Below are 286,210 nucleotides of genomic sequence, written 5' to 3'. Positions count from 1 at the left end.
CTTTTACCGTTGGGGATTCTGTGGTGAAGAATGATATGACTGCTGCGGTGGTGGCCAGGAACCTTCTCACTCCCAGAGATAACAGACTACTTTCCAAACGGTCTGATGAGTTGGCTGTTAAGGATTCTCTGGCTCTTAGTGTTCAATGTGCAGCTTCTGTGTCTAATATGGCCCAACGCCTATTTGCTAGAACCCGCCAAGTTGAATCATTGGCTGCTGAAGTGATAAGTCTCAAACAGGAGATTAGAGGGCTCAAAGATGAGAATAAACAGTTGCACAGGCTCGCGCATGACTATGCTACAAACATGAAGAGGAAACTTGACCAGATGCAGGAATCTGATGGTCAGGTTTTACTTGATCATAAAAGGTTTGTGGGTTTGTTCCAAAGGCATTTATTGCCTTCGTCTTCTGGGGCTGTACCGCATAATGAAGCTCCAAATGATCAACCTCCAATGCCTCCTCCTTCTGGGGTTCTGTCCAGTACTGAGGCTTCAGATAACCACCCTCCGGTGCTTTCTCTTTCTGGGGCTCTACCGACTGCTGAGACTTCCCCTAAGCAACCTTTGTGAAGGCTCCCTTTTGTTTGTTTATTTTGATTCATGTATATGTACATATTTGTGTCTTATCGAAAATATTAATAAATAAGCTTTGCTTCATTTCAACATATTGTGTTAAATACACCAAAGCCTTCTTTAGAAAGTTCTTTGAATTTTTTCTTTTGTTGAAACTTGTATTGTTGAAGCTTTGTGAGTGAAGCATGTAGTTTGAGGTAGTGTTCCCTTAATTTCCCGAGTGAGGAAAACTTCTCGGTTGGAGACTTGAAAAATCCAAGTCACTGAGTGGTTGTGAGACTGCCGAGTATCAAGGTGCAGTAGCATATGGTGGGAGTCCCCCAAATCTGCAGGCGAAGAGAGTTGCCGAATGAGGTGTCTCGCTTGTTACTAATTTGCAAAGTAACGAATCCTTGTTTCGATGTCACACGTTCGTATATGCCTTATCTAAAAATATTTCCAACTTTTGTGTGTTTGATGCTGCATGCTATTGACTAGACAAGATCAAGTGCAATTAGTAGCTTTTCTCTCTTTTTCATCTTTTCTTTGGTGGAATTGCTTTTCGTTTCCACTAATCAGCCTGAGTGGATGCAATATAACACCATTATCTATAGCTCAGATGGAAAAGTCGTCTTCATGAAAGTTGTTCCTTATCTTGTGAACTACAACATATCCAAATTTGAGATTCATCGGAGTAGTAAAACTCCAGAAATTCAGGTATGATGAGTAACTGTTCATCAATTTTCTGTTAACCCGTCAGACTTGTTGTGAGCTTCTAAACTCCATTTTTTCGTGTTCAGCTCAACATACTTTCTTCATCGAAGTTGTTCCTCACCTTGTCAGCTACAACATATCCAAATTTGAGATCCATCGGAGCAGTACAAATCCAGAAATTCAGGTATGATGAGTGACTGTTCATCATTTTTCTGTCAACCTGTCAGACTTGTTGTGAGCTTCGAAACTCCATTTTCTCTTCTTCAGATCAACATACTTTCTTCATCGAAGTTGTTCCTTATCATCTATTTCATGACATATCAAAAATTCAGAATCAAATAACGGTTAAATATTTCCAGATCTTCGAAACATCACAGCAGTCTTTAAATTTGCGGGAATCCGACTGTCGTGTTTGGAGCCTCAACACTTTAATTTCCGTCGCTCAAACAGAAACGATTCCTTCTTGAAAGTTGTTCATCTGCTCAAGAAATATAGGTTGTCCAAAATTCAGCTCCACTGGAGAAGAGCAAAGGTTGCAGAAATTTGATAGATGAAAGGAGGCGGAAGAGGAAGAGAGGGAAAGAGGTTGCTTGGGTTGGATTTCTAGTTAAACTTGGGATTTTGGCTTGTTGTTTGATTTATTATAATATGTTTGGAAACATATACATAATTGCTTGTTTGGTTATGACAGGGATGTTGTGGGTTTAGAACAAAACAAATGTTTGTGTTGACCCGTGTTTTTGTACAGGTTCAAGGGAATCTTGGTTGTGTGAACAAAATTTGTTTATTTGTCACAAGGTTTTGTGTTTGGGAAATAGTTTAATAGGTAAGGTTTATTGACTATAGATTTTTGCTTGGGTATATAGCGTGACTAGTTGAAGCTATTTTTAGGATACAAAACTTGAATTAGCTTCGCACTATCTTGATGAAGAGTGTGCAAAGCTTTTATATGTTTTGGTGTTGAAATTTTGTATTGTAGATGAAGCATTGGGGTTGAAGCTTGATAGGTGAAGCTTTGGTGTTGAAGCTTTATAGGTGAAGCTTTGTGTTTGAAGCTTTATAGGTGAAGCTTTGGAGTTGAAGCTTGATAGGTGAAGCTTTATAGGTGAAGCTTTGGTGTTGAAGCTTTATAGGTGAAGCTTTGGTGTTGAAGCTTTATAGGTGAAGCTTTGGGGTTGAAGTTTTATAGGTGAAGCTTTGGTGTTGAAGCTTTATAGGTGAAGCTTTGGTGTTGAAGCTTTATAGGTGAAGCTTTTGTTGGCACCATAAATTGATTTTGCTTCACACTATCTTGATGAAGATAGTGCGAAGCTTTTGAGATTGATATTTGTCCTCCATTGATGAAGCTTTTGTTGGCACCATAAATTGATTTTGCTTCACACTATCTTGATGAAGATAGTGCGAAGCGTTTGAGATTGATAGTTGTCCTCCATTGATGAAGCTTTTGTTGGCACCATAAATTGATTTTGCTTCACACTATCTTGATGAAGATAGTGCGAAGCTTTTGAGATTGATATTTGTCCTCCATTGATGAAGCTTTTGTTGGCACCATAAATTGATTTTGCTTCACACTATCTTGATGAAGATAGTGCGAAGCTTTTGAGATTGATATGTGTCCTCCATTGATGAAGCTTTTGTTGGCACCATAAATTGATTTTGCTTCACACTATCTTGATGAAGATAGTGCGAAGCTTTTGAGATTGATATGTGTCCTCCATTGATAAAGCTTTTGTTGGCCCCTTAAATTGATTTTGCTTCACACTATCTTGATGAAGATAGTGCGAAGCTTTTGAGATTGATATTTGTCCTCCATTGATAAAACTACTGTGTTCCCCCTTCGGATTTTTTTTTTTTTGAAGGGGGGAACTGAAACATTTGAAATTTGAAACTCCATAGTGTTAGAAGTTTGAAGATTTTCCATGTGGGGCTTTCTCACGGTTTGAATTTTAATTTTGAATATCAATAGCCATGTTTAACTATATATAAGAAGGATAAGTTTCCATTCTTTACCTTACCTTCATTTGCTCATCTTGTAGTGATTTTTGAAGACATAGTGCTCTTTACTTGAGAGGGATTCTGACATTGCTTTGCTGCACCATCTTCAGGTTGGTAGTCTTCTCCACTAGATCAGATGTTTTCATTCTTGTTGAATTGTTTGAGTGTTCATGTATTTTGTTAAGAACATAAGGAACTGGTTGAGCTTTTTTGCATGCCCTATGAGCTTCCTTATGTTTTGATCCTTCATGTAGTGATAGAGTTTGTTTCTGTTTGTTGTAGATGTCGGAGTCTGGAAGTCTTAGTGATGAGGGCTCCCCTAGCTCTAGCTCTAGGTTTGAGCCTGCCATGTCAGGGTCTTCATGGCCTTTGTTAGAGTCTGGTATGAAAGAAACGTTGGATGATCCTCATAATTGTCAAACCTTAGCCAATATTGGTTCTTCCTCCATGCTAGTGGGTGAGGGGGTTGTTTGTGACGCCATACCCATATTTCGTTCTGATCCTCACAATTGTCAAACCTTAGCCAATATTGGTTCTTCCTCCATGCTAGTGGGTGAGGGGGTTCTTTGTGACGCCATACCCATATTTCGCTCTGAGTTCACAGCGGACCATTTAGAAAATAACTTGTTAGATAGCGAAAAGCAGCTTGAGGCCCTAAGGCGATCATGTAGTATCCCCCGTAGTGTAGGAATACGTTTGGTGCGTTGTGAAGAATTGCCTTTTGAGCCGCCCATGGGTCATGTTATGTTCTATACCCAGACATTAGTGACCTTGGGGGTAAATTTACCTTTGCATCCGTGGTTGCAACGGATGCTGTCTTTTATTGGTTATGCACCGGGGCAACTCAACCCTGGTTTCTGGGATACCTTGATCGGGTTTTATATTATATGGATGGAGTGTGGATTAAGTGAACCTTCCTTCCATCAGTGGCGCTACTGTTATAAGATGCGCCCGGTGAAAGCATGTACTGGTTATGCTGAATGTGCATGTCGGAGTGAGAGAGAGCATGTTGTCTTTGATAAGAGAAAGGCGTACTGCACATGGAAGAAACGTTGGTGCTTTCTTTATAATGATTGGGAGCATGCTAAGGGTGTCACGCCTGAGCGACGTGTTCCTACTCACTTCCAGACTGTAGGTTGTAATGTATCCATTTTCTCATTATTTGCTATGTTGTGATTTTCTCTTGCTTCTAAGATTTTTCTTCATGCAGTGACACGAGGCACCATCAAACTCTCCGGACAGGAGCTAGCTGATGTAGAGAAAGTGCTGAGGGTGCCTAAAGAAGATAGACACTTGGGTAAGCTACGACCCTTGTTTCGAAAGTACGGTTTCCAGCCCTTAGTTTCCGAGTGCCATAGACGAGCGAATAAGTTGTATCCTCACTTGATCCTTGTTCTTCCCTTTTTTTTTTATATAGATATATAATGTGGTATTCCTTACTTTGATTTTCCTTGTTCAGTGGAGAAGGTGGGCAAGAAAGTGGAGACTAGCACCAAGAAAAGGAGAGTGCCCATGTTAGTTCCTTCAGAAGACATCCTGTTTCACAAGGAAGCTCGCAAGCACCGAGTGAGACCAATCATTAAAACTAAGTCTAGAGAAGAAGTCCTCAAGGTTGCTGCCTCGAAGAAAGCTGAAGCTGAGGCCATTGGATGTGCTGCTGCCATAGTTGCTGGGGAAGATAGGCGATTGTTGCCTCATCTTCCTACTATCAATCCTATCTTTCCTCCAGTTAGGGAGCACATTGGGCAGAAAGGTGATCCTAGTTCTAGCAGCAAGGGTAAAGATAAAGAAGAGGTTGGCAGTGTCCATTGGAAGGATTTGAAGGTTGCCATGCGGCCAAAGGACTTTGGGTATATCAACAATTGCCTGGCAGGGCGTCGATTCACTTTCGATGAGCTCGGAGAGCCTTTAGCTAAAGATGAATCGGATTGTGACCGGATGTTGAAGCTGTCTTCATATGTGAGTGTTACTTTGTCATTTCCTTGTTTTCTCCTCTTTATTAGCATTATTTTGGTAGCGATGATCGTCTTGTCATGCAGGTCATGACTGAGTATCACGACAGACTGCGAGAGGCTGAGCGGTGCAAGGTGAAACTGAAAGAGAATAAGCAGCTTGTGAATGATGCCAGGAAGACGAGCAAAGCTTTGGCTGAGGCCATTGAAGTCAGGGGTCAACATTTTGAGAGTTTGAAGAGGCGGAATGGTGAGAACTTGAGACTCAAAGTACAGTTGGAGGCGACTAAGAAACAGTTGGAGACAACTATGCTCGAGGTTTCCAAGGTTAAAGGGGAGTTGGATAGTGCCTTGGTTGAGGTTTCTGAGCTGAAGAGTAGTATCCCGACTGAGAAGGAAGCTGCTGTGAAGGAGTTCTTGGGTTCCTCGGCCTTTCTCCATGTCCTTAAACCTCGCTGTACCCGGGAAGTTCACTTTGAAAAAAGGAAATGGATGGCTGTCCTTGATCGTTATGATGATGGAAGCGTTCTTCGAAAATACCGTGAAGAAATAGATGAGCATCATCGAAAAGGTGAAACCTTCAACCTTGCCGTTTATTCTAGCAGTGCAGATGAGTCTGGTGATGAGGCTAGTGCTGATGAGCAGAGTCATTAGGGTGATGATGAGTTTGGAAATGCAGAAAATGGCGGTAGGACTCATAGTGATATGATCAGGGGTTCAACCTCAGATGAGGATGACTATAAGTGCTTTCACTTTCTGCATGTACTCTACCTGCACTAGTTTGTTGTTTGTATGGCATGTGCCATGTTATAAGCCTGAGAGTTTTTTTTGTTTTGTATGTTTATGAGTGTTTGCATTATCAAGCAAGTGTTTGTATTGTCAAGCTTCAAGTGTTTGCATTATCAAGCTTCAAGTGTTTGCCCTATCATTGATGAATGTTTGACTATGTTTGCATAGATCCTTTGTATAGTCTTGTTGACACATACTTAGATTTGATTTTGTATTGGAAACATTTGCGTTGAAGCTTCAACACTTGAGTGTTTCATTGCTCAGAATGTAAAAGAGTTTAGGGCCGAGTTGGCTAAATCACCTCTTTATTGAATTCATACCAAATGATCTTTGTTACATAGGATGCCAAACGGTTGTAGCTTAACACTTGTACAATGTGAGTCTATTTGTAATAGTACTTCAAGTGGTCAGCATTCCATGGATGGCCAAGGGTCTTGCCGTCGGAGTTTCTGAGCTTGTAGGAGCCAGGGCGGCTGATGCCGACGACCTCGAACGGTCCGTCCCAGTTAGGACTGAGTGTTCCTTCACTCGGGACCCTATCACATAGTAATCTTTTCTTCAGTACCCAGTCTCCCACTTTGAAAGAGCGAGGTTTGACCCTTGAGTCGTAGTAGTTGGAAATGCGCTGCTTGTAGGCGACATTCCTCAGGTGAGCCTGATTTCTGTGTTCCTCGACTAGATCCAGGTTGAGGGTGAGTTGTTTGTTGTTCTCACTCTGCATGTAATTCTGGATTCGGTATGTTGCTTGCTCAAGCTCAACCGGGACAACTGCTTCTGTACCAAAAGCAAGTGAGAATGGAGTTTCTCCTGTGGAAGTCTGATATGAAGTGCGGTATGACCAAAGAACTTGGGGTACGAATTCTGGCCAACAACCTTTAGCTTTGTCCAAGCTAGTTTTCAGAATGCGCTTGATTATTTTGTTAACGGCCTCGACTTGTCCATTAGACTGGGGATGGGCTGGAGAGGCAAAACATAAGTTGATGTTGAACGTAGAGCAAAACATCTTGAACTTCTTGTTGTCGAACTGCTGCCCATTGTCCGTGACTATCGCATTGGGAATGCCGAATCTGCAGAGGATGTTCTTCCATACGAAGTCTTCTATTTTTCCCTCAGTAATGGTTGCCAAGGGTTCTACTTCAGCCCACTTTGTGAAGTAGTCAACTGCAACGATTGCATAGCGGACTTTGCCCTTCCCTGCAGGCATTGGGCCGATCAAATCAAGTCCCCATTGGGCGAAGGGCCAAGGGCTGATCATAGGAGTGAGCGGCTCGGGAGGGGAGTGAGGGATAGTTGCGTAGCGTTGACACTTATCACATGAGCGAGATATTCTGATGGCATCTTGGTGGAGTGTTGGCCAATAGTATCCTTGGCGAAAAGTCTTGTGTGCTAGGGATCGAGACCCAGCATGATCTCCGCAGACTCCTTCATGTATTTCCCGAAGGACAATTTCCGCCTCCGTAGGTGTAAGGCATTTTAGGTATGGCAGGGTAAAACCGCGCTTGTAGAGTTGGTCATTAATGATCAGGTAGCGGGCAGACTTGTATCGAATCTGCTTAGCTTGGACTTTGTCATTTGGGAGGGTGCCATGGGCAAGGAATTTATAAATTGGGGTGATCCAACTATCTCCTTGTTGTAAATTGCACACCTCCGCGACCATGGTGCTTGGTGCTGCCAACAATTCGACATGAATTTTTCTCCCAATCTTGTCTTCCACTGCCGAGGCGAGGCGAGCCAAAGCGTCTGCATGACTGTTTGCTGCTCGAGGAACTTGGGTGATCTGGTAGTGGAAGTGCTTGAGCAAAAGTCGTGTTTGCGCAAGATATGCTGCCATGGAGCTATCCTTAGCATCAAAGTTGTTCGTGACTTGGTTGACCACTAATTGGGAGTCACTGAAGATATCAATTTGTTTAACCCCAAGGTGCTTGGCCAAACGTAAGCCTGCTAGAAGGGCTTCGTATTCGGCCTCGTTGTTCGATGCCTTGAATTTGAAACGAAGAGCGTATTCTATCGCCACTTTGCCGGGGTAGTAAGGACTAATCCTGCTCCGCAGCCCTGTTGGTTGGATGAGCCATCAACATACAGACTCCATGCTGGGGTTGTTAATTCTATCTTCTGAGCTTCCGATGGTAATGAAGCTACTGCTTCAGGTGTAGAAGCAATGTCAACAGGATATGTGAAGTCGGCGATGAAATCTGCTACTGCTTGCCCCTTTTCGGCTGGTTTTGGTTGGTAGGAGATGCCAAACTCACCCAATGCTATCGCCCATTTAATCATTCGCCCAGACGTGTCAGGACTCTGGAGTATCTGTCGAAGAGGGTGATTGGTAAGCACGATGATGGCGTGTGCTTGGAAATAAGGGCGAAGTTTTCGAGCAGACATGACTAATGCTAGAGCTAATTTCTCAATGTTTGAGTATCGTGTCTCCGCATCTTGTAGGGCCTTGCTAGCATAGTAGACGGGCCGTTCGACACCACTGTCCTTTCGAATAAGAACAGAACTGACTGCTGAAGCCGAAACTGATAGATAGATAATGAAAGTGTCACCAACTTCTGGTTTGGAGAGCAGAGGGGCTTTACTCATGTACTCTTTGAGGTTCCTGAATGCCTTGGCACATTCCTCCGTCCATGTAATGTATTTCTTATTTCCCTTGAGTGCTTTGAAGAAATGAGCACATATGTCTGTGGCCTTAGAGATGAATCTGGTTAAGGCTGCCACCTTGCCAGTAAGGCTTTGGATGTCTTTTGAAGTTACTGGCTCTTTCATGTCGAGGATTGCTTTGATCTTTTCGGGGTTAGCTTCAATGCCTCGTTGGCTAATCATGAAGCCTAAGAATTTGCCAGAGCCAACGCCGAAGGCACATTTGTTGGGGTTCAACCTCATTCGATACCTCTTTAGAATGGTGAAAGTTTCAGATAGGTTGGTGATGTGTTGGTCAGCATGTTTGCTCTTGACTAACATATCATCAACGTAAACTTCCATTCTCTTCCCAATCTGTTCGGCGAACATTGAATTGACCAGTCTCTGATAAGTTGCTCCTGCATTCTTTAGGCCGAAAGGCATGACTTTGTAGCAATATAGTCCTCCGTCAGTAGTGAAGGCTGTGTGTTCTTGGTCTGAGGGGTTCATGAGGATTTGGTTGTATCCTGAATAAGCGTCCATAAAGGTCAAGAGCTCACACCCTGCCGTAGAGTCTATAAGTCTATCAATGAGATGAAGGGGGAAACTATCCTTCGGGCATCCTTTGTTTAGGTCGGTGTAGTCGACACACATTCTCCACAAGACCTTTTGAAGCAGGAGACTTTCCTTGGTCGGATTTTTCTTAACAAGGACAACATTTGCTACCCATGTTGGGTAATTGACTTCACGGACGAAGCCTATGTCCTTGAGTTTTTCAACTTCTGCTTTCATCGCCTCGTATCGTTCAACATCATAAGATCTTCACTTCTGTTTTACTGGTTTGGTCTTGGGATCAATACTCAAGTGATGACAGATGATATCGGGAGAGATGCCTGGCATATCTTTATATGACCAAGCGAAAACCTCGGCGTTCTCTTGCAAAAAAGAGATCAACGACAACCGAAGGGGTGTTGACAAAGTGGTGCCAATCTTCACCATGCGATTTGGATGGTCTTTGGAGATAGAGACATTCTCTAACTCTTCAGCGGGTTGTGCTTGCTAGGTGAATGAGTCATCTCGAGGGTCGTCGGGTTGACTGTTGCCATCATGAAGATCCGAGTTGGCTTCATCTGGACTGGTCTTTACTACCTGGTTATGTATAGAGAGGGTCTCCTTGGGGACAGGCAAGTGTTGTTGCTTAACTGAAGTGTTGTAACATGATCGAGCACTAAGTTGATCTCCCCTGATGTATCCATTGCCGAAAGGGGTTGGAAACTTCATCAACAACATATGTGTGGATACCATGGCCTTGAGATCATTGATGCATGTGCGCCCAAAGATGACATTGTATGCCGTCGGGCAATTGACCACTAGGAAGTTAGTGGTAATAGTAGCTGTGTAGGGGCCTGTACCAATGGTGAAGGGTAAGTGTATACTCCCTAAAGGTTGCACGATATCGCCAGAGAAGCTTATCAGAGGAGAAATCGAGCGATCGAGCAAGTGTTCAGCTACATTAAGTGCCTTGAAAGCTTCAGCAAACATGATATTGACTGAAGCACCTGTGTCTATCAGGATTCGTTTCACATCAAAATTTGCTATGTGAGCCTCCACGATCAGCGGGTCGTTGTGAGGGTAGATGATACCTCTTTCTTCCTCAGGGTATAAACATATTGGATCCCAGTTAGGCTTTTGATACTTGCCTCCCCTGATGTCTTCCACGTGAAACACTTGATGGACAGGTCTCAAAGTTCGTTCACTGTTTTTCATGGCCCTATTGGAAGATTCAGACATAGGTGTGCCGCCGCTTATAGAATATATCACATTCACCTGGCGTTGGTTACGGTTATCCCTTGAAGGGTGAAGGAGGAACTGATCAATTTTTCCTTCACGTGAAAAAGCTTCAATATGATCACGGAGGATGACGCACTTCTCGCCATCATGGCCATTATACTCGTGGTAGCAGCAAAACATGCCCGTGTTTTTCGTGGACTTGTAATCTGGCTGTCTTGGCTTTGACTTTGGTATCAAATGAGCTATACTGGGGTAGATGGCCGCGCATGTAGCGTTCAAAGGTGTGTATGTCTCATACCTCGGGGTAGGGCCTGTCTTGACACGTGATTGGCCCACTGCATTGACTGCTTGGGGACGGGCGTTATTGTGACGATATCCTGAGTTATCGCGATAGTGCCCTTATTCTTTTTATTAAAATGAGATTGGTGAGGATGGAAATCTTTCCTTTTGCCCTGGGATTGATATGTCTGTTGACTTGGCGAAGCATTAAATGAGGCAGGGGGTGTGCTGCTACCGTTTGGAAGGTTGAGGTCTTCTCATTTGGTTGGATCTGGCCTCCACTCCCTACTTGCTGATAAGGGGTGACTGTAGGGGGTTTCCCTTGATATGTCCTTGCCTCGGCGGAGGCATGGTTGTAAGCTTGTGCTATCACCTCAGAGTAAGTCTTCCAAGTGTTGGCATTGATCATGTACTTGAAGAAACAGTCACGTAAGCCTGCCGTGAAGGCCTTGAGGGCGGTCTTGTCATCTGCCTCAGCGCAACGAGAATACTCATGGCTGAAGCGGCCAGCATACTTTCGTAATGACTCGTCTGGCTTCTGGCGAATAGTGTACAAGTCATCTGCGGAATGCAAGCGATCGGTCTGGAAGATGTGTTGAGAGACAAACAGCTTCCTCAACTCTTCAAATGAGAATATTGTCTCAGGCGGAAGACGGCAATACCAGTTTAAAGCTCCGCCAGAGAGGGTGGAGGGGAAGAGAAGGCACCGTTCTTCGTCGGTATGTCTCTGGTATACCATGGTGGACTCAAAGAAGTTAAGGTGTTCAATCGGGTCTTCCTTTCCAGTATAGAGTTGTAAGCCAAGCTTCTGCTTTGTCTTTGCTTGGAGGGGGGTGTTGAAGATCCTTCTTGTGAGGGGCCCAGGCCTAGGTTGGTTCCAGTCAGGTATCTCGGCTTGACGTTCAGCCTTCAACTTGTTTACTTCCTCCAGGAGCTGTAGGACAAGGGGGTCCTGAGTGGAGTCATGCACCACTGAAGGTTTCTTCCGTAAGTCCCCATCGCCTCTGGTAAGTAGGAAAGTTTGATCAAGATAGCGTGATTTTTCCTTGGACTCATCACACTGACTCCTAGAGTGAGTATGTCGAAACATTTCCGAGTCCCTTGTACCTTCATGTTCTTCTGGGACTTGTTGCCCATTCCCTAGATTAACTGCTGGCCTGGGTCGTGGGAGAGGACCGAGTCTTTCAGAAACTCTTGGGTCATTGATCTTCGAGCTTATGTGGATAGGATTCTCTCGACGTTGCTTTAAGAAGTCTCGATAATCGCGATAGACGACTTTTGATCCTTCCACTTCTTCTGTGAGGAGGTGCTTTCCTCTACTCATTCTGCTTCGGGTTGAAGCAGCTGGGTTGAGAGAAGTCTCATGTTGATTATCACATTGATGTGTAGCTCGATCCTTATCAGGGATGTCCGTGTTGGATATCGGTGACCCTCCGTGTTGGGGGGCATTCAGATGATTGTTGACCTCAGCAGGGGCGACGAGCTTGTGTGCTTGAGCATGCCTAACCTCGTGAAGCATCTCAAAAAGTTTTTCATACTGCTACTGGAGAACCTCGTTCCTCATCACTATCTTGTTGTTCTGAGCTTCTAACTCATCGACTTTAGCTTGAAGAGTAACTCTATTTCTTTCCTGCTTTCGTTGCTTCATACTAGGTCCAATGGGGGTGTCATTCTGTGTGCTATGGCTTCTTTCGCTCCCCATGTCGGAGAGAGATGCTTGGCCAAAAGAGAGTGTACGAGCAGTGGAAACCAGCTTGACAAAGCTGAAGAGAGTGGGAATAAGTGTCGTTTCCCACAGACGGCGCCAAATGTTGATGCACAAAATCAGCGAGGACTTTGGTACAACAGAAAGTGTCAGGTTTGTGACCTTCGCTTGGTTACTTCGATCACTAGTGAAGATAAGTACGTAAATTAATAGGGACAGGGAAGCAAACACAAGATGTACGTGGTTCACCCAGATCGGCTACGTCCACGGAGTAGAGGAGTTCTCATTAATTGTGAAGGGTTTACACAAATACATAGGTTCAAGCTCTCATTTTGTGAGTTCTAGTGAATAGTTTAGTACAAAATGACATTAGAGATTATTGTGGGAGAATGATCCCTATTTATAGAAGAAAGTTTCTAGTTTTGTTCTAACATTGACACGTGTCGTGTTGTGATTGGCTTCTGATGTTGACACGTGTCGCGCTGTGATTGGCTTCTGATGTCGACACGTGTCGCATTATGATTGGCCTCCTATTTGAAGGGAAGCTCTTCTGGGTCCTTGACGGTATAACGTTGACCGGTGCTCAGTAGTTTCGGGATTGGTCAAGTATGGTACAAACAATGCAGATTCACGGTCGGATTTACGTTGTTCTAAGACCATCCGGTTTTGTGCATCAACATTTGGCGCCGTCTGTGGGAATCGACACGAAAAGTTATGTCGGTTCTCTCTTAATTTTTCACCTCCGCCATGAATCTGCAAAATTCACAGAAGCTGCAAAATCACAGAAGCTGCAAAATCACAAAATCTGCAAAAACCCAACACGGGTTGTACTCTCTCTGCTTTTTGCAGCTTCACATCCCCCAACTCCAAAGTCCCAACCTCCCTCTCTCTCTCTCTTCAAACTCAATTTCACACCCTCATCCCGTAAAAACCCAAAAGTCTCTCTCTCTCTCTGAGGAAATAAAGAAAAGCATTTTCTCTCTCTCTAAAGGTCGGTTCCAGTATTGCTTTCTTCTCCCGTTGTCGGTTCGAGGGATAGAGGGATTAAGAGATTGAAGAGAAACAATACTTTATCAAAAAATGAGCAGCGGGGATGGTGATTCGATGGAGGCGAAGCACATATGGAGACACCGACAAAATCAAACCCAGAAAATTTTGGATGAGGGACAGACTTGTAAAATGGAGAGAAAACAGGTCACCACGTGACACACGGCCGGAGCCGCTGACGGATAGCATCTCCGAGCCTCTGACTCACCGAAGCCCTGTCTATGGCCAGGACCAAATCTCAAAAGAAATATGACTTACAGTCTAAAACGAACCATGGCGGAGCTCAGGCACTCTATCCCGATGAGGGCTCGAGCCACTTCTTCTCCGATCAAGCGCGACGAGGATTCCTCCCTTTTCATCTCTAACACTCAGCCCCAAGACGACGACGATAGTCACGGTCGGCCCTCTCTTCAAAGATCTCGACCGTCCTTTCCTCTGTTGGAGAATCCGTATTCAGCAACCACGTCTTGGAATCCCTGTGCCAAGCGGTGCGAGATCCCGATCTGATCAGATCTTTGATGGGTTCGTGGGTTTGGATCCGAATCACTGATTCTAATGTGTAATGCGAATTCAAAAAATTAAAGATAGTGAGAGAGGGGAGGGGATGATAAAATCATCTAGTAGCGGACGATGGTGATGCTAGTGGGTCGGTCGTATGGGAAACAAGGAGTTCGCTTGCAGACGAAACTACCCAGAACTCGTCTTTGCTGATTGGCTAAAGACAGGACGTGCAGGAAGGACTCGTTTGATAGTTTTAAGAAGTACAATGGTGGGTGGAATATCACCAATAAGCATTACTGGGCTTCTGTTAGTTTCACTGCGGTTCCCTTCTTTGTCTTTGCTGCTGTTTGGAAAAGTTCCACACAAGAGTAGGATAGACCGTCGTGAGCCGTCTCACACAGGATTGTCCGCAAGGACAATGTCGCCAGCCTCGCCGTCAAGTATTCCATTCAAAGTGATGGACATAAAAAGATTGAACAACATGATGAGCGAGCACTGCTGCAGCTATTACGCAGGTACTAAATAATAAGCAGGATTTTTCGTTCTGTAACGACGTTGAGGATCTCTTGGTCGCATCTCTCGGAAATGGAGAGCCCGAGTTTTTAGAAATTTGTCGCCTTCTGGTTGCCTCAGAATCGCCGGTGAAAGAGCTTCAGACTTGGGTAATTTCTCTATGTGGGCATCCCCTTGATGCTTGTCCTGTAGACCGTGGCGCAACACCCAAGTCTACCATAGGAGGAGATAAGATCATGTTCCCATGATAATCCCTTGTCTACCAACCAACTCAAAAAGAAAGAGACATCATCATTAAAAAACAGGCAAAAGCAATCATCCACTAGCAGTGGCACGGGCACCACCAACGGGTCTTCCACGAACTCCAACCATGCACTCATCTGTTATATATATTATCTCCACTGCAATTATCTGCTGCAACTATGCAAAGCTTGCATGTGCCCATATCCGAACAACACTCTTGCTTTCCTGCTTCAAAGAGCATCTTCTTTACAGGGTGGTAGCCATGTGAAATCACTTTCTGAAGGCCTAGAGGATATGTCTACTTAAGCAAAGAAACGCAATGGGAAATAGAAACAAAAGCAAAAGCAAAGCAAAAAAAGAAAGCAAAAGCAAGGAGTAAACATCCCACTAGAATGGTGTGATTTACTTTTCTTATTTTTATGATGTATTTTTCCTATCTTTCAGAGACATCTGTATAAACCCCATCAGAGGGTAAAAAACAAAAAAAAAAACACAAAAAAAAAAAAAAAAAAAAGGGCAAGCCCAAAGTAATGGGCTGCAATGTCATGTGGAGGGCAAACGCCCATATGCCCAAAAATGTCAGGCCCTCTATTAGCACCAACCAGGTGATCAAAAGTACGCCCAGTGCTCCAAAATTATTCGGCAACCTGCCGCTATTACCACCAACCAGGTAATCAAAAGTATGCCCAGTGCTCCAAAAATATTCGGCAATCTGCCGCTATTACCACCAACCAGGTGATGAAAAGTACAACCCGTACTCTAAAATCATTTGGAAACTAGCCATTCATGCCACCAACCAGGTGATGAAATGTACAACCCGTACTCTCCTTCATGCCACCAACCAGGTGATCAAAATTACGCCCAGTACTCTAAATTATACATGAGCATTACTCATGTCATTCATACATAAACATTCATGAGCATCAGTCATGACAATCATACATAAACATCCATGACCATCATTCATGTCAACATTCATGAGCATCACTCATGTTAACATTCATGAGCATCACTCATGACAACATCCATGAGCATCACTTATGTCAATCAACATAAACATTCATGAGCATCACTCATGCCAATCAGCTTCAAAAGCTTGATTTACAAAGCTATAGCTTTAAAAGCGTCATTTACAGAGCTATAGCTTCAAAGCTCCACTTGCAAAGCTTCACCTACAAAAGCTTCAGTGCAGGGTATACAAATACCGCCTCCGAACAACTGCCAACAGACTCTATTGACCGAAGACTTGGGGGACTACACTATGTACCATATATTGGGCCTCAACTGGGCCTCATGAAAAATACTTGGGGGACTCTAACCCATCATTCATGTATTGAGGAGCGAGCCATTATTCTATAAAAGGGACTCCCTCACTTTCATTAGAGAGCACCCATTAGTCATGTACTGAGGAGCGAGCCCTTATTTTATAAACGAGACTCCCTCACCTTCATTAGAGAGCAACGCCGCCAGCTGAGCAACCGCCTCGCCGCGAGCATCATTCCTAACCCATCACTTATGTATTGAGGAGCGAGCCCTTATTTTATAAAAGGGACTCCCTCACCACCATTAGAGAGCATCAACTCTAGCCCATCATTCATGTATTGAGGAGCGAGCCCTTATTCTATAAAAGGGACTCCCTCACCTTCAAACGCCGCAAGCCGAGCCAACCAAGGCAACATAAGCCACGAGCCGAGCAGCCTCGCAGCATATGCTACTTCTAGTTAAGCGTCATTTCAGATTGAGCACTGCCACATATCGAGCTTCAGTTCAAGACAGCATCTAGTTACTTCGGCCCACACATGGACTGAATTTCAAGTCTCCAGCCAAAAGACTCTCTTGACTGAAGACTTGGGGGAGTACTGTTTATACCATATTTAGGGCCTCATATTTAGACCTCGTGTAAATACTCAGAGGACTTAAATGTAATTATGTAATAAAGGAAGGGGCAAATATGTAATTAGGGGAGGAGCCCTTATTCTATAAAAGGGCCTCCTCACCCTCACAAACCCTAAGCCTCCTCACATCCCCTAAGCTCTAAGCTCTCTCTCCCTCTTCAACAGAGAAATATAATACAATCAGTGTGGACGTAGCCCAAACCTTGGGGTGAACCACGATAACTCTTGTGTCATTTACATTTTATGCAGATTCACGGTCGGATTTACGTTGTTCCAAGACCATCCAGTTTTGTGCATCAACAAACCTGGTATTGATTATTGTGAAATTTTTAGTCCTATTGTTAAACCCACCACAGTAAGGATTGTTCTAGCACTTGCTGTACATTTCAATTAGTCCCTTAGGCAACTTGATGTCAAGAATGCCTTCCTCCATGGCATTCTCCAAGAGGAAGTGTATATGGCTCAGCTACCTGGCTTTGAAGATCCACATAATCCCTTATTAGTGTGTAAGTTGCACAAATCTCTCTATGGATTGAAGCAGGCCCCAAAGGCATGGAATGATAGGTTTAATACTTTTCTGCCTAAATTGGGATTTCACAACACTTACTCTGATTTTTCCCTATTTGTGAAAACTGTTGGATCTAATATTGTGATATTACTGCTATATGTTGATGATATTATCATCACAGAAAGTGCCACCATTAAGATACAACAAGTGATCACTAATTTAACCTCTAAATTTGATATCAAGGACTTAGGTCCTCTTCACTTCTTTTTGGGGGTTCAGATCTCTTAGACTTCCAATGGCTTGTTTTTGTCACAACAAAAGTATGTCAAGGAGTTACTTGTTAAAACAGAAATGACTGAATCCAAGGCCTATGATACACCTTGCCTCCCCTACAACAGGTTACTCAAGGATGATGGTGAGCCCTATTCTAATCCAACATTATATCGAAGTGTGGTTGGTGCCTTACAGTATCTTACATTCATAAGGCCCGATATTACCTTTTATGTCCATTAAGTGTGTCAGTTCATGCAGAATCTCATGGTTTCTCACTTCATTGCAGTAAAAAGAATTTCGAGGTATTTGAAAGGAACCATGGATGTTGGTATCTCTTACTCACACAGATTTGGCATTACATGCTTTTAGTGATGCAGATTGGGCAGATGATCCTAATGATCGACGCTCTACAATTGGATTGGTTATGTTCTTAGGGAATAACCCTATTTCCTGGTCTTCCAAGAAGCAACAAACCATATCCAGATCCTCAACTGAGGCTGAGTATCAAGTTTTGTCTTCTACAGCAGCAAAGCTTGATTGGATTCAACAAATCCTTTCCTTTATTCAATTTCCCATATCTACACCTCCTGTGTTGTTTTGTGATAACCCTTCAACTATAGCAGTGTCCTTCAATCCAGTACAACATCAACGGACCAAACACATCGAGGTTAATGTTCATTTTGTTCGAGAAAGAGTAGCCACAAACAAGGTTCTGGTGCAATTTGTGTCCTCAAATGAGCAGTTTGTTGATATTTTAACCAAGGGGCTTAGTGCTCCATTGTTTCGTGTTCATTGTACCAATCTCATGCTTGGATCTTCCAAGCATGTGATTGAGGGAGGATGATAGAGATAGATTGTGTGGCTGAGATTAAGCCACTTGTATGAAGATTAAAGAGTCAGTTACTTAGTTAGTTAGGTTGTTAGAAGTGTTGAGAAGTGTATAAATACTATTGAATGTACTTGCTTAATTGCTAAGAAAATAATACACTGAAGTTTTCCACTCTCTCTCTCTCTCTCTCTCTCTCTCTCTCTCTCTCTCTCTCTCTCTCTCTCTCTCTCTCTCTCTCTCTCTCTCTCTCTCTCTCTCTCTCTCTCTCTCTCTCTCTCTCTCTCTCTCTCTCTCTCTCTCTCTCTCTCTCTCTCTCTCTCTCTCTCTCTCTCTCTCTCTCTCTCTCTCTCTCTCTCTCTCTCTTCTCTCTCTCTCTCTCTCTCTCTCTCTCCATTTTCTGAAGATTAACAAAAAGAACATCCGCAAGTTGCGCACATTTTCTTATGATGAGAGTAACCTTATATATTGCTCACTTGAGGTCCTATAAATGAGGCTTGTGAGGATTTCTTCTATAGGACCCTCGGATTAATTTAATAGCAGATCGACATGTGACCTTAAACCATATCACTTGAAATGAAAGAGAGAGATTGTGATCATATTATACCCTTATCTTTTAAACCCCTTTCGTTTCACTAAATAATCTTTTATACATTAAAGTAGTGCAGGCGCAAATGAGATTTATTCTTGACTTGATCATCTTGATGAGTTAATCCACCTTAAGTTCGATCCAGCCAAAATCACAAGAATCAATAGCTAACCTGGGAGAATCGAATTTAAACCTTTTGATTCTATACCAACCCAGATCAAATCAATCAACTCAAGCATATTGTCAATTTATATTGGGTATGATCAGTCAATTGCCTTTTTTTAGTCCTGAAACTATCTTTCATTACAGGTAGCTCTGCGTTTTGATTTTGTTGTACCATGATCAATTAGCTGTTAAGAAATTATTTATTTTAAACAACAGATGGGTGGATCGATATATCTTTATTTGATACAAAATGTTATTAAGGCAGAAAATAGTAAGACAAATGCTCTTGTAAATACAAAATTTTATGCAACGAATAAATTAACATGTGTATTAAATAAACTTTTGCATTAATGAGTGTTTAGGGTTATAATTTATGTGGTTTATTCTTTTACAATTGAAGTGGGTTCATGAATATTTCAAGATGGTCGTGTTAAAATTCCAGATTTTTATTCCTTGTCGTTTGGCCGTGGTGAAGAAATAAGTGTTGACTGTGAAGCTTTTCCAAATTAACGTTTCTGGACGTTTTGGCCATTTTGACGATTAAGATGGAGTTTTTCAGAGGAAGGTTTCTTTTGAGGATTTGAAGAGGACGTGTCAATTTTTTTTTTTAAATATTTTGGGACCAAATCGGATCTGATTTAGTGGGTCAAAAGTGTGATTTTCTCTACCGTCCAAATTTTACTTTGAATAGAAAACATTTCTTTATCATTATAACTCAATTTCCACATTTATTAGAAGACCATGTTTAGGTAGGTTAAGGAATAAAACAATATACATATAGTGTAACCATGTATTTGGGTTATCTACGCACTACTTTGGAGAACTCAACATAGCTTTGGATTTTGTACTTACAATTACAAGGTGTTTTCTATCGTTTCTTCTAATAATATTTTGCTTTTTAATTATAAATATGTGGAACTAATTCCTTTTGCTAGACAAGGCCACTAACCTTAGCATGAATATGTAGTTTTTAGACCTTTTCGCTTTAACAAATGAGACATGTCATTTGTTAAAGTGAAAATATTCAAATGCAAAGGTAAGTACAAATGTTGCCAACACTCTCCTGTAAATATTGGTCTAAACCATATATATATATATATATATATTTTTTTTTTAAACCATATTGGGGCAAGGCTTTTGGTAACCCTATATAATGAGTCCATCCATTATTAGGTACTAAACTTGCAATTTATAAAGTTGAACTTTAGAGCTATCACTTAAAGAAAAAAATAACTACACCGTAAAATAGCCGCTGGGATGGGATATGGTGGCATGCAAAGCCGTTAGTTGTGGGTTCATCCAGCTGCAGCTTTGCCGCGTGCATGAAAGTGGAGCGCATAAGGGGTGCGGCGGTCTTCAATTTGTAGACGCGTTTACGTGTATTATGGGAGGCCTGCCACTAATCATGCTTATTTTTGGGCTAAATCTGTCAGGTTTTATTACAAACTCAAATTTTAGCCCAATTGTTGGAGGAGATTTGAGGGGTTGAAAACCTAAAATTTAGATTTTAACCCAATCATTAGAGTTGGTCTAAGTGGAAGACCGCAAACTCAACTCACTTAGATGTCGAAAGTTTTTTCAATTTTATGTATTTTTATCTATATCTAATTACTTATTGAGTGGCTCTGTTCAAGTTTTTCTTCTCTTAGAGTAGAATGTCATGTTATAAATAATCTCACTCATTAATTTCATCACACATGTAGATAACAAGAGGTCATAAAATGTAAAAGAAGATGAGGAAGCTCATGAATCTTCCATTTCTTTTTTCCCCACATATATAGTTCGGCTGTTGCATTCGGAATCAATGGCTTTTGCAATTTGATTAGAGTAAGGGGTTTGCTAGCTGGACTCGGCTAAAAGCGAGTCCCTGTCGATTTGCTGGAAGAATGTGCATAGGGATTGAATGGACATTGCCTGCCATTGGAGGACCAACTTTTGCAGAACTTGAACCTTCTCTAGTGGTGGTTTGAAAGCGACTCACAAAAAAGTTTGTAATGTGACAAGGCTTCATTCAATCGGAAAGCTAAAATCTTTGGGACAATCCCAAAACAGTTAAATTCAAACAGCCCATGTAAATTGGGGCAAAATTTTACTGGGTTCAATCAAAGTTTCAAATTTTACACTGAAATTCTAACATGGATGGATAGCTGTAAATTTGTTCAGAAAAAGGGTTAATTAGAGTCTGGGATTTTAAAATTTTTTATTCATATTCTGCAGTTGTTATTTGCTTGGAGGTGGGTGTTTAATTCCGTGGTATTGCTGCTATTAGCCTATTGCTATACCTGGTTATCCTGGGTGATGGAGGTGGACTGCGAGGCAAGGACCAAAATATCGAAAATATCGGTGAAATATCGCCGATATTTTCGTTTTTTTGAGTTACCGATATTTTAATGGTTATTTAATGAGTTTTCATCCAAATATCACGATATTATTGATACTATCGCAATATGAAATCCAAAAATTCTTGAAAATTTCTGAAAAATCTCAATTTTGAGCATAGAGGGAATCAAACCCCTCCCATTTGACTCCTTAACGCCTTAACCACCATATCACTTATGTTGTTGTGATAATATGCTAAAATATTTATATATATGGTTTTGTTTTGAATTCTTTTTACAAGAAACAAATTTGCACATATTCCAAATTTTTTGTGGTATTATATTTTAAATTGTGTCAATTAATTACTTAGTCAATGGCATGTGGTTTTTAATTTTTCTATTTTTTATTTGGTCACTTACATGGTAGGGCTGGAAAAAATTCTCGAAAATCTCAAACCAAATCGAAAAAGTCCCAAACCCAAACCGAAAAATCCCAAACCAAAACCATCCTGAAGTTCGGGAATCCCATCCCGAAAAATACCAAAATTTTCGATATGGGATTGGTTTCCAAATCCCATTTGTTTGGTAATCCCATAAAATACCGAAGTATTCAGTTTTCTATTGACTTTTGGGTTTTGGTTCTTGAAAACCATTGCCATGGTTGCTGACTACTCTTCACAATACACTTACTCTACAAATAGAGATGATGAAGATAGTGAAAATTTTGAACCTCATAGGAACTCTATGTGGTACTAAGTCACTCATGTATCTTACCATGCAATGTATAAAGTGTAAAATATTGTACTAATTCATTATATATAAATGATTATGGTGTGTTTAAACTTCTTTCATGAATTACTACATATTTTCTACATTCACAATGTTTGCCAGCTCGCTATATAATCAACTTAAATCAGTTAAATCCATCATGCAATACATTTCCTTCCAATTTTTTGTGATAAACTAATAGATAATTGACTAAATAAACATCCTGCAAAGTTTCAATAAAAATTTCCAAGTTTTTCTTACAATTTCCGTGGTTTCCATATTATTTTTATCGATATCGATAATATCCCGATATTTCCGTGTTTTTTGACTACCGATATTTCCGATATCATCGATATTTAATACCTTGCTGTGAGGTAGTCTTTGACTCCATCATCTTGTAGCAAACTCCTCCACATTGAAACTAGTTGCTCTAAGCATCAATACGCAAATTAAATTTCCCTATTTTTTTAAGAATTTGAAAGAAATAAAAATTAGATGAATTTGGATGGAGTCATATTTGTTTAAAAAGAGTGTGCTGGAAAGGTGAGAGAGATGACAGAGAAGCAAGACTACACTATCTTTCTTATCATTAAATAGAGTTATTAGATGACTTTTGGTTAAAATTCAAAGTTTTATTAAAATTATTTTCATTAGTTTTTCTTAATATTAATTGTTGATGTAAATGGTGTCTAGCAAGTCTATGCAGACTCGCTTTGAAAGCGGGTTCCCTTGGCATTTTTCTTGGAATAATTGGCTTGAAAAGGTAAATATTGGTGCTGTTATCCCGAATATATGTGTTGGCGTGTGAACCAATATTCTAGTATCCTATTGAGTAATTACTCAAAGCTCATGAGGGTGTGATTAACGAGAGTTTGAAGTTCGTTGGTAACCCTAGGTATCAGAGGTTAAATATAAGCATATTATACGTTGTTGCACTGTAATTAGGACCATTGATTAGTTAATCATTGTCAAAATATTTGATACAAATTCACGATCTAGTAACATGATAGTACTTTCTGTTACTTGATAGCATAGCAGGAGAACATGATTTTATAATATATGCATTGAAAAATCCTCATAACTTACGACTTATTGCGTTCGAGATTATTATATGTATTGATTCATCGATTTTGTTTGGCCTCCATTGAGTTATAAGTTAAATGTGGAACATAATAAAGGATAACTAGAATTACATGCCCCTCTGTTAAGCATAGCTGTAAACAATACTAAAGGTTGGGCATTCAGACAAATACTTGCCTTGCAAGAAAACATTATTTGTATATGATACGATTTCTATGAATCTGCCACTCAGCGTTTCCCAATATTAAAGGAATAAGATGCATTATTCAACAAGTCCTTGCTCCTCAATTAAGGAGTGGCAGCACTTTACTCAGATTCATCTTTTTATTCTGGTGCGATGTAGATAGTTGTATGCTAAAAGCATAAAATCCCAACACTTGGGTATTATACAAATACATCATAAAAAAAACATATTATCCATTAACACCATCTGATTGGTAGCTAGGTTCTCAAAACTTCTTTTTTTTTCTTTCACGAACGATAGTGTTAAAATTGACTCGGTTAATCCATAATCATCTTCGTAATTATTGCATGTATTATAGAAATGTAACTTCCTAATTGTAAATCCGTAATCATCTTCGTAATTATTGCATGTATAATAGAAAGAACAATACTTAGCTACTCAAAGATGAGTAGGAGCTCGTACTCAAAACTCTTAGTGTTTTAATTATAGAGCTTTGTGCTTATGATCAGAACCGTTCATACTATGAATCACGATGTAAAGATCATATGTGCAAAAATAAATTAAAACTAAGGTCGTTTAGTTAATCTATTGTAGCAAATACATAAACGGTTCGTAATGTTTTTACCAATACCATTCATTTGTTTTCAAACAGTTTGATGACTAAACGACCTTATTTTTAATTGATTTTTTGTAGAGGTGATCTTTATAGGGTGATTTATAATTTGAACCGTTCTGATTATAAATACGAAGATCTATAAATTGACAACAAACAATTTTGAGAAATTTTGAGTAGGAGTTCCTACTCATTTTTAAGTAACCAAGTATTGTTCTAATAGAAATGTAATTTTTCAATTGTAATTAGTGTAGCATTCCACCAAAATATGAATTTTGTAACCCTATATATTATAATATTTTGCGCTAATCCATCTAAGGAGTTATATTTCTAATAGATAGCATTAGTGGGTTAACTTGTTAATTGTTAGGGGAAGAGAATTGATGGAGATTGAACCACACTAGAGTGTATAGACATAATTACTTTATGCTACTACAATAAAGCAACATTTGTGTTCCTAAAACTCTACTGAATTCTAACACTATTTTTTTTTAATAACAATCGCGTCACAATTCTTAAATTAGTTAAGATAACTATATATTCCCTCATCCTCATAAAACCGTACGCCTATATAATATATATGCCAGAAGTTCTTCAAAGATCCCAACTAAACCTTACGCCTATACATCTCTGTCTAATTCACGTTCTCTAAGTCATGGCTAAGGTTCCTAAAATATCTTCTCTTCTTCTCAGGTTGGAATTATGAGTTTTAATCAGAATTATATCTTTGTTTAATTTCGTATAATATGTCAAGTGCAATATTCCTAATTATTTTATTTTGAGGTTAGTGTCTGAATTGTTATCTAGGGTTTTGTTTATAATTGTAACAGGCGATCGTATAAGGCTGCAGCTGAGAGTGTAAGAGGGCAGAAGGCAGCAGTGACGACGTTGAGGACAACAACAACAACAAGAACAACAGAATCCGGCGGTAGAACTGTCAATAATAGTGCAGCAAAGTATGATGGTGAACATAAGCAAGCTTTTTGGATGAAAGACCCGAAGACGGGGAACTGGATTCCGGAGACTCACTTTGGAGAGGTTGATGCTGCAGAACAGAGGGAGAAGCTCCTCCATAATCCCAATAAAAAAAACAAACTTTAAAGATGTGGCCTGTTATGCTATGCAGCTATATGGCATATACATATGGCTGGACCTTACTTGGAAAAGAAGTTATAAGTTTATATATTTGTTCTCTGTTTCTTCGGCGTGACCGCCAATCTCATCATCATCAGATGACTATACATATAACCCTTTTTCTATTGCTTTCAAATTTTCAATAGAGTGTTCCTATTTTCTAAATATCTATTCCTATTCCTGGGAAAAAAACTGATAAAGTTAAATCGATTTTATCCTTTAGCTTTTTTCGTAGACCATTATTCTTTATGGTTTATCATTTAACAATCAAGACATGACATGTTTACTTGAACTGGAAGGGTTATAAATCGGAATATGACACACAATTGTTCAGGGTGTTAAGAAGTTATTCTTCCAAAGTTGATCAGATACCAATTCAAGATGAGCTAAATGGTACCAACAAAAGGCTAATTATACCTACTGTCCTAGTTGACCTGAAATTCCCAAAATTGAAATTGAATGAGTCAGTGAGCTGGGATGATGATAAATCATGTTTCGCACTTAAATATCGAAATTAAGATACTGCAAATCAAACGATTAAACAATTTCCAATAGTTGATTTTTCGATGTTGACCTTTAATAGGCAACTTAAAGGTTGACGATTTCGACCATAAAATAACATCGTACAACGAAAAAAAAAGAGAAGACGGAGGAGAAAATATCCGAGTGAAAAAGTCGCTATTTAACTCCAGTCTCTTTCCATGGACTTTGCATCCAACAAGTTCCACATGTTCTTTGCTTTCGTTTTCACTTTTTTTTTTTATATTCTTTTTCTCCTGTAAGAGAACAATTTCTCCGACACGTAAAATTTTCAATCCCATGAAAATAAGCCTCTCGAAACAACCACGTGTTGTAACTTATACTCTTTACGAAACCACCTGTTATAACTTATACTATGTGACGATTCATCTTACGTCGATACGCTAGCAAAACATTATAAGTAAAAGTTGAGCAAATTCTCAATCCACATGTTATATAACATGATGCAATGTTCCACTTCGTCCTATGAGAATACGTTCAAAGTATCATAAAAAGAGTAGAACGCCCACTTAATCGTAAACCCCTTGAACCAAATAACATGAAGGAATAGGTTCCAGGGCCTGTAGATGCAACTATTACTTGCACATTGCCACAAAATAATTGTTTTTTTATTTTAACAAACGATATTATCCACACGAAAAGGAAGTAGTGAGCTTGGCCTAACAATTGGCTAGCAATAATGTAGTTCAAATTTACCTTTGACGAGAATCGAACCTAAGAACCAAATTTAACAACGAAAGATTAACACCTACATCATATCACATAAAGATACAAATTTAACAAATTTGATCCGTTCATGGCCTAAAAACCAAAATTCTTCTCACTTGATTACTTAGAATACTATCATTTGAGGGTGGGGGGAGCTAAGAAGAGGCATGTTTCTATCAGGGAAAATATCACAAGTATAGCTGAATAAGCTCATCGCTGACCACTGAAGGAGTTAGCACGCCCAGATCCGTGAAAAGCAGAGTAAGATATTGTGGAGGAGTATAATCACGGGCCGACTTTTCAACTTCAACCTTGGATGGGATGGGTACCCCAAAATCTATGGGACGTAATGCAGGGGCCATGTCTTTCTGGTCCAATGGATAAAGGCGAGCAAACTGGAAAACAACAAATCAAATGTGTGATGATGTTTTGGAAACTAATGAACAAATGTAGATATTTGGATCCATAAATTCCTCCATTAGATTGCAATTTCTACTCCTAAATCAATTATAAATTTCCACTCTGCGATGCAGGTACTTATATAACATGTAGAAATGACACTGCCAATTAGTAAGTGGCGTGAAGTGCCGTATCATGGGATAAAAGGATTATCTAAAATCTTTATAGGCATCGCATTATTTGCTAACTATTTACTTTTGCTAAAATATGATATCACATTTTCATCCACTAGACATAGGATCGAACACATTTTGGCATACCTTGTAGCTTTCAGCAGCCACATAAACCGGTTTGTTCATGCTGTGTGCCACTAAGGCAATTTGAAATGTTCCCATCATATTGATGATACCTCCACTTTCAACCACTCCATCTGCCCCGACAAATACCATGTCAACCTCATCCATGGTATATGCTGCTGCAGAGTCTATTAGAAGCTTCACGGGAACATCAAGCTTGGCCAGCTCATTCGATAATCGTAATCCTGTCCTGTCTGGTCTTCCCTCTGCAGTTTACAGCATAAAGATTGAATCATAAGGCAGACAAGTAAAGCAGAACCACCCATAAGGAAAACATTTCATACTAAGAATCCAAAATCTCTCTATCCCATATAAGAGGTGCCAAGAGGATGGAGATTCTAATTTATGTTGTTAACCCCGTCCTACTCTAGTTTATGTGCACACAAACATAACTCGCTGCATCATAAGGGAAAAAAAACCTGTGCAGAAAACTCGAAAGAGTTTGTTGCTCTGTGCCGCAGTTTTTAATACTTCTAGAACAACTCTAGAGAAACCATGAACCAAGATGGTGCAACCATCAAATATAAAGTCTTGACTAAGCACAGCAATGATTCTGCGGGCCTGCAGTATTAGAAGTGTGACTCAATAACCGGAAGATGACAAATAGTTAAAGTTGTTAAACATAGACAAAAAGATTTGTGTATTACATCAAAGTGTTGTGTATTAGGACACGTACCTTCATCGATATCTCCCCAAACTTCTCTGCCCGTTCAATTAAACGAGACTTGGCTGAGTTGAAGTCCTCGTACTCTAAAGCTGAAGTTCGAGTAACATACCGAATGAACAGGTCACATCCAGCCGTCAAAGAAATAGAGGTCGTGTCCCATGACTGAAGCACATAAAGGGTAAATCAAATTAATCCAAAAATCCAAAGATTTCTACTTTTCTACTAGGAAAATATATCAAGATCATAATTTTTCTTTTGTTTTCAAGAAAAAATGGAGATTATAACTTGACATCTCATATGATGCTGCAACTTGATCTAACAAAATGATACTTCATGCAAGCTAGATTTAGAGAGCAATTTGCTGCTTCTAACGAATGGAATACCAGTTAACAAATGGAATCGCAATCCAGACGACAAGACAAGCACGTTAGAAAATCACCAAATACGAAAATTTTCGTACCAAGTTCAATTGCCCCAAAAACTAACAATGCAATTCAGAGATTTGAATTCTGATTAACACATTTTTATTATGATAGTTTCAGAAAGGCAGAGGCTTTTCTCATAGAACAAACCCTAAATCACTGCATTCCAAACATCTATACAAATCCTGATTAAGATATATCAGAAAGGCATGGCAAATTTTCAACAATCCATTCACAAAACCACAAATTTTGAAAACTGCTTTTTCAGTGAAACAAACAGGGCATAGTGGACTCACTTTCAAAGACTCGGAGGCCTTCTTGAGCTCAATTTCGAGCTCCATCATAGTGGTGGCCTCACTGGACCGAATCACAGACGCCAAGGCCCGAATCGCCGCCACGGCCTCCGCCAAATCGGGCTGCTTTCGCCAGCTATTGAACTCCTCGATGACGCTGAAGGGCTTGCCGGAATTAGACCCCGGCTTAGCTTCAACCTCAGCGGTGATTGGCCCTTGCTCGTCGGGGTTTCTGCCGACTGCGGCCTGGGCCTGGGCCAGCCAGTCGCTTGTGACGACGCCGTGGTGGGCCGCCCGCGTCTGGTAATAGGCCGAAATCTTAGGGTTAGGGCTTTGCAGAGCGTCGGCCATGGATGATGACGGCGGTGGCGGGGAGAGATTAAGGGACTCAGGTTTGGAGGCTAAGGCGGCGGCGTTTCGCTCCTCGTCCTGCTTGTCGAGAATGAAAGAGGCTGATCCCCACCACATTTATGCCTACGTGGAGGGTTGAGTGGGTCGTCACTTTTTCGAATTGATAGAAAATCAATGGCGAATCTGCCGGGACCTGTTGCGGTGAGGTTCCGGTGAGTGTAATTAAGCACTTTAAACAGCTGGGGATTAGATGTAATTACACTAAATAGGCTCATATTACATACATCCATGTCGGCTGAGAGATGTAAAGTAAACGACGGCTCCTTACTTTTATAAGACTTTGTAGGGGTGGGCACAAAAATTGTGGGACTGCTAAACCGAATTGAATCGCGACAAGATAAATCGTAATAACGATCAAAAAATTCAACACCAGGCTACATTGTGAATGTAAATAATTAATTAAATTAAATAGTTGAATGGGGTGTTTATTGTGTCATGTAGTTTATGTTAGCTCAGATTTGTTGAATTTTGGTTTACTTGGGGTGTTTAGGAAGATTTGGGTTCTCTCTTCTTGTTGCAGAGAGTCATTGATTTTAGGATTGGATCATATTGGTTTGCTTGATTTTTGAATGGTTAATGTATTTTACTTAAAAGCTCAGTACCTAAAAAGATAAACAAGGGAAATGAACAAATAGAGTAGGTAGGTAACTCAGAATTCTGCATCACAATAAAGGACTACAAATTTTTAATTTAGTATTTGCAAAGGACATTTTGTTTGCTTGGTGCAAGGGACATTTGCATTTTGATTTAGTATTTACAAAGATTTATTTTGTTTATAACTTTGTATAACCATTTTAGAGAATGTATTTGAATGCAAGAATGCAAAAAACAAGAATAAAAAAACAAGTAAACATTGAATATCATTTTGATTTGGAATTCAAATATTTAGTATTTGGAACTGTAAACCGGCAAGAACCGGTGTAAAAACCAAACCGTACGATTCTAGTAATAAATTTAAGCGGAATCGCACCTAACCGAACCGTTGATATTTCTCAGCTCCTGTTCCGATTTGAGGGTGGAACCGCACTGTGCCCAGCTCTAAGGGTTTGTTTGCAAAAGCATTTGGAATTAGGAGTGGCCATAGTTTGGTTTGGTTCCATCTGGGGTGAAATCAAAACAGAAACTAAATGTTTTTGCAGTTCAATTCGGTGCAATTTTGAAGCTTGAATCAAAATGGAACCAAATCATTTTGTTGTAGTTTGGTTTGATTTGAAACGGTTTTGATTTCAGTTTCAAGCTATTTGCAAACTATGATTGATGTCATTAATACAACCCAATTGTGTGTACGTATTGTATGATTACCCACTAAGTAAGCACAGAAACCATAAATCACATATATCATATCATCGGAGCTCAAAAACTCAAAGCATCATATCATCAACCATAGCAACTTTCTAATTCAAAATGTTCATCATAATTCATCATAAATCAATAAACATGAAATCATTATATCAAAAATCTTATTCATAAACATTTTCATAAATATTTCAATAAATGTAAATTCAATCAATCATAATATTTCATAAAGCGTAAATTCAATAATTCATAAACATATCATAAAAGTGTAAATTCAATCAATTGTAAATAATGCATGAAACGTAAAATAATGAAATCATACTTTTCATGAATGCAAGCCTAGTATTTTAATAAAATCATGCAATTTAACAAGGGGTCCACTCACAAAACACAACAAATCACAATGTCATTCATTATATTCGGCCAATACCACCCAAAATTCCATAAAAGGAACCTGAAAAGTGCTACATAACATACATGAAACCACCGACCAGCATGAATGAACATAGGTTTCAGTGTAGCCTAAGACAAATGTAAATAAGAACAAAAACATGAGCTCAATGCACCTTCATTGTCGGGAATACTAAAACCTAGATTTAGTCTTTCTTATAGAGCATATCAAGATTCAAGTCTCGCAAACAAAGTAGCATGATGGTCTCATTTTCTGGGAGATTTATCATTATATCCTCGTCAACCTGACTTTTACAACAACAAAAAAAGATTGTTCAAGCAAAAAAGAGCATAAAAATTATAATAAATAAGAACAAAAATAAGTAAGTACATGGATGCGATGTTTAACAAGATTCCAAGCCGTTATAAAGTATTGTACTCCATCGTTCAATTGTCCATTCTATCTGCTAATTTCATCACCAATAGCACCCCCATAGACAGGGTGTAACATGTCCTTCCACAGCGGAATTATGACTAAGCTTCTAGCAAGAGCGAAGTGGTTATATAGTAAGTATTGAAATGAACTGTTAATGATAAGGATGGTTTATGTTCAGTTAATTTTAAAAACATTAATCAAATACATAAACTTTAATAAATAAACGAATACTTACAAGACAAGAGTAATACAGAATCACAAAGAACAGCATGGGAAATGCACTGGCCCACGAAAAATGTCTTGGAAAATTCCTACCAGACCCTCTCGATCATCAAGAGCATCACTATCACATTTGTTCTTTCTAAAAATGACCACCACTTGGCTTCCAGTCCAAAACATATTTTGCATTCTTATGTTCCAGTGACCATTTACCCTTTCAAAATCTTTAGCAAATGTAACAAGTCCTATGAAAATAGGCAAGACAGTACTATGTATAGTCGTTATGTTAAATGGCTCCCAAATTTCCTTCCCAACCAAAAACTTACAAAGTGGGCTTGAAATCCTATCCGGGAATAGCAACAAACTGTTTGGGCCATTAACATGAAAAATTATTCTCAGAAAATGCTGAGAAATAAACGACTTCGAATTAGATATTCACTTTTTTTTATTCTTCATATTTGTTAATTTAAAAGCCAAACCATTTAATGTACTGTCGTATAACTTGTAGGATAGTCTACAACAAACAATTCTACCAATTGAATACAATTTTGTGGTTGAATAAACTGTTGTGGTTGTAAAGCACCTAGAACCACCATACATATACCCAGTGTTTAGAATATCGGTATCAGTGGAAATATTGATATGCATATTTGTTGAAATATCATTGGATATATCGATATCTGTATCTATTACCTTTGATGGATATGGTGAAAATTCACTCAAAAACATGAAAATTTAAAGTTATTGTCTAGAGGGAATGTCATATGTAACCACAACACACGTATGAATCATGAATTAATGATTAGATATTATGTAAAAAATAAGTATGTGAAATATTGATGGATATACCTAGAGTTACCATAATTGTTGCTATACTAAAACCTAGATTTAGTATTTCTTATAGAGCATATCAGGATTCAAGTCTCACAAACAGCAACATAGCATAATGGTCTCATTTTCTAGGAAAGTTGTCATTAAATTCTCGTTGACCTGACTCGATCCAAAATCATGCACCAAAAAAAAAAAATTGATCAAGCAAAAAAGATCATAAAAATTAAAATAAATAAGAACAAAAATACTTAGGTACATGGATGCGATGTTCAACAAGATTCCAAGCCATTATAAAGGACTGCACTTCATCGTAGAATTGTCCATTCCATCTGCTAATTTCATCACCAGTAGCACCCTCATAAACAGGGCGTAATATGTCCTTCCACAGCGGGATATGACTAAGCTTCCAGAAAATTCCTCACTACAAAATACCTTCAAGCCACCCTCCTCTTAGTGCTCATAAGAGCGAAGTGGTTATGTGGTAAGTATTGAAATGAACTATGTAATTATAAAAACAGTTTATGTTCAGTTAATTTTAAAAACATCAATCAAATACATAAACTTTAACAAATAGACGAACACTTACAAGACAAGAGTAATGTAGAATCATAATGAACAACATGGAAAATGCACTGGCCCACGAAAAATGTCTTGGAAAAATCATACCAGACCCTCTTGACCATCAATAACATCGCTATCACATTTGTTCTTTCGAAAAATGACCACCACTTGGCTTCCGGTCCAGAACATATATTGCGTTCTTATGTTCCAATGACCATCTACTCTTTCAAAATCCTTAACAAAGGTAACAAGTCTTATGAAAATAGGCAAGACCATACTATGTATTGCCGTTGTGTTAAATGGCTCCCAAATTTCATTCCCAACCAAAAACTTACAAAGTGGGCTTGAGATCCTATCTGTGAATAGCAACAGACCGTTTGGGCCATTAACGTGAAAAATTATCCTCAGCAAATGCTGAGAAATAAACAACTTCGAATCAGATATCCACTTTTTTTTTATTCTTTCATATCTATTAATTTAAAAACCGAAACATTCAAACCATTTAATGTACCGTCATATAACTTGTATGATGGCGTACAACAAACAATTCTACCAATCAAATATAATGTTGTGGTTGAATAAACTGTTGTGGTTATAATTGAGGTATAAAATATCGATGATATTGGAAATATCGATAGTCCAAAAACACGGAAATTTCGATAGAAATATCGGAATATTATTGATATCGATAAAATTTGAATAAAAACCACGGAAATTGTAAGAAAAACTTGGAAATTTTTATTGAAACTTTGCAAGATGTTTATTAAGTCAATTATCTATTAGTTTATCATAAAAAAATTGGAAGGAAATGCATTGCATGATAGATATAACTTATTTAAGTTGATTATATAACGAGTTGGCAAACATTGTGAGTGTAGAAAATATGTAGTAATTAATGAAAGAAGTTTAAACCCACCATAATCATTTATATATAATGAATTAGTACAATATTTTACACTTTATACATTGCATGGTAAGATACATGAGTGACTTAGCAAGGTTTAAAATATCGATGATATCGGAAATATCGGTAGTCCAAAAACATGAAAATTTCAATAGAAATATCGGGATATTATGAATATTTTAGACCATGGTTATAATGCACCTAGAACCACCATATATAGTGTTTAAGATATCGGTATCAGTGGAAATACCGATATGCAAATTTGTGAAAATATCAATGGATGTATTGATATTAATATCTGTATCGATTGTCTTTGATGAAAATGATGAAAATTTAAAGTTATTGTCTAGGAAATGTCATATGAAGCCCCAACACACGTATGAATCATGAATTAATGATTAGATACTATGTAAAAAATAAGTATGTGAAATATCAATCGATATACCTAAAGCTACTAGAATTGTTGCTATACTGCCAGTAAGAATTTGGGGCATTTGGGGCTATCTGTGTGGTTGATCCTATTATGGATCCTACTATGAACCAGCCTTTGAGGATTTTCGTCAAACACCTCTTTGGTGTCCTGAGCATTCTAGTAAAGCCCACATTGGAGAAGAAGTAGTTAGGCGAGATCTTGCCGGAGGTGGCAATGCACTGTATGGAAGGGGAGAATTGACTGGCGATGGCAATTGATTGGATGGAAGTGCAGAACCTAAGATTGAGAAGGCGGTGGATTGACATTCCGAGAGACATGTGTGTGGGAATTTGGGCGGTTTTCTAAAAAAGTTAGAGAAAAGTTAAAGAGTTGGAGAAATGACCAATGGAGAACTTTCCAGAACCTTATTGAGATTTGTTCAGTGTTTAAAACATTAGTATCGATGAAAATATCGATATGCAAACTTATGAAAATATCGATAGATATATCGATATCAATATCGGTATCGATTGCCTTCAATGGAAATGGTGAAAAGTTGCTCAAAAACATGAAAATTTAAAGTTATTGTCTAGGGAATGTCATATGAAGCCACAACACACGTATGAATCATGGATTAATGATTATATACTATGTAAACATACGTATGTGATACGTGAGAAGAAAAAAAAAACTTATTTCTAATGAAAAGTAATAAAATGCTTTTAAAGCATTTCACTAAAATGAATAAATTAAACATAATTTAATTGAAATTTTCGTCATGAAAGCAACACAGATTTTATTAAGGTAAACAAATACCATAAATAAAGGAATTAAACCAAATAAAGTAGCATAGGTGAAAGAGAGAAAAAGAAACGAATAATAAAATAATATTGTAGGCATAATTTACTAAACAATTATGGAGGCCATATAGAGAGAAAGGTGCGACAATAGTAGAGAGAAGAGAGAGATTTGTAATTGTGAGGTGTGTGTTATTCCACCCCATTGTGCCTTTATTTATAGTAGTAGGGAAGGTTAATTCCTTACCATTTAGGATTACAATATTTAATTGGTAATCTACTCCTAATAGGAATATAAGATACATTCTCATATCTACTAGGATTTACACAATCACATTCCTAATCTAATAGGACTGCAACACTCCCCCTTGAGTGTGTAAATACTTAAGTAAATGGCGCATCAAGTCTTCAGCGATGAAGTAAGTGCAGTTGATGAAGTCGTCGGCACAATGAGCGAATGTGAGTCTCAAATCAATGGAAGAATGCATAAAAAGTAAAACTCACAAAACCTCGCTATGGTAAAACCCAAGGTGGGAGAAAAACTCATAAGCTAAGGAGAAAAGTGAGAAGTTGCATTAAGTTAAAACTATACGTCTTTTGGAAGCAAGTAGAAGAGTTCACAAGGGTATGATCAGCCCATGATGGATGCCTCATTAAAACCTAGTTAGGTAGCAAAAACCCAGTGGGAAAAATGCTCATAATTGTAATGAAAAATAGTACATTAAGATAAAGTGAGTATACTTCTGGATACTCCCCCTGAGTTTGACATAACTTCCAAATCAGAACTACAAGCATTGCATATGATAGTTAGGCATACCAATTCCTCGGACAAGTTTCTGGAAGGTTGACTTCGGTAGTGACGCCGTGTAGAGGTCGGCAAGGTTGTCTAGGATCGGCTTGCATGACTTCAATCTCTTGATGCTTTACTGATGTGATGTAGACGCAATATGTCTTTATGTTAACTTGGTTGATGTATCATGGCTTGGTTGAGTTGATACATGCGGCATAATCTTCATGGATCATCGTTGGGACTCAATGATAGATGAAAAACAGCAAATACTTCGAATATGCTCAACAAGAACTCCTAATCATGTCTCAGTTGTTGCGTAGTGAAGTGAGGTGAGTCTTGGAACAATTCAAAGATTTCGCAACTATGGTCATATCGTGGACCTCCAAAATATTGCGATATCCCTAACGGTAAAGACATAACCATTTGGGGATTTTTCCTTGTGTTGGTTTGATAAGTAACCTGCGTTAGCATAACAAATAAGGCAAGCACCATTCCGAGGATTATATGGGTTAGATCCGCTGAAGATGCGTTGGGATTTGATTTGCCCAAATTCGTAATACCTTCAGGGTAGTCTTTAATACTAATTCAGTGGTTGCATGTAGGCGCGGTGCTGCATCTTTACCAATAGATCAACAGCGAAAGAGATGTCCTGTCTAAATACAATGAGCTAAGTACAACAAAGCGCAAAGTTGAACATAGATATGGAATTTCAGATTCTATAACCTCTTCGAGGGTCTCATTTGCATATAACCTATAGACGATCATAGGTATACTTAAGGGTAACACATTCAGGGTGTAGTTCGACTAGTAGACCAATGTACCGTCAGAAAAACGCTTGAACTTCAGGTCAAGGCATAAACGAGTTTTCCTAAGATCCTTCATCTCAAATTCCATCTTCAGGTGCGAGACAGTTTTCTCAAGCTCTTCCGGAGTCTTAGTGAGATTCGTGTCAATGACATAAAATGTAACTCTAGCAATTTGTAATAAGACTTCATAGTTTAACATGCGAGAGCATAATCCCTGACTGATCAAATAATCACTTAGACGGATATACCACATCCGTCAAATTGTAAGTCAACACCTCAAACAAGTTAAAAGGGTGTACCGTGGTTTTGGAACTATTTGAACCAGTCCATGTAATTCTTCATGAACTTACATGTAAATCTCCATATTTATATCCCCATGGAGAAAACACTAACCACATTTCATAATGCTGCTATCAATCACATGATGTTTTGAGAGAAACCTTGCGCCGTAAGGCATGCATCATATCACAATATTTCATTCATCTCATAACGCTTATTTTCCCATTTGTAACGCAACAAGGTTACCTTAGGCAGTGTAGGAACGACAGGTCTAATACACACTTTGGTAAGGAATTTGACCTAGATTATAATTTCGATTGTCCAATCAGTTATACGTTGTCACTTAATCAACGGAACACGATTTGATATCGTTGCTTTTCATCTATGTCTGTAGCTACCATATAAGTGAAAACATCATCGATGGTAATCTCATTTCAATTCCATTTAGCTCATCCAAACTAGTATACTGGACCAAGAACTTCAAGTCTTGGGAGTAATCCGGATTAATCTCATGAGATGGAAATCATTTGAGACAGCGATCAAGTATGGATTCATTGTTGTGTCGTGTCTTCCTCTTCTAGGAAAGTGAATCCTATGAACCAAGTGATATGTTGTGCTCCAGGCTAAGACAAATTGATTAGTTATCCGCCAGTGTACCGGATTATCCAACAAGGGCGTCCAAACCATCCAATAAGGGCAGCATGCCTTCCAGGGATGTTGACTCGATGTTCGTTAAGTACGTTCATCCTTGCAAGTATGTTTGCAGCTAGTATATGATCTTGTCACTTTAGCTAGATCAGAGGAATGCGTCTGAAGCAACATTTTGAAAGCTACAATTCATCGCATTTACTTATCATACATATGTGATACGGGGATCGAGATAAGACATAGTGGGTAACGTCCACACAAATTCGCATCGTTCTATAGAAACGTTGACGTTCTTATCTCCCCTTAACGGCGAGAAGATTGTCTCATTAAAGTGACAACCCGCAAATGAGCGGTAAAGAGATCGCATGCAAGGGCTCTAAAAGAGCTAGTGTGAAAAAGAATCATGATCGACAAAAGATACACATCCTTCTTTGAGAACCCATGTTGGTATGTTGCGGCGGCGCAACTTGGCACATAGAATGCACACCCAAATGCTTAAATACAAAAATCGTCAGGTTTGTACCCAGTAACCAACTGTAACGTCAAAATGGTTGGGTGGCAGTGGGCCTCAAGGCGAATCAACATAGCTACATACAAGATTGCATAGCCCTATGCAGAAATTAAAAACTTGGTACATTTACCAAATTCGAACGATCATTTAAATTGCGCTTTATGATCGCTAGGCAAAGCTATTTGGGGTGAATCATGGGAATTCGATGTTCAATTATAAACCCAAAATACATGCAATACTTTATAAAAAAACTGTCGATATAAACTCTCCGGCATTATCCAGTCTCCCGAACCTTAAGGGATAAGTAGGGTGGTGAGCTTTTAATCGGCAAGGAGGTTTAGTAGTAATGTGTGTGAACAAACATGTGACCAGTTTGTCGATTCATCAACCAAAACCATAAGTATTTATATGGTTCGCATTTTGGTTGGATTAGTCCACATATATTCCCTTAAATCCACTGTGAAAAGAAAGTCATTTTGTATCTTTGCAATGGATGATTTAGAAAATCAATTTCCCAAATGAGCGGGCTTTGGCAAAGTGTGCTTGTAGGCACAAGATCCTTACTTCGGGTAAGGAGATGCATCGTAGCATCATTTTTCGACCTAAGTGTCCCAAAAGGTGGTGTCAAAGTAAGTAAACTGCTCAATCACCAGGCTCCAAGCTAGCACATGTGGTGTTTTCCCAGTTGGGAGACAACACATTGGCCTCAAATCAAAGCTTCAGGCTCATTTTTGGAGGTGGTGCAAAGATATTTCACTCTATTTTCTTCAGTGGTTTCATTTATGATTATTGTTCTCTCAAATATCCTTAAAAACTCAACGACATGGAGAATTTAAGGTCTTTTGAATGGTGATGCAGTACCATTCATACAAAGAGGAACGTGCCAATGCTCTTAATTAGGTTAGATAGACATGAAGTTGTTGTTAGAGATGTGATTTATGTGTAAAGTTATTATGCGTAGTACGCATTCATCCAGACAACTAGCTTTCTGACATTCCCACCTAATCACGTGTTTAATTGAATCGGTCACATGTATTAAGAAATATGATTCAATTAACTCATATTCGATGACAATATCAATAAGATTATCCATAAGTAAAACAAACACCAAACGTGAATCCAAGAACATGGAAAAGTGTTCACAAAGTAAATAGTTTACTAAAGGGATTCGGCCAACAAGGTTATCCATGTCAAAATTCTACTCTTTCAACGGTGTTCGATGAAGCAAAATTAGTCTCACATATTGACTACTAGAATGGTACTCCTTAACAACATTGGTAAGGATACGAACAGGTGCATAACCAATGATTTATTCCATCAAGACGGAAGTAGATTTTGCAGGGTTAAGGTTTGGGAATACTATCCCTTATTCTTGAAGTTTTAGATCTTAGGTGCCAAGGATCATGCTTCGGGCATGATGCACACCTTAGCAAGCCCTGATTCTACCATATGTTGTGGTAGTAATCATATCTAAGAATTTGGTAAACTTCCACTTTCTACATTACTACTTCAGAGGCGAGTTAGAAACATGGAAGGTCAAGAAAAGTAAATTCGATCGGATTTATAAACTTTAGAATTGTACTCATTCATGGACGTAATCATGGTGTGCTTCATGCAATGTCTTTCATGATTAGACAGTTTGTAGGAGCAAGCCAAAGAGCCATGGAATCCTCGTTCATGAGGTATTTCCATTTGTAATGCTTCGGGTATAAGTCTTCGAATGAAGATCAGGGCAGAGGCTTATTCAGCTCTTCCATGCCATTGTTGGCTACAATGGTTTCTTAACTTCTTGATAGTCAAGTGGAGATTCACGTCTTGTACCCCACATAAAGTGGTTTACGTTAAAAACGTCCAAATAAGGGAAATCGAACTTGTGATCGTTTGACAATCCATTGAATTTGGAGGGAACAAGATTGTGATTGGTGCTATGGGAATGGATCATCCATAAGCATCAAAGTTAGAACATTCAAGTTCTAAGACATGATTTTCATGAAAAACATCAGCTTTTCATGGGTGTATTGTTTTATGAAAACTTCGGGTTTCAAGGACACTAAATTTGAAACTACAAGTTCAATTTAGTTTATGAACGTTTAGTTTGTGAACGTTTAGTTCATAAAAAAGATGTTCCTGTAAGAACACAGAAGACAATATACAACTAAGTGTAGTGGATTTAAGTTGCTTCAGGAACTCAAGTGTGAGTGCTTTAGGACTACGAAAATATGTCAACGGTTCAAAGTATAAAAATAAATTATTGAATCATTAATGTCCAAAAGTGATATTCAGGTCAATCATTTTGGATTCATTATCAAATTAATGGATTGCAGGTCACTTTTAATTAATTCAATAAATCAGGCCATACGGGGTCGACTGTAGAAGCAAAAATAATAATAACATTTGGGTTAAAATGATTTAGAATGCTAAAAATTAGCATTGGATCGAAAAATATAGCCTCAAAAATATTTTGGGCTCGGTTTGGCTCCAATATGCAGCCCATGGGTGGCTTAAGGCCACGGGCTGAGAACATGAAGCTCTGTGACAGCAGCTGCTGGCTTTTTGGGCTAAAGGGGGGCACAGATTAGGCCCAACGAAACGCTGACATGTGGGTTGAGGCGCAGGAACCCAGCCATGTGGCTGGCGTTATGTGGGAACCAAGCCCAATTATGTGGGCTGGCATCGGAGTAGGCTTCAAGCCTTGGTGCATGTGGGACAAAAGCCCAGCAAGCATGACATCTTGCTGGCATGGGCCGAGAGTATAAGGTAAGTCCAAAAGGAAAGCTGCAGGCTTCCTTGATGAAGGTGAGCTACATGCTTGAGTCAAACCAACAAGGCCGAAGGCACTCCCACTTCCTCTGCCTCTCCCTTTCTCTTTGTCACTCTCTCTCTCTCCCTCTCTCTCTCTCTCCCTGTTACACTGGTACAGTAGTAGTTGTAGTAGTAGGAACCCTTTTTAAATGTTCATCTGTCCTTTAAATTATACATGAAATTTTGGAAGTAGGGTGTTTGTTGTATTGATTTGGTGGGTTTTCTATTCTGGTTGTGAGTGTGCTCCTGCTCAATTGTTTGACAATTGTCTGAGTTAGTTCGCCTTCGATCTTTAACAAGAACAATTTTAATCCAACTTTCCATGGGTTGAAGGAGGAAGAAATGATTCAAATTATTCCGATATGGGCTCCGACGAGGAGAGGGATATCAATTTGCATCTGGGCTCTGCTGAGAAGGACGAAGCCGAGGAAGGGAGCTTGACTTTCCTCGATTATGGTTAATTTCTAGGCTTCGATGAGAAGGATGAAGACGAGGAAGACGAGGAAGACGATCTGGGCTCCAATAACAACAACAACAACAATAAAGCATTTTCCCACTAAGTGGGGTCGGCTATATGAATCCTAGAACACCATTGCGCTCGGTTTTGTGTCATGTCCTCCGTTATATCCAAGTACTCAAGTCTTTTCTTAGGGTCTCTTCCAAAGTTTTCCTAGGTCTTCCTCTACCCCTTCGGCCCTGAACCTCTGTCCCGTAGTCACATTTTCGAACCGGAGCATCAGTAGGCATTCTTTGCACATGTCCAAACCACCGGAACCGATTTTCTCTCATATTTCCTTCAATTTTGGCTACTCCTACTTTACCTCGGATATCCTCATTCCCAATCTTATCCTTTCTCGTGTGCCCACACATCCCACGAAGCATCCTCATCTCCGCTACACCCATTTTGTGTACGTGTTGATGCTTCACCGCCCAACATTCTGTGCCATACAACATCGCTGGCCTTATTGCCGTCCTATAAAATTTTCCCTTGAGCTTCAGTGGCCTACGACGGCCACACAACACGCCGGATGCACTCTTACACTTCATCCATCCAGCTTGTATTCAATGGTTGAGATCTCCATGTAATTCTCCGTTCTCTTGCAAGATAGATCCTAGGTAGCGAAAACGGTCACTTTTTGTGATCTTCGCTAGATTGCTCCGGTCATTAGTGTGGATAAGTATATAAATGGATAGAGATAGGAAAGCAAACACAAGATGTACGTGGTTCACCCAGATTGGCTACGTCCACGGGATAGAGGAGTCCTCATTAATTGTGAAGGGTTTACACAAGTACATAGGTTCAAGCTCTCCTTTAGTGAGTACAAGTGAATGATTTAGTACAAATGACATTAGGAAATATTGTGGGAGAATGATCTCGTAACCACGAAACTTCTAAGTACCGGAGTGTGGTATCGTCTTGACTTGCCTTATCTGTCTCATAGGTAGATGTGGCATCTTCTCTGGAAGTACTCTTCCTCCATCCAGGGGTGGTATCTTTAACTGGTGGAGATGCACAAGGTAATGTATCAATTTCACTTGAAACTTACTTGTAGTTTCAGGCTTGGTCAAGCGCGATATAAACCATGTAGTAGAAGTCCCCCAAGTCGCCGAGCTAGGGGATCTGCTGAAAGAGGTGACAAACAAGGTAAGCAATCAGAGCTCCGGCTGATTGTTCACATTCTCCCTATCTTGCAGGCAGCATGAAGGATAAAGAGAAGAAAAATGAGAAGATATGATATGGGATACTTTTGCTTTTGAAGAAGTAACTTTCCACATGCTTATTCTTGAATTAGGCTGGAGGGTTTTCTGGTTTCCTCCAGAGTATAAGGCCGACTGAAGAATTTGAGGGTCAAAACAAGTCCATCAAATCTAGAGTACGTTCGACCCTGCTGATATGGGATACTTTTGCTTTTGACAGAGTAGTGGATGTATCGGCACATGTGCTGTTACGCTTGTCTCCACATGCTTCCTTGTATCCTTCTCACTTGCCCTATCTGTTCCTCAGGCATATGCGGTATCTTCCCTGGAAGCATAAGATGTTGAAGATGAGTATTCGAGAGCAATGCCAGGTAAGTAATCAGGTAAAGGGTTCCAGGCAGTCAGTTCCTGGTTGGAACCTTGATTCCAAATGCTGACTGATTGCTCTCTTTCTCCTTGTCTTGCAGGTAAGAACAAGGTCAAAGGAAAAGACAGGGAAAAAGCATGATATGGGATACTCTTGCTTTTAACCCTGATGATATGAGATATTCTTGCTCTAGTATAGCTTGTTTACAGAGGTATTATCGGGGGGAAAGAAAGCTGAATATTTCGAAAGGCTTCGTTGGGAGTGCCCTCTCAGATAAGAGGAAGGGTTGAGCATTTTTGCAGGTCTGCCTGTCCGTTGGGGATGGAGGTCGACATATATAGGAGTCTCCCTAACATCAAGTAATAATGCTATTCCTTTACCCTGTTTGGTCATAGCATGGTAGTGGGAGCTGCCAGCTTCACATGTTTTAACTCTGTCAGAGCACTTTGAAAAAGTGGTCTGTGGTATCTGGAAAGCTGATGTTGCGTGTGAAGATTACAGACAACCTTTATCCAAGGAGATCCAGCTCTTGAAGTTGGGAAAGTGGTGCCTCTTCGGTTTTCAAACAAGCAATTCTGTCGGGGATCTGGCTCTCGAGATTCGGAGAACGATGCCTCTTCGATTTTTGAGAAAGCAATCCTGCTGGGGGTCATGGCTCTCGAGATTCGGATAGCGGTGTCTCTTCGATTTTTGAGAAAGTAATCATGTTGGGAGTCTGGCTCTCGAGATTCGGAAGACGGTGCCTCTTCGATTTTGGAGCAAGCAATCTTGTTGGGAGTGTTTTCTCAAATGTGAGTAAAGGTTGGGCATGTTTGCTAGTCTACCTTGCCACGAAGCACAGAGGTTGACACACAGGGACTTTCCAATTATCCAGCAGTGGTACTGTTCCTTTACCCTCTCTTCGATTTTTGAGAAAGTAATCATGTTGGGAGTCTGGCTCTCGAGATTCGGAGGGCGGTGCCTCTTCGATTTTGGAGCAAGCAATCTTGTTGGAAGTGTTTTCTCGAATGTGAGTAAAGGTTGGGCATGTTTGCTAGTCTACCTTGCCACGAAGCACAGAGATTGACACACATGGACTTTCCAATTATCCAGCAGTGGTACTGTTCCTTTACCCTCTCTTCGATTTTTGAGAAAGTAATCATGTTGGGAGTCTGGCTCTCGAGATTCGGAGGGCGGTGCCTCTTTGATTTTGGAGCAAGCAATCTTGTTGGGAGTGTTTTCTCGAATGTGAGTAAAGGTTGGGCATGTTTGCTAGTCTACCTTGCCACGAAGCACAGAGGTTGACACACCGGGACTTTCCAATTATCCAGCAGTGGTACTGTTCCTTTACCCTTGTGGGTAATAATATGGTAGCTAAACCTTCAAAATTTATGTGTCTAAACTTTGTTAGTGTTGTTTATTTGCTATTTTTTTACCCTTCTTGGTCAGAGCGATGTAGTGGGAGCTGCAAGCTTCACGTGTCTCAACTTTGTCAGAGAACTTTGGCAAAGTTATCTGTGGTACCCATGAGCTACTATTGCGTGTGGGAAGTGGGTGATTGAACAGTACGATTCATGTGCTTTCTACTTCACCAGAAATCTTCGACAGAATGCCCATAATTTCCACAAAGCTGAGTGTGCGTGTGACAGGTGCTGACAAGGCTGGAAAAGTAGGTGCCTCTTCGATTTCTGAGATCGGCCCTCGTGGTCTTTGAGCAGCCCAGCTTTTGAGAAAGCAAGCCTCTTCGATTTCTGAGATCGGCCCTCGTGGTCTCTGAGCAGCCCAGCTTTTGAGAAAGCAAGCCTCTTCGATTTCTGAGATCGGCCTTCGTGGTCTTTGAGCAGCCCAGCTTTTGAGAAAGCAAACGCCTCTTCGATTTCTGAGCAGGCGCCTCTTCGATTTCTGAAGCTTCGTCGAGTGCAGATTTTTATAGGAGCTGACATTAAGTTCCAAAACCCACTTGAATCTCCACCAGTAGAAGCTCTATTCTTGCACTTCTAAGATCTTGATTTGTCCGACCTCTTCTCTCTTCAACACCTTTGAAAATGTCTGGCCCCTCCGACCGTCGTTTTGACTTGAACCTTGTTGAACAGGCAGCCCCGTCTTCTCCAGACAACATATGGCACCCATCATTCGTCTCCCCTACTGGTCCTCTTACCGTTGAGGATTCCGTGATGAAGAATGATATGACCGCTGCGGTAGTGGCCAGGAACCTTCTCACTCCCAAAGATAACAGACTACTTTCCAAACGGTCTAATGAGTTGGCTGTTAAGGATTCTCTGGCTCTCAGTGTTCAGTGTGCAGGTTCTGTGTCTAATATGGCCCAACGCCTATTTGCTCGAACCCACCAAGTTGAATCATTGACGGCTGAAGTGATGAGTCTCAAACAGGAGATTAGAGGGCTCAAGCATAAGAATAAACAGTTGCACCGGCTCGCACATGACTATGCTACAAACATGAAGATGAAGCTTGACCAGATGAAGGAATCTGATGGTCAGGTTTTACTTGATCATCAGAGATTTGTGGGTTTGTTCCAAAGGCATTTATTGCCTTCGTCTTCTGGGGCTGTACCACGTAATGAAGCTCCAAATGATCAACCTCTGATGCCTCCTCCTTCTAGGGTTCTGTCCAGTACTGAGGCTCCGAATGATCCCCCTCCGGTGCCTTCTCTTTCTAGGGCTCTACCGACTGCTGAAACTTCTCCTAAGCAACCTTTGTGAAGGCTCCCTCTTGTTTGTTTATTTTGACTCATGTATATGTACATATTTGTAACTTATCGGGGATATCAATAAATAAGCTTTCCTTCATTTCAACATATTGTGTTAAATACACCAAAGCCTTCTTCGCTAAGTTCTTTGAATTTTCTTTTGTTGAAGCTTGTATGTTGAAGCTTTGTGAGTGGAGCATGTAGGTTGAGGTAGTGTTCCCTTAATTTCCTTAGTGAGGAAAACTTCTCGGTTGGAGACTTGGAAAATCCAAGTCACTAAGTGGGATCGGCTATATGAATCTTAGAATGCCATTGTGTTCTGTCATGTGTCATGTCCTCCGTTAGATCCAAGTACTTTAAGTCTTTTCTTAGGGTCTCTTCCAAAGTTTTCCTAGGTCTTCCTCTACCCCTTTGGCCCTGAACCTCTGTCCCATAGGCGCATCTTCTAAACAGAGCGTCAGTATGCCTTCTTTGCACATGTCCAAACCACCGTAACCGATTTTCTCTCATCTTTCCTTCAATTTCGGCTACTCCTACTTTACCCCGGATATCCTCATTCCTAATCTTATCCTTTCTCGTGTTCCCACACATCCAACGAAGCATCCTCATCTCCGCTACACCCATTTTGTGTACGTGTTGATGCTTCACCGCCCAACATTCTGTGCCATACAGCATCGCCGGCCTTATTGCCGTCCTATAAAATTTTCCCTTAAGCTTCAGTGGCATACGGCGGTCACACAACACGCCGGATGCACTCTTCCACTTCATCCATCCAGCTTGTATTCTATGGTTGAGATCTCCATCTAATTCTCCGTTCTTTTGCAAGATAGATCCTAGGTAACGAAAACGGTCGCTCTTTGGTATTTCTTGATCTCCGATCCTCACCCCTAACTCGTTTTGGCCTCCATTTGCACTGAACTTGCACTCCATATATTCTGTCTTTGATCGGCTTAGGCGAAGACCATTAGATTCCAACACTTCTCTCCAAAGGTTAAGCTTTGCATTTACCCCTTCCTGAGTTTCATCTATCAACACTATATCGTCTGCGAAAAGCATACACCAAGGAATATCATCTTGAATATGTCCTGTTAACTCATCCATTACCAACGCAAAAAGGTAAGGACTTAAGGATGAGCCTTGATGTAATCCTACAGTTATGGGAAAGCTTTCGGTTTGTCCTTCATGAGTTCTTACGGCAGTCTTTGCTCCTTCATACATATCCTGTATAGCTTGGATATATGCTACTCGTACTCCTTTCTTCTCTAAAATTCTCCAAAGAATGTCTCTTGGGACCCTATCATATGCTTTTTCCAAATCTATAAAGACCATGTGTAAATCCTTTTTCCCATCTCTATATCTTTCCATCAATCTTCGTAAGAGATAGATTGCCTCCATGGTTGAGCGCCCTGGCATGAACCCGAATTGGTTGTCCGAAACCCGTGTCTCTTGCCTCAATCTATGCTCAATGACTCTCTCCCAGAGCTTCATTGTATGACTCATTAGCTTAATACCCCTATAGTTCATGCAATTTTGTACATCGCCCTTATTCTTGTAGATAGGCACCAAAGTGCTCGTTCGCCACTCATTTAGCATCTTCTTCGTTTTCAAAATCCTATTGAAAAGGTCAGTGAGCCATGTTATACCTGTCTCTCCCAAAACTTTCCACACTTCGATTGGTATATCGTCTGGGCCTACTGCTTTTCTATGCTTCATCTTCTTCAAAGCTACAACCACTTATTCCTTCCGGATTCTACGATAAAAAGAGTAGTTTCTACACTCTTCTGAGTTACTCAACTCCCCTAAAGAAGCACTCATTTCATGTCCTTCATTGAAAAGATTATGAAAATAACATTTCCATCTGTCTTTAACCGCGTTCTCTGTAGCAAGAACTTTTCCATCCTCATCCTTGATGCACCTCACTTGGTTTAGGTCCCTTGTCTTCTTTTCCCTTGTTCTAGCTAGTTTATAGATATCAAACCCTCCTTCTTTGGTATCTAGTCGCTTATACATATCGTCATAAGCCACTAACTTAGCTTCTCTCACAGCTTTCTTCGCCTCTTGCTTCGCTTTTCTATACCTTTCACCATTTTCATCGGTCATATCCTTATATAAGGCTTTACAACATTCCTTCTTAGTCTTCACCTTTGTTTGTACCTCCTCATTCCACCACCAAGATTCCTTTTGGTGTGGGGCAAAGCCCTTGGACTCTCCTAATACCTCTTTTGCTACTTTTCGGATACAACTAGCCATGGAATCCCACATTTGGTTAGCTTCCCCCTCTCTATCCCACACACACTGGGTGATTACTTTCTCTTTGAAAATGGCTTGTTTTTCTTCTTTTAGATTCCACCATCTAGTCCTTTGGCACTTCCAAGTCTTGTTCTTTTTTTTCACTCTTTTGATATGTACATCCATCACCAACAAGCGATGTTGATTAGCCACGCTCTCTCCTGGTATAACTTTGCAATCCTTACAAGTTATACGATCCCCTTTCCTCATTAGAAGAAAATCTATTTGTGTTTTTGACGACCCACTCTTGTAGGTGATCACATGTTCTTCTCTCTTCTTAAAGAAGGTGTTGGCTAAGAAGAGATCATATGCCATTGCAAAATCCAAGATAGCTTCCCCATCCTCGTTTCTCTCCCCAAAACCATGGCCACCATGAAAACCTCCATAGTTGCCTGTCTCCCTGCCCACGTGTCCATTTAAATCTCCTCCTATAAATAACTTCTCCGTCTGAGCAATTCCTTGCACCAAGTCTCCAAGGTCTTCCCAAAATTTCTCCTTCGAACTCGTATCCAACCCTACTTGAGGTGCGTACGCACTAATCACATTAATAAGTTCTTGTCCTATTACAATCTTGATTGCCATGATTCTATCTCCTACCTTCTTGACATCTACAACATCTTGTGTCAAGGTCTTGTCCACGATGATGCCAACACCGTTTCTCGTTCTATTTGTGCCCGAATACCATAATTTAAACCCTGAGTTTTCTAGATCCTTTGCCTTACGACCAACCCACTTAGTTTCTTGTAGGCACATAATATTTATCATTCTCCTCACCATAACTTCCACTACTTCCATAGATTTTCCCGTCAAGGTTCCTATATTCCACGTTCCTAAACGCATTTTGCTCTCTTGAACTCTACCCTTCTGTCCTAGCTTCTTCACCCTCCCCCGTCTAATAGGATCAAAGTACTTCTTTTGTGTGTCCCGTGTAAAGTTGATAGGAGCATATGCTCCCAAACAACTTTGAGTGGAGTCGTTCGAAAAGAAGTTTCTATAGCCCCCTTGCTCATTTAACACTGCATCCGGGTGCCGATGGAGATACAGCGACCCTTACTCACTTATCACTGTGCTCGGGCCACACAGCCCGCCACTTACGGGTGACGCACTAGCTTTAGCGCGATTTCGTTCTGGATTCATTTTCATAAGGATTCGACGTAATCATGGAGTGCCGGCTGTCGACTACCTGACGCCCTCCCCCTCTTCCTTTATCCGGGCTTGGGACCAGCAATGTAAGATAAACTTACACAGGCGGAGTTATCTGGGCTCCAATCATTAAAAATATTTATTTTTGGGATTTTTGTTTTTGGTTGATATGTGTGTGGATTTTACAAGGATTCTAAAAGTTGGATTTTTCCATAAATTTTTGTAATTCTTTTGGAATTCTGCTTAAATTCATATGTATATTGCTGAAACTGTATTCAAGAAATGCTGTATACCAAACGCAGTATAAATAATACGATTTTAGTCCGATATTGTATCAAACGTCCGACTAATTAGTCAGTACTATCCGATGACTATTTATCCTATCCGACTGAAATAGTCAATACAGTCTGAGCTGACAAAGATGATCTTAAAGTCCATCTAGTAATAAGTACTAACATAACTATGGAATGAAAAAATACAAAAAAAATCAATCTCAAATTGTTTGCTGATCTTAAAAACAAAATCCATGCAACTAAACCTAATTAATACACAGCTCGGCTGAGCCAAATATTTCAATTTACTGGACACAAAAGCAAAAAGTCGCAAAATTTTATTAAGATTTATTTTGCTACGTTTTCTCGGCTACCAAACAATGGAACTCAGATGTGCTCCTCACCCATATTACCAATGAACGCCTATTTTTCAACTAAATGGAAAATTTTTCCACAAAACCAAAAGCTAGGAACTTCGAACAATGAAATTAAAGTTCAATTAAACCAATCTACAATCGGATGAGATGGAAAATCAGCTAATTAATGCGATTCGATCCCTTTTTGGACCGATTTCCCAAATACTTCACGGAAAAAACAGATTAATTCTTGTATCAAAGGATGTTGCAAATAGTCTCATTATTGTAAAGGTATCATCTCGGTATGCAATTAAAATTGTCATTATATATTGTCATATTATATAAATCATCTTCATATGTAGTCAATGCTATCGATGACAAACATTTCAAATAATCTTTTAGATGTCGTATATAAAGCATCAATATGTTGTCAAGGTTGAATATTTTCTTATTGATACAATATACAGAAGTGATTTTCACACATTTTTTAGCCTCTTACACTCTCTTGCTTTAACATGGTTGCTGATATTCAATCCGATAACCATAAATAAAAAGAGATGAGTGAGAAAATAAAAATGGTTGTTATGTTATTTGAGAACAATGTTATAACATTATTCTAAAAGACGGTAGGCGCTAGTCAGGCAGTGGGTTGTGGCTTAGCGCTTAGGCGGCTAGGCGACCTAAGCAAAGTAGGCAGATTTGAAGAAATTTCATTTAAATTAATTAAATTACTACATTATATATACAAATACTATATGGTACAAAATAAATAACAACATATACTTTTATATAATAAATCTTTACAAATAAATAAACACATATTTATAGATATTATATGAGGTGGGAGTTTTAGGTTAATAGTCTGGTGGAAAACAGGTGGGGACTTAAAAGGATAAGAAAGGGATGATAAAAACAAGGGGTGTGTTATCCACACACCCATTTTTACTTCTTACACACCCTTGTTAATTTCTGTTCGTTGATCTTTTTTATTTCATCCGATCCGACGGTCGAAAACTAAAAAAATGTGAAATAAGTAAAAAATGTTGTGTGAATATTACATCTTAAAAACAAAAGTTAACAGAGGAAGATGGTGGGCCTTTTAAGTGAGGGAACAAAAATTAAATAATGAAAAAAAAAAGTCAGCAAAAGAAGGAAGTACAAAACGACGACGCCAAGCATTACAGTAAAGAGCCAACTCATCATCTTCCCCACAATTTTGTGCCCGTCCGTCGACTCTACATCTAAAAATTTCCAAATTCTGGCTCTCCTTCACTTGACCCCTTTGTTACATGCACATACGGACATGCCTACCCGGTTGTTTATCCCCTTTGCATGGCGCCCTGCGCAAAAGTGAGCAACAACTACTCTAATTAGTAACTATTTTGATAACTGTTGTTCGGAGAGCAATAATGGTGCCAATGAGAAAATGGTGACAAAAATTAAAAAAATATACGTATTTTAATACATTAGTCATCATTTTTGTTACCATTTTTTTATTGACAACATCATTGTTACCCTAGCAATAGCTACCAAAATAGTCACTAATTAGGGTAGTTGTTTCTCATTTTTATTATGGTGACAAGAAACCTCTTCCTCCATACTAGCGAAAAAGACTCGATATAAGCAATTTGCATGGATGCATGCATTATGGTGGCATAAACAAATACTACTAGTTCAAAATTGAACCTAGATCCATGGCGGCTTAGTTTTGCTTGGCTTGCAGTAGGCATATTTTATAAATGCGGTATCGTCTCAGGTGGAGAAGACCCACCGTTTAACTCTTTTCTTTTCCATAAAAGTATATCATTAAAAGTCTATGAAATTAAGGATATCATAGTAAAATTCTATCACTTTAAAAACTCAAGAAAAGTCCATATAAATCTTAATACACCACACTCCCCTAAGCTCCCACCAATCAAGTTGAAAAATTCAAACTTGGATTCTCTCGTTCAAGATGAAATTTAGAATCTATTTCCAATTGGAACATAAAAATGAGAAGTACAATTAAGTCTCTTCCAAGATTGAGAAAAGATACACTACTAAATTAAAGCGTTAGTTGACGAACGCTTCGATAGTAGTTGAGTTCGTGTTTATTTTAGAAAGTCTTTTGGATATAAACATACATCTATACTCCTCTAATTCCAATTTGACACGGTTTCATACACAAATTATTTCTCAACAATTATATTCAAGAAGAAAGGATAAATTAAAAGGTATGATAATGATAGATTTAGATTATGCATCTGTAATTAGGAACAACTAATCATAATAAATAATATCTGAATGTTCTGTCCTTTATGGCTTTGAGTAGTGTGTAAGCTGTGGAGCTGCTACTTAAAAAATAGAAAATTGTGTGATCAGGATCCGGATTTACTTTGATAGATCTTAGGGATCTTCACGTCTTAGCCGTTTATCATATATCGTGTGATCAATTTTTATCATATATTATTTGTGTTTAATTTTAAATTAAAAAGTTAAATAATTTTTGAATCCACGATATACAATGAATGACTAAGATGTGCAAATCCTAGCATGATGGGATCCAATTCCGTGTGACCAAACTCCAGATAACCAAATTTACATGCGGCAGAAAGAATCTTAATACTCGGCCAAATATGCTAATAAAATACATAGATAATTATATTTACCTTTAGTTTTGTATTTTTTAATTCTGTTTTCTCTTTATTTACCCTAATATTATACTTTCTATTTTATATACACAAAAAATATCTTCAATGATCGCTAGCTCTTCAACGTTTCTGCTCAAACTTTCCTATCGATCTAATAACCAGTGGCGGCCTTGAGGGTAACCGGAGTAAGAGGCCCGACTAGAGCCCCATTTTGGAGGGGTCTTATTTATATTTTTATTTTTTGAACAATCGATATTATCTACATTAAATGGGAGACAGTGGAATAGCCTTACAATGAGCTAGCAATGATGTGGTTCAAATTCGTCTTTGTCAAGAATCGAACCTAAGACATCTCACTTACTAGTGAAGAGGAATACCACTAAACCCGTAGTACTAAGTGACATTTTTTTTTATAAATTAATATTACAAATTTCGTATATGTTCAAGTAAGAAGTTTACATACTTTGGGTCTTTGCTTTATAATTTGCAAGTACTTGCCTCTGCAAAAGAAGTTTTTCAAAATTAAAGATTGATCAAATCTTTATTCAAATATGTCACATGAAATATTGAATGAGTTAGCTATTTTATCAATTAAAAAAGAATTAGTTGGAAAATCAGGTTATGTAAACTTAATTAGTACATTTGCGTTTAAAAATTTGAGACGTGTAATATTTAAGTAATATTTTTATATTCTTCTTTTTTATATTAAATTTAATAATATTTGATGTAGAAATCAACTTTTTAATGTCTTTTTTTTAACAAACGATATTGTATTACAAGGAAAGAGAAACACTACTAGAGCGTAATACTAATGAATTACAAAAAGTTGAGAGTCAAGGAATTTTAGGGCCTTACTTCAAAGGCTTGCCAAAGACCTCTAAATTCTCAATGTTGGATCTGCCAATAACAAAGATTCTTCCTGCAACTTTCTTTATGTGCCCGTATATTTATTTGAACGTTCATCAACAAGTGAGCGTCAAGATTTTAAATTACGCATTATAAGATAAATAAATAATTTTTAAACGGTGAATAGAAAAAAATATTCATGCCAATAATTCCTATAAAATATAAGATTACAGCTTCCAAATACAGCTTTCTTCCCCAAATCAAAAGTTAAAAAAATGGATAAACATCACGCAAAACAAGCATCAAAACAATTAAATTGGAAAAAAACATATAGAAATTTAATAGAATTTTGTATTTCTTGCCCTTAAAATTAGCATGTTTGTTGAGTATAAATGTTAATGGGCTGCTGACGCGTTATTGTCAGTAAATATCCATTTGGATACTGTGGATTGGAGACATAGCAGATAATTGCTCGTCCTTTGGACAGCGACATTAAAATTACCAAACTGCACACGGGCGTCCGTCAAACGTAACATGCGCACAAAATCTATGTTTCCCGAGGAACACACGTGAGGGCACTCTCGGTATTTCACTTTTCTTGGCCTGTTGTTCCCTTGTCGCCAAAGTGACGTCGTTGCTCGCTAACACAGAGAAAAATAGACGAACATTATATTTGCAACCACGTTAATCGGAGCCGTCTTTGTCTCTGCCACAAGAAAAAATCATAAAATAAAAAAGAAGCGAAGAAAAGTACAGAAATTTTTTAAAAAATAAAATAAATCTGTCGATCAGATGTTGATGTTGAAGTTCTTTGATATAAATATTACAAAAATTTGTCTTCTGATTGTTGCTGTTCTTCAATGCGGATGCAAATACGACGAACGAACTGGATTTAGAGAATTAATTTTCGAAAATCGACGGAGATGGTTGCTGTTGCATTGATACTCTGAGATGTTTCTGGCTGCAAAGATGGCAGATTTGTGAATTGGGATCGAGAATTGAAGCGTAGGGCATTGAATTGGGGACGAATCGATTTCTGGGTAGGTGGGTTTTCGCAGTTTTATGTACCCTCTCTGTAGTTTTTCTTGGAGCTTCCGGTTCGTCGGGGATTCTTGAGGGCACGTGGCGGCAATATACGGGTGCCCCTTTTTGGCTTTTCACTGGAGGGAAGATCTGAAAACGGTTTCTGTTTCCATTTTACTTGAATCGCAAGGTAAACTTTTAATCTTTTTATCCGAATTTTATAGAAAAATAAAGACTCTGTTTTTAGAATTTGTTGGTGTTGTTTTTGGAACGTTTGGGTTTGTGTTTGCGTGTGGGAGCTTATTGGATACGGATGGGTCTGAGTTGGTACATGCAGAGAAGCTTTCTGGGTTTCCTGAATTTTCATGGCAGTTGTTGGGAGGTTGCTGTGGGGTTTTTTTTATTGAGTTTCTGGGTTTTCTGAATCCAGTGTTCATCTTTGTTTTCATTCGATTTCGGAACTTGGGTTAGTTTTGTTTGGTGAATTGAGCTGCGGTTTTGAGGATTTTTTTTTCCCTTTCGTGCCAGGTTGTTGAATCGAAATAGAGAAAGAGGAGTTGCTGATGGGGTGCCTTTAGTGTTTTGTTTTGTTAGTCTTTGTTCTTATGGGGTGAATTTGGCGCGGTTGCAATCAAGAGTATGATTGTGACGAGTTTAGTGTTTCGATTTTAGTATTGGGGGTGAATTGGTCAGGTTTCCCATCTAGAGTTTGGCTTGTTAAGAGTGGTGATTGGCAAATGAGCAGGGTAGCAGAATCGTTTGTCGATGGCTGCGCCCAACAAGATGTTCTCCCATTTCATTTCCATGGTGAAATCATGGATCCCTTGGCGATCAGAACCCGCTAATGTTTCGAGGGATTTTTGGATGCCTGATCGTAGCTGTAGGGTATGCTACGAGTGTGATGCACAGTTTACTGTATTTAACCGTAAACATCATTGTCGACTTTGTGGTCGAGTTTTCTGTGCTAAGTGTACAGAGAACTCAATTCCTGCCCCCTCTGGTGATCCAGGAACAGATCGGGAAGAGTGGGAGAAGATTCGTGTATGCAATTTTTGTTACAAGCAACGGGAACAAGGCGTAGCTATTCCTGATAGCGGAATCCTGATTGCCAACTTGGATCTTAGTTCTTCACCATCAGAAACAAGTTTTGCTAGCTTTAAGTCATGTGGCACTGGTAGCAGTAGTAGCTTCACTAACTCAATGCCACACTCAGCTGGACCATATCAACGACTTCAACTTGGTTCTGGCCTCAGCCCCAGTCAGTCATCTCTAATGGAAACTAACACAGAAAAGCAGAGCAAATTCGGACCATGGAGGAACACTGATTTTGGTGCCAATATGTCTCCAAACCAATATGAAGTTGCAACTGCCAGGTTTATATTTCTTCTTTGGCAGGTTTATATTTCTTATTATTTGTGCCCTTAAGATTTATGTTCAAGTTCACTATGATTCCCATTCTGTGCATGGTTTATAAGAAGAGAACAATGAATTATATGTAGTTTTTTTAGCAGCTGCTGAACCGCTTGTTTGTTCTTTGGTATCAGGAGTGATGACGAGGATGTTGAGTCTGGTATTTTTCAGTCAGATTCAAAGAATTGTTCTCAAGTCAGTGACTACTTTAGTCACATTGATTTTGATGAGATGAGCAACGATGATGGATCCCATAAGGTGCATCTTGATGGTGAAAATATTGATGCGAAAAATTTAAGTAGCTCCTCGTTACTTCCCAGTTATGACTCGCAGGTTTTGGAGGGAATCCCACAGCTCGAAAAAAAAGAAGATGAACATGATATTGGGGATGAATGTGAGGCATCTTCGTCTATGTATTCTGCAGGGGATGGTGATATACAACCTGTGGATTTTGAGAACAATGGACTTTTATGGCTCCCCCCCGAACCAGAAGATGAAGAAGATGAAAGGGAAACTGTTCTCCTTGATGATGACGATGATGGTGATGCTACAGGAGAGTGGGGCCATTTACGTGCATCAAGCAGTTTTGGAAGTGGGGAATATCGCAATAGGGATCGGTCAGGTGAGGAGCACAAGAAGGCCATGAAGAATGTAGTTGATGGACACTTTAGGGCTTTGGTAGCTCAACTATTGCAGGTTGAGAACCTTCCAATCGGCCAGGAAGGAGAAACAGAAGGTTGGTTGGAGATCATTACATCTCTGTCCTGGGAGGCTGCTACACTATTAAAGCCAGATATGAGCAAAGGTGGAGGGATGGACCCAGGTGGTTATGTAAAAGTAAAATGTATAGCTTCTGGATCTCACTATGATAGGTAACTGATGCATTATGATTCATTGAATTTTTCATGCATAATTAGTATGTACTTCTACTGCACATTTGTGATTTCATGGCTTGATTTTTGTGCATGAATGATTAAGAAAACACAATTGAAATGTATCGAAGACCATATATTAGTACAAATCACTATTGCATAGTTACCCATTTGCAATAACAAAAGAAGAAATTTTTTATAACCATTAGAAGGAGAACTCAAAATCTAAAAGGTAGCAGTGTTACTTCCATATGATTGCAGGATTACTTTTTCTGTTAAGCGAATTTGTCTGATGAATTATTGCAATGCATATCTGATATGAGTTACTCTGCTAGTGATGTACTTCTATATAGTACCTTCCGCTTCTTATTTATAGACATGTAATATTTCTGTTTTTAGGTTATGCCTACTTCGAATGAGTTTGACTTATTTTTAATCATTTCGGAAGAAAAAGAAAAACCTGCACCGAAGTCACATGTTTGTATTTATTGTAGTTGATTTGTCGGGGCTTATGGCCCCAGTGGTATGAATGTTGCCTTCCATCTGAATAAGAAATTAAAATCTATTGTTGCTGTAAAAGCAATTGTTTGTTTTCTAAGGTTTTGAGTGTTTTTCTTCTAGTATGGTGGTCAAAGGAGTTGTGTGTAAGAAAAATGTGGCTCATCGACGAATGACATCCAAATTAGAGAAACCTCGGTTTATGATACTTGGTGGTGCTCTTGAGTACCAGCGTGTTTCTAACTCCTTGTCAAGTTTTGATACTCTATTGCAGCAGGTTCTGATTGCCTACTCTTCTCTTCTCTTAGTTTTTCACTTGGTAGTTTCTAGAACATTGGAAACTGTTTTTATTTCCTTAATAATAAATTAATCATTCTTATGCATTTATATCCTTATCTAGGAGATGGACCACTTAAAGATGGCAGTAGCAAAGATCGATGCACACCACCCTGATGTCCTTCTGGTAGAGAAATCAGTTTCTCGATATGCCCAAGAATATCTTCTTGCAAAAGACATATCACTTGTTCTGAATATCAAGAGGCCACTTTTAGAGCGCATAGCTCGCTGCACAGGTGCTCAAATAGTCCCTTCAATTGATCATCTCTCATCACAGAAGTTGGGCTACTGCGACTTATTTCATGTGGAGAGGTTCATGGAAGATCTTGGTTCTGCTGGTCAGGGTGGGAAAAAACTGGTGAAGACATTGATGTATTTTGAAGGCTGCCCAAAGCCATTGGGTTGTACTGTAAGTCCTTGGATTATCCCTGCTACACCTGTTTATGAAGATTGCGTAAATTTGACACTGTTGACAGTTTTTTTATCCTTGCGATTCTGAAGTGCTATGAAGTTTTCATTTAGCTATTTTGTCCATGTCATTCCAGATTCTACTTAGAGGTGCTAATGGGGATGAGCTGAAAAAAGTGAAGCATGTGGTTCAGTATGGGATTTTTGCCGCATATCATTTGGCTTTGGAGACATCCTTCCTTGCCGATGAAGGAGCCTCTCTGCCAGAACTCCCATTGAACACTCCAATTACTGTGGCACTTCCAGATAAACCATCAAGCATTGAAAGGTCCATTTCCACGGTGCCTGGTTTTAGTGTTGCTGGCAATGGACAGTCTCGCAATGAACCACGAAGATCCAACAGCGTCCCAGTTTCAGATTTGGACTCAGCTATCAGAAGTATACAACCTCCTTTACTAAGTAGTCGTACCTCTCTACCCACTCCTCCCACTTCAGGTTTCACCATTTCTACATCTGTGTACCCCACTCCATCTGGGAATGCTTCAGATACCACATCTGTGTACTCTACTCCGTCTGGGAATGCTCCAGATACTTATCACAAGAGTCTTTCTTCTTATCATATGTTTGATAATCAAAATGAAATGAGTTCTAAAGAATTTTCACAGGTGGAAAATTCTGCAACCAAAATTTGCTCTGATATCATGTCTAGTCATCTCGCTGGCAACAATTTGAGGTCTTTAGAGACTATGGGACAGGGTATCTTCTCAGTTGCCCAAAATGATGAAAGTGTAAGTACTGGAAATCAACTAGGTGGTTCAGACAATTCATTTCTGCATGAAGATGGTAAAACTCAAGCTGATGAACCAGGACCTATGAATGAAGAGTTTCCTCCGACACCTTCTGACCATCAGAGCATTTTGGTTTCCTTATCATCCCGGTGCGTGTGGAAGGGGACTGTCTGTGAGAGGTCGCATCTGTTTCGAATCAAATACTATGGAAGTTTCGATAAACCATTAGGACGGTTTTTACGAGACCATTTATTTGATCAGGTGAGCTCTTTTTGACTTTTGCGTTCTCTCTCATTCAACTTATGATACAACTTGAAACTGAAAATGCTGAATCATGTGTCAGAGTTATCAATGCAATTCTTGCGAGATGCCTTCAGAAGCACATGTTCACTGTTATACTCATCGTCAGGGTACTCTCACTATATCTGTTAAGAGGCTGCCAGAAATTCTCTTACCAGGTGAAAAGGAAGGAAGGATCTGGATGTGGCACAGATGCTTGAAGTGTCCGAGGACAAATGGATTTCCTCCGGCTACTCGGAGAATAGTGATGTCTGATGCCGCATGGGGTTTGTCATTTGGGAAATTTTTGGAGCTCAGTTTTTCAAACCATGCGGCTGCAAGCAGAGTGGCGAGCTGCGGCCATTCCTTACATAGAGATTGTCTTCGTTTCTATGGGTATCTTCTCTGTCCCAGAATTTGCATAAGTGTTAGTACAATATAATTGATATGATATTCTTAGCCTCTTGTTGGTTGGGTTGAACCCAACTCTGATGGTTATGCTTAACTCTCTTTTAATTTCAAGTACATGCTGACAAATAACTTCATCGATGCCCTTCAAGTTGTCGAACATAACTAATATGTGGGTGGAATATATAATTGCATAGAAGTCCCAATCTTTCTCTCTCTCAATATGTGTATTCATGCAGATTTGGGAAGATGGTCGCTTGCTTTCGGTATGCATCAATTGATGTTTATTCTGTCTACCTTCCACCCGCCAAAGTGGATTTCAATTATGAGAAGCAGGAATGGATACAAAAAGAAACAGATGAGGTACAATGGTTCCATGTTTGGATATTTTAGGATTGCATGCTTTATGTCGTTGATTTGTTTATCTGGTTATAATAGGTTATTGATCGGGCAGAGCTTCTTTTTTCTGAAGTATTTAATGTTCTTCGTCAAATTGCGGAGAAAAGATCTGGTTCAGGATCGCATAGTAGTGGCATGGTAACACCTGAATCGAGACACCAAATTGTCGAACTGGAAGGAATGTTACAAAGGGAGAAGGTGGAATTTGAGGTGAGCCCTTCAATTATTCATGGGCCACTTTCCAGCTTTAGTTGCAAACTTACATGTTCTAGAATCTGAACTTTACACATGGCTGGAAGATACATGTAGAGTTTTCTTTTTGTCGCTGCACATTCATGTGCATGGACCAGAAACAATACTTAGTCAATCAAATTCCTTTTTATAAACCCTTGTGATTCATCCTCAAGCTCCTTTAATGTAGCACGAGTGGCGGAAATATCTTTGATTGTCACAAATTCTTCTTGTCAATTAATTGATAATCTTGTTGGTTTATATATTCATTTACATCAATATGGCCTTGTCTGTGAAGATAATTCTGACCAATCTTCGTATGTGAAGTAAATTCTCTGTTTTGATATTTGGCTTAATATGTTTTCCTTGATGCTTTATTTTTCAGGAATTGCTCCAGAAAACTTTGAACAGAGAAGCTAAAAAGGGCCAGCCTGTTATTGACATTTTGGAGATCAATCGGCTGCGAAGGCAGCTGCTTTTCCAATCTTACATGTGGGACCATCGCTTAGTTTATGCTGCCAGTTTAGAGAATAACAGACACAGCGATGGTTTGAATAGCTCAATTCCAGATGAGGGGAAACCTGCAACTAATAGTGAAGATATTGCTGATAATGTGGCAATAAATCCAGGAAAAAGTTATAATAGTTGTGATTCCTTTCTTGTGGATACAATGCTTAACAAAGGATTTGACCACGGGGAAGACATTGCCAACACTGTCCACTCTGAAATGGTGAATAAAGAGAGAGACAGTGGCCGAAATTCAAAATATGAAAACGAAGATCAGTGTAATCTCTCTGATGGAGTTAGCACCTGTGATCAATCTGATCCTTTGAAACCAAGGGCAGGTATTCGTAAATCCCTCTCTGATGGTCAGTTTCCTGTCATAATGGATTTGTCAGATACCCTTGACACTGCATGGACTGGTGAAAATCAATGTGGATTTGGAACAGCGAAGGACAGTACCCGCACAGTTCCTGTTTTAGGTCTAGCAGATTCAAGTGCCTCTCCCGTGAAGGACGGATTGAACTTAGACCATGCAGAAGACCAGAATGGGCCCAAGCTTGCGCATTCTGCTTCTGGATTATCTACTAAGGGGTCTGAAAATATGGAAGACTCTGTAAGCTGGTTGAAAATGCCCTTTTTAAACTTCTACTTCAATAAGAATTTTTTATCTGCTTCTCAGAAGCTTGATACACTTGGTGAGTATAATCCGGTCTATGTTTCATCCTTTCGGGAGTTGGAACTTAAAGGTGGGGCTAGGCTGCTTCTGCCTGTGGGGGTAAATGATACTGTTGTCCCCGTATATGATGATGAGCCCACGAGTCTTATATCTTATGCCCTTGCCTCACCAGATTATCAATTGCAAATAAGTGACGATGGGGAAAGAACAAGAGACAATGGCGATGTTAGTTTGTCTGACTCTCTCGCTATGCAGTCACACCATCCTGATGATGACACAACATCTGAATCCCATCGAAGCTTTGGGTCTACTGAGGAGAGCCTTTTGCCCACATATGGATCTCGTAGCTCCCTGGGTTTGGATCCGCTTTCATACACAAAAGCTTTGCATGCAAGAATTTCTTTCGGAGATGATAGCCCACTTGGTCAGGTTAAATACTCAGTGACGTGTTACTATGCAAAACGTTTTGAAGCCTTAAGAAGGATTTGCTGCCCATCTGAGCTTGACTATGTAAGATCTCTTAGTCGTTGTAAAAAGTGGGGAGCCCAAGGTGGAAAGAGCAATGTCTTTTTTGCTAAAAGCTTGGATGACCGGTTTATCATCAAACAAGTCACCAAGACGGAGTTGGAATCTTTCATAAAGTTTGCTCCCAGTTATTTCAAATACCTATCTGAATCAATTGGCACAAAAAGTCCAACATGCCTGGCAAAGATTTTGGGGATCTATCAGGTACTTACTTTTAGATGAACCTCAAAAGCTGTCAACTATTTTAACCAGATTAACCTGACAGCTTGCCGTAAGAACTATTTTTTATTACCGCTGAATGATACCTACTCTTTCTGTGGTTGTATTTGTATTGAAGGTTACATCAAAACATCTTAAAGGAGGGAAAGAGTCGAAGATAGATGTCTTAGTTATGGAGAATCTTTTGTTTGGAAGAAATATTACGCGGCTCTATGATCTCAAAGGATCTTCACGGTCTCGTTATAATCCTGATTCTAGTGGGAGCAACAAAGTACTGCTGGATCAGAACTTGATTGAAGCAATGCCCACATCTCCGATCTTTGTGGGAAACAAGCCAAAGCGTGTGTTGGAGAGAGCTGTCTGGAATGATACTGCTTTTCTTGCTGTAAGTTCTGAAACTCTCTTCTTTGTGAGTATGCTCGCGTGCCAAATTCTGATCGGCTGAACTTTTATTTCCATGTATACTAAAATTAGGTAATCCCTTGTCCAATCTAACATGTTATTATGTATTCTTATGCAGTCAATTGACGTAATGGATTATTCACTACTGGTTGGGGTGGACGAAGAGAATCATGAGTTAGTACTTGGAATTATTGATTTCATGAGGCAGTATACATGGGATAAGCACCTTGAAACTTGGGTTAAAGCTTCGGGCATCCTCGGTGGGCCAAAGAACGCTTCTCCAACTGTAGTTTCCCCAAAGCAGTACAAAAAAAGGTTCCGGAAAGCAATGACAACCTATTTTCTGATGGTTCCAGATCAGTGGTCTCCTCCGTCAATTGTTGCAAGTACATCCCAGTCTGATTTGGGCGAAGACACAGGTGGTAATTCGGTTGAATGACGCTGGGAGTCAATCCACATGTACATGTAAGCATGCCATTCAGGAATTGACCCTGCCACATGAATTGTTACCTCATTTCATTTACTTCCCTTTTTTGATATCTCTATCCCAATTCTTTTGTATAGAAGTATATCGTTTTGCATTTTCTCGTTTTACATGAGAAATTCATGATTATTTTGCTAGAAGATGCAGAAGAAGGCTGTTGAAGCCATGGAAATTTTGGTCGGGTATAGTATTGGATGACCTCCCCATTAAATCCTTGTGTAGGAAGGAATATAATTCTTGATGTATTTAGCATTAAAATATCTGTGTTCAGTGAAAGTCCTTTAGATTTTTGTACCTGTATATTAGATTCATGTTCATCTCTCTCTCTCTCTCTCTCTCTCTCTCACCAAACTTTTGATCAAATGCAAGTTGATCAAACTTTTAAAGGTCGTACCCAGTGCACAAGGCTCCCGTTTTACACAGGGTCTGGGAGAGGTGAATGTCGGCTAGCCTTACCCCCATTTATGGAGAGGCTGCTCCCAAGTCTCGAACCCGAGCATGGGCGAAGGCACTTGCCATCGCACCAAGTTGATCAAACTTTTGATCAAAGAAAATTGGGCGAAGGCACTGCCATCGCACCAAGTTGATCAAACTTTTGATCAAAGAAAATTGGTAAGTGGAAATATAATAGGGGAGCTGTCTTATTAATAATCAGGGAGTGGTGGAAGAAAAGGCATATGATATTTGTCCTCATTCTCTAATGTTTATGTTAAATTTTGTTGATAACAAATTGTCGCCCATGATTGAGACTCTTTACTTTTCAACTTTGGTCAGAAAATTATGTAATGTTCACTTATACGAAATGTGAGTTACACATTATATTCCGTAACACAGTATTTAAAAAATCAATTAGTAAGAGTAGCTTATCTCATTCTCATTCATTCTTTCAGCCTTTTTCGATTCATGATTTTTTCCATTTCAACGAAATAAATGTGTCATTAAAACACAAGAAAACGGAGTGCAAAAAAGAGGATTGGAAATTGGACCTTGTATACGTCCTGGGTTAAATTTAAAAAAAAAAAAAAAAAAAGAAGAAAAAAAGAAAAAAAAAAGAATGTGCTTCAAAGACACTGCATTTATGTATGTTATTCAATTTTATGATTGATTGAAGGATATGCGTTTCTTTATATGTTACATACTGTAATTGGGAACCGTTGATATGGTTGGCAAGAGTTGCTTGGAAACACTTGGCATGATCTGGTTAGCGGAGAGTGTTGAAGCCATTGCAGTTTTTTATGTCCTCTTGCAGAAAAACACTGCCTTTGTCGCCACGGCTCAATTCTGTGCCTGTTATGAAATTAATCCACCTCTGTTGAAGATGATCAAAGATCTCTGTGTCTCTGCTGTAATTTGTGCCAAAAAAAATAAAAAAATAAATAAAGAGATCAGAATCAGATGAATCGAAACTAGCCGGCTAGCGATTGTGACACACTGCTCTTTTTTTTTTTTTTTTGTCCGCGCTTTAAATTGAATACTTCACAAACGTTTTTTTGTAGTCGCAAGTAGAAGTTGGTGCGCAGGAAGCTAAACGAGTAGTGTTAAAATTGCTAGCCGATCAATTTCATATGTCATGATCAAACTTTACTTGTGTTAGAATGTTGATTGGTGATTAAGAATATTACCTGGGTTGCCAAGGTGTTCTTGGATTATGTTGGTGATACCTAGGACCCTCATCAAACCCTTCACAAATTATCTCCCCTCTGTCATCCTTGTAGCATATTATTCCATTGGACCGATCCTCAAAAACCTGCAACAACCAAAAAAAGAACATCAGATATAAACGAGAAATCTTTGTTGACATAAAATGAAAACGTTAACGTAGTTTTATTGAAGAACTAATATCGCATAATCCTCTATTTAATAGATAATAATAATCCCATTTCACTCTATATTTTCATAGAATTCAAAAAAAATAAAAAAAATACTGACCTCTTCTCTCAAGGAGGATCTGATCTGGAGGGTTGAGCTTTTGATCTTCACTGTTAGTTGACTGCTTTTCAGCCTCAGTACTCTGCTGAAAGGCTTTAAAACTGGCCCAGATTTTTGGATGGAGAGAGAATTAGCAGGAGAAAAGCAACATGCTGTTGCTGCAGCCATTGACTTGAAATATATGTTGCAGAAACAAGAAGAAGATGGAGAGGAAGAAGAAAAGAAGATAATGTGGTTACTAGAAATGGAACGATGCTCGAGTTTATTTTATGTTTTGCAGGCTGATTAAGTAAGAGAGATAAAATAAATAATTGAATTATTGAGATGGCTTTTATCCTTGGTCGAAAATTGAGATAGGGTAATGGTCTTGTCATAGTTTGCATTATATTTGTAAATATAGGTGGTGTGGGGCCCCTTTTTCTTATCTTCTACCCTTTGCTGCCGGTGAAACCCTAGTTAGATTGTTTGTTGATGATGCTACTGCCCCTCTTTATTTTCTGTTTGAGTAATTTTGTAATGCATTGGCGTTTGAACAGTCAGAATCCATGAAAAAGTTATACTTTAAAAGAATGCCTTTAGAATTTCTCAAATTATATTATTGGATGGGGAAAGAAGTTGTGTAAAATAATAGGGAGTGATGTTGCATGATCATTCAATTGTGATGTGTACTGTGACTATAATAAGTTATCTTAATTTTTCAACTTTTAATCGGTGCAACTGCTTCTAAATGTCACTTGCTCAAGGATTGGTTCTGCATCGGCAAGATTTTATTTATTTATTCTTAAAAAAGTTTAGGCATCAATCAAAATCAAGGGTTAATAAAATAGGAATTGGATCCCCTCCTGATCAAATGGTGGGGATCCTCATGACCACACAACATGGGCTGTTGGATTTTGATCCAACGGCTACAAACAGAGGTCCCTCTAAAAATTATAATAATTGTAGTCGTTGGATCACCATTTACTCAGGAGGGGATCCAATTCCAATAAAATATAAATCTCTTCTTTTATTATTGTTGTTTATACTGTTGGTTTGAGGCAATGATTTCCAACTAGACTTAGCACCTTCCCATTTGCATTACTACACATAACAGTAGTGGCCTAAAAAGTGTTGAAGAATCCAGACTTCGAATATATTTCCGTGTTGACATAATTAGAATATGTTCCTTACAATTTGGCCTTATTTTTATGTCATGTAGCATATATTTCTCTTTATTTGTAAGTAAAAGATTTTAAGTTTGACTCCTGTAAATGACAAGTTCATAACCCAATTATTATGACTGGCCCATTATGTGGCTTACTCAAATTCTTCACCTATTAAGAGCATCAGTGGCGGAGCCACTTTAAAACTAGGGTAGACTCGGGCCTATAAATTTGTTGTATTGGTTAGTCCAATTAACTCCAATCCAACAAATACAAAGCCTTTTAACTTTTTACATCAAATATTCAAAACTATAGTTACATAATAATATTTGTTGATCATATTCTCCGTTTCTTGCATATATACCATTTTTTATCTTTGCTTGTAGACTATTATTTTGGTTTCCCGTTAGTATATCATCTATGAAATCAAGAAGACAAAAAGACTTCCTGTGTCCAAATTAGCACAAAAAGACCCTCCAAATTATCTCATGCCTAATGGTTTTTACAAAAATGCTCCCTTGGTCACCATGAGAAAAGAAATACATGGTCACTCACTCACCTTTGAATTTGATATCAAAAATGAAGAATAAATGGATATGTTTTTAATGTTTTATTTTCAACTATTGATATAGTTGACCATGTATAATGAAGAATATATGCATAGTCACTCACCTTTGAATTTGATACCAATGTGACCAAAAGAAAGAGACAATTTAGATATATATTATTTCCATTTTAGTCTAAAGTGTGCCCCCCTTAACATAAATTTATGGCTCTGTCATTGAAGAGCATCTCCAACAATTTTGTTAGATGCTTGCTAGTCTAGTGGGTAAACAATGTCAAAAAATTATCTTATCTACTCACTTTAACTTTTCTTCTCGTACAACACTCTCTATTTTGGGTAATGGTAGGGAGACTAAAAGTATAGACTAAATTTTGTAAACTAAATGATATGGAAGTTGATGATTTGATTATTACTAAGTGTTGATCAACATGTTTATTTATTATTTGTGACACATCATTTAGTCTGCAAATTTAGCCTACAAAGTTAATCTTCCTAGCATTATCTTTTTTAATATTTAGCTTTTGAGCATTGCTCTGTAAACTTAAAGAGGAACTGTTCATTTTGCTATTATATAGACTCTTTCATAGATTTTGTTGGAGATAAGATTTTTTTAGAGTGATTCCTTAAAAGGAAGTTTTAATGGTTTTAAAGCTTCTCATGGAGATGTCCTTTGAGTTTTTTACAATATATAACATCAAATGTCAACATTACATGGCCCTAATTTTGTGTGTGGTTTAAGAACTAGGATACAGAGAGTCAAATGTTAGGCAACTTTAAGTTAGAAGTATTTCTTTTATAAGGTGAGATTTATCACCTCTCAAATTTTAAAGAACCAAACAACTACTCTTTAGGCGCTGCAGTTTGCTTTCGTGCAATTTTTGTTCAATCTTTATTCATTTTTTTATTTTTTATTTTTTATTTTTTTCCTCCACTTTCTAGTTATCTTCTGAGTTCTGCCCTCATTACCATTCAATTATTGAAAGATTTTAGCCCCATGGAAGTCAGCCTTAATCCATGTATTTTAAATTATCCCATTCAAAATCAATGCAAATAGTTCTCGTTTCGTATACGTGATTGGATTAAGAAGAATAAATAATTTAGACGATTGGATTAGAAAGAATAAATAATTTATGACCAACTTAGGGTTGGTTTGAGGTTGCTTAAATTTTTTTTTTAAAGCTGCTTATGAAAAACGTTGAGGCCTTAATTGTGGTTAGTAAATAAAAAAAAAGTATTTTGTTTTTCTTTCAAAATCATGGGTCCAAAGCAGCAAAAAGTAGAAGCATCTCTACACATGCCTCTCAAAAAAACGTTATTTTTTTAATTGGAGGCAAGTGAACAATATCAATTAATGAAACTTTTATTTTTGTCCAAAAAAAAACATTCATTTTGACAATCATACCCCCATCTTTTCTTGTGCTAAAAGGCCTCTTAACACTACAATTTACCCAAACACTTATCTGCTTTTTTTCACATATATTTATTTTTACAATACAACGGAAACAGTTAAAAAAAAAACACAATAATCCCAAACTAGCCCCTTGAGGTAGGACAATGATTACTTGAGATGGTAGTATTGGAATAAATAAGTTTTCAACATGTTTGATCATCTTCTAATCCCCTCAAAAAAATAATAATAATAATAATAATAAAATTCTCATATATCTTCAATATGCCTTAAATTTAGGGAGATTATATTCACACACCCCAAATTACTTCTCTCACACCTTTTTAATTTTTTAATATTTTTCTATCAAGTGTTAGTGGTGTGTAGAAAATATTAAAAAATTAAAAAGGTGTGGGAGAAGTAATTTGAGGTGTGTGAATATAATTTCTCTAAATTTATAGGACTATCCCTAACAGTTTAATCTTTTATAATAAACATGCCCTAGATTATAGGCGGCTTTCTTGTCATCAATCTTTTATATACCTTGTTTGATATATGTAAAGACAAAAACTCTAAGAGCAACTCCACCGTTGCAAAGGCCCCCTAAGGCAAGTCACTATTGAATAGTCTCCAATGAACAGTAACTACATTTTGCATCTCCACCCCTACACTGAATAGCCATGACAATAGGTAATAAAATATTTGTATTTTTTATTTTGTAAAATAATACAAAATAATTACTTGTGGGATTTCTTTTACTTTGACCGGTTCCCTCACCTAGCTCTCTGTCTCATTTCCCTTATACTTTCTCTCTCTCTCTCTCTCTCTCTACCGATGCAACCCTTCCCCCTCATTTCTGAAACTTATCTCTCTTTAATCTCTCGACCCTTTCATTTTCTTTCTACAGCTCTGAGAACTCTCATCATTCCTCTTCTTCGAAACCGAAGCAAATCAAACTAACAAACTCTGAAATCGCAATCCCTTGGATGAGAGGAACTCGAATGTATCCTTGCATGCATCATCAAAGCACCATTTGGGTGATCCACCATTGAAGCCGAGAGCTTCAAGCTTCCATTGCTCAAACCCATGTGAGGTTATTGCCCTACTTCAATTGCTTGAGTTATTCTATGGTTTTGATGTGTTTTGAGTTGAAACCTTTGGGTTTAGTCTCTGCCATTTGTCTGTGGGTGTATCATCAACCACGGCGATGAACTCCGGCGAGAGCCGTTGAGTTCAAAGCCTGCTGGGTTTTACATTTTTTTTAAAATTTTTTTATTAATTTTTTACTTTTTTTTTATTAATATTTTATATTTTTATTAATTTTATATTGTGGCTGACGTCGCCCTGACGTCACTTGGCCCTCGGGCTCTCAGGCCACCAATTCTCGCCGGACCTCTCGTTTAGGCCCCTTCCTGCGCAATCGCCCCCATAGGCTAGACATGATTACTGGGGCTATTGCCCCTTGTTCTAGAGCCGGTCCATCGGGCTACTCCACACGGTGGAGTTGCTCTAACTATATAACAATTCAGGACATATATTACCTTTTTTGTTAGGTGAATATATTTTTCATGTGAATAATGGACCACTAACAATAAATTCCCAAAAAAATTCATCCTCTCTAGACTTTGCTGTCATTATTTATCCCAAACTATTCTATGACGTGGGTCCTCTTAATGCAAAAGTCCATGATAATTGACGTTGTCTTTCCCATCAGGTATCTCAACTAAGGGTGGGCACGGGCGGGGCCAGGCCCAATTTTGAAGGAACCGGACCTTACTCGTTTTAAACAGTAACGGGGCGGGACGGGCCGGGTAGAGGGATTTTGAGTTTAGGAACCGGACCTAACCCGGCCCGTTTCAAACGGGCCGATTCGGGACGGGTCCATGGGTCCAACTCTTTTTTTTTTTTTTGTAATTTATATACTGCACAGCAATAGAGACATGTTGTAGAAAATTACAAGATCTGTTTCACAAGCTTCTACACACATGAGCTATTTTTTAAAATTGAGGATGCGCTGCACATCAATTCTTATATATTCTTATACACACACACACACACATATTAATAAACCGGATGTGGGAACTCGGCAAGTATCATTATCAGTCACCAATAAGGCACTGAACTCAAAACTATATAAATCCTTATGTAATGGACTGTACAAATTCACTGAATTTCTAAATCCTCAGCAACTTCATCTCTTCAACTAGTGAAAGAGTACAACCATACTGTTGTTTGGCATCATATAGAGACTAAGAAAAGAGGAAAACAAAATGAAAACAAAACACTTTCCTTTAATAATAACAATATTTGGTATTACAATAGCACCTTGACAAGAGGGTACACAGACCCTTGATCCTATCATTGTAAAATAAAAGGCTAGAAGAAGTATGATTCGACATAGCCTAGTCTCCCACTAAAACAAATGACATTTTTGCATTCAACGGACAACACTAGATTTCATTAACCAAACATAAATATAATCGTAAAAGAAAGGCAAAATTAAACGTACCAGTAAATGAATGAAGTTCTATAGCCAATTTTGCACCATGTCTCAATGCCAGTTCAAGCATCTGTGGTACTTGAGCTAAACAAAATGTGGCAAATTAACCACAATAGCAGAACCTCATCGGTCGTAATAATACATCGAATCTGCTCTAGATTAACCACAATAGCCTTTTCTCTTCCAAGGATGGTTGAAGATACATCTTGTATAAAGCTTTGAATGTAAATTCATCTCTGAAGAACATCATACAAATTCAATCTACAAACTCATATTTGACTTACAAACATCAAGATTGCAGCTTCAATTACCAATTTTAGTTCAAAAATAAATATCTTCAAAAAATTGTAACAAATTTAAATACCAACAACTTAAAATCTACAATTTATAAGCAGATCCATAAAATTCAAAACCAATCGAAAAGTTTCAACAAGTAATCAAATCACAGCAGTCCATATAATGAATCGAAAAACTTATGCAATCACAGCCCCAAAAAACCTAAATTCCCAAATAAGAAACCCACATAATTCCTAAATCAATTGAAAAGCTTATGCAAAAACCCTAAATTCCTAAATCAGAAACCCTAATTCATAAATTACCCAGGGGTTTGTAGGATGGTGGTGGTGCTCTCAATGGCGAGGATGGTGTGGTGGTGGCCAAAACTCGCGATGGTGTGGTTGTAGTGTTCTTCCCCGATTAATGTCGACACAGTCTCAATGAGTCAAGTTCAGTAGAGGTGGGAGGGAGAACGAGAAAGTGGGGGAATGGACGGAGATGACGCCTTATCGAGGCCTGAAACGAGAGATGAGAGGAGATTCAGGGAGTGAGTGCGACTGTGCGAGGTCTGAGAGAGTCGGAGAGACAGGTCTGAGAGAGTCAGAGAGATGGACCCTGATATATGTTTTAATGCAGAGATTTGATCAACGGACTAGGTTAAATCTCATATTTTTCAATGGTGGAAACGGTCTGGGTCGGGGACTCGTTTCCTCAGCAATTAGGACTCGCCCCACCCCGCAAATAACGTGGAACCGCCCCGTCCCATCCCGTTTCAGATTTTAAAAAATTGGACCCGCCCCGAACCGCTTGAACCCACTCCTACCCGCGGGTCCATGCCCCGTTTGCCCACCCCTAATCTCAACAAAGGACTCTAATAATAGTTTAGACGGTCACTTGCTTAAACGACAACGCCTTTGATGTTGTTACATAATCTCCTAAACCTTTTGATTAACTTCAGTGGAAAGGGATCTGGATCCCTTCCATCAAATTCATTCCATCAATTAATTCGGACCCTTAAAATTTGATTCAACAGCTAAAGTTATTATAACTTTTAAAAAAAAACCCCATGTTTGTAGCCGTTTGATCAAATTTCAAGGGTCCGGATTAATTGATGAGGTGGATTTGGTGGAAGGGATCTGAAGATGATTCATTTCCAACTTCAGTTAACCCTTTACTTAAAAAAGCAGACACTGTTGGAAAAAGCATGAAAAAAAACGAAGCTGCAAACACAAATAGCTATGGTGGTTTCTTTTGTATAAGGATCCTCTCCTGATCCTCTGTTCATTGTATATCGTCCAACCAGTTTTCGTCGGGTATTGTTTGTGTTTAATTTTAAATAAAAATATTTAAATTGATTTCTGACCGCACGATGTACGATAAACGAACACGATGTGAGGATCCCCGAAATCCTCACAAAGATGATTGTTTCTTTTTAGTTGTCACATTGTTGTGGAATAAAGAATTTTATTAATTATTGCATAGCTTTTGTCCTTAGTGTTTTGAAGAGATTTTTCAAGGTAACCAAAACGCAGAGTGGTACACTACGTGTTATTAAAAAACTAACAACTCAACAAATAAAACTTTACTTATATAATGATACGTGGTATACCACTTATGTTCCGGGTATGAAATTTTTTTTGGTGTTTTGGACTTGTTCTTTTACAAAGAAAAGATTGTTGAGTGACAACAATATGAATGGCAGACATCCTCTAGTTTAGATCTGTAAATAGAAGCTTATAGCACATGAAGTATTTTAACTAGACAATACTTGTCACTTTGTCTATTACGCGGATGAGAGCTCCTCACTATAATTTTTATCACGTGTTTTTGGTTTTAACCTTTTATACTTGCAAGTTGTATGTATTTCTTAGACCTACTTCAACTCTTGGAGTTAGGGGTGGTCACTTGGAACCGAAAACCGAAACCGAAACACGAATCGAATCAAACCGCACCAAACGGTTTGGTTTTGCGGTTTTGAAACGGTTTCGGTTTCAAAACCGAACCGCGGCACACAAAACGGTTTGGTTTCGGTTTTGGGTTTTCAAAACCGCACCGAAACCAAAACCGCACCATATAATAAATAAATGTTATATAACTTATATTTTAAACTTTTCAACTAGGTTATAACTTATAGGTTTGTATTATGGCAAACTTAACCTTTCAATTGGATTGTAAAGTATTGTGATTGGTGATCAAGTTCAATTTTAATAGATGTGATGCATAAGGATTTAAAGTTTAAATCCTTTGATGCATTGGATGTTGTCTCAATTTTAGTAGTTGTCATTTGTTGCAGTTTTGGTACAAGTTAGCTGCACTTTTGGTGCAGATTTTTGGTTCTGTTTTGTGCAGTTTTTTGGTGCAGTTTTGGGGTTGTTTTGGTGCTGTTTTGGTGCTGTTTTTTAGTGCAGTTTTGCTGCATTATTTTTTGGTGCAGTTTTGTGCAGTTTTGGTGCAGTTTTGTGCAGTTTTTGCTGCTGTTTTTTATGCAGTTTTGCTGCAATTTTACTGCATATTCATTAATTAATATACGAGGAAAATAAGACCGTCTTATGCATAAATAGGTGTATATTTTAAATTGTACATTTTTTTCTCAAAAACCAAACCGAAACCGTTTGAAACCGCACCGCACCGAACCGAACGGTTTGGTTTCATTTCGGTTTTGGCTTCAAAACCGCACCGCACCCCACCGCAAAATGTTTCGGTTTCGGTTGTGGTTTCATTCGAAACCGTACCAAACCGCACCGCGCCCACCCCTACTTGGAGTAAAACTCAAATTTTAGGTTCTAAACTTACCCTAACTTGCTCCAACCCTCGGGGCAAATATGAGTTTTAACCCAAAACTCATTTATGGGGCAAATTTAGCCCAGGACTCCTCCCGAGTTAGTGGGGTTGGCTCATCATATATGTGTATTTTTCTTCTTTTTATATTATAAATTCATTGAATCCAACGGCTAAGATTTAATATGATCAAATCTAACGGTAAAAATAAAAGATCTATCGGTCCACATTTTAATCCAACGGCTAATGTAATTAAAAAAAATTCTTCTATGTGTTTCATATTCTTTCATAGTGTTTCACGAGTTTCATGGTATCGGTTATTATTTTCAATATTTGTCGAAATCTAATATGTTTAGGTTAAAATGTTCATAAAATTAAATTAGAATAGTCTACATAATTTTTTTTTTCTTTTAAAAAAGTTACTTTAAGAAGAAAAAAAATTAGCCTAAATTTATTCTTTAATAATATGGGACTAAAATTTTAACTCATAATGGATGGAGCAGAAAAACTATTTTTGAGTTCAAACCTAAATTTTTTAGGCTAAAAATTTTAGGTTTTAACCCAAGAGTTGGAGATGGTCTTAGAAAGCCAAACTATAATTTTGGCTCAAGCAATTTTAGCGAACTTTCACTTTAATCTCTATAATTTTGCTTGTTATGATATAAACACTAGTTGAATTGTAAAAAATTCAAATATTTGTTCTTAGACTCCAGGGTTCAAGAAAATTGTAGTTAACCATCATTGGATCTTGATTTGACGATAGGTTGTCATTTAACTTTTTTATTGTTCTTTCTTCTCCACCGTTAAATTAAGATTGAACGATAAGTGACAACGATTTTCTTGAACCCTGAAATCTAGGAAAACGCAAATTGTAAAAATAACTTGTGTTTGCACGTATGTCACCCCCTATAGGCACTCAAATTAAACACTTTTTTTAAGTGACAATCAATAAATTGTAACGGTTAAATTGTGACAATTGATCATACTACAAGATCAAAGTAAGACTTTAATCAAACTATACGAAAGGCTAAAATAACAAAAAACACTATAACAAATGGGCTCATGCTATGGTCCAAAATTCTTAGCCGTTAGCCATTATTTCTTAGCCAAAGATCCAACGACTAAAAATTTTGGATCATAGCATGACCCAATGACACATCCTAACGCATAATGTCCACTTAGACTCCGAATCGAGTTGTGCTGGCCGACACCCGAAGGGTGACGAAGCCATAAAGTGTAGTGATATGGAAAATGTGAATAAATTTTATACCTAAAAGTGCCTAAATATAAGAGTACGCTGGTGAGCAGGAATGAACCCATTTCACACGTGATGTCAAAGCATAAGTAAAGTACAGTAAAGTGGAATGAGAATTATACCATCGAAGGTAGCCACCTATACTAATATTTGCCAAGAATCCACGTCAACATGAAAGCTCAGCACTAAAACCTGGAAGGGCGAAAAACAAGGGTGAGTGGGCTTAAAAACAAAGCTTTGTAAAAACCTTTTCGAAAACATAATAACCCCTCACCGTAAAACAAGTATAGTTTCCAAAATATACATACTACGTATAGTAAGAAAATACTTACCGTAGCCTACAACATCTCAAGAATTCAATACGGTATAATATTTCGTAAGTAAGCACATGACGTCCGCAATCACATAATCTTGCATAAGCCAACATATCATATCGAGTGCTCATCGACACATGCTGACACACGAGTTCATGCAGAGTTATTCTGACATGAACATGACTAGATGTAACAATCACGTGAAGACTGGCGTTGTGCGCAGCATATACGAGTTCTAATTGCCGATAACAATCTAGGACATGACTGGCACCTACAATGGATCCAAAGTGAATGTACAATGCGATATGCACATACATGTGAAAGACTGGTCCTGACCCGAACAAGTACTAACACCGGTGCAGCAACCGATGAGCAGTTTAACAAAAACATAATCATGCCACAATGATTCGATAATTCTAGTCGACATAACATTATTCATAGTTGTAAGTTTAGCTAAGGCATCCCGTATGATTTATAATGATTTCCAAATTCTCGTTGTTACATCATTTTCTATAAATGTTAATTTAATTACGGCAGTCATATAGAAAATTCATTATTAGATGTATATATGGAAACTAAATAAATATATGTATATATCAAAGAAAAGACCCATTCACAGATCATGTCGTCGAGTCTAACCCGCCTCGTAGCATCAAGAGTCCTTGCGATGCGTTTTGCCTAGAAACGAAACCATTTAGGTAAATATAACGTACTAATGTAATTATGCGTTTTCGTACAAAGCACGGCTAATAAAGGAACTATCTTAAAACAGTCGAATTTCAAAAAACGGACGGCGAATTCATATTCGGCACGTTGAGAAACCTAAGGAAGGACCTCGGGTTCCTCTACGCGCCGATTTTGGTAGTCGAAAAGTTCACCGAAAAAGTCACCACGGCGGCGAAGCACAATACCTCCGGTGGATGCGCGTGTGCCCCATGTGTTGGCCATGACGCGCTCCCACGCGCCAGCCCAGGGAACTGAAATTGGGTCCGGGTTGAAATTGGGGCTGGGTTTTTGAGTTGGGCCTAGCCTAAATGGGTTAGATTGGGTTAATAGGCCAAAGGTTATTGGATCGGGCCCAGCAACTGGGTTGGGCCAGTTTTGGGTTGCAGATCATTGGCCTAACAACTGAGTTGGGCCGGTTTTCAATCATGGGTCGCCGGATTCCACGAAGGAGAAAGCCGGAGCTGGCTTGTTATCCAGAGCTCCAATCGAGCTCCATTCACAACTAGACTTCACCATTTAAGTGTCAAAATTAAAATAGGAGGATGGAGATTCGATTAATACCCTTTTAGTTCACAACTGTGGCCAGAAAATAGCTGGAAAAGCTTCGAGTCAGCCTGAAAATTTGGGAAGTTTTCCCTAGTTGCTTTTGCACTCAACCATCACAATAGACTTTCAAAACTACTTTAATCCTACACTAAAATGTGCTCCAAGAAAGTTTAGGTTGGTTTGAAGGCTCGCCTTCGTCAGGGAAAATTATTGAACAATAGCGGCGCCACTGCTTAGAGAGAGAGAGAGAAAGAGATATGTCAAGTTCCTAGGGCTTGGGTTTCACGACGTTGGGTCATACTATGGTGTGGTCATGCTCGTCGGAGCAACAATGGTGTGATGGTGGTGGTGGCGTGTGGTTCCCAGAGAAGGAAAGTGAGTCAGAGAGGAAGTGATAGAGAGAGCTGACAGAGAGAGAGAAGTGAGGTGAGGTGGCAGTTATCGGGTGGAAAGGTGAAATGAGAAAGGTTTGAAAAATGAGAGAGAGAGAGAGAGTCTGTGTGTGTGTGTCCCTAGAGATAGGGAGACACCGGAGAGGTGAAGGAATGGGGTGTGGGCCCCACATGTCTCACAAAACAAGCCACAAAATATCTCCCAATTGAAATTATCGAATCGCCCTTCACGTTCGTAAATTCGTAAAATCTCTATCGTAGCTCTAAATTCGATTCTGCTTATGCCTACACGTTCGTATTGTCGAGTACTACAAGGATATGCTAAAAGAATATTTCGTACAGCTCACTATATGCTAGTCCACGATTGTCAACACCCTCGCCTCTAGGGGCATTTTCGTTAATTCTCTCATTTAAAATTAATAAAATTGTCAAATTAGGAACGGTTGTCACACCCAATCTATTCTAGAATAGCATTAGCCAAAAGAATAGCATGTGTTCTTGGTTGTTCGACTTCATGTTCATGTAAGTTGTAACTTCCCAAAAGTTCTTCCAATGTACCCAACCCAAGACACAGACACACACACACAGCAATCTAGTAACCTGGAATGAGACATGCACCATAATCCAGAGATTCCATCCAAATTACAAAGCCTGTAAATTGCAAAAGCTGTTAAAAGGAAACAAAACCCAGAGAAGGGGATCCACCCCAAAAGAAGCTTCCCAAAAAATAAAAAATAAAAAAAAACAAGTAATCTCTCTCTCTCTCTTCACGCTTGGGACTCATGAGTGGCCTTGGTCCACGACTCCCAAAGCAGTCCCTCCCTTTTTTATGAGGCACTCTTTCGTCCACTCCCTAGTTCCTAGTCTCCTCTTCTGCTCAAGTACGACTAAATGTCACTGTAGTTATAGAGTAACTCTAAATTTTGAAGGCTGAGCTTTTAAGCTTTTGCTTGCTGCCAACTCCCATGTGACTCAATTCTGGTACAGTACTTTGAAATGGCATCAAAGAAAAACTTTGTAGGACAGTTTCATTTACCAGTTAAGCACTCTACAATAAAAAAAAACGAATCTCGTTGTATTTGAGTTTACAATTATACCACTCAACGTAGGTCCAAACTTTGTATGTCAGTTTTAGCGGCTAAATGATCAAATACTCTTAAAAAGAACGAGGCTCATTGTATTTGAATGGTCTCCGATTCAATGTATGTACAATTTGTATTGCATACAAAGAACAGATACTATGTGAATGGTCAAATACTATTAAAAAGAATGAGGAATACTATCTAACTTAACGTAAATACAACTTTCATTGCATACAGAAAACATATACCACTGCATTTGGATACTATCCGACCCACGCTTGTTCAAAATTTACATCTAATTATTTTGAGATGCGGTGGGAGTATCTCAAACTAATATGTATTTTTTTATTTTATGTTTTATCTTTCTCAATAAAACATTTTGCAACTTGTCAGCAGTCAATGCTTTTCTCCTTTGCTTCTGCTTCTATAGTTTCTGCTGCTCACTTGGTCATTGTCTCATGAAAAAGTGTTTTATTACCATACCCAAATGGTGGGGGATATAGACAAAGCTCTTGTCCAAGATACCAAAAAGTAGTGATTCCACACAAGAGAGGCATCCCCATCCACATCCACCACAAAACCTCTCTCTTTCCATGGATCTCACAAGCCCCAGATGCTTTCAACCTCCATCTTTTATCTCATCCAGTGGGGTAAATATCCCACATTTGGATTTTTCTTTTACCTTCTGTTTTTACTTTTATGATCTTTACAATGGGTTTTAATTACTCTTAACTTGTTACCTCTTTTTTTTTTTTTTTTGCTGTTGTTTTTGGTATTTGTGATTCAGGAACCGCCATTGGAGAGCAACCCAAGCTTCTATGGAAAAACCACAAAGGACCCATTTGCAGACACATTTGCAGACCCTCTCTGCAAGCTGAACCTCAGGGAAACCTCTGAGTTTGTCAAGTCACTCCCAGTCCCAAGCAATGCCACATCAGCACAGAGGAGGGAGGGAGGAGTGAGCTCTATGACACAGAGGAGAGCAGCAGAAGCTCCTCCCAGTCCTGGAAGGCCAGTTTTCAGCTTCTCAGTTGGCAACTTTTCCAGAAAGAGCTTTCCTTCAAAGTGGGATGATGCTGAAAAGTGGCTCATAAGCACTTCCTGCCATGACTCTCCTGCTCACACCACCAAGCCGCAATCAGATTCCACAAAGATTTTTAATCCAAAACAATGTGTGGTTTTTTCTGAAAGATCAAGGGTCACAGAGGAAAAGGTCTCAAAGGTGGTCTCAAGCTTTCAAAGATGTGTTTCTTTGAACAATTATCAATCTACCAGAGCTTTCAATGGGGTCTCAACATCAGCTGATGTGCTTCTAAAAGGTTACATCTTTTATTTCAATTTTTGTGGAACCTTCTCACCTGTTGGCTTTTTGCATCACATGTCACTCTTTTTGTTCCACTTTCATCTTCCCCTACTTTTGTTTTTCCTTTTAAAATTTTGATAATATTTGGGTAGGGGGGAATTGAACTCGGGTGCATGGGCGAACGCTCTTAACCAATTGAGCTACAAGCCAATTCAAGTTAAAAGCTCAGATAGTAAACAATGTAGAATCTAGTTTTTACTTTTTCATTTATGTTGTTTACTGGGTATCTTTCAATTTTTGTAAAACACACAAGAATTGATCTCCTTAATCAATAAAGGGTTTTGCTAAGTATCTGTTTATGCAAAGAGAATTGGAGTCTTTAAATCGTCTAGCTGAAATAGTTACTGTTACATTGAAATTACTCAATTTTGATCATAACCAAATTTCTACGAAATTTGTTTTACAAAACTGAAATTTGGGTTTTGTTTTGTTTGTGCAGATAAGTTTGTCGATGACATAGAACCAATTTTACCCAATTCCAGGTGCTTAGAGCCAACTAAAGAAGGCTTTCTATTCAAAAACTCAGCCTGTGATGCCATGAAAGATGCAGGCAGCGGCACAGAAGAGGCTCATGATGTACACCATCGAGATGTCGGCACAGAGATGACTCCTCTTGGAAGCTCAACAACTTCAAGGTGCCCCACGCCGTTCAAGTGCTCATCTCCCGCGCGCCACAACACGCCTGCGAACAGGTCAGGGCCATTGTCACTGGGGCACTCTAGCAGCACCAACAACACCATTGACATTGCCCAGCTGCAGGAGTGCCTCGGGACACAGTACGATTCAGTTACATCGAACTGGAGCTCAAGGGAAGAGGAGGAAGTGGAAATATCGAAGAGCTTGAGACATTTCGAAACAAGCAATGCGTGCGGAGAGAGAATTTCTGAAATTAGAGGTGCTGCGTGGGAAGAGGAAGAAAATAACGAATGCTGCCTTAGGTAATAACTGGATTATTAAGTTAAGGTGTTAAACCACATTTGTTTAAGAGTTTTAAGAGTAGTTTTGCAAGTGGTGGGTAAGGCCCCCATTTTCAATTGTCCATCTCGGGTTTAAACCCTCTCCCCGCCCTTTACTCTAACTTAAAATAGTAATATCGCTTGTGATAAAAAAATGAACGTGTGGTTTGAATGTACAGATATCAAAGAGAAGAGGCCAAAATCCAAGCTTGGGTCAACCTCCAAAGTGCAAAAGCAGAAGCTCGGTCAAGAAAGCTTGAGGTACTTCTGTCATTCTGTTAGTATTTCCTTGGTGGAATCTTACTTTAGCTGGTTTTTGTTCTTTAACCATTTGTTGATTTTCCATGGCAATTCAAATGCAAGCATCAGAAACATGAGATGTGAACTTGAATACTGATGTTGCCTCCCTTTGCTGTGATTTGTATAATGATTTTCTAGTAGCATAGGGAAATAATTGAAAAATACACACAAGTTGAACTGGTTATAAATGTTGAACAAAAAAAAGAAACCCGGGTAACACAAAAACGTCACGTCAATAAGGGGGCACAAAAATCCTGATTTAAATACGACTTATTTTTTAGAGATAAATGATTTTCACACATCTATTTTCTGCTTCTACACTTCTGCACTTTTGCTACTTGGTCATCAGACATATTACTGCACTCTGGACCACCTCCATTGAAGTGCAATGGTACGAAGTGCTTTAATTATTATATTGGTTCTGGTTGGCATCCCAGTTCTTGAGCCACCCGTCGCTCTTGGACATTATTCTTCTTTTGTATTTTACACTGCAGTCTGGACCATCTCCATTGATGTGTGTGTTGCTTCATATAATATGTAGTTTCTACACATGCCAAACTTTTAAAGCAAAGAAGAAAGCTAGAAGTCATCACCCCCACATTTTAATACTAGCAATTGGAGAGTATTTAATTGGGTTGGAAGCTTGGTTTTTTGTCCTTTCCTAAATTCCTTATAGATTAGTGAAGAGAGCCCTATTCAGTATTATTGTCACACCGTTACGAGTATTATTAATCCATTACTGTTATAACTTGGATATTTATTTGTTAATATCATACTCTATATGTTCATGACCTATGAATCATGTCCACGCGGTAGTGAGGTAGTTGGTGGTGTACAAGGTTGGCTCAATACAAGCGTAGATGGATGTGAAGAGAATCCCACATCGGAGAAGTACAACAATATTCTAAGGTTTAAATATAGGTGTTCCACTTCTAATTACACCGAAACTTTTTGAGATAAAACCTCACACCTAAAATTTATTGGGCTTGATACCACCCAAGGGATTCGGCCTAGATGGTTAAGGGGGTAACAGTGTTACTAGTGGACACTTATGGAGCCCGTGACACAATAATCACCCTAAACTTTCTCTTTCTACTTTAATTGCCTGCATGACCGGAGCTCACCCACTTTACACAATGTAGTTACGCCGCAAATTTCTCTTTTTTCGCTTGAACTTCATTTGTAGTTAACTGGCTGATGCTTCTTTTGTTTTGGGTTATAGGTGAAGATACAGAAGATGAGATCGAACCTGGAGGAGAAGCTGATGAAGAGGATGGCAGTAGTTCACAGAAAAGCTGAGGAGTGGAGTGCAACAGCGAGGCAGCAGCACTCTGAACAAATCCACAAGGCCACCAACAATGCAGCACACAAGATGATCACAAATAGGCACAGTCCTCATTTTTCTGGCCACATTTCTTGCGGCTGCTTCCCTTGCAATAACCACTAAGTAACAACCTCAGATCACGAAAGGAAAAAAATGCAAAAAAATAAATTTATATTTCTTAATTTGTAGAGTGAGGCTGCACCGTAAGTCCAAAAAAAAGAGCAGCAATGGGTGCAACACTAGGTCATTGTTTTTTTATTTTCCCGTTACAAGGGGAAATCGAATCGAAATTAGAATCTACAATTAACCTATGAACAAGGGAAGCGATTTTCGTATTCTAACCTTCCTCTGTGTGAGGATTGAATTATGAAAGGAGGATTGATAGACGAGAAGTGCAGACAGAAAAATCGGGAGTGTGACAATCACTATTAGGGGTGATTTTCGGCACAATCGGATCAAAAACAAGTTTTCCAATTTAATTCTGAATTTTTAAAAATATTTAGATTAGAAATTTATTGGCGGAATTGAAAATGCAAACTTGCACCCCTAATCGCTAACCCATGAACAATGTCTCAACTCTTAATCAAAGTATTACGGGATAACCTGCAAAAGATATTTTATCAGTCCAATAATTGGTTAAGAGCATTTATCTTTACACATGAAGTGGGTGTAGTCAAATTAAGATTTTAAAGGATTTTAAAAGTAATAGATTTTATAGGATTTAAAAGGATTAAAGACTCATACAAAATTCATATGGATTTTAAAGAATTTGAATGGATTGTGGTGGAAGGATTTGAAATCCTAGGGGTTGAGGTTGGATTCTTTGTATTCTTGGTTATATATACTTTTTGCTCTCAAAATCCACAATTTATTGAAATCCTATAAAATCTTAATTTTTTTAATACACTTAGATTTGGATGGATTTTAAAATCTTTTAAAATCTTTTAATTGACTACACCTAGATTTGAAAATCCTTTAAAATCTTTTAATTGACTACACCTATATTTAAATGAATTCCAAAATCCTTTAAAATATTTTAATTGACTACACTAGGATTTTAAAGTCTCAAATCCGAGTTTGACTACACTCATTTTTTATTCCCAATATCACTTGTATAAAGAATTTGTTCGAAAAACTATAGGCTAGTGACATACAAGATCTTGGACCATTTGATAACTATTTCGTTTAGTTTTATCAAAACCATAACAAATTAAGGCCGAACTAAAACACATATTCTTTTTCCCATTAACGTCTTGACATTTAGAAAGAACTTATAACTCGAGTGATTGAAAGTCATATATTCACTTTTATATTGGAGCTCCCACATATTTACTTTTGGGTTTGAGGTCCCGAGTACGATTTTCACCCTTTTTTTAATAAAATAAAATAAAAAAGAGGGGACAACTATTGGCAAGCCACAATTATCCATCCATTTCAGGGGCCGGGAAGACTCACAGAGGCATTTCAGCCTTTTTTTTTTAAAGGGGGGGGCAACTGGTGGCAAGCTATAGATATCCACCTCTTTCGAGGGCCAAAAAGACTCACAAAGGCATTTCAGCCTCTTACTGGCCACAACTCTAGCTTCCACACACCGGCAACAGGTTTTGAACCCAAGACCTCCAATTTTTACTTTGAATGAAGCCTCATAATTTGTCATTTACCACTAGATCAATAGTTTGTAGTTCAATTTTCACCCTATTTAAATATGCTTTAAAATAAAGATCACATGAGAGCAGAAGGTTAGACTGGACTCGGAAAACATCTGAAGCCTGCAAAGGCAAAGTGTGGAAAACAGTTTTGTTCTTTGTTATTTGGCTTATTGGCTTCTTACCCCAGAATCTAAGAACACCACAATATTATCGTCCTGCCATTGTTGGAACTTGGAACCTTTGGGACCTACCTGTAACCTGTCTGCATGCAGCCATGCACGAGAAGAAAGCAAAAGGATATATACTTTTACTATTAGCAAATGGCGCAGAGAGATTTTGGCACAGTAATAATTTGTTTTTTACGTGCTCAAAGAGACCAAAGATTTGATCTCATTTGATGATAAAAGCTGCACCACTTTGTCTCAAATAACCCAACTATTTCAAATGTTATTGCTTTTCCGGTCACTCTTGCAGTTGCAGCAAAAGGTTATTATGATGGCTCTTAAAGTTTTTGAGTCTAAAATTTGTTAGCAACTTCCGTGTGAAATGAGTTTATCATTAATATTTTATTCAAGTTTAAAAATTCAATGTTTTGCGAAAATTTTTTACACATGACATCATATCATTGTGGCGATCACTCATTCTCTAAAGTTGTAATGGTGGTATTTGTTGAACCACTTGGTCTTCATTATGGAGTCTGACTCAAACATTAACACCAATATACAATACACAACAGAAGGAAGAAGAACCTCTCTCAAAAGTTATATCCATACATATATATACACACACACACACAATGGTGACGAGGTGTATTCTTTTAGAGCAATTCCACTCATTGCCAAAGGGCAAGGGCAATGGCTTCTCAATTGCACTTTAGACCATCTCCAATCAAAGGAGGGCCAAATGACCATGTTTAGCCCTATAACCCCGCAAGAAATTATACTTTAACAATGTCAAGCCATATTTTATACCATCTCCAACCGATGGTGCCAAATGGTCATAGGCCAAACATAGCCCTTTGACAAAAAGTCCATCTCCAACCGAAATGACCAAAGGGCAATAAGCCAAACATAATTAATATATATATTATTATTTTAATTGAATTAATATGGTTAATTAATTAAGCTACCATATTAAAGTAAGGTTTGCGGACATATTTTAAGTGTCACTTGTCGCTAAATGAATAAGCTTCCATATTTCTTATCTTTTTATAATCTCAATTATTTTTCTGATAGGATTTCAAGTGACACGTGTCGCTAATGTAAGTAATTCTCCAAATTTCTTATCTTTATGTATAATAATAGGATTTCAAGTGAAATGTGTTGCTAAAGTGAGTAACTTTCCAGATTTCTTATCTTTATGTAATCTTAATAATTTTTCAGATAGGATTTCGAGTGTCACGTGTCAAGATGTAATTGGTTGTGCAAATTTTAGATAGGATTTTTATCTACGTGGCATTTTTTATCTTCAGCTTCCAATGTTAATAAATTGGCTGGATATTGGGGTAGAATTCACACACCTTCATCTTTGCCCTCTCCAATATTTCTTTCAATTCAAGTTTGCAATAAATTCCAACTTTGGATCATCTTTGCATTCCAACTGGGGATCAAAAGAAGTACAACTGGTAGGCCAAGCCAAGCCCGCCAACTACCCTTACAATTCAAGCCCGGCCTTCAAGCCAGCAAGCATGTCTGACGTCAGCCACGTTCTACTATTTTTTTTGTCTGGCGCGTGTAATACACGCGTGTCCAAGCGAGTGGGCCAACAACTTCTATTGTCGTGGGACCTGCTGCAGCAGCTCTATCTAAAGAGCACAACGGCTCTATGATGTTGCGCGATGATGGACGTTAGATTTCCAATGATCTGAACCCTTGGATTTCCAACAATAAAATAGAATTTGAAAAAAAATTACGGTTGCGCCACATGACATGTTCTTGTGCATTAGATTCAATAATAAGATAAATCAAGTGAAGATTAATCCAATCCTTAAAAATGGAAAGAAAAAAAAAGAACAAAAATGAATTTATATATATATATATAAATACCCAACCATCTTCTTCATTTACCTTTATTTTTAATTAATTATGCTTGTTGTAATGGTAAACTTTCCTTTGTATTTGAAATTAAATATTGGAGTTAAACATTGGTTTGTTTTTTGAATAGTTAAACATTTAGTTTTATTTATTTTTAAACAAATTTACAAAGTTCACATTTTCAAGACAATACATTATTAAATAAGAAACATCATGAAGATGTGATGTTTTAACTACCATGACTATCAACTTTTAAGGACCAATAACTTAAATTCTGAGTTCTGACTACTTAAAAGATGTGATGTTTTAACTACCCCCTTTGATTGCTACCTCAGTCTATAATTGTTTAATCCTGAAGATGAAAAAGACCGGTGATGTCACATGATTAGTGAAATAGATAGAATGATGTTAATTAATTAACAAGAAAAGTAAAGAAAAATCTAAAAAAACTTTTTTTTTAATGAAAAGTCTTTTTTAAAAGTATAATGAATAATACCAAAAAAATATATAAATATAATTTTTCGTTAAAAGTGAATATTACCAGGAGTGTTTTGTTAAAACTCCCTTAATTAACATGATATATTATCCTTGGACAAGTTATCTGCAAAAACCATCCGTTGCAAATATTCATTAGATCTCTATATGCAAGCTTTAAATAATATTTATTTCAGACCACTCGGTGATCCGTACTAGGTACTAGAAATATTGCTATTCAAGGTGCCATTATTGAAAAAGCTAAATATTATTGATGGCCTAAAAACAAGACATCAAAATAATGCACAACTTGATATGCCATTCAAACCAGAAAAAGCCTAGTAAGAATAACGTATTATTCTTATAACATCCAGTACGACTGTACCTGAACCTGTTTATCCACCACATGAACAAAAGATTATAAAGTCTTGACACAAATGTTCATCTCTGTTGAACGAAAAAGCCTTTGGCGCTTATCCTGAAAGATCAAACCACACGGGTTTTCTAGTCGCGGAACTCGTCCATGAACGACTTGTGGAAGTCTGTCAGACGGGTGACAATGGCTGGAATTTTATCCTCTTGCGGCAATATAGTGCATCTGAAATGCCAGGTGCCCGGAACCTGTCACAGTGCAAAGGAAACAATCTTCAGTTAAAACTACTCAACATGACAATTGCATGGTAATCTTAATCAACAAAATGAAGGGTTTGTCAACTTCTATAGTTTTGTTTAATTAAACGCGATCCTATTCCCTAGAACACTTTGTATCCCTTAGAATACTCAAAATTCAAACATTTCACTGTTCTGCCATGAGGTTCACATATTATTGTTTCTTAGAAATATAGAAGGCCAGGATAATATCGTATTACCACTCGATAGGCTGCATAATATTTTCAATTTAGGTGAGCAGCCATTCCTACCACGCTAAGTTACAGTACAACAATAAATAAAACTAACCTGCCCAAAACCAGAACCAGGAACGACAACAACTCCTGTGGCATTGAGAAGGCGGCGACAGTAGAATGCATCTGGGGCTGTCTTTGCAGCCTCCGCTGCTTTAATTGCCTTTTGAGGCAGGTTTATGCAGGGAAAGAGATACATTGCTCCTTCTGCTCTGTTGCATGTCACACCCTCTAAGCTGTTCAATGCTTCTTCTAATGCCTGTGTTTCAAAAGAAAATCAGTCGCGCTATGCAAAAAATTCACTGAACTTCAGAAACTAAAGTCATCCTATTGTCTTTACTGTCTCGCGATGACAGAATTCACTAACCTTTGCACGCCTTGCTAGGGATGACAGAATTCCATCCTTCTCTGCCAAATACATTTCATAGGATTCATCTCCAACCTGAATTCAACCAACAAATTTCATCATTAGAAAACAAACTTATTTGATTTACCAAGTTTAAGATCAACTGAATTTCCAGATCCCCATGCCATGTGTAACAAATTTAAATACAATGACGAGCAAAATTGCACTCCTCCAAAGCCCCAATGCCGCACTTAACAGAAGAAAATGGTTCAAAAATTTCTGATTTGAAATGTTTGGAAATTTGTTAAATAATAAGCTTCAAAACGCCTCAGAACTGTCACAAGTGTCTGCCAAATGGTTTTAAACTAGTATATGCCTTCTCCCATTTCAGATATTCCAATATTTGAACCTAACTAGATGTTCAATCCTCAATCCTAAACCCAAAATTAATTTCTACGGGAAAAGTCAAATACAAGATTACTAAAAGATAATAAACTCACCTTTGGTGGACTCATGACAAGGCTTGCAAGAATCTGACCCGAGATATTAGAACAAAGATTTACGGATGCCATTTTGTATATTTGTTCCCTTACTTCAGGACTGATTCCAGTGACTTCCATGTAACCACCTCTTTTTCCACACTCCCCGTAGTACCCTACAGAAGAAAGAAAAAAACAATGACAAATTCTTCCGGGTTCATTAATTTCCATGAGCTACTCGCCATCATGACAAACATAACGATCCACCTAATTACCTTTAGAGACTGATTGAAATGATACCAGAGAAATATCCTGCTCGCCATATCCCATAGACCGGGATACCTTCTTGAATGAATGAAACTCCTTATCAGGTACATAAACATTTTCTTGATAAACCTGTGTAAAATTCAACAAAACATTAGACCAGGAAGTAGCTATAGAAGTTTCTAACAACAATTACAATTCTCCAACCATGTCACAAAGTAATTGCTTCCAAAAAAAAAAAGTCCATCTACCTCATCTGCTAGCAAAACAAGACCTTCTTGCTTGCAGAAGTCCACAATCTGCCGCTGGTTGTCCTCGGCAAGAACCTGCAGACAAGATACCATAAAACTCAACCAATGACATTCTAGAATTAAGCGCAAGATTCTCTTCCAATAACACTCTCTTGAGAAAACTCCACTATTGACAAGGAATTTTCTGATTAAAAGACATTGATATCTCACCTGTCCTGTTGGGTTGCCTGGATTTATCACGACCAAGGCCCTTACATTGATACCCTTGGACTTCGCATCCTCCAATTGCTTCTTCAACTCAGAAGTTTCCAATCCCCACCCTGATGCCTCATCAAGAAAATAAGGAACCTGCGTACACCAAGCCACAGATTTGAATTCTTACAACAATAAATGACATATATATATATATATATATATATATATATATATATATATATTCCAACTTCTAGTTTCTAGCAGTCATTTAACGTCAATTTCCCATTAATCAGGCAAATCACTAATCAGTTTAATCTTGAGTTTTAGCTAATAACTAGTAGTGCTTCAATAGTCAAGTATAAATACTAATGACATTTATCAAATGGATAAACCTCTTAAAATCCAGACATACCAGTGTGCCACCGTGGAGGGCTATTGACGCAGAGTACAAAGGGTATTGAGGAATGGGACAAAGAATCCCATCCTTCTCTGAACTTATCAGCAATTGCATCATCATATGGACCTGGAAAGATAGAAATGGAGATGGTATGTAATGAAGTGGAACTTAATATATTGAGGAACACTGTGACGCTACTAAAATTGAACAGAAGGGAACTCAGGAGATACCGCAGGGCTTGCACCATCAGTTAAGAAAATATCATTCGGATTAGCAGGATATCCATCACGAGCTTCAATTCCAGCAGCAATTGTATCACGTAAACCCTTGATACCCTGATGCCAAAGTGGGTGAAATATATGACATATTGCTCACGAGTTTCGTCCTAGTTTTACAAATTTATGTGATGTAAAACCTACGATCATTACCTGACTGTGACTGTAAGCACCAGTTGCTCTTCCAGGAATTTGATCCAGAATCTCCCATGCCCGCTCTATTGCATCGGCACTGCAACGGGTAAGAATGATATCAACAGAAAGATAAGATTTTTAACTTCTGGGAAGACTTCTCTATGAATTCCTACAATTGAATTGAATAGGATTGTAGGGCAGCCTAAAATATATATTCTTATATGTTACATTTTTCCAATACCTGAACAAACCCTGTGTTTCGCTTTTGTCCAAGATAGCTGGATGGTCGCATAATGCAAGAATCTGAAAGAAAGATTGTAACGATCAAGGATTACATGAGATGTTTCAGCATTAATGTTATCAACCATGTAGTCCACTAAACCAACCTCTCGGAAAAATGTTATCGGTTGTTGACCAAGAGACTGAGGATTTCCGATATTGCAGTAGAGAATCTGTATAACATATGTTCACAGTAAGTACCCAAAGTGAGAGAAATGTCTTAAAAGATATAGATTCAATACTGTAACTCATCAAAGGAGAAAGTAAACACACCTCATCAAAGGGATGAGAGCCCGGATTCGCCTTTAACTCTTCTTGTAACCTCTGTGACAGGACGACATTACAGTCGAGATTAAGATAAAGGGACAGAATTACTTCACTTGATTAATTTCTATACAGTCGATGTATGTACCTGTGCAAGGGTGACGATTTCACCTCGGACAGCATATTCACATTTCAAAACCTGTAAAAATTAGATGTGAGTGACAAATGGAATAGAAAATGTTCACCAGTACTAAGAAATCAAGAAACAAATTTAAGTATTTGAATGTGAGAAACAAAAACCTAGATTAAATAACCAATCAATTCAATTACTACCCTCTTGAAATTAAAAACAAATCAAATAAACTCATCAGAGTGATCCAAATATGAGTTATGAGTTAAATTAATTTGTCAAAAGTTAAAATATAAAATAACTAACTGAGATCCAGAACAAGAGAGCCAGTGTGGGTTGAAATAAAATAGAAAAAAAAAATTAACCACAGCAATGCACCATACATCCATGATCCATCATCAATCATTTATTTGTTAATAATTATTATTATAAATTTTAAGAAAACACATGAAAATTAAAGACCAAAAGAACTATCTGGATTAAAATAACAAACAAATCAAAGCAAACCCAGATGAAGAAACAATAAATCAAAAACCTTTGAGCATCCACACAGATAAAATCAATCAAACAGTAAACAAACACCAAAATACATATGAAAATACACAGCAATCTGCACAAAAACAGCCAAAATAAGCAAAACAAAAACAAAAACCCAACTGAGAAAAGATCAAAAACCCAGTTGGGAAAAAAATCACAAACCTTGGGATTGATGTTCTGGAGAGTGACGGGAGGAGAGGGACGTGAAGCAGAGTGATCAGCCATGGGAGGAGAGGAAGGAGGGAAATCTACAGCTGGAGCGGCGGACAGGAAACGCGAGTGAGAAGAAGCAAACAGAGAGGAGGAGGAGGTTGAACGAATCTGCTTTTGCTGAAAGGAACGGATGAGAAGAGCTCTGACTCTGCCGCTTCCGAATTTCCGCATCTTCAACAGTCTCTCTTTTTATAGAGGGAAGAAAAAAGCTGGGAGATTACGCGTTATGTGATGCAAAGCGGTAAATTTTCACGTTTTCTGGGCACGTCCTTCGAAGGAAGCCACGCTCACTGTTTCGATGCCGTTCGCCCACAGGATATGATATGACCTTCTGTTTTTTATTTGGATTTTCACATCATTGCCAAGTCATGCTTTTCTATTGCCTTCTTTTTTTAGTAAGATTATCTCCTCCTACATTTACTCATTCTATTTAAACGGCCACAACCTTGTTAAGTTATGTTAAAATTTTGTGTTAAAAATTATGTCCCTAACTCTCTATATTTCTTTATTTTATTTAAACGATTACAATTAAGTTACGGTTAAAATCTTTTTTGATACACACACAGAGAGAAGAGCGAGAGAAAAAATAGGAGGGAATTTAGAAAAAAGAGAAGCACCCCCTTCTTTTTACCATATGCAGCGATTGGAAGTTCGATGGACATCCACGTCATGCATTACTCATGTACATCTGTATTCCTTTCGTGTCAAACACTAGATCCATTCAACGGGGAAAATTAAATAAAATCAATAAAGAAATAAAATCAAAGTATTCATCGGAAAAACTAAACAAAAATTATTAAAATAATACTAGCATTTTTTATTATTTTATTGCAGCGATATTGTAGATTAGTTTGTATTCAAGGAATATAAAAGGTTCGAATCAGCAACGCATTTGATTGAATAGGAATATCTTAACCATTAGGACAATCTATCATTTGTTTTTTTTTATAATTAGTTGTGAAGATCAAATCGCATCAAGTTGCATATGCATGATTGTTTTTCATCATTGTGGTAAAATGATTATAAGCAAGGTTCAAAAATGTGCTAGTCGGGCGGCAGGCTGGAGCTTAGCGCCTAGGTTGCAAGGTGGGTGCCTAGGCGAACTAGGCGGTTTTAAGTAAATCTATTATATTTTATGTAAATAAGTGCTTTTGTACATAAAATATATGTAAATACATCATAAACTACAAAATAGAATGACATAAATATTATGAAGTATTGGAATATAATGAAAACATGAGGAACAAGCATATAATGTGTGTTCATTTAAGTATTCAACAAGTATCTTACAATTTACTGGGAAAAAAATGTAAAATGAAAGTTATTTATTTTCTATCTAAGTAAGTCACAACCTAGGTAGGTCTGGGTGGGTTAGGCGGGTGTCTATGTTGTCTAGGACGGCACCTCAGCATGTTTAGGTGCCATTTTTTAATTTTCAAACGCCTAAGCATTAATCGAGGCAGTGGCCAACCATCTAACACCTAGGCGGGGATTTTTAGAACAGTGGTTATAAGTGTTTGAATTGTGTTACTTATGTACACATCAAATCTTGAATTTGTGTGAATTTTACGTTGTGTACTATATTGTGTTTGTCCAATATTTCCGTCATTATGGTAGATCTCCATCTATTTTCATTTTGTGAATATTTCATTAAGAGTCTTTGTGTGGCCATAGGACAGGACAACTTTTGCACCAAGCAATTCTATATCCAAAACTTATTCACCAAGAAAAAAGAAGTACCATCATCCATGTTCTATCTCCACCAACCCATCCTCTTCTCTCACTTCCCCAATCATTTTCGTTCTCTAACTCCTCAATCATTTTCATTCTCTAACTCCTTGGAGAAACTCATTGGTGAGTATTTTGGTAGCATCCCATACGCTTTGGTGCTCCGCATATGAATTCTAGACGGGAGAATTTCTCCCTTGTGTGACAATGCTTAACCCTTTGTATCTTAGTCTCACACTCGTGTTTGGTGCCTTATACAGACGTTCGGACTCAAAATTGAGAGTTTTTCTTATTGAAAACAATTGATTTTCAGGAAATTGGAGAGAGAGTTCTTCAACACTAATTTGAACAAAATCTTGATCAGAATATTTCATGTATTTTCAAGTGTAACAATCAAAAGAGAATGTAACTACATGACTTTCCAGGGGAGAGTGGTAAAGTAGGGCAAGAAAGGAAGAGGAGATACACAAAGTGTAACAGATATGTATGGCTACCAACTCTGTAACGATAGAACGATAAAATACAGAAAATATATCAAACCATATTCTTTCTAGAGATTAATTTCTGAACGTTTGAATTTTTAGCAACTCTTGATTTCTTGGATCACAAGGTAGTCTCAAATGCCACATCAGTTGCCGGCAACCACTCACCGCCTTGGATCAATGATGTTACCGTGAACTTGGCCGCCTCGTCATCTGTAAGAGTAGGGTTGTAACCGGCCCACTTAACCCTTTGATCCACACCTGATCCAGGCCCACTGTTTTGGTACTCTGCATAGAATATGGTGTTGGGTGGGTCAACGTTGGTAACCCATTCCTTCCAGCCCAATGGGTTCAAGAATGATCTAATGTCAGACTGCATGATGACCGTGGTGGAGTAATCCTTCCAAGGCCTCCCCAGATATGTTTGAGCAGTGAGATTACTGTCTAACGCAGACAATCTGCACTTTTGGATTGAAATGCCAGTGTTCTGATTCGGGTCCTTTTTGCCTTGAGCTGTGATCGTGTTGAACTGGTTCGCCATAGGTTGCCTGGGCTGGATGTTGCAGTTCTGGAAAACTACAGCTGCATTGCCAAAAATGAAGTCTATGGTGCCGGTAATGTCACATTCCCGATAGAATTGTCGGTTGGAATGCGCATAGAGGGTGTCCTGGAAGCCATCAAACAAGCATCTGTAGTACACAGAGAGGTCCGAACCAGAGCGGAATGCCACTGCCTGGTGCTTTATTGCTCCTGCAGTGTTGAAGAATCCCATATCTTTCACGATGAAGCCTTTTCCTGTGACGGCTGGCAATCCAATATGTAATCACAGTAAGAATCCAAACACATTGAGTTTATATGCAAGTCAGAAAGCTAAAACACGTAACAGTTTGAATCAAAACATGAATTCTCAATCACGTCTCTCAGTCTGAAGACATAAAAACCCAACACATTTTATGAGAGATTGTGAATGCAAGAACACAAGGAATCATCCTAATTGCTTGACAATTTTTAGGGACACTTCCTATAATCTTAAAATGCATACTTGCATAGAAACCAATAGGAGGGGTTGGGTTTTCTTATGACTGGTGCAGGCCAATACAAACAATTGTTTAATGTTTTAGGGTTTAGGGTCCTTCTGCTATACAACAATATATGCATTGCCTTTAAGTGGCTCGGATCCATCCGCTAAACATCCTTGAATTCTTCAGCGCATACTCGCATATTCAGCGGTTAAATTTACCAAAATTTCTAATTCTCAGAACAGGAGCTTGCATTATCCATGATGTTCATCAACACAACATAATTTCAGGCAATCAATGAGAAAAAGTCAGCTGATCCACCACATGATGTCATTCAGGATAGACAGACAACACTTGCATTTCAGGGCAAGCAGGCATGTGCTAAGTTGCTAACTTGCATAGCAAATTAAATATGCAACAAATGGGCCCACCACATGAACAACAAGCAATATATTTGAGCATAAACCAGACATGCACATGGTGGGGGGCATCTGCTGTCCTCACACATCACCCAAATGGATATCGAATCCAACTTAACAGTATTAAAACTAAGCTTTGATCTTTTGATTCTTTTCATAAAAAAAGAACAAAACAATATCAACAGTTGAAAGAGAAGCACTAGCACATCGTAGATAACACGAAGATGCATAAACCATGTCCTAATTTAGCCTTATCAATGTCATCAATTTTGAAAGGCGACTTGGTCTCAATGTCTATGGTCTCCTTCCTAGCTCCAACCACAACGTTTCACATTCCTCACATGAGTGATAAGGACTTCTATACTACGGATTCACTGTCATTGTGCTCTTCTGGAACAAGACCACGTGTAGTGATCCAGGAGACCACAATGGCGGTGAATCCCTTCGATAGAAGGGTGACTCCCATATGAAATTTCCTTCAATTGGAATAGCCATGTTAGAATGCCTTGAGGCTTGGAGGCTATTAGGCTAGTTTTCTAAACGCAGCCGGCACACCCTTATCAATTGGACTAACCCACATTTGCACCAAGTGTTTCGAACATAATATTAATATAACACAACAAATACATGATCTATCTCACTAGGTGTTTCTCCTAAATCCGAACATTGATTGTTTAATCTCAAAACAAGAATTAAATTAATCAAACCAAAACAATGACAGAATAAATTAGGAAACTAATTAACACAGGATTAACTAAATTGAATGCGGTGGCGATTAAGAATTAGTACCAAAAGTGGCGGTGGAGAAGGTGGGGGTGCCGTCCACAAAGCTCAAGTTGCCGGAAACCACCGTCTTCGTCTTCCCATCTCCGAACATCATCACATTCCACTTGCTCTTATCCATCAACACATTCTCATAATAAACCCCTTGCTTCACATGAATCAGAATCCTGTTCTTGCTCTTCTTTGGCACCGTATCCACCGCCTCCTGAATCGTCTTAAAATCTCCCGTCCCATCCTTCGCCACCACTATCTGCGCCGTCGCATTGTTGTCCTGCAGCAGCCTCCTATCCCCCGGACTAATCCAACCCGGAAAATCCACCTCTGATCCTCCGACCCCGAGCAGCCTCCGGTGAACCGGAACGTTCAAATTCGTAAGAAGGCTCAGGATTTTCGCCACAATCGCCAAACTATTGCTCGAAAATTCAGTTGTATTCTGCATCGCCGCCTTGAATTCTTGAACGAGGGTCGAGTTGAGATCCGCCAGAGAGTCCAAACAAGTCTCCTGATCCGTCAATGTGGTGCTCAACCACGTCTTGATGTCGTTGATTTTGGCGGCGGAGAGAAGCTTGTCGCCCTGATTCACATCCATGGAGGTCAGCGAGTCGTTGAGCCTGTCAACCACGTCTTCAAACAGGCCCTCGCAGACGTCTAGAACTTTCTCCAGGTGGGTGTCATTGGCGATGTTCAGGCCGATTTTCGCCGGCAACCCGGGAAGCTTCGCGGCGGCGTGAATGGCGACCTGCAGAGAGAGCTTGAAAATCACTTCCGGGTCGGTGCTGTTCGATGTCTCGAGCGCGGAGATGCTCGAGAAACACGAACTCGGGTATTGGGTCACGCCGCAAACCGCCTTCAGCGACGCCGCCGGAGTCAATTCGGGGCCGGGGGTCGAGTTGGGTACAGAAGACGACGAGTTGTTCCTCTTGTGTATGATCACCCCCGCGACAACGCCGATGATCACCGCCAACAGAACCACCGTGGAGACTGAGAGGATGATGAGACGCTTCCGGGTCTTGCGTTTGAAGGCCTGCTCTTCGAGCTCGTCGACTTTGCCGTAGCCCTTGAAGGACTTGACGGAGTCCATTTCTGATACTCCTTTTTTCTTCTTCTCTGCTTTTCTACTTTTGGTTTGCTGGGTTTCGTTTGTGTGTGTGTGTGTGTGATTGAAAGCGCTGTGAGGTTTGGAGCTACTTTTGGACAAGTGTGGGATTTCCTTTTTCTACGAGGCTTCTTCTTGCTTAACAAGTTTAATTACTTTTTTTAGTACTTATGATCCATTTATTCTGGTCCTTCTTTTTCTTAAAATTTACTTCGTTTCGGGTACAAACCTTCTCTCCCACCTCCTCTAAGGTTTGGTCTCCAAGTAAGTTCTCCTTCGGTTTGATTCGAGAACCCTCCTTACCCTCCTTACGTCATTCAGGACATCTTTCTTCAAGACTTGTGATGTATTTGAGTTTGTTTAATGAAAATTATATTGTTTTTTCTTTAAGAAAGTCCATTTCCTTACAAATAAACAATGATTTGGTTTAATTAGTACGGAACAACATACTATACCATGCTTACCAGCCATACTTAATTGTTAGCACAAAAGCAAGGAGTTGCACTCATAGTCATAATTGTTTGTTTATTTGGAGTTAAACTGAATTCGTATTGGTCCTATTGGACAGTTTGCTTCCTACGTATAAATAAGTAATAAGTTGGTGCCTACCGCGTAGGGTGACATTGATATGGAGATTAAATTTTTAAATCGAATTTTGTAAACCAAATAATACGGTTGTTGATGATTGGATTATCAGTTAAGTGTTGATTAACGTGCGTCTATTTTATTTGTGACACATCATTTGGTTACCGATTGAGTTTTCACTTCTAAGTTTTAATAACGTTAGTGCCATGCTAACAGAGTTGCTCATCATGTATGCAATTTATAAAGTTGAGCTTAACGAATTTGAATTTGTCTAATTACAACTCGTTTATATAATTAGTCACCCGAACTCAACTTCTTGAGTTAACGGGTTAGGCGTTACACCCATTAACATTCGTCATGGGTTTTTTTCGCAGTACATTACAATTAAGCTATTGGGAGACTGAATGCTTGTGTAAATCAAAACCAAGAGAAAATTGGTCATGGAATTTTACTTCCAAGGAGTTCCATAGTTTTGTGTTTGTATTTTTTGGGTTGTATTATCTAATAAAAGTGAGATCTCTCTCTCAAATCTCAATACAAAATTATTAATATCCTCCACACATAACTTAGTTATTTATCCCCAACTTAACTTATTTGAGGTAGTCCTCCATAATCCATATGTCAACTTCCCCATACGAAACAACAACCAATCAATCAATTTTAAGTTTGCTTGATTGTTTCCGACAGTCCAAAGCTACAAGCAAAACGAGTGGACCCTAATTTGAAAAGATGTGTTATTCACACACTCTATTTTACTTCTCACACACCCTTTGTTAATTTATGTTCGTTGATTTTCTTCAATTCATTTGATCAAACGGCCGAAAATTAGAGGGATGTGTAAGAAGTAAAAAATGGTGTGTGGATATCACATCTCAATTTGAAATCATTCTTCCTTCATTCCTATGTACCACAACATGCATATACAATATTGTTGTGAGAAACATTTCTATACAACGACATTGTAAGAGATAAAGTGTCAATAATATAATTTAGTAATAAACTCGTTATTTATGATGAAATTTAAATCACTTCAAAATCGGAAAAAAATATCATTGAATCGTAATACTAGTTGCAAATTGTTATTTTTTTTCAAGTAGAGAAAGATTAGGTGAGATTAGCTTTTCGGTAATGGTCGCATGCCAGACACCTATTTGTTTGATAATAAATGAAAGTAAAAGAAAAAGATCAAGACCCACAAAAACAAAAATGATCAACGAAAACGGTGATATAGACAAAACGAAATGCCACAAGCATGAGCAGAGGCTGCAAAATTTGGTATCATGGACCACCAGTAATAAGCATAGCTATCTACCCCAAAAGAAGCTAAAGCATCTGCAACCTGATTTCCTTCTCCATAAATATGTGTACACATAAATTACACTTGGCTAAGTCGCCAAAGACAATTCTTCCAAATTTTTATATAGGGTCATTTTGGTTCTAGTCCCTTATTAACCTAATTGTTAGATTCAAACCTTGTTTGTTTAAATATTTTGATCGAGGTCCTTAGCATCATTTAAGATATTTAACTCATGTATTTATGCATTTAATGTCCCTCAAATTATGAAGTTTAACCAATTCAAATAATATTTTTAAAATATAGTAAATACTTAAAAATCAATAATAGAGTAATATTGTTCTTCACAAAATTATAGCAAAAAAAATAATGTACCCACATAATTATTAACATATTTTAAAAAATAACTACTGATATATTTTAAAACATAACATAATACATATAATTAGCATGGGTACATTTAGCAAAATAAAAAATCGGTACAAATAAATTTTAAAAATATGGATACAAATACAAATAAAAGTTTAAAATATATGGGCACAAAAAGAAATTAATATATGAGTACAAATTAAAGCTGAAAATAAAATTGGTACAAATTAAAAAAATGGGTTGCAAATTAAAAATGGGTACAAACTAAAAATAAAAATATATGATATAAAAATTTAGTCATATTTAGTTATAAATATATTAAATGTAACGTTTCTAACACTAAATAAATGTATTTAGAAATTAAAATATTTTATTATTGAAATAATTAATAGCGTTTATTAAAACCCAAGGACCTTAATAAAAAATTAAAAATGAATAAGGTTTTAATCAATGAAGTAACAAAAAAAGGTCTATGAACCTAATTTTTCCTTTTATATAAAACTAGTTAAATAGAGGGTTTCCATAATGATGTATACTGCATAGTATAGACCATTCCAGCCACTGTACCAACAAAAGCAGTTATTTTCTATGGACTCATTGGATTATACATTCTTCAATTTCATAATTGGTATTGGGAAGCCGGTGCACTTCCCATCGTTTATTCTATTCAACAATGATCATTTCCATCAATCTTTCCTTGGACTTTTGATTCATCAACCAAGCACGGTAGATTCAACTTTGAGTTCTCTTACAAGGACAAGTATCCTTTCCGAATTCTCTTTGTAGAGATTTGGAGATCAATTAATTGTATCTGTTCATCGTACATCGTGCGACCAGTTTTCTTTAGATACTATTTATATTAATTTTAAATTAAAATTTTAAAATGATTTCTAACTGATGATATACGATGAACATACACGATTGATTGATCAACCAAATCCCCACAAAGAGAATCCAAAGAGGATCCTATTCCCTCTTAAAATACTTGTAATTCGTTGAAATAAACAAAAAATTACCACCAGTGATCATTTTCATCAAATTGTAAAAAATTTCACCCATATTGTCCACGTGTTATATGAAACGTGTCTTGCGTTCATGCAACGGATGGAGAGAACAATTGAAAGCAACAATGTGAACTTGTTTTGCCACATGGAAGTGGAACCACAAAGAGTGGTAGCATAACATGCGAGATCAACGCTCATCAAATTTGGGGGTCGTTTTCAATTGGACTGTTTCTGTGATTCATATCCAAGTTATCCTAAAGCTAAGGGTACCCCACAGCATTTTTCTTCCCTTTATATTTAGGGTGGGGATATATAGAATAGTGGCATCTTACTAATTGTACGGCAATACCGCGTGCCTATGTGAAATGCCGAATATGTGATGGAGAGCCGGCAATTTCGCCCCTAAAGCCCACATGCATTTTCAATTTTACACTATGTAATGTTATTTAGATATTCAAAACTAATAGATTTGCCGACACATGTCAACATATATTGGTAGATCTCACATCGATTAGAGAGTTCACTAGCAAATGTGTAGCATTAACTAATGTGTCTAGCTGCGAACAATTTATATAACAAGTTCATTATCACAATAACGTTCCATTCTAAACACAAGAATAATTGTAAAAAAGCTAACACATGTCATATATATATATATATATATATATATATATTAAGTGAGAAAACAAAAAAGGCGAAGCTTTCAAAATGCATAAAATTAAAAAGGGAAAAAACTGTGAAAATTACAAAATAAAACTACCTCAGAGGAGGTAATTATTGAATTAGCTATTTTAATTTTGTTTTTTTTAAATACATGTAAATTCAGTACTTTAATCGTCTATACATACATACAAGAAAAGAGACATAAAAAAAGCCAAAAGAACAAAAACAAAACAAAACCAGGAGGAATACAAAAAGACAGCTAAATTGATAGGAATGCTATGCAATATGCAAGCACTAGGATACTGTCCAATATAACATGTTCTTCACCTTGGTCCTTTGATCTGTTTCATCATAGTTTCATCATAATTAGTAGTAATGTACTGAGAGAGATAGAGAACAATATACAACATGTGATAAATTAACTTATTTCGATAAGAAGAAATAGCTAATTATATATCGGAAGCAACCCTATTAGTCAATCCGACGTAAAAGTAGGTATGATATATATATAGCAATGAACAAAGGTAGATTATGCCCTAGAAATCACCATCTTCTTCACTATCATCTCTCTCCCTCTTCGTTCTTGTGCAAACATCGCAAAGATAATTGGCTAGAAATCACCATCTACAGGTATGAAAATTAAATTAGGTTTTCAAGCTTTTACAGATTTACTTAGCTAAGATTTGTTGGTTAAATTAGATCAACCACATGAGATGATAATAAATTGAAAGAATCATGTGTTACCTTGTTGATGAAAAAAAAGGGTGGTGTTTGGTGTGGTTTATACAAGATAGATCCAATAATTGCATTACAAACAAAGTGGACATGGCCCTCACTAAAGTCGTTGTCATGGTCTATCTTTTGCTCTGTCAATTCTTCCACTTTTCCATGGTCAGTCTTCTTTTGCTTTGCCACATTTTGAAGGTCTATCTTTCGCTTTGCCAAAAAGCTTTGAATAATAGCATTTACCATAGATGATCCCATTCAAATGGTAGAATAGCACTCTCCAATATTTATGGGTTTTGGCTCCCATGAACCGGAAAAGAGGTTGCCGTTTTTATCAAAACCATGTTCTATACCAATTGCGTATAGTGCTCAATTGTTCCTTCAGGAACAAAATACTTGACGTCTTGTTTGGGCTCCACATATACTTGTCGTATGTTTGCTCATAACTTGTACAATATCTGCCTTACTACCCAATTCTTTCTTTCAGCCGTTTCAGTGCTTACTTCAAAATCTATTCATCTCCAAAGAAAATATAACCAATAGCATTTCCCTCCTCATCCTGGCACAAATATTTGAACTTCTCATTGTTTGACGTTCACAAACCCCTTTTTTTGTTTTTCTACACGCTCAACTATCGCAAAGAAAGTAAATAAAACCTCTACAAAGGAGCTCTACAAGTCATAGCAATGACAAATGAAAGATTATCCTGTAATGAACAAGATTATCGTGTAATGATGCTTGTTGCAGCAACATGAATCTGCATTTTCTTTTAATTTTAACTTGATAGGAACTTAACAATCTTGCTCTAGAATTAATGATATATTTTGTGCTCTGCATGGACACACACATTGTTAGTTACATCACTTATGCATAACATAGAAAAGGACACACGTAATTGTAATTGTTGATGCACAAAACCGGATGGTCTTGGTACAACGTAAATCCGACCGTGAATCTGCATGAAATGTAAATGACACAAGAGTTATCGTGGTTCACCCCAAGGTTTGGGTTACGTCCACACTGATTATGTATTTATCTGAGGGAGAGAGAGCTCTAAGAGTGAGAGCGTTGAGAGGGATGAGGAGAGACCCCCCCTGTTTGTGAGGGTGAGGAGGCCCTTTTATAGAATAAGGGCTCCTCCCCTAATTACATATTTGCCCTTTTCTTTATTACATAATTACATTTAAGTCCCCCGAGTATTTATACGAGGTCTAAATACGAGGCCCTAAATATGGTATAAACAGTAGTCCCTTAAGTCTTCAGTCAAGAGAGTCTTTTGGCTGGAGACTTGAAATTTAGTCCATGTGTGGGCCGAAATAACTAGATGTTGTCTTGAACTGATGCTCGATATGAGGCAGTGCTCATTCTGAAATAACGCTCAACTAGAAGTAGCACACGCTGCGAGGCTGCTCGGCTTGTGGCTTATGTTGCCATGGTTGGCTCGGCTTGCGGCGTTTGAAGGTGAGGGAGTCCCTTTTATAGAATAAGGGCTCGCTCATCAATCCATGAATGATGGGCTAGAGTTGATGCTCTCTAATGATGGTGAGGGAGTCCCTTTTATAAAATAAGGGATCGCTCCTCAATACATAAGTGATAGGTTAGGAGTGATGCTCGCGGCGAGGCGGTTGCTCAGCTGGCGGTGTTACTCTCTAATGATGGTGAGAGAGTCCCTTTTATAGAATAAGGGCTCGCTCCTCAATACATAAGTGATGGGCTACGAGTGATGCTCGTGAATAGGCGGTTGCTCAGTTGGCGGCGTTGCTCTCTAATGAAGGTGAGGGAGTCCCTTTTATAGAATAAGGGCTCGCTCCTTAATACATGAATAATGGGCTAAGTTGATGCTCTCTAATGATGGTGAGGGAGTCCCTTTTATAGAATAAGGGCTCGTTTCTCAATACATAAATGATGGGCTAGAGTTGATGCTCGCAGCGAGGCGGTTGCTCAGTAGACGGCGATACTCTCTAATGGTAGTGAGGGAGTCCCTTTTATAAAATAAGGGCTCGTTCCTCAATACATAAGTTATGGGCTAAGTCCCCCAAATATTTTTCATGAGGTCCAGTTGAGGCCCAATATATGGTACATAATGTAGTCCCCCAAGTCTTCGGTCAATAGAATCTGTTGGCTGGAGACTTCAAATTGAATCCATGTATGGGCCGAAGTGGCGGTTGTTTGGAGACGGTATTTGTATACCCTGCACTGAAGCTTTGTAGGTAAAGCTTTGCAAGTGAAGCTTTGAAGCTAGAGCTCTGTAAATGAAGTTTTCGAAGCTGGAGCTCTGTAAATGAAGCTTTTGAAGCTAGAGATTTTATAAATGAAGCTTTTGAAGCTGATTGACATGAGTGATGCTCATGGATGTTGACATGAGTGATGCTCATGGATGTTGACATGAGTGATGCTCATGAATGTTTATGTATGATTGACATGAGTGATGCTCATGAATGTTGTCATGAGTGATGCTCATGAATGTTAACATGAGTGATGCTCATGAATGTTGACATGAATGATGGTCATGAATGTTTATGTTTGGTTGTCATGAGTGATGCTCATAAATGTTTATGTATGAATGACATGAGTAATGCTCATGTATAATTTGGAGTACTGGGCGTATTTTTGATCACCTGGTTGGTGACATCATGACATGAAGGAGAGTACGGGTTGTACATTTCATCACATGGTTGGTGACATGAATGACTAGTTGCCAAATGATATTAGAGTACGGGTTGTACATTTCATCACCTGATTGGTAGCATGAATGGCTAGTTGCCAAATGATATTGGAGTACGGGTTGTACATTTCATCACCTGGTTGGTGGCATGAATGGCTAGTTGCCAAATGATATTGGAGTACGGGTTGTACATTTCATCACCTGGTTGGTGGCATGAATGGCTAGTTGCCAAGTGATATTGAAGTACGGGTTGTATATTTCATCACCTGATTGGTGGTAATAGCGGCAGGTTGCCGAATAATTTTAGAGTACTAGGCGTACTTTTAATCACCTGGTTGGTGCTTTTTTGGGCTTATAGATCTTTGCCCTCCACAACATGTCAGCCCATTTATTTTGGGCTTTGTCGTTTTTTTTTTTTTTAACCCTTTGATGGGGTTTATACATATTACCCTCTGATAGGGTTTATACAAATGTCTCCGAAAGATAGGAAAACTAAATTACATCACACAAAAACAAGAAAAGTAAATCACATCTTTCTGGTGTGATGTTTATTCCTTACTTTTACCTTCTGCTTTTCCTTTTCCACCGCACCTCTCTGTCTCTGTCTCTGCGTTGCCAGAGATCTGGCTTCCACTTGATGACGTTGTTCCTTTCCCCATTTGAAAAACCGAGAGCTCCTGTTTGTAAAAGCAAAAAGATACCATTTGTATGTAAAAGCATCTTTTCCTTTTCTTTTTTCTTTTCACTTTGTTTCCCACTGCCTTTCTCTTTTGCTTTTTTGTGCTGTCATCTGCCATTGGGGATCTGCAGCCATCGTTGAAGAAATCATCTCATATACATCATCAACTTTGCCGATAATTTGTCCAAATCCTTGGCTATTTCCAGCTCATCCAGATGCTGCGTTGACTGCGACAGAAGTTTTGTAACCTCTAATCCAAAGGCTTCGATTTTTTGAACGCAATTCAACTTCTTCTTCATGAGCCTCCCTAAGTTCAGCTGGTAAATTCTTACGGAGCATGTGCTCAATAGAGCGTATCTGGTTTTTGAGGGTGACGGACTTGCAAAACCACTTATTGAGCTCAAAACCAGAAAATCCCTCTCCATTATTCCAACATACAGTCATGGCTTTGAATCAAGGCCAGAGAAAGTCGATGATGATGATGATGATGTGTACCAGTGAGTCAATGACGTGGCCCCAGCTTTTTGTCTCCAAGTTTCATGAAAAGTAACACCACTTACACTCGGGGAAGAGATAAGCCTTGCTGAGTGCAGAACGTTCATAGGGAGCCACCGCCTCTTATTTTTGCTTTTGCTTTCTCCAAACATCTTCTTTTTCTTTTTCTTTTTTTGCTTTTCACTTTGTTCCCTTTTTCTGCTGCAATCCCAACTCAGGCTCCGCTTCTACGATAACGTCAGCAATGGAGTCCTGCAGAGCGGGCAAGTTTTGTGATCGTCCTCGTCGTGATGGTGAAGATGATGATCATTGTACTCCAGCCCCCTATCAATGCACTCAGTGTGGAACACGTGGCAGAGACAATTCTAAGTTGTTTATCAGACTACAAGCAAAGATACAATAATGAATCACATCTCCAAATCCCAAGTACTCTCAGTAGTTAATTTTGGCATCTTTCGTTCCTCCGCCAAATTGACAGATGCTGAAAACTGAGAAAAGCCATTGATTTTTGATCTCCTCGACCACTTCAACCCCAACAACATCATCATAAACCATTTGGGCCACCGCGAGATCCCACGAATTCTTGCCCAACTCGTACGATGGCTCAAACATCGTGAAGTGAGCCTCTCTGGTCGTGGCACCAAAACTTCAACAGATAAACCGAAGAGGGCGTTGGGACGTTGGAGATTTGATTGAGATAAAATGAGAAGAAGCACGACGACGGGCACGCGGACGAGAGCTGATCCTTCAACCTCTCCTAATCACAGCTGAGGCCGGCCTTGTCGGGACAGTTGACCATGAGGACGGAGGGCTCATCAGGAGCCTTCCTCAGCTTGATAACGACGATGTCGTCGCAGGGAATGCCCATGGCGGAATCAGGGTAATCACGAAACTACCCCTCTTTCAGTTGGGTGTGTTGATTGATGTGTCAGGCTGAGCGATGAGGGACATGATAGAGATGATGGACATGAGAGATATATAGAGATGTTGCTGTAGCTGCTTTAGCATAGACAACCAAAGACCAAGATTTGATCAGAAACCCATTAAAATTCTCCGATTGGAAAGACCACCCATTTCGAACAAATGCCGATTAGGAGACCCAAGTGAGGATTTGATCCAACACGCCATGGAAGGGCATGAAGCTAAAGAATTCGTGCTTATTTTTGTTTTTGCTTGAGAAAAATCTGTAAAGGTGTTGAAAAAGTTGTAGAGAAAGACATGGAAGCCATCATTTTTTCTGGTGAGCACTTTGGAACTCGGTGGAAATATGAGGACATAGTGGCATGGATGGGCTGAGGTCTGCGAAAGTTTTCTGGAGAAGCCCAAAGAGTGAGGTTTTTGGGTTCTTGGATTTCTGCAGATTCACGGCGGAGGTGAAAAATTGAGAGAGAATCGACATAACTTTTCGTGTCGATTCCCACAGACGGCGCCAAATGTTGATGCACAAAACCGGATGGTCTTGGTACAACGTAAATCCGACCGTGAATCTGCATGAAATGTAAATGACACAAGAGTTATCGTGGTTCACCCCAAGGTTTGAGCTACGTCCACACTGATTATGTATTTATCTGAGGGAGAGAGAGCTCTGAGAGTGAGAGCGTTGAGAGGGATGAGGAGAGACCCCTCTTGTTTGTGAGGGTGAGGAGGCCCTTTTATAGAATAAGGGCTCATCCCCTAATTACATATTTGCCCATTCCTTTATTACATAATTACATTTAAGTCATCCGAGTATTTATACGAGGTCTAAATACGAGGCCCTAAATATGGTATAAACAGTAATAACCAATCCTCTTTCCCTTCATAATTATGAAACAGTTAGGTAACACATGATTCTATAAAATGCATGCATGAGGATGAGGGCCATTCGGAGCATCAAATGGATTAGAGTCTAAAGCCACAGTAGGATTAGGAACATTGCTATTTTAATAGCAGGAATACATATTCCTTAGCATGTTATTTGGGGGTCTCTATCATTTGGACTAAAGCATTTTTTAATTAATCATCCTGAAAAATGGCAGTCAAGCTTGCAGTTAACCCTATCTTTTTACTATGGGTTTTAACTTTTCACCATAAGTCCTGTGAGTTTCTCCCTCCTGGTATTGCTAGCTGTTTACACATCTTTAAACCGTACAAGTTGATAAATTCATTTCAATAGTAATTGAGTGATGTAATGATAGTGGATTTTGATGATCTTGTTCGAACAGGTCCTAACACTGAGAGTATCTGCCACTTTCAAGAGCTTAAACATCTATGCATGCACCAAGGGATGTACAACTTTGACACTTGAAGTTATGCGCCGAATGGCATATAGCGCAATTCAGTAAACCGGAGCTAGAAGCCTGGTTCGATAGCACTGAAGACAGGGCTGGAAAAAAATCCCAAAAATCCCAAATCAAACCAAAAAAATCCCGATCCCAAATAAAAAAAATCCCAAACCAAAATTCCCGAAAGTTTCGGTATGGGATTCGGTATTGCATTTCATTTTTTCGGTATTCCCTTACCGAACCGAAAAAAAAAAATATATATATAATTTTTTAATTATAAGAGAATTTTTTAAACCGTTGATTGTTTTGGATTTAATCTGTGCCGTTGATTTTTTTTTAGGTCAGATAACATTTCACTTTTGTAGTTCCTCCGTTCATTTGTTTCGAAGCGCAGCCCTGAGCCTCCGGCCCTCACCAACGTCGTCCCTCACCATACTGTCGAATTCCGACCAGCCACCGGCCCACCACCACACCATACTCTCGTCTCTGACTCTCCAGCCTTCCTTCACCACACAACCACCGCTCTCTCTCGCGATCTCTCTCTCTCTAGGGCGATTGTCTTTCATGGACAGGTCAGGTCACAGAACTGGGGATCTCTCTCACGGTCTCACCACCACACCGAGTCTGAGTCTCACTCTCACCCCAAATTAGGTAATTAATTTAGTTTTCTGAAATCTCTCTATCTCACCGTCACACACACACCTCTCGCTCTCTCTGTTTTCTTTTGCGATTTTGTCTCTTCATCTGGGATCGTCTTTGAAATGATAGCCTCCTCTCGGCCCTTCGAGCTTCAATCCGCCTTGCCGATCGCCTCCTCTCGGCGCCTCCACCTAAACCCCTCTGGTAAATTTCCCAACTTTTCCTCCAATTCTTTTTTCTCTCTATTTCTGAGTAAGAAAGGTACGAATCTAGCAACCCACCTTTTTTCTTGAAGATTTGAATCTACTGTAGTGTGTAGAGAACTTGATTATAAAAAAAAAAGCACAAAAAACCCATAAAAATTGTGAACTTACTGCCATTTTTCTGTCCACCAGATTTAGAAAAACCCCAGAAAATTAATGTCAGAATAGAACTTCTGGACCAAAACCCTCCATGAATATGGCAACCCCAAAAGCTCCTCTACGAAACCCCTCAACGAAGCACCAAGAGAGATAGGAATTATTTTAGAGAGAGAGGATGAGGATGTAGAAAGAGAGAGAAAAGAATTCTAGACGGTTTTATCAACCATCGACGGACGCTACCCATCATGTTTGACCATTCTTTCTCTGTGAAAGTCTCTGCTTCTTCTCTGTTATATTTTTTTTATTTATTTTTGGTCATGATTGCAGGTTTTTGAAAAAAAATTCACCTTCAGAGATTGAGGAAAAATATATAAAGGCTGTTGGTGATCGGTATAAAGACAAAATAAAAAAGGTATGAATAAAATGTTTGAGATTATATGATTTGATTTGATTTTGTAATGTATAGAATTAGCTTTATATTTTTCAGATTAAATGGGTTTAGGACTGTATTGGTTAAATCTAAATAAATTTTTGGAATTTGCTATGAACAATAGTTTGTTTCATTACGGGGTTCGATGGTTCTACTTTTGAACTGCACAGGGTTGAGAAAGGAAAGGAAAAAAATTCATTTAGGTGTTCATTAAATCCAAATCCCGGTTGATATGTCTTAGGAATCCTTTTAATTGTTTTAGCCGACCCCACTTAGTGGGAAAAGGCTTTGTTGTTGTTGTTGACTATTTCCCATAAATTGGACTGATACTGTTTGGTGAACATGTAAGGTTTGAAATGTTCCATACAACAATAATGCTAATCATATGGATTCAACTTATTGGTTGATGCTTTAAGACTTTGCTCTCTGATCATACATTCTTTTGGTTAATTTATTGATAATCCTGCTTAAAAATTGTTTGGATGCATATGGGGAAGAGGAAAAAGAAGCTACAACTTTAGGTGACCAGAAACATCAGAAGAACATAAAGAAGGAAAGAAAGCATGATGCTTTTGTTAGTTTCGTTCTCGGTGAAAAACAGCAATCTTGATGCTAGGAAGGTTCGCACCTAATGGATATAATGATTCAATTCAAAACACATGTGCTTTCAACCTAATTTCAGGATATTAGCTTTACAAATAAATCTACGTTTGTGGAACAATTGACACTTCAAATGGGTTGAATGTCACCACCTGTGGAGGAGGTAGTGTCTCTAGACTTTTCACATCTTTGATTCTATCTATGGCTGCTTATTATTGTTCCTACACAGTGACTTTTACTTCTCAGCCTTTTTTTTTTCTATTCTTTTTGGTTCTGTAATTATGTTTCTCTATGGATTTTTTCTCTCCATTTAACAGTAATCAAATTTTTGTTTCATTTTTCATGTACTTCTCACTTCAAACATCAAGTAAGGATTTGGCTTTAGTGACTTCTGCAAACTGTAGCTTTCATACTACATCAACTCTCAAGGTTACTCTGCATATCATCATCTAAGGTATCTACTTTCAATTTCTGCTAATTTTTATCCTATACAACTCCGATCTGTATGTGTATTTCTTTGTTTATTTTCCCCAATATGTTTACAAACATCAGACCTCTCCTTGAATCTTTTTCCTTTTTCTTCCACCAAAACACCAAAATTAAAAATCTTTCCTAATTCTTTTTTTCATATATTTATGTCCTACATTATTAACTTTCTTCATTGCTTGCGCTGGATTGTACAAAGAAATAGTGTGAACAAAGAAATATCAACTGTTGAGTTTATAACATTTTTTGTACGTAGGTTTGACCCTTTTTTTGTTATGTACAATTTAGGAGTACAAACATAAGATTTAAGGTGTAAGAGTGAGGAATTGAGGGCATTTCTCTAAGGAACGACCAAATGGATATTTCTAACTCACATAAAAACTCTAACCTATATAATTAGAGCTGATTTATACGTGCCAAATATAATTTATAACTTTTCCTTACGTATTACACATAATTGGTTTGAGCATGATTTGAATTGATTGGTTTGAATATGAATGGTTTCAGAAACTTGATTCATATAGGATTTAAGGTTTAGAACCATTTTTCTTAAATAAGGCAATACTCTTCAACTTATTTTCATTGTTTTTATCTGTAGTTCAAACCACACCTATATTTTGTCCTCTCATTTGCACTAAGACTCATTTACACTAAGACTCTCATTTATTTACATTAACAATATCCATTTTCCCAATCTATAATGTAACAGACAAAAGAAAACTTACATGTGAGAAGAAATGCAGAACCCCACCCTTGGACACCTATTTTGTTACTCATGTATGTAAATATTACTTCATCCTTGGACTATTATGTTCCTCATTGTAAATAAGATTGAAAATGAATTTTCACATCTATGTAAATAGTACCCCATCCATGGACATCTATTTCATTCCTCATATATATAATATGTGTATATCCTTTACATGTTTTATACTGCTTTAAAACCCGCAGCAACGCGCGGGCATACTTACTAGTATATACTAAAACCCAACACAAAAAGTTACTGTTCATTAACAGTGTGCTTCCCTTTTTGCCCCTGCTTGATTTGTGTAATTTCGTTTGGACCATTTTTACACGTGTTGTCTCTGGTTCATTTTCCTTTTTGGTTTTGCTCTGCTTTATCGGCCCCTGTCATCCACGTGTTGATCATCGGTTTTGCCCTAGATGGCCACGCGTCTATCTTCCCCTGCTTCGAGTTGTTTCGTTGGTTCTAGGTTTTTCTTTGTTGTTCTCGCCGTTTTCACCCATTTTGGGGCTCTCCTTTTCTTTGTCTCTGAAACCCTAATTGTTTTCCTTTCCCATTTTCGCATCTCTATCTGCTCAAGCCGGTTAGCCAGCCTGTGGAAATTTCGTCTTTGTCGTCGTTTTCACCGCTTGCTATCAAGGGTTTTGTCTGTTGCTTTCTGATTTGTCAATCGTTATTACTGGTTTTTTAATTCTGTTTTAGCCGCTGCATCTGTCCTTTTCTTGGTGAGTTTTAGGACTTTCTCACTGTCGTTCATTCCATTTTTATGTTGATTTTCCACATTTGCATGGATTTTATCTATGAATTTCTTTTTTGTGCATGTCCTTAGACCCCTGGACTGGATGTATGATTTGGTTTTGTTTTTATATCAGGAGACGTGGATGTCCGTTTTTTGGGAAGCGGTCTCTGCGTATGTGAATCTAAGGAACAGGTGGTCACATTGGTGGATTATTCGGTTTTTGCTGTGGCGTTTTTCGTCTTTGTGAAGGTATGGTGCCAATACGATTGTTTATGGTCAGACTTAAACATTAATGGGTTGTGTTTATTGTTCAAGGTTTTTTGCAATTGAAAATACGAGCTAGAAGCCGTTTTTTGCAATTTATTTGGGAATTCCTCTCTCACACTCTTGCATATCCCTCTTCGGATTTTTTGCCACAGAGAATCAATCTCATCACCCTCTGTGCCCACCAGCCATCAACACTTTAGTATTACACATGAAACTTAGAACATGCAAAGTATGTATGTCCCTCAAATCTCATATTCTTTCATTTTCTTCAATTTTTATTAGATTTTACAGAAGCATTTATTTCTATGTTTGTCCTGTATATACTAAAACTCGTAAGGGCTGGTTACTGTGGATGACCAGTGTCACTCTATCAATCTTCACTGATTCACTGTCACTCTATCTCTGATTTCAATTTGGATTTTTAATGCAGGTTCGGATGATTTCAATTTCAATCTAGATGATTTGGATTCTGATGCAAGTTTGGTTTCGGGAACTCACTCTCATCTCTTTTCAATCTTGTGCGAAAATTGCAAAGATTGTGGCCTAGAGAGTAGAGATCACCATCTTCCTCGCTCTCATCTCTCTCCCTCTTCGATCTTCTGCAAAAAGTGCAAAGACAATTGGCTGGAAATCACCATCTACAAGTATGAAAATTAAATTAGGTTTTCCAACTTTTACAGATTTACTTGCATAGCTAAGATTTTGTTGGTTAAATTAGATCAGATTGTAGCGAACTTTTAAGATGCCAGTAATTTTCTCAATGCAGAATTAAAATTTAGAAAGATCAGCTTCAAGTTAGATTTTTTTTTCATTCAAGCTAGTTTAGACCAGTAGGAATGGAAGATTCAAACTCAGAACCTTTTTAAAAATGATATAGGGTTATGAGTTCATTTAGTTGCATTTTGTAGCTATGACCGATCAATTTGTTTAGATGAATTTTGTGCTTGAACCAAAATGTACTTTGGCATCTACACACTCTCCTTACACTTTGAAGTTATTTGTAGGAGAAATACATATACCTCACTAGCAATACACAATTATGTCTGGCATTCTATCACTCTTAAACCATGTTGTTTCCGAGCCACTACATATTATACTTTGACCGATCTTCCACTTTCTCTTACTACATATTATACTTTGAACTTTTAGACTATTTTAATCCAAGACTAACTGTGTACCATTCTTTAAAAATATATCTTTGATGCAAGTCTTTTATGATTATTCGATTAAATTTTGAAGAGTTTATGATTGGATTTGTATATGTCTGCAACTGTTCGATTAAATGTCTAAGAGAGATTTTATATACTTGATATGGTTTTTCAAAGTGGTGTAGAATAATTAGTGACTTGACCATTGTCTCCCTTTGATCTTAACTAGGAAATCTCACACTAGTTCTTTCCATTTGTCAAGATAGCTATGGTAAGATCAAACCTGTTGTGCTTGCTGAATACTCCGACTTGCTAAATTTGTTCAGTTTTCTCACACTAGTTCTTCCCATCTGTCAAGATAGCTATGATAAGATCAAATATGTCGTGCTTTCAGTTTTCCTTAGTGACACTTAGATATTGGTTACTCATCCATTTGAAATCTTGTATGCTCTTCCATTTGTCATAGCTACGACTTGCGTGGTTCTTCACTACAATCGTATTGTTTACTTTGTTTATGATAGTCGGGCGTCTGTATCGTTAAAGAATAGGTTTGCGGAAGTACTGTCATGCAAGTAGGAGAAGTTCGTATTTATGTGCGAAGATAAGCGTGAAAATATGATTGATTCTGTTTTTGTCGGAAGGGAATGGATCTTGAAAGAAGTATGAAAACAAGCAAAGAGAGAATTGAGCGTTAAGGCAAATATTTTACAAGTTACTGAAGCCTTTAGCAAACATCTTACACAATTATATAAGAGCAAGAATTGGAAACAGAAAGATGGCTTTGTCGAGATTATCATTGCTAAGAGGGGCAATCATGGAGCAATATGCACGGTCTAGAGCCCAATATGGAAGAAAAGGGCAACATCCCCAATCAATTCGAGACCAAACCTATAAAGGTTGAAGGGTGCTATGCTAGCATTGGAATGAGATCCTTTTTTGTAAAAGGTGTTATTGGAGGCTTTTTGGAAGATCGGTCAAACTGAATGATACATCATAACCAAGTGGAAAAACCAGCCGATCAAGTGGAAGAACCGGTAGAGAAAGTGGAAGAACCGGCAAAGAAAGTGGAAGGGGCTGATGTAGACCATGAAGTTCTTTACACACTTGAAAAGGCAATGTTAAGTGCGTGCTGTGGTGACCCATACATTGGTGGGTACATCAATTCTCGCTACGCTGGTCATCAAATTTACAAAAGCATACCCACAGTGCACCTGTTGGATCTATACAAGAAACATTACGATAATGATGTGATCAAGAACTCCAACCAAAACGGAAAACTTGAAATGTTTGTTCACGGTTGGTGCTGTTTCTGTTGAAACCAATAGGGTGTCTTCAAGACTATGCCATTTTGGGTTTCATAAAGGGATACGTAATGCACTGTTTGGTTGACACCGAAGGTTTTTTCAAAGAAAAATGGAGACTGCCAGGGAGAACGTTACAAGGTGTGATGATGAGGTATTAGGAACCTTACAATTTGGTTATTTTTACCCAAAACTCCCCCAAAAAATCAAAGGGTCGCAAAAGAGGAAAGACTCCAAAACCACGAAGGGCCACACTACTGATCGAGCTCTTATGAGGTCTTGGGGAAGTTGGTTCCTAAAGGTTATAAAAAGGATCTGATTGGTTTTAGCTTGGATTATAGTGGACAACTTTCAAGTTTAGATCCGGCTGACTCTAGTAAGAGTAGGGTAAGCATTAATGCTATTAATCTTCTAAATTTTTATGAAATGATATTTGTATAGATTATGTAAAGAAAAACATTTTGAATTTTGTTATTGCATCAGGTTTTATGAGATGGTAGAAGAGGGATCATTTTTTTGGTTTCGTGTCCCAAATGAAAAGCAACCATCAAGATGAAGAGCAACTGATCATATGATGCTAAATTTTGTGTTTTGGAAGGAGTATCTGGATCTGTTTCCATGAAGTGAGGTTTTGTTTGTGTATTGATTTGACGTGATCAAACGCTTTAGATGTTGTTTCTTGTATTGACACTATATAGATCAAAGGCTGGATATCTAAGTTTGGTTCGGTGAATTGAAATTGTCCTACATTATCTTCTTGATATTGGATTTCATTTGGCATATTCGTATCCGAGTACCTGATTGTTTATGTGGTGCTAATAGCGCTTTTGGTGTTGTTCAATCTGGTACTCAGATACGAATATGCCAAATGAAACCCAATATCAAGAAGATAATCTAGTACAATTTCAATTCACCAAACCAAACTCAGATATCCAACCTTAGATCTATATATTGTCAATACAAGAAACAACACCTAAAGCGTTTGATCGTGTCAAATAAATACACAAACAAAACCACACATCACGGAAACATCCGAATCTAGATACTCATTCTAAACCACAAAATTTAGCATCATATAATCAGTTGCTCTCCATCTTGATGGTTGCCCTTCATTGGGGACATGAAACCAAAAAACCGATGCCTTTTGTACCATCTCATAAAAGCTGATGCAATAACAAAATTGAATGTTTTTCTTTGTATCATCCTATACAAATATCATTTCATGAAAATTTAAAAAATTAATAGCATTAATGCTTGCCCTACTATTACTAGAGCTAGTCAGATCTGAACTTGAAGGTTGTCCATGATAGTCCGGGCTAAAACCAAACAAATCCTTGTTATGACCTTCGGGAACCAACTTCTCTAAGACATCATAAGAGCTCAGACAGAAGTAGTGTGGCCCTTCGTCTTTGGGTGGTTTTCAGGCCTTTCCTCTTTTGTAACCCTTTGATTTTTTAGGAGGTTTTGGGTAAAAATAACCAAACTGTAAGGTTCCTAATACCTCATCATCACACCTTGTAGTATTCTCCCTCCATTTTTCTCTTAAAAAGCTTTCGGTGTCAACCAAACATTGTGCATTATGTATCCCCTTATGAAACCCAAAATGACATAGTCTTGAAGACACCTCGTTGGTTTCGAGCAGAAACAGTGCCATACGTCGCCAACCCTGGTAGTGAAAATAAACATTTCAAGTTTTCTATTTCAAGTGGAGTTCTTGATCACATCATCGTAATGTTTCTTGTAGAGATCCAATGGGTGCATTGTAGGTATGCTTTTGTAAATTTGATGACTAGTGTAGCGAAACTTGATGTACCTACCAGTGTATGGGTCACCACAATACGCACTTAACATAGCCTTTTCAAATGTGTAAATGACTTCGTGGTCTATATCTGCCCTTTCCACTCTCTGCCGGTCCTTGCTCTGCCGGCTCCTCCACTTGCTCAGCCGATTTTTCAACTTAGTTATGATGTATCATTCGTTTTGACCAATATTCCAAAAAGCCTCCAATAACACCTTTTACAAAAGAGGATCGCATTTAATGCTAGCATAGCACTCTTCAACCTTTATAGGTTTGGTCTCGAATGGATTGAGGATTTTGCTCTTTTCATCCATATCAGGCTTTAGACCAATTGTGTATATTGCTCCATGCTCGCTCCCTTTAGAAATGATAATTTCGACAAAGGTATCTTCCCGTTTCAAATTCTTGCTCTTATATAATTGTGCAAGACGTTTGCTAAAGGCTTCTGCAACTTGTAAAATATTCGCCTTAACGCTCAATTCTTTTTTTGCCCGTTTCCATACTTCCTTCAAGATCCATTCCCTTCCGGCAAAAACAGAACTAATCAAATTTTCCTGCTCATCTTCGCACATAAATATGAACTTCTTCTCCTTGTCTGACAATACTTCCACAAACTCAATTCTTTAACGGTGCATATGCTCGACTGTCACAAACAAAGTAGACAATATGATTGTAGAGAAGAACCATGCAATTCGTAGGTATTTTAACGAAAGAGTATTCTGCAATATACAAGATTTAAAATGGATGAGTAACCAGCATCGAAGTGCCACTAATGAAATCCGTTGGCCTGCCAACTCGCTAGAGGTGGTTCGGTATGGGATCCCATACCGAAACCCTTGTCCCGATTCCCAAACCAAAATTTTCGGGAATCTCAATTTCAATACCGATCCCAAACCAAATTTTCGGGAATCCCGAAATAGTTTCGGGATTTCGGGACAAATTGGGAATCCCGAAATGGTTTTGGACTTTTGGACAAAAAGCCAATATTGGGCCATGCCCAAAATCTGTCCACCCAGCCTAGTAATGAATATGTCCAATTGTATAGTCACTCAATTCAACAGCCCATATGGGCTTAACCTAATTCAACAAAAAACAATTTTATTTCTACTACACATGTCAAATCTGTGTACAAATCTATTTTAAAGCAATTTGCCAAATATATTCAACAGCCCATAGTGAAGTACAACATGTCAAATCGAAAAGCAAAAATATTAGTTACAAGTCAAGGTTTTAAAATAAATAAAGTAACAAACTCAAAAGCAAAAAAATTAGTTCCAAGCCAAAGTTTCAATAATTAAGTTACAAACCAAAAGCAAAAAAACAAAGCCTAAAATTTATGAAGATTGTTGGCCTCTTCGGCCCCTAATACCGAGACCATATGTGTACTAGATTGGCTACTAGACCCGTTCATCCTACTTAACAAATAAAATAACAATGCACATTAATATATATCACAACCACAGTTCAGCATATATCCAAATTCCAATCAATAATCTGAGCATAGAAAAATCTGAGCATTCAAAAATCTGAGCATTCAACATGGAAAAATCTGAGCATATATCGTGTATTTGAACTACAAAGCAAATAAAATCTGAGCATTCAACATAGAAAAATCTGAGCATTCAACATAGAAAAATCTGAGCATATATCGTGTATTTGAACTACAAAGCAAATAAAAACCAGGGTGAAAATTTGAAAATCGTATACTAACTAATTTTCATATAACACATACAAAACTTGAAGCATTAAAGCAATCGCATAGATATGAAAATACTTACACTCCAAGAAGAAACGGCCACACTTCAGCTCGAATACTTGGATCAACACCCTGCATCAGAAAGTAAGTGATTAATATCCAACAGCTGTAAAACATACATCAATTTTAAAGTAAGTTGACGGAAATAGAAAAATAAGTCTGACAAAAGTCAAGAACATACTCCGCTACGAACTTTCTTTAAAAACTTGAGACCCCCATCAGTGAGTTTCCCATCTGGTGAAACAGAAACAATTTCCATGTTTCAACACATAGGAATAGGATGTCACACACTCACGTCTTATTATCTAATCACCTAGCCAGGGATGCATAAGTAAAGTTACATACAGAAGTGTAGTTTTGAAAACCATATCACACATACCTGGAGAAGCAAAGTACCATCATTGCATTTATCTGCAACCCGTTTGCTCACATGGAAAGGATCTGTAAAATGCACTGCTAGGGTCCTGCACAAATTAATAATCAATAAAAGACATCTACAATTTTGAAAGATAAGAACAAAAAGTAGAACAAAATAAAAGAAAAATACCTCTCAAATATCTGATTGTGAGATACACCAAATTCAAGTTTGAGTGCTATCATCCTCATTCCATCCACAATGCTCTGTCTCTGGGGAGCCACTGCATAATGCATTATGTACAGGTAAGCAGTTGGGACTCAATAGAGTATTTAAACGTAGAACACACATATTCACAATCTGAAGATGATCCTACTGCAAGCTTTTCACTGATACTCAATCAAATTTTTTGTCGTATTTATTCAAACATCGAAAGATATTGCATTTTCTCCCCATACATCCCTTCTACATACCAATTTCATTTGGGAGAGGATGAGACTTGCAAAAAACACGCAGCGCATAAACCTGGTAATCCTGGTAGCCGCAGCAATCTGGTAATCCTGCAAACATGCAGCGCATAAAAACATTCACTCTTCAAAATTGAAACCAGTAAGGGAAGATTCAAGATTGAAATTAGGTTTCAAAACGAAGACAGAAATTAAGATTCAAGATTCAAACCCTAAATTAAATTTCAAAAGGAAGACAGAAATTAGGTTTCAAAACACTAAATTAATTACCTAATTTGGGGTGAGGTGAGACCGTGAGAGTGACTTCGAGTTCGATGAGAGATTAGATGAGAGATGAGGGCTCGGTGAGGGAGGGCTGCGTTTCGAGACTTCGATGGATGGAAACAAATGAACGGAAAGAGTAGAGTACCATTTGGATCTGACCTAAAAACAAATCAACGGCACATATTAAATCCAAAATAATCAATGGTTGAAATAATTCTCTTACAATTAAAAAATAATATATATATAATTTTTTTTCGGTTTGGTATGGGAATACCGAAAAATGGAGAGGCAGTACCGAATCCCATACCGAAAATTTCGGTTTGGTTCGGGATGACATCCCGAAAATTTCGGGAATTTTGGTTTGGGATTTTTTTGGTTTGGGATCGGGATTTTTTTGGTTTGGTTTGGGATTTTTGGGATTTTTTTCCAGCCCTACAACTCGCGCATGCAATAAATAAAACACATTCTTCTTCATCATTGCCACAAGTCTCATTGATCTTTCCACGTTTCACATTCTGGCCAGTGATCTTCCAAAAGATTCTGCAACGTTTTATTTCTACTTGCTTTGCCAAGCAAAGAATCTGAGAAGCTTCAGTGCAAGTTCATTTCATATGGGCACCTTGCAATCTTTGGTTCACTTTTGATTCGAAAAGCTTCAGTACATATTTTCTTCAAATACAGAGTTGCTGCCAAGTCATTTGTCTTCAGCAATGAATTTTATTTGATCCACAAGTCCCCAAAGAATCCAACCAAGTGTATCTTCTCAATACCCACATCTTCTACTGGTAGCTTCAGAGTTTCTGTTGTTAAAAACAACTCTCCCGAAGACAAGAGTGTTGTGATATTTTCTCAGCAGCTTCGGAACAAGGCACTTTATTTCCCTTTCTTATCCACATGCAAATCTATGAGGCGGAAGTATTCAATCCGTCTCTCAAACTACCAAGACTTGAGAAATGTAGCAATTTCCTCCTTCTCCACAAGAAATTCACCTTAGTAATAACCTCGGAGGTTTTCCTCCTCTTCATGCCAACTATAATTGAAATCAGGAAGGGATTTTTTTTTTTCAATTTTTTTTCTTCCCAATAATATTGCCTGACGTTGAGTATTTTCTTGGTGTAATTTTGCACTTTAGACTCATGAAATCACTACATCACATTATTGAAATGCATTACCAATTGATCTTTTGACATATCTGCAAGCAGGGCAGGATCCATATGTTCTTGCTTGCTTGTTTCCAACTGATAATGTTTACCATTTTCTTCCCATAGAGATGATGATGATGGCTATATCCCAAGTTTAGGGTTTAAAACCTTGTAGTGGGAAACGTTTCCATTTTCATCACCTTCCAAGGATCCTTGAGAAGATAGGTGGCCAAGGTCAGAAACAAATGGTGATTTAGAAATCATATATACTAAAACTCAGTTTCTGAACACTGTTCATTAACAGTGATTTGACGAATTTGCCCCTCGGTTTCTTCTTGATCTCCCGTTGTGCTGCCTCTTTTACACAGTGAAATGACCACTTTGTCCTGGCTGGCCACGCGTTCTTCATCAATGGCCTTTCCTGTTGGATTTCTCTGCTGTTTCATTCTCTGCCTTCCATTTCCTGCAATCGCTTTTTTTTTTCTCAGCTCCACGTCTACACGTGTTGGTCATCGTGGAAAGAAAAGTGGTGGAAAGCCGACGAAAGCAGTGGAAAAACCCATTTGCTTTTCCATTCGCTAACCTCAGAAAGGGCATCCCCTCCCATCGCCGTTCTCGAGTTCTTTCGATGAAGTTTTCTCTCTCACTTTCTTGCTAAAAACGACAGAACCAGTCAAAATTTGTGCAGATCTTTTTTCTGGAACAATAGAAACGATGCGCTGTTCTTCCCTCATTCTCCAGGTTCCTCCCTCTTTCCTCTTCATCCGTTGGACAACGTCTCCTTCGTTTCGACCTCTCTCTTAGAAACACAGTGGAGATCTCTTCAGTTTTCTCTCCAGTCTTCTTTGTCAGGATCTCTGGAGAAAAAAAGTTGATTTTTTTTTTTTTTCAGTTTTTGGTTTGTGGGTTTTTAATTTTTTGACTTTTTGTGCAGGTAAAGGAAGAACCCAGAAGAGATATGTTCACTGAAGGACTTGACAGGAGCGCCCTTCATGGGGTTAGAAAGGTTTGTGAAGAAAAATCATTACCATCTTCCTTTTTTCGAATTGAAAAAATAAATAAAGTAGGGTTTAATTTTACTGTTGTTTGATTTAGTCCTCAGCACCATTCGTGGTATTTTTACTCATTCACTACCTGATAAATAAAACCCATATATTTTTTTTTTGAATTTTATGAATTTTGGTGTGATTTTGGTTGTTGATGTTTTCTCAGTGATTGAATTCTGGGTTTTTAGCCGTACCCAATTTTAGTCGACCCATGCAGCATAGGGCATTTGCCCCTGTTTGCTTTCCTTTTCTCACCAGACATCTCTGCCAGCATGATCCGCCAAACTCGCCGATCGCGTCTGCTTTCGCGGACTAGGTATGACTTCTATCACTTTCCGTTTGTTTCCCGGGAAAATTTAGGGCTAGAAAGTGTGTAGAATTTTAATCTTTAAACTTTAAACTGTCCTGTGCACAGAGAAATTGAAATTTAATTCCAGGTTCTGTATTGCTCTATAATTGAAGGTCTTCTACTCCCTAAAAGGCTGATTAACACCAGCAACCACAACACCAACAAGGACTACTGCAGCTTTGGTACAATTAAACAACCATAATTCCCAAGTTTTGATTATTATTTTTTACTAATTTGCTATCTTTTAAATATAATCATACCATCCGTGTTGATATGAACAGTCCATAATGTGTTTATTGTGTTGAAAGATGCGGAAAAAAATGAAAAATTTGGTGTGAGTTTGTTGCGTTTTGGTTTAATTGTTTGGGGAATGTGGAGTTGTTACTTCAAAATTGAAATTTAATGGGAATGCCATGATTGAAATTTTATAGCAATGCTGAATGAGCCAATCTGAAATACCAAATTACAGCTGATGAACTCACTCCTATATGACTATTACTGCATATACTCATCTTTTATTTCGTTGGGTTTTATTTTTATTTCATTTTTTTTGGTTTCGCAAAGAACTGAATTTTATCTTATCTATAGCTCTATACGCATGTAGTTTTTCTCTTTTTTGGTTTCGAGTATGTGGTTGGTTTTATTTAACAATCTTTTGGAATATAGAGAATCTTTGCATCAATGTCTTATTCTTGGATTTTCTGATGATTTGGCATTGAGATGTTAAGCAAAGGTGTTCCATGGGAACCACATATTGTTCGAAACTATCTCAAAGAAGTGGAGAGATTTGTTACGTAGCTCCAGACTATGCCAACTATGAAGCTCTAGAAAAATGGTGCGGAAATTGGCTGTTTGTCATTGATGAGGTATAATCCAATAGCTAATAAGTATGCTCCTATATTCAACACTTTAATTATGTCTAGAACTAATGTTGTTATTACTACTTTCATTTTTACAGAAGGAAAGGTTTTTTGTTCTTCATTTCTTGCTATATCATCTAGGGTTGTGCAAACTATTCATTATAGGGGATCCCTTCATGTATATAGTTGTTTCTTGCGAAGATTTCCGCAAACTATTTTTGTTATGTCGAAGTTGAAATCTTTTTTTACGATTGTAAATAGATTTCACATGTATGCAAATAGTATATATACACATTATAACTTTCTACATATTTTGTACAGTTTCAAAACCCGCGGCATCGCGCGGGCACTCTTGCTAGTGGAATCTAATTCCTCAACAAAACTTGGATGTCTCTTTCATCCGTTCGTTCCATTTCAAATTCGTATAACCATCAAACTGGTCCCAATTTGCTTCTTCAGCACCCCAAATACAATTCCTCATGTAGAGCTTGAGTCTCGAACAAGCATTCTAGCTGCGGTTTAATGAAATTAAGCTATGTCTTTCCGTCCACAAACAAGGAAGTCTGACAAGTTCAAGTGTCAAGACAGTTCATTCTAGTATAATCTCTTAAGAAGTGGCAGGCGTATTTGGGTACCCGGTAGGCCATCCAAGAATAGGACAGGCGTATTTAGAACACTTAACAGCTTTAGCTTTCCCCATTGAATAGTAAAAAAACTGTGTCCGATCCCAGGAGCACTCCTTGGAAATCTTCTTACGAGTGTCCTAGCTCTTCTTCTCTGCATTTGCATCTGCATTTGTGTCCTTTTCTATGTTATGCATAAGTGATGTAACTAACAATGTGTGTGTGTCCATGTAGAGCACAAAATATATCATTAATTCTAGAGCAAGATTGTTAAGTTCCTATCAAGTTAAAATTAAAAGAAAATGCAGATTCATGTTGCTGCAACAAGCATCATTACACGATTTTTCCTATCTATGCGATTCTTCCTATCTAAGCAAGCTACTAGTTCTATCTGTCCGACTTCAGTTTCAGCAATATGAGATCATTGTTACTAGTTCTCTCTTTGAACAATTGAAGATGGGCAATGCCCGACCGTCACAAGCAAAGTAGACAATACGATTGTAGAGAAGAACCACGCAAGTCGTAGCTTTGACAAAACGGAAGAGTATCCTGCAATATACAAGATTTAAAATGGATGAGTAACCAGCATCTAAGTGCCACTAAGGAAAACTGAACAAAAAGAGATGTCTGTTTGAGATTTATCAGCGTGGGTGGACTTGGAAGACTTTGACGTGCGGGTGGGCTTGGAAGGTTTTGGTGCACGAGGCTTAGACATACGGGGCGACATTTGTATCAAACTCAACTAACGAAACAAAGAGTCAATAAAAAGAGAAATACCACAACCGTTGCAAACAGTCCCAAGGAAGATTTATCAATTCCAACAAAGATTTTTATCAAAATTAAGTCAGAAAAAGGGAACGTACCCTATTTGAAGCATAAACCCGAATCGTAGCCAATTGAAGACCAAAGAAAGGGGACCATCATGAAAAACACAACCCATGAAAGCAATCACACACAAAATCAATCAAGAAGAAAGTCCTGAGAATTTGAACAAAATTTCCAAATTCTGACCTAGGCAAGAGCTACTTCGAGCCTAAATTTGAATTGTAGAAGAAGGGAGATTGAAAGCAAGAGGATCCTTTTCCGCTGCTTCAAATTAAACAGCGATGCTGCCCAAGAAAATTCAAACAGCAATTGGAATTAATTAAACAGCAAGGTAGAAAGGGAGCAACGTGCTTGTTGAAATTATAACATGCTAGTTCTTAGTTCCTGGTTCATATAATTCACATAGTTCTTAGTTCTTACAAACCAAAACAAGCACCAACAAATCCACGACGACTTGAAACAGCGTTAATCCATTAAACTTGCCAGTGCAGATAAACCCACATTGCCTTGTTCATGCACATGTATTTGGTTGATTTTTGTGTGAATTTTTCTTGACAAAAAAAAATGGACAAATTATTACCAAGTATTGTATAGATTGATATCCATTAGCCAAACTATCGGTCTCCTTATATGACAAGCTCTGAATTAACACAGAATTTTTACGAACAGATGATCCACCTACTTATTATCTTCAAATGGGGGGCAAAGCCAAGTTATTTTAATGGCTCCTTTCACTTTCAATCTTAATTCTTGCGTTCCGTATAAACGACGCTGCAATACGAAAGATAAATCTGAGCAGCTACATACCAAATCCCTAAAATAATTTGACTCATATGGGATGGGAATAATAGTTGCCACTGGCGTTTGTTTGCTATTTATGCCAGTACTGACGAGAAAAAACGGACGAGCCAATGGATGTGCTTGAGCAGAAGGATCGAAAAAGACAGGGACCGAAGCCTCCTCATCGGGGATTTCAACAAGATGATATACTGAGTAACGAAGAAAAAGAAGGCGGCAACTATAGAATGGCTTCCAGCCTGAGGGCTTCAGAAAGTTTGTGGCTTGCAACGAACTCATGGACCTGGGCTATGAAGGATATCCCTTCACATGGCGGAATAATAGGGACTGCATGCCAATCCAACAGAGACTCGACCGTGGGCTGGCTACCATGGGATGGAATAACCTTGACCTTGATACTAAGATCAGGCACGTGGTGTTGGAAAGGTCCGACAATGCTCTGCTTTTTCTTTCCATGGAGAAGGCGATGGCGTGGAAGGGTAGGAAATTCTCTTATGATGCACACTGGAGTAAGCTGCAAGAATGCCGTGACTTGGTGGCAGATGATTGGAAGGATAGGTTTGGAGGTTCTCACACTTTTAGATTTTGTGAAAAAAATGAAAACCCTCAGAAGGAGATTAAAGGCCTATTGCCTTATGTAATGTTATCTATAAGGTCCTTGCTAAGGTACTTACTAATAGATTAAAGAAGGTGATGCCAAAGGTGGTTAACGATAATCAATTTGCCTTTGTCGATGGGAAGCATATTTAGGACAGTATCTTTGTGGTGCATGAAATCCTGCATTCATTGCTCCACCAAAAAAAAGAGGACCAAGTGGGCATGGCAATAAAGCTGGATATGGCTAAGGCGTATGATCATGTGGAATGGGAATTCCTCCTAACTATGATGGCTAGATTGGGATTTGCGCCGGTTTTCTGTGGATGGATTAAGGAATGCATCTCCACTGCTTCCTTTAGCATTTTGGTGAACGGGAACCTGACGGGGTACATATTGCCGGAGAGGGGGTTGAGGCATGAAGATCCCCTATCTCCCTACTTATTTCTTCTTTGCACCGAAGGTTTTTCTATGTTGATCAGGAATGGGTTGGAGCAAGGTGCTCTTCACGAGTTCAAGATTACGCCAAACGGTGTACCGGTAACGCATCTTTTTTTTACGGACGATTCTGTTCTGTTCGGTAATGCTTTGATGGAGGAGGCACAATGGGTTGCGAAGGTACTAAAGGTTTATGCATGGGGATCCGGCCAGGAAATTAATTTGTCTAAAAGCACGATTTTCTTTGGCTCGAAGACTAAGTCCCGTACCAAGAAAAAAATTGTGGGAACTCTGGATATTCAGTGCAATGAGGGTTTTGGGAAGTACCTTGGGCTGCAAGCGGATTTTGGCCACTCCAAAAAGCCATTTTTGAAGAAGTCCGGGATAAGATCGAGACCCGTGTGGGGTTGTCAGAGCAATTTTTGTCCCAAGCAGGGAAGGAAGTCCTAGTTAAGGCGGTGATCATGGCTATGCCGAACTATGCCATGAGCTGCTTTAAGCTTCCCATTGGGGTGTGCAGGGACATGGAGAAAGCTATACGAAATTACTGGTGGAGAGGTAATGAGCAAAGGAAGGGTGTCAACTGGATCTCCTGGGATCGGCTAATGAAACAGAAGCGTGCTGGAGGCCTTGGCTTTAGAGACATCCAATGCTTCAATTTGGCCTTTCTGGCTAAGATTGGGTGGCACTTGACCCAAAACCCGATGTCTCTCCTTGCAATAGTCTTGAGGGACAAGTACTTTCCAGGTGGAACTTTTATGGGTGCTTGTAGGGGGAAGAACACTTTCTGGGGTTGGAAAGGAATTTTTGAAGCTCGTAAGGTGCTCCAGCAAGGCTTAAAATGGCGGGTGGGAGATGGAGCTAGTATTAGTATTAGGGAGGACCCATGGTTCCTTAAGCCCTCCGCGTTTAAAGTAAGGCCGCATGATGGCTTGCAAAGCACTTTGGTGAGCGATTTAATTGATCCGGCCTCGAAATCTTGGAATGCTAATTTGATCTCGGTGAGTTTTAATAAGGATGATGTGGCTCCGATCTTAAGTATCCCTACTATAATGTTAATGGGGATTACTCGGTCAAACCTGGGTATGGAGTGGCTGTTAGCCTTATGGAAGACGGGGCCTTAGGGAAAAAAGGGCAGGCATGCCCAATGAAAACCAAAAGAACTTCCAGGTGTGGAACCTAATATGGAAGTTGAAGGTCCCTAACAAAATTAAACTATTCGTTTGGCGGTGTTGTAATCATGCACTGGCTGTTAGATGCAACATACAAAGGCACCACATGAGGGTTGATAATGTGTGTAGGGTTTGTAGCATGGTGGACGAGTCTGAAAATCACCTATTTTTCCACTGCGCTCTCAATCACCAGTTTTGGTTCTGCTCTCCTCTCCATCTGAACTACCACGGCCTGGCAGGTGCAGATTTCTTAGAAATTTGGGAGAACCTGTGTAATCAGGTCAAGGGTAGGGATAAAGCTAACGAGATCATGCAGGAGTTTAACTTTGGCCTGTGGCGTCTCTGGAAAAACAGGAACGATGTAGTGTTTAACAGAGTGCACCGGAAGCCTTTGGAAATCTTGAAGGTACGGAGGAAGAACATCTCTGACTTTAAAAATGCAATGTCCCGGGAGTCTACGGGTGAGTGCCCAAATGGTGGGTTGGCAATAAGGGCTGCAGGTCGCAGTGTTATACAATGGCAGAAGTCGTGGTTCGGGGTCATCAAAGTCAACACTGATGTGGCTTGGTGTAAGAATAGCTTACGTGTGGGTATGGGCTAGGTTAGTTTGGGACTTTGCCGGTTTGCTCCAAGCTGCTGGTGGCTCAGGAGTCGGGTTTTGTCACTCTGCTACCCCTACTGAAATGTGTGTGATCCAGGAGGCCATGTCAGCTTGCATTGACAATGGGTTTGAGAACATGATTATTGAATTCGATGCTAAGGTGATAATCCAGATGCTTGGGAAGGAATTGCCTTATGACTTCAGCCTCGAATGTATACTTGGCGATATTGAGAGTCTAGAGCGCAGGTTGACGACGATGATGTTCACCTCTGTGCCTAGGGAGAGCAATTGTGCTGCTCACTCGGTGGCTAAGTTTGTATTTAAGGAGGGTCATGCTTTTGCCTAGATTGTATCGGCTCGAAATTTTTGTTTAACATTCTAGCTAAGGATGTAAACATTCCTATTCGTCTTTAATATATTCTATCTTGGATTTAAAAAAATAATAATAATTTAACTCATACATAAACGAATTTCTAATGTCAAGTGAAACACCATATCAGTTTTGGAAATGCCCTAAATTTAATTTCCAATAAAAAAAAGGAAAAGAAAAACCCTAATTTAACTCATACCTGGTGAGAGGACTGAGCGAGTGAGCTTCCGATTGCTTGAAAGTGAGGCTGAGAGAGAAGGAGAGGCACTGCCGATTCTTTCGTAGAGAGAGCTTGGTCATCTCAATACACCTTTATTTTATTAGAGCGTTGCATTCGAGTGTTTTTCCAGAATGCTATTCATGCGCCATAGTTTTCGTCTCTTTCAAATGGTGTTCTTCTTTTTGCGTTCAGTCCAAAAAAAAAACCCAATCGAGCATTATGGGTTCGGCCGTATGAATTCTATAACGCCATTCCACTCGATTTTTGTGCCAAGTCTTTTGTTAGCTTTCAAATAGTCCTTTTTTTTTTTAGGATCTCTTTCTAAGTCTTATCCCACTAAATATGTTCAGTCCTATAACAAAAAATAAGAACAAATTATTTTCTTATATCACTTGACATTTAGCGGCGGTGTTATATATCAAATTCATGAACTAAATTAACACATCCCGATCGGAGTCGAGGCATGCTGGTCGACACCCAAAGGTGACGTAACAAAAAAAGGAAAGTGAAGCATAAAAATATGGATAAATTTAAACCAAAGCTAACATTTATTTAATCTAAAGTATAGAGTGCATAGTAGTGGGAAGAACCCATAAAACATAAGTGTTCAGAGCATAGATGACAGTACGACATAAGTAGAGAAGTCGAAACTAGTTAAGGTACTTGTTACACCACCGGAAATAAGCTCCTACATTTATTTGTAGAAATGTCAGAACCGCCAGAGATTCCTTGTATGCCATAGAGAATTCAGCTAGCTAAGTCTTGGAAAGGCAAACAACAAAAGGGTGAGTGGGCAAAAACAAGGTTTATAAAACACATTTATTTTCTGAATATACTAACCCCTCGCGATAAAACATGTATAGTTTCCAAAAAATATACTACATATAAGTATGAAATCAAACGTAAATCAACAATAAATCCAGAAATACGCCAATCATAATATCTCAACCGTAGCATAAGAAAATTAGGTGCTCATCATTCTATGCTAACACACGAGTTCATGCAGAGAGATTTTGACATGAACAGGACTGGGTGTAATCATAATAAACGCTCTAGTACTACAATCACGTGGAGACTGGCGCTAGGCGCATCACATACAAGTCATAGTTGCCTATTAAAACCTAGGACAAGACTGGCACCTACAATGGATCCAAGATGAGCGTGTGGTGCGATGTGAACATACACGTGAAGCCTGACCCTGGCCCGAGGCGAGTACTACACTGGTGCAAGCATGCATGACGAGCAAGTATAATATATATGAACATGCCATGACAATATATAAATCTCAACAATATAATGACATTTTTTAAATTAAATAAAACATGGCATGATAGGCATAAAATCAATCCAAAAGTATTTGTGTAAACTATACAACTTTATATATAATATATAAAAACAAATGCCCACTCACTGATACGTAGTTGGATCCTAGCCTCCTAGCCTTGCTTGTCCATGTACCTTCTCGGGGTAATTCTCTCCTATAAGAGAAACAACTATAGTAATTAATTAATTAGGACATGCACTAAAAGGCTAGGAAAATCCCCTATAGTTTGCTCAAACGAAGGGTTTAAATATACGAAAACATTCTACACGACGTCACGGACCCGTACACGACAACCACTTGCCGCCACAAGGTCGGATGTGACGAACTGTCCCTAATTTTAGTTTAGGCAAAAGACATTTGCGAGTCCGGATTATAACAGTATAGTTACGGACGTTTGAAATTGTTTACTCAAATTTTAGTTTAGGAACTAATTAAACTCCCACCATGTGGGAATTGTAACCAATCAAATTAAAGGAGGAAGGACCAATCAGAAATTAGAGGAGAGATAGATAGCCAAATAGGAAGGGAGAGAGAAAGCTCCCAGCCTTCCCTTTTCGTTGACCAATCTGTGCACCCACCCGACCAAATTCTGGCGGTTTTCGCCATTTTTCCCATCGAACCACCATCATCCAACACCTGCAATCTCTTCCACAACCTTCATTATACCATTTCCACCTAAATTTGAAGGTTTTTAGGTCCAAAACTATGTAGAACCTCAAAGGAGCATCGGAGGTGCTTGACAGCGATTCCTCTGTTCCGGCGAGTTTCACCACCCACCACCACCCCTAATCAACTCCCCTTGGACCCAAGAACAAGACCCAACTAGTGGTAGGGGCGTTGGAACACCAAGGAAAGAGAATTGAAGAACATCATTGTTGAGCAAAAAATTGTACATAATATGTAAACAAATAATTCACTCGACACAATTTCACCTTCGTTCATTTTTTCGAATAGGGTTTTATTAATTCGAGTTCGACCCATTCTAGGCTACGCGCCTATTAATTACAACCCTTCTTTTGGAAAGGCATACCCTTTGATTCTAATTTGAATAAATCATAACTTGAGGATTTGGGTGTTTGTTTGATTTTGTGACTGCACCTAGGTCGAATCCTAGATTGCCTACGTACCCTCTTGAGGGATCAAGTCGCTCGTAGTTCAGGTATTTGGTACTTGTTTGGATTTGATGCCTTGTGCAGTTTTAGCTCATGCGGGCGAGGAGCATAGAAAATTTGATATGGCTTCATGCCATTTGAGACTTTTCTTCGGCTTCGTGCCACTCGGGATTTGATACGGCTTTGTGCCATTTGAAACTTTTCTTCGGCTTCGTGCCATTTTGGTATTTGACGGCAGGAGTGAATTTAGTTTATATAAACCAGGGATTCGTTTCGGTTTCACGGTTGTGTCTAAAACTTGATATCAGACTGCCTACGTATCCTTAACGGAATCAAACCGGCGTAGTTCATAATTTGAATGAATTTTGTGTTCAGATTTTTAGGAAAATGAGGAGCCATTTGGATTGGATTTGAATAATTAATAGGTAATGTAAATGACCCATTAATTTGAGTAGGACAAACTGGGAGGTTTTTTTAGGACCATGTCACATCCACTCTTTCTTCTCCACTTGAGCGAACTTCCCGTGAAATACTTAGTTCAAAGTGGAATGAGATTTGCTTTTCCTTTCATTAGAAAATGGGACTCAAAGTCTATCCCACGTGAGGTGCATAGATCAAAACTCATTTAGAGAACCCTTTTTTTATATTTTCAACCCCATTAATAAAAGAATGGGATTTTGAACCCACTTTGAATTTTCAAACTTTCTGACAAAAAGCTTTGCTCCTCCCTTTTTTCTATATGATTTTTAAAGCTTTTAAGTTCAACCACTATTCTTCCATGTGGGCAAAACTTCACGTGAGGTGCAGCCTTTATTCACCCTTTTTTTTGTTTGGTGTTGCTTCCATCCAAGTGATGCTTCCTTCCATCCTTCTTTTATTTCTCAGACAAAAAGACATAACGGCAGCAACCGACATCTTTCAGAGGTTTTGTTTTTGTCCTATTTCTTTGCCGAGCCAATAATTATTTGAAGTATGCTATTGTTGGGGTTTTTGTAATTGTAAGAAGGCACCCTTTTCTTTTTTGACTTAGTAGTCTCTCCTTCTTGTGACTGACGAGGATGGGTAGTACGGAGATGCAATTTTGGGCCAACATCGACGGAGCCATTAAGGAGTGTAGATTGATCTTTGAAGTTGTGGTGAACTGAGAGGTTCCTGGAAACAAATATCAACTGTGGCAGAAAGAGTTTGCCCTTGTGGTTGTTGTTGAAGGAAAGCTTCAGCTTGGCGAGGCTGTCGAGCAGCTTGCAAGAGACCTTGTGGAAGAAGATGGAGGAGTCGTTGTCGAACTCGGAAGTGGGTTGAACCGAAGGCCTCTTGGGGAAGCTGAATACGAAGGGAGTCCTAGAAGATGTAGCTTGCGGAGACGGCGGCGGTGCTTGAAAATGTCTTCATTGGTGTTGTCGAAGTGTTTAGTGATCGACGACGTCGCAGCGGGCTATTGTCAAAGTCCAGGTGAGAAGGCAATCCTCCGGTTCCAGTTTGTCGCGAAAAGTGAGAGAGCTTCAGAGCCATCACTAGGCACAGTGGTTTGGCACTGTTTCTTTATGCAAGTCGTACTTCCAAACTTCTTTAGGCACCCATTCCTTCATTGACGCGACTTCTTTCGGGTTCTTCTGGTTTTATGCAACACGGCATGACCAAACCCATCTCCTTCAAGCCGTATCCTCCATTGACCTTCGGGTTCTTCTGGTTTTATGCAACACGGCATTACCAAACCCATTTCCTTCATATTGCGGAGTGCATGGGCTCATTCTGGAAGAGCACCGGACGGCTGGAGAGCGGTAGTGTTGCGGTTTGGTTGCTGCAACTTGGGAGGACGTTGGGGAATGGTAGAGGTAAGAGAAGCAAATTGCTTCTTCTTCTTTTTTTCCTGCGAAACCAAGAGAAACCAAACAAAGAAAATTTTAGAAGGATGGATTTGTACCTTTATATGCTTTGTTGCTTGTAGTTTGCTCTCCTTCTTTGAAGGGCTTGGTTTGGAGTCACCGGTAATGGAATTACTTCGTCTTCTCGTCCGGTATTACTTCGTTTCTTCTTTCCTCCCTCAATTTCTATCTTAATTTCGGCAGCGTCTCTTCTCCCTTTTTTTCTGTTTTTCTCTTTCCTTTGCTTTGGTTCGATGCCTTTTTATAGGCGAACAGTGGACATGGCAGTTGAAGTTTAGTGGGATGCAACTTTCCTGGGGTGTGGAGATGCTGAGAGAAAACCATCTCTTGAGTGGAGAACGTGGGAGTTTTAGAGGGTTCTAGATACACACATTCTCTATACCCGGTTGCCATGTAGATGACAAACTCCTTCAGACTTGGTGTATGTTGAGGTCCCGCGTGTGCGGGTGTAGTTTTTTTTTCTCTCTTTATTTCTTATATATATTATATAAATATAGTATACATAAGAATATATGCGCACACACACATAAAGTGAGCCTTATTTCTAGTCAGTCCATATTTTGGACTATTATTATTACTATTATTATTTTAAAGTCTCCCCATTTTTATTAAGATTTGCTAATATATTTTGTTTATGAAAATATATAGCTCAACAATCATCTTAGGGTTTCTGGCGGGTTCGAGCTAAATTGGGGCTTTTCTTGGCCAAATTGGACTTAACCACATGTATAAAACTTGCACTACTCGTTGAGATCTTCATTCTTGTAAAATTTGAGATTTTTTTGAAATAGTTGAATTTTCTGGTGAGTTGAGGCGGCTAATTGCCTTATGCAGCGGCGCGTGGGCCGAGGCACCCCCTGACCTTCCTAGGCTAAATTTGATACCCCAATTCTATATGTGAAGTCTGATTGATGAAATCTCATCGTTTGAGCATAGTTTTGATAGAGACCGCCACTTGATCTGTAAGTTCCTGTTGTCCTCAAATATTACGTACTATAATGTATTAAGGTTTGGTAACGATCTAATGTTCACCGCCACTTGAATTTGCAATTGGCTGAGATCCAACCATTGGATTGTAATGAAACTTTAGTATGATGTTCTAGAATCATAATGTGGATTTTTGGAAGTTACGGATCAGAAATCCGAGGTGCGGATATTCCGGATTGAGTTACGTAGTGTTATGGACCCTACAGCCGACCTTTGACCGACGGTTGACTTTTGGTCAATGGGTTTCAAATCATTCTAGAACATCCTTGGGGATGTGTTTTATGTAAGTTACGTGTTCTATCGATAAGAATTTTGAGATGTAATTTGATAATTGTTCTAGGCTCCGATCGTTCGTGGCTCCTCGATATTCGTGCTAGGAAGTTGTAGCGCGGACCTCAGGTGAGTGGGTCTTTTCATTTTTATAGTGTGTGTGTGTGTGTGTGTATGATTGATAGTTTCCACAAATGTTTTTGAATTGATTTATGCATATTAAGCCACGATTTACTTAATTTTAAAATGCAGTTATGTGGTTGAGGTTTATATCGTCATGGCATATTCATATGCATTTTACCTGCTCATAAATATTGTACTGTTGTGAAATGCTAAAGAAATTCTACGGGACACGCAGGTAAGTTCAGGTAAGTTATTATATTGTTGCAATCATAGAATCATTATGGCTTGCATATATTCATGTAATGCTCATCATTGCTACACCCCGGTGTTAGTGATCTCCCCCCAGGCCAGGGCCAACCTTCAAGCGATTGTTCACCTCCCACACCGCACGTGCGCCTTGGATCCAAGTTAGTTGCTAGCTTGTTGTACATGTTGTATTAGGCGACTTCGACTATCGTAGGTAACCCGCGCATAGCACTAGCTTTCACGTAATTGTAGCACTAGAGCGTATATTATTACATCTAACCTATTGTACAGGTCACATTAGGTGACTTCGACTCGTATGTTAGCATAGATTGATGAGTCATAGGTGCAGTCGTACAGGTTACATTAGGTGACTCCGACTTGCGTGCCAGTATAGATTGTTGAGCACATGCCTATATTTATATTGCTGTTAAGTTGTTGTGTTATGGCATACTTCTGGATTTACTGTTGGCATGCATTTGATTTTCATACTTATATGTAATATGATTTTCTGGAAACTATACATGTTTTACAACAAGGAGTTAGTATGTTCATAAAACTAATGGGTTTTTTTTTTTTTATATATATAAAACTTTATTTTCAAGCCCACTTAACCTTGATTTTCGCCCCTCCAGGTTCTAGTAGCAGAGTTTTCGTACTGACGAGGATTATTGGCAAATCTTGATGTAAAAAATCACCATCGATGGTATAATTCTCACCTTATTTTACTGTACTATACTTACACTCTGTCATCACGTGTGAAATGAGTTCATTCCCGCTTACCTCGCATTCTTGTATTTAGGCACTTTTAGGTTTAAATTTATTCACATTTTCCACATCACTACACTTTATGGCTTCATCACCTTCCAGGTGTCGGTCAGCACAACTCGATTCGGAGTCTTAGTGGACATCCCGGGTCAGGATGTGTCATCGGACGCGCCCTCACACGCCGCCAACTCACAGCCACACGCGCAGGCCATGCGTCTGCATGCGCTGGCAGATTCCCAGGGAATATTCTGTTAGATTTGATGGAATATTTCATTAAGTCTAACGGCATTACCTAATGACGTCATAATATTTTGTTAATTTTAACAGAATATTTTTTTTCTCCTGTTGTTCTTCACCATTTATCGCCGTCTGGTTAGCCGAATTTTGTAAAAAGTCGCCGGATTTCTGAATTTTTTTTAAAACTTCATAACTTCTTCATTTCTCAACCATTTTTTATGTAATTTATATGGAAATGAAGCTTATGAAGAGTAGAACAAGTCTATACCTTTTGGAAGTTAAAAAAAGTGGACGAAATCAGACTGAAATTAGCTCGGAGCTCTCGGACCTATTTTCAACTCCTTGAAACTACGTGTTTTGACGTTGGCTTAGCTTCAAGCTTGAACTAGAGACCTCAAGGAGTTTTGTGGATGCTTCCAAATCTTCCAAAATCTTGTAACACGAACGGGAAGTCGTCGAAGAACTCACACCCGAGTTGGAGCTCCGAGTTGGAAGCTTAAAACATCACCATTTTAGGATCGGTTTGTGCAGATGGACTCGTGGGGATGAGAGAAGTACGATGGTGGTGGTTTAAAGTTCGATATGTGAGGTTTAATGATGGTGTATAGTTGTTATAGAGAAGGGAGACACGGCGTGGAAGAGGAGAGAAAGAGAAGATGAGAGAGAGAGAGGTTTTCGGATTGGACAAAAGAGAGATATAAGTTGTTTGATTGGGTGAGAGAAATGAGGAGAATGACTGATTGGTGGTGAGATAGGGTCACGGGACCCCTTTTTTAAAGGGAGAAAGTGATAAGATTTTTGTATAATTCAAGGTACATGAAATCTGTCTCCTTATCAAAAACAGTATTTCCTACACTAAATAATTAGCACACGTGTACAATTCTACCCGTTGTTAATGCACTTTAACTAAACGTAACTTCTTCGTTACAAATCCGATTCGGGCCTAACTCGCACTCACGCATTCATAACAACGAGTACTATTTAGTTACGATAACGAGAAAAATAAATTAAAAGCCAAATAACTACATCCACGTCAGGTTCCATTTTGCCAATAAGGGCATAAACATCATTTTACATACTCTTGAAGGAATTTGCATGGAAAATTAAGGACGGGTTGTCACATAAATGATGTGGCATTGTCTAAACGTATAAATTTTTAATATAATTGTTAATTAGATTTCAACTTTTTTTTATTAACAAAATCAAATTTCAATTTGGGTTAAACAACAAAATCTCTTTCGACGATAACCTACTAGTAAACGAAGACCCTCCAAATGCTCTGCACATGTGTGATAATGCACCATAATAACTACCATCAATATCCGACCATCATCAATTGCTAGCTCCGTAGCTCGTTTGGCATGTGCTTTTATTAGAGAAAATGTTTATTTTATATAACTCATCCGCACATTACTAGGCATCTCGTACATACAAGACGACTTTTTTGCTAAGTCGAGCAAGCCGCCAATAATCTTCTAGTACAAATAGAGGCGGACCTCCAGAGTCTCAAAGGAGGATAAAAAAAAAAAGACTGAGTGCAGAGATAAGGAGACTAGGTAGGAGAAGAAAAACCAGATATCGACAGTTGAGCGGAGTAACAACGGTGCCCGAGCGTCAGAGCTCAGTTAGAGAACCACATTGAACGTTGAAAAGCAAGCCTGAGCGGCAGAGGTCAGTTATACTTCCGCTTGAGCGTTGGAAAGGGACCCTGAGCGGCAGAGCTCAGTTATACTTTAGCTTGAGCGTTGAAAAGGGACCCTGAGCGGCAGAGCTCAGATATATTAGCACTTGAGTAGCAGAGCTCAGTTATACTTCTGCTTGAGCGTTTAAAATGGACCATGAGCGGCAGAGCTCAGTTATACTTCCGCTTGAGCGTTGAAAATGGACCTTGAGCGGCAGCCTGTAGTCCTGTTTCTCCTTGAGCTGCAGAGCTCAGTCACCACTAAAAGTGAAACATTTTCCTTTCTTCCCTCTTTTCCTTGTTTAAGATGATTTAAATTTAATCTACGAGTGTATAATATTTTATGAATTCCAATAATTCCGTTTGAGAGATATATCGAACAAGCTTATCTGAAAGATACATCATTACGTAACTTTTTTCAACGACCCAAATCGTCTATGTTTTAATACATTATTCATAGATCGTCCTTCCTGAAAATTTAAGCTAAAACTAGAATTTTGCTCTGCAATTTCGTGATTTATCATGTATTGAAACTTGACACTTATGTTCTTTTGTTGATGGGATTGTATTGGTTTCAATTTCAAATGATAAGGATGGGGAAATCCATTAGTTATTAGTACCGTACCCCGAGTTGTAAACTTTGCAATTGTACCCGCCAGTTCTAAAATTGAACTCTGCATGTGTCATTCGTTGCGTTGGTGTACTGGTTTCAAAACATAAGAGCTTTTCATTGGGTTTTTACATTGTGCAATATTGTTATAGGTACCCTGGCAAGACAAGGGAGGAAAATCGGAAGAAATGCCCATTTTGCTGCTGCAACTACAAAGCCTGCTTGCATATGTTTCCTAAGAAAGTGGGTGGCCATATTCCCTTTTTGTGTACACCCTGTTTCATCTCAATCTACCTGCCAAGTTTCTACTCTAGTCTAATCCAATCTCTCTCTCTCTCTGGTGTAATGACTTTTATAGCCCCGAATATAGCTTGAAAGAAAACAATGGATGCTGAAATTGAGATGATAAAGAAAAACAAGACCTGAGAATTGGTTGACAGACCATTAGCAAACCCATTGTTGGAGTAAAATGGATCTACAAGACCAAACTGAACCTGGATGGGACAATTCAAAAGCACAAGGAAAGACTGGTTGCAAAGGGGTATACACAGAAGCCTGGGGTTGATTTCAATGAAACTTTTGGTCATGTTGCAAGATTGGATACCATCGGAACACTCATAGCCTTCGCAGCTCAAAAGAAGTAGAAGTTGTTCCAGTTATATGTGAAATTAGCTTTTCTGAATGGTATGTTGCAAGATGAGGTCTTCATTGATCAACCGGAGGGTTATATTGTGGTAGGTGCAAAAGATAAGGTCTACAAACTTAAGAAAGCTTTGTATGGATTAAAGCAAGCTCCAAGGGTTTAGTATGAAGAAATTGATGCTCATCTGCACAACTGTAGATTCACCAAAAGTCCAAGTGAAGCAACATTGTAGATGAAGTCAAGGGGAGAAAATGAAAGCATCATTGTTTCTATCTATGTAGATGACATTATCTACATAGGTAGTAGCTCTAAGTTACTGGAAGAATTCAAGTGGACATGATAAAAAGATAGGAAATGACAGACTTGGAATTGCTATATCATTTCCTTGGAAATGGGAATTCTTTAGTCTGAATCTGGAATTTTCATTAATCAAAGGAAATATGTAGTTAGCTTATTGCAAAAATTTGGGTTGAAGGACTGCAAGCCGGTTAGTACTCCATTGGTGGTGAGTGACAAACTCAAGAAAGATGATGAGAGTGAGAAAATAGATGAGAATGTATATAGGCTTCGTATTTGTGGCGAGTACCACGACTTTCCTGATCCCTGCCCCTACTTCCGTGAGATCCCTCCTGGTAAAATACCTCTACCTGGTTTGTGGTAAAATACTTCCGTGAGATCCCTCCTGACATAACGGCCGATCAAGTAACACATGGGTTTACGACAGTAGCAACAAACTACTTGAAAACCAGGTAGATGTATTTTACCAGGAGGGATCTCTGAAGTAGGGACAGGGATCAAGAAAGTCGTGGTACTCGCCACGAAAAAGGAGATAGGACCACCCACTGGTCCTAGGAAACAGAACCTTAAAGCCTGCTTGCCGCGTTTGTGGCGAGTACCACGACTTTCCTGATCCCTGCCCTTGTTTCCGTGAGATCCCTCCTGGTAAAATACCTATACCTGGTTTTCAAGTAGTTTGTTGCTACTGTCGTAAACCCATGTGCTACTTGATCGGCCGTTATGTCAAAGAATTTCAGAGTATGGAGCCTCATGGTAAACCATGTGTCAGGGGAAAAAAATGTTGGTTTTGCAAGGATACTTGCCACATGCATTGTTTGTGCCCGGAAAGAGTCAAGGAGATTCTACCTGCCCTAGAAGGTGACCAGTACGAGCTGCCAAAGCTATGACCTGTAGCATCTACTGATGTTCTTATGACCCAATCTTACTCCAAAGGCAATAATTCTTACGCAATACCATCACCATGCTTTGTGGTTCTGTTTCCCAGGATCCATAATAACATCATGTTATCTCTATGGTCACCTTGCTGTATTGCCCACGTAACACTCCTCCGTAGAGCAGATGGTCACTATAGACTGTGGCGAAGCTACGTGAGGGCGAGGAGTGGCGGCTGCCACTCCCCTCGCCGGAAAACACGATTGGAGCTTTGATTCAACCCCTACCCTCGCCCATCTTGTCGTCGGAAAGCCAGATGAAAAGCCATGGCGTCGGTAGGCTGCCCGTTGTAAAAGAGGCAGCTCATGTGTGAGGAAGAAGAAAAGAAAAGAAAAGAAAAGGTGTGTTTTAAAAGAAATACATTGGACTGAACAACGTCGTATTCTCCATTCCCCTTAAATGAAACATTGCATTTTACTTTTTCTTCTTTCTTTTGTTGCTTTTCTCCATTTTTTTTTCCTTTTTTTTCCTTCTATCTTTTCTTCTGTTTGACTTGGTCCCTTTGTTTTTTGTTAATGGTTTGTCTTGGTCCCTGGTTCTTTTGGTTGGATCTTTTGATTGGTCCCTAATTAATTGTTTTGGACGTGATATTAAGACTATCAATACTTAAAATTACCTTAATGTTGATTTTTCTTTTATCACAAACGATAATTTCTACAATAACAGGGTGCGTGAGTGAATTAAGCCTCACATTCATACTCAAATTTGTATATCTTTTTCTAGTCATCACTACTTTTAACGAATTTTTGATGTGACTTTGAGGACTTGTTTCATAATGTCTAAAAATTTTGTGAGGAAAATGATATTAATGTTCCTAACATAGAGGATTTGCATTTTACACCTAGAAAATCAAAGCTCAAAGTTTCAAGACTCACAAACTTACATTACTTTTGTGTGGATCTCTATTTTCAAGTCCTTGGTATACAACTAAAAGAATTGAATGGTTGCTTTAATAAGGTAAATACCGAGTTACCAATTGCAACAGCTTAAGTAGCGAGAGTAATATTGTGAAAACATCATTGCGTAACAAAATGAGAGATCAACGGTTTAGTGGTAGCAAATTTGTTTACATTAAGAGAGATGTTTTTGCTATTGTTTACTATCTAAAAAAAATTTGGCTGTCTACATTTTTGTAGAACCTTACCTTTTTAAATTTCGCCCCTTCTCTCGACAATTCATGGCTTTGCCACTAACTATAGAGGCAATACGGTGGACAGGGGAACGAGATTCAGCGAAGGAGTTGTTCCTATTTATTGTTTACTGTTTAATTATGTGGATGTTTATTAAACTTCTCTTGCTAAAGGTTTACTACTGCATATATTTTTGGGTATAAAGGATATAGGTTTTCAACATGTAAATCTAGCTCATTTGCAATAATTGATGTGTACGCGCAGGTTACAAAATATGATCTCTTCAGACATTTTGGTAGGCTTGGTGCTAATGGCATGCAAAGTGTCGATGTCGACAAGATTGAAGGTAAACATTATGGGTATCTGGAATTCCGCAACCTAGAATATGCTTCTTTGGCTATACAGAAGGCAAACGTTAGTACTACTACTCTGGACGGCCAGAGAATCAAGGGACATGTACAGTCTTGTTGGAGATTATAATTAAAAGCAATTAACAATTTTTTATTTACACATTTTATAATGTAAGTATAAAAATAAATACTGTTCATACTATTCTTTGTTGCAGTGTCACATTGTTAAACTGCCTCATGTTTCCGTGAACTGGGATGCATTCAAGGAGTACACATTGAATAAAAAAGTCTAGTACATAGCTAGTTTCCTCGTAGTGTAGTTTGTAATCTATTAGACAGTTATATCTGTCTATCTATTTATTTTTCTATTAGTACTCACGGCGTGAGTGCCGGACAGACTCGCTTTTAAGGATTTCCTATTTTGCGAATGATGGTAGACCTAAGCTTTGTGTTTAAACTTATTTGGGTTAGATTTTTGTAGTATCTATCTGCACATCATATTGACCGTTCCTGGACCCTCTTACCCTATTATAACTATAACTAGGACGGGACTGGCAGAGGGAGAAAATGATTGATTTGGGCTTCATTTTGTGGTTTGCAAGTTTGCATGCTACTTTTACATTGAGTTGGTATGGAAGTAGTTTGACACCCCTTCCTTCCATGGTTAAAATCCCAAAGAAATTTTAGTCATTTAGGAATGTGAATTATATATGTTAACTTTGGGATCCTAATTTATGATGTACATTGTCCAGAATATTTGTTTCCTCTCAAAGTAGTCTACCCGTTTCTTGTGACATTAGCAGTCTACCCCGCCTGCCCACAGGGTTTGGTTTATCTATATCTTGGGGATCTAACAATCAAACAATATTTTCCAGAAGTACAATAGAATTTGAACTCCTAGCTCTTGATACTGCATGCATAGAGGCTGAATGGACCAAGAATTTTTTGCTTGATATCAATGTTTTAAAAGGCGAAGGCGCGTGAGCGAGGCATTTTGATGCAGGAGAGAACTAAGGGTATCGAGGAGAGGGGAATAGATAACCTAGGAATCACTCAACCAGGGGCAACGGAGCTTGCACACGTTGCTAATCGTGAATTCGCTCACACTACCAAGCCAAATGCTTGATTGGGGAAGGATAAATCACTCACTTCAATTGCACAAAGCAAAATATATTTTAATTCATTCAAGACTTTATAGTACAATATTTATAAGGGTTTACAAATTAATTGACCTCAGGTTTCTATAACACCCTTACAACTTCCAAAATAACTTAACAAATTCCCAAATAATTAAAATACAAAACCTTTGTTATTCCAAAGCATATTAATGGTTTCAAATTGTTTTCTTCAAGGTCTGCCTCCTGCATCATTTTCCTCTTCTCAGAAAAAACTCGTCCTGGAGTTTGCATCTTTTTAATCTTGATTTGAATTTAGGTTTTCGACCTGTCCAAGATGTTAACTGTTTGGGCTCTCCAAATACCTGAGTATTAACAACTTGGGCTAAAAATATCTTCAAAAGAGCAAACGAAAAGTCATCACATAAGGCACCGAACCAGATTTGCAAAATGGTACAATCAACAACATCAAAGCCATTGAAATCATCTTCCAATCAGGAGTTTCCTTCATTTATTGGAAGAGGTTGAAAAACTATAGGCTCAAGACTTCCTTGTGTAGTGGTTGATGATGTAATTTCTTGAATAAACTTAATTGGAAATACCTCTTTAGTAGAAATCACCAAATACCCATCATCAGAGTAATCATCATTTATTGGAGGAAAACTCCAATCAACTCGTTGGGAAGAAAATAAATCTTCTTCCAAAAGTAGATGCTTAGAATTAAATTAAAAAACTTGATTATCATTCTGGGCAACAAAACACCCACGTATTCTTTCCGTTTGAAATAGAGTTCTTGGGGTGCAGAATGTGTACCTCTCCTCAAAAACTGATGGACAATCTACTTTGTTTAGAAGAAGAATGGGGTGCAGCCCATAGTTTAAGGCTCTAACAAGTACGAACTTGGTCTGTGCAAGCGGACCTTCCCCAACATCAACAACTAAAATTGCACCCTTGACTATACCAACAACCCGCTCAACTCACAACGGAAATCGGCATGTCGAGGCGTATCAACCATGTTTAACTCATTATCCTTCCATTCTCTTTGAGGTCGTCATCATTATCAACATACTCATCATAAATTGGTGGTAAATTCACACGACCAAGCCAAATGCTTGATTTTAGAAGGAGAAATCACTATCTTCAAATGCACAGGGAACTTTAACGAAAAGCTCCCGGTACTGTTCACTTTAACGAAAAATCACATTTTTACACTAAAAAGTCAATCCTGGTACTATTCACTTTACCCTTTATTTTGTCCTTATCGTTAAAACTCAAAGTTCTCAAGCCCTTTTCATTAGTTTTTCTAATTAATAAACTTTAAGTTTTCATGACACCCTTACAACTCCCAAAATAACTTAACAAATTCCTAAATAATTAAAATACAAAACCTTTGTTATTCCAAAGCATATTAATGGTTTCAAATTGTTTTCTCCAATTCTTCCCCCCGCATCATGTTTCATGGCCCGCTCAGGCGAAAGCCTTGAGGCGTGAGGTGAAGCTTCACGATACCTATTTTTTTATAAAGGTAATTTAGCCAAAGATCAATAAAAACTTTACTATTTAACCATATATCAATGATATATTTTTGTTATGGACTTAATCAATGATATATTTTTATTAATTAGGTATAAGTCAATGATAAATGCTACATAGGCTTTAAGACATTATCAAGAGTTGGAATTTTACCCTACTTTCATTTTCTCTCATCTGTTTTTCAAAAAGAAAAAAAAAAAAAATATTGTGATTACATGCTGCCTGACCTTTCTCCTCCACCCCATAACCAACCGCCAACCAGATCAGTGAAATATGCAATCAAACTGTCCACGTGCGCTCCATCTTCCCCTGCCAGGACACCACGTCAATCTTTCTCTGCCTTCTACCACTCCCAATCCAGCAACTTGTTCTCAGTGGGATTCATCAACGATGCCACACCACCGCAACCAATTGCAGGAGAAAAAAAATCGAAATCAGACCCAAAAAAACTCTGATTTCAATACACACGCCTCGTTGGCGCCATCTTTCATCACCAAGGCCTTCTCGTTGAGCCCAAAAACAGGTAAAGCCATGATGAGGATTTACGGGGGATGAATTTTTTGGGTTTTGATGTTTCTTCTTTTGGGCTTGAAATCGTTATGCATTTTGATTAATTTGGTGGGTTTTATCTCCTTTTTTTTTTATATGATATGAAATGTATCGTTTTTTTTAAGAACTAATTTTATGGGTCGAGAGAGACTCCATGAAATGTGCAAAATGATGACGGGAAGAAGAAGAGAACCAGGAAACGAACATTGCAATGCAGTGTCTGAATAAAAATGTAAAATATAACTAGAAAATGGACATTGCATTGCAATGTCTAAGCCAAAATATAAAAAAGAAAAAAAGGAAACAGATACTGCATTGTAGTTTCTGAATCAAAATGTAAAAAAAGAAAAATAGAACTGGGAAACGGACACTGCATTGCAGTGTCTAAATCCAAATGTAAAAATAAATAGTCGTGCGAAAAATGGACACGGCAATGCAGCGTCTGAATCCAAGTGTAAAAAATATGAGACAAGGGGGTGTCAATTAAAGTGGGTGCCAACAGTAGAAGCAGATTCCGTAATTTTGTTTATTTTATATGCATTTAAGTGTCAAAATACGTGATTGACCTATTTATAAATAACATAAATATTGTTGATCTATGATCAATATGGTCTTTGTATTGATTTTATGCAAAATCACCCATTTTTAATATATATATTATATATAATATATATAAAATATATAATACTTCACAAAAACTCTTAACTAAAAAATGAACATAAAGGAAGATGGTGGGGTAATAATTATCAGCAAAGTGGGGTAATAAAAAGTATAGAAAAATGAAAAGTAAAGAGAAAGAAAGATAGTGGGGAAATAAATATCAGCAAAGAAATGTAATAAATATAAGCAAAGTGGGTTATAAAAGTTTTAGAAAAATGAAACGTTAAAAAAAAAACCTCTTAGTTGTCTTCATCTTCTTTGCTGAGCAGACTCTGCAACTCAAAGAATTCTAGATTTTTGCAACTTAAAAATGAAAAAGGGACACCTCGGGTGCCCTTCAGGCGAGCCTCAATTGCCTAGGCGTGCCCCATGAAGCCTAGGCGAGTATGTCGCTGACTCCCACAAAACAGAGGCGAAAATGTTATTTTTCGAGAATTTTGTTACCAGAAATTATTATAATTTACGTATTGGTATTATTGAGATTTTATATTATTTTTCGAGAATTTATATTAATTTATTTGAATTGAGTTTTAAATTAAACTAGTTACGAAGTTTGAACTTTGGAAATTAATTATCTAAAATCTGTAAAGCCTTCGAGGTCACAATTTATATGTTTGAATAGAGCTCAATCTCACGAACGAGAAGGCACAAACTGTTTATGAAACAGAGTTATAACGAAGAAGTTATTAAGGTTGAGAGTCAGGGATATTTTTGTAATTTTAACCTTCATCTAGAAGGCTCTGGAGCAATGGATGTGCCACGTGTGTGGCTGTGATGGAGAGGAAATGAGAGAAAAAGGAGGGGGTGGACGAATTAGAAGGAGGGGAGAAGGTTCCTTCCCTTCGACCCGCCAACCCTACTCGCTTCTATTTTCCCCTTCCGACGACTTTTCGTCGATTTTTTTCGGTGAATTATGGAAAACCACCACTTGGGAAACCTTCCCCGATCCTCTCTCTTCCATTTGGACCCTAAATCGAAGGAGTTTGGGCCTAGTTTAACGAGAATGGAGCCCGCCGATGTAAATGGGTGCACGGTGGTGATTCGCCATATTTGGGAGCCACCACCATGTACTACCACCATCATTCAAATCCTCTTGAGACCAGGAACAAAACCCAACCAAGGTTGGGGGCATCGGAGCATCCATGGAGCTGAATTGACAACTGCCCAAATCGAAAGTTTTCGACAGTTTGAGGCATTTTCTGGCCACTTCCCGGCCGAACTAGGGTTCGACCCAGTTATGAAAAATGTTCCTTTCCTTGAGTTGTACATTCCTACAAAATTTGGTAATTTTTGGAAATAATTAAATTTTTCAACGAGTTGGGGCGGCCGACCGCCACCCACGGCAGCGTGTGTGGAGGCACGTGGTTAGTGGGCCGATGTTGCCATTTTGCACAAATTTTGATATTCTAAATATGAATTTGGTAACCAATTGATGTGTTTCGATTATTAAACCCAATGTTGGTTATTTCGGTTACTTGAATGTCTTTGGAAATGAAATGAAAATGAAAGGTGAACTACAAAAGGCTTGATCCCGCATCAAGGGTATGTAGGTAGTCTAACAGGGATTAGATGCAGCCTTAAATAATTGAGATTAATTTTTTTTGTTGGAAATTTGAGGGAAGAAAAGAAATTATGGTGATTTAATTGAAAATTAGAATCTTATGTTTTTGGTAAGTAAATTTTGGTTGTAGATTTTGCAAGTAATTAGGAAATTGAAATAAAGAATAAGGTTTAATGGTAGTAAAATAAACAAGAATTTGAATCGGGCCTATCATCAGAATTATTTCTTGAAAATAAATATTTAGGGTCGGGGCGTTACACGCATGGCCATAAATAGCGTTGACTCGGGCCAAGTTTTTTATCAATACCATGTGCGACATATGTTGTAATCTGAATTAGAGGTTATCCAGTTCAACACTTAGTTTCCTATGATTCCTTCAGGTGAAAACTATGAACAATAAGTGTAGGTTCAAGTCCAAAAGACACCTATACCTGTTGCATAGTATACAAATTGCCCAAACTTCTGTTTCTTCAAATGTGTCTATTTTATTCCTAATAGAGTTTTGAATCATTGTGGGGTTTTGTCGGTTATTTTAAGTTTTACTTGATTTTGTTTTAAAGATTCAAAACTTATTATTTTACTTATTTTTAATATCTAAGAGTTGTGTTTTATTTGAAGAGTCATATCCTTTTTTTAAGGGGTATGAGGAGTTCTTTAAATAAGAAACCTCATACAAAAGAACAGAATATGCTAAAAATTATTATGTCTCCCTCACTCTTGATTTTCTATGATCATCAATTTTCAATTCCTACAATCCCTTTGTTTTATTCCTTGTGCAATTGATTACTACTTGGCAATTTCATCTGTCATTGGTGTGAATAGCAGATCAGTTATCCTGTGAGGTTTTGGGTTGTATCTTGGAGCTGTAGACACCACCATAACCTTCACGCGGGGAGTAGTCTACAACTTGCAATGACATTGCACTCTCTTCGGTTCACATACCATAATTTCTATTTCTTTTTTTTTCTCATTTAAATTTCACAAGTCTGATAGTAATTATACATTTAATTTGTTATATTTGTTTATGTAAATAGTTACTATAATTTTGCAATATATTTCACACAGCCGCAACTATGTGATTCAATAAATCCACACCAAGAACTTTCAACTTTGCACTACATTACTTTGATTTCTTGACAAAAATAATAAATGCTCTTATTGATTACCAACAGATAGTAGTTTTAAGAGATATTATTACAATTTAAGTCGAACATCACCCAACACGAGCTAACCTCACAAGAATACAGTAGTACGACAACAAAACAAGCGTAAAATTTACATTTTACAGCGCAAGAGAAAATGGAAAACCGGTAGAACTCAACCAACTACCACCAGCAATAAAGTTGCCCGGCGTATACGCCTCAGCCTCAGTGGGACTTGTAATTACCTTAAACCCCTTCCACGTCACCCTGTTTGCAGTCCCAGCGCCTGCCCCAGTGTTAGCATACTCTCCATAAAACAAAGTGTCGAGGGCAAAAGTGCCAGACCACTCATGCCATCCAGCAGGGTCAATGATATCAGTTATACTCGACTGCATGATCACAGTCCTTGAATACTCCTTCCATGGCCTCCCCAAAAACGTTTTGAAGCTGCTCTTTGAGGCTTGCAAGTCGGAAGTGGCGCCGATTCTCGATTTTTGGATCACGATGCCGGTGTTTTGATTCGGGTCAGTTCTACCTTGTGCAGTGACCATGTTCTTCTGGCCGGAATCAGGTTTTCTTGCATGGATGTCACAATTTTGTAACACGACAGCAGCATTGCCGAAGATGAAGTCAACTGTTCCGGCTACCAAGCAGCCTTCAAAAAACTGGCGATTCGAGTGCACGTAGAGCGAGTCTTGGTACGCAAGAATGTCGCAGCGGTAGAATGCTGAGAGATCGGACCCAACTCTTAGGGCAACAGCTTGGTGCTTTGATGGGCCTGCTGTGTTTTGGAATGTTATGTCTCGGGCTAGAAACTTCTCACCAACCGCAGCTGCAACCATAAATATTCACGTTTTTTCATCAGATATGTGAAATGTTACGTTGTCAAACTGTCAGTATGCAATTGCCTTAATTTACTTGGAGCTTCTAGATCAACGATGCCTAAGTAGATTCTTAATCTCATTCAGTGTACGTAATTAATGGTCTGTTTCACCTGTGAACAGAATCTATCAACATGCAAATAAATTTTTCAGTGTGACTGTCACAGGATGGTACACCACGTGTCATTATATAAATGGTGGGATATGTATGCTAAAAAGTTAATAACTTAAAAAATAAAATTTCTTACCACTTACATAAAAACATGTGGTGTACTACTCGTGTTCATGTCACAACTAAAAATTTCTCTGGAGTGCAATCCAAGGCAAAAACAAACAAAATACCTGCTCTGATTAATTACGATTTAAATGGCTTTATTGTTCTGAAAAATGGGGACAACAATCATGAATGGAAAACATAGTGACTCAGCTACAAACAGGCCAACGGCCAAACAAAGAACATGCATGCGGAGTACTGGCCAGGGACCAGGATCCAAACGCCACCCATAGTACAGGAGCGCGCATTTGTATTTGCAGGTTTGCATTGAAGGATTCAAAGAATCTAACAGCTCTCAGCAAGAAAATTCAAAACAAAATAAAAATAAATAAATAAAAAGAGAATAGAGACAAAGGAGGCAAATAAAGATTATGGTTTGAATGAGGCAGGATGGTGAAACAACATTCAATTCAATTTTAAATGGTTGTACAACAAAGAACAAGTGCCATGTGAGAAGATTATGAACAGAGTAATGTTAGATCAAATTTGTAAACTATTTGATGTATCATTAATAGAAAAAACAACACGGTAATTAACACTTAAGTAATAGTATAATCATTAACCATCATGTCGTATGGTATACACAATTTAGTATAAAAGTTTGATTTCCTTAACATTACCCTTATGAATAATCATGTCGTGAAAACCTACTTTCAACAGTTTTATTATCTATCTCTTTGTCCTCCTCATCAAGTGATCACGAGAGAAACATAGAGGAATGAGATCGGGATATGCAAATTTGAAGTATTAAGTTTAGGCAGCTGGTGTCACGCTAATAATATTTTATATGTACATAATTAAAATGGTGATGACTTGGTTGGGAGACAACAAGAGGTGACACACAGGGTCTAACATGGTTTGTGCTGATAGACACACGGAACAACGACACCTTGCGATCATCAATTAGGCCCCATATTGTATTCAAAATTTTGAAAAAAATAGAGTGTCGGTGTGATTGGCACCCTGATTTGGGCCTCAAATTTCACCATGATTGAAGGTACAACCACGAGAAAAGTAAAAACAAAAAACAAAAATTCATGATTGGCCAATAAAATAATATATATATATATATATATTTATTTATTTATAAAAAAAATAAAAAATAAATAAAAAAAAAAAAAAAAAAACAAACAAACAAACAAAGTTGAAGGAAGCATCGAAGAAGGATCCTTTAGGATATGCTAAATTGCTATAGTGAAACTAGCTTCAAATTTATGAGCATGTAAAAGTCATGGCAAGAACACAAATTGAAAGAGAAGGGGCGTGGGGATAGCTGTAAAGTGTTGACCACACCAACATTCAATCAAACAGACATAGACAGAGACATGAGGGCACAACACACATTATATTTCAACAATGACATATATCTAAATTGAGGAAAGCTCGAAGTCGGATTGTTTGTGTTACATAGCAGTGTTAAGCACCAGAAGAATCTGGTCAAAAATTCGATATCAATAGAGACACTGCCTGATGGTTCACTAATAATGTTGTCATAAATATTTAAGATATGATCAGAATTGGAAATGCAGAAAAAAAGAGCTGGCTGCTAAGAAAATTAACGAAAAAAACCATGACTTTCCTAAAAGCAAGGCCATGTGCTTGCGTGTTGGTGCATGTCCTCTGTCTAGTCAAATTGGTGGACCAGAAATTTGGAGATGATGTCTATACAGATAAGATTCGAATTCTTTTTGTGACAATTTCAGAATTTCATAAATTTGAAGAAATAGACAAGATCACGAAATTTTTCGGATTCTTTAAAAAATATCCCGCGATGATGTTTTTCCATTAATTAGGGACCTTGAAAATAAAAAATTGGACTTACCAACTGTGGCTGAGTTGAAAGTTGTGCTGCCATCGACGACATTTCTACTAGCAGTGATGATGGTGTTTACCCTCCCATCTCCCAAAAACATAATGTTGGTCTTTTTCTTTGGCACGTCCACATTTTCTCTATAAATCCCCGCCTTTATTTTAATCACGTATCTGCTACTACTCTTCTCTGGGGCAGCAGCCACCGCTTCCGACACCGTCTTGTAGTTCCCAGTGCCGTCTGCTGCCACCACCACATTCGGCGTGACAGAAGACGACTGCAGCAGTCGCCTGTCCGCCACCGACAGCCACTCCGGCCACCCGTGCTCGTCCACCATATTCTCCTTGAGTTTTCGGTTCACATTCATTTTCATCTCGTTTGCAATGTCGGTATCGGTCATGTTCTTGATCATGGCCAGTACATTACTGCACAATTTTTCTATGTGTTCCTGAGTGACGCCAATTGTTCAAATATCGGTGTTAAAAGAGATATCGACGGTCTAAAAACATAGAAAAATTGGTAGAAATATTTCAGAAAAAAAAAAAAGAGAAAATATATCAACAAAACACATATTGATGTCAAGTGAAATTAATTAGTGAAGTAAAAATTGAAATGTAGATCAATAGTCCAAAAATATAGAAATATTATACAAAAGTAATTTAGAAAAACTTACATAAACATCCACATAAAATATAATATAGAGAAATATAACAAAGTGAAATGAATTTTGAACAACCTTTTTCACACTCTGCACATTTACTTTTATTTCTAACTTTTTAATAGAATAAATCAGATTATAATTAACAAAAATAAATAAAAAATGCGCATAAAAACGAAAGCGCAAAAATCATTTTTCATCAACAAAATATCAATATTATCAGAAATTTACCTCACCAGCCAACAAAACTTTCCTAACTTTCTTATCACCTCCATCATGAGAGAACCCATTAAGGCAAGTTTCTTGGTTGGTAATGGCGGAGCTTATCAAAGTTTTAAGGTCATCAGCATGCTGAACCAAAGTCTTGTTATTGGGGTACTCATGGAGATCCTCGACAGCCTCGTGGAGCTCGTCGAGGGTTTCGTCAATGGTCTCCAAACAGTCGTGGAGAGCGCCCTTCTCACGCTTAGTGAGCTTGTTCTTCCTGGACTTCAGCAGCTTCTCGACAGTGAAGAAGATGTGCTGCACCGCCGTGGTCGTGATGTTCAGTGACAATTCTATCACGTCCTTCTGGCTCGAAACCTTTTTGGAGGCTTCCGGGTGAAGGGCAAGAGTTGAAAAGCACAGATCAGGGTAGAGGGTGGAGCTGCATGAGGATTTGACTATGGCGTGGGAGGCCTCGATGGTTTCGTCGTCGGAGTTGTTTTTGGAGGACTTTACTCCGGTGACAATGCCGATGACGGCGCCCACGAGTAGGATGGTTGCGAAAAGGGATATGAAGAGCTTCTTGTTCTTCTTGTTTGTGGATAATTTTTTGCCTGATTCGGACATTCTGGCTAAAAACTCTTTGATGTTGGCCATTTTCGAAAAAGCCTATCGGACCTGGGAAGAGAGAAAATGGGCACAAAATTTAGAACATGGAGGACAATAGAGGGGACTGATCGAGTTGGGAATGGAGTATATGGGGTTCTTTATATAAAGAGTAATCCAGCTCAACTTTTTACATCATATTTGCAAATAATGTGAAGTATTACCAATAAAAGATAAATATGTTTATCAATATTTAAATAATAATTAATTATTAACAACTATATCATATTATTTTCAAAATATAATTTATTTTCTTTAGCATTACCTTTTATATAAAATTAGTGAAGTAAAGTGTGGTAGCTTTGGTCTGGTATATTGTTCCCCCTTCAAGTAAATTTTTGACGCACTCAAAGCAGAGTCACGTATTCTACTCAAAATAATGTTATATATTACTTTTATCATTTATTTTTATTATAACACATAAAATATCATTACTTGACATGTTTTCTCGTACGTACCTATAAAAATTTCTTATGTTAATCAGGCCATGTGACTTTCTGATGTAAACAAATTTTCTTGAATGGTTTCTTGTTCTTAACTTAAATCTATTTGCACGAATCATAAATATTTCTTTAATGGTATTTTTCTTTTCATCTTGAAAGAAATTTTAAATTCGAATCTATCCCCTATTTTCCAGATAAGTAAACACATACTATTATTTTATTTCTATTGTTATTCTATCTGAGGAAATCAAACTCCTGACATATCTTGATCTTAGATCTTACTTTATTATTTTTATCTCAGCACCTATAATAATTTAAAATACAATCTAGTTATATGATCAGCATTCTTTTTTATGAGAAATTATTAATTAGCTAGGATGGTGTTCAAGTTTTTAACATTTTATCTGTTGAGCATATTATTTTTGAATGAATTATAAATGGCCATACCGGTGCCCATTTTTCGTTGTATGGAATACTTTCAATTTTTAAGGAACAGTACGAGAGTCCGGCGAAAAAAACTACTCGACAAAAATTGACACAAAAAACGAGTAACTGACAGAAAAGCAGGTCCTTCATCACCTTTCAAGGTCGAAGAAGAAGGGGTAAGAATCTTTTGATCACACTGAAGTTCTTTCCTCTTTTACTGTGAAACATTTCGTCTTTTATGATTGTATCCAGTATTAATAAAGCCTTATCCCCTCCTAACTGAGGACCCCTACGCCCGCTCCCCGTATAGTTGGGCCACAAAAAGAAAAAGATACAATGTACACAAAACACAATTCCGTATATTTATTTTAATATTATTAGTTAAAACTTTTTAATCAATTATATTATTATACTTAGTGTACCAAATCATATGCTCGACACAATAAAAAATTTCTCTACAAAAAGGAATATGAATTCACTTCCTCTCTTTATCTCATATTTGAACGTTCAAGATTAAACCACATAATCATTTTGCTTTTCCTTTTTTGTAGAAAGAGAAAGAGGAAACTAATAAAGAAAGGAAGGGATGGGAGGAGAAAAAGAATATGAGAGAATCCAACTCCTCGCAAAAAGGTATGATCTCGTGATCCGGAACATTTTAAATAAATTCAAGCCGTATGGCTTTGTTTTACATTGAATTTTTTTTTTAACGTTTTTATGCATAATTTTGGCATTTGAATTGAATAAATAAAAACAGAATTAAATAACAAAAATAGATGTGAATGTACGTAAATCATTTTCTTGGAAAAGATGAGTTCATCGCATTTTATACCCCTTCACATCTATCACAGGCCACTCTGTTATTGTTTGATTTCTGATTGTCTTTGTTCCGATTCTGATAGGTGCACTTGACATGGCATTTCCACTACACCTCTCACTTTCAAAGCAATAAGTGTCACTGCAATTAGACCCGGCAGTTTCTAACACGACACGAAAATAATGAGTTCCGAGTCAACACTATAACTAATCGGGTCATTATTGGGTGATCCGTTAAGAACGAGTATACAGACGGGTAACACGTGGGTAACCCGTTTCGACCCGTTAAGAAAAAAATTATTTTGATAATTTTAAAGTTTAATTACTAAAAGATTTATTATAAAATACAATAGCCATATTAATATATACAATATATTATATATTAAATATATAGTTTTGTATTATTATTCTATATAAGTTTTTAAAAAAAATAGTCATTATTTATTTTTATTATAAGAGTTCTTTATTATCATTACTAGGATAAATTTTACTTAACATGTTGTTGTCCAAAATTAAAATAAACTAGTATAGTATTTGTATAGGCAATAACTAAGAAGACATACATATAAGTATGAAAAATGTGAAAGAATATATAAACACTCGTGATTCATCATTATTCCTCCACAAGTAGATAATGGTTGCACTTTCATTATCGTTTAGATTTTTAAAATCCTCCAAACCCTCATGAATAATGTTTTTTATTTGAGGGAAATTAATAAAATTAATAAAAATTATTGTAGAAGTGTAAAAAATGTAAAAAATATATATATATACAATCACTCATAGTGACAAGCTTTACAATTTTCATAAAGGGGTCAGCTTCGAAATCCAATACTATAATCCATAAACCTTAAATTTATATTTAAACATCGATTGCCATTTATGTTTTATTATTCTTACTGAAAATTTTTTAAATTTTCTTTTCTGAAAACATGATCATCTGGCGGATGTAAGACGATGAACGGTTCAGATCTTTGATATCACATTTCGATATTTACGATTAACTGAAATATGAGTCGATGTCATATAGTTTGTAGAAACTTTATAAACATCAAACAATATTTTCACTAACCGTAAAACTTTTAATATAATATCATCGATCCAAACCGTTCATCTTCCTGCATCCTCTAATAGATCATTTTTTCAAAAAAGAAAATCTAAAAAAACCCTACCCTAGCAACGAGAACAAATTTTCGAAACACCAACAGTCAACTTTATACCAAATTGCTCAACTGTTAAATTTGATTAAATTAGTACTTTTCTCGGGAGACGTGTTCTCAGTGGAAGATATTCTTTTTCTTTTGCCAAAAAGGTTGTAGTGGAAGAAAATTGGAATTCCCACAAAGTGTTGTGAAATGTGAGATATTCTTGGTCTTGTTGACTTTATATAATTTGTTAGCGATTTTTTGACTATAGCGTCTTTCTTCACATAACAACTGAGGAAAGTTAGTTTAGTTTGGGATGTTGGATATGAATAAAGTTTCTTACAACCGAACTGTTGTCTCACCTCACCTTTGTTTTACACCCTTAGATGACATTAATCATTTTGAAATCCATGATGATGTCTTCTTTGCATATTTTGGCCGGGTAGATGTAACATGACGGAGTATCGCTTATGTTTCAACGGTCGGAACTGTACGAAATGAACCATCATATTCATGACCTAGAGTCAACAATTATCACCCTTATTTGAAAACCGAATGACATTTCTTTGTGGAGAACGTGTCAAAAATTTTTACTAACCTTAGTCTTTCCAAATACTTCTTCATTTGTAATGAGCTAAACTTCTGACATCGACGATGGAGATACCAAATCAACGTCTACGCTTGCACTATCATGTATTACCCCCAGTTGTGCAAACGTAAATACTGTTACAACAACAAAAGACATATCTATTGGTGAACACCTTCAGCTTGTCCTATTCCATTTCAGTTGGAATTCACGAGTATCGATATGACGTTACCTTCAACCCATCAAGAAATCGTTCAAATGGTTATAGTCACTTCCTATATCCAAATAGAGATGGGGGAAACTGAAGGGAAATTTATGAGATTTCTAGAATGGGATTTCATAATGACTATCATGCATATTCAAATCAAATTTAATATACGAAAGCAGCGGAAGCATTTATAACATATTATCAAAGCTATAGTCATGCAAATCCCCTTCAAGGTTCATAGGTTTATATATAATGCATCAAAACATTTTTAAAGAATCAAGAACAAGGTGAAGGTTAGTCTTATACCTCTTGATCTAGACTTGAGACCAAGGATGGACCACCTCCAAGCCCTTTGCTCCTTGAAATCCTTGAGCCTAGCTTCCCTCCTTGCCTCCTCCACTTTGTTACAATGAGTGCTCCTAGGTTCTCTTCAAGTTTCCAAAGTAGGAAACCTTTAAAGATCCTCACCCACTAGTGTAGTGAGAAGGATGAAGGAATAACCAAAAGGGTGTAAGAGAGGTTAGTAAAAACCCCCTTTGGTGGCCGGCCTTTGTGTAGTTTAGAGAGCTCTTTTTCTTTTGCCTCTTTGTTGTTTTAACACACAAAAACCCTAATGAACTTTATCTCTATAAAGTTGCTTATATAGACAAAAGAAACCTAGTCAACACTTGACTAATTTTCTCTCCTTCCCCACTTAATATGGCCGGCCCTCTTTGTGTTGTTTGGGCTTTGGGCTTTCATTTATTTCAAGTCATCCAATGCTTGAATAAAAGCCCAATGGGTTTAGGCCCAATGGGCCCAATTAAACCCGAACGTTTCTTTAAGCCCAAAACGATCTTTATCGCTTTTATGATTTCTTTAGATTTTTCTAAATTAATCACAACACATAATTAATCCAATTAATTGTTTCCATCATCCATTAGTTACTCACCACAATAGTGTTTTGGTGAACAATCTTTTAGGTTCTAATTAGTAAGGCAGTGAGGTGATTGGCATCAATCCAATTGCTTATATTTAATTCAATCACTTAGTGAATTAAAACCTCATTTTAATTCACCTTTCTTCTTTGACGACTACATCTAATCATCTAGAAGAACTCACAAGCTATGAGTGACATCTAACCATATGTCATAGCTACCCAAGCTAATGTAGAAGTTTATTCGAAGAACCTAGTCAGTTGGAATTACAATGTAATTCAATCCTTCTCTAATACAATACTCTCAATCACATCATTAGGGTATGGATATATCATGTCAAACCCCTAATGTGATTATTCCTTCTTATATGATCCAATTGAGTCGTATAGGAACGCTTTCCTTTATTACGCTCGATACTTCGGCCGAAGATTCCCGAATCATATCTTAGAGTATTCTTCCTCTCTTATCGAGGATTAGAGATTCCTTGTTGCGCATACACTTGCCTTCATGACTAAGTGGCTTAACCCCAATTATGCCGTGGACACCCTTGAATGGGGAGACTTTGACATAATCAAAGATTAAGTACTTAACCACAAGACAACGACGATGCCTCAGGTCTAAGGATTACTTACATCTTTCCAACCATTAGAGTTACTTGCTTGACATGTGAGTAGATCTCCATGCAAGTACTCTCGTTCGATTGTGTTCAGTGAACTCATTCCCTTAATGAGCACCTACATACTTGTCTTAGTGTCACAACACGAATGGGATGAGACTTTCCATCCTTCCAATTGAAGCGGACACAGTATGTACCGGTCTACGCATTGTCAGTATCCCTCCGACAATCCAATGACCAGGAACCTTTTGGACATCTGGTTATGTGAAGAAGGTCTCTGTAGTCTAACTTCATTAGATTACTTCTCCAATCGATCCGTTGTCCATGGATACACTATTTAGGACATATGTCGTTTATTGAGATAGTCCTAATTCGTGTCTTTGCCATTTGATGTATAAGATTCATCCATACATCCATTCATTTGTCCTGAAAGATTTCTTCCAAAGATTGACTTTCAGGGCATATTTCCAACAGAAACCACCATAAGCTTCTGGTACAAGGCATCTCATACATGTAGAGAATATGAAAATGTTCGATGATTATTGACCGACTTGACAAGTCAACTCACCTTTCATTGGTCCAGAGGGACTACATTTTTTATCTCTTGGTGAAATTGCTCATTCTTGAATTTATCAGATTTTTTTTGGCGTTTCGATCATCATCTACTCTAACTGTGATTCCATATTCACCTCTTGGTGCTGGAAGGCATTCCAGTCAATCTTGGGTATGTGTCTACCCTACTGCACTTCATATTATTTTGAAGCCTAGACTGTATAGAAAAACTGTTGACATTGGAAATGCAGTTGTGACCATTAATTTCTCAATCACCTAACAAATGCTCTGCTGAACGAATTTTATCGTTGGTGATTAAACCTTCTGAAAGCTACTGTTGTAGCGAGATGTCATGCTAATTCCAATTACCTTGCATTCGAGATTGATGAACTTGTTTTGACCCTCAGACTAACGGCTAGTCTGAATGAACTATTTGGTCCTTAGAGAATATATTGCTTTTGTATGTTTTACAGTTTTAGCCAATTGTGATAGACATTGATCTTTGTTAAAGTTGTATGTAACTACAGTTACATTTTTGGTTTTGGGTATAACACTGTTGAGATGTAGTATGGAGATTTTATGCATAACACATGTTGGCAGAGGAGTATTACAAACAAGTATTTGAATGATCGAGATTACAATATAGAAAATTTTATAATATTGAAGATGTTGCCCGAGAGGGTGGTGCGTGAGCATGATCGAGGCTTTGATCATACGTTGTATGTGTATTTCCCAATAAGGGCATGATGGTAATATTGCACCCTCGGAAATTTGTTGCTTGCTTTTCGAGAAAACAATGAGCTGTCGATATCGCGGGCTGCAGACCACTTATTCTCAGAGTGCATGACCAAAAGAGTACATAGGTGAAGTTTTTCTATGTTCAGCTTTGATTTCAGTGCAATTATTTTAACTTTACGTTATTATATTTATGTATTTTGACGTGATGTTCTTATACATATATAAATATTTTTGACCTTATGTTTTTATAAAAAGTATTATATTATAGTATTGTACTGAAGGATAAGGAAAAAATGAGTTTGGAGGCATGAAAGAGGAACCACTACAATCTGATCACGACGGAATGACATTCTCTTTTATGCAACCGCTCTAACTTGACATCTTCTTTACATATTTATTTTTCTGCTGTCTTTTCACTATTTTTGTATAACAAATGATTTCAAATTTCGGAGATGAAATTTTTTTAAGGTGTGAATTGACCAAAATGCCCCTTTAGGCGAATTGTTGGCTTTTATTGACCATCATTTTGCGATGTATACGAGCCATTATTTTACCGTATTCTCGAAGTACTAGATGGTACGAACGCATGGCTGCCACCGCACCTATTTCCCTCTAACCCTATCAGCTTTCTCCCTCTCATCTCTAACCTCTTTCTTGGCTCTATGAAGAACGGTGGAGCTGAGCAGCACAACCACCACCTCACCACCTCTTCGGCGAACTACACCAAACCACCATGCCATAACCCTTTATGTCTCTTCCTTGTTTTGCATATTTCTCCATCAACCTCCTTGTCGTCTCTCTCATCTTTACAAATAAGGGACAACCGTAAGGCTGAGGTCATCACCATCGCTGTCTTCCATGGCAAATGACCATCGAACCAATGTTCCCAAGATATCATATCATCTTAAACCTAGCCCTAGGTTTAGCTCTAGACATCTCAACGAGATTGGCTCTTTGATCATGGAACTTTAGCACTGTGGAGATTGTCTGTCATGGATCTCACCACTTTTTATGAAGGTGAGTGTCAATTGTACTCTGTGTGATCTCCCTTCGTGATTTAAAATGATTTTTAGGCTTAATGAGTGAAGTTTGGACTGGTTTTATGACAGAAATGGCGAGGGAGGAAGTTTTCTAGATTTTTGGAAAACTAGGAACCGAGGTCATCCGACCACTTTCAGGCCATTTTTCTGACCAACACCGACTTTATCTCAGCCTCACTTTGGTATGGTTTTGTTCCCTGCATTTCTAACTTCAAAATGAATCATTGATTTTGGTGGAGAATCGAGCGCGATAGGAGCTTTGGAAGTCGAACCAAAAACCTGCAAAACGCAAGCCTTTGCGAGGAAGGCGAGTACGATGGTACTCGCAGGCACGTGGGCGTGTGTGGGCTCACGGTCGTCATCGGCATGTGCGGCATGTGGTTGCCAGTGCAGAACGAAATATTGTGCCGTAATGAATTCTTGAGATATTGAAGGCTACTGTAAGTATTTTCATACTATATGTTGTATGTATATTTTGAAAACTATACTTGTTTTATGGCGAGGGGTTATAATGTTTTCAAAAGGGTTTTATTAAAACTTTATTTTCAAGCCCACTCACCATTTTTTTCGCCCTTCCAAGTTTTAGTGGTTGAGCTTTTTTATCGACTAGGATTCTTGGCAAATCTTGGTATAGATGGTTACCTTCAATGGTACGATTCTCAACCTACTTTATTGTACTTTACTTTATGTTCTGACATCATGTGTGAAATGAGTTCATTCCCGTTCACAAGTGCACTCTTATATTTAGGCACTTTTAGGTTTAAATATAGTCACATTTTCCACATCACTACACTTATGGCTTCGTGACCCTCTTGGTGTCGGCCAGCACACCTCGATTTGGAATCCAGGTGGACATTTCGGATCCGAGTGTGTCAAGGGCCGGCCACCCCTAAACCCTAGAGGGCCGACCTAGTTCCTCATTTTCTCCTATAAATACACATTTTATCTCCAAAATTCAGGAAGGTTTAGCTACCCTAAAAGAGGTTTTTTGCTTCCCACAAATACTCAAAACACATTATTTTCAAAATTCTAACTTTGGCATTGTAAATTTTTTTGCCAAAGCCCCCCATTCATCATGGGCACGTGAGACTTTTGACTTTAATCTTAAGTGTTATTATTTTGCAGGAGCATTTTCGTCAAAGGAATAGACGGCAAAAATTTGTATTTACAGTACGTAAATCTCTTGTCAAACAGCTTGATATGCTATGTTGTTGAACAATTGATTTCAACTGTGTATTGAAACAAAACTACACTAACCATGAATGCAACAAATAAAGAATGCAATAGTATAACACATTTATATGAGTTAATAAAAAAAACTATAATAAGTTTTCCATTTACAGCAACTCCTCTACTTAGGAAGAAAGTTAAGGAATAATAATTGTTTAAGTGCATTTCCATTCCGTACAATAATTTGGAAAGGGATCCTCTTCGGATCCCTTTATCCTAATCCATTAAGTTCGGGGATCTCGGCCGTTAAAATTTGATCCAACAACTAAAGTTATTATAACTTTTAAAGTAGACCTATGTTTGTAGCCGTTTGATCAAATTTCAACGGTCCGGATTCTGAGACTTGGTGGATTAGGAGGAAGGGAGGATCCCTTTCCCAATAATTTCATCTTTCGCTTTTTTTTTTTTTTTTTTTTTCCTAGAAACTTCTTTCTTTTCTCCCTTTTTTCTCCATCCCCCTCCCGATCCCTCTCCAATAGCAATCCTTTAAATTTTTATAAGCTTTTTCACAATCCTTCGAATTCCCGAACCGCCACAACTGCTCATGCTCAGTGAAGCTGAAATGCCAACCTTGGGCTTTTTCCCAGAAATTGAAGCACCCCCAATGGCTTTGTTGATGGAAGAAGACGTCGACGGCGCCTCCGTCGTGTTCTTTGTTGGAGCAATAATAAAAAATATGAAAATAACACAAGAATTCCAATAATAATAATCATAAAGAAATTCACAAGATCAATTATATATAAGATTAATATAAACAACTGGAGAGAAAGTTCGAAAAAATTGACAAACTTGAAGATTGAGGCTTGCATAATGCAATGTCCTAAAGACAGAATTTTGCCCATACTCTTGTGCTTGTAGTTCGGTAGGCGTCCGTCTTCCAGGATTCAACAATCTATAATCCGAAGTCGAAGCACTTCAATATTTGTACTATGACAAACTTTATATATTATGTACTCTCAAGACACGACTCGAAATTTGACAAATGCAGAATGAGAGAAATAGAGTGGGGAAATCCTATTTCTCAAGAGTAAAAATTAACTCTAATTTTCTCCTTCTCTCATGGCTTAGTGTTACTGGGTTTATATAGAACCCAAGTGCCTTTTTCTAAACAGCATGACTAACTCTATACAGATGCTTTGCGGTTCGCACCACTTCTATAACCATGACAGCCAATTAGCTATGACATAACCATAAGTAAATTAGGGAAAGGTTACAACTATTATGTTTTGAACACTACACGGCAAGTGTTGCATTCTTTGCAAGAAACACTTCACAAACTAATTATTTTCATTCAAACTAATATTAAATATCTAACAATCCCCCACATGAATGAAAATTTATGAAGAATTTGAGAGTACAGGCGGACAAGAGATGCATCGGGAGATGAGTCTTTTGGACTTGAACCTAACCTAGTGAATACTTATCGGGTTATGACGCAGTGGATATGAAATCTTTAATTGTTCACTGCAGCAGTAAACCGAGACAATAAGCAACACACATCGCTAATCCTAATATATTACGGTTCATACGGTTGTGTTCATTTTGGTCCTCAACAATTCCAGGATTCATGAAAGCTTTAGAGAATTTAGTCATCTCATTCTCATAGAAGCGACCCATTTCTACTCTCACATAGTTGACCACTAATTAAGAATAGTCTGATCTATTCCTCTTATTTATAAGATATAACTGCATTAAGTAGAAATATACACCCTAAAACTTCTGCAGACAACACACTTCTTCCATCATATGAATGAGATATATAGTGTGTTAACTTCTTTGAATCATGCTCAACCAGTTTGCCTATTGAACTTAGGCCATGGGATCTCCAATCTACTAAGTTAGGTTTTCGCCCGGCTGATTCATTAGTTATGTTGGCTTTAGCCTCATTCCCCTAGATGATCAACTTACTCTCTAGTCAAACCTTTAATAATTGGTACCACTAAGGTTGACTATCTTTAATGGTGTGCACAATCTTTCTTATGAAAATATATTTCATATGAGAGTAGTTGTTTCTCAATTTCAAGTCCTCAAAAGTATATATATATATGTTGGGACTTTTGTAAGTAATTTGCTAATACTATAGGAAGTAGAGTTCCCCAACATTTAAGGTATTTGTAAGATGGTCTCTAACCTTGCCATACCTTAAACAATTAACAATTACTCATTACAAGAGATGACATTTTGATTGTCTCACTCAATTAGCAAATTACATTTCCATTCTTCTTAAGCAAATATCATCTCAAAGATAGATAAGTGACCCCCACAATTCTTTCATAATTGTGGTTAATTTATAACCTTATTGTTGAATTGATCAAATTTTGTAGTTTAAGCAGGAAATGATTAAGATATAGACTCTATCTATCTTCTTAAGCCTTAATATGCCTCACTACTCAGTTCTAGACAAAGCGCTCTTCTTGGCTTTCATCCTTACCCTACTTTCAAATTGCCATGGATGACATATCTTGTTGCCAAAAAATTATTTAACTGTCCATATAACGTCAGCATGACATCATATAGACTCAGGCGCAAGGTCGGATATCAATTGCTTGACTGCTTATTCTGGCGATGTTGAGTCCAACGTTTTGCCCGGCTTTTTAAAATGGGATGGAGCTGTTTTTTCTGGATGTTATGCAAAAATTGCCCAATTGCCCGACAAAAAGGGGTGGGATGGAAGTACTCAAAAGACAACTAGCCATACTTGTGAAAAGAAGATAATAAAGGAAGGGGGCCCCAAACCCTACCAGAGTATGAAAGAGTTTAACTGGAGTAGGATTTCTCTATTTTTAATCTCTCTTCTCTTTCATTTTCTTATATTTAAACGGTTGCAATTACACTATGTTTACATCTTATGTTAAATTTTTTATATACAGAATAAAACAAAAAGAAGAATGTAAGAGAAGAGTATGGAAATGAATAATAATAGAAGACAGAGAGAATTCAGCTTCAGTTTAGATATGCATCATCTTTACAAGTAAAATGATAAGGAGTGACAAGACGATTTCCAGCTGTGATATTTTAATTTAGATCTATGAAATAACTGATGCCAATCAATTCAAATTAAATTCTTGTGGGTGCTGCTTGAAAAGTTTACACCTCTGTAAGGCAGCAAAAGGAGTAAATAGTAACTTTCTTAAATCAAGGAGTCAATTTGGAGCACTTTGTCTGAACGTTACCTTTACATCCTGAATCAATCTGTAAATGCATGAAAGTTATCGAGATTATACGAAGCATGAAATAAAAGAATTTATATGCATTGAGAACACTTGTCATGCGCTGTACGATTTAATGTGTGATAAGCACTCAATGATTTCTGTTGTAAGTTGGAATGGAAGTAGTACTGATTTGGTATTGAGGTGCTTTTATAAAAAGTGGGTATAAAAAAAAGCTGAACTAAAAAATATGTTTGATAAACACTTAAAAACAACTTATTTTCATAGTTTTAGGTGAAAAAAAAAGCTGAAAGCGTAAAGCACAAAAAATTAGCTTATTCTCACAGCACAGCAGAACCAATTTTTTTTCAAAGCACAACAATATCAAACCAGCCCGTAGTCATATATAGGGTTTGTTATTTCTCGAGTTTTTATTCATTGTTCTTGTGGAAGAGAGAAACATTTTATTACGAATTCAATAAAAAATTATATCGGTTGACAAAAAAAAATTCACGGATTTTCACTATATTCAAGCATGTTTTTGTGAACGGAAGAGGATCTTTTCCGGATTTACTTTGTGGAGATCTTAGGGATTTCCACATTATAACTGTTCATCGTACATTATACAGCCAGTTTTCGTCAGATACTATTTGTATTCAATTTTAAATATAAAAAAAAAATTTTAACCGTACAATGCACCATGAATAGTTAAGATATAAGGATTCTTAAGATCCTCATAATTTGGATCCTGGGATCCAAATCCTTCGTGAACAATGTATGAATTAGTGCGACGAGAAAACTGCGTTTAGAAGGCAATCACAATCCAAGAATACTCAACAGTCAACACCGGTCCAAAATGAGGAGTATTCAAATTTCAAATTACAACAGGAGGATCTGAAAATTAAAATAATCTGATTAGAATATAAATTCTGATTTGCTAAAAAAAACAATGGATTAGAATATAAAGTAACAATAAAATAGTATTACTTATTAGGACACATGTTTATTTTTTTTTGAACAAACGGTATTATCTACACTAAGGGGTTAGGGAGTGGGCTAAGTTTAGACCTGACAATTTCTGATACAACCCGTTAACCCAACACGAAACAACACAAAATTAAAAAAATTTCAGGGCGACACGATAATGAATTGGGTCGTTATCAGGTAACTCGATAAACACTTGTTAAGATAACATGTCGGTCCAGGTATACATGTGGGTAACCCGTTACACGATAAGAAAAATATTAATTTAATGATTTTATATGACTGAAAAAAACTATAATTAACGTCAATATGATTTAATCCAGTATTGAGCTTAAAGTTAAAATAAATAAATAAATATACATTTTTTTTAAAATTAAAATTAGAAAATTGATGATAGTTAGATTGGTTGATATTTAATCTTAGTCGTCCAATGTTTTTCTCAACCTTAAATCAGACTCTCTCTATCAGCCGCTCTCTCTCTCGATCTAAACTCTCAAATCTCAATCTCGAACCTCAACTCTAGCCATCCATGAATCCATGACCACCCCCTCCAGTCTCCCTCCACCACACTATTGTTACCACATACAACCTAGTAACCTACCACTAATTGATCTACTACTTTGATCTCTGATTCTGTCTCTGGATCGAACGAATCTTGAGTCTTAATCGAGGTAATAGTTGATTATGTCGAATTTCTTTCAAAATATAGGGTTTTGCTTCGAATTAGTTTTTGATTTAAGATTGATTTTGTTTCAAATTAGTTTACGAAGTAATATTTATGTGGCAATGTGGTATGTGCAAATTTAGAAAAAAAATTATTTTTCTTAACGGGTCGGGTCATTTAAGAACCCGTTAAGATAATGAGTGTGACACTTCCCGACCCGTTAAGTTAACAAGTGTTATACGAAAACGACAAATATGACCCGTTTGCCAAGCCTAGCTAAGCCTCACAGTGGGCTAAGAATAATGTAGTTCAAATTTACCTTAAGCGAAAATCGAACCTAAAATCTTAACTTACAAATGAAGAAAAATACTACTAGACCGTAGTACTAAGTGATATTATGACACATGTTCTTGAATACTAAGTTGGAATACAAAAAAGTTCACATGTTTTTATTCTCTACATATATATTATATATGTGCTGTTGTGTTTATAAATAACTTCAATATGTACTTTTGCATTAGGCCCAATAATCTTTGTGATGTCCAGCCCGTGAGAATAATTGAATGTTTATGACCAAACCCTTCTATGAACGACGTGTCGCAATTTCGTAAGCGGTCTTTGAAAAATCGTCGGGTCCGGGTCAAGAAACTTGGTTTAAACCCTTATTAAACCCTAAAGGCTAAAACGGCCGAAACCCCGCCGTTAGAGCAAACACGTTATGGTTGTTTTGGTGCGAATTCCAGTTAGGTTCTGTGTACAGAGCAAGCAGTAGCATAGCAGTCTAGCAGCAACTCCACAAAAGCAAGTAAATTTCATTAATCCCTTTTTCCATAGAAATTTAATTTTAAAATTTGTGTTCTGGGTTTTTGAACTCAATAGCTTTGTGTTCTTTTCGTAAATTCTAGATTTTCGTAATTTCTAGATTTTAATTTTATCTACCATCTTAGTAGAAGAAAGTTAGCCAATTTTGTTATTGTTTTGACATTTTTAATTTGGATATTGAGCATGGTGGGGGTTTTTTATTTGTTAATTCGAATTGTTTTGTAGTAGGAAGCTGTTGAAATTTGTGTGTCTGGTGGGGGTTTAATTGTGGTTTCTTTTGGGGATCGAAACTCGAAGGCATTGCCATTGAGACGAATTGGAGGCAGAATGGGTGGAGAGGATAAGTCACACAAACGGAGTAGAAAGAAAATGGATATGGGCAGAAAGCATAATAAACAAAGTTCCTCCCTTGATGCCAATGTTGGGAAAAAGGGATCCTGGCGGGGTTCGAAACATCAAGGCGATTCGGAGACACAAAAACCATTGGTTAGGTAATACATGACGAGTTTCTCTTATTGAGGGTTTTGAGAATGATGGTTAATCTGTGAGTAGTTTGGCATTTTAATGATTTTGAGTACTTGTTGTGTAGGAAACAGGTTGATCCCGAAACCATGAATTACTTCAAGGAAATTGATAACCTTTTCGCGAGTAATGGGGATGATATGGAGGAGCGACCAGTTGTATGTGGTAATGCCCTTGAGGAAGCTAAGGGGAGAGAAATGGAACTGGCAACCCATTATATCATAAGCCATACTATGCAGAAACTCCTTGAGGGCTGTGATGTTGACAGCCTTTGTGGTTTCCTTCGAAACTGTGCGAAGGACTTCCCTTCTATTGCAATGGATCAATCTGGTTCTCATGTAGCTGAGTCTGCCATCAAGTCTTTATCTAGGCATCTTGAGGACAATGAGGCGTATTCTGCTATTGAAGACACTGTAAATGCAATATGCAAGGTATCAATTTGTTTTAGGTCAAAACGTTCAGCATGTTGTAGTTTGTTGCCTATTATATCTGTACCATTTTAAAACCATAAAAACTTTAAAACAGTTGAAATGAATTTACATATTCCGGGCATATGTAAATTGTGATGTTTATTTATTTATTTCTTAATTTTCTTCCTAATACCCTTTATATATCTTGTATATTTTCAGGTGATTGCAAAGAATCCTGGTGATCTGATGTACGATCGCTATGGATCTCATGTTCTCCGAAGTTTTCTTTCTCTTCTTAAAGGAGTACCATTAGATTCTTCTGAGTTTCACGGGACAAAGTCTTCTTCAGTTGCAGAGCAATTGAACTTCAAGGCATCTCGAGCAGACACAGATATTACACCACATTCTGTACAGGGATTCCCACGTTTATTTGACTTTCTTGTTTCAGGGATGTTCAAGTGTATCCAAAACAACATTCAGACCCTGCAAGTTGATCAGTACAGCAGTTTGGTTCTGCAGGCATGTTCTAATATACTGTCATACTATTTTTGAGTCAGTTTTCTTTTTAGATGTCAATTGATAACTGTTAAGTTATTTAATTACTGAATATTTAAAAGTGAAAGTAAAACAAATTAAACTTAGAGGTATTATAGTGTTAATAACAAGATATTAACAGCATTTTAATTGTATACTGTTGACAATTACATAAGTCAACCGGATTAGGAATGCGAAGGCCTCCCCTTTCTTATCATTTTGTTTGAGGCTAGAGAATTAATACACATTGGGTCATTCTGTCACTCCCTCTAAGGTGCTTTCTCCTCACGCCTTTTTTGTGGCTTCTGGAGAGCACCATGATTACGCTCTCTCTCTCCCAATAAAGACCCATCTGACTCCTTGAGGTTCGACGTTAGTTGAAGTTGAGCTTTCCAGGTTCGCTACTCTAGTTGAACTCGGGTTTCCCTACAAAATCTTTCTTAATTGGCGTCCAAATCTCTATTTGTGGTACTTGTTAGCTTCTAAGACATGGAAGTCTATTTCATGATAAAAAGAGAAGGGGCACTTTTTATTTTACTTAAGCATTTGTGGCCATGATTTTCTTTTCAGATGAAAGGTAATTATTTCGTGGATGAAATTTGTGTCTTATATTACTTCTGTATGATCTAAAGTTTGACCCTTTGTGTGCCTAGGATTTTACGCAGGAATTTTTTTTTTTCTAATCCAATCCTTGACAATCTGTCCTTTTACCGCTTTATAATGTTCAAGATTTGAATCAATCTTGAATTGTGCTAGAACTTTTATTTTTTGCTTGGCAGACAGCTTTGCAGTTGTTAGCAGGAGATGAAGAAAAGCTGTTGCAATTGATTCCCATTCTTATTGGATGTACTAGGGATGATATTTTAGAAGGAAAATCCATCCAAACGACTAAAGTGAGAGGCATTTTACATCTCATGAAAGAAACAGCATTTAGCCATTTAATTGAGGTAAACGGTCTATTCATAATGTTTGCACTGGGTACGACATTCACCTCTCCCAGACCTTGCGTAAAGCGGGAGCCTTGTGCACTGGGTACGACCTTTAAACGGTCTATTCATAATGTTTGCACCAATAACACTTATGCCTGCACAAAACTTTACAGAAGGATAAGTTGTGATGTTCATCTATTAATCGTCTACTGCGACCAAGTTTTTATGGTTGTACTATCTTGAATTTTGTACCCTTTTCTATAATGATAACTTCTTTAAGCACATATGTTTAGTCGGATGGCAGTCCAACAGTTACATTTCTACTCCCTGTAGGCACTCTAGGATTAAAATAAAATTTTCACAGTAGCTTTCACATTCGAATCTATTTATCTTCTGCTATGTTTTTCTCCTTGTAGCTTTGGTTTATTTAATTTAATTATATTTTGTGAATACTGCAGGTTGTTTTGGGAGTGGCTCCCGAAGTCTTGTACAATGAAATGTTCACAAAAGTTTTTAGAAACTCATTATTTGAGCTTTCATCTCATCATTGTGGGAACTTTGTTATTCAAGCCTTAATTTCTCAAGCACGGCATAAAGATCAAGTATGTTTTGTGGCAATGCTGCATTTTGACTTGTTTACTCCTTATCACGCTTCTCCCCTCTCCTGTTATTCTAGTATTAGCATTTCTGTTACTTTAAATTAGTCTCTTCCATTTACTTTTCCCACAATTTGTTTACTATTTTAGCTACTTTGGCATATTTGTTTCACAAAAATACATGTCTAATATCTTCTTGTAAAACTCTTCATTCTGTCATAACACCTTATTGTCAATTTGCCCATTAGATGGAGTTGATTTGGGAGGAACTTGGTTCGAAATTTAAGGATCTGCTCAAAACGGGAAAATCAGGAGTTATTGCTTCGCTGATTGCTGCAAGTCAAAGGCTGCATACTTATGAGCATAAGGTTGATAACGAATTTGTGTTATTCTTATTTTACATGATTTCTTTATTTCCACCTTAGTGTTTTATGTATTTGGAATTCGAAATATTTTGCCAAAGGGATGTGCTATCCACACACCTTTTTTACTTTTCATACCCTTTTAATTTTCGGTCATAGGATCGGATGAATTGAAGATCAAAGTACAAAAATTAACTAGGTGTGTGTGAGAAGTAAACAGGGGTGTGTGGATAGCACACCCCTTTGCCAAATTATATAGTGTTTTCTCCGGCCAATCAGTTCAATTACAATGTTACTGATGAATAAAGTAGATGGATAGTGTATGGTATTTATTTGTGTACAAGACTTTTGTTCTGGTTGTGAGTCCAGATATTCATTCTAATCATATAGCTATGTTTCCATTACTCGTTTGACAGTGTTGTGAGGCCCTTGCTACTGCGGTACATTCAAGCAATGAAGACTCTACATGCATTGTTCCCCGATTACTGTTTATTGACAGCTACTTCTACTGTGAAGATAAGTCCAACTGGAATTGGCCAGCCGGTGGTAGAATGCATGTCATGGGTTCTTTGATTCTCCAAAGAGTTTTTCAATTTCAAAATGTATGTAACCTTTCTCATAGTTTTACTCAAATCAGAGCTCCCAACTATAGTATTGGCTGCTTCCATATATAGTTAGTAGTCATAAGTTGACCGGTATACTTTTAGCATATTGTGATGCCCATTTTAAGATTTTTGAAATAAAGAGTTACAGCATTTCCATTGTTGCGCTTTCACTCTCTCCATTATTGTTTCAAAGAAAATTATCGCTGCTTTGTCTGTAAAATTCAGTCTCCATAAATGAATATCTACGGACCTTGGTCCTCGTATACATATATGATAGAAAATCATCGCTGCTTTTGTGCAATTATGATAGATGCCACTGTTCTTGCATTGAAATCTCGTATTTGTTTACACTGATCTATTGTCTAATGCATTTCACCATGCAGGAATTCATACATCCTTTTATTACAAGCATTACGTGCCTCAATGCTGATAACATACTTGAAATTGCTAAAGATTCCAAAGGTGCTCATGTTATTGAAGCTTTTCTAAGTTCTGATGCTTCTGCAAAACTGAAGCGCCGGTTAATCATGAAGTATGCCATATAACTTAATTTATAGATTGCTTGCTTACATAGTTTGTGTATGTATGTATCATGATGCCCCTATATTTGTCTTATGGTTCCAAGCAATTAAGCTTGATTCAATTTGATCTTCTGTTGCATACTTTGAAGGCTTCGTGGACATTTTGGAGAGCTTTCATTGCAATCATCAGGCTCTTTTACTGTTGAAAAGTGTTTTACTGTGGGTAACATCTCACTGAGAGAGGCCATAGTAACTGAGTTGGTAGCTGTGCAAAATGAGCTTTGGAACAAGAAGCATGGCCCTCATCTCATGCGGAAACTAGATGTTGATGGGTAAGCTATTTGTCATGTTCTATTTCAGAATATCAAGTTTTGAATGCGCTTCGATGTTAGTCAAGATGTGTGTCAAATCCCTTCTCTCTGTTAAGGAAAGCTTGCACTTGTATCTGAAATAATTCAAGTAATTACCACGTGCTGGGTACCTTCTGCCCCACAATTCCCCACACACATAATTGGAAACGCTAATTGTTTGTCGTTTGGCATACAATGTTGTAGCATTATTTGTTTGGGGTTGAATTTTTGCTGTATATGTAGTTAACCCTTTTGTAATGGACAGATTTGCTGCTAGACCTGATCAGTGGAGGTCCAGGCAAGAATCGAAACAATCAACTGTCAATGAATTTATTTCTACATTTGGCTCTAGTGAGACCAAGCCGTCAAAGAGCGGCAGCTTTCTTTCAGACGATTTTAAGAACACATCGCGACCAAATAAAGTAAAGCAAATGAGTGAAGAGATTGCACATCTCCAGGAATCTCCTGCACCATTTCTGAGTACATCAGGCATCAAACACAAACCAAAGAAAACAGAACGGAACAGCAAGAAGTTTGGAAAGTTTTCAGCAGCCGAGAATGTTTCTAAAGGAAAGAAAAACAAGTCGAAGAAAATAGTCACAGATGAGGGAGCATCCCAATCCACTGCCAAGAAAGAGAAGAAACGGCACAGAGAGGATGTTGAGTCAAAATCCTCCAAGAAGTCTAAAGCATGATATAGTGGATCATCTGCTTCTCTTTGTGTTTTGTAACTTTTGTTCAGCGCTGCAGAGGATGTAACCCAATTGGAGATGCAGAGAAATACTACCCTGGAAAAATCTTCGAAGGAGAGGAAATTTTCTACGGTAAGTAGATTTTTATTTTGCGCTTAGTCTTGTGATGTTTGAACCGGAGCATAGGTTATAACTGAATCGGAGAGTTGCATGTATGAGAGCAAAATTTTGAGTTTTGTTTTGTTCTATTTCCTGTTGTTCAAGTTGAGGTTGTCAAAGTTGTAACAGAATGGCATTGTTCTGTATATACATCCGAGAAAACTTTGAGTAATTTTATTCCAATAGCCCGAGTTGAGAACCTTAGATATCAAAGTTGTAATTGCATTAAAAATTGTACCACCTGCAGTTGCAGCATGGGAAGCGGGATATAGCTCTAACGAAAGCTACGTATCCCGCTTCCCAATGGAAACTAGACTGTTGGGTTCTGTTTATTTAGGTTCTGCGCTTCCTCTCTTGGCTATCTTATGAATCGCCATGAATTGGCGGTTTCCGGTACTGATCCCATAGTAAGGACGAGCCAGCCTGCTTTATAGTGTCTTTATGGTTGCCTACAAATCTCTGGGAGCTTGTGAAGATGAAGCCGTGACTGATGCAACGGAACTCAGGGAATGAGTATCCGCAGCTGCTCCATTAGACCGGGCTTATAGTATCACGGCGAAAGCTAGAGCCGGAGCAGTCAGAGCTCTACACCAGGCCTTCATTTATACCTAAGTACCAGCTGCAAACAATATGGATATGATAACAGGGGGATCATGTGCTAAACTATATATTTTACGTGATGCAAGTAGCAACAGTGACCTGCACATGTGCTTAATCTGTTTGTTAATCATAGTGTTAATTACGTATTAGTGACTAGGAAGTGTTGGATCTTACCTACGCATAGCTGGCCATGTGTTAAGCTCATTGAAAAAACCACTCAAAAGCTTTCAATCTTTGTCTTTCTAAAAGCTCATGGATCTTGTGGTATTTCTATTATGCACTTGAGATTTCGTGTTTCCTGCCCAATGCCACTTGCTCAAAATCGGAAGGGAGTCGGAGGCTTTTGGGCCGGTCACTCGTTGATGGACATATGATTGAATAAATTATAAGAAACTGTTAGTGGCACTACAAAAATATAATACTGATCGACTAAACTTCACATTTTCGTCAAGAGGTGTTGAAGAATAGTTATAGCAGCTGTTTGCTGCCAAAATGTAATGGCTAAGAACTCCAATACATCTTATACACCGAGCATAGTAGATTTGTTGTCTTTGTAGTTGCATGTAAATCTTTTAGGGCCGGTTGATAGTGTCATGACAGTGCAAGAGCAGTTAGAAGTTTAGACCTGGAGAGAATCCGTGGTATCCTCCGTGCACTCTTTATCTCTCTCTCACTCATCAAGTGACTTGGTTACAAAGTCAAGATCTCTGATTCATTTGTTCTCACCCAAAAGAAACAAAGAAAAGTTAACTCTTGACGATTACGATGACTATCTAGCCGTTGATTTAGGGCTAAATTCCTGTTGGAAAAATAGGAAAAGTATTTGGATCTGATGTAAGAAACGGATCAGGTGCTAAACTCTGTGTCACAGAAACCGTGAGCTGTGCACTTTTGGCTAGAACTTTGATATGCTTTCAACAAGGCACATGTGATGAGGCACGTGATAACAGTGTTGTTAGTGAGTCACTAGGTAGTGGTTTCTTTCTATCCACAACGTGATAACGTGGAGATGGAACAGCTGATGGGAAGCTTACTGTACTGGTAGTCTGATACTCATTTGGATGAAGATGAGCAATACTGTGTATTTCCCCCAATTTGCTTGGATTATTAATAAAAACGAATGTTGCTATGCCAATGCAACTGTCATATTTTTCGCCGGCTTCATAACTAAAGGATAGGTAACAAAACTCAAGTCAATATAAATTATAATGTTATGAGAAAATAAGACAGGTGAGTATGCGTAGTAACGCTCGTTAAAATTATTGCCAAGATAATCGATTCGATTAACCACATAGGCTAGTACCGACCTAAACCAGACCGTCTACTCTCCTAATACAAACTTAATTAAGTTTGAGGAGAAAACATACTCCCTTTTTGCATCAATAGATGTAAAGATCTCATCCTATATATACATTAAAAGAAGACTAGAAATCTACAGCCAAAATTAGAGGTAACAAAACCTCAGGTAGCAAAATTGTACTTGCGCATTACAAGTCGTCTAAAAATAAATGAACCTCTTTCAACAATCTCATGGTGGATTATACCTGGCAAACAAAAACATGGCAATTGAGGTCAGAGAGAGAGAGAGAGAGAGAGAGAGATAAAAAAGCTGAAAGCAGTAGAAAGTAGTTTTACTTTACCTGTTCTGGGTGGGATTTGAAGTGCTTGGAGGAATCCTTCTAAAGCTTGAGCCTATTTGCTTATTTGGGTTCTTCTTGTCTGCCTCAAAATCTTTAAGAACCTGTGATAAAGTTGAAAATGCTGCTTTAGATGCTGCTGCAGAAGCAGAAGCAGAAGCCAACGGACGTGCTTCTGCTGTTGCAATATTAGGCCATGTTGAAAATATCATGGAAATTGCAAGAGCCAAAGCAGCCTGAATTCTAGACCACCTCTTCATATTTTTGATAGCTTTTAGAGTGAGTGAAGTGAAGATGGGTACGTTGAAGAAGCTTATCGTTAGATGGGATGACAAATGTTTGATTTATACCAAATTTTGTTTTGAAAAACAAAAGAACTCTCACGCATCTTTCTTTATTTCTGATTATTAGATTGAATAAACAATACGGAAATACTGAATATGATTTAAAATGAGTGTAAGAAGAGAAAAAAAAATCTCAATTGGGATCTGATATCAGTGGGATCATGTGCTCAAACTTTGACTGATGCACGCTGCAGATTTTGGTGTGAAAGGATGATGAATTGGTGATGTATTTGTAATTGGCAATGTTGGTGAGGTGATGGGGCACGTGATTTTAATATTAATAATAATATTAATGGTGTTTTGGGAAGCTAAAAGGGTGGTTATTATATGTTATTAGCTATGATGCATGGACACGGACACGGACACGAGGATACGACACGATACGACACGGGGATACGTCAAATTTCTAAAAACTAAGACACGATACGGCATGGATACGGCAATTTATATAATAAATATATATTTAAAAAATATATTTTAAATAACAATAAAAAAATTAATTACTCAAAATCTAATTTATATTATTCAAACTCTTAAAAAAAAAAACAGGATGGTAGTGGTGTAAATTCGGTGGGCTATGTAGTTTTGGGCTTTAGTCTCATTTAAACCCTAACAAAAAAAAAAAAAAAACTATGGTGTCGTTTTTTTCTACAGAAACTAACAAACGACATGTCAACCTAGCAGTCATCTTCTTCCCGAAGCCTCCTCCACCAGATCGGGTCGTCTCCGTGCGACGGCGTCATCTTCTTCGCGAGGTGTCCTTCCACCAGATCGGGTCGTCTCCGTGCGACGGCGTCATCTTCTTCGCGAGGTGTCCTTCATCCGTATCCAGACAGTCGGATACCCGTATCTAAACCGTCGGATACCCGTATCCATCTATCAAACGCCGTATCCGTTGATCCAGATACGTATCCAACGCGTATCCGACCGTATCAGAGGCGTATCGTGTCCATTTGCGTATCCGACACGCGATACGCGGCCGATGTGCCGTGTCTGTGCATCGTAGGTTATTAGTGATAAGGCAGTGGTACTGGAACTGGGACAGTGTTGGATCTAATGTGTAGAGATTTTTCAATGTAATCGGAACATAAAATGCATGATCATTAATGTATTATTTTGTATTTCGATCACACTGAAATATCTCTCGAAATTGTGGAAACAATATGATATATAAGCTGACTGAAGAGTAAGTAGTTGGTTCCATACACACACAGCCGTGGGATTGAAGTGTCTCAGTCTGGACCTTCTTGGGCTATGCATGGCTGACGCTTATAAAAGCAGAGTTCAAAACCATGCAAAGCTGGCACCTTTTTTGTACTCTTTGATAAGCTCTTGGATCTTGTCTACAAACTACTGGCTTTTGTCTTTTTATTTTGATTTTTTCTTATACGAATGATAGCAATGTTACCTGATGATTTGAATTGTTTTCTAAGTCACAATTTATAAATCAATTATGCTTAAAATCAACTTAATTCAAAATTATTTAGCAATTATTAATAAATAAACGAATCATGTTATTTAATTAAACACATAAATTTTGACATTAATCAAGCGGTTAAATAATTTCTAATTTGATTGATCTTCATATGGTAAACTAAAAACAAATGGAGTTTTTCTTATCGTCGGCGAAATTTGATATTTGAAGATCTTGACGGGAGGAATGATTTTGGGAGTTTGGAGTATGTATACAAAATCCTTTTGGTTGTCTTTTGAGGCAATGCTTGTTCATTCTACATTTGTCATAAGGTAGAGTTTGATGTTCGAGACTTTGGTAAAGTGCTAATCTCTGGTCCCCTCACTAGGGATCAATTAATAATAACAGTTCTTCAAAGTTCGTGTGGCCACAATTTTTTTTTATATATATTTTTCACGTAAAATGAGGTTACTTTACTTTTGAAAATATAAAAAACATTCAATTGTAGCCGCACGATCTTTGATAAATAGTTGGTATTAATTGATCCCCCGGATCCTCAGTGAGGAGATCACTAGGGATCAATTAATAATAACAGTTCTTCAAAGTTCGTGTGGCCACAATTTTTTTTTATATATATTTTTCACGTAAAATGAGGTTACTTTACTTTTGAAAATATAAAAAGCATTCAATTGTAGCCGCACGATCTTTGATAAATAGTTGGTATTAATTGATCCTCCGGATCCTCAGTGAGGAGATCCGGAGAGGATCTAAATGATGCGATTGTAGATAATTGGATTATTAATTAAATGTCGATTAACGTGCTTATTTCTTATTTGTGACACCTAATTTGGTTTGCAATTTGATTTAAAAAAAAAACTTGATCTCCTTAGCATTGCTCTATTTTTACTTGTGGTGGAGATTAGTTTCAAATGAATTTGGTACGTTTGTATTTTTGTATCCAAGGCCCAAAAATCACATGCAAAACCAACTAAGTCTCGAGACCCAAATGTTCATACAAGCCTCCAATCAAGCAGGGGTGATTTTCGGACCAATCAAGCAGGGATGTAACTAAAAATAAGTCAAAACGATAAAACAAAATAAGTGCTCACAAAAATAAATGAGAATTAACAAAATCAAGTATGTTAATAAGATATGACAAATGTATAAAATTAGGGGTGATTTTCGGACGGATAGTATTAAAAATAACGTTTTTAATTTTCGTTCTATAATTTCGAAGTCGAATTGGATCATATTTAAAAAATTTAGAATTAAAGTAATTTTAGAAAATTCGAAATATAATTTATATGTTTTCGAATATCCTCAAAGTACCTGGAATTTATTGTTATTTTTTAACATTCGATAAAAAAAAATACCAAGCGCATCACATCTGGTTTTACAAAACTACCCTTAGAAAGCAACCAACCGAGTACCAATAGGAGAGTACCAGGGTATAATAGTCAATTGAACTGACCCGGTGGGAGATGTGACTGCGGGACTGACTCAACAAATAACGACTTCTTAAACACCGTTTAAATAGATACTCGCTGGATACGACGTCGTAGGTGGGCTCTCAGCTGCAATTCGTAAACACAAGCAGCAATTGTCATTGGATGTGCGATCGAGGTCTCCTGCTTATCCCCCAATCGCCGATCTCCTCAGGTTTGCCCCAAAATTTGATCATTTCTGATTCCGATCTGTGTTCTTCAATCATATCGTGTTTATCTGTTTTTAATTTTTAATTTCACTTTTTCGAATTTTAAATGCATAATTTTTTTGGGTTCAATTTGAAGGTTTAAAGTTTGGCAGTTGAAATTAGGGTTAGGTTTGTTGTTCGTGTAATTACTAACAGAGGATGAGATTGCAATTGAAGTTGGTGAATTTTTGTTTAAAACCCTAAATTGGGTGAATTAACAAACTTGTTGATTTAACTAATTTAGTTATTTTTAATGTTTTTTTCTTTCTGGCAATTGTTGTAATTTAATACATTGTTAATTCAATATGTAATATTTTGATTGTTTTACAAGAATCTAACTATCTGTGTTACTTTCTTCTATTTTATCAGAGGACTGGTAGTAATTATTTGGAACCAAAAGGAGCTAAGTACTGAATAGTGCTTTATTTATTACGTTTTTCGTGAGATGGCGGAGAAATCATGTATCAAGCGCCTCCAGAAAGAATATAGAGCACTCTGCAAAGTATGACTTCTTTTGTCCATCTGAACTTGTTTTTGGCATTCGTTTGTAGCCGGTTTGTTACACCCTGAATGTTATCTTTTGTTCTCTTTCATGTGTTCTTTGTGGTTATATCTGGCTTGTTTGACTAGTTTACAATTTTGATGTTTTATTGCAATGTCAGTATGTGGGTAGTTTTTGGATCGTATTGTGTTAAGGGCTTTGGCTTCTCTCGCTGTCCTGTTGTATTCATGAAAAGATTGATTAATGTGGTTATTCTTGCTAAATTTGATAACTGTAGCAAATATATGTGCGCTAGTTAAATAAATGATGTCTCCTTTTTGCTATCTTGGAACTTTATTATTTTACTCTGGATGGTATTAATAGTTTTATTTTCTGTGTGTAGGAACCAGTTTCTCATATTGTGGCTCGTCCTCACCCAAACGATATTCTTGAATGGCGTAAGTTTATTTGCAACTGATCCTTTAAATTGGAATGGGTTTGGTTGGCTATCTAGGTACTTATTCAATGTGGTTTGTCCACCCTATAATTTTTATGTTGTCTGAGAGTTTTTGGTCTTTTCGATAGTTGAACGAGCATTATATATGCTAGAGCAGTGGTATAAGTTAATTTTACATCAATTTGCAAATTTTAGTGAAATTGGGACGAGACATGAAACAACGGTTTTGTTGTTATGGGGATTTTTCAATTTTAGTTGTTTCACATTGTGAAGTAAGGGAATTGTCGTAAGGAACTTTTTAGGTTAGACACTCCATAATGGTTCTCAAACAGTTTCTTTTAGAAACATATAAATAACTTGCCAAACACAGTTTTCATACTGTTGGGTATTTTATCTTTTTATTGATTATGCTGGTCCATGAGTGACTACCACCATGGGATGTTAATGTGCCACCATACTCATAGTTGTGTTGTCATTTCCGGAAGTGCAGAATACTCCTTTGCGTCCTTTGCTCTATATTATTTCTAACTGGGTCGGGAGGGTTATCTATATGATATTGTAAGTTATTTCTCTTTAGTTGAGGATATTTTTGCTTATTGTTTATATCTGATGCTTCAGACTACGTGCTGGAGGGAAGTGAAGGAACACCTTTTGCAGGTTTGTCTTTTCCCCCCACTGCCATTGTATTTTGATACGTGTATTGGGTTCTTAGCTTAAATAATCTATGATAAATTAGTCATTTGTTGCACTGTTCTTATGATTATCTGAGTTTGATTTCAATGCTTGCGTATTTTTTGAATTTTCTCTACTCATTGTAGGTGGATATTACTACGGAAAGATCAAGTTTCCTCCAGAGTACCCATTTAAACCGCCAGGAATCAGGTATCTACTTTTTGGAGGCCAAACTTCTCCAGAAAAGTTATTTGCAAATATTAATGACATATTTCGTCATGCAATTGTTTACTTCATAAATTTAGTTTGTTGATTCTAATTGCTACTTACGCTTTCCATGCTGTCTGTAGCATGACTACTCCAAATGGAAGATTCATGACTCAGAAGAAAATTTGCTTATCTATGAGTGATTGTAAGTTTTGTGAATTTCTTTTTAAAGAGAATATTTCTTGTGTGTTTTTCAGTAACTAACTCATGTGGTACATTTGCAGTTCATCCTGAAAGTTGGAATCCAATGTGGTCCGTGTCAAGGTTAGACACATCTGGGTTAATGAAGAACGTGTTTTGTTATGTTACATGTTTTTCTACGCTTTCTCTTTGTTAGCAATTCCCTATTACTTATAATCTTGTGGTAATTTGTAATTTTACTAACATCCGTTCTTCAAATATGCAGCATACTCACGGGGCTACTTTCATTCATGGTGAGTCCATTTTGGCCCTTTGACATTCTTATTTTTCTTTCGCTTTGGTTTCTTTTTGCAATTTTATTTTCTACTGTGAACTGTTTTTATAATTTTATATCAGATTCTCCTAACGATTAAGTTGCTTAATGAATCTTAACTTGTTTGGAAGTACAGGCAGCCGTATCTTTTGTATAATGAGATGTGCTGATTTATATCCCTCCTGCTGTGTTCAGTAGTTCAAGCAAATCATTTTATGTTGAACATGGTTTATTTAATTTTTTTCAAAATCTATTCCTTTGGTTGGAAATGTCACATCCTTTTGTCACTTTTGAAGCATCTCTAATACTTCAATAAATCTTTTCTCGCGTAGATGGACACCAGTCCTACTACCGGCAGTGTGAACACTACTGTTGCTGAGAAGAAACGTCTGGCAAAAGCTTCTCTTGCATTTAACTCTAAGAAGTAAGTTCACTGGGTCATCCACAGCTTGTTTTATATCCTCTATTTTTAGATTATTTAAGCCACACCGAGGGCTAAAGTAACATAATGTTTGAATATGGTTGTGGTTGAGTGGCCCATGCTCTTCTTCTATTCATCTGCATTTGCATTGGTTAAAGCCAATTGTGTTGCTTATATCTGTTCAAAATTTGCTTGAATTTGGTGAGTTGAGAGTACTAGGCGTCAAATCAGTTTGCTCAGACAGCTGATTTTTGTATCGAATTTATATATCATTCCAATAGACCCCATTGGATTTTTTTCAAGGAAGAAAATTGTTCAGACACCCTGCCCTTTCATTTTCGTCAAGGGTGTTTCTGAATGGGGGTCCCCTGTGTGGATTACTCCCCTTTTGGCTCGTTTCTGGTTTTCTATGTGACAAGTTTCAATCTTTATCATGCTGTCTGACAATTTTATATTGAAACAGTGCAACATTCCGGAAAATGTTCCCAGAGTATGTGGAGAAGTATAACCACCAGCAGCAGCAGCTTTCCGAGCAGCTTATTCCAGAGCATGTGTCATCCGATCCATCTCAAGGAAATTTGAGGCCCTTGTTGGAAAAGGTTGATGATTCAACAGGAGGTATGAAAAGAGTAGATGCCGAGGCGGGGAAAAAGAAAAGGCAGTCAGTCCCAACCTGGATGATGGTTTTGCTGATTTCCGTCTTTGGTGTTGTAATGGCGCTGCCTCTACTTCAACTTTAATATCGTACATCCCAAGTAGAAAATTTATTTGGGTCCGTGGACATAAAAGCTGTTGCGAGTCGAGGTACTTGTTCCAAATACTCGATATAGGTTTTGTCTCTGTATCTAATATAATTTTGAATAGGAGGTTGATGCTAAGGTCAGTCGACTCTCGTGGCCGATGTTTTGCCTTGTATGGCAATGTTTGGTCCTCGTTTCCCTGCCAGTGTTCAAACATGACACTGCTCGTTGTGTTATTTTGACTTCAGTGGAGTTTCTGTTTGGTCTTTTGGTTGCTACTCTCTCTCGCCTGCGATCACGCACAATATAACCCTCCCTTGCACGCACAAGTTTCCGGTTCGGATTTCGGTTTACATTGGACATGCACAGCTTAGAAAATGATAGGATAATGAACTGAAGTTCTAAGTAATGCACGTATGGAGGCTCCCAGGCATGCAAATATATTTACAGACCTATGTGAGAAGTTAATATATGATCATTTATGAATTCAAAATACACATACAGTATATACACTTTTCAAAATATGGGTCTTCACAAAAGAAAGGTGGTTGTAGGATGGATAAGGTTGTAAATGCAAAATACGGTGAAAAACACTGGAAAGTGGCGAAAGATGCAGAGAATAAACGTCGTGACCTCACAATCCGGCAACCATAAGCTGCGAAGGGGCAGGACCATGCATATAATTACTTGAGAGGAGAAGGAAAAGATGAAGAGTAAGGAGGTTGCCGCCGACCCCAACCAAAGAAAGGAGTTGGCGGTGAGGAGCAGGAGGTTTTGGTAGTTTCTCTGCGAGAGGGAAAACGGAAGGATTTTTGGCACAAAAGTTTAATAGAACAATATAAATTACATTACGGGGTGTGGAATTTGGTAAAGCCGCCCAATAGGTCAATCATAATAATTTGATACCGAACTCATTATACACGAAAGTCAAATTTAAGACCTCTTATTACAAGTGAATAAGAATAACACAATAAGTCAGTCATAATAAGTCGAAAAATTATAAATAATACAATAAATTGTCATCTTGACCTATAAATCTAGTGACATCCTGTCTTTACTTGACTCGAAAAAATTTCAAGTTCAACTCACATCGATGTAAGAATAATAAATTTGTAATAAGCTCGATACTAAGTTGTGAAAATATCTTAAACCTATTCTTTGAAAAGAAAAACGTCGTTGTATAGTGAAGCAAGTTTATTTTTCTCCCTATCTTGCTTTTAATTGGTTATGTTCTGATTGACGCCAGAAATGGAGGAAGAAGGAGATACAGACTTTACCTTTTCCCTTCTAAAACTTTTGCCCAAAAGAAATCCTCAAACCCGCCAAAACATGCTCCGCATTCGTCGGCACTCGTGCATGACCCAGTCCACATGACAAAATGTTTCTTTCACTGCCCTTAATTTTTGGGTTAAGTATAAATAACTGTCAAATCTTTAAGGGCGATTCAAAATTAGTCAACCAATACTACGGTTTGATTTGGTTTGGTACTATTTTTTTTAACTTGTAAGTGATCTCGTAGCAAATATGATACCAAATTAGGTTGTTCATTGTGTGACTAAGCCAAACTCCTCTCTCCCCTTAATGTAAAATATATCGTTGTACTAAAAAATAATTAGTCTTAATTTTTTTTAACATTCCATATAACTACTCAACATTTTAAAAAATAAACATTTATTAGGTCACTAGCGTTAAATGATGACGTGAATAAATATTGAAATAGATTTGAACTCTCAAGTCATATGTGAAGATTTGAATTCCCAAATCGACCATTTTTAGCCAAGCAAGTTTAGTGTTTTTTTTTTTTCACTAAATGTCACGATTTAAGGATTTCGAGCTCCAAAGATAAGGATCGGCGAAAATCAACTTCATTTTTGTCCATGTTTATCATTTAACATTAATGACATTATCATTTAACACTGATACCGCAGTCACTTGACGTTTGTAACCTAACATATGTCCAACTTTTAAAACATTAGGTAGTTTTTTGGAATGTTTTAAAAGGTTATGATCAATTTGGAATCACCCATAAAGTTTGGTAGTCATGCGTCCTTAACCCTTAATTTTTTGACAGTTTTTTTTTTTGTTACAACTGATATTACTACCCTAATCTAAACTAAGGGAGGAGAAATGTTTGAATTCGGAATGCAGTTGGTTGAAGAGGAATGCGCTAACTACAAAGCAATACACCACTTGAAGGGGTTTAGGATTGATTAAAGGGAGTATTGCTAGGGAGACTATTTATATACAAAATTTGCAAACTAAATTATGTGTCAGCAAGAGGAATGAGCACATTTATCAACGCTTAAGTCAAAATTCAATGATCAACTTTCATGTCATTTAGATTACAAAATTTTGTCTACATTTTATTTAATGTAACCCAAAAAACATTTTATTTAAAAACGCTTTTAGTTATTTTAAAAGCACATCTAAACGAGTCATTAGTCTTCCTGGCATTACTCTTAATTTTGTGATGACAGAGAACCATCGATTAGGAGCACTGTAAAAGTCATTAAACAGTGGTTGCCACTAATTAATGTTTCCTGCTTAAGTGATTATCCGTTTCATACATTTTGACTTATCAAGTGAGCCGTTTTAAGTATCTTTTGCTCATTGCACTCTGTGCTGCTTTCTCAAGTATGAACACTGCCGTTTGAACTGCCATTCCAACCACCGTTTCAGATTTTTGTGGGTTTTTTTTTTAACCAGAAATATTTTGATGTGGGTTTTTCTGTAAAAGGGTGGTTGGCTTTTGCCTTTTTTGATCAATGGTTAGTAGAAATGGACCACTATAATTTAGTTCCAGAGCTTTCTGCTTGATTGACTGCTCTTCTTCAACTGAAAGGTAGAGAAGTAGCTAAGAATTTCATTTCATTTTCTTATTTTATAAAAAAATATAAATATTATGCAAAGCGATATTTGGGGAAGGGAGATTCCAACTCAAGCCCTCGGCTGCAAGAGTAAACGCTTTCTAACCATCTTCTTGTTTTTCCTTAGTTTAGACGAGCATGAAGAAATCTCCTGTGCATCCAAAATATGAGATGGATCATGATCATAGCAATGGATTCGATCCTCATACCGACTTTTATCAGGTTAGGTTATTAATTGGTTAGCGCTGAAGCGTTGAGTCTCGAAATGTTGAAGAGATTATAATATTTTGGGCATTCTTTTTTTAGAGGACATATAAACTACTATAATATTTTGTCACTTTCGTGCTTGGAAACAATTTTGTAGTCAATGCAAAAAAATATTCTATGATGTAATTTCATCTGGTTTTAATTTTTGAATTCAATCAGTTTTTGGAAGAAGCCAAACACTATTCAATAGAGGGAGACGTCCAGGCATCATCAGAAGAAGGTGGAGAGAGAAGATTGGGACAAGAGAAGAAGAAGAAATCATGGAAAAAGTTAATATTTCCATGGTTGAAAGGAGAGAAACTGAACAAAACTACTACAAAACCAGCAACCACATCTCATGTTTCTAATACGAAGAGGACTAATGTTTCCGGTCCGGTGTATGGCACCGGCAAGGCTACCGATGGCAAGCACCGGCGTCAAATGTCGGGGCCTATTGCCAGTCTTTTCAACCCCACAAAGAGAGCAGACAATGCAATGCCTTATATGTGCGTCAACAAGAATGGAAGCCCTCAAGTCGGAAAAACTTATGGACCAGTCTATTTGGTGACATAAATTTTCATGAAGTTGGGGAATAGAGAATCGAAATTATTAACCCTTCTGCTCCATGAAGGATTTGAACTGATTGATGGAACTGTGGTGGCAAGAAGATCCTAGTCTAATCCAAATTTTTTGATGAAGTACAATGAACTCATGGATTGTGCATTGGCTGTGATGGGAATGCAGTTGGATCATCGAATGGAAGAAAGCCGGGAATTCAAGCCATCTTGGTTGCTTCGAATCATCGGAGGATGGAAAAGGATGCTGAGAGATTGTTCTTTAGGTGTACTGTTATTGTGTTTCATTTGTGAGTATGCTGTAAAATTGAACTTAAATTGCTTGACAACCAAGTCAATGTAGCCTTCTCTTAGGGTTTGTAAGTAATCGAAGGAATTGCAATTAAGAAGTGACATTTGATGATTTATGCTCTCGCACCTTGTGCTTATCTCTCGCCTCATGGCATGTGTCATTTGAGGTCAAGAGAGAGATAGGCACCCGGTAACAAATAAGTTTCTCTCACTCTGGACTACATTTTTTATGTTCTATTTCACTCAATCTTCAACTGCATCCTCATGATTTATATGCAGGAAAGCCAAATTATAGTTAAAAAGATTAAGTTTGTACTACACTTTCCCAGCAAAGCTTCATGTGTAATACTCTACTTCTGCTAAAAGAGATGGAATTGCTGAGATCATTCAACTTGCCTTTTATGTGCCACAGACATTGTATGGCAATTAAGGGCTTTTAATACATCTGAAATTATTCTTACTTCATACATGTGCACCTGTTTATAATTTGTTAGAAGCTTTCTAAGAGATCCTCATTATCCCAAAAATTGGGGAGATATGGTATGGCCATTGCGGCTCGGTTGTGTATCTTCTCTACGTGATGGGGAGATGGGCACAAAGAGATCACATGACCAGGGAGAGATATGAGCGGTTACAAAGCCGATTCTCTCCTGACAACCATTTAATTTGATTTATCACGTGATAAGTGAGATAAACACAAGAATATACAACCAATTACTCTCTCCAAAAACGTATTCCTCTTGCAATTCTAGCATTTTTTTGTTTTTTTTGGTCTCAGAAACTGATAGCATAATAACAACAAAAAATGTTGTTTAAAGATCAAAGAAGCCTCAGTAGTGATTTTCGCACATTATTTTTAGCTGCTTACACACCCTTGATTTATTTGGTTCATTGATTCTGTTTAATTGATTCAATCTGATGACCTTACATGAAATATGGTGTGATGATCTAAAAATACTATGCGAAAATCACTTCCAGCAAAGGCGGTAGGTATAACCACCAACATCCAACATAGACAAGACAGATGATTGCGCTTATTGGATGCTCACTAGTCTGGAACAACATTTATGGAGTCAAAAGAGAAATTTTCTCTCACAACTGAGAAACTTTCATACTACTATAAAGCATGGTATGAGAAAATTAAAACACATGATCATATTATCGGTGATGCCGAGTGTAAGTAAGTCCTTTCCCTTGGGAATAACCAAACAAGTAAAAGTTAAAAACTTCAATTACCATTTCGTTTCCTTTCTTCTTCATAGAATCATAGATTAACCAAAACAAAGGGTTTAAGGCACCAAACCCATAATTAAGAAAACTGAGCCTACATTTTGCTATATACATTCATTTCAAACGATTTGTTTGAATTTTGTTTCAAAGTAAAGAGATACATAAATATATTACAACTTTCTTGACATCTCAAGATCCATCTCTTCAAGAATAAAAGAACAATTTACCAAATTAAAATCCCCATAGACAATGCTTATATTTTCATCTCCATAAGAACCCTAATCCAAAATTCTCAGGGATGCAAAACATTGCACATCTATCAGATCCTCCCCAAACAACAAATTTTCATCACCAAAATTAATCTTCCCTTACCAAATTATGTACAAACATTCTAGCTTTTTTTTTCTAACTCTGTCCTCCTCTCTCTCCTTGTTCAACATCCACAGAACCAGGACTGCAGATACTAATCCTCCTATCCCTGCTCAACAACCTCTTCAGTGACCTCAACCGTGTCGGCACCGGAGACTTCAAGTCCTCTCCGGCGAACCTGTTACTTGAAGGCGAAGGCGAAGGCGAAGCCGAAACAAATGGAGTCTCGCTTGGTATATCAATGACCAACATCCCATCCGGCCTATTACTTGCAGATGACAAAGACGAAGAAGATGGGCAAACGGGTTGTGATGAAGGGCCTTCTTCCTCCAAACCCGAACCGGATCCGGAGTTCACCCGGGTTTGGTTCCCCCAAAACAACACATTTGTTGGGAAATTCGGAGTCTCAACCGAAATCTCAGATACCAAATTCTCAGCTGGTGATAGTATCTGATCACTTGCATTCTCTTCCAATGCAGAAGTACTGGAACCAGCAGAGCTCCCAGGAGCAACAGGGTTTCTACAGAGCGGACATGTGGAGTGAGACTGAAACCACATATCGATACAATCAACATGGAATCCATGGCTGCATTTCGGAAGCAGCCTTGCTTTCTCGCCATGGACGAGCTCAGAGAGACAAACCGCGCATTCGAGACCGTCTTTGAAGTCATCGGAAGGAAACACTACTACTGGTAAGGACCGGAGGACTAAAGGGTCGAGCCCACGTCGCATCGTGGCAACTGGGTCCTGCCCGGGAGCGAAAACGAATCGGCGCCGCCGCCGCCGTGACTGACCGGGAACCGACGAGGTGAGGTCGTCGTTTGCCCGCCACAAGTAATATTTGGCGTAGAGGTGGAGGCAGAGGACGAAGACGACTACCAGGAAGAGGACGAGCACGGCGATCATCATGATTTTTCCGGTGAGTTGTACGGCGCTTGAGTCGTCGAGTGTTCGACGTAAAGTGGAGGAGTCTCCCATTGTTGCTGTTGTTCGAAGTAAAGGTGATAGCTTTACCTGAAAAATCCAAAAAATGGAAGAAGGGTATTGAGATTTTGAGGAATTAGGAGAACCCAAATGAGAAATGCTTGTGTTTTGCTTGGAAATCAATTTTTCTGGATGAATTAGAGGCTTAAATATATATATATATATATATATATATATATGTGGAGAGAGAGAGAGAGAGAGGTGAAGTCGGAAGGAACTTGGACTTGTTCTTTGGGAGGACTATGAAGGGAGAAAAATCTTTGTCCTGAAGCTTGAGAAAGGGACGTAAGTGAAGAGAGAGAGAGAGAGAGAGAGAGAGAGAGAGAGAGAGAGAGTTGTATTTGTAATTTGCACCTCTACTTTTTAGGTTATAGGAGGAGTCAAAAGACACGACTTTTTTTGTGGTGGAGGGGGAGAAAATCAAAATACGGTGGAAGAAGACGGCAATCTGCTCATTGGGTCCAAAAGGTACGAAACAAAGAACTTCGAGTTCAAATTTCTAACCCCACCTCTCAACTCAATGTCCATTTCTCGGTGCTTTCCAACTCTTTGACGCCAATTCTGGCATTTTATCACTTTTGAGACTTCATTTTTTCACTTTCAGGTTAAAATATATAATTCCTGATTTCCTTGGACTTATTTTCAAAGTCATTTTTACTTGTTACGGACCTTGTTAATAAGATAGAACTTTCGTACAACGGAAATATTGTCACAATGACATTTCAATGTTACATAAGTTTCTTCTTTAATCACTATTAGAAAACTTGGTTCTAATATCACACTCGTCGTGTTTTTTAGCGGTAATGAATTAACATGATGTCAGATTTGTAGTTGAGCACTTTCTTCACATTCACGACGAGTATTGACTTTTTAGATTATACACTAAGATGACATCCATGACATTGAAGTTTAAGTTTTTTACTCACGAGTAAGTAGCAGTTATAATTAACTTGACCACTTAAGCTTATGCTTGTAGATTTGAATTTGATGAAGAACATTTGAGAAGTAAAATAGGCCAATGCTACAAAAGTGGCTAAGTTGGTGGCTTGTGTAAATTTAACGTCCAAAGCAGCGTTTGAACCACAATGTTCAACTTTGGTGGATTACGTCTGTTAGTTCAACACCACCTATTGGAATGGAGAACTTGATTTGACATTATTGAATAGCAAGAGAGAAGAAAATACCGACAAGGATTGTCTGCCCTCCTTGTTCTCATGCCCTCCTGTGTTATGTGATCACGGTTAAGCCACGTCAACATTTTATATTATTTTTTTTATAGAGATAATAAGACAAAAATAAATAGTAATAGAAAATGTTGACGTGACTTAATCGTGACCATACAAACAGGAGGGCATGGGAGGGCACGGGAACAAGGAGGGCAGACAATCCTATACAATACAAAACGAGTTCAGGGTGTCAGTGTCCCAAACAATTATAGATCGCCAAATAAAAAAGTTAATTGACATAACATTGTATAAATTGCCTCGCGACGATATTATAACGGACCAAGATTGTCTTCCCTCCTACTTTTCATACACTTACATCCCCTCCTACTTTATCAACCATTCATTTCATACCAGGTTAATTTAAGGTTTCAGATTTCGTCACTTCACCAACAACACTCAAGTTTCTTTAATGCCCAAGAAACTTGAGTGTTGTTGGTGACGTGGCGAAATCTGAAACCTTAAATTAACCTGGTATGGAATGAATGGTTGATAAAGTAGGAGGGGATGGAAGGAGATGGAAAATAGAAGGGAAGACTATCTTGATCCTATTATAAAGCGCTTAGGGTGCGTTTGTTGCGCCGGACTGTCTCGGACTAGACTAGCTGTTGGGACTAAGCTGGACTGGCTTAGACTGGACTAAACTGGACTAACTTAGTGAAGCGTTTAGTGTAATGTCGGACTAAGAAGCAGGATAAGAAAAACAGTATTGTTCACCAGATTTGTGTTTGCTTAGACTAGGATTACAAATTTTTGCCATTGTGTAATAGAGTAATGCTACAAATCTCATGATATGGGTTAATTGGAGCATATTTTTGCCATGTATATTATGAATCTTAAAAAAAAATTGACAATTGTTTTGTTTCTATTACCTGCTAATAGAATTGGGTTTAATTTGCAAATGTAGCTTGGTTTAAACTCTATCACCCAACAGAAGAAAAATAATAGTGCCCAAAACATGCAACTTCAACAAATACAAGTACATAAGAAGATCTCCATAATTTAGAAAATCCTAGTTAACATTAGTTAACATTAGCCAAAATAGATCTCCATAATTTACAAAATGGCTAGTTAACATAAGCCAAAATACTAGTGCAAAGCTAAGTTATAAGCCATAACATAAGATTGTATGATTAATAAAATACATCCATGTTAACATTAATAAAATACATCCATGTTAACATTAGCCAAAATCCTCATCCGCTTGCGTTGTCGCTTAAAAACCTTTGGACGAACACTTTCTTGAGTTCCGGTTTGATTGCCCTGAACACTCCCACATTTTTTGGTTTATCCAAAATAAGAGACAATGCATCAATTTGATCCATAGGAGAGAGACCCATTGCTTCAAGTTCATTAGCTATGTCAGTATGATCTGCAGTACCTTGAACTAAAGCTTCAGTTACCATTTGCATCCTCTTCCCACTTTCAACATAAAAAATCTTTCAGTCCACTGATAATTGCCTCGGTTCCATCACTTGAACTTCCCACAGCTCTTTTCCTCTTTCTTTGGCTATTTTCAGATGGGGTGCTTTGTTGGCTTTGTTGGTTCATTGAAGAAACAAAATTTTCACCTCCAACATCACTTTCACCAACATGATCATGACTTTGTTCCTCCACAATTTGAGCAGGGGTTTTGGCTACATTACCCGTAGCCCGATCTTTTCCAAATATATATGCAAATCTATCAAACAGTGGAAAAGGTTTGCTTCTCCATCCATCGGCTTCTTTATTTCTCTAAGATTATATCAACATAGCAAAACTAAAATTTAGCATGCGTAACAAATATAGCAGCAATAATATAACTAATGTATAAATAAAATAGGATATGAACCTGCACATAAGTTTGCCATGAGTCATCACTGTCAACTTCAACGCACTTTTTGACATCATTCCATGCAAATCCACTTGTGTTTATCATGTCAACGACCATACTATATGTTTTTTTCCATTTCTTCAACTTGGACTCAATATGTGGATTTGCCTTTATATTTGAATGAGGACATAAAACATTGACAGCTTTTGCTATTTCAACCAAAGTACCTTGTTTGAAAGCACCGGTGTCACACCGTTGCTTCCGAGCAACAAAATCCTCAAGAACTCCTAGTAATACTTCTTCCTCAAATGCTTCCCATTTACGCCTTCTTCCTTTTGGCTCTTGAGTAGCATTCAAAATATTTTCGTTATCCATACCTAAACAAAAAATATTTTAATGAAGGAAAATACCATACAAATAATCAATTTGCATAATATCCAATCAACTTGCATAATATCCAATTAATTTGCATATCATCCAATCATTGTGCTAATATCTAACAAATGCATGATAAAAAGGAATACTAAAATAAAATGTTATCATTAACACATATAGCTAGTTCGGTTGCTGGTTCCTAATTGCTCTCTACTCGTTATACATTTCCTGAGCCATGTCATTCCTCTTTGTAGTCCACTGGTCAGATGTTTGAACACTACCAACATATTCACCTTCTTCTGTATTTTGTCCATCTTCTATTATTGGCAAATTCTCCATTGGATCTACAGACATCTCTTGCCTAATAAGATTGTGTAGTAGGCAACAAGCGGTAATTATTCGACCTTGTGTCCTTATCGGATAGAAAGATGGACTCCTTAGTATCGACCACCTTCCTTTTAGCAAGCCAAAACAGCGTTCAATTACATTCCTTGCCTTAGAATGCTTCATGTTAAAATATTCTTCCTTATTAGAAGGTATTCTTCCCTCCCATTCAGATAAATGATAAGGTATTCCTCTATAGGGTGCAAGGAATCCTTCACCATTTGTATAACCACCATCTACAAGGTAATAATAACCGAATGAAAAAAAAAACAGACCTTATTAGTGTTTTGTAGTTGACAAACAGAACTAGACCTAACTTACAAAGTTGAGACTAAGTAATAGTCTTACCCGCTGGTACCTTAAAACCATTAGGCCTAGTAATTGCATCATGTAGCACTCTAGAGTCTGATGCGGAACCCTCCCACCCCGGAAACACATATATGAACTGCATATCTCCTGAACACACACCTAACACATTAGTTGCGACTCGACCCTTTCTTGTTCGGTATCTTGGTTTGTCAATTTCAGGTACATGCACATCAATGTGTGTTCCATCCAATGCTCCCAAGCAATTCTTAAAAAAAAAAAAAAAAAAAAAAGTTTTTGTTAATTTATACAAAGGGAATGAAGAGTTAAAGCTTAGGGAAAATGAAAAAAAATTCTCATCATACCTTAAAACATCCCCACCTAGGATCTGTAGAATCAATAGGCACAGGCTGAGGGACTTTTAGTAGGATACCTTGTAATCGCAAAATTCCTTGCAATACGCTATTGAAATACCTACTTATAGTCTCTCCCGACCTATAAAATCTTCCGCCAACACTACGATTCTTAGTATGATGTGCTAATATTTATAAAGTCATACACACCTGCTCCTCTACAGACACCAAACCATCAGTTTTTACCCTCCCATCTTGACGAAGTAAGTCACATAATATGTCAAAAGTCCTTCTATCTATTCTCAATTCGTTGACACATTCAGTATCAGTATTCCTTATTATACCATTCAGATAACACAAACTAATCTCTCGTCTAATAAGTGAACGGTTAGTCAATGTGGGTCGTTCAACATGTCTCTGTTTGTCACGTAGCATCATCAACACAAGCATCGTACAAATGCAAATTGTCTCCAAATAAGACATCTCTAACAATAAGATCAATAAAAGCTTCCTTCGATCCATATCTATCCAAACAAAAAAAAAACAAAAAACAAAAAACAAATTAAGGACATTATATATGTAATATTTACTGTTATTAAGGGTGATGGAAATGAAGTGATTATGATACGAAATGAACTAGATCAAAGTAACTAGCGAAGTCACAATCCGAGGCATCAAATATACGGGTGGTGTTGGAAAAAAAAAAGTTATCATTAACCTGAGGCAACAAATATACAGGTGGCGTTGAAAAAAAAAAGTTATCATTAACCCGAGGCAACAAATATACAGGTGGCGTTGAAAAAAAAAAGTTATCATTAACCCGAGGCATCATATTCAAAATGTTCTACTCTTATACATCTATAAACATGTGTCTAAGAACACTAGTATGAGGATTGCTATCATTGCTAGGCATTGCATGTGAAGAGGGAAATTAAAAGGACACCTGTAATGCAGTAGCCTTAGCCTTAGCCTTCCGTTTATGTTCCTCTTCTCTGCAACCAACAACCACAAAAAATTGCAATTCAGCATCAACCCCTCACAATACAAAACATTCACATTGTAATATCATGGTTATAAACCAAGTACACACACACACACTCATGGACAAATGTGCAAAATACACATACATACTCATACTCACACTCACACTCACACTAACACACACACATGGACATACTCACACTCACACACGGACATACACTCACACACACAAACTGCATACACACACACACACACACACTGCATACATACACACACACACACGGCATACATACACACACACACACACTGGTCAGATGCACACACTGCACTCACACGGACATACACACTCTCACACACTGACATACACTCACACACACCCTGCATACATACATACACTGCATACATAATCAAATTGTACAACTTAAGTTGGTTCAAACTTACACACAATACACACACACTAAACGGACACACACACACACACACACAATACACACACACACACGGCCACAATACACAAACACACACACACACACACTACAAAAACACACACACACACACAATACACACACACACACACACACGGACACAATACACAAACACACACACCCACACACACCCACACACACAATACACACACACACTACACAAACACACACACACACACATATTACACTTACACACACACATATTACATACACACACACACACATATTACACTTACACACACAAAGATTACACACACACACACACAGATTACACAGAGAGAGAGAGAGATTACATACATACATACACACACACACACACTGCATACATACACACACACACACACACTGCATACATACACACACACACACGGCATACATACACACACACACACACACACTGGTCAGATGCACACACTGCACTTACACGGACATACACACTCTCACACACTGACATACACTCACACACACCCTGCATACATACATACACTGCATACATAATCAAATTGTACAACTTAAGTTGGTTCAAACTTACACACAATACACACACACACTACACGGACACACACACACACACACAATACACACACACACACGGCCACAATACACAAACACACACACACACACACACACACAATACACACACACACTACACAAACACACACACACACACGGACACAATACACAAACACACACACCCACACACACACACACCCACACACACAATACACACACACACTACACAAACACACACACACACATATTACACTTACACACACACATATTACATACACACACATACACACACACATATTACACTTACACACACAAAGATTACACACACACACACACAGAGATTACACAGAGAGAGAGAGAGATTACATACATACACACACACACACACACAAAGATTACACACACACACACAGAGAGATTACAGAGAGAGAGAGAGAGAGATTACATACACACACAGATTACACACACACACACACAGAGTATACACACACAGATTACATACACACACATATTACACTTACACACACAGATTACACACACACACACACAGAGTATACACAAACAGAGATTACACGCACACAGAGAGTATACACACACACACACAGACAAACCAGAGTACACACACACATAGTATACACACACACGCACACACACACAGACACACACAGAGATTACACACACAGATTCTAATCTCAGTTTGACCTAAAAATTGATTTTGAAGTTTACCAGAAAAGTTGAAATACGAAAACCCAAAATTCTAATCTCAATTTGAACTAAAAATATGAAAACCCCAAATTCTAATCTCAATTCGACGAAATCAATCGAAGATTTGAAGCTTACCAGACTGTCTCCGACCAGATGAGGGCGAGAAGACGCAGAGATGAGGGTGAAGAGGACGACGACGAGGAAGCAGGGCAAGGTCGACGACGAGCGACGAGCAGGACGAGGGACGTTGGGGATCCTCGCAGAGATGAGGACGAGCAGGACGTTGGGGATCCTCGCGGTTTTCTCTCCGGGCTTACGAGTCAACCCAAAATTGGGGTTCTTCGTTAAGAACTCGTAAGGAGGCGTGTAATCCGAGCGAGTCCCACCTAAGCCCATTCAAGCTAATCCGGTTGCACACCAAACACAGGACTATAGTCTAGTCCAGTCCAAACCTTGCTAATCCTGTCAAACAAACGTGCCCTTAGAGTATACACTACACCAGTACATTTTCAATTCAAATGTCAACACGTGTCTATTTTTTGAATTATTAGATTATCGGTAAAAAATACAGGTGTGGGGTCACATGATTTATGTTATGTTCTGTTTTCAAGCACTGTTCTAAGTCTTAAAGCAAATCTCAAAGCAACTAATTACACCTAAACCCTAATCTCTAATCCGTAAAGTTCGCTGATTCCCAGCTGCTTTTGATGTCGTAGTAAAATATTTTTCAACTTTGTTCCCTCTTTTTTCTCTTTCGTTGTAGGTTATGCTTTTGTTTAAGTTAAGTAACGAGCGGCGATCTCTTTTAACATTAAAAAGAGAAATATCGTTAAATTAAATAACTAATTAATCGTCTTAAATGGTGTTTAAGTACGAGATAAAAGAGCAAACTCGCATTGTTCTTGGGTAAGTTGCAGGATGCAGTTTAGCTTGTCATGACTGGTATAATATGTGCTTAATTTGTTTATAAAAGTTTGTCAATACATTATGCACTCATGCATGTAACAAAGTGATGTGAACTCCCAGATGGAATCCCTGCACTGATCTGAACCGTTAACAAATTTTTTTGGGTACACTTAAGTTTTTCTATATAAAATTCCCCTCATTAGTTCTAACAGATTTTTTTTACTAGATGCGGTATGAATCATATGGTCGAGCGGCTTTGATTCTTGGTGGTAGTTATGATTTAAGGTTTTGATTGTTTTCGGCTATGTGAGCTCGAATACGAGTTATGCTAGACTTTAGTACCAGATATGATAAAACAAACTCTGTTTTTTCTCCTCTTACACGCTTTATTTAATCATGTCTGTTTGTTCTCGTTTGATTTATTCAATCTAATGACTAGAAATACGAAAGACATGTGTAAGACTAAATAGGAGGCGTGAAAATCGGCTACCTTTTACTATTATAGGTTGTTGAATGTGTAAGACTAAATAGGAGGCATGAAAATCGGCTACCTTTTACTATTATAGGTTGTTGTTTTTACGATTTCACTGAGATCTATATCTTTCTTTGATGTAATTTTTAACTACTTGAGCTATAATCTTAGTATCAAAAACTCAACATTGGAAGCAATATTATATGAGCTCTCCTCCAATTTAGGTCGAAATTGGATCCTCTCCTGAGCAGGAGATTAGGATCATCTTGATCCAATAACACACGCCGTTGGATCAAATCCAACGGCTACAAACAGGGAGCCTCTTTAAAAGTTATCATAATTGTAACCGTTGGATTAATCCAACGGCTCATCTTACTCGGTTAAGAGGATCCTGATCTCCTGCTCATGAGAGGATCCAATTCCATTTAGGTCCTGCAATTTTCCATGATTTTGGGCTTTAATTTAACATTTAGAATACAATAATGGTGAACACATGAGCAAGAAATAAATGGGACGGACATAATAATTGAACTGAAATGATTTTTGTTGCTCAGTAGTTATAGCCATTCATGTCATCCATTGGTAAAAGCAGAAACACACACAGAAATGAGTACCAAATTTTATCGCTTTGTTAACAAATTTAAAACTTATCTAAAAGGTTTCCGGCCTTTTAGCTTAAAGTGATCCTTAAAAATTGACATAACTCATCACTTTATTAGTGCTTAATAATAAAAATCGATAAAAGTGGTTCTTGAATTTGTTCACCATAAATCATTTTGGTCTTTTGTGAAAAGTTTCTCAATATCTTTTTATCAATCGTCATACAAACGACTACGTGACCACCTTTTTAAAGGTATTTTCCTCAAACCAACTTCTCCACTTAATGATGATATTGACAGATTTTTTAAGGCATGATCAAAATAATTTACAATGAACAAACTCAGGTACTATTTCTACTGATCTTCATTGTTAGAAAACAAAATGAAGAGTTATTTCAATATCAAAAACTATTTTGGTTAAAAAGTTAAAGATTACTTAAGAAAGTTGGGGGTACATCACTATCAGTATGATAGAGGCCGTGCCAGTTTGACACCGGGCCGCAAGGCTTTATTTGATAGCTTGAGGGCTTAAGCTTTACATATTACTGAAAAAGCTAAAAGGAAAATGGGGATCATTTGATAAATATATAAGAAAAAGGAGAGCTGATGAAGTGAACAAGGGTTGAGATCAATGCACTTTAAAACAAGTTTGATTTAACGTTGTTTGGTCGAGATCAAACTTTACCCCTAGTTTAGATGTATATGGAATGATTCATAAAATGTGAGATTAAAACAAGTTTAAGTTGTTTTCACTTTCAAATTTTTGTTTCATATACGTTCTTGTTTTCACTTTCAAGTTTTTGTTTCATATACGTTCTTTCTACCTTTAAAAATAAAAATAAAAACCGAAACAAAAAGCAAAATAGCTGTCAAACGACGCTCGAACTTTACCGCTCCCTACACTTTAAAGACAGAGATATCACATTTTTTTTTCCCCATGCAGCAACCAGATCTCCTTGTTGACTTATGTGTCTGTCTTGTTAGAGAAAGAGTTGTACAATTTTAACTGGGGTGTAAAGAGTAATGTCTTAGGAACATTTTCACCAGCAGGAAATGTGAAGAAATAGATTTACCCCTATGTAAAGCATATGCTTTGGAATGTCTGCATAATCTCAGAGTTCACAAATGGTTTGTAGGAAACCATACACGCCATGGTTAAACTTGGCTAGTGAATTTAATTAACACTTTTTAAGCTCCCTGCTGTTATTCGTACGCGAGTGCGTAACAAATCAGAAAATAATCAGTTCGGAGTGCATGTGGATAAAGAACGCACTATCTATGATCGTCAAGCTTTCTTTATCGTTGATGGTTTTGATGGAGGAAGTTTAATTTGGAATGGCATTTGTGCTCAGGAATGTTGAAGTTGACTAGTAAGCAGATTAAGCAACAAGGAGGACCTGTTAGGGTTTTGACTTCTGGGAATTGGAAGGAGGAGGCTTGAAGATTCCAGAAGGAGAGGCTGCGGCTTTGGAAACTAATCAGATGGTCAATGATTCAAAGTTACAACTTAATTAATCAAAATAATGAATGCGTGAAGCTTCAACTAGTTGGAAGAATATAGAATGCATGCGTGTAATCAAAATAAAATGAAGAACCCGTGAAGGCGGCCAAGCAAACCGACCAATTCAAACATATATTTGAGTCACGTTTATAATACAATACAATATGATAATATGATACGATACAATACAATACATTACTAATTGAGTGATGTACTTGTGAATCACACGATCATGATGATTAGGAAGATATTGAAATGTCTCTATGAGTTTTCATAGCCTCTAGAAGAATGAACTGTTATGACTAACCCACCAGCTAGTTTTTTTTTTTAAATTTTTTTTATAAAAGAAAAAAAAATGTGTTGTGCTTGTATTAATGTATTCCATTAAAAAAAAGAGTTTTAACGAAACACTTCCGGTACTATTCACTTTGAACGAAAAACCACATTTTTACCTTGTCCTGGTATTATTCACTAAACCTTTATTTATTCTTTTTCATTAAAATTTAAAAAAAAATTGAACTTTTCGTTAGTTTTCTTTTAAAAATGAGAGACTTGTTACCTAAAACATTCATGTGATAGAAAAGCTAGACAAATTTAAGTTGAAAAAAATATTGGTGGGAGGTCAATATCAAATACTACACCTACAACAATCTCAAGTCAAAAGTCAAAAATTCATTTCTAAAGACTAAAGTAGCTTAACAACCACAATGCAAGATGTTGCTTTCTTTGGTTTAAGATTGTATTCATGAATTCGACATCGCGTCTTATTTTAGTTGCTTGGACAAAAATATTACTAATTTATGCAAATGATAGTATGTTATTGCGAATTTGTGATTTTTCTCTTCCCATGGGCAAGATGAACCACACACGTCATTTTGACTGGTTGTCTTTTGCTTCATACCTTGCCTGGTTGTCTTTTCTCTTCACAGTGTTTTATCACATATAGGGTACAGGGGTACCCATACTCAAGGAGAATATTGGCACATTTACGTACCCATAATCGGAATCAATTTATGGATTTAGATTCTGATTACGTGATACACATTTGTTTACGTAATATTGGGGAATCAAAATATATGTGAGGTCCACACGCATTAGGAATCAAACTCCTAATTTTGGAGGAATTGGACTCCCTACATAAGGGAGGTATTTCAGTTCCTTGTGACTTGAGGAATCCGGAATGGAGTTTATTTACCAATTATGCCCTCACTTGTTTCTTATTATCCCAATATTGCCCTTCATTTGACACTCATTATGCCATCTTTTAATAAATAAATAAAACCTATTTATATATTTTTAGGGGTATTTTCATATGAGTCCAAAGTAACTAGAAATTGGATTTATTTCAAAAGCCAAAAGTCACTAAAAATTGGACCTATTTCAAAAGTAGGCCAATAAAATTGGACCTATTTCAAATTTTCAAATTTTCCCATATTTTTATATAGATGAATTTTATTATAAAATTTTAATTCAATTAATTAGTATGAAAATAATTTATTTATGTAAGGGCAATTTAGTAATCAACCTAGTTTTCATTCCGATTGAAGTGAATTAGTAAACAATTTATATGGATATCATTCCTGCCATCTTTTAATAAATAAATAAAACTTATTTATATATTTTTATATAGATGAATTTTATTATATAAATTTAATTAATTAGTATGGAAATAATTTATTTATGTAAGGGCAATATAGTAATCAACCGAGTTTTCGTTCCAATTGAAGTGAATTAGTAAACAACTTATATGGATTCAACATCATTCCTACTCCGATTCCAGACAGATTTAGTAAACAACTTCAACATGAATATGATTCTGATTCCACCTCATTTCAATTCCTCCTCAATCTAATTCCTCTTCAATTCAATTCCTCTCAATTTGATTACGGATTAGTAAACGCGCCTAAAAGAATGGTAGTAAAGTTATGTGTGTGGATAACACCACTCTAAAAAAAACTGAGCAATTTTGTGTGTAGCAATAAAAGGGTAGGGGCAACTGCATACATTGGCCCTAATGCGGCGTTGTTAATAATTATGTATGTTCATTCATTAAAGTGAACAATACCATGAGTTTTTCGTTAAAGTTCTTTATAATAATAATTCTAAATTACACCCAATGAAGTATAACTTGGGTGAGTTGGTAACACAAAATCGACATGTCACGTGGTGTTTCAATTACATACATTAATTTTTTCAATAGTTCAACTATTACAAATAAAGTGGGGAGCAACGTAATTCCATGCTAATCATATTTGGGATACTATTCTAACAATTCAGCCAATCCAAATCCTCTTTGGTTCAAACTAATAATTGAGCAAAACTTATCACTTTAGGAGACCTAAATTGAAAATTTGGCAACTCTACGGGGTGATAACATTATGACATATTTGTCGATTTACTTTCTGAACTTGTATAGAGCTGTCAATTTTCCATCTAAACTTTAATTTTAGCTGATTACTCCTTAAACTTATATAAATGGCTAATTTTCCCCTATTGTTAGATTTTAAAGATATCCATCCATGGCAACTGTATGAGGGCAAAAATGTATTTATATTTTAGGTAAATTGGGTGCAAAGCCAATACTTTGCAGCTGCTAATTGGACTCCCATTGCTAATTCAAACAGAAAGTGTACGAAGTAAACTAGCAGAAGAGGAAGAAGAAAGAGCAACCTGCTATCCACATTAGTAATAATACTTTAATGCTCTCAAACACTTGCCATGTGACCAAAATGAATAGAAAATTGGGTGGAAAATTCTAAAATTTAATGTCATCAAGAAAATTGGCTAATTGTAAAAATTCAAAGAGATAATTGACTAAAATTAAAATTTAAAAAGGAAATTTGCAACTCCTTACAAGATCGGGAGAAATCAATAAATCCTCTAACATTGTCAATAAACATAAAAGCCCACTTTCGTATAAAATTACAAAGCCCACATAAAAATATCAGAACCCAGAAGCCTAGAGGCCTCAGGGAAATCTCCACATCAAAAAATATCAAAGTGGGCTGCATTTAAGTTTGAAACCCAATCGTTATCCATCTCTGCTGCCACCGTTATCAGAGTGTGGTATCTTTGCGTGCGTCTGTGTGGCTCTCGCAGTGGCAGAGTCTGTGTTTCTCCTTCCCAAAACCCCACCTCACTTTTCTGCTTCTGATTTTATGATTTTCGGGATTTCTGCTTTTCTGGTTCGGTAAGTTCTTCCTGAAATGCTGTGCTGTCTGTCTCTGCTGAACAGTTGCTGCTGAGTTTGAAATTGGCTGAATGAGCTTCCATGCCTTCACTTGGTAATCAAATTTAATCTCTTTTTTTTTTTTTTTTTTTTTTTTTAGTATGTTTTAAGTAGTTTTAGAAAACCCATTGCTTTAAATTCAAGGACCTCCATACAACTTTTTCAATATGTGTGTGTGTGGGGGGGGTGTTCAATTGTCAAAGGACTGAACTTCTTGCATAGACTTGGTAATATGTGGATTTTAGTTTCATGAGTTGCCCAACAACCCTTTGGCCTCGTTTGGTGTCAGTGATTGGATTTGATTGGATAGCTCACTGGATTGAGTGTGTCGAATGAAGAAATGGATGACAATTTTCAAATTTTGTCCAAGTAGAAGGTAGAAGATACTTTATTTTTTGTCAGAAATGGTAGAAGATGGATTAGTAATGAAGGAATCTAATCCCTTCCAATGCCCACATGAATGGTTGGATAAGGAGGGACAAGTTTCCTCCACATCTTTTATCTTCAACTTAGAAAAAGTTTGGAACTTGACATCTTTTCTTCCTTCAACATATGTCTATTATCCAATCCTGGACACCAAACAAGGCTTTCGTTAAAGAACTTGAACTTATGTGGGTGTATAAAAAATGTCGAATTGTTAAGGGAATGATCCTCTTGCTGATAATTGTCGTTGAAGCTTTGAGGATATCTCATATATGCCTGTACTTTTCAGCAGAGATTGCTGCTGCACAGCCTGCCTTCCAAAATCATCTCGGTACACTCAGGGCTCAAACCCCTGTTTATGGTAAAGTAATTTCAAGTCCATTCGCCTTTGGAAATGACAAGAAACTGTCATCTGCTTGGAAACTCCCTCATATATCTATAAAATTGAGCTTCAACTTGGGGCGCATTAACGTCCCAAAGGGTAGTCTCCGGATCAAGGCAGTTGCTACTCTTGAATCCAAAAGTTTGGTTCAGAATGAGAATGCACACGCGGGTTACAACGGTTCACAGTTGGGCAGGGAGTCCAGTCCCCTGGCAGGTCAGCTCGAGCCTTCAAGTGATGATTCCGAAGAATTGGATGATAGGGAGAAGTTAAGGCGATTGAGGATTTCCAATGCTATTAAAGGAAGCACGCCATGGAACAAAGGCCGAAAGCACAGTCCTGGTACTGATATGCCTATCCAGTCTGCCTTTTGCTTAACCTATCTGTATCCACTTTGCTTACTGTACACTAAATATTAGTACAAATATTGCAGAAACCCGTCAGCTGATCAAAGAGAGAACAAGGCTTGCAATGCAGAATCCTAAGGTGATGTCATGTAAGAAGAATTTGCATGTTCTCATAAAGTGATCTTAATGCCTTTAGAATAACATTTACATTAGAGCAGCTAGAGCTACATTCGAAACTTCGGCGTTGTCTTCAGTCAGTTCATTGTGAAATGACAATAATGTCCGGTTTATGAGGATGCACAGGTTAGGTGTTTTTATGAGATGGAGGTAATAATATTTGGCTATGCAGGTCAAAATGAAGTTGGTGAAACTTGGACATGCTCAAAGGTGGGTATTGCATTGTTCTGTTTATAAGGACTTAAGTACTGTTTCCGGATAGCGTTTTTTCTACTTGGTTTTCAGTGTTCTACATATTAAACCAGAAGCCTGAGATTTATAAGTTTCAGTTAGTTACGTATTTTCTTTTTATTGATCATATAGTGAAGAGACAAGAGTTAAAATCGGGCTTGGAGTGCGAATAGGGTGGCAAAAACGGCGTGAGAAGCTATCATTGCAGGAACATTGCTGCTATGACTGGCAGAACTTAATTGCTGAAGCCTCTAGACAAGGATACGACGGTGAAGAGGAACTGCAATGGGATATCTACAAGATCTTAGATGAAAAGCTTACAGAGGAGTATATAGAGAGGGTCGAGCAAAGGAAAATTATGCGTAGGCCAAAAGGAAGCAAGAGAGCACCCAAGTCTCTTGAGCAAAGAAGGAGGATTTCACAAGCAATCTCTGCAAAATGGAACGATCCTGTAAGTGCAAATATGGTAATCTTGGAGAGGTCATATCGTTATTAATCAAATCATCGGCTTTGGTTCCGATAGAGTTTTCATTGCTATATAAATTGTGTTCAATGGTGTACATAAGTGCCTAAATGACCTATGTTTTACATGTTTAGTAAGAGTAGTATGAACCTGAGCCTTGTTTTCTTTAAGCTGTATTTTCCTCATGTAATTCGTGCATCAGAATTATCGCGACCGTGTTTGCTCTGCATTGGCAAAATATTATGATGCATCGTATGGACCCGAAAGAAAGCCAACGAAGAAGCCAAGTGGTAGTACAGAGTCCACGAGAAGGGTACCTGCAAAGAAAATGGTCAGTGAGAAAAACAATTTCTCTAGTGGCGAGCTTAAAATCCAAAAGCAACGACTGAGGTTGAGAAGTAAAGCACCCATGTACAAGGATCCTCTCGCGAGTTCTAAGATGGAGATGATAAAGAATATCAGAGCACAAAGAGCAGCTGCTGAAACCGAAAAAACTGAAGCCGTAGAAAGAGTTAGGTAAGCTTATTTTGTGTACTGATTGGTTTGAAAACTCCATGCACTCCTTGCATGGAATTCACTAGCATGCAAAATCATGTCTCCCCTTGTTTGGTTGCGGTTTCATCAGTTGTGGAGGTACTTTGCAGGTTATTGATCGCAGAAGCTGAGAAGGCAGCTATGGCCCTTGAGGTTGCTGCAACAAAGAGCGCTGTTGCTCGAGCTTCCTTCATTGAAACCCGACAGCTTATAGCTGAGGCAATTCAATTGATTGAATCTGTTGAGACGGCACAGATTTCTTCCTCCGAGAATGAAGATCCTTCAGTTACATCAGATGAAGCGATTACTCAGGACGAAAAGGAAGCATGTACTGGGGTTGGGGAACTGACTGAAGCAGATAGTGGAAGGGTAAATGGCACCCGAACTTCGTCCTCCCATGAGAATGAAAACCCTATATTTGCATCATATGAAGTGATTACTGAGGGTGGGGAGGAACCATGCACCGCGGTTGCAGGTCAGACTGAAGCGGGTAATGTAAAGACAAATGGCACGAAAACCTTATCGAGTACAAACGAGGACTCCACCTTTGGCAACTTCACATCGGAGTATATGGTAGATGCCGAAGAGGACCTTTCCCCATTGCAGGATATGCTTAATGTTCTCGAGGACCCTGCCCCGTTGGAGGATATGCTCAATAGTGAAGAGGACCTTCCCCGACTGAGTACCAGCGGCTATGGTTTGCCTCCGTTTGGTTTTGAGGAGCTAATAAAGCAATCGGATGTGAGAAATGAACCCAACCAGTTAGAACCAAATGGGGACGGTGAGTGCAGCAAGAAGCTTCAACTCAACGGGACGAAAGTTCAATCCAAAGAAGAGGAAACGCCTTGTAAACCAGTGACCGGCGCTCCTAAAAAGTGGATTCGCGGGAGGCTTGTTGAAGTAGGAGAAGAAGCTTAATGCCAAGAAAGGAAACAGAACAAACTGTACTGCAGCTGTTCTCCCTCAGTTTATGAATGGCCCCAATTTTTCAACACCCTCAGTTTGTGAGCACGAATCCAAGTGATCATCATCCAATGCATCCTAATCCTACCTCCTAAACTCCTGATCCTATCCAATTCCTCATCATCCGTCTTAATCCAATCCGAGTCACCAAACGTAATCATAGACAGCAAGCTCTTTTCTTTGGCGCATCATGTTGGATCATAAATTGTGCGCGCACACAAGTAAATTACAGCAAAAAACACAAATGGTTTATGATTGTGATGGAAGATTAACTAACTAGAAGCAGTAGTCTCAGGAGGGCAGGTGTCGCCTTCGGAGCGGCTGCGATTGATTTTGGAGTCGACGGCCTTCTCCACCTCCTGCCTCTTTTTTTCCTTCTCCTCTTTCCCTTTCTCTATCACCTTCTCTACTTCTTCCTCCTACACAATCACAAACAGAGACCCCCCCATCAGACATCAAACATCAAAGACCGGGGATTCCGAAAACATTTAAAGCTTTTACACCTTCTCAGCTATGATGGAGGCGCGTACATATGCTGTTATGACCATCAAAACCTTCATGTCATGGCTCATGCTATAAAATATCTGTAAGACAAACATACGAGGATATGAAGGATTGTTGAAAGATTGTTGAAGGATTGGAGAGTCAAAAGAATCTTGGATGTGATTATAAGGAGTTGAGCTACGTATTGTCGCGCGCACTGCTAATTGATTTTGGGATGAAACTTACGACTTTCCAAACTTCACTTGTTTTTGGGATGAAAACTCAAACCTTCTTAACTTCAATTTTTTAGCTGAAAACTCCAACTTTCTAAACTTTCTCGAGGAGCAGACTAACCTATATGTGAAGGCCAACTACGAACCTCACGTCACTCAATTTGTTGACGTATTAACCTTAAAATTTACAAACACAATAATAAGTGTGAAAATATGAAGGCTTGTCCACATTAAAAGTTAACCTTGGGGACTTACAAGGTCAATCTCCAAGGACTATAGGCCACATTTAGCCCGAATTTATGCAAAATTTATCTCCAGCCAAGGGCCAAAAAGAATCTAAATTAAATCAGGGCTAAATTTGCCAAGGGCATGCTACATATAGCAAACCCTCAAGCGGTCAAGCCCCTTGGCGGGTCCAAACATGTGTGTCCCAAGTCAAGATAGAAAAATTTAACCATGCATAATTGAAGATGAAAAATTGAGCCCTACAGTATTCTTTGAAGAATTAATTTTTAAAAGACAAACATAGTCAAGGGCTACGTTTAACACTCCATAACCGAAGATAGCTAAGAAGTTGTGCTTTCGATTTTCACTTGGATGTCAAGAAAACACACAAGGAAAGAGAAATTATGTGCAGGAAGTCGGCTCATTACTAAAGAACAATCCTGTGCATTAAAGAACGGTTGCCCGTTAGATTAGGAACAAGAAACGTAGCATAACGTACATCAACAACACGAGGGATGGATGGCCAATGTCCATGAACGGCGGCGCGGTTGGGCGCTTTGGCTGTCATAAAACGCAATGGCAGCAGCCCCGCCGTGTTTGGCCAACCTTGTGCGGTAGTGCTAGTAATGCCTCCGGCTCTTGACCACCATCCAAACACTAGCCTTCCCTGGTGCTGCTTCATTGTTTTCTACAAAAATCCTTTGCTTTGCTAATGCTAGGTGGTCTTCCTTCCTTTTTCTCAACTATTCATTGTTCTGGTAGAAACGGCTCCAGATTTGCTGTCCTCAAAAGTGTGTCTCATTTGTGTTACTAATATGTTGACACATGTTCTTTAACTTAACCTAAAACTAACTCTATTAACTTTATTTATTTAACATTTAAATTTATAAAATCCCAAATAATAAAAAAAACTGTTGGGTTAACGAGGTGAGCAAACCCAAATCTGGAGCCGGTTAGGCTCCTCTCTCGTTTGGAGCCTAGCACTCGCTCCTCCCTCCAAAACCCCATAATCGGCCGTTATTCATATTCTTCGTCCGTCATTAAAACCCGTATTCCGAAATGCCGCCAAGAGCCACGGCGGCGACGCCCCACAAGTATACTTTATCCTGACCCAATTACCCAATTCGCGGAATCTGCAAGTATGTTTGAAAATTCATGCTTTTTTTTTCTTCTTTCTGGAATACGAAATGCATGTTTGATTGTGTAATTAGCTTGAATTGTAAGTTGCAGGAGACCCAGAAGTTCAGGGCTGAGAATTCCAGGAGGCTGTTGAAGGAGAAAGAGACTTTTGGGTCTGACCTCCACGGTGTGATAGGCGTCTGTGCAGGGTTTGCTCACCTCGTTAACCCAACAGTTTTTTTTATTATTTGGAATTTTTTAATTTAAATGTTAAATAAATAAAGTTAACAGTGTTAGTTTTAGGTTCAGTTAAAGAACATGTATCAATATATTAGTAAGAAGACACAAACGAGATACATATTTGAGGACAGCAAATCTGGAGCCGGTAGAAACTGGAAATCTAAGAAACCATGAGTCATGAACAAAAGGGAACATTTGACACATGTCATTCACATTGGCCGCCACATTTCCTCTAGTGAAACGTGTCACACTGTTTGAAATTATTGAAACGCGGAGAAAATGCTGGAACTCGCTATTTCCTGCGATCGAGAATTTCTTCCATGATAAGTTATATGAAAACAAAAAAGTGTAGGAGTATACTATTTAGGGAAATACCCGTGGGATAATTTCTTAATTTTGGGACAAAATAGGACAAATCAGCTATACACAAATCATGCACATCATGTACAAACCCGAAATTACTAAAGTACCCATATATAAATGGATTATTGTCTCTAATTTTCTGATTTCTCTCTCTATTTTCTCTCTCCCTTCCTCTCTCTCTTCTCTCATTTTCTCCCTCATGCACTATCTCTCCCGTTCTCACTGTGCACACATGGTGCACTGTCATCCCAACCAACACCGTCCAAATCGAAGCTACCACCAATTTCATCTCGTCCTCACGAGTCCAAAACACCTAGCCTTGTCACGAATCTCATCACAGATTGTTGGGATCGAAACTCAAGCAGGCCGCGAGTTTTCTGGCAATTTTCCGGCAACACGGAAAACAACCAAGGCTCGATATCACCACCATTGGACTCGCATCGATGGTGTGAACAAAGCCCGGTCATTAAATACTGGTGTTTTGTTGGATGAATTTTTCAGGGTTTGCTCACTGTATGTACACGATATGCACATGATATGCTCACAAATCTGAGTCAACCTAAAAATCCAGATCTCACAACTCTCTTTTCGAAATCAGAAAAATGACGTCACCACCATATACACTATAGGCACACCACATGCACATCATATGTACAATACATGCACATGATATGTATAAAACTGGAGATCGAGCAACGAGCTGTTTTCACATTAATAAGAAACTTTAACAGCAACCTATTGATATAGTGGATACAATTAAAACATAATTGTTACGTATATAAGGTTACAATGGCAGTTTGAAAAATCTTGTTATGTACATCAATCACTGCTTAACAGTGCACATGGAAAACATGATACTCGTTGTCGTTATTTCATGGACACGCGTGATCCTTAACGTCTTCTAAGCTTTTTCTTAATTTATTTTTTCGCAGATGCCAACTAAGTTGTGGTCATACTTACTAAATTCTAGGGCACAACATACATGCATCATAGCTAGTGAACATTTCCGCTTCTCATATTAAGATGTAGTCATACACACCATATGCACACCACATACACATTACGGAAAAAAAAATTCACAAATTTATGCAATTTTCACAAATTTTTTGCGTTTAGCTCAGATCTGTGAGCATAACATGTGCATGTCATGTACATGTCGTGTACATACAGTGTATAAGCAAGCTTAATACGAAGAGAGCGAATGAGTACGCAAAACAATTTCATCCATATCCTTCTCTCTTCCTTCTTTTCACTCAAATTTCTCTCTTTTCCCTCAAATTTATCTCTCCTCCAAAAGGCAACTGGCCTTTAATACGTTTTTTTTCATTTAATTGCAGCAAAAGCCAAACCCTATTTTAGTGCTTGTAAATTTGGATCGAAAAAGGGAGTAGAGGGAGGGAGAAGACAGGAGAAATGAAAACTCACATATAAATAAGAGAAATGATAAAAATAAAAATATATCAAAATTGAAGGATTTGGGTCTCCTCTAAGAAACACCAAACCAATCACTTCAACTCCAAAAATCCATCAATCAAAAAGCAAAATTAAGTAAACCCAATTCACAAAACCTACAAATGAAAAGGTAAAAATCGAAGAAGACGGGTGGGTTAGAGAGAGAGCTCTTGTGCATATTCGAAATGTAGAGAGAGAGAGAGAGAGAGAGAGATAGAGAGAGAGAGAGAGAGGTTGGATGAAGAAGATGTGTGTGTTAGAGAGAGCTCTTGGATGAAGAAGAGGTGGGTTAGGGTTCTTCGAATTGGAATTGGGCGAGAGAGCTCTCTCCTCTCTGTTTCTCTCTCTACAAAATGAGAAATGAAGGCTGAAATTTTTTGATAACCCATTTATATGGGAGGACAATTTGGTCATTTAAAGGTGTAGGAAAATCCTATTTCTATCCGATTTTTGTCAATGGCGTGTGGATGTCGTGTGCATATTTGAAACATCCTATTTCCCTACTTTTTAAGATGATCAATAATAATTGTTGCTGTAAATTGCGTTAAAAAGTGTGGGGATAGTTGGAATTGCATGTGTATGAAACACTCTTTTATTATTAGCACATGAATTTCTTTTATTATAAATTTAGAATTCAAGTGATTTTTAGAGAGGCAATTGAAAGTATTTTTTTTAAGAAGTACCTTACATGTGTTTCTTAAACGTTTCCCTATCAAAATGTATTTTTGTGGATAATTTATTTCACATTGATGAGGAAGAAATTTTGCATATACTTATAAGTAAGTTGATTTACTTTTCATATTGTCAATTGGTTTTATGGTGGAATCTTAACTTCCTCATAGCAAGTTGCCTCACGTGTGAAGCCCAATAGACACGTGTGTTTTATGACACTTCATTTATGTTGTCCACATGTTATGCTTGCAAATTCGTCATATGAGGAGGGGCATGTTGAGAATAAATATCACTTTGATGGGATAATGGATCTTACATGTGCTTAGAGGTTAGAGCATCTCTAAAAGAGTTACAAAAACATTTTTTTAAACGTGTCCTTTGCTAACTCATTTTGACACATCCCGACCTAAATCGAGGCATGTTGGTCGTCACGCGAGGGTGACGTAGCCATGTGCACAGTGCGGAAGCGATAGAGATATAAAGAAATACGAGTGAATAAAAACCAAACAGTACTAGCTAAGATAAAGTGCTAGTACGAGATTAAGTGTGAAATAAACAACTAGAGCATAAATAGCCTAAGTGCAGTCAAGCAGGACAAGTATTAATTATACAACACCCAAGGGTGATCCTACATTTATGATGTTCTATCAGAACCACCGTTGAAATCCCCGTGAGCCACCAAAGCACTTCTACCTAAAACCTGGAGAGACGCAAAACAGAAAGTGTGAGTGGGTAAAAACAAAGCTTTTCAAAATCATTTCATTTCTCAAAAGTTCTAACCCCTAGCCGTAAAACCTTTATAATTTCCCAAAAATATAATATATGCTATATCAAGAATCATGCTCAGGATGAAAATCCATAAAAATATACCATGCCAAAGTATCTTAATAAAATGCTATAAGTAATCCAATTAAAATGTATCAATGCCAGATATCATATCAGCTGGCTCCATCTAACATCACCTGCACGGCTGAGTATAGAGCTCATAACCAATCTCAATCATATCAAATTTTGCACACGAGTCGGAACCACCTAAAGTGGTATGTACGACAAGACTAGGTGTAAAATAAATATGCTCTAGTGCTACGATCACGTGAAGACTGTGTGAATGATCGCGGGTTACTATAAGTCGGAACCACCTATAATGGTCTGTACGATAAGCCTATGCACCTAACTTGGATCCAAGGTGAGCATATGGTGCTTGAGGTGAACATCACGTGAAGGACTGTGCCCTAACTCTGGGCGGGAGCACTAACACCGGGGTGCAGGTTTATGAGCTATCAATATATCACATCATCTTTCGTATAACTAAAGCAATCTCATATCTTTAATTTATGAACTTACCTGGCGCTTACCTGTGCGTCCGCAGCACCAATCATAAATATATGCAACTACTAATGCATAAATAAAATAGGCAAATACTTTGCATGACATTTCAAAACGTATAATAATTCAAATTCATTTTCTAGGAAAAATCTCAGGTATATAGGTATATACGGAAAGCCAAAAGCCCACTCACTGGTATGCCGAAAGGTCATAGCCCCCGAGCCTCGATTGATGGCGCTTGTCCTCAGGATAGGTCTCACCTATATGCGAAATAACTGAATAAACGTTATTTAAAGCACATATACAAAACTAGGAAATAACTTCTCATACAATTCTCAAATGAGGTGTTTGAATATACCAACGTGATATACTCAACACCACGAACGTCCCCATATTTTTAGAAAAAAATTCCGAGCACCCACGCGCCTGCCAAGGCACGGCCAGACTCGCGGCCCACACGCAGGCACGTGCCTGGCACACCAAACGGATTCCCTAACGGCGTTAGGGAATATTCTATCAAAAATCAAAATATGCCGTTATGTTTACCTGATGACGTCAGAATATTCCGTCAATTTTGACGAAATATTCTCCTCATCCTTCCGTAGGTCGTCGGAGCCCGACGCCGGTGCCACTGCTATCGCCGGAAACTGGAAAAATAATCAAACCTTAATATCTTCTTCGATTCTCAACCAAAATTCACGAAATTTATACCAAATTGAAACTTACAATGAGTAGAACAAAACCTTACCAATTTAAAGCCTTAAAATCTACGGAATCTCACCGGAAAAACCTCGATAATCCGGCCAAAATTTGAAACTTGCGAGCTAGGACTTCCCGACATCCAAAACACTCCAACTTTCTTCCCCGAGCTTTGTGAAGGTGTTTTAAGGCTTCCTATAACCTTAAAACTCCTAGAAAACTTCACAATCATGAGTGCTGAACAGTACTCCAGATCGAGGTTCTTGGGTTCTTGGGTTTTCGAGGGTTCACGTACCAAAAATGGTATAGAACAACTCCTGAACTTCCTAGGAGTTCAAAGGTGCCAACTACAACCTCAATCCGTGACTGGAAGTGAAGGTTGAAGGTTGTCTATACATTGTACGGAAAATGGATAAAAATTCGAGAGGGGGAGGAGAGAGAGAGTCAACGGGAGGGTGATAGTGAAGGTGTGTTTGTGTGTGGTCCAGGTTTGGCCAACCAAACCAAAAACAACTAAAACCTTAAGTTCTAATTGGGTACAAGTACTTAGGAAAGAAAATAATTGGTCCACAACACAACTTAAACCACACAACACCACAAACGTTTAAGGGTAAATTAGACATTTCACACCATTATAGAATATCTTTCGGGACGGGCTGTCACACATTTGACACTTTTATGCTACTTTAAAAATGGGGCCACTCTTTAACTAACTCTTTCACTTTAAAATATTAATATCTTTTTTTTTTTGGGTCAAATGATAGATTTTATTAAATTAGATGTTAGATTAGTCACCCACTCAGTTTGAACCCAAGTTGTCATGCAAGAACTCAACACTTTTCTACAACTATGGTAAATGACCACTTGCTAAAATGTTATTAATATCTTAACTTCATCTTATCTTGTGAAGCCTAAATTTTATTTTTAAACTCTTTACAAATATATCTTCTTCTTTTTTTATGCTAGCGAATAAAATATATATTGCAAAACTCAATTTGTTAATTTAAAGAAGTAGCAACTTACCTCGTATATTTACAAAATCGTTGCTAATTCTTTAATTTGGTAATTGGGTTACATTTGTTAGAGATGTATTTTTCCGACTTGACATAACAAATTACTATCTTTAGTTTGCGACCCAATTACTATATGTCTTGGAAATGCTTCAATTACTCCTCGTGTTACACATTAGTTTTACATTGAAATCTCTAGCTCTTTTTTTTTTAACCTCTTTTGAAAGTTGTTGATGCACAAAACCGGAGGTCTTGGAACAACGTAAATCCGATCGTGAATATGCAAGTAATGTAAATAACACAAGATGTATCGTGGTTCACCCCAAGGTTTGGGCTACGTCCACACTGGTTATGTATTTATCTGAGAGAGAGAGAGCTCTGAGAGGGAGAGCTTTGAGAGGGGGTGAGAGGGCCTAGGAATTAGCCTCTGAGGGTGAGAATGAGCCTTTCCCAATTGTGAAGGTGAGGGGTCATTTTATAGAATAAGGACTCCTCACTTATTACATATTTGCCCATTCCTTTATTACATAATTACATTTAAGTCCATCGAGTATTTATACGAGGTCTAAATACAAGGCCCTAAATATGGTATAAAAAGTAGTCCCCCACGTCTTCAGTTAAGAAAGTCTTTTGGCTGGAGACTTGAAATTCAGTCCATGTGTGGGCTGAAGTAACTAGATGCTGTCTTGAACTGATGCTCGGTATGAGGCGGTGCTCAATCTGAAATGATACTCAACTAGAAGTAGCACATGCTGCGAGACTGCTCGGCTCGTGGCTTATGTTGCCTTGGTTGGCTCGGCTTGTGGCGTTTGAAGGTGAGGTGAGGGGGTCCCTTTTATACAATAAGGACTCGCTCCTCAATACATAAATGATGGGCTAGAGTTGATGCTCGAGGCGAGGCGGTTGCTCAGTAAGCAGCGATGCTCTCTAATGGTGGTGAGGGAGTCCCTTTTATAGAATAAGGGCTCGCTCTTCAATACATAAGTGATGGGTTAGGAGTGATGCTCGCGGTGAGACGGTTGCTCAACTGGCGGCGTTGCTTTCTAATGAAGGTGAGGGAGTCCCTTTTATAAAATAAGGGATCGCTCCTCAGTACATGAATAATGGGTGCTCTCTAATGAAAGTGAGGGAGTCCCTTTTATAGAATAAGGGCACGCTCCTTAATACATAAATAATGGGCTAAGTCCCTCAAGTATTTTTCATGAGGCCCAGTTGAGGCCCAATATATGGTACATAATGTAGTCCCCCATGTCTTCGGTCAATAAAGTCTATTGGCTGGAGACTCCAAATTGAATCCACGTATGGGTCGAAGTGGCGGTTGTTTGGAGGCGGTATTTGTATGCCCTGCACTGAAGCTTTGTAGGTGAAGCTTTGCAGGTGAAGCTTTGAAGTTGGAGCTCTGTAAATGAAGTTTTTGAAGCTGATTGACATGAGTGATGCTCATGAATGTTTATGTTGATTGACATGAGTGATGCTCATGGATGTTGACATGAGTGATGCTCATGAATGTTTATGTATGATTGACATGAGTAATGCTCATTAATGTTTATGTATGATTGACATGAGTAATGCTCATGTATGATTTGAAGTATTGGGCGTACTTTTGATCACCTGGTTGGTGGCATGAAGGAGAGTACGGGTTGTATATTTCATCACCTGGTTGGTGACATGAATGGCTAGTTGCCAAATGATATTAGAGTATGGGTTGTACATTTCATCACCTGGTTGGTGGTAATAGCGGTAGGTTGCCGAATAATTTTTGGAGTACTGGGCGTACTTTTGGTCACCTGGTTGGTGATAATAGCGGCGGGTTGCCGAATAATTTTGGAAGTACTGGGCGTACTTTTGATCACTTGGTTGGTGGTAATAGTGGCAGGTTGCCGAATAATTGTGGAGTACTGGGCATACTTTTGATCGTCTGGTTGGAGCTATTTTGAGCTTATGGGCCTTCGCCCTCTACACAACATTCCAGCCGATTTATTTTGGGATTTGCCTTTTTTTTTTTTTTTTTTTAGTTACCCTCTGATGGGGTTTATACATATTACCCTATGATGGGGTTTATACAGATGTCTCTGAAAGATAAAAATAAATTACATTATTCTGGTGGGGTGTTTATTCCTTGCTTTCGCTTTCGTTTTCTCTTTTCTTTTCTGCTTTTGTTTCTCATGTGTTCCCTCATGATTCTCCTGTAAAACATAACAGCTACCTGGACAGCCTTGACACCACCCAGTTGCTTTTCTTGCTTTTCCTAAAGTGACAACTTGCACTTCCCTCTTTGGCCTTTGTTGGACAGCCTGGTCGTGCTCATCACTCCTCTTTTTTTTCTTTTCTTTTTCTTTTCCTTTTCCTTCTACTTTGCAGAGTGCAGATGGCACTCAAGTTCTCTGTTTCCCTTTCTGCTTTTGCCGACAAAAGCAGTGGATGATGTTGGTGCCACTGAAGATGCAGTGCAGCAAATATCAGCTAGACTAAGAACACAAGATTTACCAGTCTAAAATGCAACACCATCAGTATCCTCTCATCTCTTTATTACTGCTCTGCTCCAATTATACATATTTATAACAATTTTCCCTGCAGATGAGGGAAGTTGTAGACGATGTGGTCAAACTTGAGTGGGTCCACCGAATCTTTGGTTTCGAATTGAATTCACTGGCCATTGAAAAACTCAACCCAACACATACTAATCCAGACTCTGCAGAACTCACAATTTCAATCCACTTATCCCTCCAAAGTTCTACACAAAATACTTCACACCAAGTTCATAATTGAGCTTGGATCGCAATTTCCCCGATTTACTCTTGGAAACGGTTCCAATGGTTTCAAGCTGTCGGATCCAGATACCCTTAACCGGAAACCAAAGGAACAGTTACTGCGCTGAAATACCCGACAAGGATCTGATCCGCCCGAAACTCAACGTCCCCGAAACGTTTCTATCGTAATGCTATGCGCTTTCGAACTTAGCATTTGCAGGCCTGATCCAGATGGGCCGTAGACCTGCCGGAGTTGTCGACCTTGAAAACCCGTGGGCCCGCAGCACGTCGTATACCGTTGTCTGCTTCGAATTTGAGCACGTGATCAATGAGAGCAGTAAGAGAAGGAAACAGAAGGTAAAGTGTGGCAGCGGGGAAGAACTTGAGAATCTGGGATTCAAGGGAGAGGGACTTGGCCTCGGAGAGAATGAAATCCGCTGCTTCACGGTACTGGGGATTTAAGTGAGCCGTGTTGATTCGGAGTTATCGTTTGGAACCGCAAGATTATCAGATCGTCGTCGGATTGTATGGCCGTTGATTTTGATGAGAGCAGCAGCAGAAAGAATGTGCAGAGATGGAGACGAAGTTCCATTTATTTTATTTTTTTTGCTTTTCTGAGAAGTGGAAAATGTGTGGGTTGTGGGGAAAAGCGTGAGTTCAAAGGCAGAGAGAGAGAGAGAGAGAGAAGAAACTGTGGTTGAGTTTTGGAGTTTTCCTTTCTGCATTTTTGAGATATGGGTTTTGCAGCGACTTTGGTTTTTGGGTTTGTGTGATTTTGCATATTCACGGTGAAGATGAAAAAATGAAAGAGAACTGACATAACTTTTTGTGTCGATTCCCACAGACGGCGCCAAATGTTGATGCACAAAACCGGAGGTTTTGGAACAACGTAAATCCGACCGTGAATCTGCAAGAAATGTAAATAACACAAGATGTATCGTGGTTCACCCCAATGTTTAGGCTACGTCCACACTGATTATGTATTTATTTGAGGGATGAGGTGAGTGAGGCAGCTCTGTAATGTGAGAGCTTTGAAAGGATGAAGGAGCCTTAAGAAATGGCCTCCGAGGGTGAGAATGAGCATTTCCCAATTGTGAGGGTGAAATGTCCTTTTATAGAATAAGGATTCCTCACTTATTACATATTCGCCCCTTCCTTAATTATATAATTACATTTAAATCCCTCGAGTATTTATACGAGGTCTAAATACAAGGCCCTAAATATGGTATAAAGAAAAGTAAATCTCAAACATTCTCCTACCAATTTATTTTTGCAAATAAACATTCCCCTACCAAACTACCACCAAATCACATACAGATGGTGGGCTGGTTGAATGGGCTTTAGACAAACCAACATCAACCTCCTTAGTGGGCCGGTAAGTTGTCACTTTCGTCAACCGACACTCTCCATCGACAGCTCCACCCCACATTCCTCCACCACGGGGCCTCCGGCTTTCCCCTCTCCTCTGCGTTTCACTCACTCCACCAATTTCCTCCCACATCTCAGTCCCTCCCTCATCCGACAGTCTCACACACACAGAAGCAAAACGCCAACAAGAAAGCGCTTTTTCCAACCGCCAGTCCAACTGTCACACCGCCACATACATTCCACATTGCCGCTTCCCCGAAAAGCCAAAAGCACCTCCCAAAATGAACAGACTATCCTCGTCGTCCGAGGACGACGACGATCGCCAAAACCTAATTGACCAAAACGACAGAAAGCTCCCCACCCCTCGATCCACCGCCGCCGCCGCCGCTTTCCACATCGCCGACGACTACGACGACATCGACAGCAACAGCAACAATCGCAGCTACAACCACCACCAATTACGACGCCGCTTCACGTTCCTCAAGCTCGGCGACCTCTTCAACAAGCGATCCTTCGTCGTCCTCGCGATCTTCGTCCCTACCTTCTTCATCATCCTCTTCTTCGTTACGGACATAAAAGCCCTCCTCTTCACCGCCGGAAACTTCTCCTCCCCCCCCTACGACTCCGCCTCCGGTAAGCTCCGGGAGTCCGAGCTCCGCGCCCTCTACTTGCTTAAGCAGCAGCAGGTAAGCCTCTTCAATCTCTGGAAACAAACACTCCCCAATCCCACTAATTCTAGTAATTCCACTTCCAATCACTCCGATTCCACCCAAATCCCGCTCCTCGACGATCTCAAATCCGCCGTCCTCCGTCAGATTTCAATCAACAGAGACATCCAGCAAGTCCTCCTATCTCCCCACCGCACCGGAAACTCCACGGAGCCTGATTTCCGGGATTTCGGAGATTTTGAAAACCCGAGTCTCGGCGATCGCTGTCGAACTGTGGACCAGCAATTCTCCCAGAGAAGAACGATTGAATGGAAACCCAATTCCAACAAGTATCTTTTCGCCATTTGCGTTTCCGGCCAAATGTCGAACCATTTGATCTGCTTGGAGAAGCACATGTTCTTCGCCGCATTGCTGAACCGGGTCCTGGTGATTCCCAGCCACAAAGTGGATTACCAGTTCAGCAGGGTGCTGGACATTGATCACATTAACAAGTGCTTGGGCAGAACGGTTGTGGTTACATTTGAAGAATTGGCTGAGAAGAAGAAGAATCACATCCACATTGATAAGTTTATCTGCTATTTCTTGCATCCAACGCCTTGCTATGTCGACAATGAGCATGTTAAGAAGCTGAAGGGAGCTGGGGTCTCGATGAATAAGCTCGAGTCGGCTTGGGTTGAAGACGTGAAGAAGCCAACCAAGAGGACTGTGCAAGATGTCCAGTCGAAATTTTCGAGTAATGATGATGTTATTGCAATTGGGGATGTTTTCTTTGCTGATTTGGAGCAGGAGTGGGTGATGCAGCCTGGAGGTCCTCTTGCTCACAAATGCAAGACTCTGATCGAACCGAGTAGGCTTATAATGCTTACTGCCCAGCGTTTTATTCAGACATTCCTTGGGAAGAACTTTGTAGCGCTTCATTTTCGGCGACATGGGTTTTTGAAGTTCTGGTACATTCTCTTGCTCCTGATTGTTTCCATAAAATGTAGATAGAGTAGAAACTTAGGCCTCGTGTGGTAGAGAGGATTGGCTTTGGTAGGACTATTCACCATATTGGAGGCATTTTAAAGGAAGAAATAGATGATAACTTCCTTATTTGTCCAGTGGTAGGATTAAAAGGGACAACTATTCTTCACGACTAACCTTCCAACTTGGACAAAATAAGGAATTTGTGTCTTTAAAATACCTTTAATATAGTGAATAGTCCTCCTACTCAAGCCAATCCTCTCTAAGAAACGAGGCCTTAGAGTACATATAATCGAGCTTTTTGGTTTCCTTAGAGGTAGCTGTGATATTGCATAAACATTCCTAGACTGTTCTGGAATGGCTAAATCTGAACATGCTTCCGACTTTAAATGATGTGATCTCTAGGCATCAAAAGTGCAAAACCATTGGCTATAAATTACCCAACTTTACTGGACTTAACGTTGAAACAGTTGGTCTTTTTAGGGAGATCGATGTGAGGGCTTTGGTTGTCACTTGTTAATTCAGAGTGTGATATCAATGCATCAGTATATAGTCCAATTACGGTGTGCTTTTCATAATCTGTGTCTTGTGAGATGTGGCATTAAAAGATTGGGTGCACGCTAGTAGAATTTTTTGTTGGGATGTATTTGTTTACTGCCTCTAATTCCTTCCTTATTTTCCAGCAATAATAAACAGCCAAGTTGCTTTTACCCCATTCCCCAAGCTGCGGATTGCATCACTCGGGTGGCACAAAGGGCAAATGCAGCAGTCATATATCTTTCGACAGACGCGGCTGAAAGTGAAACTGGTTTGTTGCAGTCACTAGTTGTGGTGAATGGAAAGACTGTACCACTTGTTAAACGGCCTGCACGAAATTCAGCTGAAAAATGGGATGCTTTATTATACAGACACGGTATCGAGGGGGATGCTCAGGTAGATTATGCTATCATTTTAACATTCTATGGCTGAATTAGGGTGCATTCTGTTAGTATACAGTGTATCGCCACTGCTTAAGAGCCATGTAGCTTATATGCCTTTATCATGTTTTGTAGGTAGAAGCTATGCTGGATAAGACAATATGTGCAATGTCAAGTGTTTTCATTGGAGCATCTGGATCCACCTTCACGGAGGATATCTTGAGGCTCCGGAAGGATTGGGGATCAGCATCATTGTGTGATGAATACCTCTGCCAAGGTGAAGATCCGAACTTTATAGCAGAGAACGAATGAAGAAATAGTATATTCATTGTTTGAGGATTGTTGTTATTCTTTGTGGTTTAACCTGCGTACGTCGTATGCTTTCTGATTAGTTGTAGGTTTACCCTGAAATTAATTGACATGTATATTAGTGTATGATATCGGCATCTGCATTTAGAAAATGAGATTTGTTTTGCCTACCTCATTTTCTTTCTCTCATTTAGCTCAATGATAAATGAGTAGATGTATGCACACGGTGCTTGCGTATAAAGTGTTGAAACTGCGAAAATTCTACGATGCATCATTGTATTTGCATACATTGTGCTGTATAATCCTTTGGACCGTCATATACGATGGTTTATCGTCTAGATCTAACCGTCCATTGATGCGAAAAACGCTTGAAACTGTTGGGGGTTATCAAACACACCCACTTTTATTTATGTGCTAGTGTTGGTATTTCTCCAGAGCATAACAGGCACACTGCAATGACCAATTTGTCGATTTTTTTGTCGTAAACTTTGCTTAAAAAAAACTTGTGACAGCAAAAAGATGTGATTAATTATGACATAGCAGCAGTTTCATATCAAAATCATGGATGCCAGATCAATTTGAGATGAAACAAAATTGGAACATTCGAATTAGAATTTGGAATTGGAATTAAATCCGAACAGTTGCCAAATTGGAAAAGAAAATAAAAGCAGGGATATTGGAGTGAGGTGGTAAATTAGTCACCAGCCAAATCCATCACTCACCACTCCAACCTTAAAACCTTTAGTAAGCAAACAAAAGTATGGCATGTATATTTAATTGGGACGAGAAAAGTCATAAATCAATGAAGAATATGGGTATAATAATATTTACTATTATTTTATGGAGATTTTTCATGAAAATATCAAAATGATTGATTGTGGACAAATCCAATACCAATTCTATTGATTTCAAATCTTAAAAATCAAAATGAGGAGTTATGCGAATCTTCGTAATTAAAAAGCCAATCTGAAAAATAGTTCAAAACTAAGGTTTTTTTTTAACAAAGTTAAAAAAAAAATTCAACTAGAGATTTCACAGTTTATAGCGCACGTGGAAAGACGAGGAGGAGGAGAGCTGAGTCACCTTCAAGTCTAATTTGCTTCCCTTACAATCACAAAATCCACAAACTTCACGAACACACACGCAGCCATGGCACCTCTTCTCCTCTTCCCTTTACGGTCCGTACTCTTTCGTCCGCTCTCCGTGACTCGTAACTCGTGACTCAGTATTTGGTGTTCGTACTTCCCAGCTGGTTAGTTGTTTAGCTTTTCCTTTCGTTTTTTCTCAAAACCTTCAATCCTAAAACTCTTACATTGCAGAATTGGATCATCATCATAAAATATATTTATTTAATTTGTCGATCTCATTTGAAGTATTTGTATTTCTGTTCCTGCACCCCGTTGATTTAGTCTGCGATTGAAGCAAAATTTTGGTTAATTTTAGTATTAAAAACCTGTGGAAAATGAAGATTCAATGATTCTTCGTCTCCTTCTTGGAATATACCAATTCCATTTTATTTTAACCAAAAACAAAAACCCAAATCAAAGATTCAATTTTTTTATTGTTAATTAAGAAAAAACTCTTTGGTAATTTTTGTGTGCTGAATGATCACCAAAACAAAATCTGTATAAAAATTAGGGTTCATATTCTTTGTGGGAATTGGGAAGGATGAGAGCGAGAGTGATAGTTTTTCCGGTTAAAGGGAGGAACTGGTGCTTCAGCAGATCCATTGAGCCTCTGGTTTCAGACTCTGCCTCTGCCTCTGCCTCTCAAACTCCTTCAACTCTCAAAGACCTCTGGAAAAAGTACAAGTCCAATGCCAATGACAAGGCCATTACCAATCCCTTAGCTGCCAACGCTGAGCTCCTCATCGATTTCGTCTCTACCAAGGTCCATAGCAAAACCCATTTTCCTATTGTTAATCTTGCTGCTTTATTTTTGACTTGGGCTGTCTTGTATCTGTTTGGAAATAATGGTTTTTTATTTTCTGCAAGTAGATGAACAGAGCTTGGATCGGTCTGGAGAAGTCGCCTCAGGGAAGTTTTAAGAACAAGCTTCATGGGTAAATGAAACTACAAACTCACTCAACACATTTTGGCGGTTTCATTTCATATTTCCACTTGAAGTTATTCCTGTGTTTTTAACTTGAGCAATTTTTTAATGGTGTAGATTGGGATTGAAGCTGTTGGCTCGTGTTAAGCCGTCTGAGATTTTCCTGAAATCGATCTCTACTGAGGTCACAGGTGTTGAAGTTAAATACCCGTCCAGGTTTCTTTCTGTTTCTTTCACTTGCAAACCTGCTTTTTAAAATGGCTATCGTTTCTAACTTCTTCCTCCACTTCTGTTGGATTTGTACAGAAAACAAAACCAATAGTCAAATATATAGAATAGCTCGGTGTATTCATTCGTTGCTATTTGGAAAGATACAATTTAATTTTAACGGGAAATGCTACAGCCCATGATGGTCTGAAATTTTGTTTCAAGTAAAGTTGTTAGAGAGGACTTAAACAGAGGTTATGTGGTGCTTTCTCTATTAGATAGGCTCATGGGAATAAATACTTAGCATTTCAACTTAGAACCTATTCCCAATCACAACTCTGGACAATGCACACTTAGCAATGTTCAATTGAAACATGTCATTGCTCTCGGTGGAAGTGCGAACAAGAATAAACGTTCGATCTTCTAGTTTTATTCATACTTTTCTTTCTGTGATATTCTTTTTGCGTTTTAAGTTTTGGTGTGCTGATCATATGTTAGGGTTTTGCAGCTTAAATGCACGACTTGTACGTAGGAGGCTACGGCATATTGCCATGAGGTATTCTCTTGCCTAGATTTTGAAGAAACAGAAGTTTGTGTTTCTTTGCATGATGTAACGTTGAGTGAGTAATATGAAATTTGTGTTGAATGATAAACCTTAGGGAACATAGTCACCTAAAGCTCCTTTATGTTGTGGTACATTTGGTGCTTGTTATGAGATCAAACTTTACTGATATGAAGTTTTATCTGATTATCAGGGGATCTATCATACACAAAAAGTTTTTATATGGTTCAGTTACGTTGCTTCCTCTGACATCTGCCTTTACCGTACGTATATGTTAACTCTAGTTTTCAACTCTGACTTTACTCTGAATTTGTTCAATATGTTGATCCTTTAATTCTTTTGCACTTCTCAATATACATTTCCTTTTGCCAGATCAACAAAATTCACATTCTTGATTTATTTGAAATCTATGCAGGTTTTGCCTCTGCCTAATATTCCCTTCTTCTGGTGTTTATTCCGTACTTATTCTCATTGGCGAGCTCTCAAGGTTCGTTCCATACAGTGTTTTCAAAGATGAAACTATTTGTAGTCTGATTTCTTATGTAAAATAAATTAGCTAACGAGTTAACACTCAGCAGAAGAAATTTGTATCTACCACTTACGTCCTGGTTGTTCCATTATGTATTTGCTAATATTTCAATCAGCGATATATTAATGTTCTTTATTGTTTTTGTTCATGTTGATGTTTTAGGGAAGTGAGAAGCTCCTTCAGCTAGTCTCAGATAGCTCTGTGACACCAAGTTCCACTACTGATGGAAATGAAAATGAGCATATTGACTCTCAGCATGGAAGCAAAGAGATATTCGATTCTCCTTACGTAAGTTATTTTATGATGTTCTGCAATTAGAGACAACGGGATTGATTTTCAATGGTCTGTGACAGTAGTCCTAAAAGAATTCCATACTGGAATATATTATTGCAATTTTCTATGTTTTATTGCATCCATTTAAGTAAGTAGTTGTTTGTGTTAGATAAACCTAATTTCCAAGAGCGTTTATCACATTTGCACAATTGGGACTTTTTAGGGTTTCTTCTTCTGCAACCTACTTTTGTTGTGGATGACAACTTGAGCTGTCTTCCGGTTTTTGATTAGTTGTACGAGTCTAGTAAGTTTTACTGGTTGTTTAATCACAAAATGCTGTCAAACCATTACTTGTAAGTTTTGGTTACCGTCTGTACAAGATCTGATTGACACTTGTTATGTCAAATGTGAGGATACGCATGTTCAGACTCTCCCAGCCCCGGAGGCAGATGCAAGCTTTGCTTGTACATACACAGACACACCATTTTTGCAAATGCATATAATATCTAATATCACACACACTGATCCCTGTCAAACATACTGGCATTCAGTTTTCTGTCATTGTACTAATTTCTTGTTTGGTTCCTCAATGTAAATAGGTTTTGCAGCCATCAAAAGAGCTTGAGGAACTTCTTTGTTATGGAGGTGAGCGTGAGGGTCTCAAAGAATGTGCGATATTAGATATCTGCAAAACCTTCGATTTGAACACGAATGATGTTTTAAAGTACAGGGGCTCGACGTAGTTACGTTGTTGCTTTTGTTTTCTATATGAAATGCAGCTCACATTCTATTGGGGAAAGTAGTTTCATTGTTTTCTTTCATCATTTGTTGAACATTTGGCCCAGGTCCGAGTAAATTTTGAATTTTGAGGATGGAAATCTTGGCTATGATTGGTTTACTAGTCTTATGAAATGTCATCATTTTTTTCTGGTATAAAATTTGAAATCCTATCCCTGCATTTTTTGGTCAAATCCATGGTCTGTCTGAAATAAGAGGCTTTTGTTTACTTATTGTGAGTTTAAACCGTCGATCCTTCTTAGCGGGATAAGACTTTGTTGTTGTTGTTATTGTATTGTGAGAGGTTAAAACAACACTAACTTAGGAATGGGGCACTCCGAAACGGATTCGTGCATGCAAAGCTCGATTGCTGGCGGAAAGAAGTATGGAATTGTGGTCTCTTGTTTTAGAGCAAGAAGAATGGCGGCGGTGCTTTAGTTTCTGAAAGCAAGCCAAACGGGGAACAACGGAGGAGCTGCGAGAGAGAGTTCGAGAAGATGGTGGTGTATGCCATCCAAACGGTGAATCAGTTTGTTTGGGGTTTGTCAAATGGGGGCAAAATCGTCCAAACATTGCTCAATGAACAGTGATTTAAGAATGCAAGGGCACAACGGAAATTATCATAAAATTTGAGTTTCAGTATATGTAGATATATAAATTGAGAAGCCTAAATAAACGAAACTTTCTAAAACGTCGAAAATGCCTTTTTATTCTTCACAATCAAAATCCAAATATTAAAAAAACGAAATAAACTGGTAAAAAATCATAACTTAACAAAAAAAAAAAAGGTATTGGAAAACAAAATAAATTAAAAGAAAAGAAAAATGAAAACGGAATAAGAACAATGTACAAATCCTGGCTTTATGCATAGAGTATATATTTTACGAGAGCACAGTCCCAAATCCCCAACTTCTGCTCCTCTCTCTACTTTCTCTCCCTAAACTCTCCGATGGCGCCAGAACCAGAAGACATCAAGGATGAGAAGAACCCTAGACCCCTCGACGAGGATGACATCGTCATCATGAAGACCTATGTGAGTTCTTCAGCTCAATTCTTTTTTCCACAAACCCTAAATCCCACCGCCGATTTCAGATTCACCCAAAACCCTAATTTTTTTTATTGATTTAGTGAATAATGATTGTGGGGATATAATGGAATATGCAGGGGTTAGGACCGTATTCAAAGCATATTAAACAAGCAGAGAAAGAAGTAAAGGATCTGGCTAAAAAGGTCAATGATTTGCGCGGTATGTAGCTACTTTGCTCGATGTGTGACCCCAATTTCGAAAGCTGTTGTTGTGGGTTGGGTTAAATTTGATTGCTTTTACAGGTATTAAGGAATCTGATACTGGGTTAGCTGCACCCAGTCAGTATGATCTCGTTTCGGACAAGCAGATGATGCAGGAGGAACAGCCTCTTCAGGTTCGGTTTGGTTACACGCGCAACTATACACTCATTGATTTGTGTTATAATGTGATAGGTTTTGATTGATTTCTTGAAACCAGGTGGCTAGATGTACGAAGATTATCAATCCCAATTCCGAGGATGCTAAATATGTCATTAATGTCAAACAAATTGCAAAGGTCTAATCTCTTTTTTCATCAATTTTTTTCACACAGCTATTTGTTTTTACTTTTGCTTCGTTTTTCAATCTTTGATCTGTTGATTTTCTTGTTCCATTCTTAATGCTTTGTATAATTTCATTGCAGTTTGTTGTGGGTCTGGGTGACAAGGTTTCCCCAACGGATATAGAAGAAGGCATGCGTGTAGGGTAGGCCCTCCTATTTTTGAACTGTGATAGTTTTCCATTTTTGTTAACTCTTATTTGATTATTTCCATGAGCATCGCTCGTTTAGGATGCCATACGTAATGTTTGGTAAGCCATGCACCACCAACAATATCCGAGGTAAAGTAGGAGTAGCCAAAATTGAAGGAAATATGAGATAAAATCGGTTCCGGTGGTTTGGACATGTGCAAAGAAGGCCTACTGACGTTCCGGTTCGAAAATGTGACTACGGGACAGAGGTTCAGGGCCGAAGGGGTAGAGGAAGACCTAGGAAAACTTTGGAAGAGATCCTAAGAAAAGACTTGAGTACTTGGATCTAACGGAAGACATGACACAAAACCGAGCACAATGGCGTTCTAGGATTCATATAAAACCGACCCCACTTAGTGGGAAAAGGCTTTGTTGTTGTTGTTGTTGTAGTGAAGTTTTTAAGAAATGGGGATAGTAATTTATTACAGTGGTGCAGATTTGGACCTTCATTGCATACTTGCATATCAGCTATTTGTTTATCACCTTGTTTAATTATGTTATGCTATAGCATTCCATATTTGTATTTGCAGTGATGGATATGTTAGTTCTCTTCAGATTGCAATTAGTGCTGTGTTTAATCACGTGCTCACGTCTTTAGCAAGATTATAGTATTTTTGGAGGCTTGTGTGTGTTTACAAGTGTAGTGTCTTTCTGGTTAACCATTAGTTTGCCACTGCAGAGTTCGATAGAAACATTATCAAATTTGTGTGTTTACAGTTGTGCATGCTCGCATCTCAGCTCCTTGCACCACCATGTTTTATTATGTTGTGCTATTGTATTCCATATTTGCATTTGAAGTGATGAATATGTTAAGTCTCTTAGGATTGCAATTAGTGCTGTGTTTTATCATGTGCTCACATCTTTACCAAGTTTATAGTGATAATTGTTGGGGGCTTGTGTGTGTTTACAATTTAGTGTCTTTCTAGTTAACCTTTTCTTTGTCACTACAGGGTTGATAGGAACAAGTATCAAATTCAGATTCCTTTGCCTCCAAAAATTGATCCAAGTGTGACCATGATGACTGTGGAAGAGAAGCCAGATGTGACATATAATGATGTGGGTGGATGTAAGGAGCAGATTGAAAAGATGCGAGAAGTGCGTATAGATTTAACCATTTCTCTTTGCGCTGTTCATTTGTTTCCTATGTTTTACATGTATGAATATCTACCGTTTTGGTATTAGGATATAAACTTAACAATACTTGATCATCTTAGGTTGTTGAGCTGCCTATGCTTCACCCCGAGAAATTTGTGAAGCTTGGGATCGATCCGCCTAAGGGTGTCCTCTGTTATGGTCCTCCAGGAACTGGCAAAACTCTTCTGGCCAGGGCTGTTGCGAATAGAACTGATGCTTGCTTCATTCGTGTGATTGGGAGTGAGCTTGTTCAAAAATACGTTGGTGAGGGAGCTCGGATGGTCAGAGAGCTGTTCCAGGTTAGAAATAATTGCATGGTTTACCCATATTGATTTAACTTGGAATTATTTGGAGGGCTTTTTAGCCAAAGTGGTCCCTGAGATTTGCATAACTCCGCATTTTGGTCCCTGAGATTTGAAATTGATAGAATTGGTCCCTGGGTTTGTCCATAATCAATCATCTTGGTCCTTCTGTGAAAAATTTCCATAAAATAAGGATAAAATGACAAAAATACCCTCATTTTTTGTGAAATCGTTTTAGCCTATTTTTTATTATATTGAGGGTAATTTTGCCACTTTCATCCTTATTTAACATAATTTTTCACTGAAGGACCAAAATGATTGATGGTGGACAATCTCAGGGACCACTTCTATTGATTTCAAATCTCAGGGACCAAAATGAAGAGTTAGGCAAATCTTAGGGACCATTTTGGCTAGAAAGCCTTATGTGGAGTACTGTTTTTGTGTTACAATATCTTCTAACTATGTCTGTTTTCTTTTTAGATGGCACGCTCAAAGAAGGCCTGTATTGTGTTTTTTGATGAGGTAGATGCGATTGGAGGAGCGAGGTTTGACGATGGTGTGGGCGGAGATAATGAAGTTCAGCGGACTATGCTGGAAATTGTGAATCAGTTGGATGGCTTCGATGCTCGTGGGAACATTAAAGTCTTGATGGCGACGAACAGGTTTGTTCGTGTATATGTTTTGCAGGTTAAGCGGTTTATATTTGGTTTCTTTCTGATTATATTAACATCTCATGGGCCTTATTGGATCTTTTTTCAGGCCCGACACACTGGACCCAGCGCTACTGCGGCCGGGACGGTTGGATAGGAAGGTCGAGTTTGGCCTGCCCGACTTGGAGAGTAGGACGCAGATCTTCAAGATCCATACAAGAACAATGAATTGTGAAAGGGACATTCGGTTCGAACTGTTGGCTCGTCTCTGCCCAAATTCAACCGGTAAGGATACTTTCTATACCACTGATAAGCAAATTGCCATTGTTACCTAGGCGTCCTCCTGATTCTTATTGTTAGTTTGATCTGATGTTGCTATCATTTGCATCCTCACCTTTATTACGGTGACCTAAGGTGAGAATGTTGTGATTTGCATCTTCATTGCTATGTTTGATTGTGCTCCCATGGTCTCCTGTTTGTGATCTGACCTGCCGCATGCCTCTTATCTTGACTCTGTTACTGGACATCAGTTTTGTGACATGGTTCTCTCTTTAACAGGAGCTGATATTAGGAGTGTGTGCACGGAAGCTGGGATGTATGCCATAAGAGCTCGAAGAAAGACGGCAACAGAGAAGGACTTCCTCGACGCAGTCAACAAAGTCATAAAGGGGTATCAGAAGTTCAGTGCTACACCAAAATACATGGTTTACAATTGAGCAGAGGAGGTAGTCTATCGTGTTTCCAGAACCCATCAAGAAGCGATGTATTCTCTAATGGATGGAGGAGGATATGCGGTGTTCCTTTTTAGGGTCACCTTGGCGACTTTCACGCCTGTTGTTTAAACTTGGTATCTTTCCTGTGTTATAAACGAATATCGTAAAATTTCTTGTTGGCTAAGCTGATGGTTCTGAACTTGGATCTGCTCCATCGGAAAAACGATCCCATTGCTTTGTACACTTGTTTTTCTTGCCACTCCAATTGCTAGACAGCTACTTTTGCAGTTATTCCAAGTAGTGGTGATGGTGAATGTTTACATTTATTGTGTTGAAGCAGCTTGTGCTAATTATAATGACCCAGTTTGGTTTGTTTTTGAGGTATATTTGTTAACTGCAATAGAATCCTTGTAGGCTGTATCAGTTAAGTTTTGGAACTCTCAGCAGAATGCAGATGATATGCCGGAGGAAGGTGAGGATGGCGTGAAGCCACCGCGTCCCTTATGCCCCGGGCAAAACATGTGCTTCAATGGCCGGGACAAGGGTCTAGGGTTTAGCGTTCGGAGTTAGGGATCATAGATAATAGATATTGCACGTTGTGGAAGTTGAAGAGCTCTCAGTCAGAAGTGAGGTGCTGGGAGCAAGTCTCGCACTCCTCGGGTGTCAAACTACGCCCCCTTGGACACGGAGAGAGCGAGTTTTCGGAGAAGGGACTGAATCGACACAAATCCTAAGCAGAAATTGCAATCTTTTAGAGCAAATGCACAACTTGAAACAGAAGAATAGGATCATTCGCAAATGCACAACTTGTAGGGAACGAGAAGGGACTCACCAAATACCAGCAATTAACTGTTCATCATTTTCTTACTTCGCCCAATTTGGCACAAAATGCAGGAGCTGACTTGACTAGCTATTTTTTTTTCGAAAATTATTTGATTGGTTCTTTTTTTTTATTTGTAAACAATTATTACTACTCTAAACTAAACTAACAGGAAGGAGGGAAGAATTTGAACCCGAAACGCAATAGGTTTAAAAGCAAAACCCACCACTTCCACAACGTATTATAAACGACATTAATATATTAACCTACATTCAACAACGTTTAAAGCAACGAATTTTTTTTTAAAATTTGTTCAAATTGAAGAAATTTGATGAATTAGTCAGAAATATATTTTTTTCCCTTCCAATTAATCTTTACATCCAATCTATCTTCTACATTCAACTTGGACAAAATTGCAAAACTTGACATCTATTTATTCCTTCGGCGTACCTTGAATTTCGTGGCCACCAAACGTGACCGAAAGAAAAAATGAATTGAAGTTTTAATTTATTTACTTAAATATTGTAGAGCTACAAGAGAAATCAAGTGCACTGCAAACTGAAACTGATCACTGATAGCTGCATCGTACATGCACTGCTTTTTAACGTATACATAAAGTGATTCAGCAACGAAAGTCACCCGGTTCAATTTGGAAAAGTATTCAGCAACGAAAGAACTACCTCAACTACGTAAAAATATTAACAGGCGTATACTACCGCTCGGTAGCATGTGGTGTAGCCAGCGCGAATGTACTCAAAATGTACACGGTTTTCTTGAGGTGTGTCCTCGTGTGTGTCAGCATTGTCACCTCAAGCTTTACTCAAGACAGGTCGTCCTGTGCATCGGCATTACCACCTCCATGGGACGATCCTTGATCATTTCCAACTGTTCTCCTGCTCATGTTAGCTCGCTGCACTAACCGAACCAATGCCTGAACCACTTCTGACATGGGAGGTCGAAACTCAGGCTCCGGCTGCACCAAAATGTGGAGCTCAAGGGTCAGATTTTCACCTCAGTGCACTCTTATGACATTGCAAAACATGAACCCCACATCCTATATTTCAACTAGAAACTAGGTGACAGACGTCTTTCATCCCCTAACGAGTTAGACATAGTTCAGTTTAGTGTAAACTTAAAGTTCTTGTTTATTACCTGGACACAGAGCGCTATCACATCAGCAAACCGTGACAGAGATTTAACTGGATAGAGCCCCTTGAGTTCTGGATCTACCATTTTCGAAAGGGCATCGATATCATGGAGCTGGGGTGTTGCCCATCGAACCAGAGATTGTTCAGACCTAGGCTTCAAGCTGTCAAGGAATTTTCATACAACAATTAATTTCACCAATCTTTTTAAATGGTAATAACATAAATACGATAGTCAGACTAATTTATGTAATTATTTACTTATCAAATGCTTTCCGCCCACTAAGAAGCTCCAGCATAACCACTCCAAAACCATAGACATCACTCTTTAGAGTATATTGGCCAGACATGGCAACCTCTGGTGCGCTGTACCCAGATCCTGCATTATGGTCCAATGCCTGCACTTGTGAAACTTAAACCATCAGCACTTTCCCAGAAAAATAATGATCAATTTGACTGATGCAACAAGTATGCACGTGTTCTGCTACCACTTAAACAAGAACATCCATCCAGTTGTATAATTTTCCGACAATCATAAATGGGTAACACTTGAGTCAATGAAGTCTCAGCACTTTTGGGGGGATGAAATGGTCGTTTAACCGAGTTTCACACATGAATTTTTTCTTCCTAACAAGTACAGATGCTCTTGGGTCATGGAATGTGTTCCATGATTACAGGAGATCTGAACAGGAAGTACCCTTGTAAGCGTTCTAAAGTCTGCTCCTACCTTATTTCTCTAGGTCCATTTATGTAAATGTTAAGACGTATAGAAACTTACTATCGTTTACAATCATACGACGATAGAAATTTGAGTACGATAGTCTATTCCAACTCAGTATCTTTGATTCTGAGACTGGTGCATATGAGTTCCAGGTTTTCGTAAATCCTGGTAATTATAATCATCTACGTATAAATACAGCTATTCAGCTAGGACACAATTTCAGATAATGGAGTCATCAGGTCATGTTGTAAGGATATGAAAAAGATATAAAAGTTCAAAGTATGATATCCCAAATTTAACCTGATCAGCATTGGGGATAGAGCTTGCAAGGCCAGCGTCCGAAAGATGAGGGTTGAGCTCCACATCCAATAATATGTTGGTTGACTTTATATTTTTGTGAATAATAGATGGTGAACAAACTTCATGCAAGTACCTAAAAGAAAGCATTGTGAGTACCCGCGGCACATTTGTCCAGTCGTCGAGGTATCAAAATGATTGCAAGCTCAAATTTGAAAGCCAAAGGATGGACGTCCACTAAGAAACTTACTCTAATGCACGTGCAGTCCCCAAAGCAATCTTGACACGAGAGTTCCATGTCAATGGCTTGTTGTATTCATCTGATAGGTGCAGGAAGTCATGCAGCGAACCATTTTTATGGAATTCATAGACTAGCAGGTGCTGTCCATGCTCTGAACAATAACCCACCAGCTCTGTTACATTTGGGTGATGCAACTGGGAGATGCTTGAAACAATCTCAGTGAATTCTTCGGACAACTCACTAGGAAGGACAGATGAATCTAATTTCTTCACAGCTAGAACCTATAACATCGTTAAAAGTAACAAATTATTATACTGTCTTCAGTCTTGGGAACAATGGAATTGAAGCATTTGATAAATAAATATAACAATAATAAATTAAAAACTAACAAATGCTTAACCAACCATATATGCATGCAGGATTTCATACTGGTTCTCCAGAGTATTCACTATGTGTGTGTGTGCGCGCGCAAAGGTGTCCATATGCCCGTGCATGAGAGAGAGAGAGAGAGAGAGAGAGAGAGAGAGAGAGAGAAGAGAGAAGAGAGAGAGAACAGAAGATTTCAACCGAAAAATCAATTAAATGATCGAATTAATACGAAAGTAAACAAGCAAGTCAATCATCTTCAGGCAGGATATGAAGAAGAAAAAGCATTACTCCTTTGAAATCGATGTAAGAGACATGTCACTGGATTTAAAGAGATTAAACCTTTCCAACATCAATGGCATGGCATATAGATTTATTAGGTAAACAGTATACCTTCCCATCATCAAATTGAGCCCGATAAACGCGTCCAAAAGACCCCTCACCAAGAAGGTTGTCAATGCTAAAGCTGCCAGTAGCCATCTGCAGGTCTGCTACTGAATATGAGGTCACATTTAAAGGAGCTGTGATGGTTTTCTTGACAACGATGGGTTTCTTTGTGAATTCATCGTCATCAAATGATTTATTGCGATCAACTGGTGGAGGTCTAAGATTTATTGTGACAGGAGTATCAAAGGTCTTGAAGTCCAATGGGGCAGGGGTTTGTACAGACTTCATTTCTGCATTGGAGTGCCAGAGACAAAGCAGTTAACATTGGTTCAACAAAAAAACTTTTAGAATCTGAACAAACATAATTGAAATGTTTATGTATCCTATTTGCATAACTAATTTCAAAATGGCATCAGTTGGCCTCAGGCAAGGAAACATAATTTTCTAATATAAATTTGAGAAACAGAAAGAAAGAAAAAAATAGTGAATAAACCAAATCTACAGACATCAAGAGACATTTATTCAGTAAACTGCACGTTTAGAATACTTTTTATTTTATAACGCTATAGATCTTGATCTTTTAATTTCAATTCAATGATTTGCGAAATCAACCAATAAACTCAATCCAACTGATAAACAAAGAAACCAGTATCACACACAAAACTGGCAGGAATATTGCAGAAAATATAGTCATATTCAGTCTAGGGAAGTCAAACCGAATAGCATGAGCAAACCAATGGAAATGACAAGGTAATTTCAGATAATGCTCAACTGAATGTAAAATGTATACAAATTGTCGGTACCTTGCACTTCACTTGCAAGGGGAGCAAAGGGCCGACTTTCAAACTTTTCCACATCTGAAGATGACTTCTTTGACCTTTTCTTTATGAGAAAGAATGCTACAATCGCTGTAACTACAAGAAGAGATATCACTATTCCTGCTATGGCACCACCCCCTATTCCTGATTTCTTGCCACCTGACCCACCATTTGATGATGAGTTGTCACCGCCAGATTTGTGATTTCCGTTGTGCTTGGCTGGAGGTGTACCAGGTGGGGGTGGGGGTGCAGGACCTGAGTTCCATGTGTTTCCATCCTTCCTGTAAAGAGATTTCTTAGAACCATATTGTAAATATATTCTCCCCAGATTGGAAACAACAGTAGCTAATTATAGAATGCTTACTCCAGATTAATGTTTTTCAACTGCTCTGGAATCCAGCCAGTAAAACGGTTATTTTCAATATTCCTAAGAAACACAAACAAAAGTACTTTAGTGGGTTGAAAGCCTGAAAGCCAGGAGAGTGGGGAGTGCTAATGAGCATCCCGCTAAGTTGTATGCACATCTCACAGATTATCAAGGGGGAGATTGGCAAGGACGTCAATAGTCCCTGTTAACTGGTTATTCTGCAAGAACCTGAAAGAAGACAAATTCCAGGGAAGGGTCAAGACTACAAACTAGAAAAGTGTACCATAATAATAAAATTCTCAATACTTACATTGTTTTCATACTTGAGAGGGAGCTAAAACTCTCAGGAAGGTTGCCTGACAGAGAATTGAAAGATAGATCCCTGAAACGAAGAAAAGAATTATCGTCATTTCATCCTTTAGTAAAACCAACATAAATTCTTTAGCAACTTTCAAAGGAGATGATTGACACTTGCAGTATTTCATAGCAGAACGAAAGCATAATTCTTTGAAGATTGTATGTATTGAGTCATTGACTGATTATGCAAAATATGGTACAATGTTATTGCTAGTAACACTTTTTTTCTTCTTTTTGAGAAGGGAGTGGCCGAGTTGCAAACTAGGCACTCGTGCCAAAATGGACAACATTTCAAGCTACTTCTTATGTACAACACGGATGGAAGAACTCACAAGACGGATAGAGAAGAGAGCTTTCCAAAAATGTCACTCAACTGGTTCTGAAGCTGATTGTGACTTATGTTCCTGCAGTCCCCAAAAGAATGAAACCGGTTTATTTCAAACATTTTCGATAAGTTGTGAGTATTGTGACAAAAGTTATTAAGATTTACTTACAGGTATTTAAGAGTCGTTATCATAGAGATGGAATAGGGGATGTCTTGATTGAAGTTATTATGACCAAGGTTTCTGCACAGAAAAGATGGCTAATGTTATAGAAGTGGAACAATACACAACAGAACAGTAGATAAATGTGGTTATGAATCATACAGTCGTGTCATGTTCGGAGGAAGTGAATAAGGTATACCGCCTGCAAGATTATTATTGCTCACGTCTCTGCAAAATTTGTCAAATACTCAAATCATGAGTTCAAACTAATCAGTAAAATAAAATGGATCAATCAATTTGACACATGTGACCATCGATCTTACAGGTTGGTTAGTGCTGTCAAACTCTGAAGCTGATACCCTAGCGTCCCAGAAAGTTGAAGACCTGATAAATCACTGATAAAAAAGAAGTAATGACAGAATATCTATCAGAAATTTGCATAAATGTGATAATATCAGGGCAAATGAATGCGGAAGTAGGGAATCACATTTCTGTTACTCGTGAGCCCGAGCACTTAACACCTTTCCATGACTGGCCACATGGATCATCGCCATTTTGACTCCATTGGGTTAGCTGAGGTGGGGAATTTAAGCTACCATACAAGACCTTCAGAGCACTAACTGTGCATTTAACATGCCAAAGAAAATTCAATATAAGAAAAGCAAGATATGGACCATGAAAATGAATTTTATGTAGTTGCAATACTCTGCTTTCTTGCATAACAATGAAACTGGAAGAGAAGTAAAATATTCTTAAGTCTGAAGGAGAGCATCTACAACTGAAATTACGACGAGATTAAACTCACAAACAGTAATGGTACAAGGATGCAAACCAACTGATCTAGTCTAAAAGATGCTCGGAAGTTCGGGGTGGTGTGTCATTCAGAGATTTCCTAAACCAAGCTAGATCTAGAGGAGCAAGATAACCATTCGTTTGAGTCAATCAAGTCGATGAACTACTCTCACGTTGAACGTTTTATATATGCATTTTGTTCGATGATAAAATAGTATTTAAATATAGTTGATGTGTTTTAGATGATGAAATTTTCAAAACATCAAAACTGTACTTCAATTCCTCATTCACAAATTGATGCACCTAAGGGAAATAAGAATGCAACTGAATAGGTTAGCCAAACTGACACTTAAATCCTGTAACTTCGAATCAAATTTTTTAAATCGCATCCTTTTGAAATCCGCCGGTACTTTCAACTCCCTAATTACCCATACTAAACGCAAAGTGCGAATTGTTAATGACAGAAAAGTAGCAATTGCAATTTCATCATCACTCAAAGTGGGAATTAAACACTTATAAAACTCTCAAAGTGGCAATGGTGGTCATAAAGCGACATCTAATTATCACTTTGATAAAGAAAAAGACTCAATTTATTCTCTTTTCGGAAGCTCAAATTACATGAATGGCAGACAGCAATCACATCAAACCCCAGAATTGCTTTTTAATTAGTGAGGCAAAGTAACAGTTCCTCAGAAGGTCCTTTCATTTTGTTTATAGAAACAAATCTTCACACCAAAAATATAATTAAATTTAAAAAATGAAAATCAACAAGATAAGCACAAATCTGACTCCCAATAAGCAGTTCAAGAACCACTTCTGAAATACTAAAGAAAGTCAAATCCAAAATACATTCAGTGGGTTTAGTATTTAACACAAATGGGAAAAACTAAAGTTTCTAACTTCATGCAGATTTAGCAAAAATTAACTCATGGCAGCCCAGATAAACCGATACTAATTCAAATAAACAGCAGAAAATTAGAGAGAATAAGAGTTGGGTTAGGCAACTGACCATCTGTTGGATCTGTGGCAGCATTGATGGAGCTTGGACTCCACCCCAGAATGCAGATGCAGAAAACCAGCAAAACCCACCTCCAAGTCTCCACCATCTCTCTCTCTCTCTCTCTTTCTCTCTCTCTCTCCCTCTCTCCTCTCTCTCTCTCTCTCCTGCTCAACACTCACTCAATGCCGCCTCCTTCTCAAACACAAAGGTAATCAAAGCATGCCCCTTTGGGGGTGAATTGAATAGATTTTGTTTTCCCAAGCAGCAGATTTGTAAATATTTTATTCAAGTAGGCATTTGCCCAAGCAAAGCTGGCAGGCACGATTTGCCAGAAGAATCCAAAGCCACAGAAAAGAAAACCCTTTTATTTTTACTCTCTCTCCTCTCCCCCCCCCCCCCCCTCTTTGGTCTTATTGCAAATTTTCTGTCTTTTTCTTTCTTTTTAGTTTTTATTAGGTGTGAGGAGGAAAATATTCAATACCCTCTTTGGTTGGTGTGTATGTAGCTCTGTTTCTTCTGTATAATTATGCTCTATCATCTTCACACACTCTCTCTCTCTCATCTCTCTCTCTTTCTCTCTCTTAATTTATTTACCAAATCAGATTTTAAAGTCAGAGCTTTCACCAGCAAGCATCACACGGTTTCATCAGTAGTGGCCTTCATTTCAAGACTGCGTGCCCACCCAATACTTCAAAAACTTGACCAAAAAAAAAAAAACACATAATAAAAGTCCATTAAAAAAAAGTACAACCCATGCTGGATTTACTTTCAAGTTTCAAGTTTTTACTGAGATTGTCGCCTTTCCATTTTTCAATGGAGAGTCACGAGATTGTCGTTAGGGAAACCATTTCTTTCTTCTTCTTTTTTTTTTCCATTTTTTTATTTTGTTTATGTTTGCATCTTTTGAAATTCTCCTTAGGGATGGATAACAGTTGGATTGGTCGCGTTGAACTTCAACCCATCGGCCAACTCAATAGGCTCGGATTGGAATTCTTCAAACTCAATGCTACCTGATAAAATGGGCAAACCATTGTTTGGCGGTTTTGGGTTTGATGTGTTTCGTTGGTTGAGCTTAATTGGTTTCTTTCTTATGCATAAGAGCATCTCTAATGAGCTTCCTAAATAAGCTTGTAGCTAAATTCAGAGAGGATTTGAGATAAAGTTTATCTTCAGTTACACTCACTATCCACCACCAATGATAGGAAATCTGAATTCTCCTAGGAGCTCTAAATCTCAAACAATAAAAAATGATTCCCTAAACTAGAGAGTATGATTGGAGTATTTTTTTAGGGAGCTTCTAAAATAACTTTATATTCATTTCAGCATGACTGAAGATGCTCTAACATGAGTTTGAGTGACGAATAATCAACAATTACGCCCAAATCATGTAAATTTAGTGTTTAGAATCATTGTATGTTAATAATAAATTTCACTAGTCAAAGCAAGTATTAATATACAAGTGCATTAAAAGTTACTAAATTTTGTGAATATATCTATTCAATATACTAGTAAGTTTAAAAATTACAGTGATTCTAGTGAGTTAGGTTTTTACTCGAAAATAAGTTCTAATGTTTAGAACCCAACTCAACCCAACTCGACCCAATTTATATCGGTTGGTCAGTATACCCATTAAAATGTGCACCCCTAATTTTGCTCGTCTATGATACGAAAGCAACTTATTTAGTACCATTATACTAATAAACCAACGTTTTATGTTAATGATACAAGGCAGGCCCGACCTTGAAGCATGCAAAGTGTGCGATCACCTAGCGTCCTCCATATTTTGGGGCCTTCAAATTCTAAAAACCTTTATATATATATATATATATATATATCACAATGCTTTCTTGGCAGAGTTGTTAAGCTCCGGTACTGATAAGGATTTCCATTTGAGTCTTGCACATGGCCTCTAAAATCTCAACCCCAACCCTGATACAAGGTCATGTATATATTTTTGTATTATTAGCATGGAATGACACGATAATAGCATACCTTACCATGTTAGTTGTTACCAATGCTAGTGAAAAATTAGATTTAGTCTTTGATTAGATGGCAACCAACACAATCATCATAAACGGAGACTAAATCTAAGTGACTGGATCAGCAGTCTGCAGCGAAAGCAACGGAGGAAACGGTGGGAATTGAATAGTGACATCACGAAGTAGCTGTAGTCTCTGTTTTTACTCACTTTTTATGTTGAATCCACGTACACGATCATGTAGGCATACGAGTCCACGTAATACTAAATGAGGAAAAATATGCATGACACTTCGCCAAATCCAACTTATAAACTTCTGTAATTTCACTTGCACTTTTACTTTCCTTTTGTAATTTTCCTTTCTTGCATTTTTGGCTTGTAGTTTCATTATGTTCCCAAAATAATACAGTCCATCAAATCAACCAAAATCCATTTTAAGTTGAGTTTTTAAAATGAGAGGGTGCAATTTCTCTTCAGTAGTCTGTATTACTTTAGAAAATGAAAGGCAAAGAATATTTAAAAATCGAACTACTTGGTAGTCTAAGTTACCAAAAATAAACTTGAGAAGATGTGTGCAAAGATTAGAAGTGCGGATGTAAATCGGTGAACAAAAACGGACCAAATCCAAAAAATAAAAAAAGCTGGTATTAAGATTGAGTCATTTCAGTTGCCACTTATGAACCAAACCAGGCTAGTTATATGATCTTTAAACCATATATAAGTATACCTAATTATTCCTTTAAATTTACTACCTTAATCATAGACACCCTCTACTCCCTCAAGGTCTCACATTCCTTGATCACGCAATTTCAACCTCCGTTATCTCCTTTACGGTCTTCCAACGTCCATCCACACTTGTTTTAGAGGAAAACGAACCGAACGATAACGTGTATACCCTAACAAAAATGAATATAAAAGTTGCAATGGCACATCTCAAGTTCTCAACTCATTTCATTTGTTAATATTTGATTCTATTTATTAATATCATTTATTTATTTTGGTTGAAAAAAGGGGCCTAAAAGCAAGAGCCCGAATAAATCTACCTAATAATAAATCTAGGCTTGGACATCTTAACAATCAATTCTCACGAACCGTTCTAATTTTTTTTTTTTTTCTGTAAACATATCGAAGTTTGTATTGCTAAGATCTTGAAAGAAATTCTCTACATACCAAAATAAGGAAACCCAAAAATGATTATTGCCAACAACTTGTAATACCAAATGAACTATGAAATATAGTATCATATCATTCATCATGAATATATTTTGTTCTAAAGTTTTAGATTTTCTTTTACAGTGTTTTAATCACTATTTTGGACTTGGGTGGTAGGTAAAAATGAATAAACACAATAAGTCAAATCTCAACGAATCTTTCATTTCTTTTGATTTTTCTTTACTTTAATGATGCAAATCATGATGGCTAAATATATTTAAAATATATGATAGATATCAAATATGTTATCTTTACCGTTTATTTGTACTATAATTTAATAGAGATGAGATCCACATGTGTTATCGGATTTTACATTTATAAAGATGATACAAATGATGATACAAATAGATAATAAATGCAATACTACTCGAGTCTTATTGCATAATCTATTGGCTAGAACAGCATGAAATTTTTGAACAAAATGATTTCTAAATATATATGTTTTGGTAAGGCAAACCATACACACTCTACACAGCATATATGGTAATGTATGAAAGAAATCCAGCCTAACATACATATGTGGATAATGCATAAATGATGACGTTCCCTTTAAACAAATGTAACTTTTAGGTTGGTTTGTTGCAATATAATTTTCTTTCTTATATTAAAAACATATAGGGTCAATGTCGTTTATGGAGTGTGAAATCAACATAAACCATATTTATCATACTTGTTTTTATGTCTCTATTATTCAATGAAAATAATTTGCCATATTATTTGAACTTGTGAAATATTAATTTGTAATTTGTGAGTAAAAGAAATTAATACCATGTTAGTTGGACTAAGTCGGTGTTTGGTTGGTTGATTGGAATAAGTCTGGAAAAGGAATGGACATTGCCCTAAAATTATTTTTCAGTGATTTTCTTTCTTATTCCTCGCAAACATTGAGCTAGAATATAAAACTCACTCGTGACCTGTTACCTAATAGTCCAAGCGCAAAATTTGTGCACCAAAAACTGACTCGAAACTCATTCTCAACTTTGAGCATCAAACACTTGACGTGTGCTCAAAAACTTGATTTCAATTAGAAAAGCCATAACTTAGTTGATTTTTGTTTCATTTCATCCCCAACGAGAAAATGAGCATTGGTATATGAACTTTAATTGAATTGAAACTTTTGTCTTTGTACTAAAAATTTGTAAATATGATCCCTGAACTTGATATTATGTGGAACAATGATTATCTTGCATAACAATGCTAGAATGTCCCTTGTTTTTCTCTTTGAACTCTTTATTTATTTTCGATGAATATTTTAACAGTATTACCCAAAAAGATCATGGCTTCATTTTTAGACAAATCCAAGAATTAATATTCATATTTTTTTATTTCAAAGACCAAAATTCTAATTGAAAATTTTCATACACTAGTACTCTATAATTTTCTCTTTTTTTTCCCAGCCAAAACATCAGTACTTAACATGGAATAACATATAGTTTTTAATTAATTCCACTAATCATGATCATGGCAAAGTGCAAACAATATTTTGGACATAAATGAGTGGAAATATGGACAACAATAAAGGAATGAGGATCTTCTTTACGAGGATTTTGGAGATTTTCAAATCGTATTCGTTCATCGTATATTATGTGATCATAAATCATTTTAAATATTTTTATTTAAAATTAAACATAAACAATATTTGATAAAAACTAACCGCACGATATACGATAAACGGACACGATGTGAAGATCTCCAAGATCCTCGAGGATCCAGAGAGAAAGATCCTCATTCACAATAAAGAATGAAAATGGCTGACAAGTGTTTACACAGGTGGGGCATGTGTCAATTCTTTGCATTTCTGTTGAATGACAAGCATACCATTAATCTAATTCCACCGATTACTACTAATATACGACATAAAACAAATTAATTTTCAAATGCCTACGAAAAAGATGGAATTTTTAAAGAAAGGAGAAAAAGAAACCCTAGCTAGGGTTTTGATTTTTGTATTGGAAGTTGAAAGTTGAAAGTGGTGGATCATCTTATAAGTAATGTTTAATCACCATCGATCGGCAGCAGCTGGCTAATGGGTGGAGGGCACGGTTTTGTGCCGTGGAAAATGAGAAAACACCACGTTTGCATGGAGACCCACATCCACATGGACGTCGACGTTTATGTTGTTGGCCTCCTCTTCTCTTCTCTTCTGGTTTTTCTTTCATCTTTTAGTCGTGTCGGTTGTCGGTGGCATTTTGCTTGACTCAGCAGCTCTCTACTTTGGATTTTGGAACCATGCTGAGGTTTCTTGGGCTTTAGGGTTCTTTTTTCTCCTTTGGGTTGATGTTTATTGGGTTTTAGTTTGACCCAAGCCTCTTAAATTGGGAATTCTTTGATCGTCTTTCTTTGATGAAGAGGCGAAACATAATTAACTTTGATTCAGGATAACTATTCGAAATCTTGAAAGTTCTTCATTGCACGGCCGGATTATGGTGTCCCGCTTCATTTATATGGTCATACTATCAACTCGAACCAAAATTGAACCAAATTAACTATTAACACCGGTATAGTTTGGATCAATTTTACTTTTTTTTTTCTGGTGAAATGGCTCAATTTTACTTTGAATGTAGTTGAAGTATAAACTATCAATCATAGACTGTTGAGATCCTTTTTCTGTATTTGGGTGTAATTGTTGGAAGTAAAAATTATTAATTACTCATGCTATATTTGCATAAGTGGCACCATGTCTGTATGCTAGTTATATATATGCTGTCCTTTGAATTTTGTTGAATGAATCTCTCATTGAGAAACAAAGTTTGGATTTGATTAAGACGGTTTAAACAATACAAGTGACATTACCACTTGACACTACGGTCTAGTGGTATTCCTATTCACTTGTAAGTGAGAGGTTTTAAGTTCGATTCTTGTCAAAAGGGAATTTGAACCACAGTAAGGGCTGGTTTGGTATTGCTGTGCTTTGAAAAAAAGCTGCTGTGAGAATAAGCGGCTGTGCTGTGAGAATAAGCGGCTGTGAAATAAAGCAGCAGAGCGTTTGGTAAACTTTTTTGTAAAAGTGCTTTTGGAAAAAAAAGCAGTCTGATAGTGGGTCTTTTCATTAAAGGAGCATTGTAGCTCCATGTGCTTTGAAAAAAAGCCAGTTTTTCAAAGCTGCAAATAGCAGCTTCAGCTTTTTCCTTTGATTTCAGCTTATTCTCACAGCAGCTTCCAAAATAAGCCCTTTTTTTTCAGTTTACCAAACACCTAAAACCCTCACAGCTTTTTTTCATAGGTGCTTTTTTTTTAAGCACCTCACTCCCAAACTAGGTCTAATACTTGTCTGTTATGAGACTAAGTCTACCATTTCCTTCTAAAATAAATAATATCATTTGTTATAAAGAAAAAAAAATACAAATGGCATTTTCCCCACTCCTACTTAATTTGATTGACCCAACCCAATTTGGATGATTGAGAAAGTGGGCTTGGCCCAACCCAACGGCTAGTTTTGTAAGAATATCCTTTGTAAAGTCAAATAATTTGCATCTCTTCTTTTTCTTTTAACAAGGTGTAGTTTTGGAATCAACTTTATGAAGAGATTTGGGAAGAAAGAGCACCCGACAATGTACCGTGTGAGAGACAAAATTATAACCCGATGGCCTGATCAACAAAAGCAAAACATGACACCTGTAAAGTTTTTAACCCATCACTTCGGCACGAAGTAATCAAAAAGGTTATCAACGTAATTCCCCGAAGAACGAGTCTGCAATCCACCAGCAAGTTAAAAGAAATCTTAAAGGGTTGAATTGGTTAGTGATTGAATGTATACAATATTTCATGCATACGGATGACTTAAAAATAAATATTACAACCGCTTGAAACAACTCAAAGGACTTTTAATAATTAAAACAACATTAATTAAAGGGGTGTGATATCCACACACCCTTTTTTACTTCTCCCACACCTTTTGGGTTTTCGACCGTCGGATTGGATGAATTGAAGGAGATCAACGGACAAAAATTAACAAAGGGTGTGTGAGAAGTAAAAAGGGGTGTGTGGATAGCACACCCCTTAATTAAACATTAATCAGATGGAAACCAAAATGTCCGATTTTTATTATGAAGCTTTAAATACTATTTCGGAAGTTGAAATAACTCTGGATGACCAAAATTCATCTTATATCATAACAAAACAATGAGCTTGACTCGTGACATCGTTCTCTTTTCGAAAAGATATCACGCATTCTCAAAAACCCTAGTCTTTTTCCCATCTGGCATGAAATTAAATCGATCAGAATTGGGTCCAGTCACAATCCAAATGCCTGCACATCACTTTTGCTTGGAAGCAAAACTCACATTGTCAACTGGTTTCATGAGTTTCCAGTTGTTGGGAATATAAAGTGTATCTCTCTCTTTTTCCTTTTTCCCCTTTTTTTTTTTTTTTTTTTTTTTTTTTTTCTTCTTCCAAAGAAACGATAGTGTTCCTTTTTCCGGTTAAGAAGGTTACGTAGAGACAACAATTAAATTAACAAAAAGGGAAAATGCCGTACCTTATCAACAAAAAAAAGAAGAAAAGCTACTTCTACTTACTTACACATCATCCCCTCATACGGTTATACCTCTTCCATACCGGTTGTTTTTTCGGTTTAAAAGCCAGAATAGGGAGGGATGGGTCGGAATCCAGCCCCAACCAATTGTCTTGAGTGTATCTCATGTGTAGGATTTCAACAAATAAATGTAGGATCTGAAAGAGAAAATATAACGTGTAACTTTCGGTTGATGACATCTCTCACGCTGAGTGAGACTGAGAGGTTGTGGAATCAAAATATTAAAAAAATCTGGTATTTTGGTGAGAAATATCCTAGAGATGATGTGTTCGGACACTCATTGTCCAAGTTTTTCTATGTTGATGCACTTAATCATGAACATCAAATAGTAGATTCTTTTTGCATTGAAGCCTAGGTTATTCCCATTCTTTAAGAAATTATATATTTGGTGTTGGCCGGAAAAAGATAGTATGTAAACCAAATGAAATATTAGGAGAAGTTTGTGAGTGTATTCAGAAAATCCACACGTAGTGTTATCATTCCACATGGTATATAATATGGTCGAATTATAGGGTTTATAGGTCTCACTTTTAAATATACTAATAAAAAGTAAATATACATATTATAATTTGATTAGAATAATAATATCATGTGACGATGTTTAGGACACACCTAAAATTTCCTCACTTATAAATACCCTTACTATCTAAAATTCTTTTTATACTCAATAAATCAATCGATCAATATAATTAATAGAAACAAAATTCTAAATGAAACGTCACAAGAGCCATCGACCCTCCCTCCCACACAAACAAGCACTTGGTAGAACAAGAGAAATATAACAAAAACACAGTGAACTTTATATAGAGAGATGATGAGGAGAAGAACCGCCAGCTCCCCCTATTGGCCATTGCATAGGCTTTCAATGACCGATTCCACGAGAAATTTTTTATTGTAACTGGAACACAGAGGTATACCACGTGTTTTTATATAAGTGGTGAAAAATTTTATTTTTTAAGTCACTAACTTTTTAACACACATATCCCACAATTTGTATAGTGACACGTTGTGTTACACTGCGTGTACCGGTCACTCTAAAAAATTTCTATTCAACACACAAATCTCTCTCAAAATAAACCCAGATTGAATCCATTAAACTTCTGGAGAAATTAGACCATCATGAAAATCAACCAAAATAATTGCATTAAAATTTGATTGTAATCTAATTTTGGGTTAATAATGGTATTGGGTCTATTTATAAACTTTAACTTTTTATTTTACATAATTTGTAATTAACTTGTCACTTAGTACTATTATCGATTCTCATCAAATGTGAATTTAAACTATATTATTGCTAGCTAATTGTGAGGTTTAGTCTACTCTTTTATCATTTAATATTAATAATATCGTTTGTTAAAAAAAATATTGTATTTAACGGTAATTGTATCAGAGTGCATAAAATTTACATTGCAATTTTAAGATAAGTGTAAAGAAATAAATGTGGGATCAAATACAATTTCTTTTTGCTTTTGTATTTAGGGCATGTAGATGCAGGTAACTTTTTTTTTTCTTTTTTCTTTTTTATTTTTTTATTTTTTTATTGAATGGATGTAGTAGGTAACGTTATTTTATTTTATTATTGAATAGATGTAGGCCACTTGGAGCTCTTTCCAGAACACCAGAGACACAATGGCGATGAATAATACGACCCTATTCCCAGTTTAACGACAAAAGGAAGAAGAAGAAGAAGTAAAAAGTGTGTTTATAATATATATACATGTATACACTTCGGGAGAAGCAAATAAAAAGCTGCCAATTCCAAACCAAAAACACTTGGACGATTCTGCCGCTACTTGCCATGCTATGCACACGTAAACATCCATCCTTATTCCGATCTTCTCTTGCTTTCTCCTTCCCAATTCCAGATACGTTGAAATTATAAATACCCCATTTATTATTTCCCTCTTCCAATAATCCAACCCATCATAAAAGTTTCAATCTTTTCCATAAAAAAAAAAAGCACTTTGATTCCAAATTCTAATGGAAAAAACCAAGTACCAAGATAATAACCAGAGCCGTTTCGGAGTTGATGATCACGACGGCGGTGATGATGAGTTCAGGTACCTGATCGTACGGCCGGAGAAGGGAGGGGTGAGAGACTTGTTCAGGTACTCGGTGTTGGCGGACGTGGATAGTGGGGCCCGGTTTCTGGAAAGCTCAGACGAAGAGGCGGTGGGTGGAGTTGCAGAGGTTCACAGATGGGTCATTGTGGTGTCGATAATTGCTCGGAAAATAATTGGGTTTTTTGGGAAGCCGATGGAGTGGACTGGCTACGTTGTGGACTTCATCCTCAACCTCTTGTCTCTCAATGGCGGCGTCTTTGGCTTGCTTACTGCACCGCTTCGTGGTAAAAACACTGTGTCTTTTATATTAAATATTTGTAACCCATTTGTTAGTATTATATGTCAATTGTGTGTGTTTTAATGATGTTCGGATTTCTGACGTTATGTTCGGACTTGTTATTTGCACTCTAAATTAGGAAAAAAACTTAGATAGAGCCACTTTAATTATGTGATTTGAATGATATTTTTATGTATTTTGGTTTTACCTGAACTCTGTTGGTTCCTTACATGTGGGAGGTGTCCCAGCTCTTGTGAAGTTTCCTTCCTAAACTATACATCACACGGTCCTCCTTTATATGTTTTTCTTCAAAAGAGTGGAATTCGCGATGATTATTTAGGCGTGCCAATATCTCTTTACGTTTTTGCAAAATTACTTGGTGAAAACATTCGAGGCCATTTTCACTAATAGATGTGTTTGTTTTAACTTGCTAGCATTCTCTTCATGGTAAACGGAAGTTTACAATTTTTCCATTTTTTGTCTTCTTAATTGGAAGAATGTGCTGCAGATTGTTTCTCCATATTAATTCTCGATGTGTAATTAGTAACTATAAATATTCGTGATTGGGGAAGCAGGAACAGTGGTAGTGCCACAGAGGGGCACAGAGACTTTCATAAGGACAACTGGACATTTAGATGGGAGGATAGACCTCCACAGTGGTGAAAACTTAGCAGAAAATGTAGTTGCTTCTCTTTCTGAAGGAAGCGGTATAAAAGCTGAACTGGATAACCGGGGTCTCATGGATCTCTGTATGATGGCTGCCAAGTTAGCGTACGAGAATGCCCAAGTCGTTAGATATATCGTGGTTGATCATTGGAAGGCAAGCTATTCTTGTCCAGTCCAGCTCTCTCTTTGGTACATTTGTGGCTAGTTAATCGTAATATATACTAACTAGTTTAATTTTGACAACGAAAGCAGATGCATTTTGTGGATTTCTACAATTGCTGGAATGGTAAGGAGTATATTTTGATTCTTGAATATGACTTTTGGATTTGGTCATCAATACTATCGAATTTGTAAGTTATAAGTTTAATAGGTCCGATTAATTTTTCTTCTCCATTATCGGATGATGAATGATAGATTTCCAAAAGCAGATGTCCACCCAAGTGTTCATACTTTGTGATAAGCCTATAGATGCAAATTTGATATTGATCAGCTTCAGAGGCACAGAACCTTTTGATGCCGATGATTGGAGTACCGATTTTGATTACTCTTGGTATGAAATTCCTAAGTTGGGGAAAGTACACATGGGATTCTTAGAAGCCTTAGGCTTGGGCGATAGAACGAATGCTGCAACCTTCTACAATCAACTTATAGCGATACCCAACAAATTCACTCCTGAAAATGGTGTTGGTGTTAGCAAAAGACCTTCCGAAGGTACCCAAGCATTGTCCTCAGACATCATGGAACAAGGTGGACGTGATCAGTACGACAAGGTAGTTCCACCGGACATGGTGAAGAAGTCTGCATACTATGCTGTAAAAAGAAAGCTCAATAGCTTACTAGAGGAGCACAAAAATGCAAAATTCATGGTTACTGGACATAGCCTAGGCGGCGCGCTTGCCATACTGTTCCCATCAGTGCTGGTGTTGCATGAGGAGATGGAGTTGATGCAGAGGTTGCTTGGTGTGTACACATTTGGGCAGCCCCGGGTTGGTAATAGGGAACTGGGGAGGTACATGGAAGCCCATTTGAATAATCCGGTGCCAAAGTACTTCAGGGTGGTCTACTGCAACGATCTTGTGCCCCGGTTGCCTTACGATGACAAAACTTTCTTGTTTAAGCACTTTGGGGTGTGCCTTTACTATGACAGCCTATACAATGAACAAGTATGTACTCGATCCTTCACATACACTTTTTCTGTTTTGGTTTCTGCATTACTATTAATTGTCATTGAATTCGTTCCTGTTAACTTAACGTCCAGTAAACTAGCAGGCCGAATCATATATAGGGAATATAAAGCATTTTACCTTGCAGTTCCTTGTTTACACATTGCAGCATGCTTATTAAAATCGGCACAATAGGAAGTTTCTGTTTGGGTAATTAATTTTCTCAATCTTTCAAACTCTAAAATCGATTCATTGGGGGCGTAGTTTTATGTTTCATCTTTTTCTTTTACTGAATGATTTTCTTCGTCTTTGATGTGTGCATATTTGAAGAGAGTGGAGGAGGAGCCAAACCGTAACTACTTTGGAATGAGATATCTGATAGCAGCATATCTCAATGCTGTTTGGGAGCTAATAAGAGGCTTAACAATGGGCTACACACATGGACCTGAGTACAGGGAGGGTTGGTTCTCCATTTTGCTAAGGATCATAGGACTTGTAGCTCCTGGTCTCTCTGCACATTCCCCCACAAATTACATCAATTCCGTGAGGCTCGGAAAGGACCGCGTTATTCAGATGCTCTCTTTTTAAGCAGAGAAAACTTACTTGACACAGGGTTACCCATTGTGCCCTTCTCTCTTCTCACATGAGATGGGCACAGTGGGCTCGGTACAATCCTATGCCAAGCAAGTTCACTTTATCTTGCAAATGATAGTATGGCTTCTGGTCATATGGTAAGATGGAAAAAGAGATGGCTTTCTTAGTGTACAAGTAATGTGCATTTTCATGCTGTTTTGCGTAGTCAAATTCCTTGCCACAAAATCCAGTTGGATCATGCTGTCAAATTCTCCATCGTTGTCCGCGAACCAAATTTGAATTTAGGCATCAGTGTTTTATACTTTGATGGAATAAAAAAGACAAATTTGTACGCATGCTTCTATCCATCTCTATACTCAAATTCAAATTAGTCCCTCTTTTCTCCCCCCAAATAGTATGCGCCCCTCTTTATTCTTGGCCATGTAACTGAACAAATCAAACGAAAATAAGGACACGAGGAACAGAGGTCTGTTCTTATCTCACTTTTCTTTGCTACCGATGGAGCTCGCTCCGGTGAAGAAGTTAACTGGAGACGTGAGACCCATATGAGGGACACAATATCAAACTAACAAATTTTTTTGACGGAAGGTAAGAAGGACCAATGATGGACATCTGTTAACTTTAAAGACGTAAATTAACAGAATTTTAGTTCACGACGAGTGGGACTGAAGAAACTGGCTGGACTTGTAAAAACCACTTTTGTGAGAACGGTGTTGCTGTGGATTCAACTGATAGGAGTCTTTGGGAAGAAGGTTTCTGCACCTAGAGTTTGAAATGGTTTATTCCTAAAACATAAGTAATGATTCATGCACAGAAGAATAAATGTAGATGTTGCCTGACTATGGACCCATCATTCTTGGCTTTATCCTGGAAAAGAATCCGGATCCTAGCCGGATCCTCTTTGTAAGAATTCTGGGAATCCGTGAATCATGTTCGTTCATTGTACATCGTACGGTCAGAAATTATTTTAAATATTTTTATTTAAAATTAAACATAAACAATACCTGATAAAAACTGACCGCACGATATACCATGAACGGATACGATTCACGAATTCCCAGGATCTTCACCAAAATAATCTGGAGAGGGTCTTGTTGGTAGGGAAAAAGGTTTTGGAAATGGAACATGAAATTTTGTGAGTCTTTTAAATTTGGGTTTTTTGGAACTTGAGGTACTGTTTGGTACGTGGGACGAGACGGAACGCAGTGGGACAAAGAGTTCCGTCCCACGTTTGGTGCATTAAAAATAGTGGAACGCGCTGTCTCGCATAACAAAATTTGGTTACTTTTTCGTTCCACCTTCCCTCTGGAACGATTCGTTCCACACCCGTGGAACACAAAATTATAATTTTGTTTAGACAAAAATACCCCTCATCTTTTTCATTAATTCCACTATCTACCCTCCCTCTCTCTTGTAGCCTCCTCCTCCTCCACCACAAACCCAGCTGCATCTTCCTCGACCTCAACACTCCATGCACCACAGACCCACGCTCTGGGGAGTTCGTGGCGGTTCCTCTTCATCGAATTTTTTTTCTGCAAAAATCGGTATTAAAAACGTTAATTAGGAAAAAATAAATGATTAGTTGGAAAGGATCAATGCAGGAGGAGTTGTGGTTGTGATTGCCTTGGCAGCGCCAACTGCTCCGGCCCACCACCAGCTCATGATCTTGGATTTGGAATTCTTTGAGAAATTGTAAATTACTTTCACAAATTTTTTGATCGGATTTCTAACTTGGAGTCATCGATTTACAACATTTCTGCGCCATATACCCTGAAAACAAAATCTCAATCTACAGGACAAAAAGATCTTTGCTTATTTGCTGCTGGGTTTGAAAATCTTAGTGAGATAGAGATTTTGGGAAACTTTTGTTTTGATGGGGGTTTGCTGGAGCAACAAAATAAAAATAAAAAGTCTTTTCAAAACGGGTAATGGGGAAGAAGAATATGAACCGTTCATCTTCTTCTTTTTTTCTTTTATTTTTTAAGTTTTAATTATATAAAAATAAAATTATTTTTTATTATTAAATATTTTAAATCTACATAGAAATATTTAATTAGATTTATGAGACCTACTTAGATTTTGGATTGGTGCTTTTGACGTAGTTTTGAACCGATGATTATTTATTCAAAAAATTGATGCTTCACTTTGTTTTACCATTTAGTCGTACCTTTAAATTGAATATGAACAAGTTAAAAAAAAACCGTTCCGTTTCGTTCCATGCATAAAAATTGTACCAAACAACAGGCGGAATAAGGCTAAGTTAGTCATTTAATCTTTTGGTTCTGTGCCGTCATGCGCTTACCAAACGCAGAACGGAACAATTGTCCCGTTTCATCCTACGCATACCAAATATAAGGTTTCGTTCCGTTCCGTCCTGTCTGCGTAGGTACCTGAAAGAATTTGTTCTTTTCCGACTGGAACCCATCCATGCCTCTCTTACTTTCTGGTGGCATATACTTTGCAAACGTTGAAAAATGTCTTGAGTTTGAATATTCGTTTGTGCTGACACGTATATAGTTTTCGTTTTTCTATAAAAGGGTAATTGGGGGATATAGGTAATTTTTCGCTCTAACATCTAGAAGAAATGTGACACCATGATTAAACCCTACCTGCAAAATACACACGTACAAAGAAGCCTACCTGCAAAATACACACGTACAAAGAAGCACAGCACTTTTGGTGATTGCATCGTGCCCCTTACTGCTGCATGCAATTATGCACACTGCAGCTCGCATAAGAGCCTTTGCCATCCTTTTGTCATATTTTTCTTTTCTTTCCAAAAAGTATCAAATATAAACAACCCCATTGATCTCTCTCTTTATGTGTCGAACATTACAATTCTCGTATTTGTTGTGCTTAGTTATAAACACACACTACAAGACTCGGCCAACGATCTTGTTTCTATCTAAAACAATCCAAAGGGTACTAAGTACCAAGAGTGCCAAAGCCATGGAATTTTTTAGGACGACGATGAGCTCAGCTATCTGATCTTCAGGCCAGATAAAGGAGGGCTGTGGGATTTGTTTAAGTACACAATGTTCGGAGACATAGGCAGTGGTATTGAGTTCTTTGAGAGCTCAGACCAAGAACTGGTGGCGAGGGTTGCGGAGGAGCACAGATGGGGCATGGCAGTGACCGTCGTTGTCAGCAAAATCATCACACTTTTCTGGAAGCCTATGGAGTTGGCTGGCTTCCTCCTCGACTTCCTCCTCAACTTCGTCTTTCAAAATGGATACAGTTTTGGCTTACTTTACAATCTGCTTCAAGGTAAATACTATCTCATGTTTATTATCTGTACCCTTCTACTAGCTAAAACATAACATAAACAATTTTTTTAGGAGAACTTTGTCGGTACTGTTGTGAGTATGAATCTCATGTGGGAACTAAGGCTTACATAACAGTTAAAACAAGTATTCATGCCCGCGCATTGCGGCGGGTCAAGAAATTTATCATGTAAATAAAAAAATTTACTAAAAATTTTAATACCATATATTTGTGCAAAAAAAAAAAAAGAATAAAAAAAAGAATTCTTGTTTATTCTCTCCTCAAAATGAAATTAAAACAATATTAAGAAAAAAACATTTGTTTTCAACAACAATACAACTAAGTGTGCTTGCATATTTTGGCATTCAACCCTCTATGAATATTTGATGAAATTGAACTTGTCCTACTAATGAAACCATTAACCCTAAAAAGAAACCAGATCACGTAAATGAGTTATAGCTGATTGTGTCAGGCTCAGTATAAACCTAAACAGACAAAGACATTACTCTAGTCAAAGATCACCACAGGGCCAAACCCACAAATCCACAGCAAAGGGCCAAACCCACAAATCCACACCAAAGCCTGTGTATGATCCAAACTCACAAACCCACACCATAGCGCATAATTACATTAAAAATAAAAATAAAAACCAAATTTTCCAAGTTTAGAATATAGTAATAACTTGAGGTTGAATGTTCACTTTTTAACATGTTATCAGACTATTCATGTATTGGGTGTCCCAATGGCCACACTAGCAAAATATAACTCAAACATAGATGGAGAGATTCTTTGTGCAGAACGTCCTATCTTTCTTAAATAGACGATATGTTGAGAAAACCTCACTTCTTTTCAGTTTTCTTCAATGTGCCCTTATTTATTAACATTATTGGTTATTTAGTTAGGTTATACAACCCTTTAGAGCTTCAATATTAGGTGTAAGGTCTAAGTTCTAAATGATGATTTCGCACTTTTTAACAATCAATCATATCGACAAAAGGGATTGAAGTTAAAGAAAATGCAGTAGAATCTAGGTTTTCTCAACGCGTTGACAGGACCCTCTGGGACTGCATATCAACATGCTAAACATTCAGTTCATGGCGACTGGAAATCTTTTGTATACAAGGGAGAAAAGTAGTCATATATGCAGAATTAATGCTCTTGGAACTTTTGTACATATCTTTCTATTCAATTTGTGCCTACCTACACATATGCTTTAATGTTGAATGGTGAAGCAGGAAAAGTGATGGTGCCGCAGAGGGACACAAAGACTTTCATAAGAATATTTGGTCACTTAGATGGGAGGGTAGACCTCCGCAAGGGTGAAGACTTAGCAAAAGACATAGTTGCTTCTATTTCTGAAGGAACAAGCGTGAAATTGGGGAATCCGACTCTTATGGACCTCTGCATTATGGCTTCCAAGTTAGCATATGAGAATGACAAAGTCATTAGAAAAGTTGTGGTAGACAATTGGAAGGCAAGTTATATCTATGGGAAATGAACTCCAAGCTCTCGTTTCTCCCTCTACACTCCTCTCTTTGTTTCTGTCCCTTAATTCTTACTTTAATTTATTCAACCTAAAAGCTAAAAAAAAAAAAAAAAAAAAAAAAGGAAAAAGAGAAAAGAAAAGAAAGGGCTACAGGGAAAAAAAAGGAGTGCGGAAATCATTTCACGTATTCTATTCTTCTTCGGTTCTCTCTTCATTTTTCTTAAATACTAACTAGTTTAGATTTGAGCTTCCAATGATGCAGATGCATTTTGTGGACTTCTGCAGTTGCTGGAATGGTAAGAACTACATTTTGAACATTTTGGTCATAAAAAATTTCAAAGTTATGAGCTTCAAAAGTCCAATTCATTTTTCCTCTCCCTTTTTGGATGATGATATGATTAGATTTTCGCAAGCAGATGTCTACAAACTTGTTCATACTTTGTGACAAGCCTAAAGATGCAAATCTGATATTGATCAGCTTCCAGGGAAGGGAACCTTTTTAGTAAAAAGGTTTTTACGCCAATATTTGGAGTACCGAATTTGACTACTCTTGGTATGAAATTTCCAATGTGGGGAAAGTACACATGGGATTCCCAGAAGCCAGCTTGGGGAACAGAACTACTGTTGTAACCCTTCGAAACGACCTTCAAATGAAACACAAAGAGAATGAAAGCAGAAGTTCTTCCGCAGGCCCCAAGGCATACTATGTTGTAAGAAGAAAGCTCAAGGGATTACCAAAAAAATGCAAAATTTGTAGTCACGGGGCATAGCCTCGGCGGAGCGCTTGCCATATTGTTCACGTCAGTTCTGGTGTTGCATGAGGAAATGAAGGTGATGCAAAGGTTGTTGGGTGTGTACACATTGGGACAGCCTAGGGTAGGGGATAGGCAGCTGGCGAGGTATGTGGACACGAGTTTGGGTAGCCCAATCCCAAAGCACTTCAGGGTTGTCTACTGCAATGATCCCCTGCCCCGGTTGCCTTATGATTACGAAAACTTCATGTTTAAGCATTTTGGGGTATGCCTTCACTATGACAGTTGTTACATCGAACATGTAAATCTTCACTATTCAAGCCTTTGATTTTACACTCCGTTTAAGAAATTGTTGTTAGCACTCCAAAATAGTGATTTTGCACCCTTCTCTCGTATATATTTTATTGAAAATGGTTTGTATGTATGAGTTGTCATCCTCACTTTAGCTAAGTCATAGGCTAAATTCACTTTCCATAGCTTGTCATTCACTAGTCACTTTCCATAACTTGTCATTCACCTTACATCAACCTTTTCATAGCTTGTCATTCACCTTACATCAACCTTTCTTAGTTGCTTGTAAAAGCTTCTTTACTTGTAATTTGGTTTTTGCTTTTCCACTTGTTAGGGCAGATTTTAGGGATTGTGTTTGTGTAGTTATCTTACAATCTATTGTAGCTTTCTTTTGGCTCTCTATAAGAGTTGTCTTCACTCTCTTGTAACATTCATAATGAAATATATAACAAATATTGAAACCAAAACTCAACATGGTATCAGAGCAGGAACCTTAGGGTCTTGACTCTGTTCATTTTTTTTACTTCTTCATTTTCTCATCATCGATAGAGATGACAAAAGAAAATGTGTCTAGTGCCGACAGTGCCTCATCCTCCTCCCCAAACTTAACCCAAGGGGTTGAGAACAATCCCAATCAACGACTCTGTTCGGTGCTATTGAACGAGTTCAACTACCTTCCTTGGTCAAGAGCTGTGTCACTTGCTCTAGGAGGAAGATCGAAGCTGGGGTTTATCAATGAAAGCTCTGAGCCCCAGAATCCACTTCACCAACTTATGATGCATGGCATACTACTGATCTGCTGGTCATGTCCTGGTTACTTAACTCCATGGAGCCAAAACTGTCTGATTTTTTCAGCTACTCAAAGTCATCCCTTCTCCTATGGGAGTCTGTCAAAGACATGTATGGTAGCCAAAACAACTCAGTTTGCATCTTTCAACTGAAGAAGAGTGTGGCTAGTTTAAAACAAGGTGATCACTCATTTGTTCAACACCTTGGAAGTATGAAATCCATGTGGAATGAACTCGATATGTATCGTCTACACATGACTGATTCCGCTGTGCTACTGAAGAGGGCTGATGAAGACAAGGTTTTTCAACTCTTAGCAAGCTTGTGAGTGGAGTATGAAGACCTGTGTAGTCACTTGTTAATACTCAAGAGATGCCCTCCTTTACCAGTGTGTGCCATGCAGTCCAGAAAGAGGAAACTCGACGAAGAGTGATGAACATTGAGCCTAAATCCAACTCTGAAGCTAGGGTTTTCATGACAAATCACAAAGCAACTGGTGATAGAGTGCTTGGCAAGAAAGCAGACTGGAAATGTTCTTATTGCAACATGAAGGGACATTTGAGAGAAAAATGTTGGATTCTTCATCCGGAGTTAAAGCCTAAGTTTGATAGGGAAGGCAGGATGATTAAAGATGGGAAGGGTGGAGTCACTCCAAAAGCATTTCATTCAGCTTGTTCCTCAACTGATGGGATGGCCAATTTCTCAACAAATCATGTGTCCTTGATCAACGAGTTTGCTGCTTTTCTTCAAAAGAAGCAAGGAAGCACTGAACCTAATGAAATGACACCTGAAAACCCTACTGCAATGCTAGGGAAATTTGTTGGATTCTTGGCTGACTCGGAGAACACATCGAAATGCAATATTCCAGGTATTATTAGTGCCATTTCCACTGCTCTTAATGCAAATGTTACACATGATTTTTGGATTCTTGACTCTGGTTCCACTGATCATATAACTAATAAACCCTCTAGTCTCCCCGATTTTCAAAGAACTATTGATCCAATTCATGTATCTGTTGCAAATGGGAAATGGGAACCTATTCTAGGGAAAGGAAAGATTAGATTGCTAAGTGAGCATACTGATTCCACTGCTCTATATGTACCTTCTTTTCCTTTTCAGCTCTTGTCAATAGGAAAAATCACAAAAACCTTAGACTGTCTCGCCATATTTTCCTCTCACAATGTTGTGTTTCAGGACTGAGTTACTCAGAAGAAGATTGGTGAAGGGTTCTTCTAGAATGGACTCTACTATCTCTCAAAGGAGTCTAATTTTGTCAAAGAGCTCAGTGTCAACTTAAGTCAAGTTCAGGAACACCAACTCTGGCATCAACGCCTTGCCCATCCGTCAGAACATGTGATGACCAAGTTGTTTCCTTTTTTTGGTTGTAAAAACACACTGAAGTGTGAAACTTGTCAAATGTCAAAAGCCACTAGACTTTCTTTTGTTTCCTTTAATTCTAGAACTAGTAAACTTTTTGAGCTTGTTCACTCTAATATTTGGGGTCCTTCTCGTGTAAAATCCTTTGATGGGTATAGATATTATGTTACATTTATTGATGACTATTCTAGAGTAACCTGGTTGTATCTTTTAAAACTTAAAAGTGATTTGTTTGATGCTTTTAAGGACTTTCACAACCTAATCACCAATCAATTTTCATCTAAGTTATATATGTTAAGATCAGATAATGGTACTGAGTACACTTCCAATAACATGAGTAATTACTTGAGCAATCATGACATTTTGCATCAAACTAGCTGTGACAACAAAATGGTGTGGCAGAGAGAAAGATTCGAGATTTATTGGAGAAGACTCAATCACTTATGATCCAAATGAATGTTCCTAAGAAATTTTGGTCTTAAGCTCTACTCACTGCCACGTACATCATTAATAGACTACCAACTCGGGTGTTGAATACTAAATCTCCTTTTGAAGTCATGAAGGGTAGGCCTATAAGCTTGTCTCACCTCAGAACCTTTGGTTGTACTTGTTATGCGCACATTCAAGCTCTCCATCGTGACAAACTCGACCATCGAGCTGTCAAATGTGTGTTTATGAGATACGCCAGTTCTCAAAAGGGTTACAAAGTGTACAACCCTAACACGGGGAAGTTGGCAGTCTCTAAAGATGTGCGATTTGATGAATATTCACCTTATTTCCCCAAAGGGTTGGAGACTAATGCTAATATGGAAGATCTTATGGACCTATTTCCACTACCTATTCCAGTAGAAATTCATGAAGTCCCTTCTGCTCATGTCAACACTGATAATTCTCAACTCACTGAGAGTGTAATTGATGCAGTGCCAAGCTCATCTGAACCATCAGAAGCTCAACCAAATCAGCAAGCTATAAGTGCACCAAGAAGAAATCCTACACAAGATAGACATCCACCAGTGAGGTTACAAGAGTATGTTACTTACACTGCAAGGCATCCTATCTCTACAGCCATTTCTTATCACAAATTCTCATCTTCACATACTTCTTTCCTTAACAAAGTGTCCCCCACTTTCGAACCAAGGAATTTTCATGAAGCCATATGCATGCCTGAGTGGCAAGATGCTATGACTAAAGAGTTTCAAGCTCTGAATGACAACCAGACATAAAGTGTGGTGGATCTTCCAAATGGCAAGAAGGTTGTGGGAAGTAGGTGGATATATAAGACCAAATTTAACTCCAATGGAAGCATTGAAAGACATAAGGCACGGTTAGTATCTCAAGGCTTTACTCAAACTTATGGCATTGACTATAAGGAGACCTTTGCTCTTGTTGCCAAAATGAACACAGTGAAGGTATTGTTGTCTGTGGCAGTCAATAATGCATGGCCCTTATTCCAAATGGATGTGAAGAATGCATTTCTTCATGGGGATCTTGAAGAAGAAGTGTACATGAAGTTGCCTCCTGGTCATCCAAGAGAAAATGAACCCAACAAGGTCTGCAGACTTCACAAAGCCATATATGCTCTCAAGCAGTCCCCTCGAGCTTGGTATTCAAAACTTAGTTCAGTCCTTGAAGCTGCAGGGTTCAAAAGGAGTCATGCTGACTCTTATTTGTTTGTTCGAAGTAGTATTGCTGGCAAATTGGTTGTGCTTATATATGTTGACGACCTAATTATTACAGGTGACAATATAAGTGAAATCAAGACGCTTAAGCAGCCACTTCACCAAAAATTGCCATTAAAGACTTAGGGCCCTTGAAATACTTTCTTGGAATTGAGGTGGCTACCTCTTCAAAGAGATTGTTCTTGAATCAAAGAAAGTATGTTCTCGATCTTCTAGATGAAGCTAACATGATGGAATGTAAACTAGCTCGGACACCCCTAGCTAGCAAACTTCAGTGGCATGAAAAAGGTGAACCTCTCTCGGACCCTAGTGTTTATCAGCGAATGGTTGGGAAACTTATTTATCTCACCATTACTAGGCTTGATATCTCATATTCAGTTAGCCTAGCCAGTCAGTTCATGTACTCTCCTACTCTAGTTCACCGGGAAATCGTCAAGAGAATACTTCGATATCTCAAGGGCTCAGTAGAAAGGGGGATAATTATGAAGAATAATGGATCAAATCACATCTTGGCCTACACAGATGCTGACTGGGCTGGAAATGCCCTTGATCGAAAATCCACAACAGGTTTTTGCACATTTGTTGGAGGGAACCTTGTCACTTGGAAGAGCAAGAAACAAACTGTTATTGCTCGATCTAGTGCCGAAGGGCTATGGTAGCAACAACCTGTGAACTTATATGGTTGAAAGGTCTTCTTTCTAAGCTCGAATTCACAAGCATGGCACCTATGTCCTTGTATTGTGATAACCAAGCTGCCATGCACATTGCCTCCAATCCAGTATTCCATGAAATGACCAAACATATTGAAGTTGACTGCCATTATATTCGTGCTCAAGTTCAATCCAAGGTGATAGACACCATGTTCACACGCAGCCACGATCAACTTGCTGATTTATTCACAAAAGCACTAGACTCTACTCAGTTTCAGCGTTTGTTGTGCAAGCTTGGATCAATCAATCCCCTTGATCCAGCTTGAGGGGGTGCATTGAAACCGGTTTGTATGGATGAGTTGTATGTATGAGTTGTCATCCTCACTTTAGCTAAGTCATAGGCTAAAGTCAATTTCCATAGCTTGTCATTCACCAGTCACTTTCCATAGCTTGTCATTCACCTTACATCAACCTTTCCATAGCTTGTCATTCACCTTACATCAACCTTTCTTAGTTGCTTGTAAAAGCTTCTTTACTTGTAATTTGATTTTTTCTTTTCCACTTGTTAGGGCAGATTTTAGGGATTGTGTTTGTGTAGTTATCCTACAATCTATTGTAGCTTTCTTTTGGCTCTCTATAAGAGTTGCCTTCACTCTCTTGTAACATTCATAATGAAATATACAACAAATATTGAAACCAAAACTCAACATATTTTAAATTTCTTATTCTTCTAGTACTTTGTTATTTTCTTCTTTGACATGCATTTTTGAAGAGATTGGAGGATGAGCCAGGCAACAGTTACTTTGGAATGAAATAACTAGTACCAGAATATCTGAATCCTGTTTGGGAGCTGATAAGAAGCTTAGCAATGGGCTACACACATGGACCAGAGTATCGAGAGGGGTGGCTCTCCATTTTCGTACGAGTGACAGGACTTCTGTTTCCCGGTACCTCAGCACATTCCCTTACATATTACATCAATTCCGTGAAGCTGGGAAAGGGGCACTTCGTTCGGATGTCTAAAACTCATGAGGTCGAGTCATTTGAATGCCGTCAGCCTTGGATCATATGATGATATGGCTTGTAGTCCAAGTAATTTACTGCACTCAACTAGTAGAACTGTACCTAGTCTCTGGCTTTGGTTTTACATTAGTTTTGTTGTTGACAGTTTCACCAACGGATCAATTTCGGTTCTGCCTCTGAAATGTCCAGATCTCAGCCCCCCAAAAAGACTAGAAAGTTTGGTTATTGCAATATTTGGAATTCCCTGTGCATGAAGTCTGTCATTTGTTGAATGATGGATTCTGTATCGATATTGTAAAAAATGTATCAATAACATGATACATTTTGCTACCGACATGTTAATTACTAATGTTATCAACGGCTTATCAACACCATATTGACAGTCCATCTTTTAGTAAAGAAAGGACGTCCTATCCAGAGAAAAATCGATTAAACTAGAACCTCTTCTTGCCTAAAATATCACCTCAAATATGCCATTCATCTTCCAATTCATCGTCAAGTTCAATCTTTGGCACAGTAGCAACAATCTTCTTTTGAATAACTACAAAAATTCAATATGTATATTACTCTTTTACAAAGAACAAACCATACGTAATAATACAGCAGATCCAGTAAAAAGAAAATTCCCCTGTGCATGTCAGGTGGTTTATTAGTATGCAGTTTCCTAATTTTATTACACATAAAAATTGCAACAAAAGCTAATGGATTTTCTGACCTTTTAGCACCCATAAAACTGACCATCACCAAAAACCCAAATGTCAATCTCTTTTGCAGATACTCAGCATCAATCATGTGAGCAAATGCTGCTGAATTTGCCTTCAGTGTATCGATAACACATTGATACGTTTTGCAGATATCCGTGTATTTTCTTCAGACTGTATGGGCTGATTGCATGACACTCAGGTCCAAATTCTTGAGCCTCAGTACAGATTCTACATGTCCTTTCAGAGTGTGTATCTCCCCGAGCCTGGCAATTTCAGCGCGCCGCCTGGCCTGTTCTGCAATCAAAGAAGAACGCTTGCCGCTCCTGTTGATCTCAAAGTCTTGCAACCCTTGTAAGCTTTTCTGAGAAAGTATCCATTTAGCCGCACGATCTTCCTTCCCATAGTCTTTCTTACTAGTAAAAGCTGTCTGTTGAAGATCAAAAGGCAACATAGAAATCAGAAGTTAGCATTTCAAGTCGAATGCTAGAAAATTTCAATGCAACTTAGAACATTGCACAAACCTTTCTTTCGAATAACAGATTCCAGGCATCTCCGGTCAATGCATAGCGAATTATGAATTTAATGATGTCCAAAGGAATGTAGAAAATCACACTGTACAACCAGATGATACCGGCCCATCCCCATCCAATGCCACTGATATATGCAAAGCTGATTCTTGCATATACAGCAATCAGAGTTGCCACCTAATATTTTATAGAAACAAATTTTCAATTCCTGAAATGTAACTCAGATTGTGCGGAAATTTTCTTAGATGCAAGTGAAATAGGCATACCAGTTGAGCCAACACAAAGGCACACATCAACATTGTTCCGGGCCTCTCAAGAAATGACCACCCCTGGCTTCTTGTCACAAATATGAGAGCCTGGCTGATGATACTGACTTGCAGATATACAGCAGATGAAACTTCCTCACTACTGCTCGATAAATCTCTTACATTGAAGGTGCTCTGTAAGCGATATAAAATCAGTAAGCATCGTAAAGGTAAACCGAGTTAATGTATCTTCTGCGGCTTATTTTGCAGAGGATCTTAGAAAACAAAGTCAGTAAGCAGCATTTGTGTTTCATACCTCAAAGAAGTCAGTTTCAACAACAACCCAGTAGAATAATACCGTAACTAAAGCAAGGTATGTGCCAATGACAATGCCAGTAGCAAATATCTCTTTCAGCTTCCAACTATCAGGCTTTGGGGAGGGCTTTACGCGATCCTGCGAAATTGTCATGATGGTTCCTGCATTTAAAATTTAAATACTGTCAAGTACTCATTTTCGATAATTGTCTGTGAATGTCTAAACATAAATGATGTCCAAATTCGTTTGCATCTGTTATATTTTTCTTAATATTCTTCCACATGATCTTAAATTTCTTTTTGAATGTTGCTTGATCCTATTAGAATAAAAGGAATCAATATTAACGCTAACGCAGTTCAATATATTACCGTCATTCAGTATGGCTATTATCAGAACCATGAAAGGTGGGAAGTCATATTCCCAGATCAATGCAAGAAGCACGAAACCAAGCTGCAGAAGGATGAAGTTTAAAACACTATGGAAAGTTGAAACGTAACCAATCTTGAAAGACTTAGCTTCAAGTCTAAAAAATTAATTGAAGATTGAGACATAAATAGAAACATACCACAATCCTAATGGTTATGGAGACAGCATATATCTGCGTATTCACAGAAACTAATCAGTTTACTATCGAAATAATGCAGAAACAAAGAACAAAGGCAAACAAAGAAAGAAGAAAAAGATTGCTACTCAACCGTGTAATTCTTCATTCTTTGGAATATAGCGCGACTGGTGAGGACAGCACTGACTATCACACTCAATCCAGGCTCAGTTAAGACTATATCAGAAGCACTTCTTGCAGCATCTGTGGCATCTGCCACTGCTATACCAATGTCTGCTTTCTTTAAAGCAGGTGCATCGTTAACTCCGTCTCCAGTCATCCCAACCACGTGCTTCTTTTCTTGTAAAATCTTTACAATTTCATACTTGTGTTCTGAAAGTTGCACAGCAAGGATAAGCTAATTGAGTGATTTAGAGAGAATGTACTTAATTCGTGAGATAGGAGTTCAGTTAATTACCAGGGAAGACACCAGCAAAGCCATCAGCCTTCTCAATCAAGTCTTCCACCGGAAGAGCTTCATGTTCTTCTACATGGCGGCCTAATAACGAAGAGGAGGGATACATGTTTGTTCCCATACCAAGTCGCCGCCCTGTTTCCTTTGCAATTGCCAACTGATCACCTAATGTGAGAACAACTCAAGAATCAGTATCTATCCTTGACATTTATGCTCAAGGGTTTTTGATTTCAGTCAAAAAGACGACAATCACAACTGTATGTGAGGTCAAGATGATGCATAAAAATGTACCTGTAATCATCTTCACACAGACTCCGAGGTTAAGCGCTCTACGGATGGTCTCAGCACTGTCATGCCTTGGAGGATCAAACAAGGGCAACAACCCAGCAAATATCCATGGACCTCCAGGGCTATCCTTAGTTTTTTCGGGAACTTCCTGGCAGTAGCACAATTTGGGAGTTGTAAAATGTCAGAAATTTCAACCGGTGCTCGAAAAAACTATTGTTACCCAAATTTAGAACATAGGTTGTCTGGCATACCTGATAAGCAACTCCAAGAGACCGCAATCCCCTTTCGGCGAATTTGTCAATAATGGAATGCACCCTTCCAGCAATCTTGTCTTTGTCCGGGCATAGATCTAGAATCTGATTTCAGGATGACAATAAAAACAAAAAACAATGGAATTCATGTTTTCTGCACTGCTACAGCTATAACTTATAAATTGTAAACCTAATTTTGCTTTCAGTTCTTTCCTCACTACAACATTAAAAGTCTATACATTAAAGGGAAGAATACTTGAGAAACAAGTTAAGTTTAGGGTTCTTGTTCTCCTAACACATCAGTACCTGTTCCGGAGCTCCTTTGCTAGCCCGATACCATTTACCTTCCATATCAATGTATGTAATAGCAGTACGCTTGTCCACCGGATTGAAGGGCAGAAAATGCACTTCTGTAATACCCGCCCGTGCCTATAGATGAAGGGGTAATTTTATGCATAAGGGACTAGCAGCATAGAACAGAAAACAAACAAAACAACGGGGTTCAAGTGTAATCCTATATCCCTACCTCCTTCGGATCAGCAAGCATATTGACGATGGCTGCATCAATAGCGTCCTGGTTCTCCAGTCTAGCTGCTCTGGCTGCAAACATGATAACCGCGTCTTTATCTAGATCTTTGTTGAAAACCTGCAAATAATATGTTTTTTATGTATCTATACCAAACATGCCATATCAAGGACACCTAATATTAAAATTTGCCTCCATGGTTCGAAGATTACTTCCATGGAACAAACTAACTGCTAGAATTAAGTAATTATCACGGAGTCAGCTTTCATACCTCGACTAGGTTTCTATCAACAGTGAGGCGATTCAGAGTGAGAGTTCCGGTTTTGTCACTGCAGAGGACATCCATTCCTGCCATCTCTTCAATTGCTGTCATCCTTTTCGTAATGGCACCCTAAGTCGCAAAATAAAAGACAGAAGGTATGCAAACAATGTCAGTGTGAATATTTCAGATTATGGTATATAAGTTGACAGATTTCTTTAGAAGCATAAAATTTCTTGAAGGTTCCACAATATCATGGACTCGAAGCTATTAAGAGATGCACCTGTTGAGAAAGTCGATGAGAACCAATGGCAAGTGTGACAGATAACACCGTTGGCATAGCGATCGGAATTCCTCCAATTAAGAGAACAAGGAGGTTGTTGATTCCATCCCTGTAAGAGCGGTGCTGTACTGGGAACATGACAATGATTTCAAGAATCATTCCCACAGCAATAGAGCAAATGCAGAAATTCCCAATGGCGGTAAGTACCTGCAGAAAAATCACGTTACTGATGTAACATCACGATTTCAACTTTTGAACCATCATGAGGTGCATGTTAGGCTATTTAATTACCTGCTGGAAATGTCCAACAACTTCAGTGGAGTCCACCAAATGTGCTGCCCTTCCGAAAAAGGAGTTAACTCCGGTTGCGATCACAACAGCTTCAATCTCTCCATGCTTACACGTTGAACCAGAAAATACTTCATCACCTGTCTTCTTGGTGACAGCTAGAGACTCTCCTGTAAGAGCTGACTGCCAGAAACAAATTCAACAATACTACTTCATTTCCGGATTCATATTAAATTTATATCGAAAAATTACAAGCATATCAATCAGATATCCATTTATCAACAAAAGCTGGCTTTTCAAGCACTTGCCTGGTCAACTTTCAGGGGATCTCCTTCAAGCAGACGAGCATCAGCCGGAATTATGTCCCCGAGCTTAATGCTAATTATGTCACCTGGTACTAAAATAGATGCATCTTGCTCTGTCCAGCGCCCATCTCTAAGAACCTGCATAAACGACGTGAGCTAATAAGCTATCCTCTGCCTGAAGACGATATTCTCTGAGCCAAAGGCATCAAGTAAACCGGCATACCCTTGTCTTTGGAGCTAAGCGATCCATTAGAGCTGATGCAGCATTCCCTGCATTATTCTCCTCTATGAAACTAATCGTTGAGTTGATGATTAGCAGGATAACAATCCCTACAAAGTCCTGCCAATCAGGACCCTCACCCTGGAAATAACATTTCATTACAGTACAAAGTTATAAATCGGAATTTACATTGCCCTGAATCGAAAATGAATACTCAGTTTAAGAGTCTACTTACTCCACCATTAGCGAGGACAAGCGCCATTACAGCTGCAGCTTCCATAACCCATGACAAGGGGTTCCACATAAAACTAAGGAACTTCAAAAATTTGTTCTCCTGCATTGAAATTAATAGACGAACATTTAATTATTGTAGGAACAACTTAAGTGATGAATCTAAAGAAAGCATGTTTAGGAACTGCATTGCTGACCGTTTTCTCTTCAAGCTTGTTAAATCCAAAAATCTGCAATCTGACTTCGGCATCTTCTGTTGAAAGACCTTGTGGTGATGTCCTCAGTTGTTCGAAAACTTCTCCCAATGGTAAGCGTTCCTGTTATATATTGGAAGTGTTATAAAATGCTATTGCAAGAAATGATTCCAAAATGTGGTGGTTGTTGTAGTGTAACTAATGCATAACCTACCAAATCGATACCCTCCCGGTTGAAATTTTCAGGATCCAACAATGGTTTATCCAGATCTTCAGCCATGATTCAAGCTTTCAAATCCTGAATTGATCAAATGTGCGTTGCGACATTAGCCAGGCAACGATGCCACAATTAAGTAGGTACAAAATTGGCATCATGATTTAGAGAAAAACAGAAAAACCATTAAACAGAATAGGCCTTAGGTTCAAATCTTACCAATCGAAAAAAAAAAAACGAAAAGCAATCACTGCATTCCCTAATGATCATACCGAATTCTAACTAGTTTCAATATTAAAAGTTTTGAAAATTTCTGATATAAGTGGCATTTGAGTGAATCACTATGTCAATCAGTTTGTGCAAACACAGAATTCAAAACCCATGTCTAACTTCTGCATCACTTCCACAAACTGACAAGAATTTCACATTAACATCAATGTCGAGCAGTTAGGTTAGGCCTATCATCATTAACCAAATAACTAAGACCCTTAATCACCATTAAGAACAAATCCCATCTGCCCAACTCATTAATTAGCATCATGCACAGAACCAACACAGACAAACAAGAATATAAATGCAACCCACAACTGGGATTCACAACTTAGTTGGAACTTGACAATTGTACTTACTGATGATTGAAAGACGTCGAAAATCGAGAAGTACCCGAGTGAGCACTTGGGGAAGAGCAAAAGAGATGAGGCTTTTATGCTCCTCCTCTTGCTCTGCTGAATTGGGTACAGACAAGAGTGAGGAAGCAGAAGCTATATGCTGTTATAATAAAAGGAAAGAAGTGATGACTAAGTGTTTCCTTTTGACAAATCTTCCTCCATCTAATTAATTGATTTGGTAGCTGACTGTTTGTTGAGCGCAAAGCGGAAGATGAGTGGCTTAATTCGAGCCGCGCCATTTCCCCTTGATTGGTTATTGATTGAGAGAGAGAGAGAGAGAGAGAGAGAGAGAGAGAGAGAGAGAGAGAGAGAGATGGAAGAACTGGGTAGGAAGAGGAAGGAAGAGAGGGAGGAAGAGTCGTTGGGTTTAACTACCTTTCAAAATTTACTCGCCCGACCTAACCGTCTCTCCCTCCAAATTGTCAAATACTATGACGGGGTCGTTAACGAGCTTGCCAGTTGCAACTTAACAAATACAAATACAATACGTGGGCTGCATAGATTATTTCCTCCTATGTGGGATAGGCTGATGGCGACATGACAAATCAAAATTACATGCGCCTCAAATCTTCAAACTTCAGATCTTAAAAAAAATTGAAGTGTGAGGGTTGAAAGTGTGTTAATAACACAAAATTGAAACTCATGTTAGCTAAGTGTAACAGTTTTGTGTGTCAAATTAATAGTATTATTGTTTAAGATAAGTTTATGACAATTGAATGAAAAACTTAAGATACAAGCTCATTTAGAATTGCTTTTAAAATGATTAAAATTATTTTTAGAGAAAATGTTTTTGGGTCCAAAATCATTTGAAGTACAGGAAACAACAGTTATGTGTTTTTCTAGAATTCACTTAAATTTTAACTAAGGATTGGTTTCAAAATATTTTCACCAAAAGTGATTTTAATTATTTTAAAAGTACTTTCAAACGAGCCATACATATCCATTATAAAAGCACCTTCTAGTGATTTCGACAAAGTAGACTACATTTTTAATAAAGAGAAATGATCTTTTGCAAACCTCTTGTCTTCTTCTCCACACCTCTACTTTGATTTATTCATCTCAAGGTGAGGCTAAGCACATCCCCTCTCTTTTAGTGTAGATACTATCGTTTGTTCAAAAAAAAAAAAAACTATTCCAACCAAAACAGTTAAGAGTAGAAGTCTTTCATACGTACACAAGCGTTTTCAAATGACCTCTTAGTGTTTCATTTTTTTTTCTAGGGTCATCCAAGATAACTTTTTGGTTTTGGTCAATGGATGGAGATGATTTGAATTTAGTACATCTTTCAACGTTGAAGAAAAATATTACTAAATCAAGAGCTAATTTGTTATTCTTTTAAGTCATGCTTACAATTAATCAATTTCTCAAGTGAATGTCCATGTTGAAAAATTGTGTAAATATTCCAACATTCATAATGTAATTAAATAATCTGAACCGTCTATTTTTTTAAATTATCACTTAAAGATTATCCTCATGAAAATTATCCATATCACACATTGTCATCATTCATCAAGTATTGTAAGGACACTCCATCAAGTGCTGTCACAAGATAGTTAGAAAGTTGTGGGGGTCCAAATCTATGCACGTCAAAGGAAATATACTTTCCATGGCCTTTCTTAGACTTTCCAACCATATTAGCAATCAATAACATCATAAAATAAGAATCCCCCCAATAAGGAAAGGGCAATTGCAACTTTTTCCTTGCCTACCATTAGACCAAATTTAACTATGGGCTAAATGGTATTTTTTAAGTTTTATTCCCCCCGCCCCTCCCCAAACCCAACCTAACCCATACTAAATGTGTTGGCTAAAAGCCAAATAAAAGCCAAATAAAAGCCAAATTCCCCCTAGGATTTAGCCCAGAAAATGGTGTGGGCACCATCAGCGGGACCTCACCTACATGGGCATGTCTCTCAGGATTTATTGAATCCAATGGCTAAGATCGAATATAATCAAATCTAACGGTAAAACAAATATTTAACCGCCCCAATTTAAATCCAACGGCTAAAATAATTTTAAAAAAATTATTTAACTCAAAATTCACTCAAATTTAGTAATTTTTCAATATTTATCAGAATTTAAATATATTTAGATTAAAATGTTCATAAAATTAAATTATGATAGTGAACATAATTTTAAAAAAATACTTTAAAAGAAAAAATTAGCCTAAATTTATTTTTTAGTAATCTCAGGCTAAAAAATTTAGGTCAGAGTGGTTGGAGCAGAAAAACTGTTTCTAGGCTAAAATCTAAATTTTTTGGGCTAAAAATTTTAGGGTTTAGCCCAAGGATTGGAGATGGTCTTAGTGATGACACTTAGCATGATTTTTGTTCTAAACAAGTTAATTATTGCACAATTAGAGCTAATGCAAGACCATTGCCCCACCAATTTTATTTGGTCTTACTATTTTTATTGCCATTTTTTTTAAATTTACTTTTATGCCATTGAACTTTGAAGGAGGCTTTTCATGATTTGTTAAGTTCCTTCCTCCCATGAGTCAACATTTCTAGTTAAGTGGCATGCACCAAAACAAATAGCACGCCTTTCAATCTGATCAAGCGCTATTTCTTTTTTCTTTTCTTTTCTTTTTTTAATATAAAAGAAGATCAACTGGTAGTTTCGTCATGACAGTCCACCTTTCTGGAGATTGGGGAGACTCACATAGGCATTTCAGCCTCTGCCTAGCTAGTATCGTGTGTTTCACGAGCGCTATAAATCGAACTCAAGATGTGTTGTGTGAAATATGAGCCTAAAATTCGTCTGCAACCACTAAATCACCCCATGGTTGTTGATCAAGCGTTATTTCTTATTTTAAAGAAAACTAATGAAAATAGCTTGAAAACTTTGAGTTTTAACGATAAGGACAAAATAAAGGGTAAAATGAATAGTACTAGGATTGACTTTTGTGTAAAAATGTGATTTTTCGTTAAAGTAAACAGTACCGAGAACTTTTCATTAAAGTTTCCTTATTTTATTTTATGTAGACAACAACAAATCTCACTAAATATATTGTTTTTAGCCAATAATTTATCTCAGATATGCATATTTAATACAATATTCTTGTTTTTTTCCCGCACTAATTTCAGCTAAAAAAGGATCGAGAGCATTTAAAAGTAGCATGTGACTATTGCCATCTTCTCCTTAAATAAAAGAATTTTTTTTAGTATATCACGTATCATAATACAAATGAAAAGATATTAAGAAGTGTATTTCAAAGTGTGACATATTACCTTGTGGTCACTTATATTTCTAAATGGAAATGGGAACCAACAACAATAAAAAGTACTTTTGAAGAGCGGGAGAAATTGTTGAAACTAAAGTCTTTGGGTCAAGAAGATCATGCATGCTAGTTTCATATGGCGGTCCATGTTTGAACTTCCCAGATAGCTTGGTACCACATTGTGTTACAGGTAGTGGCGGATCTTGGACGTGCATCAAATTTTATTTTTTCGTTTCTTCTTTGAAGCATTTAGTTTAAGCACTTGGTAAGCATCTCGTTAGGCTTAGACCTATCGATAGCTTTCAAGGCTTGATGCCGAAGCCAGTCGAGCATCACCTACCAAATTCTACCGTAGCAACATTTGAACAATTTGTGGGCATTTTCATTTCATATATACCTATTTTCATTGAACAATTTGTGGGCATTTTCATGTCCTATATGTACCAGATGGTCATAGGGTCCTCCAACAATCTTTCCCATATATCCCGACTTCCTTAAGGGTTCCGGGACCCAAGGGAACCCTCTTGCATACGGCTCTAATTCCGTGTACATTATAAATTTCTTCTAGTCTATTAGCCGCCTACAAACACGTGACAGATTTACTTTGTCTAGCATAACACAATTTTCTCGTACTAAGTTTTGGAGTTTCAGGATGTTTTTCTTTGTCTGGACAAGATGGGATTAACAAACAAAAAATAAATAAATTGAAAGGGTTGCTTTAATCGAGCCTCATAATTTGTTAAGACGATTTTTGTCACAAATGGTATTTGAAATTGACCCTCACCATCAAGATGGTTCCTGAAATTGAAAATTAACCAATGTAATTCTTGAAAATAAGTGTGGCAAATCAATGTCGTCATTCTGTCATAATTCTGTTAAAAAATTTGTTAAGTACTGATGTGGCACATAAATGGGCCCCATAAATCTTTTTTTTTTCTCACAAATGATCCTTAAAATTGACCAACAACATTAAAATGATCACTAAAATTGACTCATGACATCATAATGGTCACTGAAATTGAATTGATCAATGTAGTCCTGCAAGTAAGTGTTTCAAATCAATGTAGTCCTTCTGTCATAATTCTGTCAAAAATTCTGTTATTTGCTGATGTGACATATAAATGGCTCACGCAAGTCTAATTAAATTAAAAAAAAAAATTACAAATACGCTTAATAATTTAATAGTTTATAAAAAAATTGTCAACCCAAAAACCTAGTCCTGCAATCACCTTCGATCCCAGTCCACATTTCTATACCTCATTCACTCTTTATTCTCTAAAAAAATCTCAATACACCTATCTTTACACACTTCGACACCATTCACCGAATTGAACCTAGATCGATATCATCTTTGGTGACGGCTTGGCCCATTGACAACGACTTTTGAGACATCACCGTTAACATTTAGGTGATCAACATCCTCACAACCTTAATCTTGGAGAGCTTGTTTGGAGCTTCCTTGGTGATCTGGTGATGCAAAGAACGAGGAGGTCCGTCTTAAGATAATGAGGTTATAACTGAGGTGCGTCCATTGTTGGTTGAAAACTATTTCCACACCCCCCTTTAGGCCTTGGTTAAACCTTATGCCTTTGAGAATTTATGGAAGGGATTTATCTTCGGAGTAGGCCCTACTATAAGAAAAAAAAATTCCATTGCGCAAAAAGGTATTTAGACAACTTTTTAAATTAATTATTAAACCCACATCAGCACATAAAAATTTTGTTTTTACAGAATTATAGCGGAATGATTATATTAGGGTAAAAGACTGTTTACTACCCTCAAGTTTAGTGGTTTTCAACATTTAGTACATTAAGTTTTTTTTGTCCCAGAGTTATACCTAAAGTGTAAATTTTGGGACAGTCTCATACATCCGTTAGTCAACTGTTAAGTCTCCAGTTAACTGTGACGTGGCACCCATGTGGCCAATGACTGGATGCCACATGGGTCGCCACGTGTGTCCACGTGTTTTTTTTAAGAGAGGGTTTCAGTGAAGAAAGAATATTCAAAATTCAAAAATCAAAAATCACTTTTCACTTCCACAGAAAATCGTGACCCCAATCTTACCCAGAAAAGTGAAAAAGTGAAAAGTGAAGCCACTTTTCACTTCCCCAGAAAATCGCGACCCCCCCATCTCCGTCTGAAACCCTACCCACGGGCCATCACTCGACCTCGCCGTCGCTCCACCTCGCTGTCGCTCCACCTCGCCGCCCGCTCCACCTCGCACGCAGTCACTCCACCTCAAAATTCAAAAATCATGACCCCCCATTTCACCCAGAAAAAGTGAAAAAGTAAAAAGTGAAACCACTATTCACTCCCCGGAAAATCGCGACCTCCCATCTCGGTCCGAAACCCTACCCACGGGCTGTCAGTCGACGTCGCCGTCGTACGTTGCGTACACGTTTCTAAGAAAGATTGTCGTGAAACCATCGCTGCCGATGGGGTGGGATAAAAAGAGGATCGAAGTGGGTGAAACACCACTTTATCGTAAGTAACCTACCTTTTTTGATTTTTCAATTTTGAATTTTAGGGATTAGGGATCTGTGAGTTCCATTGGTTTTGTCTTCAATCGTGGTCCCCGTGGTTTTGCTTTCAATTTTCAATTGTATGTCTTCAATCGTGGTCCCCATTGGTTTTGTTTTCACCTTTTTTTCTATGGTTTCAGGAAAAAAAGGTGAAACTGTATTCATGGTTTTGTTTTCACCTTTTTTCCTCATGGTCATACTAGTGTTTTCACCTTTTCCCCCATGTGCCTCCAGGATTTTATGTTGTTTTCACCTTTCTCCTTTACTCCAGGGATGCTCGAATTATTTAGCCTTAAAATTAACCACGGTGGGAAGTGGTCTGAAAGTGCATACACGGGAGGGTTTGAGGCTTGGTTTGATTACATAGACAAAGACTTCATGTCTTTTTTCGAGATTCATGAAATGGTTAAGGAGTTAGGATATGATGGGTTTATGTTGTATCACTATAGGATTCCTGGGATGTCTTATTGTAAGGGATTAAGGCTTATTGAACGGGACCAAGATGTGAGTGAAATGTGCAAGTATGTTCCAGGGGTTAGGGAAATAGAAATGTACCTAGAACATCTAAGTCCGAAAGAAGCTGCCTCGAAACATAAGCTTTTGATGAATCTAGATGAGAGTGCCATATTAAAAAAAGGTGTCATTATAGAAGATATTGAGGAATCGAGGGTGGCAATTTCGATTACAAAGGGAAGTAGATCAAAACTGAAGAAGGGTAGAGCAAAAGGGGGTGCAGATGACTTAGAAAAACGGCTATGTCTTTTGAATGACATAGCCTACAATGGTGATGATGAACATGAGGCTGAAGCAACTGAGGGAGGACAAGGAAGTGGAGATGAGGCTGAAGATGGTCCTCTCAATGCTGATGATGAAGGTGATGAAACTGAAGAGGGTCACGAAGCTGAAAAAGTTAATGAAAGGACCGAAGTAGAAGCTAATGAAGGTAAAATTTTTGAAACATTTATTTTTACAATTTTAATTTCAGTATTCAATTATTTTTGCAAAGTTTAGGTTTTTAACAATTATGCATTGTTTGTGGCAGTAAATGCAGATGATGACACTACAGATAATGAGTTTGTGGACAGTGACTACAGTTTGGAAGATGATGATCGTCGTGCAGTAGATGATACGGTTGTAGAAAGTGTCGTTGGAGATGCTGAAAGGGGTGAAAGGGTTGCTGAAAGAGGTGAAGGGGTTGGGAACCAACATCCAGAAGATGTTATTGATGCAAGGGGTGTAGAAGACGTTCCCCTTGATGATGAGAGACAAGACTCAGATGGCCTGCACAGTGTTGACGATTCAGGTTCAAAATGTGATGAGAAGGTCATCTACCCTGAGTTTAATGAAGAAGTCGACAGGGATGATCCAAAGTTTGAAAAGGGATTAAAGTTCAGAGATGCTGCACAGTTGAGAGAGGCAGTGTGGTCTCACTCCATTAAGCACGGTGCACCTATTATTAAGCTAAAAAGGAATGAGAAATGGAAGATTAGTGCAAGGTGTGAGAAAAATTGTCAATTGAGATTGTATGCTTCCAGGATGTACAATGAAGATTCAATCCAAGTGAAAACCTATGTTGGGAAACATGAATGTCCGAGGATTTGGAAGGAAAATCCTAACTGCAAAGTGGCATGGCTTGTGAAGAGGTATGTGGACAAGTTCAGACTCAACAACCCAAGCATGCCTATCACTACATTTGTGGAAAGAGTGAAAGAGGAAAGAATGGTTGAGATCCACATCAAGACAGCCTATAGAGTGAGAGCACAGTGTTTGAAAATCCTTGAGGGGAGTAACTTGGATCAGTACACAAAGTTGTGGGAATACTGTGATGAGCTTAGGAGGACAAACCTAGGTAGTACAATTCAGATGAAGGTGCTGCCTTATGATGATGCTCATGTGATATTTCAGAGGATTTATATTTGTTTGGGGGCTTGTAAAAATGGATTTAAGAATGGATGTAGGCAGCTTGTAGGGTTGGATGGTTGTCACTTGAAGGGAGTGTTCAAGGGCCAGTTACTGTCTGCAGTGGGAATGGATGCAAATAACCAAACTTGGGTTATTGCATATGCTATAGTAGAGCTCGAGAACAAGGACAATTGGGTTTGGTTTCTGGAACTGCTAGCTGCTGACTTGGGAATTGTGAACAAGCGTGCTTGGACTTTCATTTCTGATAAACAAAAGGGTTTAATACCAGCTTTTGAGAAGGTGCTGCCTAATTGTAATCATCGGTTCTGTGTTAGGCACTTATACACTAACTACAAGGCAGATGGGTTTAAAGGGAAATGATTAAAAGATGCCTTGTGGAATGCTGCCAAGGCAACAACCATCGCTGATTTTAGGGAGAGTATGGCTGAGGTGAATAGGCTGAATGAAAAAGCTTATAAATGGTTGGAGAAGAGACCAGCCTTGCATTGGAGTAGGTCACACTTTGAGACACACACTCAGTGTGACATTCTGTTAAACAACCTCTGTGAGAGCTTCAATTCTTTTATCCTAAGGTCTAGGGACAAGCCTATTATTACCATGCTGGAAACTATAAGAGTTTTATTGATGAAGAGGATATGGTTGAGAAGAGATGCAATGAGGAAGGATAAATGAGCTATCTGCCCAAAAATCCAGAGGAAGTTGGAGGAGTACAAACTGAAAAGCTCACACACTGTAGCTACATGGTCTGGAGGAGAAAAATTTGAAGTGGATGAAGGCAGAGGCAATGTATTTGTGGTGGATTTGAATGGGTGCACTTGCTCATGCAGAAGATGGGATTTAACAGGCTTTCCTTGCATACATGGTTGCTCAGCAATCTATTATGCAAGGAGACAGCCTGAGGAATTTGTTTCCTCTTGGTACAAGAAGGAGAAGTACTTTGAAGCTTACGAAAACTTGATTCAACCCGTCCAAGGCATGAAATTTTGGGAGCCATCTGAAAACAAATGCATTCTTCCTCCAACTTTTAAAAGGCAGTCGGGGAGACCAAAAAAGATGAGACATAGGGAGGGTGATGAAAATGAGTTCAAGTTAAGCAAGAGAGGGCAAAAAAGTGTGAAATGTAGTGTTTGCAAGGCCTCGGGACATAACAAGGCTAGATGCCCTACCACTCATCCTCCTCCAGCTGCTAGAAAAGGAAGAAAAACCAAGAAACATGAGGTATAATTTTGATATTTTTTGTTGATTTTTCATTTCTTAAGTGAATTTGTTATTTGTGAAGTGTACTATCTGTTAGTGCTAATGTTATATGGGTTCATTACTTAGGCCTCAACATCTAAGGCATCCCAACCCTCTCAGTCATCTCAGCCATGCACTCAGGAAGCTCCACAACCTTCATCTCAGCCAACTCAAGCCTCTCAAACCACTTCAAAGTCTACTGCAAAAGGTCAGAAAAGGAGGAGGAATGTTACATGATGCTGCTTTAATGCTTTAGGTTGTTTAAGGGTTCATTTTGTTATAGTTGAATATGCCCTTAGTTTTTTTGGAAACACTTTTCGATAGATCTTTAGTGTTTTGGACATAGTTCAATTAGTTGTTAAAGTTGACCCATTAGTGTTTTGGACAGATCTTTAGTGTTTTTGGAAGAACACCTTGACCCATTAGTGTGAATTGGATGGTGTATATTGAACTTTGTTGTGAATTGAAAGTTGTTGAGAATTCAACTTTGTTGGTAGTTTAAATGATGAATTTGCATATTTAGAGTTCAAAGTTTGTTTGGAATTTAATTTGCAGATTTGGAATAGAAAGTTGTGTTATTTTTCCTAGGAAGCTTGATTTTTTTTTTCAAAATTTTTTGGTGGGAAAAAGTGTCAGGTTCATGGGTTTGGGAAAAAAAAATTTGGCGGGAATTTTTTTTTTTTTTCATTGAAACCCTCTCTTAAAAAAAAAAAAACACGTGGACGCACATGGCGACCCATGTGGCATCCAGTCATTGGCCACATGGGCATCACGTCACAGTTAACTGGAGACTTAACAGTTTGACTAACGGATGTATGAGACTGTCCCAAAATTTACACTTTAGGTATGACTCTGAGACAAAAAAAACTTGATGTACTAAATGTTGAAAACCACTAAACTTGAGGGTAGTAAACAGTCTTTTACCCATTATATTAATTTGTGACACTTATTTTCAAGGACTACATTGATTGATTTTCAATTTCAGGGACCATATTGATGGTGTGGGTCAATTTCAAGGATCATTTGTAATAAAACCCCATAAATCTTGTGGGATCCATTTATGTGTCATATCAGCACTTAACATAATTTTTAATATAATTGTGACCGAATGACCACATTGATTTACAACACCCATTTTCAGGGACTACATTGATTGATTTTTAATTTTAGATATCATCTTAATGGTGAGAGTCATTTTCAGGAATCATTTGTGACAAAAACCCTTTGTTGAAAACACTTCACATTCAAAAAAAATTCTTACAATTCCACCTCACCTCCACAAACAAAAAATCCCACACCTACCAACTACCACACCGTCACCGTCGCCATGTGACTCCATTCGATCTCGGCCTCTCTTAACCATAAAACTTAATCTCCCTTCTTATTCACTCTTAGTTACAGTTATTGCACCACTCGCCCGTGCCACATGAGACTTAACTTAAATTACCAATTTATAGATGTGTCCTCTCAGGATATTCACAGAGTCTGAAAAAAAAAAAATCATTAAGGGGGTGTAGTCAAACTTGGATTTGAGAGGATTTTAATAGATTTTGATACGTGATGGATTTCATAGGATTATATAGACTTTTACAAAAAATCCATATAGATTTTGGAAGATTTGAGAAGATTCATATAACATATTTCTATGGATTTTGAAAGATTTTGTAGCGTTGAATCTTAACCATCAAATAAATCAAATGGTGATAAATGTATCTAGGTCATAAATATAATCAAATAAAGTTGTTCATACTCTGGAGCTGCATCCCTTGGAGCCGAAAAAAAAAGTCAAGATTATCACATAAACCTAACTCATCAAAGATCCCCAGTGCATCCCTTTCCAATCCTACTTCCTCCCTCACTTTATTCCTATCCTTTTCGTTGCCACCTTATGTATTCAGGTATACATGGGCATTTAGTTAACCAGTACTTTTAATATTTATTAATGAAACAAATTCATTCATGGTACAAAAAAGAACAAGCATAAAGAAGTAGACATGATCTCAACACATGAACCCATGCCGTACAAACAACAACAATTAGCAGGAGGGCCTAGCAACAACAAAAAAATTGTAGACATGAAGAAAAAATTGCGACCTGACAACAAAAAATTGAAGAAAAAATTGCAGAAAATGATACAACCCAACAACAAAAATTGAAGAAAAAATTGCAAAAATGAAGGAAGATAAAGCAAAGAAAGGGGCTGGCAGTGAGAAGAAGATGAGTCGTTCAACTAGGTCTCTGGATTTGAAATCCTATGGTGTGAGGTGGGATTCTATTTGGTTTTGGTTATATATACTTCTTCCTCTCAAATCCCATAAAATCCACAATGAATACATCTAGATTTGGATGGACTTTAAAACTGACCATTAAAATCTCCATTGACCACACCTAGATTTATGTGGATTCTAAAAATTCATTAAAATCCGTTGGTTGACTACACTAGGGTTTTAAAATCTTTTAAAATCCTTTCAAATCCAAGTTTGACTACACCCCACTTTGGACAAACTTATTAATTCTATATTTGTAAGTTAGGAGGGTGTAGTCAATTTGGATTTCAGATGATTTTAATAGACTTTATAAAGTGATAGATTTCAAAGGATTTTAATAGACTTTCAATCCTATATGGATTTTGATAGATTTATGTGGATTTTCATTATAGATTTCAATGGATTTGTGTAGATTTTGATTATGGATTTCATAAGATTTCTAACAAAATCCACAACTTAATGAAATTGACACACCTCGACCCGGGATGTCCACTAGGACTCCGAATCGAGCTTTGTTGGCCGACACTTGTAAGGTGACGAAGCTATAAAGTATGATGATGTGGAAAAAAGTGGATAAATTTAAACCTAAAAGTGTCTAAATGCAAGAGTGCGCTGTGAGCGGAGATGAACCCATTCACACGTGACATCAAAGCATAAGTAAAGTACAGTAAAATGGATTGAAATTCATACCATCGAAGGTAATCTCCAATACCAAAACTTGTCACGAATCCTGATCGATACGAAAGCTCTACTACTAGACCTGGAAGGATAAAAACTAGAGTGAGTGGCCAGAAAATAAAGCTTTAATAAAGACCTTCTCAATGATATAATCCCTCTCCGTAACACCTGTTTAGCTTCTAGAAAATCATAATACGGATAAACATGAAATCAAGAGTATACTAACATTAAATTCAAAAGTATACCACATCACATCATCTCATTAGCAATATAAATAATCAAGTACTTAATAACCTATACTGTCACGCCAGTGGGAGTCACCTATGGTGACCTGTACGACTACAACCATATCTCATCAATCAATGTTAGCTCATAAGTCGGAGTCACCTCTAGTGACCTGTACGACTTATCCATATCTCATCACATATGCTAGCTCATAAGTCGGAGTCACCTCTAGTGACTTGTACTACTTATCCATAGCTCAATAAGTATACCTGCACACAAGTCGGAACCACCTAAAGTGGTCTGTAAGACAGGACTGGGTGTAAATAAATACGCTCAAGTGCTACGATCACGTGAAGACTGTGCGAATAATTGCGGGTCACCTACGAGTCGAAACCACCTAAAGTGGTCTGTACGACAAGACTGTGCACCTACCTTGGATCCAAGGTGAGCGTGTGGTGCGGAAAGTGAACATCACGTGAAGGACTGTGCCTTGGCCATAGGCGGGAGCACTAACACTGGGGTGCAGGTTCATGAGCTCTCAATACATCTCAACATAACATGTACGACTCATGGACAATCCGTACGACAGTGTTGGAGTTGCTTAAAATATAAAATAGTCATGCCATCACTTGATCATTCCAAATAAAATGTAATCATAATTATGCATCCCACATTTCACAACATATACTCAACTGAACTTATCTATGCATCCCACGTTCACCTTCGTACCTTAAAGCTTTCATAATAATTATGTGCAATAATATACTTAAGGACATGCCTTGATGCAATTCAACACTTAATCATATCGTAGTGCTTCCAACTACACACACACACACACACACACACACATATCAATAATGTGGCATAAAATGCATAATCTATAATGCTTTACTTCCGAACTATAAATTTTCGGGAATAATTATGAGTGACTAACTCAACTAAACACTAGTTTAACTAACTATCAATACTTACAATTCTTTACTTCGAATTCTTGATCCTTCACACAATGATTTATGACCAACATCCAATCACTAAATCATAAGCTTAAATCTCACATTTTCTACCAATGTCCCTCACCTTGCACAATTTCCCAAACAAGGCTAGTGTCTCAATTATTTGATCTCATTTATGTTATGGCTGCATCTAACGTTTCATTAGACTGCCTACGTACCCTAAACATGGATCAAGCCATTCGTAGTTCGCATTAGTACTTCACGGCATTCACAGTAATTATATGCAATAATCAGTTTATAACCGTTTAAGGAATTATCATTCATACATACATATATATATATATATATATATAAATGATAGAAAGGAAAAGACTCATTCACCTGAGGTCCATGCTATGACTCCCTAGCACGTATATCGATACATCATGAACCATCGTTGCCTATGACCAATTATCAAATCACATTTCAGAGTTCATATCGATAAAACACACAATTTACATAAAACATATCCCTACGTAATTCAATTCGGAAGATCTGCATCACAGATTTCCGGTCTTTTGCTACCAAAGATCCACATTATACTTCTAGAATAACATCCTAAAGTCCCATTACGATCCAACGGTTGGATCTCCGCCAATTGCCTTTTTATTTTACAAACTTACAAATCCAATTCGGGAAGATCCGTACGTCAGATTCCCGATTCGTAAGTTTTATGGTCCTCAAATATTATGTATCAAAACATATTAAAGTTTGGTGACGATCCAATAGTCGGATCGTCGATTCATATCTTTACCAAGTAACGTATCCTAATGAGTTTAGGTCCAAACGATCAACCTACGATATACAATTGCCAAAACTGAACTTAAGACATCTAATTTAGCCTAAGGGTAACATCGACGGTCCCCTGGCCACGCGCCGTCGCACGCGCCACCGTGGGTGGCGATCGGCCGCCCCGACTCACCGGAAAATCTAACTATTTCCAAAAATTATCAAAATTTATAGGAATGAAGATCTCAATTAGTAGAGTAAACTTTATACCTGTGGCCAAGTCCAATTTGGTCGGGAAAAGCCCCAATTTCTCTCAAACCCGTCGGAAAACCCTAGAAATGGGTGTTTTCAATTCGACTCCAAAACCATTCCAACACCCCAACCAATGCTTGGGATTTTCTCCAGAGCTCAAGGGGAGTCTAATGATAGTGGAGATCGACGGAATTTCATTCAAAAATGGTGGATCGTAGTCAATGATGTCGTCAGCATCATGCTTCTTCTTTCATGAAATTGAACTCAAAGACCCTCAAATTTGAGCTAAGATGGTAGATAGGGAGTTGTGGAATAGATTTTGGATGATGGAATGGTGAATTTCGACTGAAAGATGGCAGAAATCGGCCGGAATCAGACCGGGTCACTGCTGGGTATGCGGGTTTGCGAGTGAGTTCGTTTCTCCCTCCTTTTCTTTTCTCTCCTTTCCTTCCTTTCTTCTCTTTCTGGTTGGTCAGTCTCATCTCTTCCTCCTCCTTAATTGGGCAACAGTCCCCCTTCTCCCTCTTCCCTCTTTCTTTTTCTGTTTCTTCCTTCCTCCCGACAAACACACACCCAATGCATATATTTCACCTTGTATTAATAATAATAAAAACATAGTGTAAAAATAATTAAAATAATATTTCATTCCAAATACCTTCGGGTTTGTAACTCAATAAAACTTTAACCGTAACTTCAAAATCACTTCTACCTGTGCCTACGCATCCGTAAGATCGAGCTCTATCCGAATATGTCAAGAAACATGACAAAATATACGAGAATCACACACATCCTCAAAAAATCACGCTTTGCCCATAGGACATTTTCGTCATTTCACGTATTAAAATTATAAAAACCATAATTTTTAGGGACTGGCTATTACATAAATATTGTCAAATCCTTAATTTTTTTTAATACACCTAGATTTATAATCACTTTAAAAATCCCTATCAAAATTTATATTGACTACCCATAGATTTTGATGTTTTTTTAAAATCATCCCAAATCCTAATTTGACTACACTATGATTTCAAAGTCTTTTAAAACCCTCTTTCAAAATCTTGATTGACTACACTCTGATTTGAAAGTCTATTAAAATCTTGTGAAATTCTATCAAATCCTAATTTGACTACACCCCTTAGTATATCTCACTGTTTCCTTTTTCATAGTTATGTTTTTTGTTTGACATTTGATGTAGAATTGTGGGCTACTGCGATCACTGATGAAAATGCAGCCTAGAAAGTTGTTAAAAATCCCTTTCCATCATTCTTGTGATAGATTGTTTGGATTTATGAATTGTATAGCCAACTCCATGAAATTTCAATTGTGTTTTTGGCAGAATGAATGGATCAGTCACCGGAAAAGGGTGGGGGTGGGTGGGTGGCTGTGACTGTGAGATTATTTGTTTTGGGGAAGTGGGGTGGATTCAATAAGAGGAAGGGTAAAGCTGAAAGTGTAGGGAGAAATTTTGACCGTGTGGTGTTTCATCAAATCGTGGGGTGCGAATAAAAAAACCCAAATTGAAATAATAACATGCATGGGAGTTGTAATTTAGGGTTTTGAATAATAACGTGGCTTCAGATTCAGCATGCACATGCTGTATCTCTCTCAGATTTGCATTGTAAATTTTTTTATGGACGTCCAATGAAGACCGTATAATTCAATGAAGAAAACATGAAAATGTCTAGGGTACAAAATCGCATGGGATGCGAAATCAGTTTTTACCCTTACATCTTCATAGAATTACAAACCAGAGAAACATTTCATTACCACAACTAGAGCTGTCAAATTTAAAAGATATCAACTTGGAAAATAAGAATGCTTGAACACAGGGCAGTTTGTAGGCTCAACTCAGTTAACCGTGAGTGATGCCAACGTATTCCATTTATAGAGATTACAAGGTATTCAGTTACAAGGAGATTTATCTCCTATATCAAAACATTTACAAGATAAACATATTGGATAATTAACATGATCAAAACTGTGCAACAGACTTGATAGAGAAGGTTGATGTTTATCCAAACTCTACTTGCAGGTTTGAATGTTATACGCGGGAAATGGTGTTGCTGTTATCAAGTTTGGCTGACTGGACTGCTGATGTCGGTTGGACTGCTGACATGGTTTATCAAAATTAACTTATTGAGTTGTTAATGTATACCCATTAAGACTCATCTGGTTTGATTTTGCTTTATACCATCATCATCACTATCTATCTCACATTTATATTATGATGATATCAAACTAAACGGGTCTTAACGAGTATTCATTAACAACTAAATGAGTTAATTTGCCACCTCTAACTACAACCAACAAAAGCGTTGACTTTGGGATCAAGATGGATGGAAATAATAATAATAATAAACAAATAAATAAACAAATAATTGCAGGTGAGTTGAGAGCATAAACCAAACCCATTGGATAGCATTCAGTATGAATTGGGGGATGCTGTTTTGGGGTAATGGGCTATTTCGGGACGGAGGCAAAAGTAAGTTACAAATGCTTTTGCATATTGGGATTGAGCTCGATCAAATGGACCGGCTTTGCTTCGCTGGGTGGAATTCTGAAAGGAAACGAGGGTTTATCCCTTCTAAACTGTTGTTAATTAGCAGGAGTAATTATATTTTGAACCCATCTAGTTTGGAGTCAATTAGCCATTGGTCCTTCTCATTTGATACGGACAAAAAGTAACCTATGAATCTTTTGACTCTTTCATCATTTGACGGTCAAATTACTTTTTTTCTTTCTCTAATTAGCACTCAGTTTTTTTTTTTTAACTTTTTACTTACACAGTACGATAGACTCGTGATAATATGATTTTAACATTTAACATTTAATAAAAATTATTACTAGTATTCTTTGTTTTAATAATATTATTAGTCATGGAATGCAGACCCACTGTTATTCAATTTTAGATTTTTTACATTCACGTTCAATGATGTTACAACATGATTTTAACATTCAATATTTAATTTACAAGAAAAGTAACAAACTATAAGGTAAACTGCTGATTTCTCTCTGAACTTTCACTTAACTTTCAATTTCCAACCTACACTTTTTAATTGGAAAATCAAGGACTTAAACTATATTTTTTTTGGCCGATTTCCCCCTACCTTTAGTTTTCCATAGATTCCGTCCAAATTAACGTTAACTCTTATCACGTGCACACCACGTGACTCTACTTTGAGGAAAAAATCGTTACTTTGCTAGACCTTCAGACACAAAAATTATAGAATCACACAAATTTGCATAGGTTGACATTTTAGAACCCTAGGGTTTTCAATTATTTTAAAGAATGAATCGACCGAACTACCCTCACATGTTGTGCACATACTTCCATTTAACATAAATTGGATGGAATGAATGAAAAACTAACAGTAGGGCGAAATCAGCCAAAAAATTTAGTTTGATCCTTAATTTTCCAAATTGAAAAGTTTAAAGGGGAAATCGAAAGCTAAGTGAAAGTTTAGTGGGAAAATTGGCAGTTTACTCTAAACTATAATCGTCAAAGTTTACAATCCAAAGTTACATAATAATGGTAAAGTTATAGTTAACAACAAAAATGACATCGTTATTATTGTAACAAGGTTGGTGTTCATGTGAAATCCTGTTCCCGGATTTCATTGTTATAATCTACGTATTGTTATTATTGAAATTTTATGTTATTTTTGGGAATTTATATTAATTTATTTGAATTTAGATTTTAATTAAACTAGTTACGAAGTTTAAAGTTTGGAAATTAATTATTTAAAACCCGTAGATCTTTCGAGGTCACAATTTATATTTTTGAATAAAGCTTGATCTCATAAATGTATAGGCGAAAGCCGTTTGCGAGTCCGGATTATAACAATATAGTTACGGACATTTGGAATCGTTTTACTAAACTATAGGTTTTAAATTAATTAAAACTCCCACCATGTAGGAATGGTAACCAATCAAAGTTGAGGACCAATTAGATTAGTTGTGGAGGGACCAATATGAAATTAAGGAGGGGAGAGGACTAATGAGGAGGAGGAGAAGAAAAAAAAAAGAAAAAACCTTCCTCTTCCCGTTGACCACACCCATGACAAAACAAAACCAGTTTCGACCCAGTTCTAACTCCGGCCACCTTCCATCATTTTTCATGCTAACTACACCCATCCCTCACCTGCAATCTCTTCCAGAACATCTCCTCTACCATTTTCACCCCAAATTTGATGGAAATTGACTTGGTATTTGTGAAAACCGCACTGGTGGGTGTACGGGGCAGACGACGGCGATTCCGTCATTTGGGAAAGTAACACAGTTGACTACCACCAAGGTTCGACTCCTGGTGAGGTAGGGAACAAAGCCCAACCAACCTTGGGGGCGGCAGAGCACTATAGGTGACGGATCGAAGCCATCCATTTCTAGGGTTTCCGGTGAGTTTGTGGCGATTTGAGGCTTTTCCCGACCAAATTGGACTTGTCCACATGTATAAAGTTTGCTTTACTCATTGAGATCTTTATTTCTATAAATTTTGGTAATTTTTGGATTTAGTTGAATTTTCCGGCGAATCGAGGTAGCCAACCGCCACTGGTAGCAGCGCGTGGCCAGTGGGCCGACGATGTCTTTTTAAGTACTATTAGAGGCCTTGGGTTCATGTTTGATATCAGTATGCCGTAATTTGATTGTTTGAACTTAGTTTCATTACGGTACATTACTTGATCAAAATATGAATCGACGATCCGACCGTTGGATCGTTACCAAACCTTAATGTGTTATAGAACATAATATTTGACGATCATAGAAACTTAGGGATCAGGAATCCGACATACGGATCTTACCAAATTGGATTTCTAAGTTTGTAAAACAAATTGTTGATCGCCACCTAATTCTAGAAATTGGCAGAGATCCGATCGTTAGATCGCGATGAGACTTTAGCATGTTGTTCTTTGAGCATAATGTAGACCTTAGGAAGTTACAGATCTAAACTATGATATGTGGATCTTCCGGATTAAATTGCTAAGGTGTTGACCACACCGTTGACTTTTGGTCAACAAGTCTTGAACCATTTGAATTACTAAAATTAGTATTACTAAAAACTCAGTGAAGCTTTGCGGACTTGTCTTGGTGAGTGACTTTAATATATGTGATATGGTGATTATCCGATTCTTTATATTAATGTCCTTTGTGGATATGACTTGGTTTTATAAATGTGTTTTCTGTTAAACTGTGATTCTTTTATAATTGGCCATCGATCTATTTTTATTAAATGTGGTTTGATTCATGAATTGATTGACGGGATTGCATAATGATTTTGGATATGGATGTTATTATTATGATTATTCTAGTTGATCAATATGGCTTGAGAAGAATATTGTGCTTCGTCATTAGTTATTGGACATATTGCATGGTATGCATTGTGATATATTGTTGAGACATAGCGATTTATGTGATAAATGTTCGAGTATAGTGAAATGGTGAACTACGAATTGTTTGATCTCTATTGAGGGTATATAGGCAGTCTAATGAGGAGGTTAGATGCAGCCATAAAGTATTCAAATAATCACTACGCAAATCGAGGCTCAAGATGTGCTTGGTACATATTCCAAAGCTGGGATATGTTAGATATATGGTTTTTGATGACGTCATGTGTCGATCCTGGACGTATATTGGGATCAAGGCATGACAGTTCACGTTTGTGAAAGTCTTATTACACTATCAATGTATGCTCATGTGTACAAAATTATAGTTCAAATTAAAGGATATCAGTATCATTTTTTAAAGAGTATTGTAGACTAACCTTTCAAAAAGATCTTGATCCATAAAATATGGTAAAAATGAAAAATGACCCACGTAACACCAATATATTCATGCAAGTAAAAATTGGCATTCCAAGTGCCACATAAGAAAATGGCAATTAATAGGACAGTTTGGCAGGTGGAGAGAACGGTGACTGGTGTAACATTTTGTAACTTTATGATGGTTTTGGAAATTTTAAATATGGGGTGTTATTTATTTATTTTTATATTTTATATTTTAAACAAACGGTACGGGGTGTTAAATCCTAAACTAGTTTCAGGTTCTGATAGTTACTTGATCTACAATCAACGGCTAGTTAATTTAAATTAGAGTTTGTAACAGCTAGTTTTAAAATGCTGGTTTGGTAAACATGTGTAAGGTTCAGATTGTACTGGTTAGCTAGCTGGAACCTTGAAGGTCTTTTGGATGAATGAAATTGTACTAGCTAGCTGGAGCCCTGGAGGTCTTTATTTCCAGTAGCTAATTGCAGGTGAGTGTAAGGGTGGTGTTGGGACCAAAACCCTACTTGAATCTAATATAAATTGAAGAGGAATGAGCTGCAATGTTTGGCTCTTTTGCCGTCACTTTTCTGCAAAGTACTCTGAAAATTCTTCTTCCAAAACTTACACAAAATACAAACAAAACAATCATTATTTGTGAATCCAAAATCTCACGTAGGGACCAAATTGTTACAAGCTTGAAAGGGCAAAGGTACAAAATGTAACTGTCCCTAATTAGTAATGCCCTTAATTATTCTAACTAGGGTAGTGCTATCTACACACCGATCTTTTACTTCTCACACAACCATCTTAATTTTCGACTGTCAAATCGAATAAATTGAAGAAGATCAATGGCCAAAATTAACAAGGGTGTGTAGTACTATCCTATAACAATCCAAAAATTGAAAGTATATATGATCAAAATGAAGATTTCACTAATTAGTAGCAAGTTATTGGTATGATAATCTACTGGCACTCATTCTAGTAGTGCTTCTTTTTCAAATATTGAAAATAATCCTAAATTCCAATATCTCATCTTTAATAACAATCTTTAATCAACTGGCAATCAATAACGATTGTCATGGTTTATGAAATTTCATTAC

General features: G+C 37.9%; 19 protein-coding genes and 9 long non-coding RNA genes across 65 annotated transcripts; 14 read left to right on the top strand and 14 right to left on the bottom strand.

Moving 5' to 3' along the window:
- The first annotated feature begins 24,486 nt into the window (after positions 1-24,486).
- Positions 24,487-25,214, top strand: LOC139188270 (uncharacterized). The gene is made up of 2 exons (XR_011571613.1): positions 24,487-24,608; positions 24,746-25,214. It is a non-coding gene; the product is annotated as an uncharacterized lncRNA (long non-coding RNA).
- Positions 25,215-26,175: 961 nt separating this feature from the next.
- LOC103443631 (uncharacterized) lies at positions 26,176-29,145 on the bottom strand. The gene is made up of 5 exons (XM_008382519.3): positions 28,438-29,145; positions 27,729-27,881; positions 27,472-27,613; positions 27,017-27,258; positions 26,176-26,692 (listed from the first exon to the last, which is right to left on the bottom strand). The coding sequence occupies exons 1-5, from the start codon at positions 28,900-28,902 to the stop codon at positions 26,486-26,488; spliced, it is 1,209 nt and encodes a 402-aa protein (XP_008380741.1). The 5' UTR covers positions 28,903-29,145; the 3' UTR covers positions 26,176-26,485.
- Positions 29,146-53,476: 24,331 nt separating this feature from the next.
- On the top strand, positions 53,477-62,576 carry LOC103443630 (1-phosphatidylinositol-3-phosphate 5-kinase FAB1B). Of its 2 annotated transcripts, none has more exons than XM_008382517.4 (12): positions 53,477-54,027; positions 54,366-55,210; positions 55,382-56,119; positions 56,741-56,894; positions 57,018-57,362; positions 57,499-58,410; positions 58,493-58,824; positions 59,076-59,199; positions 59,275-59,445; positions 59,852-61,375; positions 61,509-61,775; positions 61,911-62,576. In XM_008382517.4, exons 2-12 carry the CDS (start codon positions 54,603-54,605, stop codon positions 62,229-62,231), a joined length of 5,496 nt encoding a protein of 1,831 aa, XP_008380739.3. In that variant the 5' UTR covers positions 53,477-54,027; positions 54,366-54,602; the 3' UTR covers positions 62,232-62,576. The 2 variants fall into 2 exon arrangements, with proteins under 2 accessions (XP_008380739.3, XP_028964086.2); XM_029108253.2 differs by having other exon boundaries at positions 53,518-54,027; positions 54,847-55,210.
- A 757-nt stretch (positions 62,577-63,333) lies between these two features.
- LOC103443629 (uncharacterized) lies at positions 63,334-64,574 on the bottom strand. 2 transcript variants are annotated; one of them, XM_008382515.4, is made up of 3 exons: positions 64,206-64,574; positions 63,899-64,023; positions 63,334-63,619 (listed from the first exon to the last, which is right to left on the bottom strand). In XM_008382515.4, exons 1-3 carry the CDS (start codon positions 64,371-64,373, stop codon positions 63,478-63,480), a joined length of 435 nt encoding a protein of 144 aa, XP_008380737.3. In that variant the 5' UTR covers positions 64,374-64,574; the 3' UTR covers positions 63,334-63,477. The 2 variants fall into 2 exon arrangements, with proteins under 2 accessions (XP_008380737.3, XP_008380738.3); XM_008382516.4 differs by having other exon boundaries at positions 63,334-63,616; positions 64,206-64,564.
- Positions 64,575-77,652: 13,078 nt separating this feature from the next.
- LOC103443628 (uncharacterized) lies at positions 77,653-81,429 on the top strand. Its single transcript, XM_008382514.4, has 5 exons — positions 77,653-77,818; positions 77,956-78,487; positions 78,971-79,469; positions 79,667-79,748; positions 81,010-81,429. Exons 1-5 carry the CDS (start codon positions 77,762-77,764, stop codon positions 81,232-81,234), a joined length of 1,395 nt encoding a protein of 464 aa, XP_008380736.1. The 5' UTR covers positions 77,653-77,761; the 3' UTR covers positions 81,235-81,429.
- Positions 81,430-84,907: 3,478 nt separating this feature from the next.
- Positions 84,908-85,409, bottom strand: LOC139188025 (uncharacterized). The gene is made up of 2 exons (XR_011571134.1): positions 85,335-85,409; positions 84,908-85,145 (listed from the first exon to the last, which is right to left on the bottom strand). It is a non-coding gene; the product is annotated as an uncharacterized lncRNA (long non-coding RNA).
- A 107-nt stretch (positions 85,410-85,516) lies between these two features.
- On the bottom strand, positions 85,517-90,337 carry LOC103443626 (alanine aminotransferase 2). Its single transcript, XM_008382513.4, has 15 exons — positions 89,884-90,337; positions 89,203-89,253; positions 89,064-89,114; positions 88,898-88,963; positions 88,753-88,814; positions 88,530-88,608; positions 88,332-88,436; positions 88,117-88,227; positions 87,720-87,857; positions 87,510-87,584; positions 87,270-87,390; positions 87,016-87,170; positions 86,537-86,611; positions 86,225-86,428; positions 85,517-85,888 (listed from the first exon to the last, which is right to left on the bottom strand). The coding sequence occupies exons 1-15, from the start codon at positions 90,103-90,105 to the stop codon at positions 85,772-85,774; spliced, it is 1,632 nt and encodes a 543-aa protein (XP_008380735.1). The 5' UTR covers positions 90,106-90,337; the 3' UTR covers positions 85,517-85,771.
- Positions 90,338-92,005: 1,668 nt separating this feature from the next.
- LOC103443625 (pectinesterase 3) lies at positions 92,006-95,694 on the bottom strand. The gene is made up of 2 exons (XM_008382512.4): positions 94,372-95,694; positions 92,006-92,948 (listed from the first exon to the last, which is right to left on the bottom strand). Exons 1-2 carry the CDS (start codon positions 95,444-95,446, stop codon positions 92,266-92,268), a joined length of 1,758 nt encoding a protein of 585 aa, XP_008380734.1. The 5' UTR covers positions 95,447-95,694; the 3' UTR covers positions 92,006-92,265.
- Positions 95,695-106,582: 10,888 nt separating this feature from the next.
- LOC103429310 (uncharacterized) lies at positions 106,583-121,861 on the top strand. Of its 26 annotated transcripts, XR_011571127.1 has the most exons (15): positions 106,584-106,856; positions 106,974-107,048; positions 107,534-107,618; positions 108,134-108,399; positions 108,605-108,690; positions 110,340-110,455; positions 110,626-110,702; positions 110,904-111,117; positions 118,831-118,938; positions 119,073-119,445; positions 119,639-119,710; positions 119,917-120,066; positions 120,213-120,281; positions 120,820-120,965; positions 121,058-121,268. It is a non-coding gene; the product is annotated as an uncharacterized lncRNA (long non-coding RNA). The 26 variants fall into 26 exon arrangements; XR_011571124.1 differs by lacking the exons at positions 118,831-118,938; positions 119,073-119,445 and adding an exon at positions 109,432-109,499 and having other exon boundaries at positions 108,319-108,399; positions 108,609-108,690; XR_011571106.1 differs by lacking the exons at positions 118,831-118,938; positions 119,073-119,445 and adding an exon at positions 109,432-109,499.
- On the bottom strand, positions 116,233-117,720 carry LOC139188024 (uncharacterized). Its single transcript, XR_011571132.1, has 6 exons — positions 117,569-117,720; positions 117,305-117,391; positions 117,024-117,114; positions 116,856-116,940; positions 116,658-116,710; positions 116,233-116,548 (listed from the first exon to the last, which is right to left on the bottom strand). It is a non-coding gene; the product is annotated as an uncharacterized lncRNA (long non-coding RNA).
- LOC114826991 (uncharacterized) lies at positions 121,806-126,801 on the bottom strand. Its single transcript, XR_011571133.1, has 3 exons — positions 126,580-126,801; positions 122,446-122,691; positions 121,806-122,131 (listed from the first exon to the last, which is right to left on the bottom strand). It is a non-coding gene; the product is annotated as an uncharacterized lncRNA (long non-coding RNA).
- A 19,093-nt stretch (positions 126,802-145,894) lies between these two features.
- On the bottom strand, positions 145,895-150,238 carry LOC103411620 (pectinesterase-like). Its single transcript, NM_001328782.1, is given in 3 exon segments — positions 145,895-146,586; positions 148,732-149,167; positions 149,609-150,238. Coding segments are annotated over 3 exon segments (1,758 nt in total).
- Positions 150,239-157,949: 7,711 nt separating this feature from the next.
- Positions 157,950-159,028, top strand: LOC139188256 (uncharacterized). The gene is made up of 2 exons (XR_011571575.1): positions 157,950-158,174; positions 158,860-159,028. It is a non-coding gene; the product is annotated as an uncharacterized lncRNA (long non-coding RNA).
- A 5,377-nt stretch (positions 159,029-164,405) lies between these two features.
- LOC103443623 (pumilio homolog 23) lies at positions 164,406-170,435 on the top strand. Of its 5 annotated transcripts, none has more exons than XM_008382507.4 (11): positions 164,406-164,566; positions 164,809-165,074; positions 165,173-165,536; positions 165,735-166,034; positions 166,829-166,996; positions 167,437-167,580; positions 167,823-167,942; positions 168,353-168,538; positions 168,925-169,073; positions 169,212-169,394; positions 169,678-170,435. In XM_008382507.4, exons 2-11 carry the CDS (start codon positions 164,911-164,913, stop codon positions 170,105-170,107), a joined length of 2,208 nt encoding a protein of 735 aa, XP_008380729.3. In that variant the 5' UTR covers positions 164,406-164,566; positions 164,809-164,910; the 3' UTR covers positions 170,108-170,435. The 5 variants fall into 5 exon arrangements, with proteins under 5 accessions (XP_008380729.3, XP_070660995.1, XP_008380730.3 ...); XM_070804894.1 differs by having other exon boundaries at positions 164,413-164,562; positions 164,812-165,074; XM_008382508.4 differs by having other exon boundaries at positions 164,413-164,566; positions 164,812-165,074.
- Positions 170,436-172,098: 1,663 nt separating this feature from the next.
- Positions 172,099-173,027, bottom strand: LOC139188293 (uncharacterized). The gene is made up of 2 exons (XR_011571650.1): positions 172,504-173,027; positions 172,099-172,407 (listed from the first exon to the last, which is right to left on the bottom strand). It is a non-coding gene; the product is annotated as an uncharacterized lncRNA (long non-coding RNA).
- A 2,714-nt stretch (positions 173,028-175,741) lies between these two features.
- Positions 175,742-179,721, top strand: LOC103443622 (ubiquitin-conjugating enzyme E2 34-like). Its single transcript, XM_008382505.4, has 10 exons — positions 175,742-175,917; positions 176,321-176,453; positions 176,836-176,890; positions 177,508-177,546; positions 177,708-177,771; positions 177,912-177,973; positions 178,053-178,092; positions 178,235-178,262; positions 178,615-178,706; positions 179,167-179,721. The coding sequence occupies exons 2-10, from the start codon at positions 176,397-176,399 to the stop codon at positions 179,441-179,443; spliced, it is 714 nt and encodes a 237-aa protein (XP_008380727.1). The 5' UTR covers positions 175,742-175,917; positions 176,321-176,396; the 3' UTR covers positions 179,444-179,721.
- Positions 179,722-182,017: 2,296 nt separating this feature from the next.
- Positions 182,018-183,534, top strand: LOC103443621 (uncharacterized). Of its 3 annotated transcripts, none has more exons than XM_008382504.4 (3): positions 182,018-182,285; positions 182,438-182,532; positions 182,737-183,534. In XM_008382504.4, exons 2-3 carry the CDS (start codon positions 182,449-182,451, stop codon positions 183,127-183,129), a joined length of 477 nt encoding a protein of 158 aa, XP_008380726.1. In that variant the 5' UTR covers positions 182,018-182,285; positions 182,438-182,448; the 3' UTR covers positions 183,130-183,534. The 3 variants fall into 3 exon arrangements, with proteins under 3 accessions (XP_008380726.1, XP_008380725.1, XP_070661064.1); XM_008382503.4 differs by having other exon boundaries at positions 182,049-182,285; positions 182,443-182,532; XM_070804963.1 differs by lacking the exon at positions 182,018-182,285 and having other exon boundaries at positions 182,332-182,532.
- A 1,197-nt stretch (positions 183,535-184,731) lies between these two features.
- LOC103443620 (RING-H2 finger protein ATL3) lies at positions 184,732-186,457 on the bottom strand. The gene has a single exon (XM_008382502.4). It carries the CDS (start codon positions 185,997-185,999, stop codon positions 185,058-185,060), a length of 942 nt encoding a protein of 313 aa, XP_008380724.3. The 5' UTR covers positions 186,000-186,457; the 3' UTR covers positions 184,732-185,057.
- A 1,751-nt stretch (positions 186,458-188,208) lies between these two features.
- Positions 188,209-191,441, bottom strand: LOC139188022 (uncharacterized). The gene is made up of 3 exons (XR_011571103.1): positions 191,403-191,441; positions 189,060-189,418; positions 188,209-188,962 (listed from the first exon to the last, which is right to left on the bottom strand). It is a non-coding gene; the product is annotated as an uncharacterized lncRNA (long non-coding RNA).
- An 8,222-nt stretch (positions 191,442-199,663) lies between these two features.
- On the top strand, positions 199,664-204,004 carry LOC114826989 (uncharacterized). 2 transcript variants are annotated; one of them, XM_029108250.2, is made up of 7 exons: positions 199,664-199,905; positions 200,563-200,997; positions 201,089-201,141; positions 201,352-201,389; positions 201,543-201,861; positions 202,076-202,389; positions 202,518-204,004. In XM_029108250.2, exons 1-7 carry the CDS (start codon positions 199,893-199,895, stop codon positions 203,323-203,325), a joined length of 1,980 nt encoding a protein of 659 aa, XP_028964083.2. In that variant the 5' UTR covers positions 199,664-199,892; the 3' UTR covers positions 203,326-204,004. The 2 variants fall into 2 exon arrangements, with proteins under 2 accessions (XP_028964083.2, XP_028964084.2); XM_029108251.2 differs by having other exon boundaries at positions 199,670-199,905; positions 200,566-200,997.
- Positions 202,050-202,420, bottom strand: LOC114826990 (uncharacterized). Its single transcript, XR_003776133.2, has 2 exons — positions 202,281-202,420; positions 202,050-202,190 (listed from the first exon to the last, which is right to left on the bottom strand). It is a non-coding gene; the product is annotated as an uncharacterized lncRNA (long non-coding RNA).
- An 11,339-nt stretch (positions 204,005-215,343) lies between the features above and the next one.
- LOC103443616 (O-fucosyltransferase 36) lies at positions 215,344-218,337 on the top strand. Its single transcript, XM_008382494.4, has 3 exons — positions 215,344-216,925; positions 217,625-217,874; positions 217,994-218,337. Exons 1-3 carry the CDS (start codon positions 215,592-215,594, stop codon positions 218,168-218,170), a joined length of 1,761 nt encoding a protein of 586 aa, XP_008380716.3. The 5' UTR covers positions 215,344-215,591; the 3' UTR covers positions 218,171-218,337.
- Positions 218,338-219,232: 895 nt separating this feature from the next.
- LOC103443617 (uncharacterized) lies at positions 219,233-222,668 on the top strand. Of its 2 annotated transcripts, XM_029108249.2 has the most exons (9): positions 219,233-219,419; positions 219,806-220,057; positions 220,165-220,229; positions 220,337-220,435; positions 220,935-220,982; positions 221,182-221,251; positions 221,404-221,475; positions 221,680-221,805; positions 222,390-222,668. In XM_029108249.2, exons 2-9 carry the CDS (start codon positions 219,836-219,838, stop codon positions 222,531-222,533), a joined length of 846 nt encoding a protein of 281 aa, XP_028964082.1. In that variant the 5' UTR covers positions 219,233-219,419; positions 219,806-219,835; the 3' UTR covers positions 222,534-222,668. The 2 variants fall into 2 exon arrangements, with proteins under 2 accessions (XP_028964082.1, XP_070661043.1); XM_070804942.1 differs by having other exon boundaries at positions 219,236-220,057.
- A 583-nt stretch (positions 222,669-223,251) lies between these two features.
- Positions 223,252-227,472, top strand: LOC103443618 (26S proteasome regulatory subunit 7). Its single transcript, XM_008382498.4, has 10 exons — positions 223,252-223,600; positions 223,732-223,813; positions 223,897-223,988; positions 224,072-224,149; positions 224,276-224,337; positions 225,333-225,477; positions 225,597-225,815; positions 226,299-226,480; positions 226,578-226,753; positions 227,027-227,472. Exons 1-10 carry the CDS (start codon positions 223,517-223,519, stop codon positions 227,182-227,184), a joined length of 1,278 nt encoding a protein of 425 aa, XP_008380720.1. The 5' UTR covers positions 223,252-223,516; the 3' UTR covers positions 227,185-227,472.
- Positions 227,473-228,491: 1,019 nt separating this feature from the next.
- Positions 228,492-235,554, bottom strand: LOC103443697 (protein STRUBBELIG-RECEPTOR FAMILY 6). Its single transcript, XM_017334565.3, has 16 exons — positions 234,987-235,554; positions 233,673-233,805; positions 233,509-233,580; positions 233,348-233,413; positions 233,195-233,266; positions 233,033-233,104; positions 232,654-232,725; positions 232,506-232,571; positions 232,341-232,403; positions 231,962-232,257; positions 231,165-231,448; positions 230,415-230,686; positions 230,168-230,300; positions 229,408-229,544; positions 229,154-229,310; positions 228,492-228,974 (listed from the first exon to the last, which is right to left on the bottom strand). The coding sequence occupies exons 1-16, from the start codon at positions 235,081-235,083 to the stop codon at positions 228,822-228,824; spliced, it is 2,145 nt and encodes a 714-aa protein (XP_017190054.2). The 5' UTR covers positions 235,084-235,554; the 3' UTR covers positions 228,492-228,821.
- Positions 235,555-244,440: 8,886 nt separating this feature from the next.
- On the top strand, positions 244,441-247,799 carry LOC103429308 (triacylglycerol lipase OBL1). 2 transcript variants are annotated; one of them, XM_070804941.1, is made up of 6 exons: positions 244,459-245,048; positions 245,617-245,861; positions 245,960-245,993; positions 246,122-246,870; positions 247,040-247,080; positions 247,201-247,363. In XM_070804941.1, the coding sequence occupies exons 1-5, from the start codon at positions 244,682-244,684 to the stop codon at positions 247,049-247,051; spliced, it is 1,407 nt and encodes a 468-aa protein (XP_070661042.1). In that variant the 5' UTR covers positions 244,459-244,681; the 3' UTR covers positions 247,052-247,080; positions 247,201-247,363. The 2 variants fall into 2 exon arrangements, with proteins under 2 accessions (XP_008365681.3, XP_070661042.1); XM_008367459.4 differs by lacking the exon at positions 247,040-247,080 and having other exon boundaries at positions 244,441-245,048; positions 247,201-247,799.
- A 2,693-nt stretch (positions 247,800-250,492) lies between these two features.
- LOC103443698 (triacylglycerol lipase OBL1) lies at positions 250,493-259,141 on the top strand. The gene is given in 6 exon segments (XM_029108795.2): positions 250,493-250,731; positions 251,964-252,202; positions 252,477-252,510; positions 252,617-252,947; positions 252,949-253,267; positions 258,522-259,141. Coding segments are annotated over 6 exon segments (1,455 nt in total). The 5' UTR covers positions 250,493-250,499; the 3' UTR covers positions 258,822-259,141.
- A 90-nt stretch (positions 259,142-259,231) lies between these two features.
- On the bottom strand, positions 259,232-265,534 carry LOC103405329 (ATPase 10, plasma membrane-type). Of its 2 annotated transcripts, none has more exons than XM_008344295.4 (21): positions 265,269-265,534; positions 264,640-264,723; positions 264,429-264,548; positions 264,236-264,334; positions 264,004-264,141; positions 263,784-263,918; positions 263,479-263,658; positions 263,188-263,394; positions 262,917-263,036; positions 262,646-262,765; positions 262,426-262,548; positions 262,120-262,224; positions 261,872-262,016; positions 261,584-261,745; positions 261,260-261,498; positions 261,130-261,162; positions 260,933-261,014; positions 260,565-260,725; positions 260,270-260,443; positions 259,998-260,180; positions 259,232-259,903 (listed from the first exon to the last, which is right to left on the bottom strand). In XM_008344295.4, exons 2-21 carry the CDS (start codon positions 264,703-264,705, stop codon positions 259,643-259,645), a joined length of 2,853 nt encoding a protein of 950 aa, XP_008342517.2. In that variant the 5' UTR covers positions 264,706-264,723; positions 265,269-265,534; the 3' UTR covers positions 259,232-259,642. The 2 variants fall into 2 exon arrangements, with proteins under 2 accessions (XP_008342517.2, XP_070661041.1); XM_070804940.1 differs by having other exon boundaries at positions 263,479-263,654; positions 263,780-263,918; positions 265,269-265,500.
- Between the last annotated feature and the right edge of the window lie 20,676 nt (positions 265,535-286,210).

This window comes from Malus domestica, chromosome 09, assembly GCF_042453785.1.
Source record: "Malus domestica chromosome 09, GDT2T_hap1".
NCBI lineage: Eukaryota > Viridiplantae > Streptophyta > Magnoliopsida > Rosales > Rosaceae > Malus > Malus domestica.
Note: the sequence above shows the minus strand (reverse complement) of the source record. Positions and strands in the feature narration are given on the sequence as shown.

Coding starts and splice junctions, on each gene's coding strand:
- LOC103443631 (XM_008382519.3), bottom strand. CDS start 28,902: ATGTGGTGGGGATCAGCCTCTTTCATTCTCGACAAGCAGGACGAGGAG. Junction 27,259..27,471: donor CTTTCGAGTTTTCTGCACAG/GTTTTTTTTCCC, acceptor TGTAAACTGCAG/AGGGAAGACCAGACAGGACA. Junction 26,693..27,016: donor TGGCTGCTGAAAGCTACAAG/GTATGCCAAAAT, acceptor GTTGTTTTCCAG/TTTGCTCGCCTTTATCCATT.
- LOC103443617 (XM_029108249.2), top strand. CDS start 219,836: ATGAGAGCGAGAGTGATAGTTTTTCCGGTTAAAGGGAGGAACTGGTGC. Junction 220,983..221,181: donor CTACGGCATATTGCCATGAG/GTATTCTCTTGC, acceptor TCTGATTATCAG/GGGATCTATCATACACAAAA. Junction 221,252..221,403: donor CTCTGACATCTGCCTTTACC/GTACGTATATGT, acceptor AAATCTATGCAG/GTTTTGCCTCTGCCTAATAT.
- LOC103443621 (XM_008382504.4), top strand. CDS start 182,449: ATGAAGAAATCTCCTGTGCATCCAAAATATGAGATGGATCATGATCAT. Junction 182,533..182,736: donor CTCATACCGACTTTTATCAG/GTTAGGTTATTA, acceptor GAATTCAATCAG/TTTTTGGAAGAAGCCAAACA.
- LOC103429308 (XM_008367459.4), top strand. CDS start 244,682: ATGGAAAAAACCAAGTACCAAGATAATAACCAGAGCCGTTTCGGAGTT. Junction 245,049..245,616: donor GCTTACTGCACCGCTTCGTG/GTAAAAACACTG, acceptor TTGGGGAAGCAG/GAACAGTGGTAGTGCCACAG. Junction 245,862..245,959: donor TCGTGGTTGATCATTGGAAG/GCAAGCTATTCT, acceptor CAACGAAAGCAG/ATGCATTTTGTGGATTTCTA.
- LOC103443623 (XM_008382507.4), top strand. CDS start 164,911: ATGGGTGGAGAGGATAAGTCACACAAACGGAGTAGAAAGAAAATGGAT. Junction 165,075..165,172: donor ACACAAAAACCATTGGTTAG/GTAATACATGAC, acceptor CTTGTTGTGTAG/GAAACAGGTTGATCCCGAAA. Junction 168,539..168,924: donor GAGTTTTTCAATTTCAAAAT/GTATGTAACCTT, acceptor TTCACCATGCAG/GAATTCATACATCCTTTTAT.
- LOC103443620 (XM_008382502.4), bottom strand. CDS start 185,999: ATGGGAGACTCCTCCACTTTACGTCGAACACTCGACGACTCAAGCGCC.
- LOC103443697 (XM_017334565.3), bottom strand. CDS start 235,083: ATGGTGGAGACTTGGAGGTGGGTTTTGCTGGTTTTCTGCATCTGCATT. Junction 230,301..230,414: donor GGGACTGCACGTGCATTAGA/GTAAGTTTCTTA, acceptor GCTTTCTTTTAG/GTACTTGCATGAAGTTTGTT. Junction 229,545..230,167: donor CTATCCCCAATGCTGATCAG/GTTAAATTTGGG, acceptor TCACAAGTGCAG/GCATTGGACCATAATGCAGG.
- LOC114826989 (XM_029108250.2), top strand. Junction 200,998..201,088: donor AGGCCGAAAGCACAGTCCTG/GTACTGATATGC, acceptor CAAATATTGCAG/AAACCCGTCAGCTGATCAAA. Junction 201,862..202,075: donor CTGCAAAATGGAACGATCCT/GTAAGTGCAAAT, acceptor TTCGTGCATCAG/AATTATCGCGACCGTGTTTG.
- LOC103443628 (XM_008382514.4), top strand. CDS start 77,762: ATGGATCTCACAAGCCCCAGATGCTTTCAACCTCCATCTTTTATCTCA. Junction 78,488..78,970: donor AGCTGATGTGCTTCTAAAAG/GTTACATCTTTT, acceptor TTGTTTGTGCAG/ATAAGTTTGTCGATGACATA. Junction 79,470..79,666: donor AATAACGAATGCTGCCTTAG/GTAATAACTGGA, acceptor TTGAATGTACAG/ATATCAAAGAGAAGAGGCCA.
- LOC103443618 (XM_008382498.4), top strand. CDS start 223,517: ATGGCGCCAGAACCAGAAGACATCAAGGATGAGAAGAACCCTAGACCC. Junction 224,150..224,275: donor ATGTCAAACAAATTGCAAAG/GTCTAATCTCTT, acceptor ATTTCATTGCAG/TTTGTTGTGGGTCTGGGTGA. Junction 226,481..226,577: donor GTCTTGATGGCGACGAACAG/GTTTGTTCGTGT, acceptor ATCTTTTTTCAG/GCCCGACACACTGGACCCAG.
- LOC103405329 (XM_008344295.4), bottom strand. CDS start 264,705: ATGGCTGAAGATCTGGATAAACCATTGTTGGATCCTGAAAATTTCAAC. Junction 263,037..263,187: donor CTCATCGACTTTCTCAACAG/GTGCATCTCTTA, acceptor TTTGCGACTTAG/GGTGCCATTACGAAAAGGAT. Junction 261,499..261,583: donor CTTTGCTGGTGTCTTCCCTG/GTAATTAACTGA, acceptor TGCAACTTTCAG/AACACAAGTATGAAATTGTA.
- LOC103443616 (XM_008382494.4), top strand. CDS start 215,592: ATGAACAGACTATCCTCGTCGTCCGAGGACGACGACGATCGCCAAAAC. Junction 216,926..217,624: donor CATGGGTTTTTGAAGTTCTG/GTACATTCTCTT, acceptor CTTATTTTCCAG/CAATAATAAACAGCCAAGTT. Junction 217,875..217,993: donor GTATCGAGGGGGATGCTCAG/GTAGATTATGCT, acceptor CATGTTTTGTAG/GTAGAAGCTATGCTGGATAA.
- LOC103443622 (XM_008382505.4), top strand. CDS start 176,397: ATGGCGGAGAAATCATGTATCAAGCGCCTCCAGAAAGAATATAGAGCA. Junction 176,891..177,507: donor AAACGATATTCTTGAATGGC/GTAAGTTTATTT, acceptor CTGATGCTTCAG/ACTACGTGCTGGAGGGAAGT. Junction 177,974..178,052: donor TTGCTTATCTATGAGTGATT/GTAAGTTTTGTG, acceptor GTACATTTGCAG/TTCATCCTGAAAGTTGGAAT.
- LOC103443629 (XM_008382515.4), bottom strand. CDS start 64,373: ATGGCTGCAGCAACAGCATGTTGCTTTTCTCCTGCTAATTCTCTCTCC. Junction 64,024..64,205: donor GATCCTCCTTGAGAGAAGAG/GTCAGTATTTTT, acceptor TGGTTGTTGCAG/GTTTTTGAGGATCGGTCCAA. Junction 63,620..63,898: donor AGAACACCTTGGCAACCCAG/GTAATATTCTTA, acceptor CACAAATTACAG/CAGAGACACAGAGATCTTTG.
- LOC103443626 (XM_008382513.4), bottom strand. CDS start 90,105: ATGCGGAAATTCGGAAGCGGCAGAGTCAGAGCTCTTCTCATCCGTTCC. Junction 89,254..89,883: donor TCCAGAACATCAATCCCAAG/GTTTGTGATTTT, acceptor TAATTTTTACAG/GTTTTGAAATGTGAATATGC. Junction 88,437..88,529: donor GTGCTTACAGTCACAGTCAG/GTAATGATCGTA, acceptor CTTTGGCATCAG/GGTATCAAGGGTTTACGTGA.
- LOC103443625 (XM_008382512.4), bottom strand. CDS start 95,446: ATGGACTCCGTCAAGTCCTTCAAGGGCTACGGCAAAGTCGACGAGCTC. Junction 92,949..94,371: donor CTTCTCCACCGCCACTTTTG/GTACTAATTCTT, acceptor TTGGATTGCCAG/CCGTCACAGGAAAAGGCTTC.
- LOC103443630 (XM_008382517.4), top strand. CDS start 54,603: ATGGCTGCGCCCAACAAGATGTTCTCCCATTTCATTTCCATGGTGAAA. Junction 56,120..56,740: donor TCTGGATCTCACTATGATAG/GTAACTGATGCA, acceptor TTTTTCTTCTAG/TATGGTGGTCAAAGGAGTTG. Junction 57,363..57,498: donor CAAAGCCATTGGGTTGTACT/GTAAGTCCTTGG, acceptor ATGTCATTCCAG/ATTCTACTTAGAGGTGCTAA.